A 268,622-nucleotide genomic window follows, 5' to 3' on the forward strand; every position below is an offset into this window, starting at 1 on the left:
CCAGCAGGGGCTTGCTCCAACCTGAAGCCCTAAGGGGAGAATGTGTTTCCATCCACAGCTGCGTTCCTCCATCAAAGCCAGGGCTTGACATCATCTTGCTTTGGTGGCGGAAAAAGTACCTTCTTTTTCTGAGGCCAAATCTCCCTTTGCCTCTCTAAGGATGTGTGACTGTATTGCACAGGATAATCTCTTTACCTCAACATCTTTAATCTCATCTACAAACTCCCTTTTGCCAAACAAAATAAGATTCACAGGTTTCGGGACATCTTTGGGGCATTCTTCAGGGGACCACTCTGCCAGATTCGGGATGGGACCTCACGACATCACAGGGGTTTGAGTCTGGCTTGTTCACTCGTGCTCTTCCTCCCAAATACGTCCTCGGAAGGTCTTCAGTGGTCCCAACTGTGCCCCCCAGAGCAGCATAGAAAGTCAGCGGGTCCACCCATTAGAGCAGGGGCGCCTGGCTGGCTGGGTCCAAGGATTTCAGGTTCGTGAGTTCAAGCCCCATGCGGGGTGTAGATATTACTAAAATCAAATTAAATTAAAGTTAAAATGTGTACACATTGAAGCAACAATTGCCACAGGCTCTGAGCTAGGGTCCCAGCCTCCTGCAATGTCAGTTATTTGCTGGTTTATGTCATCATATCATTCAAGAGGGTGAGGGTAGATTTTTGCTGTTAATTTTTACTTCTGAGCACCTGTCTCGAGCACCTGTAAGTATTCACTAAATATCCTTTGTTAGTGAATGAATTAATGTCTTTAAGTGACTTAGAGCCTGTTAGCAATTTTGTATTCTCAGACTCATGGCTCAGGACCCGACACTTGGCAGGCGCTAGGAGAACCCTTGTGGAGGGCTGGCCTAAGGGGGTCATCACAGCACACTGTCAGGACCCAGCAAATAGCCCAGCAGTAGCCTGACCAGAATCAGCAAAATATGAGCCTTTGTTTAGAGTTTCAGAAAGAGAAAAGATATCTCTCCGTCTGTGGCCAGCTGAATAACAGCTCTCAAAGATGCCAATGTCACTGTCCCGGGACCTGGGATTTGTCACCTCAAAGGGGGACCTTGCCAAGACCCCTGAGGCAAGAGTGACCCTGGGTTCCCAGGGGGCCCAGCATCCTCACGAGGTCCTCACAAGAGGGAGGCAGAGAGCCGGGCAGACCCCATGCTGCTGGCCGTGAGGATGAGGAGGGGCGGCGGGCCCAGGATGTGGCGCCTCTGGCAGCCGGAAAAGAGGGACACAGGGCTCCCTGGGGCCCCGGGGGAACCGGCCCTGCCCACGCCTGGGTGTTAGGACTTCTGAGGCCAGAGCCGTCAGAACCAGTGTGTGTGGTGAATTGTTAGAGCAGCGCCCCCACCCTGGAGGCTCGGATAGGGGCTGTGAGTCTCCCCCAACTTCCGAGAGCCTCAGTGTCCACTTCCGCAAAATGCGCACAAGTACAGCCCCCCTTCACTGGGCCACTGGAAAGATCAGTAAGTCGTGCAATAGGCATCAGCTGGTTTTATTATAGGGTCACTGAGTTTGAGGTGCATGGGGACACCCAGGAGACTCAGAGGGGCCGAGGGAGGGAAGTGGGCACCTGAGAAGCGCAGAGGGCAGGAGAGCGCGATCTGGAAGATAACAGGGCCGTACAAATCCCAGGCTGAATGTAAGCACGAACACTATCATTTGCCTCCTTGTCCTCGATTTGGCCACCAGCCTGCCTTCCCGCCTTCGGGCCAAAACACTCAGAGCCGACGACACACAAGGTTAGGGTGCAGTTGGGTGTTTACTGGGAATGGGATCTCAGAGGCCAGGCCTGGGTCACTCACACTCTTTTGGTGATGCTCTTGGGGGTGGCCAGCTCGTACAAGCGAGGGGATGCCTGAGCCACCAGAGACGCGGGGGAAATGTGGTAGGGGTCATAGCCCTCGTTGAGGTCTTTGCGCACTTTGGGCTTGGCCAGGGAGATGATCCGGGGACTGGCCACTGCCTTCTTGGTGACGTCCAGCACCTCCCAGCGTGGATCTCGGTCAGGAACACACTGGTCCGACTGGGCCTTGGGCACTGGAGAGGGCAGGAGAGAGGGACCGAGTCAGGCACTGAGACTTCAGACATGTGGAGGTCAGAGCTCCCAAGTTCAAAACGGATACACACGACATGGCCCATCCGCCTGCTGGACCACCACTCAGCCAGAGCGGAGCGAGGCGCCCACCCCCGCCGCCCTGCGGACAGATCCTGGACACACGACACTCAGGGAGGGAACCAGACACGTGAGGCCACACGGGGTGTGAGTCCACATGTGTGAAACATCCAGAACAGGCTCATCCACCGACGGGAAGGGGGCTCGTGGGGGCCGGGGGCTGGGGAGGGGGTGTAACCTCTCATAGGGACGGGGTTTCTCTTTAGGGAGATGAAAATTCTAAAATTGATTGTGGTAATTGATGCACAACCCTGTGAATGTACTAAAAACTTTTCAAATGTATGCTTTATTTTATTTTTTACTGAGGTATGTTGAATTGCACGCTTCAAAAGGGTGAATTGAAAAGAGAAAAAATATTTCAAGTGGCCACAGGTCCCAGACAGGGGCACACAGAGGGGCCAGCCAAAGGAGGGAGGCTAGCGGCCGAGGGCGAGGGGGGTGCCTGGCCGGCCCCTTCACCTCCTCCTCTCCCAGCTCTGATGCCTCAGCCTCTGAAGCAGACGGGTGTGAGAGGCATCTCCTCTCCCTGGCTGGTGCTGCACGCCTGGTGGGGGGATGGAGGGCAGCTCCCCAGGACAGGGCCCCCTGGGGACTCGGCACCAGCCTCCTGGCTGAGACTGCCCTGATCCTCTGGGCTCCGGCCGGGCCCTCTCAAGAAACGCAGCTTTCTGCACTGGGCAACGTGGCTCCCACCAGCCACGTGTGAGTACAGAATGCCTGATTTGGGCTGCAGCTTTAGTTGATTCGATTTTAATGAAATCAATCAACTAATTTAGATCAACCGATAGGTTGATTTCGATTTCATCGAAGTAGCCACACACGGCCAGCGGCTGCGGTTGAGGACTCACGGCTCTCAACGCGCAGAGGCCTGTGGCTCAGCCAGGCTCCTCCTTCTCACCCCCGGCGGCCGCAGAAACCCCTCCTGCTGGTCTGCCCCTCCTCACCTCCTCCCCACCACCCCTTCCTGCAGCACGTGGGCTGTCTGGGGACTGGAAGAGAAGTGGTCACCGGTGGTCACTGTCTTAGCCTTTGGTCTGTGCGAGCTTCAGGACCCTGGGGTTGCCTCCTTTCCACACCCGCTTGCCCAGAGCCTCCGTGCGAATGGAAACGGGCCGTCCGCCCGCTCGGCGGAGCAACCCCAGCTCAGTGGGGTCCCTCCCGCCAGGCAGGCACAAGTCCACGGGGGGCCCGGCGGGGCAAGGTCACCAGGGTTGGACATAGATGTGCCGGGCAGGTGACCCAAGAAGCGACCTGTCCAAAGGGAAGGGGCTGAGCAGAAGGGCCTCAGCGCCCCTCGGGGCTAAGAGGACTGTGCCCAGACCCAGGCTTCTTTGAACTCCTCTGAGAATCTAGGAGCACGACCACCATCGTGACATCGAGACTTTCCGACTCTGCCCGGGACAACTTAACAGTGGTGACAGAGTGTGTTTCCATACGATACACAATGGACACACGGAGAAGCAAAGCAGCCATGGACTGTGCCCACACCTGTCTGGCTTCACGTGCACTGTCTCTCCCCTTCAAGTGCTGGTCACAGCCATTAGTGGACGCGAGTCTGCAGTGTGAAAAACACAGCCTTATACCCTCCTTGCAAACACACAACACACACATGTATGTTTATATCCCAGATGCGGGTGTGTGCCAGGGACAGAAAGACAATGTGGCCTAACACAGTGGTACGTGTTCTCACGTGTACATTCACTTAACTGGTCTTTTCATGAATATTAAGAGAATGGATAAATGGATGGGCAAACAAAAGATCCCATAAGCACAGTTAAAAGAAGAGAGACCAGGAAAAGGTTATGTTGCCATGTGCTCAACAAAGGGTTGGTGATTATCTTATATAAAGAGCTGCTCTAAATCAATAACAAAAACAAAAAAAAAAAGGGGGAACTAGAAAACCAGGAAAATGATAGAACAGAGTGAACCAAAGTGGCCAATCGGGCTCTCTGGTGACTAAGTGCCTCTGACACTGTTGGCCTGGCACATAACAGATGCAGAAATATACTGGAAGGTCTGTTAGAAGGTGACGGGTGCTGAACAAGTGGTCCCCAGTGGTGGGCTGGCTTGTGGACTGAGACAGGGCAGTGAGGGCCCTCACCAAGGGGGCAGAGAGGAGCCAAGCCCTGTGGGAGGCAGAGGGGCATCTGGGGAGCGCCTGCCAGGCTGTAGGAAGGGCCACTGGGGAGGCACAAGCAGAATGGAGTCAGGTGGAGGAAGCCAGGGCACAGATCGCACGCAAGGTCCCGTGGGCCACACCAAGAGAGGCAGGTCCCCTGAGTGGGTCATGAGCAGAGAAGGACAGAATCTGAAACAGGCAGGGTTGGCACCCAGGATCAGGGCAGTCCTGGTCTGGTCCAGGGACGCACGGTGGGCCCACAAGGGTTGTGGGGGTGGAGGCAGCTAGGGGCCTCCATAGCTCAGAAGGCAGAGCCCACAGGAGTCCTCCTTGCCTTGGACGTGGACGGTGTCATAGAAACGCCGGGCAGGGAGAGCATCTGGAAGGGTGCACGCAGGCAAGCACATACATGTGGCCACACAACTTTGCGGATCTGTGTGTGCACACCCAGAAACACACCAAACTGGATTATCTTTGGTGTGGGGTCCAGTTCTCTACCGCTCCTGTGTGGTTGGGGGGCCGGGTACCTCATGTGTTTTAGAGGAAAGGGGAAGGATCAGGTAGGTGCCACCTTAAAGCTTCCCTGGGACCTCAGCCTGCCTCTTGGGTTGGCGTCTGGCCTTGCACCCCACCTTGCTCTCCTGCACCCACTTGCCCTTGCCAGGAGACCCAGTCCGACCACAAGCCCTCTCAGTTCTGCTCCTGGGGAGTGGTCCCCTCTGCCAGCCCCCAGGGGAGCCTGTATGGGCCACACTGTGAATGGTCTACAGGTGTCTGGACAACTGGTGTGCAGTCTGGGAAGAAGATGAAGCAAAGGGGGAAGGGCAAATCTAGAAGAAGCGGGCCTGTAGCCCAGGTCTACTGACTGACCCCCCCCCCACCCCCACCCCATGGCCTGTGGCCAGTGGGGAAGGACACAAGAGCCTGACAAGGAGGCAAGGCCCAGCGGAACTACTTACTGGCCAAGTGAAGGAGGCGATTGTAGTCTGACACGTGCGGCTTGGGTTTTGGCATGGGGTCCCACTCTTCCAACAGGGTGGCTGGGGCCCTGGGCTTTGCCAGCCGTAGGATCCTTGTGCTGGGGATGGCCATCTGGGCTGCCTTGGATACTTGGGACACCTGGAAACAATTACAAGGGAAGAGTCAAACAGCCCATGATTCCTCATAGGCCCCTGGATCAGAAAGACCCCTTTAGTGTTCTAAAAAAAAAAAAAGAAAAAAAAGAAAGAAGGAAAAAAAAAGATTGGGAAGTTCAGCAAAGGATTAGTAGCTATCATATATAAAGAGTTCCTCTAAATCAATAACCCAAAAATCACTATGGGTTTTCATGATTTATATGACTGGGCTAATCATGTAGGAGAGTAAACCTAAATGGTGAATAATCATCTCCTTGACCAGGGAAATATAAATTAAAACCACAAAATATTACTTTATGCAAGCAGACTCAGAAAAAATTAAAAAGTCTGAAAAATTATCATGCCCTGGCAAGAATATGGGAGGAGAGAAATCCTCATGCATGGCTGGTAGGACAGTAAATTAGTACAAACACTTTGGAGAGCATTTGTCCTTCTCAGGTTCAACATGTGCACTGTTGAAGACCACCATATAGAGAAGCCCTACACCGAAGCACAAGGGAATGAGTGGTATTCGCCGTAGCTTGAATATCATGGCAAACAGTTGGAAGCAGCCAGGCTGTCTACCAGTAGGGGACTGGGATAAATCGATTATTCTATACTCGTATGGTAGGGTGCAATCCAGCATGTTAAGTAGTGTTTCTATATGAATCACATGCAGTGTTCTAGAAAACAAATATTGAGAGGAAAGCAAGAAAGTTAAGATGCTGTGTATGTATATGGCTACGATTATAGTTTATGGGTCTATAATAATAAAGTTTAAAATTATGGATATGAGGCAGAGCTGGAAAGAGTGGGGATGATGGAGGGGGAAACCCTGGCAGACATTTCACTGAGAAGCTTGACCCACTTCCTCCACAGACAACTTCTTAGTGTTTTCCAGAGAATCCAGACACAATCACGATTGTCGGCTTGCCTACTGTGCATCAGCCTACACAAACGCAGTGCCTAGACTGAGCTCTGTCATCTCAAGGCTAATCGTTGTCTGCCCCCACCCCCAAAAAAGTGCATACAAGACACGCTCTTCCCAGGCTGCGCTCTCTTTAGTACATGTCCTGCTCCGCCCCCCCCCCCTTACCACTAGCCCACCAGCTGGCTCCTGCACACGTGCAAACAGTCTGCCCGCAAATGAATCAAAGGGTGGGCAAAATAACATTCTGAATGTGTCTGGCTGTGACAAAAGGGGAAGATGAGCTGGCCACTCCTGCCACCTCTGGAGAGGGAGGGGGAAGCAAGGGTAGTTGTTGGCATGTTTTACTCCTTATAGAGGAGGCGTGGGTCTGAAATAAACCTGTCGAAGAGTTGGAGTAGGTCCAGGAATGCTTGTGATCGGTAACGCTGTGTTTTAATGTCTCGTGTCATACGAAAGCTCTCTGCACAGTACAGTTTTAGCAGGAACCTGCTTGGAAGCAGGGGTTGGCTGAAATGACCTCCAGGGGTCGGTCTGAAATTTGAGTCCCTTTCCTCTGAAAATTGTCTTCCTTGAAAATCACAGATGCTACTCCTATCAAAGACATCTTGGTGTTTACAATGTTATGTCCCATTCAACCCTCTATTGCCTCCCTCCTCCCCACTCCCCGCCTCTCCCTGCCTCCTTTCTTCCCCCACAACTGACATAGCCCAGGCCTGACTGCTGAGGTAGACACGGGCCCAATGGCAGTCCTGCCTGGAGAGGTGGGCAGGCAGGTAAACTTTCACCTACCCATGCCTTCAGCGAACACTGATTACCACTCTGTGCCCCACACAGGGTAAGACAGGCTCAGGAATGCTGCCACAATAAGCAAGAAAGGTGCAGTCTCTGTCCTCAGGCTGCTCACGGTCTGGTGGAGGGATCAAGGGTCCATCCAGAGACTATGCTAGGGGCTGGGAAGCAGGCTGAAGGTGGGGTTCCCACCAGACTGGTCGGAAACGGGAGGGTTGGCGGAGGAGAGTTCGCTGAGTTCATGGAGTACACAGGGGCCACGCGTAGACGGCAGAGGTGTTCCAAGTAGCGGGACCCGAGTGGGTACAGGCCCAGAGGGTTGTTGAGGGACCCTGCAATGGAGCCCGGCAAGGCAGGAGCACGAGGGAGGGAGGTCAGGGAGCACCAAGCCTTGTTGAGCCTTCACTCCTCGGCCCGGGGAAGTGGACTCTCCCGGGGACCGGACCGTGCCAGGGTCAGGTGCACAGGAGGAGGTGTCAGGGCAGGAGCCCAGAAAACAGCAGGTGCGTCCCTGGGTAAGAGGTGGGTGGGACCGGTCGAGAGGACAGTGCCCTCCTTCGGATCCTGGTTCAACCGAATTGACCACAAAAGGCCCTTTTGGGGACCACTGAAAAAGTGAACACAGACCGAGTATTCTGATATCAAAGTATTATTGTTAAACTTTTAAGTGTGATCATTGTTATTACGGTTGTCAGTTAGAAGTACATCCTGGAGTGCTTACAATGCTATGACGTCTAGATTTACTTTTAAATATTTTTGAAGGGCGGGGGGCTGTCCAGAAAATAACCACGTGAAAACATCCACCAACACGTTCTTTGACGCACGTTAAAACCACGGTGAGATACCAGCTCCAAGGCAGCTTTATTGGTGCCAGCCCCAACCGGGAGACGGCTCAGACCTCTTCAGTGGGCGAGGGAATAAAGTTGGGGCCATCCGTGGGACGAAACAGGACTCGGCAACTAAGAAGGCACGAACTGCTAGCAGGCGCGGGGATCTCGGAGACGTTAGCTGAGCCGCGAGGGCGGCCACGAGTCTGCGGCTCGTTCCCGGCACCGGCACCGGGGAGAAGGGGAGGCGGGGGAGTGGGGGTCGCGTGTCCGGCCTGAGCGGCAGCAGACTAGTGTTTGGTTCGGAACGGACTGAACGGTTCCAGGCCCTCTGAGATGCCCGCGTGTGAGCCGAAGGCCTGGGCCCCACCTTGAGCCCACGTGGGCAGGGAAGGTGTCCCCGCGCAGGCTTCAAGCGAAACGGAGCTCTGTCCTGAGCAGACACCTGTGAATCCTGCGTGTTCGCCTGCGCGGTGACACGCAGGCCGCTCTGGAGTCTGTGTGTCCCTTCTGCCGCGGACCTCCGGCCCCCCGGGTTGAGGGGGGCGCCCCAGAGGATAGCAAGGCACCTACCTCAGACATGTTTATGCTCCAGATGTTATTCCGGACCCTCGGGGTGGCCAGTTCCCTCAGGCGACTAGAAGCTTGGTATTCCAGAGTAGGGCGAGGAACGGGCCAGACGGAGGTGCTCCTAAGGGACGTCCACGTTTGAGACAGCAGCCCGACCAGGGGCATGTTCGTGTGCTTCTGTCACCTCTTCTCAGCCCATCTCTGACTTGGGGAATAAGGGACAGCCCCCGGGGGCCGCAGAGGGTTTTGGAAACACCTCCAGGAGGGGATTCATCAAACAATCCCCAAAGGAAGGCCCCTAAGTGTTCTCAAGGATAGAGCTACCCTCTCCCGAGGTCGCCCCAGCTCTGTGTGCAATGGCCGCCTCCCCATTCAGCACTCCCATGTCCCCGTCTGTGGTGACAGCGTCTCCCGGGGCCTCTTGCCCACACACCTGTCATCGGGGCTGGGGTCAGGAGAGAAGGGGTAAAAGGGCGTGTCCTGTTCCTGCCACAGGAAGCTGGGGAAAGTGCACTTGTACTGAGCTTGAGGGGCTCGCATCTCCTTAACTCAGACGTCAGCTCTGCCTGTGTCCCCGAAATAAAGCTATGTTTCATCTTTTCTCATCTCTGAGGTTGGAATGCAGCTGATAAATGCTGTCAGCCACACGTCAGAAGCTCCACGGGTGCCCCTGCCCGCCTGTGCTCTGCATAGTTGTTGGCACAGAAATGGCCTCCTCCGAGTTACATGCATCCCTCCACGTGCAGATATCAAGCCTAATCGCACTTGACATTATCTTCAGATTACACGGTGAGTCAGCATTAAAGTGAAAAGTTACTGTCACAAAGACAGGCATAAAGATAGTGTGTGGGGGACGCCTGGGTGGCTCAGTCGGTTAAGCGTCCAGCTCCGGCTCAGGTCATGATCTCATGGTTCATGAGTTTGAGCCCCACGTCGGGTTCTGTGCCGACAGCTCAGAGCCTGGAGCCTGCTTCAGATTCTGTGTCTTCCTCTCCCTGCTCCTCCCCCACTCACTCTCTCTCTCTCTCTCTCTCTCTCAAAAATAAATAAATGTTGGGGCGCCTGGGTGGCTCAGTCGGTTGGGCGGCCGACTTCGGCTCAGGTCACGATCTCGCGGTCCGTGAGTTCGGGCCCCGCGTCGGGCTCTGTGCTGACAGCTCAGAGCCTGGAGCCTGTTTCAGATTCTGTGTCTCCCTCTCTCTGACCCTCCCCCGTTCATGCTCTGTCTCTGTCTCAAAAATAAATAAACGTTAAAATTTAAATAAATAAATAAATAAATAAATAAATAAATAAATAAATAAATGTTAAAAAAATACAGTGTGTGGAACTTGTCAACATCTGAGTCAAAAAGTGATTCAAAACATTCAGACGCATTTCAGCTAATTTATTTCCATTATTATTTTCCCTTTTGTGTGCATAAAAGTAGGTAATTAAAAATCTATATCTAAAAAACTCTAAAGATCACTTTTAACAAAATTAAAGTTCTGAGTGATAAGAAGGAATTGTGTTAAAAGTTGGACATAAAATAATGTCTTAGGATTCCTAGCTTTTGGGGGCCAAAAAAATCCATAATGGTGATAAGTAACATTAATCGAGCACTTGCCAGGTCTGACACTGTACTAAGTACCTTCGGTGGATGCTCCCCACCTCCACCCATCCCACAGGTGCGTAGCTGTGCCTCAGGGGTCGAGAACCTGCCCATGGGCCTCCAGCTGGGGGTAGCCCAGCCCTGCTTGAAGTCAGGTCATCTACTCCTAGGACCTGGACTCTCCCCATACTACAGCTTGTCGAGGAAAAGGGGAGGTTTTCTGCCCCACTCTGCCTTCCTTCCCTTACCTGTTGTTGTTGAAATACTCCGAGTAGAACCGTTTAGGTCGAGCTAGCTCCTCCACTCGGCGCGTCACCGCTATGCAAAATAGGAGAAACAGCCCCAACTTAAAAACCTGTCCACCCTCAGGTTTTTGCTGAATCCAGCGTCTCACTGGCTACGGCAAATGGCACAATGTACAGCACTGAGCGCCTAGAGAGCTGAGCACCAGTTACCTTGCAGAGGAGTGACTTTTGCTGCCCCCATCCTGGGGACAATGGTCTCAGGGGCCTGAAGCCCCTTACTCAGGACACACAGGACGGGAGCCACAGGGCTGGCATGGGAGCTCAGACCCATCATCAGTTCCTCAACAGAACTCAGTGTGGCTCCAAGAACCCACTGGCTGGGAAAGTGGATTTTGGTCTGCAGTTAGTACAAGCGTAGAGTTTACAGGGGCTTCGTGTTCACTGCGAGAAAGATTCTAAACCCCCAAGAGAGAACTTGCCTTATTACTTCTCTCCAGGAAGAGATTTCTTGAAATATTTTATTTGAAGGAATCCATTTCTCTCAAAAACTATAGAGACCATTGCAGAAGGGAAGGCAAAGAGTCTTTTAATAAATTTAGTATTAATCCCCATTTTGGCTGTAGTGCAAATTTGGACTCCCCCTAGAGAGTCTGCCCCACACCCCCTCACCCCAGGACCAGCCTCCTGAGGCTCTGGCTCCTCAGGGGACTGAGGCCAGAGATGACACACCTGGGGGAAGGGGGATGGCCGACGAGGGCGGAGCAGCAGGGAGTTCTGTCCTGAGGTTAGGGCCAGGGAAGCCCCAAGATCTCCTCAGTTGGAACGAGGCATGGGTTGGAGTGGAATGGGGGTGACCCAGGAGACCAGGGGCAGCATGTGAGACAGGGTGGCCAAGCACCAGAGCTGGGACAAGGGCTACCTCTGGCCAACCCCTGAGCTAGGTGACCCCTGATGGAGAAGTGGGGGTGGTGGGTGGGCTCAGCCTACCTGGCACCGTGACAGTGAGGGTGGTGTCTTCAAGAAACCTCTCTGTCCAGTACACAGAAGGCCTGGAATACACCGAGACGTGGCTCAGAGCGAAGGAAGCCGGGGCACAGGACACAGACAATGGGGCACAGGCAGGGTGGTTGGAGGAGGAAGGAAGTTGGAGGAGGACAAGTTGAGAGGATGTGGAAAGGGGCAGGTCAGAGAGGCTCGTGGGAAGTGTGGTTTATTTTGAGCAGGGCTGGTGTTCAGAGAAAGGGGAGGTGGGAAAAGAAAAAGGCGCAGCTAAGGGCGGAGCCCAGCGGCCCTATCACGGCAGCAGACCCATTCCTCAGCTGGGTGGGCTGGCGTCCAGAGCACCAGGGTGGTTGGGAACGGCCCTTGGGGTGAGGAAGCCCCCCATCGGAGGGCCCTTTCCCCCAGTTCTTGCCCCTGGAGAGGAGGGCAGATCCCCCCGTGGCAGGAGATGGAGAGGCTCCCTGAGACTCACCAGTAGACACAGAACTGCAAGTTCCTCTTGCACGGGGACACCCAGGCATAGCCCTTACAGCAGCACCCCATCCTGTGATGAGACGGCCCAAGCCCCTGCCTTTGCTCTGCGGCTCCATTCGCCCAAAGGCCTCACTGTCCTCAGGCGGTTCCCAGAGGCCACCCCAGTCCCGCCTCTGGAACCCTGACTTCTCACCTCCCTCTGCACCTGCCCCCAGGTCATCATGTGAGCGACAGAGAGCAGTGGGGACGGGCAGCCCAGGGGGTGAACACGGGGGCGGAGGGGGGGGAACCGCCAGGAGCTGCCCTCCTCCTCATGGACCCCCACCCCTGCCTCCAGTGAGGCTTCCCACAGGCCTCACCTGTCTTTTAGGACTTGCCAGTTGGTCTTGGGCTTTGCCAGCTCAAAGACCCGCTTCCTCCTCCTCCTCCTCATCCCTCTGGCCGAGGCAGCACTGGGGAGCCTCTGGGTGATGGACAGCCGGCTTGGGGAGAGGGGCGTGGTGAGCGGGTCGGGGGCTGTGCCCAGTGAGGCTCCTGGCCTGTCTGGGGGCGGGTCTGGCATGGCAGACACCTGGGTGAAGTCCTAGCTCCCCCAGCCAGGTGTGCAACCCCGGCCAGGTCACCGCCTCTGTGAAACGGCAGGAGACCTGCTCCCGGCTCCCTAAATCTCTTGAGCATGCATTAAGTGCCTACTGTGTGCCAGACCCCTGGAAACCCAGGGAGCAGGAGGCATAGGACGTTGGGGGCTCAGACGCCCGCCTGTCCCCTCGCTGGGTGCCGCCCCTGGCCGGAAGCCCCACCGAGGCCCCTCCCACCGGCCTGCGCCGTTTTTCCCACGGCAGGTGTCCCGGGCCACCGCCTGCCACACCACAGGTCTGGGTGTGTGTTTATCACACAAGCTCCATGGGGGGCGTGGGGGCTGTGCAGGGGGCCAGGGGGGCCACGGAGAGCGCACATGGAGTCCACCGGTGCTGGCCCACGGGCGCTCCCGCTGGAACCGGCCGAGGCTGGCCAGGGCGGGTGGAGGGCAGGCGGGAGGCCCACAGCGCAGAGCCCCGCACACGTGCGAGGGAGCACGTGCGAGGGAGCACCCGCTTCTTTCCAGGACACACAACTTGCCAGAAACCGGCCCCCGCAGGTTCGCAGGCCACCAGTTACCACCGTACCCGACCTGGCGGGGACTTGGAATGGTTTCAGCTTCTGAGCTGCGCCGGGAGACCCTCCCACTTGCTTTCCTCCCTGACGGAGTCTCCACCCCTGACTCCTCAACTCGGGGAAGGTCTCCAACCCCAACCCACCCTCCGCCTGGACAGGGCTGTGTTCGCTGGCTCCTGCCTCAGAGGCCAGTGAGCGGCTGTCTCCCAGTCCTCCCGCCCACAGCGGGCGCACCTGGGGCCTCGCTGGGGCTGCTGCCCTCCCCCCACTGCCCCTGCCCCTGCCACAAGCCCCACTCCGTGGTGCCCACCTCATCTCAGGTATGCCCTCCGCGTCTTTCTCCAGAACCCTCTCCAGCGGCTCGAGGGCCTCCTCGGGGGCCCGGGGGCCAGGCGGTTCTCCCCCAGTCACCTCCTCTGGGAGGGTCTCCGCTTCTCGGTCTTCAAAACTCAGCTCCTCGTCATCCAGGCACGTGGTGTCCTTGGTCTCTGGACTCCTGAACCCTGTGCCCTGCACGCCGAGGGCATCGTCGTCCTGTCCCCGGTCGGGCCCGCCTTCGGCCTCCGAGCTGTGGTAGCTGTGGGACAGACTTCGCCGGCGATCCCCCATGTACTGGGTCCTCCCCAGTCCTGCAGCCTTGCTCCCCAACACCCAAGTGTGTCTGTGGTCGCGGTCACCGGGCAACAGGAGAATGGCCCGCCCGCATTCGCATTCTCGGGGTCCACATTCCATTCCCCACAGGTCTGCCCCTCCCCATGGGGGCTCTCCCACCAGGTCCTGCCAGGGGGCTGCTTAGCCCCTCTCTCTGTCTTTTCCTGGCTGAACCAGGAGTAGGACCTGACCCCATCCCACATTTCTTCTTAGTAAGAGGCCCCAGGTGTGCTCCGTTCAAGGGGCCAGTGCTGGTGGGAAGGGCTTAGGGATGAGACCCAAGGGGGAATCTGCAGGGGGCTTCGAGGAATGGTTTCCTCTCTCTTGAAAGGACACATAGGGGGTGCCTGGGTGCCTCAGTCGGTTGAGCGGCTGGCTTTATTTAGCTTAGGTCATGATCTTGCAGTTTGTGGGTTCGAACCCTGGTTCGGGCTCTGTGCAGACAGCTCAGAGCCTGGAGCCTGCTTCGGATTCTGTGTCTCCCTCTCTCTCTGCCCCTCCCCTGCTCATGCTCTCTCTCTCTCTCTCTCTCTCTCTCTCTCAAAAATAAATAAACATTTAAAAAATTGTTTAAGTAATAACATTTATTTCTCTCTTTTTGGGGGGGGCAGGCATATGACACAGAAAAGACAGAGGTACGAGGGCGTGGCAGGGGGGGCTTTCCTGTGGTGGATGGAGTGTGGTGTGGCTGATCCTGACGGTGCAGGCACACAGGCCTGTGGGCCCAGGACGGGAGACACGTGCGGTCCCACGTGGAGGGTAGTCCCTAGGCGCTCACACCAGGAATGCTATGCCCCTGCACGAGACCTCCCACGCTGCCGGCTGCCCCCCCCCCATCCGCCCGAGGTTCTGCAGTCCCAGGTCGATGTGCGGAGTGGACACACTCCTATTGGATATCTCCTATAGATATCTTCTATATCTCAAGTTCCTATTCTTTATCTCCGGCTCCAAAACTCCATTTAATATGCTGTCCTCCGATAGAGGACATGTCACATGTTAAACTGATAAGAACAGATGCTACAATTGATCTTAGCCAAAAGGCTGAGAAGCGATAAAAATCCTTGTTAAGTCCACTTTCCTTCTAGAGACAGCTCATTAAACCTGCTTCGCGTGAATTCAAGTCCATACTGGGAAGGCCAGGCATCCCTTCGAGCTCACGGGGGGAGCAGGGTCTCCAGATCCAGGCGCACACACGAGGTCAAGGAGAGGGCGCTGAAGAGGCCAGAGCTCCACCGGCCGTGAGGGAAGGGCTGGACAGTCCACTTCTGCTGCCCAAATATGCGGAAAAGCAAGAAAGTTCACAGCCAAAGGGCTGAAGGCAGGGTGGTCATCTCTGGATATGCGGATGTTTCGAATGGAGAACAGGCTGCAGCCTGCCAGGGAGGGTCCGTTCCCTGCCCCTTGTGGCGGTAGGCCTGGGGTCCCCACTTCCCATGGCTGTCAGCCGAGGGCAGTCCCGGCTCCCAAGGGGCACCGCAGCGCTGGCCCCGGGCCCTCCTTCCATTTCCAGCCAGCAGCGAGGCCTGCCCCTCTCCTGCCCCTCACGTGTCTGGAGTCAGCCGAGAAAGGGCCTCAGTTCCTAAGGACGCACGTGATCACATGAGGCCCCTCCTGGGTAACCCAGCGCAGGGTCTGCAGCCTTAACCACATCGTACGGTCCCTTTGGCTACACAGGGCACTGTGTTCCCGGCATCTTTGAGGCTACTATGCTTCCTACCACACCCACCGCACCCCACACACAAAAATCCACTCGAAATGATTTCAGGGTTCGAAAGGCAATCGGTAAGAAAAAGCATAAACCAAGGGTAGAATAGGAGGCAGACAGGAGGAGACATTCCACAGGAGACACGAAGACATGGCACGCGGTGTCACAAATAAGCAGGGAAGTGACGGGAAAACCGGCGAGGTCACAGTTCACATCCATCCGGCCGGCAAAACCCAAGACTGGCCGGAAGACGTCGGAGAGAATGACCTCTCGCACACACAGGGTCGCGGCCCAGCTGTGGAGAACGATTTGGCATGAAGCCATAAAGGTGCATCCGGCGACACCCAGCTGGACGCTGGCAGAGCTGACCGCGGGGGCCCGGCAGCACCACTCGCAATGGGGAGGAGCGGAGGGCGGCCCAGGAGCCGGCTCACAGGGGAAGCGGAGGAGGGCCCGGCAGCGTGAGCACGAGCACCACCCGCAGAGCACGGACGTGGCTCGCGAGAAGCGGGCGGAGCGGAAGGAGCGGCCTGCAGGCACCTGTGTGCCCACAAGGAGACCTGAGGGCGGTGCTGGTGGGGTCGTGGGGGGCAGGTGGCTGAGTCCCTCCCTCCCTATTCTGGGGCTCTGAGTCGAGCTCGTGGGTGCTCGTTATGCGAGGCAGGAGCGAGCGCCCCAGCGGGCAGCCCAACAAGAAGTGAGGCGTAAGACAGGGTCACACCGGACTAGTAGCGATGGCATCTCAGGAGGGACACAGGACCCTTACTTACTCGGATTCCGAACCCAGGCCAGGGCGGGGGGACGAGGAGGGAGGAAAGAAACGAAGGAGCGGTGGCATGACCAGTACTGTTCCCTAAACTCCCTCCATCTGGTTTTAAGTGACTTCAAACTAAGCCTGCAGAGAGAAGACACAGCTACTCACCCCGCCGTGCCTGCGGGGCGCAATGCAGGCCAGAGCCCGGGACCCTGCCTGGACCCCGTGGTGGCGGGAGGGAAGGGGGGGGGTGGCGCGGGGAGGGGGGGCGGCGCAGGTGCGCGGCGGCCCTTCGCAGGGAGACGCGGCAGTGACGCGTCGTGGCCACCAGAGGTCGCCCCTCTCAAGGGCATGTCGGGCTCCCCGGGAGCCGGGCCGATCGGGCGCCCTCACCGCCTCGAGGCCCCGCCCCACTCCTCATCTCTTATTCCCCGCCCCCACTTTCCTCCGGGAAGAAACGTGCTCAGGGAGACAGAGTCACCGCCCAAGTCTGCGCTGGACTCGCACACACGGCGGCTGCCTCCGGTGGTGCCCCCAGCTAGGACCACACTTGCAAAATGCAGTGGTGATGGGGGATGCCCTAAGACTACAGAGGAAGCGGGTAGCTTCCTCGGGCTAAAGTAGTCTCCCTGAAGACCAGCCACAGCTATGCTCTTCCCTCACACAGCAACCTTCTGTGGCTCCCACCTTCCACAGAATATTTCCTAAAGCAGGGACACAGCCTGGTATCTTCAAGGTGCCTGTAAGTGAGATAAAGGCCCAGAGTTCAGTCCCATCAAATATGGTGGTGATAAACCACTCCCCTTTTTGCTGAATTACAATGCTTCTGGGTACCTCTAGAGGAAAATCTCAGCTTGCAGCTAACCAAAGTTTGACTTGCTCAGTTTTATTAATCCTTTTGAACCAGAAGAGAGCAGGCCCACGTCTGGGGGCAGGGAGGGAGACCCAAAAAAGCTGGAATTTAAGAACCTTGTTTTGTTTGTACTGCTGTTTGTTTACACACCTTGTTTCTGGTTTTGTTCTGTGATTGTTTCAAAAGAACTGTCTAGAAAAGTTGCAAGCGTGTACTGAGAACCGCCATGGACTTTTCACCCGGATTCACCAACTGTTAACATGTCGACACATTGCTTTATCATTCCCTGCACATTTGAGGACAGTTGCAAGCATCACGCCCCTTCACCCCCCCCGCCCCCACCAAGACTTGAAGACTCGGCACGTATTTCTGAGAACGAGGATGTTCTCTTGCATAACCACAGCAGGTTATCAAAATCAGGGTGAACGTAGCATTGATACAACCCCTTAGTTCATCAAGATTTCTTCCCCAAATTTCAGAGACAGTCCCATAATGTCCTTTCCCACTGTTTCTTCCCCTCCAGAGTCGGTCCAAGCGAGGCATCACACTTATGAGCCTCTTCGGTACCCTGTCCTCTGACAACCCTTCACTCTCTTTCATGACCTAAACAGTTTTGAAGGTTTGGGCCAGTTATGTCACACTGTCTGGGTTCCTCTAATATGGTCTCGTGATCGGTGAAGGGATGTGCATTTTGGCAAGAATCCCTCAGCGGGTGCTGTCCGAAGGCGAGCGGAGCCAACAACGCATCCCATCGCTGCGGACGCGAACCTCCCTCCTTTGACTCAGGTTTCTCCACAATACAGTGCCGTGTTCGCCCCCTTGGAGTTAATAAGCATCTTTTGAGAAATACTTGAAGGCTATTCAACTACTGTTTCCTCTCATCAAACTTTCAGCCACGACTTTTTCAGCTTCTTTCTTTTTATGGAAAGTTGTGCTGGTTTCCCATTTACAGACACGGTACACTCTTTTTTGTCCAAATTTACTCAGGAAATGGGTCAATGTGCTGACCTAAAGAAATACATCAGGCTACAAGGGTACGCGTGGGTCGACCAAAATCATGACAGCGACTCAAGAGTGATAGGGACGCGAAAGCTGTGTGTTGTCCTCCAGGCGACCCTCCAGGCCCCTCCCCCAAATCCCTCCTGCTCAGTGGGAACACGTGTCCCCAGACTATGGGTTTCCCAGTGGCAGTTCCCAACACAGGCCTTGGGGATGTAGGGATGGCCGGAGCACAAGCTGTGTAGGGCGGAGTGACGTGTGTTTCTGCTGGGGCCCCCCTCCCCCACAAAACCCGGCACCTGGGGGCATCTAGAGTCTCCTGCGGCCGCTATAACAAATTGCCCCAAAGGCAGTGGTTTCAAACAACACACATTTATTCTCTTACAGTTCTGAGGTCAGAAGTCAGCTCGGTCTCACTGGGCTAAAGTCAGGGTGTGGGAAGGGCTGGTTCCCTCAGAAGGCTCCAGGGGAGCATCTGTTCCCACAGATCCGAGAAGCCACACAGGGGATGGGGTGACAATTTAAAGAGGAGCCACATCAAGGAGCCACTACTGCCACCACTGTTAGGGGCTGCAGCAGAAGTCACCTGATGGACGCTGGGACCTCGGTGGGCCTGTCCAGAGAGCTGGAGCCACAGCGGGGACACCACCTAAAGCCAGAAGAAAGGGAGAGGGACAGACACCCGGCTTCTCCCTCTAGGGTTCCCCCAGATCTCCCGCTGGTGGAAGAGACAGGGCAGGGGTTCTCCGAGGTGTCGAGTTTTTTCTACAGCGCGGAGCAGGCGGGGGGCGGGCCGAGTGCAGAGGGGCCAGTGACCTGCTCTCCAGGTCGCTTGCTCTGCTCTGTTCAAGGAAGCCGCAGTGACCCTGAAATCCTAAATCCTTTGGTGTGTGGTAGGATCGTATTTTGTTACAGTAACTAGGGGCGCCTGGGTGGCTCAGTCCGTTGAGCGTGTCTGACTCTTGGTCCCAGCTCAGGTCTTGATCTCAGGGTCGTGAGTTCAGGCCCCGTGCTGGGCAGCACGTTGGGCATGGAGCCTGCTTAAAATCCTATCGTTATTATTAAACTAGTCATGTTTCCCAAAACTTTGTGATGGAGGGAAATCATTTATACAGAGGCCCCGAGGCCTCACCCGCCCTCTGCTCGTGCCCTTTGTCAGGTGACTCTGAAGTTCTTCCTCTGATGGCTGACTTGGGCAAACGGAAGGTGGAAGACGTGGGTGGCTGTGCCTGTTCCTACCCTCGCCGTCTCCGCTTGCCATTGAAAACGTGCCTGGGCGAGCCTGCTGGAGGATGAGGACATGTGGGACACAGAGGGGTCAGCGCGGCCAGCCGACCCCAACACGCTAAGTGCCCACTGCTGAGCGCCACCCCCGAGGTGTCACCACTGACCTCACGCTGGTTTCCTAGCAAAAGCCGAGGGACGTGAGGCCTTCCTCCCTCCGGGCGGTCGGACCATGAAGTATCCATCACATCATGGAAGGATGTTCCGGGGGGACTAATACAGCCTCCTGACGCCTCCCACGACCCCCACCTCTGAACCCTCTGAACCCTGCCTACCACCACCCCGGCCAAAGCGTCCTTACCCCACCCTCACCTAAGACTAAAGTAAGACCTCCCCAAATGGCAGGGGTAAGTGATCGGGCAGTGAGTCCGCACTGGGGGTCCTGGGGAAGGTAGCCCATGAGCCCTACCCACCTACCCCCCACCGAGGTGGTGCCTGCAGGATCGGAGATTGGGGTCGGCTGCGATTTGCTGGTCTGAAGGGCCCTGGAGGAGGCGGCCTAGGGCCTCCCAGCCTGCTGCACGTTTTACAAAACAGGGTTTCCCCAGCATTCCTGGCCCTGGCCCCACCTACCTGGTGCCGGGAGCGCCCCAGATGTGACCCCAGACAGGGCCCCGTGGCCCCTGGGGCAGGACAGCCCCCATGTCAGGACTGACACGTGGGTGAGGCCTGCTGCAGGGAGTCTGACCAGCAGGGTGAAGTTCATGCTGTCTGCTCTCATCCGAAATAGAAAAGTATCCTTCACTCATGTTTAAGAAGCTTTGACCCTGAGGAAGACGCTTGTCGTGGCTTTGACATCTCTGACCCCAGTGAGGACAGCCTGTCTGTCATCACAGATGAAACATAGCTTCATGGCTGCGACAAAGACCCAGCAGGTCTATGGCTTATTGAAATGGAGGGATCTTTTCTCTCTCACAAGTCGGGGTCTGTGCATTGCAGCTCAAGAGAGAGGGGGAGGGGAGGCTGTGCCCCCTGCCCTGGGTCCTGCACTTTACTTTCGGGGCTGGCTAGCATCTGTCCTAATACAGAGCTTGGCGGATTTCACAGCAGACCCCCAGACCCTCCACCCCCTCTCCCTCGTCCACGGGAATAACCACTGTCCTGCCTTCTGTCCTCATACATGACTTTTCTTTATCAGTGGGATCGTTCGGTATTCGTGTTCATTTGCGTCTGGCCTGTGAGGCTCAGAATGGTGCCCGTGAGACGCCCTGTGTTCACACAGCTGGGCAGGGTCCCACCGAGTGAACACACCTGGGTCGTTTGCCCGCACCACAGATGGTAGGACCTGGGGCGGGGGAGGGGGGGGTCCAGGCCCAGAAAAGACGCTGCCACTCTTGTTCATATCCCATTGGCTGGAACTTAGTCACATGGCTACACTTGGTTGCAAGGGAGTCTGGGAAAGGTAGTCTCTCTCTCTCTCTCTCTCTCTCTCTCTCTCTCACACGTGCGTACACACACACACACACACACACACACAGCTAGAGATTCTATTTCAAGGGCATTTAAGGGGTGGCTGCGGTTCTCCTCTGTGGATGCCTTCAGCAGCCAACAACAGAAGATCCTGCCTCAAATGGGCTTAAGCAGTGAGGCAACATCTTATCTTCCCCCCAAAACGGCTCCCGACGCTTCCCAGCAAGCCTCCCTACTCAGACTCTCCTGGACTTCTCTCCGCTTTGCTGCTCGGTGATCCTCTGGGTTCTGCTACTTTTTGCATTGTTTTCTTCCTCAATGGGCACTAGGATGGCTGCAGCTACTCCGGACATCTCATCATGAGGCTGCCATAGCCAAAGGCACACGGTCAGCAAGGAAACCTTCTGCGGTCAGCTGAACAACAGCCCCCAAGATGCGCTCCAAATCCCCAGCACCTGTGAACACATTATGCTGTGGACAAGGGGGATCACGGTTGCAGATGGAATTAGGGCTGACCTTGAGGTGGGGAGATCATCCCGGATTATCTTCGAGGGCTCAATGTAATCGGAAGGGTCTTGATAAGTGAAAGCAGGAGGTGAAAGAGAGAGAGCTCCAGAGCTGGCAGCATGAGGAATCAGCCCACATTGCTGAAGGGGTATGAGCAGAGGACGCCAGCGGCTTCCGGAAGCTGCCCCCCTCCAAGACCTCTCCCCCATCTCATTGGCCAGGAGGGGGTTACACGCCCATGCATAAGCCAATCCCCAGCAATGAAGTGGACCACCAGTGAAGATTTGTGCCAGCCCCACATAGAACGGGCTTCCCTGAGTCCCACCATGGGGCGGGCACCCGAACATTAGGCTCTGTCCGCAAGGAAGGAGACTGGGTGACTGGCGACCAGCTGTGGGACCAGGAGCGTGAAAGGCTGGAGTGAGAGGAGGCAGCACGGTGTGCAGGCAGCAGCCACGCAGACTTGCAAGGCAGGGGCAGCTCTGAGGCAGGTGCCCTACACGGGGTGGTCACCACAGCAGACACGGCACGCGCTGCCTTGCCCAGCAATGTCTTGGCTAATATCTGAACGCTGTGCCTCAGGAATCTGGGGTCTACTTGTACCAGCTGGAATTGCGTCTCCCCAGAAAGACACGTTCAAGTCCCGAAACCCCCTCCACACCAGCGATCTGAGAAGACCAGGAGGAACTTCACTCTGTGTGGTCCCCAAGGCTCCATTAACCCTGACCCAGGGCAAGGGCCGTCTCCCAGAGTAGTAGGGGATGCTCTCCTGCCCCCTCTGGGCCCTCCTCCCCCAGGCTGCCCCCCAGGAGGCACAGCCCAGGCTCCTCTGAGCTGTTGCCTGCTGACCCGGCTGCCAGAATCTGTTGCCATGGCAACCTGCTCATTACCAAGTCCCCCCAGTGGGACATCATTGGAGCAGCTGGTGACATTTGAATACGGACAGTGTGTTAGATACGAGTACTGTATTGATGTGAAAGTTCCCGATTGTGATAACCGTGGTGGGTTATAAAAGAGAATCCTGGTTTTTAGAAAATATACGGTGATGTGTTATCGGTGAAGGGGCATTACACTTCCAGTCTTAAATGGTTCAGAAAAGTGCATTTAAATATAAGCATATGCATACAGATAATAGATAGATATAGACACAGAACACAACAAAGCAGACAGGACTAAATGCAACCAATTGGTGAGTCTGTGCAGAGTCTATGAGAGTTTCTGGTATCAACCTTGAAAGTTTCTGCAAATTTGAAATTAGAGCAAAATTAAAAGTTGAGGAAAACAATACCCAAAGTGCAGAGCGCTGGACCCCATCAAGAGACTTGGCTGTACAGGCCCAGAGTCTGAATTAACCAGCGGCTGAGCACAAGAAAGCTGTTGTGGGTTGGGCTGTGTGGCCCCCAAACGTGTTCACGGCCCAGCTCCCAGAACCTGTGAATGAGAAAACGGAGTTGGCGGGGCGCCTGGGTGGCTCAGTCGGTTAAGCAGCCGACTTCGGCTCAGGTCATGATCTCGCGGTCCGTGAGTTCGAGCCCCGCGTCGGGCTCTGTGCTGACAGCTCAGAGCCTGGAGCCTGTTTCAGATTCTGCATCTCCCTCTCTCTGACCCTCCCCCGTTCATGCTTTGTCTCTCTCTGTCTCGAAAATAAATAAACGTTAAAAAAAAAAAAAAAACGGAGTTGGGAAATGAACTTGAAACAAGACAAGGTCATACTGAAGTAGAGTGGCCCTAAGTCCAGTGACTGGTGTCCTTATAAGAAGAGGGAATAAGGACACAGACAGAGGAGGAGGCCAAGGAGGATAGAGGCGGAGACGGGAGGAACGTGTATGCAAGCCAAGGACCCCGAAGGCGGCAGGTACGAGTGTGCAAGGGCGGGCACGCGATGGGACACGCGGACCAGGCCGGCACCCACACACCTGCTGTGTGTGCCCCCGAAATCCTGGGTTGATTTACCTATCAGCCTGCCCTTATTATTGTGCGATTAAGTAACTGGAGGCGGCCGAGCACGCAGTAAAAAGGTCCTTCCCAGTCAGCTGGAGAGAGTCTGCGTGTGAGGTGAATGGGGGTCTGCTGCTGCCTCTGAAGGTGGGAGGAGGCCTGGCCCTGCACCCCCTCCGGCTGGCTCCTCAGAAAAACACAGCATCTTAGAGTCCTGATGGCCATTCCGTGGCTCATTCGCTCCGCAAACATTTGTGGGGCACCTACTGTGAGCCAAGCACTGGTCTAGGCCTCGAAATTCAGCAAGGAGGCAGTCCTGGCCGACCCAGAGCGCTAAAAGAAAATGAAGCGTAGGGGGAAAGGGAGTGGGAGGGGCATTTTGGATGGACGGCCAGGGAGGGCCTTTCCTCTGTGAGAGTCCTGTGGAGATCTGGAGAAAGAGCACACCAGGCAGGCAGAGGGCACAGCACGTGCAAAAGTCCTGGGACCGGACCATACCTGCCACGTTGGGGGTGCAACCGGGAGGCAGGCCCGTGTTGGCTGGAACAGAATGAGTGGGGGGGGGGGGGGGGAGGGCGGGCAGGTAGTGCAGGGGCAGGGGAGGGAGCAGGTCGTGGGAGGGGGGAGGCAGGGCCCCCGGACGCCCAGGGAAAGGTGCTTTCTCATTGACTCCGACACTTCAGCTTGTGGGGCTGGTTGCTAATTGCTAACCTGAAGACTCACAGCTGCAAACAGAAGAATTCTATCCCCAAGGCTACACTTTATTGCCCTGGAAGGCGTTAACTAGTTTTGCTTTACCTTGAACTCCGAATTTGTAAAATTTGAGTCTCCTTTGAAGCAGCTTTGCACTCAGATAAGTCTCTGACGCACGTTAGGTGGTCACTGCATATTTGGATGAGGTTTATGTTGTGAACGTTTTGCAAGTTTGACTTTGCCACTGCCCCACCCCCAGAGGTAAAAGCTAGTTTAGCACTTTATTTTACACATGGGGAAACTGAGGGCAGGGCAGAGGGTTTTGCCCAGGGTCCTCTGGGCAGTTCAGGGAGCCAGGCTGCCATCCACGATGTGAGTGGCCTCCCTGACTTCAAGGAACAAAGAAGGGGCTCTGTGGCTTGGTTGGGGGAGCTAAAGTAAGGATGGGGATCAAAGGGGTAGCCTTATCCAGGGGCTCAGGGATTGAGTCCTCCCTCCAGGGAGGTAAAGGTAAGCGCCAGTCAGGGGCTGGCAGGGAGTGGGGAGGGGTGGGGGGAGGGGAAATGAGTGGTCACCATGGCAACATGAGCTCCCAGGGAGGGCAAGGGGCTGGTGTGGCAGGGGTGGGAGGAAGCCCAGCCGGAAAGACTAGATGACACCAACTGCAAATGCAGGCAACCCCAGAACCCCCTCACTTTTGGTGACTCTCTGGAAGGGAATCACAGAACTCACTGAACACGCGGGCAAAGCCTATGCGGGCGAACAGGGCCAAGGGAGAAGCGTGGGGGGGGGGGGGGGCGGGGCGCGGTTCAGCAGGAACAGCCAGGCTGGCCTCCTGCCACATCCGGCCAGACCCAGCAGGTGGCCCCCTGTGGCTGAACTCCACCTCCAGGTCCACTGATTTGGGGACCCAAGGCCCCACTTTAAACCACAGGCATCGGCTGTGTCCCGGAGCCCTCCGGGCAAGCTCAAATTCCCCGCCAGGCAGCGGCCCTAGCAGCGCCCGCTTTGGGTGCACACCTGTGCCAGATCAGACCTTCCCCCAGCCGCCAACAGCATGGGGTAGGACGCAGAGTGCGAGGAGGAGGCTGAACCACAGAGAAGGGACTGACTTGTCCTGATTCAAACTCAGGCCAGAGGCCCAGGCAGGGCCTGGAAGGCAGGGGGTGGCGTCTCCCTGAGAAGGAGGCTGCGAGGGTGTGGGAAGGCAGCCTGGCTGAGGCTGAAGGCTTGGGGTCTGCACCCAGCGCTGGCGGAATCGCCTTCCTGACACCTGCCAGCTGGGCCTACCGCCCTGTGCCTCAGTTTCCCCCTGTGTGAGTCGGGTCAGCAGAGTCTAAGGGTTCAGCAGTCCATCCCTGTCACCCACTGCGGGCTTAACGACGGGCCCTGCGTGGTCTGCAAGCCCACACAACCCTGGAGGGCGGAACATCTCCAACATACAGGTGGGGCGCGGCCCCAGCAGGCCCTCCGCGGAGGCTGGCTTGACAGGGGTCGGCAAACGCAGTCCGCTCCCTCCCCGAGGTTCCTGTTTATTGAAGTCGTTTTTTCTCCGTGGTAGCCGCTCCACCGCGGAGAAGCAGGGGAGGGGGGGGCGGGGGGGAACAGCTTAATTGAATCCCACACCGGAGAGGGGGTGCCGGCAGCTGGAGGGAAGAGCAGGGGCGGGGGAGCGAGGTCCCGCCCCGGCGGCCAAGGGGGAGCCCGACCACAGTGGGTCTGGCGGTAGCCTACAATTATCACCCTAATGTGATTATATTAATTATCATCGCAAAACTGTGCCTGCTTCTGCAGAACGCGCCTGTGCGTCGAGCTCTGCCCACAAAGGCGCCTGGGCCTCATCGCAGCCCAAGCATCGGAGACCCAGACATGCCCCGGGACTCGCTGGAGGCCGCGCCATGGAAAAATCCGGGGCTTGAATTCCAGCGTGGAGCGCTGCCCTTAAGCTCCTCCCTGATTAGGGTTTGGATCTCCAGGCCCAGAAAAGTACAGCACACGCAGAGAACAGGTTCACAGACGGTGGGGGCCTGGGCACAGGGTGGGTCTCCAAGGCCAGGATATGGGGCCCTGAGGAGCCATGGAAGGTTTGGGAGCAGGGGTAGCAGGTGAAGGCAGAGGGCAGACTGGGGTGGGATGCAGACCCATGGTGGGCCCCATCCCCAGGCCCCTTCCCTCCACCTTTGGAAGGTCCCTGCTGCCCCAGTGCCCTTCCCTGGCTCAGATTCTGCCCCTTCTGCCAAGCCCTCCTTGGTTAGTGCCACCTTCCCCAACGCAGTGGGATGTGCAGCTCCCAGGCCTTCCGGGGCTGCCTGCCTAGGTCAGGGCTGTTTCTACTTCACCAGACTGAAGACTTGGCCTATCGGTGTTCTTTGACTACAAATGGAAAAACAACAAACAAACAAACATTATCAAGCTGGCTTCCACAGAGAAGGAACTTTACTGGCCCTCTGAACTGCAATGGTGTGCAGTCATGGACTTCAGGCACAGTCAGATCCAGCTGCCCACAAGGCCACCAGGCATCTGACTCCTCATCTCTGGCCTCTGCTGTCAATAGTACCGGCTCGGGTCAGACAAAGGGGCACCATTTTGTGATTTGCCCACTGCTAGTGGTGGCCCTGGATGTCCATGGCTCTCCTGGGTGTAGGGGCACTCAGTGTAGCAGCCAGGCTGGAGGGACAAAAGACTCGTGCCTCCCCCCCCACCCTGCGGGTTGCACCCAGGGCTGAGCGCTGGGCGTAAACAACAGGCCATTCCTATCAACTTGCTATCACAGGCGGTGCGTGACACAACCAGGGTTATGAAGGGGGATCTGACCTCACCGGGGGGCCGGCCACCCTGAGAAGGAGAAGGCGGCTTGATACCTAAACGCAGAGTGACAGCACATGGCGAGGGTGTTCCCAGCGAGGAGCCAGCACGGGGACAGGAGGCAGGGGCCTTGCTGAGCTGCTGGTCCCATCTGGGCACGTCCTCTTGAGTGTCGTGAGGCATGGGGCAGCCACAGCACACGCACACTACATGGTGACACGTGCACACGGTGCGTGCACAGAGAAGCACACACACAGCCCGTGCAGGCGCGAGGGCAGCAGGTGCACACGTTCGAACACACGCGCGCTCCTGCACTTGCCCCTGCACTGTGTCCTGTGCACACAGCAGGCATGTGGCCACACTAACACGCCCACAGAGCGAACGTGTGCACAGACGCCCATGCGCACACGCACAGCACACACCTGCGCACGCACACACACACACACACAGCACACAGGCTGCCGGCAATGAGTGGCTAGTGGGGAAGAGGCAAGAAGGCGCCCGGTTGCCCTGGCAACACATCCTGGGACCGACCGTGCCGGACCAGGCCTCATTAGTGCGGCTCCTCTGGCGGGCTGTCAGCAGGTGGCAGGCTGCTCAGGACCCCAGCTCCACACAAAGGCCCCTGGCGGTTTCGTGGTGGGCCTGACAGTCCAGGCCCCGTGAGGGTGAGAGGAGAGAAAGGAGCCAGGCCTGGGTTCAGACCAGGAGACAGGGCCCTGAACTGGGGCACAGGGCACTCACAGTCTGCTCCAGAATCCCAGAGGAAACCAGCTCTGGTGTTGGGGCGGGGGGGGGGGGGTCCTAGTGGACCCCAGCTCTGAGCCAGCGGTCGAGGGGCGGGGGGGGGGGGGGTTCCAATCCAGCCCTTGGCCACGCCCCTGTCCTCCTGCACATGGGTTCAAGGCCAGCTCCTTCCCGGGCTCCCTGCGCTCTCGTTTCTCTGCTGTGAAGTGGGTGCCAGAGGAAGAGACCAGCAGACAACTGCAGGCACCCAGGGCGCAGGAGCTGCACACAGTAGGGCCACACCCAGATCCTCGCCTCTGGTCCGCGACATGCAGCTTCCCGGCTGGGATGCGGTGGCCTTGTTCCCAGCATACCCCGGAGCTCGGCTAACGCCCCCTTCAGGCAGAAAGACGGAACACTCAGATGTGTTTGCCGTCCCCACAGCCCACCGGGTCTGGTGGGGCCGCTCGGTCCCACCAGTTCCGCAAGGACACTGGCTGTGCCAGGTGGGGGTGGGCAGGCCCCGCACGGGCTTCGTGGAGGAAGGGGTGGCAGGGAAGCACCCCCAGGGCTCAGCCGCGCCCCCTCGACTGCAGGCAGTGACTCTGTCCCAGAACTGGTGTTGAGGAAGCACACCCTTGTTGAGCAGGTCACTGGGAACGCAGCCGACCTGCTTCCGTTCTCTGGGCCCGTCCCCCCGCCCCCACATCAGACGGAGCGAGTCTGGAGTAAACGGAGCCCACGTCAGGCGAGCTCCCACACTCCCCGAGACTGGCCTGCTCTCCTCCTCGTGATGCCCCACCTCCGACCCCCGGCATTCCGTGACAGGAGCTCCCACACGTCCCCCAGGTCACGGATGCCACCTCCCATCATGCCTTGACGGGACAAGGGTTCTCCACATCTCATGCCAACTCAGCTCCTTGTGAGAGCCAAGCTGGGGTGGAGGGCGGGTGCCCCTTCGCCGCCGGCTTCCCTGTTCCCCAGCTACCCTGCAGGAGCACAGACGTGGGGGTCAGGCTGTGGCTTTCCAATTATTCATCAGTCGCCGGTCAGGCGCCTCTTGGGAGCCCAGCATGGTTTTGGACCTGAAGACACCACTCACCGAGATGAACCTGTCCCGACCCTGGAGTCGGAGACAGACAGGACCCCATGCAGCATGTGAGCCGAGGTCGGATGTAGGACATACTGAGAAAAGCCCCCCTTCCCAGCCAAGAGGACCGGGAAGGCTTCCTGGAGGAGGCACCATCTCAGCTGAAGCCTGAAAGCGGAGAAGTTGGGGGCTGGGAGGCATTCGAGGCTGAGGGCACAGCATCAATGTGAATGGCCTACGGCCCGGGCTGTTCCTGCCGCCCTGGCCCGGGGCATCTCCAAGCGGCATGACAAGGGTGGGGGCGGCCTCCTGGCTGCCATGCTGGCTTTCTATTCCTGTCTGACCTCAAGGCCTAGGGCTTGAGAGGGAGGGCTGCGTCGGCGGGGGCATTCCTGCCTTGGCAGCTCATGGCATCTGAGGGGGGGTCCTTATCGGCGATGACACCTCAGTCCAGTTCGCTCCATGGCCTGGAAGTGGCAGGCCCGAGCATCCTTCTGGTGGCCACAGTGGGTTCCCGTCCTGGCTCTCATTAGCTGGGCTGCCACAGGCAGCTTACTGAAGGTCCCCAGCCTGGCCTGTGAGGTGGGATGTCACGTGTGCAGATGGGGGACGAAAACAGGACCCCGCTCACTGACCTCCTGTGACTGCGAGAGGGCCCGGGGGTCCCCAGGGCCATTGCTCTGCGGCAGTCTGGCATTCCCGCCTCCCCCACAAGCAGGAGACAGTCCCAGAGGATCCAAAGGGCTGAGAAAACTCCACCGACCCTCCCTGGAACTCAAGGCAAAATTCCTCTCGTCACTAAACAAGCAGATCTCCACCCCCGCACTCCCGAAACACCTTTATTGCACTAAAAACAGCATTTATAAACAAACACACTTGGGGGAGGGTGTCTTGAAGACCTACCCACAGTCAGCACGGAACACAAAGATATCGAATAGTGCAGGGGTGTATAAAACACCCCCCCTCCCCCAGACGGAAAGCAGGGATGAGAGGTCGGGGTCAGAGGGAAGGGAGATACTGGAAACCCCAAGCATCCGACTCAATGCAGGGTCCTCTGTCTGCCTGTCCCAGCCCACAAGCCTGGTGCTGGGTGGTCCCCAGGTTCCAGAGTAAAGGGGAGCCCCTCTGACACTAGCAGCAGGGGGCATGAAGGAGCAGGCCTAGGACAGAGGGAGGGGCAAGGGGGGCACAGCAAGGGCCCCAAATTCTCCCCAAAGTGCAAAGGGGACCAAGTGCTTTCCCAGGCTACGGGGGAAGGGTCCTCCGCCCCTTCCCCAGTGGGATTTGGGAACCTACTTAGGAGAGACAGCGTTTGGATGGGGAGGGGTGCCCCCATCCTGGTCTGCCCTGGTCCAAGGGTGCCCAGCAGGTGGGCTAGGAGAGGCCCCTGCTTCAAACCATACTGTTTCTGTCCTGTTAGGCCAGAAACTGTCTGCAAACATCACTCAAGGACCCACGTACCGACACAACACTTAAATCCATGCAGCGGCCCGGCGGCATGAAGGGCCACAAGCAGGGTACTCCCGGCCTGCCAGCTTCATCCCTCCGTCCCACCCACGCTAACCACAGTCATTTACCACGTGGAGTAAAACCCAGCCACCGGTCCCTGGCGCCCGGCTGCCCAGGGTGCTGCGCAGGAGGCTGGCGGGGTGGCAGCTCCCAGCCCCAGAGGGGCAGGGAGGAGGGGGTCGGGGGAGCGGGAGGCTGCTCTCTGGGCCTGTTCTGAGCAGCCCCTCCTGGGGAAGCAGGCTCCGGATGTCCCAGCAGGGTCTCAGGCGAGGTGAGTCGGGCCAGGGAAGGCGCTGGAGGAAGACAGCACACAGGAGAGCTGTCTGCTTTCCACCAGCCCTCCTGGAGCTTCCTCTGCGTCCGGGCCGCCTTCTCTGCCTGTCTCTTGCCAGGTCGTGGCTCTCAGACCAGACGTGGCACCCTGCTCCCTGGCGGGCTCTGGCTCTGGGGCCCTGTGGGTGCTGCTGGCAGATCCCAGGCCTGCTACTGCTCTCTGGCGGGGGAGGGGGTGTCTCGTGGGCCGGGCCAGGAGAACTCCCATACGACCAAGGGGAAGATGGGCCTCAGCCTCAGGACTGGTCACCTCTAGGCCTGTGATCCACACCAGCTGCCTCCAGGAACAGGTTCCGGCCCCCCACACCCCACCCTGAGAACCCCTTTCCAGAACTCTTGAAGGGGTAAGGCCGCGCAGAACTTGGGGCACGGGGGGTCGGGAGGGGGGACGCTCAGCCCTGCCAAGTGTCCCTTTCTCTTTGCTGGCAGCCCCCTCTCTTCCTCTTCCAAAAAAAAAAATGAATCCGTGAAAAATAGTATCCTGGCCACCCCCGACATCGACTGCAGCCCCAGTCTGAGCTTGAACACGCCACACCTCAGCCCCCGCCCCCCACCGGCCTGGCCACGCAGCCTCCCGCCCATGGGGACCCGGGTGGGGTGGGGTGGGTGGGGTGGGGTCTTCCTTCCCCCCCCCCCCCCCCCCCCGCACCCTACCCTCCGCAGGGAGGCAGGGAGGGGCCTTTACAGGAAAGGCAGCAGGGAGGCCAGGGGCAGCTCCTTCTCCCCGAGCAGCGTGTCCCGCTTGAGGCTGCCACCCTTGTTGACCACCTTGATCCGGAGGGCCAGCTTCCGGACACTGGCCGGCCCCAGGCCGTCGAAAAAGAAGTCCTCGTTGAAGACGGGGTGGCGGCTGTTCTTGATGATGGTGCTGCGCTGCTTCTGTAGCTTGCCGGGGACCAGGCACAGGCCCACACAGCAGTTGATGCTCCGGGCGTCACACAGGCGGTCATAGAGGCCCTCGGCAGCCAGCAGGCGCACCCGCAGGCGGGCCTGGGCCGCCTCATACTCTGCCAGCAGCCTGACGCTGCCCCGAGGGCCCATCCGGACGGCGTGCTCCGCCCGCGGCGCCTGGCCAGTCTCAGGGCCCGGCTCCGGGGTGGCCCTGCGGGTCAAACGGCGCCGAGCCCCCGGGCTGGCGTCTGGTGCACTGTCCTCAGCAGACAGAGAGCCGTGGCGGCCCGCCGAGTGCTTGAGCTGGCTCACTTTGGCCTGGCTGTCCTGGGCAAAGCCTTTCAGCAGTGACACAGAGCGAGAGAGCAGAGGGGACCCGAATGGGGAGGACTCGGCCGAGGACCCAGTATCACTCTCCCCACCGCTGAAGTAGCGACTGGGGCTCCTGAGGGCCCCACCACCCTCCCTGGGCACCCCATCTCCCCCGTTGGCCTTGGGGGCCCCCCGACGGCGCCCGGCCCCTGGGGACCCCACCTGAGCCAGGGCTCCATGCTCGCTGTGGAACAGGGACTCCTTGCGCCGCGTGTGGGGGCTCTCTGCCAGTGTGGCAAAGCCATAGGACGTCTGGGCTTTGGGCACAGAGGGCAGGGACATGGCGCCCTGGGCCTGGGGGTCTGCGTTGGTGGCAGCCTCCTCCGCTGGCCAGTCCTCCGCACTCTCAATCTGGATCACGTGCCGGGTGGCTGCCTTCAGCAGGCTCTTGCTCTCAGCCGGCAGCTTGGCAGACAGCCGGGGACTCCGGGGGGCTCGGCGGGGTGTCCCCGAGGCCAGGTTCTGATCGGAGGTGGCGGGGCCCAGCTCTGCCTGCGCCTCAGGATCTGTGGGGCCAGCGGGCAGCTTGGGGGGTATGAAGAAGTCAGGGATCTTGTCGGGTGTGAGCACATTGCTGTACAGGGGTCCCTTGGATCCCCTGTCCCCTGCCTCACTCCCGGGGCTGGCGTTTTCTCCAGACCCCCGGAGACGCTCCAAGAACCACACGTTGGTTTTCTTCATGGGGGCAGGCAGAGGGGAGGCCAGGAAGAGCTCTGCAGAGTCTGAGAGGACAAGCGGGGTCAGGAGCTGCATCCCAGGCCCTGGGAGAAGGGAACAGGGGCTCCCGACGCCTGTGTAGGGGAGCCACAGGGGCAGGTCCCGGCCAAGCGGGGTTGCGCAGGATCACTCAGAGCGCATCACCTCTCCCCCGTCCTCCCTCCCCAGGGAGATCGAGCTTAACTTCCCAGAACCAAGGCGAAGCGAGGGAGGTGGGGGCGACGTTGGACTCTTGGGAAGCTCCCAGGGGACAGCGACCCCTCTCCCGCCCCCACCCCGTCTTGAGGATCTCAAAGCGCTTGCTAAAGGGTCTGTGCTCAGTCCAAAGGGAAGGCACCCCTGGTATGCGCGGATCCCCAGGATGTCCCCGCTCCGCCCCCCCTCCCGCCCCCCGCCAAGCTCCCACCCACCTGTGGCTTTGCCCAGGACTGAGGGTCCAGGCACCAGGGTCTGGGCAGGGAGAGGAGGTCAGTCGGAGGACTGAAGGCGCAGCGAGCTGACCCCTCCCGCGTGTCTCCCCGCCCCCCCCCCCCCGCCAGACTCAGCTTGGGGTGGGGGCGGGGGTCCTAGCAGACCCCCGCGGACCGTGGCGGGGTCCCCACACTCACCTGCCCCGGGGTGGTGACCCGAGGCTGGAGGCTGTCCCGCGGGCACGCCGGAGTCGCAGCGCGAAGGGGTCGGGGCCCGCGGGGGGACGCGGTCGCAGCTCCAGCTCGGGCGGCGGCGGCAGCGCAGCAGGGACTCATTCACCGGCGGCGGCGGCGGGAAACCGCCCAGCCCGGCCGCCGCGCCGCCGTATTCCTCCTAGTACAGCCGCACGCGCAGCCCTAGGGGCCCCCGCCCCGCCCCGCCCCCAGGCCCAGGCCCCAGGGGCCTGGTGGGGGTCGATGGGAGGCAAGCAGGTGGTTGCGCCTCGTCGAAGGCCAGTCGTAGCTCTTGTGCCTGCGGATCCGCGCTGTAGGGCCCCCGGAGGCCCCAAGCCCCTGCCTCAGCTCACCTGGGCCGGGCACAGACCCGCACCTGCGGTGGGCCGGGGCTCCAGAGACAGGCCCTTCCCGTCTCACGCGATGAGTACAGTAATGGCAACAATTGGGGCGCCTGGGGGGGAGGGGGGGGCGCAGTCGGTTGAGCCTCCGACTTCCGCTCGGGTCATGATCTCACGGCTGGTGGGTTCGAGCCCCGCGTCGGGCTCTGGGCTGACCGCTCGGAACCTGGAGCCTGCTTCGGATTCTGTGTCTCCCTCTCGCTCTCTGCCCCTCCCCCACTCGTGCTCTCTGTCTCTCTCTCTCAAAAATGGATAAACATTAAAAAAAAAAAGTGCCGCTGAAGGTGTCCCCGCCGGCCCCCAAGGATTCACCAGAACCCGGTGGGTCTGTGCAGGGGAAGTGAGGGTTTCCTTCTGGAAATAAGGACATGGCCGCTGAGAAGCGCTCCTCCCCAGTAAATGGGCGGGCGTCCGCACCTTGCAGCCGTGCAAGAAGCGGCCTTCATTTCGAGAACAAATGTTTATTGAGCAGCTGGTGGACGCCGGGCGGATGGCAGTCTGGGTGCTGAGGACGCGACTGTGATGCATGGACACAATGTCCAGCTTCCCGATGCGTCCCAGTGCGAGGGATGCCAGAAGACAGACACGGAAGAAGTGTTACGGGTTCGGTGGTTCCTGTGACCCAGGGGAAGAGGGGACAGCACCGACATGCTGTTCACAGACGGAGAGACAGAGGAGGGGTGAGGCCAGGACAGGGCCCCAGGCCTGGCAGCTCCTGAGCACACAAGGTCTGCTGGATCCCAGCCCCTCCCGACTTGTGATCTGCTCCCCTCAACCTCTGCTTCCTCATTCCTGGCCCTCCCTCCCAGCCTCGATGCCCCCTTCTGAAACCTAAGGCCTACCCGTCTTGTGTGAGGAGACAGCACGATAATGTATGGCCAGGACTGATCCAAAGCCTGGGCTTTATTTAATTACGATCGTCCCAGAGCCTCCTGTGTTCCAAGAATGTCCCCAAGCCCCATCGTGGCCCCAGCTTCGGCTGGGGCTGGTCTGGAGTGACCACTGGTTCAACAGCAGAAGGGGGTGCAGGGGGGCAGGTGGGAGCCGGACAGAACTCCTGCCCCTCCAATGCCTCCACCTGACCTTAGAGTGAGGTGGGCTTTGGAGTTGCATTGTCCAGATGAGAAAAGCAAGGCTCAGCAGGGCCCATGACTCCCCCCCAAAGATCTGTCTCAGCTTTGCTCTCTCTCAGCAAATGTTAAGGCCCCTCTTTGTGCTGTGGGCAACACTGGCATGACCACGGAGTCTGACAGGAGAGGCAGATGCCAATGAATGCATCATTTCACCGCTGCCTCCAGGAAGCCTGCCCTGCCTGCCAGCCTGGGCTGGGCCAGCATCACGGCCCGGCAGAGCCCACTGAACCGCAGCTTGAGCTACCATGAAGAATGCCCTGGAGCGCATACTTGTTTGACATCCGTTGCCCCTGCCAGCCTGGAACTGCTGGGAGGAAGGGGTGTGGCAGCCTGGTCCCTGCCTTGTCCCCAAGACACTGGGGTCTTTAATAACTACCTGGCAGACAGATGGATGAACTAGCACCACAGTAAGAGGGATGACTCCTGGAAGTGCACTCTTTCTGGAAGCAGGCAGGAGGGAGGACCTCAGAGGCCATGGGCCGCCCTTCTCCATTGCACAGACAGGGACAGTGGTGCCCACTAAGGCGGAGTGACCACCTCAGGTCTTCTGACGACAAGCCACGCCGCGTGCTGGGGGCTTCACTCTGCCCTCACCCCCACCCAGCTGGGGCAGGTCTACTCCCAGTTGGGTTGAGGGAGGAGGCAATGAGTTTATTCTGGGCCGGTTCCTGTGCTAAGCAACTGGGGGTGCTCCTCTGGGGTTCGCATCCTGAGGCCAACACTTCCTGAAGCGTCCAGACCTCTCTGCCTCTATCTCCTCGGCTGTCCACCAGCATAACAGCTGTCCCTGCACCACAGCCACAGAGCAAGGACAGACAGGTGCTGACAGGCAAAGTGCTCACAACAGGGCCTAGAGCACTGAAGTGGGCGCCAGCCTTCACTTCTTGGACGTTGCTCCTGGTGAGAAAAGGGGCTCAGCTGTGGGAGGCCTGGCCGGGCCTCGAAGGGAACCCCAGAACCTGAACCCCACCACTGCTAGCTCAGCCGAAGCCACACCCCTGTGCCTCCACCCCATCACCTTTGGGGGCTGGGGAAACTGAGTCCCAGACAGAAGAGGTACCTGGGGACAGGTCCCAAACACCTGCCTTGGGAGGGCCGGGGGCCAGGAGGCTGGCCCTTCCTGCTGGTTAGTGAGGCTTGCGGTCCGTACAGAAGAACCTCTCCCAGCCAACAAAACCTACCTCCTCTGCAGAGCCCTGTGGCTGACCGGCGTGGCGGACCCCCCGGGACTCCCCCACACCCCAAGTTGCAGCCTTCCTGGGATCAGAAATGGGGAGGTGCAGGCTTCCAGTCCAAGCTGGGGAGGGGGACCAGGCGATATTGGCCAGCACCCCCACCCCTGACCTGAGTCGTGCCACTGCATGATGGATGGCCTTGGTCTTCCACTCCCACCCCCCAGGGAGCTAGCCTCATGGGAAGGAGGAGGGACGGGGTGCTTCCCAGGAGCTAGCCTGAGTCATAGGCCGCCCCCCACGGCCACCGCAGACAGGTCTTGGGAGAAGCACAGGGAGGGGCCTCAAAGAAGGAAGCTCCAGTCCAGAGGGCCACCTTGTACCCACACAGCTGTGGCAACAGCTGCTCCTCTGAGCTCTGTCTCCTCCCCTGGAAAAGGAAGGCCTGTCTGCAAGCTCCCAACTCTCTGCGGGGGAGGGCCACCACGCCCAGTTTCCAGGTAAGGAAACTGAGGCACACGGGGCGGCCCAATTCCACAGGGTACGCAGTTCAGGGAAGGGAAGCAACCAGTCTGAGTTGACACGGTGGCTGCCTCCCACCCCAAGACTCCCTGAGGGTGAGGCTGGCGCAAGGAGCATCTGTTCAATAATTGAAGGTAGAATGGCGCGAGAGACGTGTGGGGGACCCAGCTGAAGCTAGGCTCACAGCTCCCGTCACTGTGTGTGCACCCCACACCTGGCTTTTCCAGCGCAGAGAGCAGGACGAGGAGGTGATGGGGTGCGAACCCCAGCTCTGCTACCCCCCGGCGGTGAGGCCTCGAACAAGCTGTGTCCTCCGCTCCCCCTGTGGTCACACACAGGTCATCCTTCTGGTCCCTAAATGTGCTGGGAGCCACACACACCACAGGGCCTTTGCACATGCCATTCCTTCTGCCTAGAACTCTGTCCTCCTCATCTGGGGCTCTCATCCTCCAGATCGCAGCCCCTGTGTCATTCCCACAGATCACTAAGTTCAGGACTCTTTCCTTTTCACTGTTGTCATTACACGCTTAGCAGTGATTTGCTGATCAATGTCACTTGGCTGTTAACTCCACAAGGACAGACCACAAGGACCAGTCTCGGTCCTGCTGCATCCTTGTTAATCCACCAGAGGTCCAGGCAGGTAAGAGGAGAAAGCAGGCTTACTAAAGGGTATCAGGAAGGGGGGGAGGGGTGGATGGACCAGTGAATGGAAGGCCTAATAGACGGCTGGACCGATGGGTGGACGTGGGTTGGGCGCACGCGCTGGTGGCTCTCTGCCTCCGTGTCTCTAAAGTAAGAGGCAGGGCGTCAGTCTCCTCGGGCTCTGTTTTTTGACGGCTTTCCCCCCTGGTTACAGACAGAGCAGGGTGTGGGCTGCTCCCCTCACCCTCACCAGGCTCCCCCAGGGCAGGGGGTGTGGCCTGCTGACTGCAGAGAAATCTCCTCGGATCTCTCAGTCTCCCCAGAGATCCAGACCCTGGGCAGGGGTGTGGCCCTGGCAGGGAGGCCTCTCCAGGAGGGCCAGAGGAGGGGTTCCGGGAGAGATGGCGGTCTCTGGGAAGGAGAGCCCAGAAATCATGTGAGGCAAGGTCTGCAGAGCAGCAGCTGTGTGCAGGGGCTCTGTCGGTGACAGGGGTGGTCTGAGAGAAGTCAGGCCACATTCGGGGGGAAGTCAGGAGCAGTTTGGAGGGAAAAGAACTTTTTGCCAGACATGCAGGGGCATCTTGAAAGAGGTTTGCAGCATTCAGGAAATACAGATGTTTCCAAGGGGAAGACGGGGGTGTTGGGGAGGCTTTATCTCTGGGTAAAAACAGGTGTGAGGGAGATGCCGGGGGTTCTCGGACAGCAGACCACTGCCCCACAGGCCCAGCGCCCTCTTCCCCATCCCCCCCCTCCAGTCCCCACATCCTCCAGCCCCGAAAGGCCACGCCGTGGGCCTTGGCTCTGCCCCTGGGACACTGGCCTCAGCCTTCCAGCCAGAGGGCCTCTCAATGTGCAGGTGGGTTCGTTTCCTCATGGTCCTGTTACCAGCAGATCCCAAATGTCCATGCAGGTTGGCAGCCGGGAGGGCAGAGTCCCACAACCACCCACCGCCCCCCACCCCCCGAGCCGGTTGTGCTGGCCTTGCCTGGATGCCCCCCATCCCAGCTGGGCCCCAAGGCTACCCGCCCCTTCAACATCAGCAGGTGCCCCGGCCTGAGGACCCAAAGCATCTCAATTCTTCCCCATAAAAGACAACTGTGCACTGATTTTTCAGGTGGAAAACTGAACCAGTCAAGGACAGGAATCCCCCTTTCCAGGGAGAGAAGCTGAAGTCCATCTGGGGAAAGAGGTGGGCCTCCTTAACCTATCGGGGGCCCTGGCCAGGGCTTGGAGATGGAGACTGCTTGTCTTTAATGTATTTTCTTTAGAGGTGAGAAAAGGTTCTGTCTTTGGTATGGACACCCTCACTCCAGGCAGAGGGTGGAGGCAGGCAGGGCGTCAGCAGGATAAAGGGGTCGTGGGCCCCCATTTCTTGGCCTTGTTGACCCCGCCCAGGGACGGCTGGAGAGAGGCCTATGCGGGGGAAGGAGAGACAGTGGCGGTTCCAGCCTGACCAGGGTCCGGAGGGAGAGGCTGAGGAGCCCGTAAGGCCACAACAGGGGCATCTGCGGAGCAGGACAGGAGCTGGGAGCTGAGAACCATCACCTGGGGAAGAAAGAGAAGGAGAGGTCAAGGGTCAGCTGAGACCGCAAGCAGAGACCCAGGTTCCGGCGTCCGGGACCCTGAACCTCAGTGACAGGGCCCAGTGAGGGCCTCCAGGCTGAGGGACCGGGGTGAAGCTCCCCACGTTCTTACAGTGTGACCTAGGGTAGTGCTCCAACCTCCCTGTGCTATTTCTTCTGCAAAACGACAGTGCTAATGACAGTGCCAGTTCAGAACCACGGGGGAAGCCCGTGGGGTTTCGGGAGGTGGGAGCATAGTCATTATTACTGCCATCAGCATTGTTTCTCGGGTCACAAACACCTTGGGGAAGGGAAGCAAACGTGCAAACACCCAGCCCCCGACCTGCTGATCCTTTCAGGTGTCCCATGGCCCCCCCCCCCAGCCCCAGAAGCCCTTCCCTAGACTGGAAACCCCCTCTGTGCCTGCAGCCTGAGGCCTGGGTGGGGGAGGAGGCGGGAAGGGGACCATTGTCTTGGGGACAGGAGAGCAGCCCAACCTGGCCAGAAGCTCCTCTCTGCCGAGCCCTTGGGGAAATTCCACAACCCTCTTCCTTTGCAGCCCCTCCCTCCCCAGCTGAGCCCCCAGCTCCTGGCTTCCACATCCCAGGTCCCGCCTCTCCCTCCTCCCCAAGACAGTTCATGCCACCACCACCCCTGCACCGGCAGCTCACGCGCATGTCCTGCCTAAACCACCCCCCACCTCCCCCAGAGGCCCCAGTCTCTCACCAAAAGGTCCTGGAACCACCCAGACCCAGACCTGCCTGTCCCTCCCCAACACCAAAAGCAAAAGCCCAAGGGTGCGCCTTTTCATCTCTTGCACCTCTCCTGAAACACCCATCGGACCCAGGCTACGCTAGCCCCTCCTCCAGAATAGTGCCCCCCCTCCCCGTTAAACACGGAGTGACCATAGCAACTCAGCAATTCCACTCCTGGGTATATGCCCAAGAGCCATGAACATAGTCCACGCAAAAACCTGGACGGATGTGTTCTGAGTGGTCTTCCTCGTGATAGCCAAAAAGTGGAAACACCCAAACGTCCACTGACAGTGAGTGGATAAACACGTGCCCACCGCGCACGCGCACGTCCACAGATGACCGCATCCCCCCGCGCATGCGCACATCCCTCGGCTGCAAGCCGAAGCGAGACATCCACACCTGCTGCCCGTGGGCGCACCCCGAACACGTGACACTCAGGGAGGGAACCAGACACGAGAGGCCACACGGAGTGTGAGTCCACGTGTGTGAAACGTCCGGAACAGGCTCATCCACGGATGGGAAGGGAACTCGTGGGGGCCGGGGACTGGGGGAGGGGTGATGGTGACAGGGTACCTTTTGGGGTGGTAGAATGTTCTGGAATTAGGTAGAGGATGGTTGCACATCTCTAAACATGCTAAAAAACAAAACAAAACACTGAGTTGCACACTTTAAATGGGTGAACTGTGTGCTCTGTGAATTTTCTTAGTTTCTAAAATGAGAGAAAAGCTGGCGAACGGGTGAAGCTGGGATCCGTGGGGCCCACTGCGCACCTGGCTCAGGGCTCGCGTTTGACCACGCCGCGCAGATGCAGCTCGCTTTCGGCCGCCACGATGGGTTGCCCATTCTGCAGGTGGTAGTCGATCAGATGGCTGATGCTCTCAAAGAGCACATCCTTCGTCCGCACCTGTGGGGCCAGAGGCCTCAGCGTCAGCGGCACTGGGAGCTGGAGAGGCCTGCTGACTGGGAATCTGCAACCTCAGGAGCCCGCCCCGTGGGTCTGATGCATGCTCCAGTCTGAGAGCTGCTGCGTCAGAAGCTTCCGGGACTTCAACCACAGAATCAGACTCAAGATTCCAGAGCAAGGTATGCACACGGGCCCCAAAACCACCAGGGTTCTGTGGTCCCCAACAGACCCCTTTTTGGTGGTCCCCAAAAAGTCATGTCCGTGTCCCAAACCCTGGAAGCCGTGGACAGGAACTTATTTGGAGAAAGTGTCTTTGCAGATGTGTCTTTGATGCAGTTCAAAGACACAGCTGATGGTTAAAAAACACGCAGGCTTCAAAGATGTCAAAACAGATGAACGTAGGGAAAGGGGGTGGGGGGGGTAGAGGGAAGCAAACCACAAGAGACCCGATGATAGAGAACAAACTGAGGGCTGAGAGAGGGAGGCGGGTGGGGGTGGGCTAGATGGGTGATGGGCACTAAGGAGGGTATTTATTGTGATGAGCACTGGATGTTGTATGTGTGTTATGAATCACTGAATTATACTCCCGAAGCCAATTTTACCATACATGTGAACTAACTAGAATTTCAGTAAATACTTGATATCAAAAAATATAACTTACATTTGAAAAAGGAACTAAGCTTAGTCTCTTCAAAAAAATGAGAGAGGGGTGGCTGGGGGCTCAGTCGGTTAAGCATCTGACTTTGGCTCAGGTCATGTTCTCGTGGTCCATGGGTTCGAGCCCCACATTGGAGTCTACGCTGACAGTTTGGAGCCTGGAACCTGCTTGGGATTCTCTGTCTCCCTCTCTCTGTGCTCCCCCCTCAATTGTTCTCTCTCCCCTGCTTCTCAAAAATAAATAAACTTTGGGGCGCCTGGGTGACTCAGTTGGTTAAGCGACCGGCTTCGGCTCAGCTCATGATCTCGCAGGTTGTGAGTTTGAGCCCCGGGTCGGGCTCTGTGCTGACAGCTCAGAGCCTGGAGCCTGCTTCAGATTCTGTGTCTCCCTCTCTCACTGCCCCTCCCTGGCTTGCAGTCTGTCTCTCTCTCAAAAATAAATAAACATTAAGAAATTTTTAATAAATAGATGAAAGGAAAGTGTGCATCATGAAGAAATTTACTAACTTGTAGACCCTAGAACTCCTTGCAAATTGACATGTTTATGAGGCTTGAAATACATTATTTAAAAAAAAAAAAAACACTCAAAGACATCATTCTTTGTAAGACACACAGTGATGACATGAGACAAAGATAATGTAAAAACGGGGTGGGGGGACAAAACAAGAGACCCATAAATATGGAGAACAAACTGAGAGTTACAGCAGGGGGTATGGGAGGGGGGATGAGCTAAATGGGTAAGGGGCACCAAGGAATCTACTCCTGAAATCATTGTCATACTAAATGCTAACTAACTTGGATGTAAATTTTAAAAAATAAAAAATAAAATAAATATATCAAAAAAAAAAAAAAAGACGCATAGTGATGACAGACTGTAGGGGCAAGAGCGCATCTTATTTATAATTGATCAAATACAGCACTTTGTAACCCCTGAAAGGCCTCGAGGCTAGAAAAGGTTTTGTAACCCCTAAAACGCCGTATAGACTGGGAACTCCCTTGTAAACCCTAAAATTCTTCTTAAACGGGAAAATACTTTGTAATTCTAAGTTACCTGGTAAACGGAAACAGAATCTGCTTTGTAACCCTCAAACTACTTTGTTAAACCTAAAGGTGCTAAGGTTTAACGTCCATCGGGCCATGCTCGCGGCCCCGGCCCCGCCCCCTGCGGCCTCGGCCCCGCCCCCCTGCGGCCCCGCCCCTCCGCTCTCAGGCCCCGCCTCCGGCCCCCGCGCACCACCTTACCACGCCCTCAGGGTCCACAAGTAGCAGGTGCTTGGGCTGCCCCGCGTGCATGCCTGTGAGGACGTACTGCCCGGGATTGGTGACGCTGTCGCGTACCAGGAAGTCCCCGTCGGCTCGAAGCAGCTTCTCTGCGGCCCTTCGGCTCATCTGGCCATGGTACCAGGGCTCCTGCCGCAGCTGCTCCTCCGTGGGGGCGATGGGGGCCCGGCGGGTGGGGGGGCTGGGCCACTGGTCCTCCAGGGGAAGGGGCGCTGCCGCCGCCCCCGCCCCCGCAGAGCACTCGTGCAGCTTCAGAGCGTCCTCGAAGGGTCCTGGAGGCGAAGATGAAGTGCAGGAGGCGGGGTTGGCAGCTGCCTCCTGCTGGAAAGCGGAGGGGGGTGGCCTGGGCTGGGAGGAAAAAGCTCCAGGTGGTTACCCCCCACCCAGGACCTAGGGTGCCTCAGACCTTGCCCTGAGGCACGGCGCTGAGTGGGTGTGTGTGTGCTCTGTGTGGTGCCAACCTGGTCACCAGTCACCTTCCTGCCCCTCTAACGGGTTCTATTAGTTATGCAGTATATTTTCACGGATTTGGTTAAATCTCTGCTTTTCTTCCTCTCCAATGTTTGTGCCTGTTTCACTAATTGCCTGGTGACATCGCCAGCCCCTCTAATACGACACTGCATCTCGGTGGCAGGCGGCAGGCATCCCTTTCTCTTACAGACGTTCACAGAAAAGCTTCCTATGATCTGCAGGGGTTTTCTGAGGCTTCCAGCAAGCACCAGTGTGACGCTGGACAAGCCACTCGCCCTCTCTGAGCCTGTCTCCTCACTGTAAAGTTGGATGTGGAGCTGTGGAGCAGTATGGATCAGACACCCTGGAAGGCAGAATCCCAGCGCCGATCCCCGCACTCCCACATGCCTTCCACTTTCTCGCCCCTGGGAATCCCTCCTCCTTGACTCCTTCCATGGTCTGGGCGCAGCCAACCCAGCCTCCAGCCACCAGGACGTGTGACCGCACGAATCAGAGACAGACCCAGAATTTTCAATGGAAGCCTGGCCAGGGTTGCTGGGCCGCCTGGTCACCCCGGGGGACCGCCGGCCTCAGAAGCCCCACACTGGAGCAGCTCCTTTCCCAGGTGAGGACTGCTGTGGGGAGGCAGCGGGGGCCACGCCTTTAGTCTGGCAACTGCTGCACAGTGGGCACTATCAGCCCATGTCCTATTGCGATAAGAAATCCAGTTGGGGGGCCTGGGTGACGGCACGGAACCTGCTTAGGATTCTCTGCCTCCCTCTCTCTCTGCCCCCCCGCTCACATGCACACTCTCCAGTTGTCAGATGGTGGGGAAGGGGGCTTGGCAGACTTTGTGAAGGAAGAAATTTCCAGCCGGCTTCCTGGGGCTCTCCCACTAGGGAGGCGTCCCGAGGAAGGGAGATGACCATGCCTGTGGATGACCACGACATTGGCGTGGTTGCAGATAATGACGCTGTTTGGATCGCAAACTTCCCCCGTTAGACTGACCACCCCCTCAGGCTGGGGCATCACAGAGGGAAGAAAGGAATCAAGTGTTCACTCCATCAATATGTGGTTCGGCCTCCCTCATTAGACTGGGGTCCCCTCAAGGTTGCCTCCCCCACCAGGCTGGGATTCCCAGTGGGAGGGGCTTGGGCCTACTGCCTTGAGCCACGGAGTCACCAGAGGAGGGAGCTAAAATCCCCTTGTCAGACTGGGAGACCCAGAGGTAAGGAGCTACCCCGCCCCCAAGAGACTAAGGAGTATCATGGAGAACAGGGGCCTGAGCCTCCCCCATCATGCTAGCCACTCTTTCCAGGCATGAACTAGGCCCCTCCCCTCAGACTACGGACCCCTATAGAGAGGAGGCTGGCTTACTCCCAACAGACTGAAGAGCCCCGGGGAGGGGGTGGGGGGAGGCCACCAGAGCCTCCCCTATCACACTAGGGAGTGCTGTAGGAAACACTTCCCACCCCACTCTCACCACTTTGCAAAGTCCCAACTGGAGAGGGCTGGGCCTCCCCCATCAGACTACAGGTTGCTAGGGGCATGGCCTCCCCCCTCAGGCTGGCCTGCCCCTACATACGCATGTCGAACAGGTCCTTCTTGGGGCTGTCCTCCGGCTGCAGGGGCTCTGGGGCATCCAGACCCTGTGTGTTGACGTACAGGTGGTCCTCATAGTCTCTGGGGCCCCGCGCATCAGCCTGCACGTAGCCATCCCCTGGTGGGCCTGGGGAGGGTAGGAGGAGTGGAGGGGGCAGCTGGGGGAGCAGCGGACCCCACCTGGGAGCCCCGCCCAAGCCCGCCTCCCTGCCGGATGGAAACTTCACACCCTCTCGCAGAGCCATCTGGAGTGAAAACCCATAAATGTCCAACCAGGGGCTGTGGGGCACTAGAGGGCCACTCTCGGGGAGGGGCCACTGCGACTAGGCAGGACGATGGCAGAAACCCCCATGTTTCTGTTAAATGTCCCCGTCTAAAAATTACTAACAACGAACTGTCCCCCCTGTAATTATGCTATCCACATGACACATAGGTCACGTGTTTCTGACCTACAATCCTATTGTAGGATTTCCTTTCTTTTCAAGCTTAATTGTAAGTGTGCAACGCATTTGCATGGTTCAAAAGCCACAACCACAGTAAAAATTGTCCTTGGGGGGATTTCTCACTTGGGTCCACTCAGTGCCCCATTCAGATTCTGCTGGGTCCTGACCACTTTGCCTCTGCCCCGTTCCCCTGCCCTCACCCCTCCCAGGGTGTTGGGTTTTTGCTGGTCTGACCGGTTCCCAGGTAAATGGCGTCCGGGGGACCTTACTTCCCATTTCTCTTATTTTGAGCAAGGCTGAGCTTTTCCCAGGTTCAAAGGGCATTTGTGCGTATTTTTCTCAGAACTGTCTCTTCATTTGCAGACGTCACCACTTTTAATCCTTGGCAGAGAAATAATGATTTTGGCACACTGCGTGGCCAAATCCAGCCCAAGGGCCCTACTGTTTGCAATCCCCATGGTATGCCAACTACATCCTTAACCTCACGGGCATTGGGCTCACAGGCCAGCTCCACCTGCCCTCTGTGGACAGGGGAAAGTTCGCCACCCTCTCTGTGCCTAACTCTCTTCCTCTGTAAAACAGGGAGAATAGGAGTCTCCTTCATAAGCGGGGTGAGGACCAAAACCGTAGAACAGCGTCTGGCAAACAGATATGATTCAATATGAGTGCTGACCATGTGCCAGGCCCGGATGGCTGATGGGGGCAGAGGGGTTTCAGTGCAGGCTTCCCGGTCTGCCTGGAGGAGGCATGGATTCTCCCAGCCTTTCATGGCCAGGGCCAGGGAAGAGGGAAGAAACTCAGGTTGTAGAATCCGGACAGAGAGAATCCCCAGACACAGGAGCTGGGGCATCGATGTATTGGAAGGAGTTCTTGGCTAGAGAATTGGGAAAGGCCTAAAAAGAAGCCTTAACAGTGTGTGCAAAGGCTCAGGGCTGGGAAGTGCCTATGAACCCTGGAAGTCATGGGTGAGCAGCCCATGCCCCAGACAAACAGCACACAAGGGCCACGTTATAGCTTGGCACCTGGTTCTTTAACCACTGGGTGCTGGCAGTCGACGAGGGTTCTGATGCTTGGCAGCGAAGTGCCCAGATTATCTGGGAAGATCTAAAAAAAGCCCAGCACAGATGTTAGGCTGTGAGGGGACAGGCGACTATAGCAGGCTGGTGGGCGAACCTACGGGCACCCTCACTTCGGAGAGCAGCTTAGCGGCCTCCAGTAACGTGACTAACAGGCTCTGATGTCAGCAGCCTCACGGCTCGGCACCCACAGGAGAAACACGGGGCTGCACACCGTGTGTGTGAGGGGGACCCTCGGTGCCCACCAGGAGGGGCTACGTAGGCAAGCAAGCTCCAGGAGGCTGACACTGCAGAACCTCAAAGCGACCAAGACGCCCGCAGCACGGCTGGAGAGTCACCATGTCTGCGGGTGCCTGTTCTTACCGAGCCCGAGAGGAGACACAGAGGAGCCGGGGGGCTGAGCGCCCCGACTGGGAGCGGAGGGCCAAGGGGATGCCAGCCTTACGTCACTTCTCATTCTGTGTAACAGGGCAAGGTGCTCGTGGGCCGAACACCCAGTCGATTCGTGAAAGCCAAAGCCTGAAGTGCCGGGTGGTGGGGACACGCGCGATTTCCATCACAAGAGAACAAGGAGCTGCCCTCAGGGGACCGGACCGTGTGGAGACCAGAACCAGCGGAATGACGAACATCCGTGGCCCTTCGTCACACCACAGACGCCACAGCAAGCACCTGGAGTCTACCCAAGTGTCCGTGAGTCAAGTGCAGGCGAGATAAAAGAGACCCTCTGCGCGGGGGGGGTCGCGGGCAGTGCGAACAAGAACGGGCACAGGGCGCGTGCTGATGCGGAAGGAACTTCAGGGTGGATTGCTACATGGGAAAAGCCAGGCGGGAGCGAAAGACATAGTACATGGATTGGAAAGCGCTTGAACGTCCGTGGAAAATACTGGAAAAATAACGGAAACTGGTACTGACAGTGGTGGCCTGACTGGGGAGGTGGATAGGCAAACGGGGCCAGGGGGACACCATGACTTCTCACTGAAGGCCTTTCTGTGCTCTCGCATTTTGAACCACGTGAATGCTGTGTCTCTCCCAAAATGCAATGAACCTAGTCTGTACAGAAGAAAGACAAACCAACTAAGAGTGTGGGGGGTGCACAACATCTCGCGGGTGAAAGTGAAGTGGGGCAGAGGAGAGGCACTGGGCGGGGGGGGGGGGGGGGAGCGGGGGCCTCCCTGAGCCTCCAGGGCATCTACTGTTACCTGAGGGGCCCAGATCCCACGGCAGACTGCGGGTGTCCCTTCGAGCAGGCGACACGCCCTGAAAAAGAGAGTGAGGGGTCCTTCTGCCACATGCAAGCCCCTTCCCAGCCCAGCACCCCGCCCTCCCGGAGGGCTGGACCTTCCCAGCCCAACACCCCACCATCCAACACCCTGCCCTCCTGCACGGCTGGAGACCTAAGTCAGATGCTAAGAGGGAAGCTCTGCACCCTGCCAACCCTGCCCCCAGGCCCTGGCTGCTGCATGCTGTTCCCTTCACCTGGATGCCCTTCCCGGCACTGCTCTCCCGGGCAACTCCTATTCACCCGTCAGGGCCCAGCCCAAACACTGCTTCCTTGTGGAAGTCCTCCGACCACAAAGTCAGTCTCCCTGTTGTACATTCTCATTACCTCCCCTGGAAACCTGTCTCGTCTCGTGGCCCTGATTAAACTGCCAATAGAATTCTCTAATCAGTATCTGAGGGTGGGAGTCACATCTGGAGTAGGGCCAGACCCATCTGTGCAATTTGGGGCAGGAAGGAGGGAAAGGAGGGGCAGGGAAGCATGAGATACCCTCCCCTAGGGTCAAGGAGAAGGGGAGCAGATGGAGAAGCCAGGGTCAGGCCCAAGGAGCCAGTGCCTAGAGACAACCTCCCACCATCCCTCCCCCATGAGGGCCACAGAGGCTGACCTGGCCGAGGGCGCCGACGGCACAGGGTTGAGTTAGGGCGAGCCTGGAGTCCACCAGCCCACCCAGGGGCGGCTCCTTCCCTGGGATGCTGTTGTAGTAATTGTGTTCCGTTTCCTCCTCGTCCCCCCAGGCCGACTCCTCGGGCCTGGTCAGCCTGGGGACAGACAGCAAGAAGGAGCACAGGCAGGGACCTCAGGTCTCAGGGGCAGAGAGAGGGAGGGTGCTCCTGCCAGGACGCCAAGGCTGCGTGGCTGGAGCTTTGCTCGGTGGGCCGGGCTGAGCCCCTTCCTGCTCTGGGCCAGTGCGCTTTCCTCCTCTGTAAGATGGGACCTCACACTCTTTCCAGTGCCTTCTAGAAACTACAGCTGGTCTCCACTCCCTTGCGCCCACCTCTGCCCACCCCACCCCCACCAGGCAGCACACACAGGGTGCCGGTCTGGCACACAGAGCCGGTGCCGCGGGGCCAGGATGGGAGTGCCCCCAGCACCATCTGGCCCTGCAAGGGCCCCTGTAGAAATTGATCAGGCGACTGCGGCTCCTGACAGCCAGACAGGGGAGGCTGTTATCAGTGCTTATCAGGCACGAGGGTGCAGGCAGCAGAGGAGGGCCCCGCGAGCGGACACGATGGACACGTGAGCCCGTGTGGCGCAGGCATGCTGGTGAGGGGCAGAACGGAGGAGAAGCGCACGGCAGCATGTACTCCTGCAGACGCTCCCTATTCCTTAACGTGAGCACGTTTGTACGTCTAACACGTTCACCTGTCCGTCATTTAGTCTGGCAAGTTTCCACCCAGTGAGCTACTAAGTAGCTAAAAGCAGGGCTCAGCAAGTCTGGCCCCCGCCTGCATGCGTGCAGCCTAGGAGCTAAGAATGCTTTCTACTCTTTTAAACCACAAAACTTTTAAGTGATTAGGAGAACATCCAAAGAACAGTATTTGGTGACACGTGAAAATTACATGAAATTCCGAATTTAGCGCCTATAAACACAGTTTTGCTGGCAGGCAGCCCATTGATCTTTTCGCGTATGGTCCCCAGCCGCTCTTGCTACGATGGCTGAGGCAGGTGTTCTGGCCCAGGAAGCTGAACACACTGACTGGCCCTTTTGCAGAAGCGTTGGCCACACCCGTCCAGGCTGGTGATGACCACAGCCGCTGACTGGCTCCCCTAATCCTCGCCTCAGCCCGGGCGCGGGCTGTTTTCACCCGGGTTTTATAGAGGAGGGTGTGGCGACCGGGCAGTGGAGCCTCGTGCCCACTGGGGGCAGAGAGGGAAGGAGGGGCGAAGCGAAGGCCCACACCCGGGGTGGAGATGGTGAGCGCAGGGACTGCGCATCTGGCCTTGGTCAGGTGGCACGATGTCTCTGGGAAGACGTGGAGGACGTGGCCTGGTACCTTTCCGGGGGCAGGACCACCCTGGGGGGGCTGTGCAGGTACTGTTTGAAGCGCAGCTCGAAGGCTTGGCCCACGGTGCTGATGATGCTCTGGGCGAGGCCCTCACAGCACTCCAGGATGTGGCAGGCTGCAGAGGGTCACGTAGCATCAGCGTAGCCTCGGCCCACTGGCACAGCGGCCCACAGGGCCCCCGCCCGCCCCCACCGGGACCTCACCTCTCTGGTTGATGGGATCCTTGGCTACGTAGGCCACATAATCAGTCATGTCCTGGGGGAGAGAGAGGACAAGTGGGAGGGCTGGACCTGCCGGGGCCACCCCGGCCTGGTAAGGGGGCAGGGGTGGATGGGCATGGGGCCATAGGGCACAGACAGGACCAGGAGTCTACCCCCCCAGTCCCTGGCCTTACCGTGTCACCTCCCGACGCAAAGGAGATAGACTGCATGTGGTGGTTGGCAATGACCTGGCGGGAGAGAGACACAGTCATGGGGGGCCACAGTCCTGGGGCCGGGGAAGGGGGCAGGCTCACCAGGCCAGGGCCACAGAGAAGCGACCAGGAAAGGGCTGGAGTCAGAATAGGTACCAGGGTGACCAGGAGAGCAGCTGGATGGGGAACGCCCACCACCCTCACACGTGCATACTTCTGACACCCAGACACAGACGCATGGACATGCCCGCAGACATGCACAGACACACGGACAGCCCACAGATGTGCACAGACGCACAGAAATGCCCGCAGCTGTGCACAGACACGGACACGCCCTCCTACACACAGATGCTCACACATGCGGTCACACACACTCAAGCCCATCTTTGCGCCCTCACGCCTGGTGCTCTGGCCCGCGCGTCCGCCCAGACACACACCGCGGACGGCGCACTAATCTGGCACAGCCAATGCAGCCAGGGAGGATTGCAGGAGACACAGGAGGGAAGAGCCGGAGGCTCTGTTCTGGCACCAACGCCCGGGCATCGTCATCTGCGTGCTCATTTGCGTGCTCATTTGCATGCTCATTTGCATTTGCTTGCTCATTTGCATGCTTGTTTTTGGTGCACACTTGCAGGCCTGTTTCCGTGTTCATTCGCGTGCTCGTTTGCATCCATTTGCCACCTCCCATTGCTGTCCTCAGTGCTCATGTTCCTTCAGGGCCCAGGGAGCAGTGGCCGCCTCACCAGGTGCTCCACAGATGCCCTGCTTGGGCTCCCTCCGCGGTGCCCCCACATCACCGCTCTTCCCAGGCTCACAGTGCTGTCTGGACAAGTCCTGATTCCCCACCCCGAACCTCACTGACCTCTCCAGCTCTGTCTCCCCACAGGGTGACCTATGCCTGGGACATCTCTCCTCACCTCCTCCCTTGGAGCCAGCATCACCGCCTCCAGGAAGCCCTTCGTGACACCCCTGCTAGGTTACAGTGCCCTGTGCACACCTACAGCACCCCTTGCCTGGCCTCACAATGCTTTTTAGAATTTGTAATTATTCCCTTATCTGTGCAATATTATTTTGCTGGATTGTTTCCACTAGAAGATTCCCGTCCAGGGCTCTCACCCTCAGCACTGCTGACAATGGGGTGGGGTCCATCTCGGCGGGGGTGTCCTGGGCGCTGTGGGGGTTCAGCAGCCTCCCTCACCCCACCCCCGCACTCGTGCCAACTGTGGGTGCCATGAGGGCAGCTCGGCTCCTGGCTCAGGCGGGGCCTCAGCACATCTCCAGGTGAACACGTTCACACACGGCCCCACACCTGCCATCTCTCCAGCTTTGCCCACGGGACCCCGGACTTGCCCTGCACAGGGGGCTGCCGGGGGCTGAGGACACGGGTGGCGGCACTCACCTGGCGCGTGGCAGGCACGGACAGGTTGAGGCCGTCGGTGGAGATGCTCACAGCGATGCTCATGCCAGCGAAGCGCAGGTTGCTCTTGCCCAGGATGGAGGCTAGCGCCTTGTTCGGGGCCTGGGGACAAGGCGGAGGGCAGTGCTGGGCCTGCGGAGTGGGGAGCCCAGGCACTGGGAAAGGTGGGGCAGCAGAGGGGCTCCAGCTGGGGCAAGATCCGGGAAGGCCACGGCGCCCCCCCCCCCCCCGCTCCAACCACACCCACCAGGACCACAAGCCCATCACCCACCTTCTTCTTCCAGGAGCCCCGGATGCCAGGCACTGCCTCATGGAGCCGGTTGATGGCTTCCCTGTGTGGGGGGTTGGAGGAGGAGGCTTAGTGAACTCGGAGGGGGGCTGGGGGAGGGGGTAGGAGCGCAGGGAGTGTGGGGGGCAGAAGCCGTGGGCAGAGAAGGTACTTGGGTCCTGAGCTGGGAAGGGGCTCACAGGAGGGAGGGAAGCGGGTACCTGGAGAGAGGAGGGAGGAACAGAGCCATGGACCGGGGGCTCTCAGCCCCCAACCCGTTTGTACCCGGCAGATACCCATGCACGTACCGACCTCAGCTCTTGGCCTCTGGGGCTTCCTTCTCAGTGATCAACACATCCCTGGGCCATGGCCCAACTCCAAACCACAGGGGTGAGATTCAGGGGAGCCAACGACATAGGGCCTCAGCCTGGACCCCAAGTGTCATGCGGCCACAGGCCAGCCAAGATCCCCAGCTGTGGCATGAGAGCGTGACCTCTGCTCTGGGCTCGCCAGACTAAGAGACAGACCTCTGTGAAACCGCTAGCCCCGGGGAGGACTGGGACTTCACGGGCCCTGAAGGTCAGAGGGACCGTGCTGGGCCCCAAGTGGCCGGGGCCCTCACACCTGGCAGGCGCGAAGGCGAAAAGGCGCGGCGGGAAAGGTCTTGCTGCTCAAACAGCGAGATGTGGAGACACCACACAGCCTGACACCCCACCTCCCGTCCCAGGAGACATGAAAACACACGTGCACACAAAACCCGTGCACGCGCGTTCACAGCAGCACGAGTCACAACAATCGCCAAAAGGTCGAAGCCACCCAAGTGTCCATTGACAGGTTGACAAACAATGCGTCCACCGCGCAGGCACAGGTCCACAGAGGAACGTGTCCATCGCGCACGCGCACATCACTCAGGTGTGTCCACCGCGCACGCGCACATCCACAGAGAAACGCGACCACCGCGCACGCACGTGTCACTCAGGTACGTCCACCGCGCACGCGCACGTCCACAGATGAACGTGTCCACCCCGCACGCGGACACCCCTCCACCGCGCACGCGCACATCACTCAGCCCGGAGCAGGCGCGAGAGGCACCCGCACCCGCCGCCCCGCGGGCAGACCCTGGACACACGACGCTCAGGGAAGGAACCAGACACGAGAGGCCACACGGGGTGTGAGTCCGCGTCTGGGAAACGTCCAGAACAGGCACACCTCTGTGAAGAAACCAAAACACATCGAGTTGTGGACTTTAAGTGCGTGAATTGTTTGATGTGTGAATTACAACTCAGTAGAGTGTTTTTATGTCTACGGTGAATGGCCTGTTTTCACATGCAAAAAGACATCGATCCTGGGGCGCCTGGGTGGCCGGGCTCAGGTCATGATCTCACAGGGGTCCATGCGTTCGAGCCCCATGTGGGGCTCTGTGCTGACAGCTGGCAACCCTGCCCCTCCCCCGCTCACGCTCTGTCTCTCTCTCTCTCTCAAAATAAATAAATAAATAAATAAATAAATAAATAAATAAATAAATAAAACATTAAAAAACAAAATGGACGTGGATCCCTAAGCCTCTTCATGACTCATTCCTGGCAGCTCAGAGCATCACCAGATCGATGTGCTTTGCACCAAAAAAAGCAGGGACAACGGAGGTGCCACCCAGAACCAGCTCCTAGCCCCTTCCAGGCCTGACCTGAGTCCTAGCCGGACACCAGCCAGCACCCGCGGGTCCAGCACGCCTGTGGAATTCGCACACGGCAAGGCGCCAGGTGTCATTTCTATTAGAATCCGGGGTCTGGGGAGCAGAGACAACTGGACAGCAGGACAGAGCTGGAACTCAGCTTATGCCCCGCCACAAGGCCATTCTCAGTCCCGCCACACCGTTCTCCAAGCTGTGAGGCAGGAGGGAATGTCACTGCGCAGACTGTCTGAGCGGCTACTGCCACCTCTCCAAAGCTCACATCAGCCCTCCCTCAGCTGCCCCGAGGCCCTGGCCCCACAGCAGCCGGTCTCAAAGGCTCACCTGGTCACCTGGGTGCGAGTGTTAAAATCCAGAGAGCGCATGGAGCGGAGGACTTCGATGCAGCCCATGTACTAAGAGAAGAGAGAAGAAGCAATTAGCAGGCAGGCCCTAAGCACGAGCCCAGCAGAGCCTGGGTCAGGTGACAAGTGAATCCAAGCCCTCCCTGCAGCGAGCTCTTCACCCTCGTCTCCAGCCCCGTCCTCAGCAATGTCCAGCTTTGCTGCCTCAGGGCCTTTGCACCTGCTGTGCCCCTGCTGCTGCTCCCTTTCCCCATCTTCGTGTGCACTGGTTCCTTCCCCGTCTCCAGGCTCAGTGTCACCTCCTCAGAGACAACCCCCTTCCCTGATGCTAAGCAAGTTGTTCCACGGAAGCTGGTTGACCCTCCAGGCTCAGTCTCGCTTTGGCTTAACCATCAGCTGCTTGTTCTCCCTTCCCGTTGCATTAGAGTGTGAGCCCAGGAAGACCAGGATGGTGATGCTCCTGTCACTACTGTAGCCCCAGAACCCAGCACAGGGCCTGCAAGCAGACTGGGAGGAAACCATCTGGCCTGTGAAACCCAGCGCATTGACTGTCTGGCCCTTTACAGGGAAAGTTTGCTAACTCCTGCCTAGGCCACCACGTCCACGGAAAGGTAGTTCAGAACCTCCAAGAGACAATGCAGAGGGACAGAGGAGGTAGAAACAGTCAGCAGAGCTCCCAGACTGCTTCGACCACAGCCAAGGGAGGGGGAGCGGGGACCAGACTAGGGCCACAAGACTCTTTCCAGCTAGTGCCTGTGTGCTGGGGGGCATCTGGCACAGCATCTTGAGGGCCACGTGGCAGCAGCACCTGTCCTGTGATTCCCTGTCTGTGCAACGTCCAGACAAGTAAATCCACAGACACAGAGAGGGTTGGCAGGTGCCAGCAGTTAGGGGAGGGGAGGGGATGATGGCTAATGAGGACAGGTTTCTTCTAGGGTGACAGAATGTCCTGGAACCAGATAATGGTGATGGTTGCACAACCTGGCGAATGTACGAAATACTATTAAACTTTGTACACTTTAAAATGGTTAATGGTTGGGGTGCCTGGGTGGCTCAGTCAGTTAAGCGTCCGACTTCAGCTCAGGCCATGATCTCACGGTTTGTGAGTTCGAGCCCCATGACGGGCTCTGTGCTGAAGGCTCAGAGTCAGGAGCCTGCTTCAGATTCTGTGTCTTCCTCTCTCTCTGCCCCTCCCCCACTTGTACTCTCCCTCTCAGAAATAAACATTAAAAATTGTTTAAATAAAATAAAATGTTAATTTTGTCAATTTTACCTCAATTTTTAAAAAATCATAGATGCCCATACATTTTGACCTTGAAACTCCATTGTTAGGACTTTAGCCCACAGATACATCAGCCCAGGGACTGCCCGTGTGTTCACAAGTCACTGTGTGGGGTGGCCCATGCTCTGCCCGCTCCACGGGGCTCCGAGCACAGGACTACAGGGAGGCAGGTGGACAGGTGCTTGGTGCCCCGATGGATCCGCGCTTACCCACTCCCTTTGCCCTTGGGCCCCCCCTGGTCCTGGCACCAGGGGCTGGCTCCCTACACCTGGCCCTCTTCCGTGTCTCCTGCCTCAGTCTCCCCTCAGGGAGAGCTTTTGCACACGCACCCCCTTGCTGCTGGGACCTGTAGAACTGAACAAATTAGCAAAAAATTAGAGACACCCTAAAACAACACATCTGGGCTTGTGCGATCCAATACATGACTGCAGGCCAACTGGAATTCCCACTAAACAATGAATATTTCTTAGTGTAAGTATGCCCCAAATAGTGCAGGGGACATACTTACGCCAAAAATTATTGGTATTCGTTGGAACTTTAAATTTAACTGGGGGCCCTGTATGCTTGCTAAATCTAAACAAATCGTTCTTGAAATGGAAGAGTATGCATTTGTAAAAAGAGACAAGAATTGGTTACTTACAAGAAATTATCTCCAAGGTATATTATTAAACAGCAAGAACAAGGTGCAGAATAGAGGTCATGGTGAGTCACGATTCCCTCGGACAAGGGGTCAAGGGGGAAGACGTGCACACATGCGAGTATACACAGTGCGAGTAGACGAGGAATTCTAGCAGATTCTAGCATGGTAAAGCGGTTGTTTCCAGGGGAGAAACCGCATGCTGTTGACAGACTATGCTCACAAGCCGTCCCTCACCCCATTCCCTCCTCCCCTCCCCGTCCCTACCCACCCCCATCTCTCCCTCTATCCCTCTCCCTATCCAGGCCCTTGTATGTCAGGAAAGATGACACATGTCACGAATGGCATGTCAGGAAAGGTGACGCAGCCAAGGCCTAAAAGGCCCTTGTGCCCTGGAGCTTGTCCCCTCATTAGTCCCAGGTCCCTGAGACCCTGCTAGGCCAGCCTGCTCTGTGAGAACAGACACGTCCCCATCCCTATCATCCCAGCTGACACTGGCCAACTGCCATGGGAATGAAGAGATCGGCTCAAGCTGACCCACAAAACCACAAAAAAATAACGTTTGTTGTCCTGCACTAGACTGTGGGATGATTTGCTACACAGCGACTGCTACCTGAGGTAGTGACCAGAAGACAAGGGGCAAGGCAAGCAAAGACCCAGGCAAAGGGAATGGCCACTACAAGGCCCACACGTGAGAACAAGTTTGAAGAGGCTGCAGGCTCACTCCAGTGTAGCTAGCGCAGAGCACCAAGAGCTAAGAAGGATAGCAGGATCTAGGCAAGAAGGCTGCAGAGCCCTGGGGCTATGCTGAAGGTCTGGGTTTCATGCTGGGCAAGCTGGGGAGGCATGGGAGAGTTTTAAGTAGGGAAGTGAACAGATCTGTTTCACCTTCTCTTGGGTGGGTGGATGGATGGATGGATGGGTGATGGATGGATGGGTGATGGATGGATGGATGGGTGATGGATGGATGGAAGGGAAGATGGCCGGCTGGCTGGCTGGTTGGCTGGCTGGATGATGGATGGATGGATGGATGGATGGATGGATGGGTGGGTGATGGATAGATGGTGGATGGATGCATGAAAGGGTGATGGATGGACAGATGGATGGATGAGTGAACAAATGGATAATGGATGGATGGAAGGGAAGATGGCCGGCTGGCTGGCTGGCTGGCTGGATGATGGATGGATGGATGGATGGATGGATGGGTGATGGATGGATGGTGGATGGATGCATGAAAGGGTGATGGATGGACAGATGGATGGATGAGTGAACAAATGGATAATGGATGGATGGAAGGGAAGATGGCCGGCTGGCTGGCTGGCTGGCTGGCTGGATGATGGATGGATGGATGGATGGATGGATGGATGGATGGGTGATGGATGGATGGATGGGTGATGGATGGATGGTGGATGGATGCATGAAAGGATGATGGATGGACAGATGGATGGATGAGTGAACAAATGGATAATGGATGGATGGAAGGGAAGATGGCCGGCTGGCTGGCTGGCTGGCTGGATGATGGATGGATGGATGGATGGATGGATGGATGGATGGGTGATGGATGGATGGTGGATGGATGCATGAAAGGGTGATGGATGGACAGATGGATGGATGAGTGAACAAATGGATAATGGATGGATGGAAGGGAAGATGGCCGGCTGGCTGGCTGGCTGGATGATGGATGGATGGATGGATGGATGGATGGATGGATGGATGGGTGATGGATGGATGGAAGGGAAGATGGCCGGCTGGCTGGCTGGCTGGCTGGCTGGATGATGGATGGATGGATGGATGGATGGATGGATGGATGGGTGATGGATGGATGGATGGGTGATGGATGGATGGTGGATGGATGCATGAAAGGATGATGGATGGACAGATGGATGGATGAGTGAACAAATGGATAATGGATGGATGGAAGGGAAGATGGCCGGCTGGCTGGCTGGCTGGCTGGATGATGGATGGATGGATGGATGGATGGATGGATGGATGGGTGATGGATGGATGGTGGATGGATGCATGAAAGGGTGATGGATGGACAGATGGATGGATGAGTGAACAAATGGATAATGGATGGATGGAAGGGAAGATGGCCGGCTGGCTGGCTGGCTGGATGATGGATGGATGGATGGATGGATGGATGGATGGATGGGTGATGGATGGATGGAAGGGAAGATGGCCGGCTGGCTGGCTGGCTGGCTGGCTGGATGATGGATGGATGGATGGATGGATGGATGGATGGATGAACAGGTAGACCGATGGACAGATGGACAGATGGACAGATGGATGGGCACGGCCTATATGCCAGGCATGTGTTACACACAGGGGACCTCAAAGGGAATTTGCTGTGGTCGCTGCTCCGAGGAGTGGATCTGCACACTGAGAGGACAGCTTTGGTGGGTTTCGGTGTTCTAGGCCCAGGTTCTGATTCCCATACCACCTAATTCCCTAGACTCACCTAATTAATGCCAGCCCTGTCTAGCTGTGAGGCTGAAGTCCTCCAGTGTGCCCCCGGCCCTTCCTTAGATGAAGGGAAGGGGGAGCTCACACAAGAGGGGATACAAAGGGGCCGCCCTGGGACAGATCCCTACAGGGCCAGGCGGGCGAGGCCAGCAGAGAGGTGAGCCCCCCCACACTGATGGATCACAACCCACTTATCACACAAGCATGCTGCACACATTACTTCTCTTAATGACAGCACTCACGTCCCCGTGCTGGAATGACCACTGTTAGGTGGAATGGCCACTCTCAAGAAACAGAGGCCCAATGAGGCTCAGTAAAAGTCGTAAGCTGGTAGGTGCAGATGCGGGGTTTGAACCCATGCCCTTAGGCTCTGGAGTCTCCCCACTGCACAACAGGAAGGAGCGGGGACTGGGGTAAACTGCATATTCCATAGCCAGAGGGCCCAGTGCTGCCAGACACCTGAGTCTTCTTTAAAGAGACAAGAAATCCAAGACTTTGGAGCCAGAGCAGGCACCAGGCTCTGAGCTGTGAGCACAGAGCCCGACGCGGGGCTCAAACTCACGGACCGGGAGATCGTGAGCTGAGCTGAAGTCGGACACTCAACCGACTGAACCCCCAGGTGCCCCTTCCCACTGCCTTCTCTTTAAAAGTAAAAATTCAGGGGTGCCTGGGGGGCTAAGCCTCTGACTTCGGCCCAGGTCATGATCTTACAGGTCGTTGAGCCCGAGGTCGGGGTCAGGCCCGTGCTCACAGCTCAGAGCCTGGAGCCTGCTTCAGGTTCTGTGTCTCCCTCTCTCACTGCCCCTGCCCCACTCGTCCTGTGTCCCCTTCTCTCAAAAAATAAATACACATTAAAACAAACATAAAGACAAGGCCGTGGGAGAAGATCCGAGGTCAAATTCAGCCTTGGGTCTGCCAGCAAGTGTGACCTCTGTCCTAGAAGCACAAACTCACCGAATGTCAGCCGCGGTGTGTTGGAGGCTGGCCCCCTGAAGGTGGACACACGTGCTCACCCCCCGAGCCTGTGGATGGGATGGGCCCCAAATCCGAGACATGTGTCCCAGTAAGACACAGGCAGAGGGAGGTGTGTGAGTCTGGAGGTGGAGTGTGGAGAATTCGAGAGGCCGGCACCTCCAGAATCCGGGAGAGCCGTGACAGGTGCTTCCCTCCGGGCCTCAGAAGCAACCAGCCTGCCCCGGCTGGGTCTCAGACCCCGAGCCCCGGGACCAGGAGAGAACACTCTTGTGTTTTAAGCTGCCTCGTTTGTGCTAATGTGTTGCAGCCGCCCCAGGACACTAACACGGAAGGTCAGGACACCCCTGAATGGCCCTGCGTCCCACCTGCTCCTGTGCACGTGCAAAACCAGGGCAGCCCAGAGCCCACCCCAGGACGCCACAGGGAAGGGGTGATTTACCAGTCGGGGAACTGAGGCCCAGAAGGGGACAGGGCCAAGCTCCCACCGCCCTCATCTACCTCCTCAAGTCATGCCACACGGCACATGCTATTGTTCACTTAACATTTCATTTTAAATAAATTCCAATTAGAAACATAAGCGGGTTTATTTTTCAAGGAAATGGCAGGAAATGACTCAAATTTTCATCAAAGGATGAACAAATCGACACGACGCGTCCCCCGAGCACGCGCACGTCCCTCGGCCGCGAGCAGGAGCCAGGCGCCCGCCCCCGCCGCCCCGCGGACGGACCCCGAACACGCGACGCTCAGGGAGGGAACCCGACAGAGAGGCCCCGTGGGGTGTGAGTCCGCGTGTGTGAAACGTCCAGAACAGGCTCATCCAGGGACACGAGCGGGGGGGTGGCTCGTGGGGGCCGGGGGAGGGGAAGGGGAGTGAGGGTGAATGCTAATGGGGACAGGGCTTCCTTTCAGGGTGAGGAATGTCCTGGGATTAGATCATGGTGAGGGTTTCACAACTGTATAAATGTACTAAAAATCTGAACTGTACAATTTAAGCGGCCACATTTTATGGTACTGAATTATATCTTTTTTTTTTTTTTTTTTTTTTTTTTAGCTTATCTGAGGAAGAGAGGAGACCTCCTGTTGCCACCATCAGACTCCGGTTTGATGCGCAACAGTGTTTTCCTAACGGCCACTGAAGTAAACATCATTACCGGAACGGGAAGCGTCCATCCAGGCAAGAGTTGTCGATTTCTGCTACGACAAATCGGTGGGAGCGTGTTGGGAACCAGGCTGTTTGCACAGCCTCTCAACCCCCCTCCCCAGAAAGGTTCTAGAACAGACAAAACCAAACTATGGTGGTGGGGGTGGGGAGGCTGCAGGCCCCTGGGGGGACGCGCGGGCACATCTGATTTGGTGTTGCTGCACTACAGGTGCCCAAGCAGACACGATGAGCTCGACACGCCCTCACACGCTTTATGCTTGTCACCCTTAAGTTTTAAAGGTCGGATTAAAAAAAAAAAAAAAAAAAAACACACTACATCCCCGCAGACACTTACTAATTACAAAGGAAATAAATTCACCAGTGTGACGGTGTGTCAGTGTCCTGGGGCCACTGTAACAAAGCACCACAATCCGGACAGCTTAGGACAACAGGAATTTCTTTTCTCTCAGTTCTGGAGGCCAAACCTCCAAACCCAAAGTGTGGGCAGGGCCACACTGCAGCCGAGGGCTCCAGGGGAGCTGACGCTTTGCGTCCTCCAGCTACTGACGGGGGTGGCCGGATGTCCTCGGCTGCCAGGCACACTCCAGTCTCTGCCCCTGTCGTCACATGTGTGTCTGTGGCCAACTTCTCTCCGTTTAGGACACCGGTCGTGTAGATTTACGGCATCCTGTCATCTAAACTAGATTACGTCTGCAAAGACCCTATTTCCAAAGAAAGTCACATTCTAAGGCTCTGGCAGACACGAATTAGGGGGGACGCCATTCTTACCAGTACACCAAGCGATGCAAGTTTCCAGAACCGGTATCGGGACTGGCACCCGTCCCTGCCTCCTGCTTTGCTCAGTGGGGAAGACACAGCTCTGTGCTGCTCGCCCAGAACGCACAACCTGAGCCCAATCGTGAGCAAACACCAGTCAGACACAGGTCCAGGGACGGCCTGCAAGACGACCAGTGTGAGCTCTTCAGAAAGCGGGGGCGCCCTGCTCCTAACACGGGAAGTCTCCCATTGATGCCAACCGCCCTAGGTCCCCAGGGACTTCAGAATGGCCTGCAGGCTCTCGTGTATGTGGGAAACCCTGTGTGACCACGGTGCCTCCAATCTTAACTCGTCTCAATCATAACCCAAGCCATGGGAGGCAACTTCTGTTCACTTCCGGTGGTAGAAAACACCTAAGATTTGCCACCTTAACCATTTCTTTTTCTTTAAAGAGTTTACTTTTAAGTAATCTCCACACCCAATGTGGGGCTCGATCTCACAGCCTCAAGATCAAGAGTCGCATGCTCCACCAAGCCAGCCCGGCGCCCCGCATCGGAACGGTCTCTAAGCGCACAGCTCAACAGCACCGAGCGCACTCACACTGTCGCGCAGCCGCCCCCGCCACCCGTCTCCAGAACCTTCCGTCTCCCCAGACTGAGACCCTGGCCCGTGAAGCACTGACTCCCAGCCCCCTGCCGCACCCCTGGCTCCCAGCGTCTACTCTCTGTGTCTCCTCTAGGGACCCCCTGTGAGTGGGGTCACGCGGGACGTGTCCTTCTGTGTCTGGCTCCTGTCACTGCACACAGTGACCTCCAGGTCCGTCCCCGTGGTGGCAGGTGGCAGGACGTCCTCCCTTCCTGGGGCTGGGTCATCCTCCGGGGTGTGGACGGACCACGTCGTGTTCATCCTTCATCCACCGATGGACACTTGGGGTGTGTCCACTTTTTTTTGGTCTTTGGCTGTTGTGGAGTGTGCTGCTGTGAACACGGGGGTGCAAATCCCCGTTTGAGTCCCTGGTTTGGATTGTCTGAGGTGCACTCCCCGGAGCGGGATTGCCGGGTCGCGTGGGGATTCCATGTTCCACTTTTCAGTATGGTTCTAATACCCACGGAATTAACAAAAGCATCACACGTATTGACACGTTATTTATTCTGTGTAGCTCAGACTTTTCCAAGAGGTGCCCCTACTTTGGAACACCACGTTGCATACAGCACCTCCAACGGTGTCTGTGGCTGCCACGTGCATGGTGGGTCTCAAAAGGCACTGGACCCTGTTGCCATCACGGTGCTCCTACAGGACGAAGTGTGCGTGTTTGCATCCTGAAACACCCCCCAGGTTACCATCGAGCGTTGTCCTTGAGCCTCTCTTTTCACTGTTGCTTTATTACATCACATGAATTTTAAGGGGAAATGAATGTGCGGGTAGGTGTTATATGTATCTCAAGTTCACTTCAGGGTGGAGGGTTTCAAAATACCAGGTATTAGTAAGTCGTGGTTAATCCAACAGGATTGCAAGCCATTGTCTTAAACTGGTTGTTCCCAAACATTAACGGATGTTGGAATCACCTGGAAACGTCGATTGCTGGGCCCACTCGCAGAGTTTCCAGCTCGGGGTGGAGCCCAAGAAGTTCCCAGATGTCTAGGCACCTCACACTGCTCATAATTGGTTTAAGCCACATAGGTAATCCCGTTTCCCTTACTGTGAATGGATTTTGCCATCTGGGGGAAATGAGGGAGCGGGTGGGGAGGAATGGTGGAGAGTTTCTGAAAAAGAGAACTAAGGAAGAAATGGTCTTTTCTTCCAGTACATGTGACTGCATCCACATGTGATGCCTGGTGCTGTGGCTACCGTTTTGTGACCACGAGGGCAGCTAAGCCAGCATGCTAAAGATGGCAGTGCAAAAAGATGGAAAGACCTAGGCCTTTGGGGATGTTGTCAAGCCACTGAGTTAGTCCACCCTGGAGACACTCCACCCCTTTCCTTCAAGGAATGAGCTACATTTGCGGCTAAAGGACATCTCTACTCGGTCAGCCTCCCATAGTTCCTTGCATATTGCCAAGATATGAGAACCACGCTTCAGGAAAGACTGGGCGACACGGAGTCCTAGTCATCTCACTGACGTGTGTCCAGGCTTGAGCTCCCTTCCGCTCCCAGAGTCAGTCTGCCTGGGCAGGGTCACTGTCTCTCTGTGCCCCACAGCACCTCGAGCAGAGTTGGGCACACACTGCAAAAACCTTCATTCAGGAAGAGCTCCTGAAAGGACACGAGCGAGGGCACCTCAAAAAGCAGAAAGGCCTCATCAGGGAAATTCTAGTGAATGGAGAAGTCGGGGTGTCAAAATTGTAGGAGTGGGAGGAAAATAAGGTTGGCAGTCCCTGCAGCTTGGTGCAAATCCTGGCTCGTCCACATCACAGGTCACTTCTGCTCAGACATCTACCTCTCAGACAAGGTCCAAAGACCAAAGGAAACTCGATGAGCCACCCAGCACAGTAAGCATGTGCCTCGTGGGACCAGTTGAATTTAAAGTTAAGTAAAATTAAAATGTAGTGTGTTAGTCACACCGGCCACGTTTCTTTTTTTTTTTTTTTTCAACGTTTATTTATTTTTGGGACAGAGAGAGACAGAGCATGAACGGGGGAGGGGCAGAGAGAGAGGGAGACACAGAATCGGAAACAGGCTCCAGGCTCCGAGCCATCAGCCCAGAGCCCGACGCGGGGCTCGAACTCACGGACCGTGAGATCGTGACCTGGCTGAAGTCGGACGCTTCACCGACTGCGCCACCCAGGCGCCCCACACCGGCCACGTTTCAATGGCTCAGGGTCACGTAGAGCTACCGTACTGGACAGCACAGATCTAGAACATTCCATTATCTCAGAAAGTTCTTTGGGCAGCGATGACCTCGGTTTGGGGAAAGTCACAGGACACAAGTCTGGCCAAAGAGACATGAGGGGAAGCTGGCTAGGGATTTCGGGGAATGGTCCCCTCATTCAAAAAAGGCCCCGCGGGAAGAGGGTCTTTTCTGCAGGCTGACGGGACAGGTGGAGCCACAGCCACTACTCTGCAGCCAGGAAAGGAACTGATCCTAGAAGGAAGTCACGTCAAGGGTGGTGTATTCGCCTCCTGGGGAGGCCGTGACAGGGCACCACAGTCTGGGCGGCCTGAAACAACAGAAGCACGTGCCCTCAGAGTCTGGAGACCAGAGGCCTGACACCCAAGTGGTGCAGAGTGCTTCCCTCCGGGGGCTCCGGGAGGGTCCCTGCTGCTGTCCAGCCCCTGGTGTAGCCAGGTCACTCCAATCTCCGCCTCCCTCGTGTGGCCTCCTTCTCCGGCCCTCACGCGGCCCGCAAGGACACCGGTCACCGATTCAGGGCCCACCCTCCTCCAGCATGGCCTCATCCTCGGGTCATGCATCTGCAAAGACCCTACTTCCAAATAAGACCATGTTCTGAGGTTCCAGGTTGACCGGAACACGGGGACACCATTCACCCCAACACAAGAGAAGAGCTTGAATCCATGACGAGGTCACCAAGCTGCTGAGGCAAGCGCAGTGCCACCCCCCGGGGTCTCTTCTCACATAAGACAATCGACACCTTTGGCCTCTAAGCCCTGAGTCAGGATGCGGTGATACAGCTGAAGGCATCGCAGCTGCCGGGGCCCTCACCAGGACAGCGCTCCTGGCAGGTTCCTGGACTTCGCCGTGCCTCAGCTTCCTGATGTATAAAATGGGTGGGAAACCTCAGAGTCGTGAGGATAATCCCCCCCGATCTACACACAGCACCGAACGCGGTGCGCCTAGAACTCAGATGCCACGTTCCCATCTCTGCTCTCCGGGGCTGGGCCTTCTCATCTCAAACGGGGATCATTCTAGGCTTTTGTGACGGTTCTGTGACGTCAGGGAGGTGAGCCGACTGACACACTAGCTGCCTCTTGCCGCTACAATAAAAGACTACAAATTTAACATAAACTTATCCCCTTATAGTTCTGGAGTCAGGAGTCGGACCCGGGCCTCCTGGCTAACACCCGGGCGTGGGCAGGGCCGGTTCCCCCGGCGCCCCAGGGAGCCCCGTGTCCCCCTTTTCCGGCTGCCAGAGGCGCCACATCCTGGGCCCGCCGCCCCTCCTCATCCTCACGGCCAGCAGCGCGGGGTCCGCCCGGCTCTCTGCCTCCCTCTCGTGAGGACGCCGGGCCCCCAGGGCACCCAGGGTCACCCTGCCTCCGGGGCCTGGACAAGGTCCCCTCTGCTGTGTGAGGGGACACATCTGTAGGTCCCAGGACGGGATGTCTCTGGGGTTGTCAATCTGCCAACTGCCCTAGTATTTGACAGACGGGTGAGTTCAGGCTCTGTGGGAGGGACCTTAGTTCCAGGTCTGGTACTGGGTTTTCACTCCGCATCTGTGGACACGCTCTGCCGCGCTGTGCCTCAGTTTCCCAACTTACAAAATGGGAACCATACATCCTCTTCTGCGTCCCAGGGTCCTAGTGTGAAAGAGTCCTGCTCAGACCAGCCAGTCCCGGTGTGACCTGAGGGATGCCTGCCCCCTGCCTTAACCTCATGCCGCTCCGTAAACCAAAAGGCGCTACTTGGCTCTGTGACGCAGGCGCGCGGAGAGAGGCTCCCAGGCAAACACAGCGGGGGGCCGAGGCTGTTTCGGACCCCACGGGGCCCTTCGTCTGTCAGTCGGAGACCCCTCTGGGCTGCATCTCCAACACAGACCCTGTCCCCACCTCTCTCCACCCTCACGTTGCCCGGGCCCAGGTCTTCTCCCCTCACCCCCTCCTGGGTCTCTCTGCTGCCCTTCCAGCCCCCACTCCCACCCCCTTCCCATAGCGCCACCAGAAAGACCCTTTCAAACCCCCGACTTCACCCTGCGACCCCTGCTCAAAACCATCTACAGCCAAACTTGCCAGCAAATCTCTTCTCTCTCCTTCTCGAAGCTCCATGTAGGTCTCCTGCTGTTACCCAAACACGCCAAACTCATTCCCTGCCACTGGGCCTTTGCACTTGCTTTGCACCTGCCTGGAACTCTCTTTCCCGAGTCATTTCGTGTCTGGGGCCTCACAGCTTCAGGTCTCAGTTTAAACGTCATCTGCCGAGAGACGCCTTCTCCTTAATGCCCCTGCTGAGGTGACCACCCAGTCTCTCACTCTGGTACTTTCGTTCCTGCATCGTAATTTAGCACCTGCCTGCACCTTCCATTTATGTGTTCTCTTGGTCAGTTACTGTCAGTGTCTCCCTCTAGAATCTAAGCCCTGTTAAGGGCAGGCACCAGATCTTCCCCATTTCCGGCCAGATTGTCAGTGCCTGGCAGGGTGGGCATGCATTAAATACCTGCTGCATTGACAAAAATGTCATGATCATTGGAAGAACCCAACACCCCGCACCCCACAACGCAAGCATCTGAACTCTGAACATCCTACACGCCTGCCCTCACAGCCAGTGGGCAGACACAGCTCCCCTGTCAAGTCCGCAGCACTACCCACGAGACACTCTTGCTACAAAGCCACTTCTGAATCCAGTCAAGCCTGTGGACCCACTGCCAGGACTCAGGAAGGGAAAGGGCAAAGAACCCAGTTAAAAGACGCCGTGGGAAGAGAGGCAGATCCAGAATGTGGGGCAGTCTACAGCCTCAACAACTCCGCGTTGGGCCTGAGGCTCTACACATCTAACAGGCCCCCCTGGGATGTGAGGTAGCACACCTGGACCCCACGTGGAGGGAGTGTCTGGGACCCTCAGAACGTCCACCCTATCAGGGGCACAGTCCTCTGCTGGGGCCGGCCCTAACAAAGTACCACAAACGGGGCCGCTTACAACAACAGAAACATACATGCTCCCAGTTCTGGAGGCCCAGAAGTCTGAACACAAGGTGGAGGCAGGGCCTCCCTCCGTCTGCAGGCTCCAGGGGAGGGTCCTTCCTGCCTCCTCCAGCTCCCAGTGGTGGCGAGCGGCAACCCTTGGTGCCCCCAGGACTGTGGCTTCATCACCCCAGCCTCTGCCTCCGTCCTCCGTGGCTTCTCCCTGTGCGTCTGTGTCCTTACGCCCTCTTCTCATAAACACACCAACCATTACATTAGGGCCACCCTCCAGGATGACCTCATCTTAACGTGATTGCTTCTACAAAGACCCTATTCCTAAATAAGGCTGCATTCGCGGGTCCCCACGGACATGAATTTAGCGGGAGACACTACTCAGCCCAGTCCTGGGAGAGATGCTGGACACGGTTGTAAAGGGAATGGATAACCAAATGCAATCTCATTAACTTCCAGGCTCCTGGTCCCCAAAGGCCAACTGACGGGGTGTGAATGACTACCAGTTTGATGACACTTCGGGATCTCCGGTAATTTCCCAGACGTAACAATGAGCTGTGCGTGTGCAGGAGGACGGCTATCTAGGGAGACGCGTGCGGGACATCTCACAGCAAGCGTCACACTCGGCCGCTTACTGCCTCCTGCTTCGTGGAAAACTACACGCCAGGATAGGTATTTTGAGGGGAGAAGGCGAAAATGTTGACCGTCGTAGGTGCAGGTACACAGGGGCTGTTCCGTGCGATTGCAAGGTTCCCAGTAAAGCACCAGGATAAAAGAGGGCCCCTCTCTTTACACCGCAGCGCGAGTCCCCTAGTCCCACTGCGGTCTGGCTGGGCGCGGCCGGGTCCGGATACCCCTTCCCCGGGCCCCCCACCTGGGCCAAGGTCTCTGCAGGTTCCGATTCCGCCGTCCGAGAAAGAGCTTTGAACGGGCTCCGGCGGTAGGACGCGACCACCCGCGACCGCGCTCCGCAGACCCCACCTCCCGGCGCCAAAGGGAGCGCGTTCACCCTACGCAAGCGGGCGCCAACGGAGCGGGAGCGCGTTCACCCGGCGCATGCGTGTCCCCCACCCACCTGCCTCCCTCGCCCCGCCCCTCCCCACGTGACGCCGTGGGAACACCGAGCCCGGAGCCTCCCGGTTGGGGGCGGCCGGCGCAGAGCCGGCTGGAGGTGGGGGTCCGGGGTGGCAGGGAGAGGAGGGACGAGGGGGGCAGAGGGGTCCGAGGGTCCAAGAGTGGGAAGTGGGGGAGGGGCGCCCCCAGCTGGGGTCCGGGGGAGGTGTGGTCCGCGGGATGTCGGCCGGCGCACTCACCCGCACGATGTAGGAGACCCCGGGCCCCAGGACCCTGGCGTCTGGGTGCAGCCAGCCGTGCGCCGGCTTGTGGATGAAGCTGCCTTTGCGGATCCACTCGTCGGCGCTGGCGTCCGCGGGCCCGGCCGCCCCCCGCGCGCCCCGCGGGCCCCTGCCCCCGGCGGCCCGGCAGCGGCTGAGCGCCGGCAGCGGACAGGGCGCGGCGCAGCGCGGCTCGCAGGCGCCCAGGACCGCGGCCGCCAGCGCAGGGACGCTGGCCGGGCCGGCCGGCTCGGGCTGGGAGTCGGCGGCCCCCGCGCCCCCGGCCGCCCGAGCTGCCGCGGGGCCCCGGCCCAGGAAGCCCGCGGGGGCAGCGAACTTCCACTGCGGCATGCGCGGCAGCAGCGCGCAGAAGGTGGTGGGCGCCTCGGGCTCCGGGGGCGCGGGGGGCGCGGGGGGCGTGCGCCCGCCCGGACCCTGCGTCATGGCCGCGGTCGCCCGACCGAGCCCGACCGGGCGCTGCGCCTGGCGCGGAGGAGGCCCTCCCCTCCGTCCCGCTCCCTCCCGCTCCCTCCCGCTCCCTCCCGCTCCCTCCCCGCCCCCGGCCCGGTGATGTCATCCGCCCGGCCCAGCGCGCAGCCGCGGGGGGCTGCGCCCCTGGGACCCGGGCCCTGGGCGTCCCGGCGCCTGCGGGGAGGCTGGGGAAACTGAGGCCCACAGAGGGCACGGACCCTGCCTGGGATCCGCCAACCAGCGAGGGAGCGATGTTTCCAACCCAAGACCCGGACAGCGACCCCAGCGTGGCCCCTCCACCCGTTGTCCAAATTCCTAGAAGGACCGAGGTGGGAGAGACTTGGAAATCACTTGTCTTCTCCCGGTTTTGACCGATGGGAAAACTGAGGCCTGCGGAGGGGTGGGGACGCGGTCAGAGGAGAAAGCCCCAAACCCTAACCCCAACCGCTGTTCCAGCTGCAAAGTACTTGAAAATCACGCCCTGCCCTGTGTCCTGATGGGGAAGCTGAGACCCAGAGAGGGGCACGCAGCGGCCGCTCGTACTCGGAAGTGTGAATTGGGCCGGCTGGGTCTGGGAGGGGGGACTCAGGACGAAGCCGAGGACCCCCCTTCTGCCGCTTCCCCGTGGGCTTCACTTCCCAAGGCTGTAAGCCGGGGACGCGGGGCTGGAGGGTCACGGGCTCCTCCTCCATTTCTGGGGAGCTCTGTCCCTCAGCGACCCAGCTGAACTCGTGGGCCTCAGCCTCGCAGGCGGGCCCGCCCTTCGGTCCCCAACCTCTCTGTCCCCCACCCAGACCTGAAAGGGTGATTCTTTCTGTACTGGGGATCAGGGATGCCACGGTCACCCCAGGCCTCCTGGCCTCTCTTGACAGACCTTCCTTCCCCTCCCCCGGCTGGGGTGGGGCTGACTGCCGGGAAACAATGGGAGGGGGCCGGGGCGCGCGCGCGCGCAGGTGGAGGAGGGGTGAGGCTGTCTGGAGCCCGATCGATAAATCAGAGAAATGAGATCACAGACTGGCGGTCGCCGCGGAGCTCGTGGAGGAGGAGGCGAAGCGGAGGAGGGACGCGCAGCCGACTGGCCGGCGTTGGGGTGGGGGCCGGGGATGCTGTCCCAAGCCTGTGTGTCTCACACTGGGACGCTCTTGTGCAGGGTCGGGATGAGCCCCCGTAGAGCGGGCGTGGCCTCTGGGTATGCTGGTGGAGGGGGGGGGGGGCGTTTGTCTGGGTCTGGAGCCCCCGTCTGGATGTGTTTGTGTCTATCATTGTCTGCACACGTGTGGGACTGTGTGGGAGTGTATATTGAGTGCAAGTTTGAACATGCGTGTGAGGAAGGCACCTGGCTTCCCCTGAGGGGTGTGTGTGCGTGTGTGTGTGTGTGTGCGTGTGTGTGCGTGTGCGTGTGTGTGTGTGTGTGCGCGTGTGTGTGCGTGTGTGTGTGTGTGTGTGTGTGTGTGTGTTAGGGGTCCTGGTGTGTGTCCACTTAGTTAAAGGGGTGTGTGTTCAAGATTGGCATCCCTGGACTGGGACAAAGGGACAGAGCAGAGGTCATGCATGTCAGGACCCTTCTGTGTCAAGCCTGAGGTGCAGCCCCGGGGCCCCCTCCTTGGGGAGACATGGTGGCAGTCTGTCCCTCCCAGACTCCTGGGTTAGGGTCTTTCTGGGTCAAGGATTTATAAGGCCTGGGCTTTCACACAGGAGGCTCAGTCACATGACACCACCCCTGTGTGTCCTTCCTGTCACTAGCAAAGAATGGCAGGAACAGAGCCCAATGGCCAGGATTCGGATCCTGGCATTAGGGGGACACAAGGGCTCATAGTGTGTCCTCAGGGAAGTGTCCAATCTCTCCAAAGCACCATTTTCTCTCAGTGAACATCAACTGCCGCCCGATTGCTCTGAAGTTTAGATGATCATCAATATCTGAAACACGGTAGGCACCTACTGATGATGGATATTAGAATATATTAAACTCCTATACATCTTTCAAACCCCAGCTTCAATGTCCTCTTTTCCAAGAAGCCTCCCTGACTTCCCCCATTCAAAGCCCTGGGTCTGCCTCTGGCCTTACCCAGCCCTGGATCCCTCCTGTGGTTCCATCCAGGCCCCGGGGGCTTTAGAATTGGGGGTCTGGATCTCAAGGGCACAGTTAAGTCTCTTTGCTTTGACATGGACAGTGGGTTAAATGAGCTCACATGTGTGATTCTGACAGCTCTGGTGCCACAGAGATTTATTGGCAAGCAGCTAGAGAGAGAGGGATCAGGCTGCTTCCAGCCTGATTTGGGGGCTGGGACCAGGGGCAGGCAGCTGGCTGTGCATCCACGAGAAGCAGAGAGAGCCCAGGTTTAGCAGAAACGTGAACTGTGCCAGGGACCCAGGCCCTAGCAGGGTGGACACTGAGCTCCAGAACACAGAAAGCTCCGCCGGCCGCTGGGCAGGGCTGCAGTTGTCCCTTTCTCTGCGTGGCCTGACTTAACCTGCTGTGACCGGGAGGAAGAAACTGGGGCACTGGAAGGAAGCTCGCCCTGCACGGAGCCACGGGGTCACAGCCCCCAGGGACCAAAGGAAGCAGGGGACCTAGAAGGACCTCAGAGTTCAAAAAAAGGAAGGCAAGATGTGTCTTCTCCACAGCCAGGCCCAGGAGGGGCCTGCCCACACCCCGTGTGACAACACAGGTAAACTGGGTTGGTCCCGGGGCAGCTGGGAATCCTAACTCCAAAGGTGTCAGGGCATGGTGTCCACAACCATGGTGGGAGCGCGTTTGGAGTGGCGGATGCCCATGGTGAACGCTGGCGCCCGGGCTTTGGTCATGGTGACCTGCTCAGGGCTGTGGGTGCCAGGGCCAGGGGTCTCCTCTGGGGGCCGGGGGGCACGGGGCCGGCCCAGTATGGTGAAGGCGGGCTGGCGCTGACGGTAGGTGTTGGGGTCAGGGCTCTCGTACTGGCCCGGGCCTGGGATCTCAGCAGGGTCCTGAGGGGGACGGGCGGGGGGTGTGCGGCCCACCACTGTGTAGCTGGGGCTGCTGGGCTTAATGAATATCTGGGAACCCCAGAGGGAGGGCAGGGTATAGGTGTTAGGAGCAGGGGTGGAGGTGTCCTGGAGCTGTGGGCGCAGGCGGGAGCCCAGGGTGAAAGCTGGGGGTGTCCGCTGGTGCACAGGGGCCACCTTCTCTGGGCTGTAGGCCCCTGGGCCTGGTGTCACCTCCAGACCTGTGAGAATGGGGCAGGAGGGTTGATAGGAGTCCTCACCTGCTCAAAGACCTTGCATGGCCTCCCACTGCCCCTACACATCCTGGAGCTCACAGCACTTGTCAGGCAGCCCCAAGGTGTCTCTGCTGCTTCCCAGACCTCCCCCCCGCCCCCCCCACACACACTACCTGTTGTCTTTCAAGCCTCCAGGCCTTTGCCCATGCTCAACCCTCTGCCCCGCATACCTTCCGTTTTCCCATTCCCACCCCCCAGGGGCTGCTCCTCACCCTTCCAGACAGCCCCACAGCCCCCTCCTTCCTGCAGCCTTCCCCACTCCCTCCTCCTAGGCAGGCCCTCACAGCCCTTCCAAGGGCCCTCCAGGGTCTTCCCCTCCAGACATGGGCACAGTGAGGTGGGATGGTCTCCATGTAGGCCTAACTCCATCACCAGACTGGGGTCTCATAAAAAGCAAGGGCATGTCAAATCTACTTCAACTCCTCTGCTTAATACATGTTTGGATGAGTGAGTAGAAGGATGGGAGGTGAGTGATTGAATGAAGAGTGAATGAGTAGATGAATGAATCCATGGATATATAGATAGAGGGATTAAGAGCTGACGTGGGTGGGTAGATGGATGATTGGGTGGATGATAAATGGGTTGATGGATTGTGAATGGAAAGATCATGGTGGATGGATCAGTAGATGGATGGATGGAAGGATGGACAGATGGGTGGATGGATGGTTGGATGGAAGGAAGGGTGGGTGACTGGTGGGTGAATGGATGGATGGATGGATGGACAGACGGACGGAAGGATGGATGGATGGATGGAAGGAAAGGTGGCTGTCGGGTGGGTGGATGGATGGATGGACGGATGGACGGATGGATGGATGGATGGGTGGATGGACGGATGGATGGAAGGAAGGGTGGGTGGATGGATGGACGGATGGAAGGATGGTTGGATGGATGGAAGGAAGGGTGTGTGGATGGATGTATGGAAGGAAGGGTAGGTGGGTGGGTGGATGGATGGATGGGTGGATGGACGGATGGATGGAAGGATGGTTGGATGGGTGGATGGACGGATGGACGGAAGGATGGTTGGATGGACGGATGGATGGAAGGGTGGGTGGATGGATGTATGGAAGGAAGGGTAGGTGGGTGGGTGGATGGATGGATGGATGGTTGGATGAATGGATGGGTGGATGGACGGATGGACGGAAGGATGGTTGGATGGATGGATAGACGAATGGACGGATGGATGGAAGGAAGGGTGGGTGGCTGGTGGGTGAATGGATGGATGGACAGACTGAAGGATAATTGGATGGATGGATGGATGGATGGATGGATGGATGGATGGATAGAAAGGTGGCTGGATGGATGGATGGATGGGTGGATGGGTGGATGGACGGACAGTTGGATGGATGGATGGATCAGTGGATCAACAGATGGACTGGATGATGAGCAGTGGGTTCATGGATAGGTTGGTGAGTAAATAGATGAGTGAATGGATGGATAGATGAACTGATTGATCAGTGAGTAGATGAGCAAATGGGTGATAGGTCAAAAGAGGAAAGGGTGGATGGGAGACTGGAATCAGGTTATTAAATTCGGCACTTAAGGTGGAAGTGAGTTTTTTGGAGTCTGTGGAGGGAATTGCCACATTTGCCACAGTCCCCACTGTGCCCTGTCATCCCCTGATGTCACGGATGAGCCCCAGATGCCCTCTTGGCACCATATGTATACAGGGTCACTGTCACCCTGGCCCACTTCCTCATTCAGGTTCTCTCAGGGCCCCCAGCCCCTCCTCGGAGTCCCTTGATTTGTCATTCCAAAGACACTGAAATTCTAAGAACCTGTTGATGGGAGGAGAAGGAGAGGACAGAGGTGGGAGCCTGGACGGGTGGGGTCCTTGTGGGGAAGCATTGATCAGATACTCACCCCGAGACTTGCCCCGGCCCTGCATGGAGTAAGCAGGGGTGCAGCTTCGGCCAAACCGGGTGACTTTTGGGTCCAAGAAGTAGACTGGCCCAGGGCTGATGTCCTGTGGAGACGCTGGGGAGAGGAGCCCCCGGTCCTAATGGCACCTCTGACGGCCCCACCGACCCCGCTCAGTGCCCCTGGTCGGCCCCACCCCCAGCCCCATCTTGGAGAGCAGGGACCTTAGACCACTGACCTGGGGGCCCCGGGTACCTGCTTTGACTCTGTCTGACGAGCACATCAGTGCCCTTGTGATCACAGCTGTGCCCCCCTCGACCTCTCTTCTGCCGCAGACTAGGAAACCAGCTGGCGGGTGGGTCAGGACTGTGCCACAGTAAGAGTAACTAGGCTCTGAGGAGGGCCCTTTGCGTGCTTGGGCTTGTCACGGGGCATGCCTAAGGGGGCCTCGAGTCGGACCTCGGGGGTCTCAGCAGGGCCTCCGTGAGCTTTGTCTGTGGGCAGGCCATCTCCCTGTCTGCCTCTGTTTCCCCACTGGCGGGGTGAGTGAGGAGATTGAAAGCTGAGAGGGTCCACGGAGGGCAGCCTGGCACAGGGCACTTCCCTGCTGGGGCCAGTCACTGGGGCCAGTGCTGGCACTGCCGCTTCCAAGCCATTCGGGCATAAATGCACGCGCATCGGTGTGTGGCGTGTGGGACACACACTCACTGGCTAGCGGCTCTGTGTGCATGCGCACACACACGCAGGGAGCACCTTTGCTGACAAAGGAAGGGCGTCCCTCTCCTCATCAAGGCCTCTGCCTGGGCTGTCCTTCCTGGGCCTCTTGTCTCCTGGGGCTCCATGGAACTCCTCCTCCTGCAAGCCCAGACCGTAGGCCTCCTCCTCCAAGAAGTCTTCCCTGGGCATTAGCAAAGTCTACACTGGCCACCGCTCACCCTCGACTCCCCAATCTGTCCCTCTGCCCCAGAGAGTGTCCTGTGACAAGGACAGAACCTGGGAACCCAGGTCGCCCTGGGCCACAGGCGAAGTTCTTAACCCTTCCTGGTGGTAGATGTGATGCTCATTCCCTCCTTTGCCTTCCTGGGGACCCCTTGGAGTTGCCTGAGTTGGGTTTCAGTTTGGTTTGGGGTTTTTGCTGATTCGGAAGATGTCAGCCGCCCGCTCCCCACATGCCTTCGTCCAGGTGAATCAAAGTCCTCATTCAGGGCCCTCCCCACCCAGGTGCACTCGGGACCTCAGAGCAGCTCTAGAAAATGGGGTGATGGCATTTGTGGGCATTCATATGAAGGGCACAGTCTTGCTAGAACGTGACGGTGACACTGCTAATAGGCGTGGACGGCGTGCTGGGGCCAGGGCCACCCGCATTCACAGCATCGATGCCCGGGACGTTCACTCACATCCTGACGCCGTCAGTCCAGCCTGGACAAGGGTGCACCACGCGGAGGCGAGGACCCCGCTGACGGGGCCAGCCCCACCGCCCGCTGCCTGCCCGACAGCGGGAGTCGTCACCCTGTCCTCTCCACAGCTGCCTGTGAGGGGCCTCGTCTTGCCGACAGAGAAGGCCCTCCGCACCCACTTCTACTGAGCCCTGTCCAGATCCGCAGACTGTGGGAGCTGCTCGCAACGGATGTTCGTTTCACCCCGAGGACAGCTCTGTGAGGAGCGTGGCACCACTCCTCACAGAGAAGGCGACGAGGGCACAGAGCGGTTAGGACACTGGTCCAAAGGCCAGGGGTCTGCAGCGGCCCAAAGACACACTCGGGCCCTAAGCACCACACCCTGCTGTCTTCTGCCTACGAGGACGCAGCTTCTCCGGGCTCCCCCGGCAAGCGGCCTGCCTCCCTCGGGGGGCCCCCCGAGGGGACACAGGGGGCTTGGGAGGCCCCCGCCCCCGCGCGCACCCCCTGCTGGCCTTACCTGGGCTGGGCCTCCGGAAGAGCGAGTAGGCGGGACTGACCACCCGGGTGCGGTCGTGGTTGACGTAGCCCACGGTGGACGGCAGGACGTACAGGCCCGGTCCAGAGCCTGCGACCAAAGCCCTCAGGTGAGGGCCTGGGGCCGGACACCCTGAGACTTGGGGGAGAACCCGGGGCCCAGCCCCCGAGCCCCCGTCTGGGCTCCCAACCACCCTCGTGGCACGTGAAGGTGGGGGAGCTGCCCCCCACTGGAGGGGGAAAAGTGAGGGAGGGGCATTGTGAGTCACATCTGAGTCAAAGGTAGGAGGGGCTGCAGGCCCAGACAGAGATACGCTGTCACGTTGGGGAAACTGAGGCCCAGACACGGGGATACACTGTCATGTGGGGAAACTGAGGCCCAGACACGGGGATATACTGTCACGTGGGGAAACTGAGGCCCAGACACGGAGATACACTGTCACGTGGGGAAACTGAGGCCCAGACACGGGGATACACTGTCACGTGGGGAAACTGAGGCCCAGACACGGGGATATACTGTCACGTGGGGAAACTGAGGCCCAGGCACGGAGATACACTGTCACGTAGGGGAAACTGAGGCCCAGGCACGGAGATACACTGTCACGTGGGGAAACTGAGGCCCAGACACGGGGATATACTGTCACGTGGGGAAACTGAGGCCCAGACACGGGGATATACTGTCACGTGGGGAAACTGAGGCCCAGGCACGGGGATATACTGTCACGTGGGGAAACTGAGGCCCAGGCACGGAGATACACTGTCACGTGGGGAAACTGAGGCCCAGACACGGGATATACTGTCACGTGGGGAAACTGAGGCCCAGACACGGGGATATACTGTCACGTGGGGAAACTGAGGCCCAGGCACGGAGATACACTGTCACGTAGGGGAAACTGAGGCCCAGACACGGGGATATACTGTCACGTGGGGAAACTGAGGCCCAGGCATGGAGATACACTGTCACGTAGGGGAAACTGAGGCCCAGACACGGAGATACACTGTCATGTGGGGAAACTGAGGCCCAGACACGGAGATACACTGTCACGTGGGGAAACTGAGGCCCAGACACGGGGATATACTGTCACGTGGGGAAACTGAGGCCCAGACACGGAGATCCACTGTCACGTTGGGGAAACTGAGGCCCAGACAGAGATACATTGTCACATTGGGGAAACTGAGGCCCAGACACGGAGATACACTGTCACGTGGGGAAACTGAGGCCCAGACAGAGATACATTGTCACATTGGGGAAACTGAGGCCCAGACACGGAGATACACTGTCACGTTGGGGAAACTGAGACCCAGACACGGAGATACACTCTCACGTTGGGGAAACTGAGGCCCAGACACGGGGATACACTGTCATGTGGGGAAACTGAGGCCCAGACACGGAGATACACTGTCACGTGGGGAAACTGAGGCCCAGACACGGGGATATACTGTCACGTGGGGAAACTGAGGCCCAGGCACGGAGATACACTGTCACGTGGGGAAACTGAGGCCCAGGCACGGGGATATACTGTCACGTGGGGAAACTGAGGCCCAGGCACGGAGATACACTGTCACGTGGGGAAACTGAGGCCCAGACACGGGGATATACTGTCACGTAGGGGAAACTGAGGCCCAGACACGGAGATACACTCTCACGTAGGGGAAACTGAGGCCCAGATACAGAGATACATTGTCACATTGGGGAAACTGAGGCCCAGACACGGAGATACACTGTCACGTTGGGGAAACTGAGGCCCAGACACGGAGATACACTGTCACGTGGGGAAACTGAGGCCCAGACACGGGGATATACTGTCACGTGGGGAAACTGAGGCCCAGACACGGGGATATACTGTCACGTGGGGAAACTGAGGCCCAGGCACGGGGATATACTGTCACGTGGGGAAACTGAGGCCCAGGCACGGAGATACACTGTCACGTGGGGAAACTGAGGCCCAGACACGGGGATATACTGTCACGTGGGGAAACTGAGGCCCAGACACGGGGATATACTGTCACGTGGGGAAACTGAGGCCCAGGCACGGAGATACACTGTCACGTAGGGGAAACTGAGGCCCAGACACGGGGATATACTGTCACGTGGGGAAACTGAGGCCCAGGCATGGAGATACACTGTCACGTAGGGGAAACTGAGGCCCAGACACGGAGATACACTGTCATGTGGGGAAACTGAGGCCCAGACACGGAGATACACTGTCACGTGGGGAAACTGAGGCCCAGACACGGGGATATACTGTCACGTGGGGAAACTGAGGCCCAGACACGGAGATCCACTGTCACGTTGGGGAAACTGAGGCCCAGACAGAGATACATTGTCACATTGGGGAAACTGAGGCCCAGACACGGAGATACACTGTCACGTGGGGAAACTGAGGCCCAGACAGAGATACATTGTCACATTGGGGAAACTGAGGCCCAGACACGGAGATACACTGTCACGTTGGGGAAACTGAGACCCAGACACGGAGATACACTCTCACGTTGGGGAAACTGAGGCCCAGACACGGGGATACACTGTCATGTGGGGAAACTGAGGCCCAGACACGGAGATACACTGTCACGTGGGGAAACTGAGGCCCAGACACGGGGATATACTGTCACGTGGGGAAACTGAGGCCCAGGCACGGAGATACACTGTCACGTGGGGAAACTGAGGCCCAGGCACGGGGATATACTGTCACGTGGGGAAACTGAGGCCCAGGCACGGAGATACACTGTCACGTGGGGAAACTGAGGCCCAGACACGGGGATATACTGTCACGTAGGGGAAACTGAGGCCCAGACACGGAGATACACTCTCACGTAGGGGAAACTGAGGCCCAGATACAGAGATACATTGTCACATTGGGGAAACTGAGGCCCAGACACGGAGATACACTGTCACGTTGGGGAAACTGAGGCCCAGACACGGAGATACACTGTCACGTAGGGGAAACTGAGGCCCAGACACGGAGATACACTGTCACGTGGGGAAACTGAGACCCAGACACAGAGATACACTGTCATGTTGGGGAAACTGAGGCCCCGACAGAGACACCCCACCACAACTGCAGTGCTTGGTGTCCTCAGCAAGAATGTCAGGGCCACGGAGCTTAACTCCTGCTGTCTTGCTACACACAGATAAATGAGGCAGGGGCCTCGACCCTCACTGAGAATGCACAGCGTCAGAACCCGGATGCCCGTGGCCCCTGCAGAGTGTCCAGGCCTCAAGCCTCCACACCTGCCCGTTGTCTCCTTGCCACTCTACGTTGTCGAAGGCACTTATCACTAGTATGCTATAAATTCTGCTTATTGGTTTTGCCTTGTGTGTGCCTCCCCCACAGACCTTTGCTGCTCTGTCACTGCTGTGTCAGCATAAAATGCTCAGTCCTTGCTGGGTGGAGGGCTGCACAAGAGCCAACAGAAATGCTATGTTCACACCCATTCTGCTGGGAGGAAAACTGAGGTTTGGGGAGGAGCAGGGAGTCATCAGAGCCTCCCCCCTCCAGGTGGCTCCCAGAATATTCTAGAAGCCCCAGCACAGCTGGGGAGAATAGAGGACGAGATCCCACCACCACGGCCTCCCTCCCCCACAGTTGGTGCGTACCGTTCTCCGAGGTGGCCGTCCCACGGGACTTCCTCAAGCCGGTCTGAACACTCTGACACTCAGTGGTCAGCCGTGGAGCAGGGTTGCAGCCAAGGGTCCCCATGGTGAGCAGGGGAGGTGGCTGCACGAGGCACAGGGGCCGGGCAGGTCCCGCGCCTGGCGTTTTCTCCTCAGCTGCAGCGGCTCCGGGCCGCGGGTCAGGTACTGTCCTCAGTCCTTGCAGCCTGTGCTGGTGTCGGCAGAGCCCCAGCCTCACCACACCCCCCTGGGGACGGCACAGACAGTCCCTTGTCCCGCAGCACAGAGTCTTGGGGCCCCGGCCCTAGCAGGCTGGTCGGCGGACGTTGGCCTGGAAGTGAGGCCAGGATCAAGTGTCGGCCCGGTGGCCGGATGGTCCAGGGAAGAATCCGGTGTCAGCAGAGCAGGTCCCCGGGGAGCCGCCAAGCTGGGCAGCCGGGGCCAGAGAAGGCTCCAGGGAGCCAGAGCCACAAACACAACACCTACAGCCATGTAGCAGAAGGGACTGGTGAGGTCATGGGCGGTGTGGCCCCGTTTCTACAGCTGGGGGAACTGAGACGCAGCCCAAAGTCGTGCAGTGAGTTTACCACTCTGGGGGTTGCAACTTTAGGCCAAGAAGCCTGCCGGCATTCTTCCTTCCTTCTTGCCTTCATCCAATAAGCACCTATTGAGCACCTACTGCATACAGGTTCTGTTTGGGTTGGTGGGGATACAACAGGAATACACAGACAAGAAGGTAGTGTTCTCAGGAGAGGACAAAGGAAACAGACAATAACCTAATAAATAAGCACATAGTATATAAGAAGGCGTCAAATGTGCTAGAAAACAGGGGCGCCTGGGTGCTCAGTCGCTTGAGTGTCAGACTTCGACTCAGGTCATGATCTCGCGGTTTGTGGATTCGAGCCCCGTGTCGGGATCTGCGCTGACAGCTCAGAGCCTGGAGCCTGCCTCAGACTCTGTGTCTCCCTCTCTCTCTGCCCCTCCCCCACCCCCGCATATGTGTGCACGCACACGCGCTCTCTCTCAAAATAAATAAACTATTTTAAAAAATGGAAGAGAGACATTACTACAGACCCCACACATTAAAGGGATAGCATGGTCTGTGTGAAGCCACCAGAAGATTCCCATGTGCTCAGGCACTTCATGTGCCTCGTGTTGTTTAATTATCTCAACATCTCACTGACGGAAATGCAGCTGCTAAAACCTCACCTGTGGTTACAGGTGGGGAAACTGAGGCTCAGAGTTCGGGTCCCTGAGTAACATCAGCAGAGCCAGGAGTTGAATCCAGGGCTCTCGGACTCAGATTTTAGCTCAAGGGTCCAGGTCTTCTCCCAGACTGCAACCCCAGCTCAGCCTTCTGGGAGTGCTGGGGGTCCACTGCCAGCCCTCCCTGGCACTCGAGGCCCCACGGGGCCCAGTCTTGCCCGTTCTGCCCTCGCCCCCTCTCCTCTGGCCACAGTAGCAACCTCCCAGTCCTTAAAGCCACTCAAGCCAGTTCCCACCTCAGGGTGCTTACCTGGGCTCCCCTCACCTGGGGAGACTCGGCCAACAAATCAGCCCGTAGCCAGTCCCATCCTCAGTAACCTGTGGGCCCCCAAAGTAGACAAGCCAGTGCTTCCTTCCAGAAGCAGCACAAACTCCAGAGCTGTGGACAGAACCGGGCACTGAGGGTGGAGATGGGAGATAGACACCCCCACCTCCTTCTCCCCGTCCTGGCAGAGTCTCTGATTGACCCAAGCCGGCCAGAAGTGCAGGATACGGCCGCCGGGGTCAGCCTCAAGGACCCTGGGCCAGGCAGAGAAAGACCCGCGTGCCGGCCGGAGGACAGTCCTTCATCCAGGTTCTAGCTGGGACTCAGCCCCAGCTGCCTTAGTGTCCCCACTGTGACATAGGAAGGAGCCAAGAGCGAGTGTGGGGTGGGGAACAGATTGGAATGATTGCCTGAGCCTGAAAGGGAGGTTTTGGGGGCCTCAAGGTCCAGCAACATCACCAGACTGAGCTTAGGCACCCCAGCCGGCCTCGACCCGTGACCACCCGACTCCTCCAGCTCTCACTTTCAGCTCAGAACCCGCACAACTGCCAGGTAATAGCATGTGAACGAGAAGCTAATGAATTCTAAGCCCATGCACATAAGCCATGTTTTTAATCCAATGTATTCACTGGCAGAAAAGAGCAGATCAGCAAACTGAAACAAGGAAGGCCGGGCTGGGATGGGGCACAAGGCTCTGCCCTGGCAATACGGCGCCGCGTGGGGGCCGCGGCTGAGGCCGCGGGCTTCAGTGCCTCGGAGGAGGCTGCAGGGTCTGAGCGCATCTGCGTGCCCACCGCGGGCAGGCGCTGTTCAGGTGCTGGGAAAAGACGTGGGCACAAAACACACAAACTCCCTTCCTCGCCCTTTTGTCGAAAGAAGCAAACAAGTGAGTTACACTGCTTTAGAAGGCAAAGCAGTGCCGTGGAGCAAAACCAAGGCTGGGCGCCCCGGGGGGGCTCCGCCGGTTAGGCGGCCCACTTGGGCTCAGGGCGTGATCTCACGGTCCGTGGGTTCGAGCCCCGCGTCCGGCTCTGTGCTGACAGCTCAGAGCCTGGAGCTTGCTTCGGATTCTGTGTCTCCCTCTCTCTCTGCCCCTCCCCCACTCCAGCTCTGTCTTTGTCTCTCTCCAAAATAAATCAACATGGCAAGACAGAGAGAAAGAAAGAAAGAGAGAAAGACAGGAAGAAAGAAAAAGAAAACCAAGGGTAAGGAGAGGTTGGAGGTGTGGAGAGTTTCCAGTCTGACATGAAGTGGTCACTGAGAAGGTGACATTCACGCAGAGACTTGAAGGAGGTTGGGGGTGGAGGGGGCGGTCTGGGGAGAAGACACAGCAGGCAGAGGCACCGCGGGTACGAAGGGCCTGAGCCTCGAGTGCACCGGGCGTCCGGCAGGAGCAGCGAGGAGGCCCGTGTTGAGTGGAACAGAACGAGCGATGGGGAGAGAGGGAGCGGGCCGTGCAGGGTCCCGGGGGAGGCACCGCGGAGCCCCGGAGGGCCGCGGGCAGAGCTGGCACCTGCTCGAGCCTGTGCTCACCGGCGCCCTCTGGCGGCCGCGGGGAAACAGACCGTGAGCGGGGCTCAGGGGAGGGGGCTGGTCCCGGACGGGTGTGGGGAGGTGGGGGGCTTGGTGGGCGGTGGTGGAGGAGGAAGTAAGAAGCAGGTGGGTCCTGGATCTATTTTAAAACTACAAGCAACAGGGTTTGTGGCACATTTGAGGTAGGGGTGAGGGGACCGGAGGGGTTGGGGACGCTCCCTGTTACTAGGAGGGAACACGCAGGGGAGGGGCAGGCTAGGAGAAGGTCTAGAGCCCAGTTTGGGCACTGTGAGGTGTGGACTCTCCGGTGGACAGCCAGCTACGCGGGTCCAGGCTGTTGGCTCTCTGGGCCACATAACAAATCCCCCTCCCAACACAGTGGCTCAAAAAACACCCACATTTCTTACCTCACAGCTTCTGAAGACAGTCCATAGACAGAGTTGGGTCCTCTGCTCAGGCTGCAGTGCTGCTGTTGGCCAGGGCTGAGGGCTCATCCGGAGGCTCTCCTGGGGAGGGGCCCACGTCCCAGCTCCCGGGGTTGCTGCAGGAACTGTGGCTGTGGGACTGGGGGGCCCACCTCCAGCTGGCTTCTGGCCAGGTGGCCTCCAAGCACGGCTGCTTAGTTTCTCAAAGCCCCAAAGGAAAAAGTCTGCGCAACATGCAGGATGGAACTTATGTTGTTTATAACAGTAACGGGAGCAGGTGTCCCACCCAGGGCCCTGGTTCTTCTTCCCTCTCTCAGCCCATCTCTTCCTGAATCCATTAGATCCTTCTTCAATCACGTATCACGGCCCCCAAATCCACTCGCGTCCCTTCTTCCCCTGCAACCCGTCTTCTGCACGAGAACAAAATGATCTTTTGAAGTCAAAAAGTCACCCCGTACCTGTGTCCTGCTCACAAAACATTCCCCAGGCTCCCACTGTGCCATCCACAAATCCAAACTTCTAACCTTGCCTTTGTTTGGCTGTGAGGGCACAGGCTGCATTTATTGGGCACCTACTACATACCAGCCTCTGTGCAGGTGCAACGACACAGCCCACAAGAAACAGAATGCAAACCACATGTGCAATTTTGAATTTTCTAGCAGCCATGTCAGAAAAAGAAACAAGATCATTTTAATGATACATCTTATTTAACTCAGCATAACCAAAACGTCATCCCGGCATACAAAAGTTGTGCTTGAGACATTTTACATTCTTCTTTCCTGCTAAGGCTTCAGAACCTAGTGTGTCTTGTGCCCACAGCACATCTCAGCTTGGGGTCCGGATGCTCAGCCACGGTCCAGATGCTCGGTGACCACACGTGGCCACTGTGTGGTCAGCACAGATTTAGAGTGCTTTAGAACCAAACCCTTAGTCCTGTGGCAGTCGGTCCCCCAGGGGACACTGCAGAATGTCTAGGGGCACCTTCTGTTGCAAAGACTGGGCGGGAAGGGTGCTCCTGACACTTGAGGGTGTGGGAGCCAGGGATGCTGCAAGGGGAGACTGACGCAGAGGGCTGCAACCAGCATCTGTCCCCACAGATCAGGCCCGCCCACACAGCCAGCACTGACATCCCTGGACAGGATGCTTCCTGCCCTCCAGAAGCCCCACCATGCCCCCTTGCACCCCTCTCCTCCCCTCTACCCTGTAACCACCATGGTGACTTCAAAAGCAGGGCTATATTGTCCCCCCCCCCCTTTTTTTGCTTTACATAAATGGTAGTGCACTGCGTTCCCGTGGGCCCTCTCTCCCTGGACCTAGTGTGTACGATTCATCCTCTTGCTGGGTTCGACTGTAGACCATTCACTCTCATTGCTGGATGTAATATCCCTTGCATGAAGACAGCACACTTTATCTGATGAGCTTCTAGGAGGTTTCCCCTTGAGGCTACTGCAGATAATGCCGTTCCCAACATTCCAGGCGGAGGGCACAGCCTGTGCCAAGGCCCTGGGGAATCGCTGGGCCTTTGTGTCGAAGAGCGAGGAAGCTCTTGTGGCTGGACCAGCATAGCAAGGAGGAGAGGAGGAGAGGGAGGGAAGGGAGGAGGACGGGGTGAGGGGGCAGGTGGTGGACATGGGCTTTTACCCTGAGGGAGGTGGGAGCCCTGAAGGGCCCTGGGCAGAGGAGGGGTGAGGTCAGGTGTAAGAGAAACGAAGTCAAGGCTTCTTTGGACCTGAATCTCCTCAAGAACGGATCTGACCTTAACCCAGACGAGGGGGTCTTATTTCTTTAGTTGTTTATCGCCAGTCTCCCCCACACTCCTCTACGCAACATGCTAGCACACGCACACACAGGCGCACACACAGGAAGAGGCGGTAGGAGTCCAGAGCAGGTGCAGAGCAAACACCTTTGACTTGCGGGTGAAGGGGGCTATCACTGACAGCACCACTGCTGTGGGTCTAAGTCCCCACCATTCCCTTCTGGGACCATCTGGAGGCTGAAAGTGGGGCTGCACCGCCAGGAGGCTGGGTCAGTGACTGGCCTGCTGTTCTCTGTCCCTGGCACACGGGTGGCAGCAGGCCAGGTGTTCATGGGCCGCCCCATCCAGCGTTAGCTGCGGCTCTGGCTCCCCAGTTGCCCTGATCTGTCACTCCCCCAGGGCACTCGCAATTGTCCTCTGTCCTGAGGTCAGCCCCCTGACTCAGACTCACGTGCCTCTGTGGCTGCCTGCCCCTTTGTTCCGAGCGGACTCTAACAAAGAAGACTTGTTCTCCCAAGACAAGAACACAGTGAACCAGGGGAGCCAGGCTCCCCTCCGGTCTCCCTCCAGGAAAGCGGCAGCTCTCCACGTGGGACAGAGCTCTCGTGTTCTGCTGGGTGCCCGGCCGCATGTCTGCCAAGTCTCCATCTTACGGGTGCAAACACTGAGGTTCAGAGGAAGGAAGGGCTGTATTGGGAGGACTGGAGGGCTGGATAGGGGTCCCGGCAGGCTTTCCTGGAGCCTACAAACTCCTACCCAGCCAAGTGCTTTCTCTCCTCTCTGGCTCCATCCATCCCTCTGCTGCAGCCCTCTGCCTTCTTTGCTTTTCTAGAACACACCAGGCAGCTCCAGCCTCAGAGCCTTTGCACTCACTGTACCTTCCACCCGGTACACCCTTTCCCCCATACATGCTTGCTAAGTCTCTGCTCGGACCTCTCCTTGCAAACGTCTTCCTCCGACCACCCAGCTTACCACTCTACCGATCCCTCTTCCTGTTTTTTCTCACAGAATTTATCACTGGCTAACACAGTATCCCATTCTTCCCACTGCACAGCGTTGGGCTGGAGTTGTGAGAAACGGCTGTGCAGCTTGCAAGAGTTTTGTGAGCTGGCTGATGCCATGTGGGTAGTCATGATGGTGGTTTGTTCAGCCACGACGGGATAGCGACACCACAGGAATGAGCATGCGCCACAGAGTTAGGCTTTTTACCCTGTTGCTCCTGCCCCCTCCCCCTTCCATTAGAATGAACGCTCCTCGGGGCAGGGGTCTGCCCACCTTGATTTCTGCTGTCACCCTGGCACCTAGAACAATGCTTGGCATCTAGGAAGCATTCAATAAATACTGGTTGAATTGCGTGACCCTCATCCCTAGCAACCGCTCTCAGACTTTGACATCAGGCCCCCCGTGACAAACCACCCTTCGGCCTGACTCTGGTCTCTGGCACCATTTCGCCAGACTCCGGAAACATCCTCCAACCTTTAGATGACACACTCGAGTTCCCCAGCACCTTGGCCCCAGGGCGGTCAATAAGCCCCCGGCCTCCAGCAACAGGGCTCCTTCTGGCAGAGGGATCCCAGCGCCCCTAGCCGCGATCCCGGCCCCGCGGGGAAGAGAGCAGGAACCCCGCGGCCTCGGACTCCGGTCCCAGAGACGCCCCTCTGTGCACTCATGCCGCGCGCATCTATCGAGCGCCTGCTGCCTCCCGGGTTCCGCGCGCAGATCCCGGGTTCAGGACCTCTCGCTGCCTCCCCGACACTGGCCCCGCGGACGCGCGACCGAGACGTCGGGCCGGTGCCCACCCCAGAGGGCTGGGGGCGGGGGGCGAGCACCGCAGTTCCTCGCGCGACCTCGCACGCAGCCAGGTGCCCACAGCACGCGCCCCTGCCCCCGCGGGTCCGCGGTTGGGAGCCCTGCAGGCGCTGTGCGCGGTGCTTTGTGGGAAACGCCGACCGGGGTCCGCGGCATGCCGGGAGTTGTAGTGCGGCAGCGCGGGGCGAGCGCAGGGCCCGCCGGGACTTGTGGGCGGGACCGGGGCCGGAAGGCAGGATGCGAACGTGCTGCGGGGCCGGGGCGCCGCTGCCGACGACAAGATTCGCGATGTCCCGCTGGCTAAGAAGATCGTCCCCGAGGACGGCGGCGCCGAAAGTGCCCGAGCCCCTGCCCACCCCTGACCCTCGGCGCCGGCCCGATCCGGAACCCTACCCCAACCCTAACCATACTGGGCACCCATAGCCCCTATGGACGGGCCGGGACTCCAGTCTTAGCCTTGGACGCTGAACCCCCTCCCTTCCCAGAAGCCCCAAAGCCAGCTCGGTCCACCCAGGCCCCTGTCGCAGACACCCGGGCACAGTCCTGCAACCTCAGTTCCCACCTTCCTCGCAGAACCACCTCCATGCTCTGAACTTGGCCCCGCCTCATCACTCAGACATAACTGCTAGACTCCCATCCGTGCCATCCGTGGCCTAACTCATGTCGCAGGTGCAGACGCCTGAAAGAAGCTTCCTGGGCAAGAGACCTCTGAAGGGCTCTGGTGTGAGCGCCGATTGTGACCCCCGGCCTCAGCCTAACCCTAAGCCCGGCCTCAATCCCTACCCCTCCACCACCGTCACCCATCCAGCATTTCCCAACCTCTAAAGTTCCCAGCACTGCTGGCATTGGGGCTCGATTGTTCTCTGGGCCCCGTGGGGGGGGTTGAGCAGTAGCAGCCCCCATCGCCATGCCAGGAGCACCCCCCCACCCCCGACAACCACCTGCCTCTGCTACATATCACCCAGGATCACCAGGGTAAGAACCACTATCCTAGTGTGATAAAACACCAGGGGTTCCCAGGTCTTAGCCTGCAGGTAGGTGGAGGAGAGGGGAGCTACCCACCTAACCAAAGGACATTTCCATTCTGTGCCCAAGACAGGCCACAAACCCAGCCTGAGGACAGAGCCCCCTGCCCACTAGAACACACAGCTCACTTAAATGCTCCAGCAACCATGTTGAAAAAAACACAGTGAAAAAGGGACATAAATAGCATCTGGCTGGCTCAGTCAGGGGAGCATGCAACTCTTGTTCTAGGGTTGTGAGTTTGAGCCCCACATTGGTGGAAAGATTACTTAAAAAAAAGTCTTAGGGCGCCTGGGCAGCTTAGTTGGTTAAGCCTCCAACTCTGATTTCAGATCAGGTCATGATCTCTTGAGGCCAAGTGTGGCGGGCTCCGCTGGGCGTAGATCCTGCTTAAGAGTCTCTCTCTCCCTCTGCCTCTGCCCCTCCCCAGCTCATGCTCTATAAATCAATAAATCAATACATAACTTTCTAAAAAGTAGCATAGGGGCACCTGGGTGGCTCAGTTGGTTAAGCGTCCGACTTCCTTAAGCTCAGGTCATGATCTCACAGTTCATGAGTTTGAGCCCCGCATCAGGCTCTCTGCTGTCAGCATGGAGCCTGCCTCTGATGCTCTGTCCCTGTCTTTCTGCCCCTGCTCTGCTCACTCTCTCTCTTTCAAAAATGAATAAGCCTTTTTTTATTTAAGTTTATTTCTCTTGAGAAAGAGGGAGAGCACACTCGAGCGGGGGAAAGGCAGAGAGAGGGCAAGAAAGAATCCCAAGCAGCCTCCTCGATGTCAGTGCAGGGCTCCAGCCCACGAACCAGGAGATCATGACCTGAGCCGAAAGCAAGAGTCAGACACAACTGACCGAGCCGCCCGGTGCCCCCAAAATAAATAATTTTTTTTTTAACTTTAAGGGGCACCTGGGTGGTTCAGTCAGCTAAGTGTCAGCTTTCGGGTCAGGTTATGATCTCACGGTTCATGAGTTCGAGCCTCGAATCAGGCCCTCTGCTGTCAGCGTGGAGCCTGCTTTGGATCCTCTGTCTCCCTCTCTCTCTGCACCTTCTCCACTCGCATTCTCCCTCTCTCTCTCTCAAAAATAAACATTTTGAGGGGCGCCTGGGTGGCGCAGTCGGTTGGGCGTCCGACTTCAGCCAGGTCACGATCTCGCGGTCCGTGAGTTCGAGCCCCGCGTCGGGCTCTGGGCTGATGGCTCGGAGCCTGGAGCCTGTTTCCGATTCTGTGTCTCCCTCTCTCTCCGCCCCTCCCCCGTTCATGCTCTCTCTCTCTCTGTCCCCCAAAAAATAAATAAACGTTGAAAAAAAAAATTTTAAAAAAAAAATAAAATAAAATAAACATTTTGATAAATAAAAAATTAAAAGGTAGCATAAATAAAATGAGTTTTATAGAATGTAAGATAAAATGTATTTTATATATAGTATATTCAAAGTACAGTTGTTTCAATATGTAATCAATATTTAAAAAAAATTTTAACATTTATTTTTGAGGCAGAGAGAGACAGAGCATGAACAGGGGAGGGTCAGAGAGAGAGGGAGACACAGAATCCGAAACAGGCTCCAGGCTCTGAGCCGTCCGCACAGAGCCCGATGTGGGGCTCGAACCCACGGACCGTGAGATCATGATCTGAGCTGAAGTCAGACGCTTAACCAACTGAGCCACCCAGGCGTCCCTCAACATATAATAGATATTAGGATGTGTGACATTCTTCATACTAAATCCTCAAAGTTTGCTCTGTATTTTCCACTTACGTGCATTTTACATTTAATTTTCATTGGATGTTTTCCATCTATAAGATTTAACAAAATTGCAGGTGAAAAAGCTGATTCACAAAGCCAAGTTGTTCCAAACATACTTAAAAGTTTTCCAGTAATCGAGTCAAGTATCTGCTTGTAAGTTGAAACTTTAATTCAGAATTATATTTCGGGTGGTCAGTAGGGACAAGTCACTGGCAGTGCTGCCCCGGCCTCCGTTCACGGTGTGGCCCAAAGCCGTCACTTTGCCAGCCCGGCCCTCCGGTGGTTGCTGGGCCAGGCTGATGTAGCACGTGGCTGGAATCACCCAGCCACGGACCGGGTGACCCATGGGCAGATGCTTCTGAACGATGTGAATTTACCACCACATCTGCGTGGATGGATATGGGCACGGATGGGGAAAGGATGGCCCAGCGCCTCACCGCCTCACGGAAAAGCCAAAGAGTCACCAGCACTGCATCTTTCTGGGGCACAGCAGTGACTGCCTCGTCAGGCACAGCTGGTCCCCAGTCCGTGACTGCTGTAGTCGGCACGGTCAGCCCGAGGGGAGAATGGTGAGGGCACTCAGTCGGGGCAGGACAAATGAGCGGGTGTCCACATGACGGGCATGCGCACAGGTAGACGCACAGGCGATGGGCAGATGGATGGACAGACGGTCAAGGAGTGGAGAGATAGACGGATGGACAGTGGTGGATGACACACGGACAGATGGGCAGCTCCCTGGTTAGACTGACAGGACTGGCCCCAGAACTCCACCCTGGTCTGCCCCCTGCCCTGGGGGGCATCTGGGAGGGGCGCTGACTCACCTGCAGTTCTGGCCCCAGGCGTCGTGCAGAACAGGACTGCCGGCATCCGTGGCCTGTGCAAGAGGCTGGGCCCCCCCAACTACAGCTTTGTCTTCCACCTGTCCCGCATGGAGCTGAGCAAAATGGCGGCCCGGGGCCCCAGACAAAGTCAGGACCAGCATGGCAAACCCTTTGGACAAACCCTTGACCCTCCTGCGTCCCACGTGTCTACCCGCCTGCCTCCAGGGACACCCACGTTGACCTCTGATGCTCACTGTCTTCTCACTGGCGCATCACCCTGGGCCACCCTTCCCCTTCAGCACCTCCCCTGTTCTCCTGGAGCTCCTGGTCACCCTTTTGACCTCCCCCCACCCCCAGCACAATCACCTGCCCTGCAGCCCGGTGCCCACAACAAGCTCGGTGGTGGGTCCCCAAGGTGTCCCACAGCCCTTCGGGTGGGGCCCCCATCAGCAAGAAGCCGCTGCTAGAGGACAGCATAGCCTGACTTAGCAACAGGGCCTGAGGTCAGGGGTTACAGTTCTGGGAGCCCTGGCCCCACCAACTCCTGCTCAGGTCCCCCAGCCTCGGGGTGATGGAGCCAGCACCCCAAAATCAGCTGTCACCAAGATGTGCCTTCCGGCTCCTCAGGGCCTAAGGATCCTCAGGGCACCCCCAACCTTGCCTATTCAACTCCCTCAGCGCTACCCCAGCCTGAGGCCCCCCTGGTGGGGGGACCCGCCACAGTCCCCAGGGACACCGGGCCCAGCTGCGGGGCCTTTGCAAACTACCCCAACCCCACCCCGCGCTGGGTGCCTCTGTTCAGTCTGAATCAGAGATCACAGCCCAAAGCCTCTGCCCCCTTGATGCTCATGACAACTTAAATCTCAGGTCCTCAGACAGGCCCCAAGGGGTCAGGAAGGGTGTAGACCCCCGGGTCTAACAGCCCTGCCTGTGACAGCTACCTGGCCACCACCAGTTTGGGACTGAGCTTCACAGAAAGAGACTCATGCAGTGTGGTCCTTCATGAGCATTCAGTGTTCATTATTTACTTGGGGCTCTGGGGGTCATCCCTCCTGCCATGCTCCCTTGGTTAGCTCAGCCAGGCAACTTCAGGGCAATTTTGCCAGCCCTCCAGAGCCTTCTGTGTGGGTCTTTATTAAAGAATCATTCACAGCCTCCATAGCCTTCTCCACCATCGCTGAGACCCACAGAAGCAGAGAGTGACCACAGGAGGGGGGGGGGGGGGGGGCATGTCCTAGGTCTGGGGTCCTCCAGCACCAGAGCTACATGAAGGACCCCAGAAGACCCTGCCCTCATGGCTCCAGTCCACGTCAAAGAAAGAGCCGTGAGCCCCCAAATGAGTGGAGCTGGGCCCACCGGGCCCAGCCCTGGTGGGAAGGGTGTCCCTGAAGAGAATGGGCATCTCTGGGGGGCTGGGCAAGTGTTCTCCCCTGGATACCCTCTGAGGAAGCCACCCCCCCCCCCCCCCCCAGAGAACTGCTGCTGTCATAGGAAGGTAGAGTCCAGGATGACAAGTCTTGGGCGGGGGGAGGCTGGGACCCTCCATGGGAAGGAGGTTTCCTGCCAAGGCCCCTGAGGACTTCATCCTGGGCGGGGACAATGCCGGGAAGGAGGGGGGGATCTGCAGGCAGGCACTGCAGGAAGCTCAGGTTGGGGGGGCGGGGGATGTAGGGGAGGACCTTAGTCCCCACCCAGGCGGCTCCATGGGCTCAGTCTCCTAACAATGAGACCAGATATCCCAGATGCAGGCGCGAAATGCCGTTCAGTCCCCTCCGGTGTTGGTCCTGGGCTCCCAGAGGTCCCCCCGCTCTCCCCAGGGTCCACCTCGACCCTCTCTCCAGGCCCTGTCCCGTCCCTCTTCCCCCCTCTTCCCCCCCTCCCCTCCCCCCACCCCAGGTTCCAGCTCCTCCTCACCTCTGCCCAGAACCCTCTTAATCTGATCAGCCCATACCAGCGGTGATTAGAGCTGTGAGTGTCCTTGAGCGTGAGGGTCTGTCATCCACACAGGTAGAGCGTTTGGGGCTTGGAATGAGCACCATGGAGCACTGGTGATGGGTGGGGAGGCATAGCCCAGAGAGCTGGGTCACACCCTACAAGAGGCCTCAGCAGGGACGGAAGCAGGAAGCAGGGTCAGGGGCTGGGAAGAGGCCCGTTCACCGGGCCCACTGCCCCCTGCCCGGGTTAAGAGCCCAGCTTCCCGAGAAAGGCCCGCACCTCCGGCCTGGGGAGGGCCGCACCTTGGAGTCCACCTTCCTGTGCCGCTTTCCCGGCACCAGGCTCGAGGGGGATGGGACCAAGGAAGACAGGCCTCAGCTCACACAGACGCCTCAGTTTCCCCCCTGTGCCACCAGCCCCCGCTCTTGCGCCTCGGTTGCTGCCTCTGGCAATTGAGACACCGAGAGGACACAGGCGCAGGGCTAGCGGCCCATCGACCCCTCATTGCCGGGGAAACTGAAGCTGCTTGGGAAAGACTCTGGGGAGGCAACCTTTGGGCAGAGATGGCACAGGGTGAGGGCACAGCCACGCCAAGGCCCTGAGGCTGCCCGACCCTGCAAGGCTCCCGGCAAGTGAGGATTCTTCCCTTTATGCCACAGGCAGCCTCGCGGTGTGAGTCACCGTGAGCAGAGAGGTGTCACTCTGGGTGCTGGTGATGCATGGCCACAAAGGACAAAGAAGCGAGGCCAGGCTGAGAGGCAAGAGGAAACCGTGGACGGATTTCTCAGGACTCACTGGTGACAGCCGTGAGTGGGGAGCCTGGCCAGAGTCCCTTCCCAGGCCTCCCTGTGGATCTCAGCACCCGTGTGGAACACAGCAGGGAGGTCCCACACTCCCAAGGGCCAGAGCTGTCTTACCTGAGGGCAGACAAGCTCAGAGGCGGCCGCGGTACCTGTCTCAGCTCCATCACCCCCAGGAGGCCCTCCCGTCTCAGAGAACACAACCCCTAGGAGACCCCCACCACCCCAAAATCCTCACCCTGAAGGACCCCTCTTTCAGGAGGCCCCACCCCAGAAACCGCCCCCCCAGGAGCCCACCCCAGAGACTCTGGCCGCCAGGAGGCCACCTCCCACCCGCCCATCTCTGCGCTTCCCGGAGGTAAGGAGGCTCCGCTCCACCCCCGCCCCCGCTCAGCCTCCCCCGGCCTGGTTCTGATTTCCATTCGGTTGACCTCAACTGCCACCCCTCTCTGGCCTCCAGCCTCCAATCTTCCGGTCTCCCAAACTGGAGTGCGCTCCTACCTTCCCGCTCCCTCTGTTCTGACTTCGGCCGCGAGGTCCCCCCGCCCCCCATCTCTGGCCCCGGGCCTCGGCCTCGCAGCGCCGCCCGCGTCGCCTCCAGGGTCGGGGGTCAGGACGGGAAACCCCCTCGGGAAACCCCCAGGGACTCGCTGGAGGAGGGGGCGGCGGGAAGGAGCCGGGTCACCACTATTTAAGCCAGTCCTGTTGGGCGGGGGAAAGAGCCGGACCGGCATGGACCAGAGCCTCGGCCTCCTACTCCCCTTCTTCCTGGGGCTCCTCCATCGAGGCCTCGGTCAGCAAGGGAAGGGACCCCGTTAGGGGAACGAGTTTGGGGCGGGGGGGGGGGGTGCTGGCACAGGGAGGACTCGAGCAGGGCGGCGGGGAGGCCGCTGAAGACCCTAAGGCGGGGACAAGGGGGTCCGCCGCCGCCGGGGTGGGGGTGGGGTCAGGGCTGAGAGCGCCGCCGTCTGCCCGCAGGTGGGCCCCTGGAGGTGGAGCCCCCAGACCCGGTGGTGGCGGTGTCCTTGGGCGGGTCGCGGCAGCTCACCTGCCGGCTGGCCTGCGCCGGCCACCGGGCGCCCTCGGTGCAGTGGCGCGGCCTGGACACCAGCCTGGGCGCCGTGCGGTCGGACGCAGGCCGCAGCGTCCTCACCGTGCACAACGCCTCCCTGTCGGCGGCGGGCCCGCGCGTGTGCGTGGGCTCCTGCGGGGACCTGACCTTCCAGCGGACCGTGCAGCTCCTGGTGTTCGGTGAGCTCCCAACCCCCCCCCCCCCCCCTGCCGCCCTCGCACTTTCCGCGGCCCAGCAGCCCTGCCCTGCCTCGGTCCGATACCGCGTTTTCCTGGGCGCCCTCCCAGATTGCCCAGCCCGCCCCCCACCCCGATCAAAGACTGCCCCAGCTCAGCCTGAGTCACTCAGCAACCCACTCCCCGCCCTCCTCACCCCCGCCCAGTGCCCCTCCTGACTCCCGCCCCTTCTGCTCTGCTCTCCTCACCCCCCACCCCGCCCCTCCTGACTCCCGCGCCTTCTGCTCCGCTCTCCTCACCCCCCACCCCGCCCCTCCTGACTCCCGCGCCTTCTGCTCCGCTCTCCTCACCCCCCACCCCGCCCCTCCTGACTCCCGCCCCTTCTGCTCTTCCCTCCTCACCCCCCCACCCCGCCCCTCCTGACTCCCGCCCCTTCTGCTCTTCCCTCCTCACCCCCCCACCCCGCCCCTCCTGACTCCCGCCCCTTCTGCTCTGCCCTCCTCACCCCCCACCCCGCCCCTCCTGACTCCCGCCCCTTCTGCTCTGCCCTCCTCACCGCCCACCTCGCCCCTCCTGACTCCCGCGCCTTCTGCTCTGCCCTCCTCACCCCCCACCCCGCCCCTCCTGACTCCCGCCCCTTCTGCTCTGCCCTCCTCACCCCCCACCCCGCCCCTCCTGACTCCCGCCCCTTCTGCTCTGCCCTCCTCACCCCCCACCCCGCCCCTCCTGACTCCCGTGCCTTCTGCTCTGCTCTCCTCACCCCCCACCCCGCCCCTCCTGACTCCCGCCCCTTCTGCTCTGCCCTCCTCACCCCCCACCCCGCCCCTCCTGACTCCTGCGCCTTCTGCTCTGCTCTCCTCTTCAGCATCTTGCACTCTGGACACACGAGCTGTGGCCGCTGGGCCTTCCCCTCACCCTGTGCACCACTCACCCCTTGGCCCTGCCCTCAAGTCTCCTCCTCAGGGCCCAGTGCTGACCTACGGGCTAAGCCCACCTGGCCCCAACCCTCTGTCCATTCTGCAGCGTTCCCAGCCCAGCTGACTGTCTCCCCAGTAGCCCTGGTGGCCAAGCAGGACCGAGAGGTAGCCTGCACAGCCCACAATGTCACGCCCGTCAGTCCCGAGGCCCTCTCCTTGTCCCTGCTCCTGGGGGACCGAGAACTGGAGGGGGTGCAGGCCCTGGGCCGGGATGTGGAGGAGGAGCCCCAGCAAGGTGAGGACCTGCTGTTCCGAGTGACAGAGCGCTGGCTGTTGCCCCCCCTGGGGACCCCCACCCCACCCACCCTCCACTGCCAGGCAACCATGAAGCTGCCTGGCTTGGAGCTGAGCCACCACCAGCCCATCCCAGGTGAGTCTTCGGGGTTCTGGACGGCCTGCACTCGGTGTCCCCAGGAAGTAGGTGAAGTCACCCAGCTCCTATGTGCCTTGATGAGTGCTGCCCGGGGGGCTCTTCTGGAATCCTGGCTCCATCCCTCACCTGCTGTGTCCCCGTGTGGACCGGTCACAATTCCCACAGCAGGTGGGGCTATCAAATGCCACCAGAGTGACGTTCCCTACTCATCTATTCAGTCATTCAACAGATTTATTGAGCACCTACCCTGTGTCGGACCCCCTGAGATCCTGTCCTACTTTGCCCACAGTCCTCCAGGGCTCCTACCTCCCTCAGGGTAAAAAAAAAAAAAAAAAAAAAAAAAAGAAACAACCAATCCTCCTTCATCCACGGGGCCTTGAATGACCTGCTGTCACCTCCTCCCTCTTCCTCCATCACCCTGCTCCAGCCACATGAGCCTCCCAGCTGCTCCTCCAACAGGCCAGATGCAGTCCTGCCTCAGGACCTTTACACATGCTCCAGCCTCCACTGGGAATGCTCTTCCCCCAGCTCTGTCCATTGCTCCATCACTCACTTTCCTCGGGTTGCCTTCCCAGTGAGGCTTTACACCTGTCTGAAGGGTCAAAGCACCGTTACTGTCCCTTACACATGTATGTGTACACACGCGAGCCATGTGACTTCTCTTATTGTATATTCTTTGACACGTTTTATCAATATCTGGCATCCTGGATTTTCTCTTCATTTTTTCCCCATTGTCTGTCTCCCCTACTGTTGGCTTCGCTGAGATAGGAATATGTTTTATTCACGGCTACGTCCCCAGTGGCTAAAACAGTGCCCAACACATAGTAAGTACTCAACAGATACATTCCAAATGAGTGGATGGGTAGACGGAAGGACAGACGAAATCACGGTGCCTGGCACGTGGTAGGTACGCAGTAAATACTTGCTGAATGAATGAACAAATGAAAACATTTGGCTTGGGGCTAAGAACACAGCAGGTGCTCAGTTCGCATCAGACGTTATTAACTTAACAACGTGTCTAATGTGGGAGGGGCCCTGCCCACATCATGAAGCCCCTGGCAGGCTCTCCTTAAAAAAGCACAAATCCATTCTCCAGCAGGGCACCCTGAAACTCATGTTACTGCACTTGGGGTCATCGGGGTGGGGGTGGGTCAAGGGAGCTCCCCGGGAGGGTGGGGTCGATTGGAAGGGGTGGGGTGCAGGGAAGGGGTGGTGGGAGAGCACACAGAGAGGCCGCTGGATCTGAAAGGTACTTTCTGGTAAGATGTACAAACCCCTCCTGGGGCTCAGCCTCCCATCTCCAGCACAAAGGATGAGCAGAGAGCCCCGGCACCCTTCGCTTTGTCAGGGAGCACCTCCCCTCTGTCCACCTACTAGCCCTGTAATTTATAAAAGCCAGTACTCACCAAGCCCCCACTCTGATTGCTCTCCATGGCACCCCTAGGATGGGTGGCTCTCACCCCCTTTACCGCTGAGGAAATTGAGGTGCAGAGGTTCAGATGCTTACTCAGAGTGGGGAGAGGACCAAGACAGGCCCTGGCCCCACTCCTACCCACTGGGGATACCCTTCGATTTGCCCAAGTGGCCCAGGATGGGGCCCCAGGGTCAAACCCTGTGGTCTAAATGGAGAGGCAGGCAGGAGAAGGGGCCTGGGGCAGGAGAAAAAACAACCCCCCTGTTTTCCAGTCCTGCATAGGCTGACCTCCCGGGAGCCCCCTGTAACGACCTCCCCCAAGGCCACCCCAGGGCTGAGCTCCACCCACAGCCCCAGGAGTCCTGGGCCCCCGCCTGGGAACAGCTCCACCACGCCCTGTCGCCCTGAGATCCACCGGTCACCAGCACCAGGGGGTCTGGAGCTACTCTGTGAGGCAGCCTGTGGCCCCGGTATGTCAGCGAGCTGGACCCAGGCCCCCGGGGGTCTTGAAGCCTACGAGAGGCAGGAGGCTGGGGCCCTGGCTCGGCTGAGCGTGCTGTGGGCCAGGTGCAACCCTGAAGGCTGGTTTCAGTGTCGCCTGGACCCGGGGGGACAGATGGCCAGCCTCTACCTGGTCCCTGAAGTCTGTGAGTTCTGGGGGCTAGGGAGGGGGCTGGGGGAGCCTCAGAGGGAGGAAAGCCTTGCATCAAGACCTTAGACAAGGAATGGTCCCGCCCGGCTTCAATTGCCCAAACTGTCCAGTGGGCTTCCCGAATGTAAGATCACGCTTACCTGGCAGGGCGAGGACTGTAAATCTAAGGGACTGTGTAGATTTCACAGCACTTTGTAAACTCTAAACTTCATAGCCTACAACAGCCTATAGAATAGAATACAGCCACTTAGGTCATTTCAAATTTTCTAGTAGCCACATTCAGAACTATAAATGAGACATCTTACATTCTCTTCTCCTTTTTTCAAACTAAGTCCTCAAGACGTGCTGTGGATTTTACGCTGACCTCACTTCCCATTCAGACATGCCGTATTTCAAACACAGGCGTGGGGGGCGGTCACCTCACCGAACAGCCCGTTTCTAACTACAAGGTCCTATGTGCCTTTCAAAAGATTCACTCCAAAACCTTTGGAGAGTCTAGCAGCTTTTGGACATTTCAAAAGATATTCTAAACCGTGAAGTCCTTTGTAAAGTTTCAGGGAACCCAGCAAATGTGGAGGCCCCTAGCAGATTCTACTAAGCTTCTCCCCCAAACCCGCCAAGAGGCGTTCAGAGCTCCCGACACTTCCTTCTCTAGGTCCCCCAACGACATCCGCAGCCCTGTGGCCGGGCAGCTTGGTGCTGGGGCTGCTCTTCCTGGCGTTCCTCACCCATCGCCTGTGGAGACGCTGCAGGCCTGCTGGCTGACCACCAAACCCCAGCAGACCCTCTGGGCCCCTGCCCCACGCAGACTGGATTGAGGAGGACCGGCCTGAAATGGCCTTCCTTGCCTTCCACTCAGTTGCAAACAGAGGACATCTGCAGGGTTCTGGATCTACACGGTGGAGAGCCGACCATGACCTGCTAACTCTGATGGCCAACATCTGAGTTTCCCCTCAGTGGGACCCCTGGGGCCCCACCTCCCAATGGGCCAGAGCTAGGGAATAAAGGGCGTGTGGTCTGACCTCAGTGGTGTCTGTGGTGTTTCGGGGATGCCAGAATCTCCTACCCAGCCCCAGCGACCCTCTGCGCTGGGGGGCTCCCTGAGAGGTGGGGATGGACAGGCACCCCGCCCCCACTTGGCCAGGGCTGGGGGAAAGGGCGCAACAGGGAGCGTGGCGTGGATTCTTCCCGGGTGGGAGAACACAACTGTTTGTGGCTTCTCCCGGATGTGGGAACACTGAAACTTGAGAATAACTGGGATTCCTCAAAACAAGTGGGGACAGGTATTGGGGGGGGCGGGCGGGGGGGATGGGGAGGAGTATGAGCAAAGACACAGAAGTGGCTCGTTAAAGGAAATTTTATCTCTCTTGGGGTGGCTTGGGGGCTAAGTCAGTCGGGTGGGGTTGGGGAGAGCTGGAAATCAGATGAGCAGGTGAAAGGCTGTAGATGCTGAGGATTCCGCCTGCGGGCACTGGGGCGCTACCGGAGAGTTCAGAGCTTCAGCGGCTGTGGTGTGAGAGAGCCCTCTGGTGGTGAGGCAAGGGAACAGCATGGGACGGGGAAATGGGGGCCTTGGTTGGTCCACTCATTCAGGGAGCTGTGGGAGCTCAGAGCAGATCCCCCAATTCATCCTGGTGGGTGGTTGGCGGGGGAGAGGAGACCTCGCCCCACCGGGTGAGCCTGAAACTCAGACGGAGATTGGACTAGGCTGAAGGCCAGGCTGAGCACAGACTCAGCGGAAAATCAGAAAACAGGGCAGGGGCGGCGCTCCGTCCTGGAGTTGGAACCATCGCCCGCACGCTCCGCCCGGCATCGCTGATAACCCAGGAAACCGGTTGCTAGGGGACCATGCTAATGAAGGACTCGCCCACTACCAAGATGGCAAACAATCCGGCTTCAGGCCAGAAACCACGTCCTTTCCTAAAGAGCCATTTTGGAGTCTGGTAAAATTCAGGTTCCGGACCGAAGCCTGGAAAGCTGTCCAACCCACGTGAAGAGGAACCCGGAGGGAAAGTGTCAATTAAAACCCAAGGGGGCGGGAAGTGGCCTGCTCCAGTTATTTGCCAGAATCTTCCAGCGGGATGCGGGCGGGCTCGGCCCTTAACCAAGATGGCCGCCCCGAGGCGCCAGCGCACTGTGGAATACGGCGGCGCTTCCGGTCCCGCTGCCCTCAGCGAAGATGGCGGCAGTGGAGAAGCGGCGGCCGGCCGTGGCTCCGGCGGCCGGTTTCCCCGACAGCGGCCGGCCGGCGGTGTCCCGGGCAGCGGCAGCGACCGAGAGTGAGGAGGACTTCCTGCGGCAGGTCGGCGTGACGGAGATGCTGCGCGCGGCTCTGCTGAAGGTGCTGGAGGCGCGGCCCGAGGAGCCGATCGCCTTCCTGGCGCACTACTTCGAGAACATGGGCCTGCGCTCGCCTGCAAACGGCGGCGCCGGGGAGCCCCCGGGCCAGCTCCTGTTGCAGCAGCAGCGCCTGGGCCGCGCGCTGTGGCACCTTCGCCTGGCTCACCACTCCCAGAGGTGCGGGGCGGGGCCGGGGCGGCGCCGCTGCGGACCTGCAGCCCCAGCTCGCTGCCCGCGGGCGTGCTGGGCACTGCGGTGCGCAAGCCTCCCGACGGGGGGGTGGGAGTGGGGGGGCTGGCGCCTGTAGTTCTGGCCGTCTTCGTGTGTTGTGATGCCTTTCTGCAGGTGCTGAGTTCCCCCTTGAAGCCCACGCCACTTTTAAAAATCACAAAGCTCAGAGAGGACTTCACCCAAAGTCACGGAGCGAGACCTCCGAGCCAGGTCCTAACAAGCTAGGTTTTTTCCTAGATGTGTTGTGACTAGCGTCGTTGCATCCCCATCCGTTAGGCCAGAAAATGGATATTTGCAGGGCTGGGCGGTGGAGTCACCCAAGACCCCTACCCTAGGAGGTAGCTCCCATGGGGCAGGAGTGGTGTCCAGAAAGAGGCCTGCTTTAGGCACAGGGAAAGGTGCTGCAGGCACGAAGCCGGCGGGTGCGCTGGCCTGGAGGCTGTAGAGCTGCAGTGTGGGACCCACAGGCTCCTTAGCCTTCTGGTGGCCGAGGCCTGGTGGGCTGGACATGGCCACCGCACCGGAGCACCGCCCCGCCCCCAACCGTTCTGAGCCCAAGGAAGGTGGTTGAGGACCATGGATTGAATGAACGGTCCACATCAGGGGGGTTGAGGAGAAGCTTTCTGACCTGCACCGTCCACCAGACCAGGTCATGACTGGGTGTGGATGGCTAGGTCTTGGTTGAGACCCCTGGAGAGAGGCCCCTAGAAGCAGAGCCTGAGGCAAGCATCTGTGGGTAGGTAATTGTTGAAGGGAGTGCTTCCAGAAGAACCAAGGAAGGGAGCGGAAGCCAAGCAAGGGAGTGTTCCAGCCTGATCACCAGGGGGTCCCCGCACGTTTCAAGCACGTGCCCACCTTTGGGCGGCCTCCCGAGAGAGTCATGGGTACAGGCCATAGGACAGCACAGAGAAGCTGGGGAGAGGCCTCAGGTGTGGGAAGGGGTGTGGAGGGTGGGCATCTGAGAAGAGCATGCGTGTGTCTGAAGGTCTGCAGGGGCTGGGGTGGGAAGGGAGTCCCAGGTAGCCCCTGGGGCCATCCACTGAGATGGGAGGTCATTGGTTTGGGGAAAGCGTGCAGTGTTGCTCCAGGACTCTAAGTCAGGCTCTGGGAGAACCTTGCAGCTGGAGAGTAGACAGGTAGGTCTGCGACTGGGACAGGAGGTCGTCAGCTGGGAGGGGTGTGAAGGCTTCAGGAGAACCAAGAAGAGCTCAGGACCCAACCCTGAGGAGCCCCAGCCTCAGAGAGCCCGCAAAAAAGCACGATCAGGCCAACCGGACATGAAGGCGGGAACCAGCAGAGAAAAGAGGGCCACCATGTACGGTGACGCAGGTCAAGCACTGCAGGAAGCACTCACCTACAGGCAGTCACAAATGAGGAGATTTATAAAAATGGCTTTTTGCAGAGCTGTTTCCTAATTCACACGGAGGCACTTTGTGGACTGGGGGCAGTCCCGTGTCCGTCCAGCGGCCCGTAGACGAGGGCTGCAAAGCGTCTGTTGGATTTCAGGCCAGGAGGGCCCTATGCCTTTCCGGTGGCTGCTGTGACAAATTACCACAAACTTGGTGGCTTAAGACAACAGGTATCTGGGGCACCCGGCTGGCTCAGTAGGTAGAGCACACGACTCTTGATCTCAGAGTTGTAAGTTCGAGCCCCACGTTGGGTGTAAGAGATTACTTAAAAATAAAATCTTAAAAAAAAGAGAAATGCACACAGAAACTTATTCTCTCACAGTTCTGGAGGCTGAGAGTCCGAGATCAAGGTGTCAGTGTCCCGGGGCCGTGCTCCCTCTGGAGGCTCCAGGGGAGAGGGTCCTTCCTGCCTCCCGAGCTCGGGGGTCCCCAGGCGGCCCTCCTCCCTCCGGGGTAAGCCTCCCTCCTTCTGTGTCTGTCCTCTTGTTTCTCGTCTGAGGACATTTGATGTAGGGCCACCTCATCTCATCTCCACCTCCTGAACTCGTTCCCTCAGCAAAGACTGTATTTCCAAATAAGGCCAGTCACAGGTTCTGGATGGACGTGCAGTTTGGGGGGGCTCTGTTTACTGTAGTGCGGGGGCATGGGAGCCGTTGGCTGGAGGCGGTTTGGAACGGCAGGCGGTTTGGAACGGCTGGAGGCGGTTTGGAACGGAGGGTGCAGTGAACAAGGGCATGTCTGCCGCTGGCATCGGGGCTCACCTGGGCCCCCCAGAGATGGAGCCAGTGGCCAACTCAGAAGACAGTGCAGTCAGGAGCCCTGAACCTTGCCTGACGGGCCAAAGGCAGAAGCCAGGCCAGGCAAGTCCCCGGGCGGAAACCAGGGGCGCCCGCTGAAGCCGGGCAGCTTCGCCCTGATGCGGAGGGGCTGACTGGGCCAGGTTGGGGCTGTCATCGGCATGAAAGGTTTGGGAAGAAGTCATCCAAACTCCCCTTGTCCTACGTCTTGCAAAATCAGAAGCGCTGGCCCCCCAGGATTGGTGACGGTGGCAGTGGTGTGCAGTCGGCCACCCCCCTGCCAGCCCCAAGTCCCCAAGAGCACAAAACAAGCTTTATGAGACCTGCTGAGGGCCGTGTGGCCACTGAGGGGCAGAGCCGGAGCCCGAGCTGGGTGTTGTGGCCCCCCGGGGCCTCTGAGCCACTGTACCACCACAGAAAGAGCGCCACCTCGCGCCCCCGTGACCCGGGAAAACGCTCAGAAGGCACCACCAAGCCCGGTTCCTTAGCTCACTCTGAGTGGGGCCATCCCAGGCCCTGCCGGGGGCCGAGTAGCACCTCTGGCCTCCACCCACCCGGTGGTAACAACCACAAGTGTCCCCAGATCTCACCCCCATTGAGAACCTCTGGTCTAAAGCGAAACGTTTCCACGTCTCATTCTGGAGATACATGCACGTACACGTATCTTTATGTTTTTTTATTTATTTTTATTTATTTTTTTTTTATTAAATTTTTTTTTTCAACGTTTATTTATTTTTTTTGGGACAGAGAAAGACAGAGCATGAACGGGGGAGGAGTAGAGAGAGAGGGAGACACAGAATCTGAAACAGGCTCCAGGCTCTGAGCTGTCAGCACAGAGCCCGACGCGGGGCTCGAACTCACGGACCGCGAGATGGTGACCTGGCTGAAGTCGGACGCTTCACCGACTGCGCCACCCAGGCGCCCCTACGTATCTTTAAAACAAACGCTCGCGCTCTTTAGCGTGACGGGGCCAGAGCCAGGTGGCCCCGCGTGCGGTGTGGGTGAGGGGCTGACTTGAGGCCAGTGCCCTGGAGGCCGGGTGTCTCCTTCCGCGGCACCCTGCCTGGGACTGTGAGTACCTCTTTGTGTGTCTCCCTGCCCCGCGAGGCGGACGGCATCCGGACAGCCCACTGGACCGCGGCCCTGGACGCGGCTCAGAGCGCAGGAGGCCCTCCCACGTGTGGGGCGCTGTTTTAAGTCCTTGGCATGAATTCCATCCCTCTGTCCTGCAACACAGGCATTAGGACCCTCCTGGTCCAGACCCGCAGGGTGGGGGGCTCAGGAGCTCAGTGAACAGGGGACCCAGCTGGCTCCTGGGGTTTCTCGCGCCAGGCTGTCTCCATCTCTAGGGAGGAGCGAATGTGCTCAAGAGGATCGGTGGCTGGAAAAGATGAGTCTTGGGCCACGTCGGTGTCGGTCGAGACAAGCCGTGTCACGCGGCAGTAACAAAGAGCCCTGACACGAAGGACTGCTTCTCACACCACGAGGCCGTGGCCTCGAGGGGCTGTGCTCACGGACTCTTGCTTGGTTTCCCCAAGTACGGCAGCGGGGAGCGGACCGTGGGGACACCACAGTCACTCCCAAAGCTGGCTCGAGAGAGGACCTGTCGGTGGTGGAGCCACGTCCCTGTGGCTCCTCTCACTTGAGGGGCGTGGCGGGCCTTCAGAGCGCCCGCATGTCAGATGGGGTGGCTGCCACGTGGGGAGGGCGCACGGTGGCTCTGGAGACGCCACGGGCCTGGGCGCCAGGGTGCCGGCGTGTGAGCCTTCAGGGGACCCTGACGGCAGCCTCGCGAGAGGCCCTGAGCCACTGCCGAGTCCCCGACCCGCAGAAACAGGCCATGAACGCTTGCTGCCATTTCAGGCCGCTGGGCTCAGGGCAGTTTGTTACGCAGCGACACGTAGCTGCTGGGGCGCCAGTGACGGCCGAGTCTGTTCACAGCGGACCTCCCCACGTTCTTTCCTCCTCCCGGTGGAAGGAGTTAATGTTTCGGGCTCCTGCAGGGGCCCCTGTGGGGCTCGGTCGGGTAAGTGGCCAACTCTCGATTGCGGCTCATTTCAGCTCACGTCGTGATCTCCCGTTTCGTGAGTTAGAGCCCCACGTCGGGTTCTGCGCTCACATCGCGGAGCCTGCTTCCAATTCCGTGTCCCTCTTTCTGCGCCTCCCCTGCTTTCGTGCTTCCTCTCTCTCTCTCTTTCTCTCTCTCTCTCTCTCTCTCTCTCTCTCTCTCAAAAATGTTTAAAAACAAAACCCAAGTCCTGCACTGGGCTGGTTTGAGGCATCGGCTCATGTGGGTGACAGTCGTGGTAAAGGAGTGAGCACTAACGCCACCCCAACGCTCCCCGGGGCGGTCTCACCGACCGCTGGCTCCAGCAATGGCGAGGGGCCAATGAGCGGGAAGAGAAAGGGGTTTGTAGCCCGACCGACGGAGAAGCGAGTCCCAGCTGGCAGAGAGACCCCCCCCGGCTACACTTCTGCAGCCTCTGGGCCTCGGTTTCCTCCTCTGTCGTGGGGCTCCGATCCACAGAGCTCGCTGGGTCAGCACATCCGCCCACAAGCCCCACACCGGCAGCAGTGATGACCGCAGTGGTGGTCACGTATTGACCAGCACGTACTGAGCACCGGCCGTGCGCCAGCCCAGCCTCCACTAAGCACCCGCTGCTTACGGGCCAGCATTTGCTGGGGTCCGTTGCTCCCTGGCCCATAGAAAGGTGAGACGACGTGCCCAGGTCACACGGGAGGTGAGTGGAGCCTCTGCGTACCTTCCCTCACCTGGGGCGGAGCGGACAGAGGAGGAGTGTAAGCCTCTCACTCGCCCGGCCCCCTCCTCTCTGGGATCCTTGGCCTGACCGTGAGCCTGCACCGAGCCTCAATACCTATTGGTCGCGGTGGAAATGCTAACGGGCCACCAGCCCCGGTAGCGCTGGGCCACCGGCCAGGCCCTAGGCTGCCAGTCCAGTGAGGGAGTGAGACACGGGGCGAACCAGCCACCCAGGCTCACCCTGCAACCCGCACGTAACCGCCGTGCTCCCCGATCAGCTCGTGAAGCCCCCTGCACGGCCAGGCCGTGCGGTGGAACCTGAGCCATGCCCACCTCGCGCCGACAGCTCACAGCAGGGTCAGCCCCCTCCTGTGCCGGAGGTTTTGTGCCCCAGTCGCTGTTGTAGCCATTCAGCTCTGCCTTTGCAGCGACCACAAGCAACATGTCAATGGATGCACGAGGCCTTGTGCCAATAAAGCTTTATTTACAAAATAGACGGGGGGGGGGGGGTGCTGGGGCAGACTTGACCCCCTGGTGTAGTTTGCCTACTTTTGGCCCGTGGGACTGTGACAGAATGAAATAAGCTAATCCGTATTAAACGCTGGGCTCAGCTTTTGGCCAAGAGCGACCACCCCGTAAGCGTAAATGTGATTGTCGGGCGGTCCCTGTGGGGCAGTGCCCGTTGGTTGACTTAGCAGACATTTCTAGAGCACCTGCCATATGCCAAGCAGTGCTCTAGGCACTAGGGTTCCTGGGCCGACATTCCGAAAGGACATCTTACACTAAGTCGGATGGTGGTAACTGCCATGAAGAAAAATACAGGAGGCAGGGGAGGTCCCCACAGGAAAGGTGACGTCTCAGTAAAAACTCAGGAGCTGGAGGACCTGTGGGGGAAGGGCACTCCAGGCAAAGCACATAGTCCGTGCGAAGGCCCTGGGGCTCCCCCAGGCCTGGTTTGTTGGAGGAAGATAGATGGGGACAGGGGAGGGGTCCCAGGGCTGTGCTGGACTCTGCTCAGCTGGCCCAACACGCCTATCCTCCCGCAGGACGGCCTTCAACAACAACGTCGGCGTGGCCTACGAGTGCCTGAGTGCCAGTGGGCGCAAGAAGAAGCCGGGGCTGGACGGGCGCACCTACAGCGAGCTGCTCAAGCGCATCTGCCGGGACGGGGAAGCCCCCGAGGAGGTCGTCGCACCGCTGCTGCACAAGATCCAGTGCCGGGACCATGAGGCCGTGCCGCTGGACGTCTTCCGCGCCGGGATGCTCACCTGCTTCGTGCTGCTGGAGTTTGTGGCGCGGGCCGGCGCCCTCTACCAGCTGCTGGAGGACCCCACGCTGGCTGTGGCCGACCGCCGCGTGGGCCAGGCCGTGCTGGACACCCTGGAGGGGGCCCTGCAGGCCAGCGACGGGGCTGCTGTGCCTGCCTGCTTCCTGGAGGCTGGCTCGCGCCTGGGCCCCGACAGCCTGGCGCGGGCCATGGACCGCGCCCTGGTGGCTCGGCGGCCCAGCTCCCCCATGACCCGGGAGGAGTTCCTGGAGAAGGCTGCCGCCCTCTTCATAGCCAAGGTCAAGCCGGTGGGCTGAGCGCCCACACGCCTTCCCTGCCTCCTCCCCCCGGGCGGCTGGAGGCACCACGAGGTGGTAGCCACCTGCTCCCCGGCGGAGTGCAGGTCTGAGGCCGGAACCGGAGTGTCCCTGCATGCAGCGGGGGGTGCGGGGAGCCCTCCCCACGCCCGCCTTCCAAGCTGGAATCGTGCCCCAGCCCCTTCGGAGGGGAGGCCGAGGGTCCCAGGGAGCGGGCACCCCGTCCCCCCACCCCCACAAAGGCCCCTGTCCTCGGCGGTAATAAAGTCTGTGCTCGAGGCCGACCCGGTGTGTGTGCCCCCCTCCCTCCCCTCCGTGTCCGCTGAAATGCTTCTCTGCTCCTGCCTCCGCTGCTCGGCGAGGCGCCCTGGACTCCCAACCCTGAGACCCGGGAGGCCCTGCGGTCCACAAGGGCCCCACCCAGCCAGTTCCTGGCCACGGGTTCCCCAGCTGTCGAAGCAAGAGTCCGGCTGGGCAGGTAATCGTGACCGTGATGATGGAAACGACGGACACGTGTGAGCCCTGCAAGGTCTCACGTGCCTCCGAGGAAGGCAAATCACTACCCCGATTTTGGCAGATGGGGAAGTCGAGGCCCAGAGGAGTGAAGGGTCACCCTACCCGCGAGGGGCGTACTCCAGAGCCCACACCCTCCACCACCTCTGCCACCTGCCGTCAGTCCACCCGGGACCCACACACACCTGCGAAGTCCGTCCTGTCACTTCACCAAGCACCCGCCGGGCACCCCTCTCCCCTCCAAGGGGATGGTTGCTTGCAAGAGGAACCCCTCCGGGAGCAGGAGGAAGGAATCACATTCCCAGCCCAGAATGGTGGCCGGCCGGTGACCTCACTGTCGTGGCCTCAGCCTCCAACTCTGGTAAATGGGACCCAGGACTCGGCCCCTTTTCTGATTGAAGGAGACCCCGTGGGAGCAGAGCTTAAACCATTTTTCAGGCTACCGATGGCAAGGACCACCTTGTCTCCCCATCCCTCCCCCCTGCACAGGCCAGGTGGTCAGCGAACTGTGAGTTGTGGCCACCGACTATGTGTTTTGCAAAACCGGCCGCAGCAACGTTTCTGTCCCCACACGCTTCCAGAACGTCCCCGCCCCTCCCTCGAAAGGCAGATCAAGAGGTGAAATCCGCATTCCCTTTCACTGAATTTGGGTGGCTTTTGTAACACTACAGGATCTCCACGGCTAGGTCACAAAAGGTGGCAGGTCCCGTGCCCCCTGCCCCGGGCTCACCGGTTCACTCAGCAGCCGCGAGTGTGGGACAGCAGGCGACTGGCAGCACCGACCGCGCAGATTCGCGAGCGAGACAGATCACCGTGTTTGCCATGAAGCTTTAGGGTCATTTATCACGCAGCAACGGGCAACTGGAAGGTTAAGGAAAAGCAAGCCGCTGAATATTGTTGGCTGGAACGCTTCTACTCTGTCCTGCGCCCACACACAGGGATTGCTCCAGAAGTTTGCAACCCAGCCGCCACGGGGCCGGGCAGCAGCAGGGACAAATCGTGGGTGAGGCCCCTGCCCACACTCGGCTCGTAGACAGGTGGGCCATCTGCATTAGGTGCATACCTGTCCCGGAGCCCGGGCAGGTGGGGGCCTCAACGGTCAGCTCTGCGGTCACTCCTTCATGACCTCAGAAGCTGAGGTGGGCGCTGTGTACCGGGTCACCCCGCCCTGCTGCCCCCGCCCTGCTGCCCCTCTGCAGGGGAGCCACGCTGCCCAGGAAGCTCCCCTCCTTCTGGGGCAGGCATTGCTAGGGAGTGATGACCAGAGGGTATAAGAGCCAGCCCCTTTGCCTCAGGTGGAGCTAATTTGGGGGCAGCTCATGTTCCAGAGCCCCCCAGAATAGAGTGAGGCCAAGTCCAGCCAGGACAATTGCCCTGCCCCATCCAGCCTCGCCCGCTGCCTCCCTGGGTCACCATCCTGCGTGATCTTAGGTCCGGAAGTCCCATTCGTTACGACCCCGGCTTGATCTCTGCCAGCCGCCAGAGTCCAGGGAAGCTGACACAACGTTCGCACCTGGCCTCAACCTCATGGCAGTGTGGCCCATGGGACACTACAAACCTCCCCCTTCTGGAAACACCCCCTTGCCCACTCTCTAAATGCTCCTGCCCCGCCCCATAGCGGCCTCCTCCTCTTATCTCAGCTTTGGGGGTCGGGGGACGTGGCCCCCCCAGCTCTGTCCAGGGCCTCTCCTCACACATCCTCCTCACTTAGAATCTCACCGGCCTGAGGCATCTATTGCCACCCGGACGCCAGGGTTCTCGAAGTCATGGCTTGGACCCCTTGCCTTGCTCTGCTCCAGCCTTCGAGAACCAACCACATACCTAGGACTTCTGGAGACATCCCAAGGACACCCTAGGCCTGCTGTATCTGGGACTGAGCCTCTAGCTGACCTCCCAAACCTGGGGCTCCCCTGGAGTTTGTGGCCTCTGTGGAAGCCCCCTGTCCACCCGGGTCTGGGGGAGTGGCTGGATGCCTCCTCCCCCTCAGCTGGCCCTTTTCTGGAACAGCAGGTGACTCCTGGATGGCCAATGAGATGCAGCCCTGGGATTGTTTGTGACACAGTTGAGCTGGGAGGACCTGGCCTGAGTTCTGGAGCCATTACACCACCACAAGTCCTGTGGGCAAAGTCAGCACTCGAGAAAGCTGACTCAGGAGACTCCCCAGCTCCTTGTCTTGCCTCTGTCCCCTCACTCTGTCTCAGGCACACCAGTCTCTAGCTGGAGCAACTTGTCCCCACCTCAGGGCCTTTGTATGTGCTAGCCCGTCTCTGTCACACTGTTACTCCAGACCCACATGGCTCACTTCCTCCCTTCATTCTGGTCTCTGCTCAGATGCCACGTCCTGAGGGACACCTCCCCTGACCACTCTCCAAACCAACCCTCCAACCACTCCTGTTGCTAATGCCTCACCATACTGTATTTTTCTTCTTGGCAATTATTGCTACCAAAAGTCGTTATTTATTTACCGATTTGTTTATGGCCTCTCTCCCTACCTCTCCAAAGGTGGGTGGCTTTGCTAGTCCTGTTCTCTGTAGCCCCAGGGCCTAGATCTGTGCATGGAAGTCATGAATCAATCAATTTTCCAGCGGAAGAATCCGAAGCTTACAGAGCTAAGTGTATTCAACTCCCACGACTGTTGTTACAAATCACCGTGAATTCCGTGGCTTAAAGTTACACACACTGGTTCTCACAGTCCTGGGCTCACAGCTCCAGGTCCTAACTCCCAGGTGTAGGCAGGGCTGGCTCCCCCGGGGGCCCCCGGGGGCCCCATCTCCTCGGTTTTTCCGGCTTCCGGAGGTGCCGTCCTTGGCCCATGGCCCCTCCTCATCCTCAGAGCCAGAAGCACGGGGTCTGCCCATCTGTCTGACTTTGGTCCTTTATGAACGGGGTAGATTACACAGGGCCCAAGCACCGTGATTACCCAAAATAATCTCCCATCTCAAGATTCTTCTTCTTTTTAACGTAAGCTTTACGCCCAACGGACCCCAACTCATGACCCTGAGATCGAGTTGCAGGCTCCAGCCAGGTGCTGTCTTCCCATCTCAGGATTCTCAATCTCATCTGCAAAGTCCCTTTTGTCCTGTGAGGTGGTATAGTCACAGGCTCTGGGACTAGGATGTGGACAGCCATGGGAGGTGAGGGGGGCATTATTCTCTCCCACGGTAAGTGACCGGCCCCATGGCACAACCAGGAAAAGGCAGGGCTGACCTCGAAGCCAGTTCTATTGCATCCAGAGCACACTGGCCTTGAAGCCTCTGTCTTAGGACTCCATTTCCCTCTACGCTTGAGGGGCCACATTCTCTCCTGTCCGTCCTTTTATTCCACTCCTGCAGTCCCTGCCTCCTGAGATCACGTCTTCCTTCTCAACCGGCATGATTGCAGCAAAATGCCATTGTATACCTCTCCATAACATCTTCAACGCCCATGCTAAGAGTTTTCCAAATATTATCTCATGTAACTCATTTTACAGAGAGAGAAACTGAGACCTGGCTTAGCATCCCAGGGCCATTTCCAAGGTCAGAGCAGAACTTCGGTTTGGATGCAGGGCGCTCCTGTGGCACGTGATGGGAGGCCCACATCAAACTGGCTTCCTAAGAACGAAAGTAATTTGTCAGCTTGCACCTCTGGAGCATTCAGAGGTCAGCATGGCTACATCCGGGAGCACGCACAGGGTCATCAGGATGCCCGAGTGCCACCTTTGTTCGTAGGGCTTGTGGTGATAAGACGGTCCCCTAACCTCAGGCCAGGTCCCCACTCAGTCACCCCAGCCCAGTGTTCTCAGAAAAAGTCCCAGAGCTGCATCTCATTAGATGGTTAGCCACAGGCCGTTCCTGAACCAACCAGTGCAGCCAGGGGCTTGGGACGCTCTGGTTGGGGGACCCGTCCCTGCAGCCAGGGTTTGGGGGGTCAGTCCAATTTGAACCTTACAGACTAAGAATGAGAAGCCCCTAAGGGAAAATCGAGGTGCTGCGGACACCCCAGATGACCAGCACTCCAGGATACTTCGGAGCCCAAGGAGCAGGCTTTCCTGGGGGACGAGGCCCCATGTGGCAACTGCTGGAGCGGCCATAAACTTGGTACCCTCCCTTCACCTCTCCAAGGCCACCCCGCCCACCCAACACTCTGCGGGGCTGTGGGGATTACATAGGGAGATCCTGGGAAGCCTCTCCGGAAGAATCACGATTGGCTCTCACGACCGTGTATCCATAAGCCACCACACGCCAACGCCGACACTGCTGCTACAGGCAGAGAATGAGCGTCAGAGTGCACTTGGCACAGGGTACACAGCCCTTTTACAGCTGAGGGGCCCACTCCACGCGCCTCCAAGGAGGGCAGAGGTTCTGAGACTCGAAGCCCAGAGCCCCCTTTATGGATGAGACAGTCAAAGCCCCAGGCTTGGGTCAGCCATCTGAAGCTCAGCTCTGCCCGGGGTTCCTTCTCAGAGTACCCTGACTCTCTCCCCCGTAGAGATGTTGCTCACCTTGCCCCAGACAGGTTTACACCTGCCTGTCCTCAGCCGGGACACCTGGAGGAGGGCCGAGCCCAAGGTGTTGCAGCTATTGGCTGCCCCTGACACCTGCCAACAAGGCTACAGGCACATCCCAGGGCGGGACCACAGCAGGGGCCACTGGCCCAACGCCCGCTCTCATGGGGAGCGGTCACCCTGAGGTTGTGCAGGATGTTGGCCTGGGCACCACGTCTGACTCTCATGCCCAAGTGTCCCAGCAAGGGTTGTGTGTCTAGGCCTCGGACCAGCCAGATCTGAGCTCAGCCACAGTCGGAAGGACAAGCTGGGGTGGAAGGTCAGTCTACGATTCGGGCACAAGCAGGGCTCAGGCGAGGGTGGGACTCAGGCGGGGGGTTCGGCCAGGATGGGTGCTGAATCAACACTGCCGAATGAAACCCGAAAGCGGAGGTGCACTGATCTCCCCAGCTTCCCTGGGGAGCAGTGTCTTGCCCATCTCTGGATTCCAGTTCGTCGGACCGAATTGAGCAGGGAGGTCACTCCTCACCTCTGCCTCGAGAAACTGAGGCACCGCCCAACGAGGACCGGGTCTGCGGACCCCAGACACTGCCTCACCCCACCCTCCCGCCTACCCACTGCCTGCCGAGCCGCCCTTTCCGCTCGCTCAGAACCGCGGGAGAAGGGAATCCGCCTCCGTCCTCCCTTCCCGGGCCAAAGGACCCCGCCCCGGCCCGCCCCCGGCCCCACCCCGTGCTGGGACGTCATAAAAAAGACCCCAAAAGCTCAGCGGCCCGTGCCGGGACGACGCAGCCCAACCCTGCCCGCCTCCCCGCGCACAGGCGTCCTGGGTGCTAGTCCGAGAGGGGTGCGGCGGCGGCTTCCCGGGGGTCGAAAGCTCCAAGGCGCCTGCGCGCTCGGCACCCCCCCCCCCCACCCGCGGTTGCGCCTGCGCGCTCGGCGGGCCGGGGGCGGGGACTCCACTTCCCGGCGTGCCCCGCGGGCGGGCGCGCAGGTGCGGTCCGGGCCCGGCCTCCGCGCGCAGGCGCAGGCGGGGGGCGGGGGGGAGGGGGGCCGGCGGCGGCGCGCAGGCGCAGCGTGGGGCGGGGCGCGCGGGTCAGGCCGAGGCGAGCGCCGGGCGGGCGGCGGTGCCAGAGCGAGTGGAGCGCTCAGGGGGCCCGAGCGGCGGCGGCGGCGGCGGCGGTGGCGTAGAAGAGGAAGGCGGCGGCGGCGGCCCCAGCCCCGGCGCCTCCCCGGCCGGCGCGCGGCCCGGCCCGTCCCGCGCCTCCGCGGCGGCCCCACGGCCCAGCGCGCCCGCGACCCCGGGCCCCGCCGCCGCCGCCGCCGCCGCCGCCATGGCCCGGCCGCTGGTGCCCAGCTCGCAGAAGGCTCTGCTGCTCGAGCTCAAGGGGCTGCAGGAGGAGCCGGTGGAGGGCTTCCGGGTGACCCTGGTGGACGAGGGCGACCTGTACAACTGGGAGGTGGCCATCTTCGGGCCCCCCAACACCTACTACGAGGGCGGCTACTTCAAGGTGAGCCCGCGGCTCGCAGTCCCGGTTCCCACCCGGCCTCTGTGCCCGCGGCGGTCCCCGTCTCCCTCGGTCTAGCTGGTGGTTCTCTCGGCCACCCCTTCCGTCCCTGGAAGCAGCTCCAGGCCCCCGCCTTCCCAGCCGGTCTGCTGGATCCCCGGAGAGAGGGCTCGGGGCGCTCCCTGTTTGTTTGGGTGTGGGGCTCGTGCTTACCTCAGCCTCTGGCGGACCCGGGCCCTCAGCTGCCTTCCCCGCCCCCTGCCCGGAGGAGACAAAGAGCCTCCCCAGACCTAGCAAGCTCTATTGTTGGGGAGCACGGGGTTGGGGAAGGGAGGGAGGGAGGCCAGACTGGGGGGGCTGCTCCGCCACTTGTTTGGGTTCCAACAAAGGCTCAGATGGGGCCTTGCCAGCTGGGGCCTGCTTGGAAAGCAGCCACTCTTCCCGATAGCAGCCGGCCAGGCCCACTTGGCTTCCTCTGGAGCTTTATGTAAGTTGTTCTCCAGGGAACGTTGAGGCAAGACTGTGGCATCACTGCCACTCTCCACTTTGTCCCTGGGAGCCACACCTCAGAGAGCAACCCCACGGACCCGGGACCCTGGCCTCCAAACCTGGGGCCCCTCTCTTGCCGCAACTTGCTTTTCTCAGGTTTCGCTGAGCAGGTGTCCTTTTGGGGCTCAAATCTCACGTCTGGGTCGTTTTCTCTGTCCCCTGTTATAGTTTCATCCCGGGCAGTTCTTTCCTGGGAGCAGGGAGGGGGTGCTGGCCCTGGCACTGGCTGTGTTTCGCGCTAGTGTGACAGAAGATCTGAGCCAGAACCCAGGCAGCTTTCTTGATCTCTCCTTTTGAGCCCCCACGTGGCCTTGGAAGGACCCTTGTCAGATTGTAGGGCTTTGCTCTTTGAGCCAGAGGGATGGGGCAAGGGGTCTGCCTGCATGAGAGGTGGGGAAAGGGCCCTCAGCCTGGGAACACCCTCCCCCAGCCCTGCCAGGTTGGGGGGGGCGGTGGCGGGCAGAAACCACAGCTAGGCCAGGCTGTGGGGGAGGGGCGGGCGATACTCCCAGGACAGATGTCTGCGTTTGCACTTTTGGCTCCGGTTTTAGCCGAGCCTGCTCAGTGGCTGTGAGGGAGCAGCCTGGTCTGCTGGGGGTGAGTCCTGAGTTGAGATTCCCCTGGTGTTGGGGTGGGATGGGGGGAGGACTGTGGACCGCTCCCGCCTGAGTTGTGCATCAGCAATCCGGCCTCTTGCATGCGGGGACTGGATTTGGGGTTGATCACCTAATGGTCCAACTAGATCCCTCCCCGGCCTCCTTTGTGTGCTTCGGGCTGGAGGGCTGGGAGCTCCATTCAGAGCCGGAGGTGGAGTCCCACCCTGAGGCAACAGCGAGACTAAGAGACTAAGTGAGCTCACAGATCTGGAAGGAAAGGATGTGGGCTTCTGACTTTTGCTTCCACACTAGGGTTGGGGGATTGTCCCGTTTTTCTGGAGAAGCATGGACTGGGGGTGGGGCCCTGCCAGATTCCGAACACATCTGCCACAGGTTGTGTTGTGTTGTGTCCTCAGAGAAGCCGGCGGGGGACCCGGGGTGGTTTTGGCACCCACCCTGATCCTCCTGTCGAGGCGTGACTGGGTGGGGAGACCCTCTGCAGCAGGTGTGGAACAGCCAGACTGGGAAGTGCCTGGCGGCCACCGCCACTTCCCAGCCACTTCCTGCGGCGCCTTCCTTGTCCTTCATGGGCCGTGGTGGGCATTTGGGCAGCGCAGTGTACTCAAGGGGGTGCCAGAGAGACGCGGTTCAACAACCTCCTCCCAGCTTGCTTGCCGTGTATCCTTGGGCAAGGTACTTTCCTTCTCTGAGCCTCAGTTTGCTCAGTAGTGAAGGCATCTCTGGGGACGCTTGAGACAAGATGAGGTGGGACTTGCTGGGTGTTTGAGAACAGCTGTCCTCGGGGCCATCGCTTAGAAACCTGAGCCCCAGGTTTGCTCTGCAGTCACCAGTAAGTTACCTGCCTCCCAGGCCTCAGCACAATCACCCAGGAACAGAGGGACTTGTACATGCCCCCGTGCCCCTGCCCAGGAGGGTGACTCTCCAGAGATGGGCCTGGGAAGCTCCAGCAGAGGAGCCCAGCTTTGGCTCCCAGCACACCGGCTCGCCCGGGAGAGCCTGGAGCACCACCAGGACCCTAGGCCAGACGTCCCCATGTCTGGGACTGGGGCTCAAGCCGCAAACGAAGCTCCTTCACCTGCTGAGGCCTCGGCAGGCAGCCCTCCCCAATCTGCCCCAGGACCTTCCTGTCTGCCTTCCTGGCCCCCAGGATGGATGCTTGTGGGCAGAGAGCCCATCCGTCCAGCGCTGACTCATCTCCTCCCACAGAGCCCAGCCCACAGAGGTGTCGGGAATGATTGCCGAGTGAACACACATCTATTTTTAACCTTCCCCACAGCCTGGAAACTGAGGCCTAGGAGTCGACGCCATGCTGGGGGTGCACAGCTCCCTGGGGCCTGGCTCCTGGCCCCTCCCACGGGCCTGGGCCAAGAATGGCCTTGGAGTTGCCCTTCAGCAGCAGGATGGGGGCCAGGGTCCGCTCAGGCCACCCCAAAGAGTCCTGGGGGGGGGGGTCTGTGAGGGGTGACCAGCAGGGTCCAGGCGGTCCTCCTGCAACAGGGGGGTCTGTCCTGGCCAATGTCCTTGTTTGTGTGTTCATGGGCACAGTCCCTGAGCAGTGGCCAGCACTGGCTGAGCTCTTCTGCTCTCTGCCCCTCCCCAGGCACGCCTCAAGTTCCCTATCGACTACCCCTACTCCCCGCCGGCCTTCCGGTTCCTGACCAAGATGTGGCATCCCAACATCTACGAGGTGAGCCCACCGGGCAGGCCCCTCCCGGCTCCCCTGTAGTGGGGAGGGCACTGCGCTGCCTGGTGGCAGTGCTGTGGGCGCTGACCCCTCTCTCCTGTCCTCACACAGACAGGGGATGTGTGCATCTCCATTCTCCACCCCCCAGTTGATGACCCCCAGAGTGGGGAGCTGCCCTCAGAGCGCTGGAACCCTACGCAGAACGTCAGGTGAGGCTGGGCCAGACCCTGCGGGAGGGACTGGTCAGCACGTGGACCCCTGGCCCCCGCAGCATTCCTGACCTTGCTTCTTCGGGGCCTCTTCAGGGCCATGACTCGCCAGAGTACCGTGGCATCTGTCCAAACTGGCCTCCCACCAGGATACTGGGGGCCCCAAAGACCCCAGGACCAATTCTGCTAGCCTCTCCTCTCATTTCTTGGTGCCCCCTGCCCCATCCACCATGAGGAACAGCCTCTGGGAGTCTCGGGTCTGTGTCTTCCCTCCCATGGCCCCTCTGCCTGCCCCTGGGATCTCCCCTCCGTCTCAGGGCTGAGCTGCTCATCCTGAGTGGGCTGGCCTCCCTGCCTCACAGCCTGCACGTCTTTAGTCCAGCCCGAACTATTGTAGAAGTTGGTGGCACAGAGAGGCCTGTTTGCCCGCAGGATGCCTCGGGGATAGGGACATGTGGGACAAAGGTGGTCCTGGCTTCAGCTGCTCCCACGTCATGTTGTCCTGGGAGCTGGGCGGGCAGGTGGATGGACTGGGGGGCGGGGGGTCGGACCCTGCTGTTCTTGGGGCCTGAGACAAAAAGGGAGAACGAGAAGTCCAGTCAGATGTCATCTGCAGGGTTGGGGGGCTGTGAGGGTCCCCAGGCAGGTGCTGGCTTCAGAGTGTCCGGAAGCTCCCCAGTGACGCTTGGGCCTGGGCGTAGCCTGAGAGCCCAGCTCCTAGGTGGGTGGCGTGGGCCAAAGACGCCCTGCACCTGTTGACTCCCTACTTCCCCAGGACCATCCTGCTGAGCGTCATCTCCCTCCTCAACGAACCCAACACCTTCTCGCCGGCGAACGTGGATGCCTCTGTGATGTACAGGAAGTGGAAAGAGAGCAAAGGCAAGGACCGGGAGTACACGGACATCATCAGGTGAGGAGGGCTTCTGTGCAGGCCCACACACCTCCAGCTTGCTCATGGCCAGCAGTCCCAGTAGGGACTTGCAGCCCTGGGGAGGAGCCAGCCAGCCTGAAGCCTACACCTTGGTTCTTCTGCTGGTCTCCTTGCCCTCAACCTTGCCCCCCCCCCCTTTTTTTTTTTTTTTTTTTTTTAAGAAAATGGGTGTTCTCTTTCTCTGTCGCACGGTGAGGTGCCCCAGTGCGTGTCGCAGATGTGTAGCTTAATGCCTGTGAGATGTGTAACACGGTGTGTGCATTCACAGCACCTGTGGTGCACGTGTGTCGCGCACAGACCTGGTGGCACAAACATACAGGAGCCCCTGAGTGGTGACCGCCAGGCTTTAACAAGGGTTCACTGCGGTTTCTTTGCTTTGTAACTGAGATAGCAGAGACTCTCCCGGTCTTCCGTCTGCCCCCGCCCCGCTCTCCTCCCTCCTGGGGAGCCTCTCCCAAGCATCGCGAGGCCTCCTGTCTGCATTTTGGCCCCTGACGCCTATCTACAAACGCTCCGGGACCACAGTCCTTCGGGTACCTGCTCCTGACATCAACTCTGTTTTCCTACTTTCTTTTGGGGGGGAACATATGTTTTGTGTACTACTGAGGCCTGGTTTATGTCACGTTGTATCTTTTCTGCTCAGTGGTTTCTTGCTGTGAACATCATTTACATTTGTAATTTTGAAGCTTGGAATCATTTCCTAAAGGCAGAAAATGATCATGATACTAGTGCCTTTAGAAAATTGCTATCTTTTCTAGAAATTAAGTTTTGTCTGGTTAGGAAAGCGATGCATCACTTGGGGATTGGCCAGGACTAATCCTCCACCTGGCGGGTGGTCATTTCCAGTGCTCTCCCCTTCTGAATAAACAGGTGAGCACCCTTGGAAAGGGACCTTTGCACAGGATGGGCACTCAGCGGGCAGGTGCGGGACCAGGGTGGGAACCTGGTCTAAGGCTGGGTGTACACGCTGTCCGCTTAGGGCCTAGAGCTGCTTGTGCTTGACCCCCTTTTCTCTCTCCCCGGATTTGTGTGAGCTGCTCTGTGTCTGTTGTCCATTGTTGCTTTTTAATGCGGGTTTACTGACTCGTTTCATGACAGACTTAACCCTTTGTTAGGTTTTTCCTAGATACCCTTTCAGTTTGTCATTTTTTAAGTTTTATTTAGGTAATCTCTACTCCCAACGTGGGGCTCGAACTCATGACCCCAAGATCAAACATGCTTTTCCGACCCTGCCAGTCAGGCACCCCCCCTTCCCTGCCACCCCCCCCCCCACCCCGTCATTTACCTTTTAATTAAAAAAAATGGGTAAGTCATGTGCACACCTACATTAGGACCCAGCCACTTGAGGTCTGAGTATTTACCCAAGAGAAACGGGGGCGCGTGTCCACACCGGTACGCACACGAATGTTCAGAACAGTCTCGATTTGCCAAAGCTGTCAACGGCCCAGGCGTACAGCCGCAGGCAAGGAGGGAGCAGGCCGGGGCCTGTCCACGTAGCCTCAGAAAGCACGTTGGTGTCTGTCAGAGAGGCAGAATGTAAAAGACACAGCAGAACCTCCGGGGGTGAGGGGTATGTTTGCGACCTCGCTTGTGGGGCAGCGTCTCAGGACATATGTGGGTCAAAACTCACCGCCACGCACTTTAAGTTGCCACAGTTCACACAGACGAAGCCCCAGAAACAACTGTGTGCTGAGAAGGCAATGCGTTCACGATAGAGAAACATACACGTCCTGAGAGCAACGAAAAGGAAGCCCCGTAACACTAACACCTGACAGTTTCTGTGTAGCCTTCCAGACACCCACGTCCACCACCACCCTGCCCTGGCAGCCGCTGATCTGCGTGCTAGAAACGTGGAGAACAGCGCCGTGCACGTGCACGGGCCTCACACGCTGTTCCGCATCATGTGCCAGAGCTCTCTGCCGCCTCGTGCTTCACGCTGGACAGACGCAGGTGTCAGGGGTCCAGAGCCGTAGCTGCAGGCCGTTTCTGTTGATTTGGGTTCTCTTTCCTCTGAGTAAAGTTGTGCCGGTTTTCTTCCGTAGACCTGGCCCGTTTTTTGCTGCTTCCGTGGTATCTTACGTGAGCAGAATTTTCTGAACGATTTCTGCAGTGTTGCGCGTGTGACCTGAGTGCATCAGAGCCCCCCCAGACCACACACACGGCCCCAGGGTGACCATGCGCATGTAGGGCAGCCCCTTCCCCCGTTTGTTTGTCCCCCGTCGTCGTCCCAGGATAGCTGTCCCCCGATGCCGGGCGGGGTCACAGCCTTGGGTCTGTGGAAGTGAGGAGGTGCTGAGCGGGGTGTCTGCCACGAGTGATGCTGGGTGCTCTGCAGGCCTCCCGGTGCTGCTGTGCGGGACCCTCATGGGGTCTCGGGGCGAGGGCGCTCGGCTCAGCTCCGTGGCGGGGGGTCCTGCCCACATGGCCTGTTCTTCGCCCCAGTTTTTCCCAGCACCTCCCACGTGGTGCCAAAATTAAAACCAGACTGTTTTTATCCCTGAAGACTCCCCGTGGGCTGGCTCACATGCGCCCACGTGAGCAAGGCTGTGACGGGAGCTTCTGCCCGCCTGTCCCCCCACCCCCGCCAAGTGTGTTCCCCGCACAACGGGGGCAGAGCCGGCTGACTTGGAGGGCCCCCCCCCCCCCAGTGGGGCGATGCTGCAGGGTGTCCGTCTGGGGTGTCATCTGTGCTGGGACGTGGGCTCTCGGTGTCCACCCTGCCACAGCTCATGGGGGCGCCACGCCGAGTCCCCAGGAGAGCTGTCTGCTCTGTCCTGGGCGTGACCCATGGCGCCTGTCACCTCCTGGGCCCGCGTTCCCTTGTCCCCATTTCCCCCTGGCGTTGGCCCTCTTCATCCGCTCCGCCCCTGTCCGGCCGGCACAGGCAGCTGGAGATCTGGTCCAGCCCCGCTCCCGTCGCCCCTGGTGGCTGATGTCTGCCGGCTTGAACCGCAATAGTGGCTTCACCCTCCCACGGGGTGCCGCCGGTCTCCATGATTCCTCTCTGGTGGCTCAAGGGGCCCTCCCCTGTGGCGTCTGTGCTCCTGCCTGCAGGGCCCCGAGGAGACAGAGCGGTGACCTGTGGGCCCGTGTCTCCCGCAGGAAGCAGGTCCTGGGGACCAAGGTGGACGCGGAGCGGGACGGCGTGAAGGTGCCCACCACGCTGGCCGAGTACTGTGTGAAGACCAAGGCGCCAGCGCCCGACGAGGGCTCAGACCTCTTCTACGACGACTACTACGAGGACGGCGAGCCCGAGGCTGAGGCCGACAGCTGCTTTGGGGACGACGAGGACGACTCCGGCAACGAGGAGTCCTGACAGGGCGACCCCAAGAATAAACGTACAGATTTTACCTCAGCAGCCCCGGACTGTGTGGGGAGACTGCCCCATGGGAGGGGTGCTGCCCGGCCCCCTGGGTGGTCTCCTCCCGGGCGTCGCCCTCCCTTCCTGCGCGTGTGTCCTGGGTCCCTTGCAGCCCGCCAGGTGGGGCGGGCCTGGGCGGCGGTGGCCTGAGGGACGCGGACCCGCCCGTGTGCGTGTTCAGCTCCTGCTGGCCGAGCCGAGACTTGGGTCTGCGGCTCGCGCTGACGGATTCACTTGTGGTCACCTCTTCTCTCTGCTTTGGTTTGTTTGGAATCTAAATAAAACGACTTTATGAGAAGCTCCAGAACCAACTGTCCTTGGCCTTCCCGAAGGACCGCAGAGAGCGGTGGGCCACCAGGCGCCCCATCCGGGCCGGGTCACGGCCCCAGATTCCCACCCGGGGCCGGCCATCGGGCCCCAGGCCGCCCCTCTGTGGCCGCAGCACCCCCAAGGAGTCCTGTGTGCTGGTGTCACCCAGGCCCGGTGGCTTCATTTCAGTGTAACCGTTAAGTCCAGAGTGGCCTGGGCTCAGGGTCAGACGGCATCAGGACTGAGGTCCCCCCTTGGGTCGGACGAGCACACGCCCAGCCTGACCAGTCACTGCGCCTGGGGCTCAGACGACCCCACACAGGTGGGGGACGGGCCAGGGTGCACACATCCCCACGGCGGCCTGCACACGCCTTTCCCGGTGTGCCCTCGCGGTCTGGTGGTGTTTTAACCTGAATGATGTTTCTCCATTAAAACGTGGAAGGTTTCACTCTTCATCTCTGGCTTTTCTTAAACCCGGAGGGAAGTGCAGGGCGGGGAGGGGCCCCTCTGGACTCAAGTGGTGTTCTCGGTGGGACTGTGGCGGCCACACCTGTTCCCACTCCTCCTGCACCTAGTTTGGGCCTCTGGGCTCTGTGGTGTATCACCAGCGACCCAGCCTCCGGAGTGGGAGCCTGGGCGTGTGACCCTCGCCCGTGTGCTGAGCAGGTGCCGGCAGGGCCAGACCAGCGGCTCATGTTTATAACCTCCGCAGGGCGCCGAGGCCAGGCTGGGCACTCCCTTCACCTCAGCCTAGAGGCGTTTCCGGGGAGCGGTGTGGGGGGCCGGCAGCCTGCACGAGAAGACCTTGGTGGAGGTCTGGAAGCGGACGGTACGGTGGGGTGGCCCGTCCCCGCCCCACCCTGTCCGGGTGTCCTCACAGCACGGCGGCACGGGCTCCAGCAGGAGGACCCCGGGAGCAAGGCCGCTTCAACACTCGGGGGTCACACGCACCACTTCTGCACAGGGCTGGACACGGGCGTGCACCCACCCAGACCCGAGGGGAGGGGCGCGGGCCCCACGTCTCCATGGGACTCGTGTTCCCCTTCATACCGTCCCCCACACAACTGCCAAGGAACCTTCTGCACAGAGATCTGACTGATACCTGAGGCCTTGGGGTTCACATCCCATAACCTATCTGCAAAACACAGGTCATAATTAGGGTCGCCCGGGGGCGCCTGGTGGCTCAGTTAGACGTCCCGACTTCAGCCCTGGTCACGATCTCACGGTTCATGAATTTGAGCCCCACATCGGGCTCTGTGCTGACAGCTCAGAGCCTGCTGAGAATTCTCTCTCACTCTCTCGGCCGCTCTCTCACTGTCTCTCTTTCTGAAAAATAAACCTTAAAATAATTAGGGTTGCCCAGTTAAATACAAATTTCAGAAAAACAAATCATTCTTACTGTATATATGTGTATATATGATATAGTGGGTATATATCCTGCGCAGTGTTTGGGACATGTTTGGAAAGTATCTGTTGTTTATCTGAAATTCCAAGAACTCTCTATTTTTAGTTATTCGATTTGACCATCCGGATACTAATGGAGCCTACTTCCTGGGGGTGGTTACGGCTCAACTAGACAGGACATGTGAACACACGCTATAAATGCTGATTTTTCTTGAACTCATCCCTGGCCTGACACACCCGACTGGGTGAGGACAGGATGCCACCAAATGGGCGGTAATGGTTTCCAGAGTCTCTGCACCTGGGTGAATTCATCTGCCTGTTGTGATCAGCTGTTTTGGCCACCTCTCCTTTATAATGACCCCTTCGGTAGCAGGACAAAATGCCCAACTCAAACTGACTTAAACAAAGGAATTTAATTGGCTTCTGTGAGTGACAAGGCCAGGGATTTCAGGCATAGCCTGATCAAGGCACTGGTTCTGTGCAGTCTCTCCCCAGACCTGTGGTCACCAGAATAACCGCTCCAGAGATGTCCGTGCCCTGATCCCGTAACCTGAGAGCCAGAGCAGGCAGGGGGGCAGGTCTCCCCTGGAGCCTTCACGGGAGCCAGCACTGCCCACACCCGGACGTGAGCCCCGTGAGGCCCGTTTCCTACTTCTGGCCCCATCGCTGTTAAAGAATAAGCTTGTGTGGCTTCAGGCCCTGAATGTGTGGTAATCCGTTAATCCGCTACAGCTGCAAGAAGAAACCGTCACTTGCCAGGCTCAGCTTCCACTGAGTGGCCCTCGTTCTCAGGTGTGCTCCTGTCACCTTGGGCCCACCCAGGCTGACAGGCTAACCACGGCAAGCCCAGAGGGTGAGAGCTGCTTCGGAGAATCCCCGCGGAAGAGGTTCCAGGCCACGGTCTTCATGGAGCTGACTTCCTGGGCACCATGGGAGCCCGTAGCCCCTCTGCTGGCCTTGGGGGCCTGTGTGCAGGTGAGTGGGAGCCAGAGCGAGATGGGGACGGCCCCTGACTGTCAACTTGAACCTCTCAGGAAACGGGGACTCGGGGCCACTGCTAGGCTAGTAACATCAGGTGTCTGGGGCCTCAGAGCTGAGGTAGCAACGTCACAGAAGGGGGTGGGGCCCCTGCCCCTAACCTGGCTCTCTCCCCAGGGGCAACACCCTTGAGATTCACATCACCACAGGGTCTGCCCCCCACTCCTCGCCCATACTGGTCTTGCTGCAGAAAGCTAGGGCCCGCCTGTGCAGAGCTGGGGGGCGGTCCTCATGCGCTCCGGACTGTGCCTCCCACCTAGCCACAGGGGCAGAGCTGACCCACGAGGGTGGCAAAGTCCACACCAGAGGAACCTGGGGCCTGCATGCCATGGTGAAGCCCCCAGATAAACCCATCCTGGAGCCAGCACCAAAGACCCCAGACTACACCGGTTCGGGCAACCAAAAGGCCCCTGTTGCCTCCTGTAATTGCAGAGTCTGGGAGGACACAAGCGCCAGGCACAGCTGGATCCCAGCGCTCCCAAGAGGCCCTCACGAACCTGCCGCCTCTCAGCCGTGGGATCACGAAGGCTGTCTCTCCTGGCGGCAAGGACGGCTGCCCCTCGGGTCCCACGGAAAGCGCTTGTTTCTAGTGCCGCTGGACCCAGCCTAGGTTTCATGCTGGTCTCTGGACAAATCACTGGTTGAGGCAGAGCCCACGCACAGGGCAAGGCCGGAGCCCCTGCCGAGGGGAACCCCGCCAGGGGCTTGGCGTTTTCGGACACACACCTTCTGGAGTTCGGGGCAGCGGTGGGAACAGGGGAAGACTGGCCAGACAGGAGCCAGGAGGGGGCTGCAGGCTGCGGGGCGTCCCCGGGACACAACAGCAGCCTTATGTGCAGCATCAGGGCCACGGCCCAGCACCCAGAGTACAACTGGCCTCCAGTATGGAGAATACCTTCAAGATGTTCAAGGTGCTGGGGGCAGGTTGGAGGGGTAACAGCTTGCATCCCGGGACCCCCTCCCCCAGCTTTCCCATCCTCCACTGCTCTCCTCCCCCCATCCCCACTCACCTACCCCTTCCTGTCACCTGTAGCAGGACCAGAGGCTCCTGGCCTTGCCCCAGTGTCCACAGGAGCCCAGTGCAACACGGCAGGCTGGGCGCTGACCCTCCGGGGTGGGCCCCCACCAGGGCGCTTCGGGGCCGGGCCTGCAAATGCTGAACATCCAGAGTGTGTAATTCAGTGGGTGTTCGTACATTCACCGGGTTGTGTGACCAGCACCTCTGGAACATTCCATCTCCCCGGAAAGCAACTCTGTCCCCACACAGTCACGCCCCACCGCCCAGCCCCTCCCCCACGAACCCCCTTCCGTCCGTGGATGAGCCTGTTCTGGACGTTTCACACACGCGGACTCACACCCCCGTGTGGCCTCTCGCGTCTGGTTCCCTCCCTGAGCGTCGTGTGTTCGGGGTCTGTCCGTGGGGCGGCGGGGGTGGGCGCCTGGCTCCTGCTCGCAGCTGAGGGACATGAAACTTTCTCAGTGGACGTCCACCTTTTGTGTGTGTCCATCCACCTGCCGGTGGACACTGGGGCTGTTTCATTGGCTGCTGTGAACTGCCTTGAAGCACTTGTCTGCCCCCACGCGCCCATTAGGACCGAGGTCCCCACTGGTTTTCAGGAAGCTATGGTTTTTATTGTTCTTCAACAGACATCCTCAGGTGAGACTGCATTTAGAGGTGTGCTCCCAGGCACCAAGCAGCTTCCTCTTCCTTCGCGCTGAGGCCTCGAGCCTCGTCAGGGGTCTGGCATGGCTCCATCTGGCTGCAGATTAGGGGAGGCCTGCCTGCTGCTGTCCCGGGAGAAGGCTTATCTCCCCCCGCCTGGCTGTTCCTTCCTGGCCCAGCAGGGCTCCTCCCCCCGCCCCCCCCCCCAACTGACCCCCAGGTGAACGGGAGGCCACCAACAGGAATAAGCAGGTGCCCCACCCTGCCTGCCTGGGGACCCAGCACCCGCCCAAGGTGGTCTCTGATGCTTTGATGACATAGTGTGATCTGGGGCATCAAAGCCACACAGCAGGAACTCAGAACAATGGGACTCTATCTTCCCACATTCTGGGGCCAAAAGTCAGAGATGGAGGTGGGCTGGGCTCCCCGCCTCCACAGGCTCCAGCGGGGAGGGTCCTTCCTGCCTCCTCCAGCTCCTGGAGGCCCCGGGTCTCACTTGCTTGTGGCTGTGTCAATCCCGAGTCTGCCCCCATGATCACATGGCCCTTGCTCTGGGTCTGTGCCAGAATAACCCTTTCGTCCGGATGTCAGCCATAGGATAGGGCCTGCCCTGTCCGCTGCTGGCCCTCTTCTCAGGCCCCTCTCCCCTGGGCGGCTCTGATGTCTCCCTAGAACACAACAGAGGACGGACCGCCCTGGCTCAAACCCCTCCCAGGGCTCCCTAACACCAGAATAAAACCTGCCCTGTCCTCCTTCAGTCACTGCCTGGAGGGGGTGGATTTCAAAGCTCCCCCTTTCAGAAAAATGCACATAAAAAACTAAGCTGAAACATTTTAGCAGTGGACAGATGGGTAACAGAATGAAAGTCTGATGTCATCTCCTCATCTGTGAGTTTGAGGGTTGTTTTTTGTTTTGTTTTGTTTTTTATGTTTATTTAAGTGACCTCTAAGCCCAAAGTGGGGCTTGAACTCACAACCCTAAGGTGAAGAGCTGCAAACACCTCTGACTGAGCTGGCTGGGCGCCCCTGAGAGGTTTTGGAAGAAAAAGCAGAAGGCAAATGAACCAGAGCAGACGCCGTGTCCTGTGATGGGGCAGGGGTGGCATGCTGGGGCTGAGGTCCTGAAGACACGCTGCCCAGGCCAGTCTGGTGGTCACTGGGGTGCAGGGAGGGAGCCAGCGGCACCACACGGCAGGACTCCGAGGCAGGACACGGGCCAGTGAGGCCTGAGGGGTCGGCAGGGGCAAGGTTTGCGGGTCTCCAGAGATGCTGCATCAGAGGACGGGCTCCTTGCCTTCTTCGCACCCCCGGCCCGGCTGCTGCACAGAGCAAAGCTGCAGAAACAGGCCAGAGAGCTGGGCTGCTTCCTTGCCTTTCTGTCTGAGGAAGACGTCCAGATCCGGAACCTGGGACCGTCCCAGTGAGGGTGCAGGCCTAGAGGCCAGGGGTGGGGGTGCGGAGTGAGGAGGGTACCCTGTGTCCCTGCTCTCACACACAGGTGGGCTGGACACGAGGTCACAGAAGGGACCAGTGCAAATGAGGGAAATGACAGCGGGTGATGAAGCTGGGCTGCTTTTGAGCAGATCAGATATAGAACAGATACATTTTAGCATAAGTCTACCCCAGATACTGCATGGGATAGACTAATACTTTTAAAATCACTCTTTTTTTTTTTTTTTTTTAAATCTGAAATTCAAATGTACCTGGGTGTCCTGCCTTTCTATTTGCTAAATCTGACAATGGAGTGGCCCTAGAAGGCTTCTCCTGCCCCAGGTGGGGCCAGGACTGAGCAGCAAAGGGATCCATCTGACCAGTGGGAGGAGACAGGGAAGGCTTTCCAGAGAGGGAACCAGAAAACTGGGCCTTGGAGAGGACACAGCTTGGTTTTATAAACAAAAGCAAAGACTGCCCGGTGGCCCTAATATTTCCCACGAGATCTGTCCTCAGCCCAGCCCAGGGAGGGCAGGAAAGGGGGCCGTGGAATTCTATCCAGGCCAGAGGGACTTTGAAGCCAGCTGGCTGCTTTCCGCCTCATTCCGCACGTAGCCCTTGAGCCCCGACACTGCCTCCTCCCCACTCCTGACTGGCTGTTCTCAGACTCGCAGCTCACCTCCCGCGGCTGCTGCCTCTCTGAACAGCCCGGCCTTCAAGAAGCGGCTCCAATCTAGAGCAGCCCCCCCTTTACCCACAAGGGGCAGAAAAGTTTCCCTGCTTCCCTTTCAGGTGCTTTGGCTGCTCCAGTGATGAACGGATGTAAAACAGACGAGCAGGAGAAAACCGAGCAGAAGTTTAGTGACACGTGTACTGAATGGGAGACAGTCGCGAAAACCGAGTAACACTCAGAAGTACGGAAGCCATCACCTTCAGAGAAAGCCAAAGATGACGCTGGGGGTGGGGAGTGTGTTACGGGAGGTGACCCGGAACCGCACAGTAGACGGGGGCAAGGCTGCGGCACATTCAACTCCTCGCCTCCCCTCCTTACAGGTTTCTGAAGGGACACACCCTTACACAGGGACTTTCCCTTGTGAATGTAAATGTTTCTTGCAAAAGGATAACTGCTGCTCGACTTTTCAGAGCATCTCAGGTATCTGCAGCTCTTAAATATCCAGTTGAAAACAATCAGGATGCAGGAGAGGGACGCGGTGCCTCACCCGGCTGTGACCGGCACTCCCTGATGGCTCACGATGGCCGGCGTCTCCTCATGGGCTTGTTGTCCATTTGTAGGTCTTCTTTGGAGAAGCGTTGTATTCAGACCCTTCATCCACTTTTTTTTTTTTTTTTTTTGATAATGATTTTTGAGAGAGAGAGAGAGAGAGAGAGAGAGAGAGTAAGCAGGGGAGGGGCAGAGAGATGGGGGACAGAGGGTCTGAAGCAGACTCAGTGCTGATGGCATCAAGCCCAACGCAGGGCTCAAACCCATGAACCACGAGATCGTGACCTGAGCCGAAGTCACATGCTCAACCACCTGAGCCACCCAGGCGCCCCTATTTGTACTTGTTTTCAATTGAATTGTAAGTGTTCTTTATATTGGATGTGAGTCTCTGATCAGATCTATGATTTCCCAGTGTTTTCTCCCATACTGTGGGTTGATCTTTCACTTCCTTCTTGGTGTTCTTTGAAACACAAAGTTTTTAATTTTGATGAAATCCTGTTTATCTATTTTCTTATTGTTGCTCAGGCTTTTCGTGTCACAAGTAAGAAACTACTGCCTAACCCAAGATCATGAACAATAGACTACCTGTTTTGTTTTTTGAAATTATTTTGTCATTTAACAAGGTATTTGCTGTGGGGACGCCCGGCTGGCTCAGTCAGAAGAGCATACGACTCTTGATCTCAGGGTCATGAGCTCAAGCCCCGTATTAGGCGTGGAGATTACTTAAAAATAAAATCTTAAAAAAATAGGGGCACCTGGGTGGCTCAGTCTCAGTTAAGCCCCCGACTCTTGGTTTTGGCTCAGGTCATGATTTGTGAGTTCAAGCCCCACACCGGGCTCTGCGCTGACAGCTCAGAGCCTGCTTGGGATTCTCTCTCTCCCTCTCTCTGCCCCTCCTCTGCTAGTGCGCTCTCTCTCTCTCTCAAAATAAGTAAATAAATTTAAAAAGTTTTTAATAAATAATCTTAAAAAATTAAAAAAGTATTTGTTGTAAAGCATGGGGAACCTCAGGATGGGTTTTCCAGACAAAATACAGTACAGCCAGTTAGTGTGAATTTCAGACAAACAGAGAATGTTCTTGCACAGCCACGTCCAAATGTTGCACGGGATACTTACATTTAGAAATCACTGGCTCTCCACCTGAAATCCACACTTAAATGCCATCCAGGTATTTTTATTTGCTAAATCTGGCAGCCCACCCCAGCCCAAGGCACACATCCCACCTGTTCACAGGGATCCCCACCGCCTCCCTTAACGCTTTGTTTCTTTTCCGTATTGTGGTAAGATGCACATAACATAAAGCGAGGATTTTAATCTCTACAGAGCACGCACTTAATCTGTTCTGTCATCACACTCCGAGAGGCTGAGGAAACAGAGGCGGGGCCAGCCCAGCCCTCGCAGGCCCCGCCCCCGTTTCCTAGCAACGCAACCACGCCCCTAGCCCGTGGGGCGTGGCCGCCAGGGTCACGTGGCACCGCTGCAGGCGCCCGCTCGGGCCGACGCGTGCGTCTGTGCGTCCGCGCGCATGCGCAGGGGGCGGCTGGCGTGCCGTGCGCGCCCCCGCCCCGCCCCGCCCCGCGACGTTGCCCTGCGCGCGCGCGCCCGGCCCCTCCCGGTTCTTATAGTGCCGCGGGCGGCGGTTGGTGGCGGGGACGGCACGGACGGGGGCGACATGGCGGTGCGGCAGCTCGTGGTCCTGGCGCTGGCGCTGCTGAGCGCCGAGGGCGGCTCGGGAGCAGGTGAGGGTCCTGCTCGGCACGGGTGGAGGCTCAGCCGCGGCAGCGGGGGCCCGCCAGGCGGCCCTGCAGGTGGAGTCCCTAAACCGCGGCGGCCGGGGAACGCGAGGGGTCCGAGGGCTGGCCTGACCCCTGGATGAGGGGACCTGGGATGGGGTCTGGAGGCGGAGCCCCGCCCTTCCGCCGTCCCCACGTCCGGCGGCGGAGGCCCGGGCCGGAGTCCAGGAGCGGCCCCCTCTCAACCGGCGGGGTCCGCGCCCGCGGCGTGCCAGTGCCACCGCGGGGTGCATTGGCGCGGCCCCGGGATCCCGCGAGCCCTGGCGAAGCCTGTGCGGCCTGGAGCGGTGGCCGCCTCCACAGGCCCTCACGTGGACGCTGGAACCAAGGACTGAGGAATGCCCGCCCCTGAAGCCGGTGGGCTGTCTGGCACAGGAAGGGATTGTCATTCTTCCCAGGATTTAGGTCCCATGTCTGGCTCTGGGTAGGCACCTGCCCCCTGGTGTTTGCCCAAACCCTGAAACCTCCGGCAGGAAGCCAGCACGCTCTGCTTCCTTTGGTTTTGTCTGATTCCAGGCCACAGAATGAGGTGGCAGCTGGTCCACCCTCCTCCTTTAACAGGAGTGGAAACTGAGGCCCAGGGCGGGAGGGGACGTGTTCCAAGGTCACCGTGAGGTCGCCTTGGCAGCCCAGTTCTGGGCAGGATGTGTTGAGAGGGTGTTTTTAACGGAGTCGCAAACAGCACTTCTTTCTGGGAGGTCTGCACCGTGTAGAGAACGCTCAGGGGAAAATGGATCAAAGCGTATTTTTCAGGGGAAAGCGGGAAAGCCTCTCTTTTGCCTGATAGAAATTTTCTTCCTTGATCGAGACTTCCCGTTTTGTTCTGGATTAAAGATTTATAGTGATGGGCATGGAGGGAACAAAGTGCAGAGAAGGGTCTGGGGAGGCAGGAGTGCAGGGTCACAGTGTGTGCTGGGGTGGGGGGCGGGAGGAGCTGCCTCTTGTGGGAGCTTCACCCACTTACTCCTGACCCACTTCAGGAGCTCCATTGGCCTCTTTCCTCTTCCTTAGGATCAGAACGGCCGCTCATTGAACGCCTCTGGGCAAGGGCCTTGGCGCCTGGCGTGCACATGGCTCACTGCCCGCCAGCGGGTCCCTGGCCGCTGGAGCCCTTCAGGAATAGCTCTCCCTGGTGGGAGGTGGCCACGGACGGCCCTGGGGACGGCGGCGGGGGGGGGGGGGGCGGTAAGGAAGTCTCTGCGTTTGCTCCTCCCGTCAGGGGGAAGCCCGGGGTTAGCGCCTTTTCACCTGTTTCCTGGGACCAGGCACCAGAGCTGTAGCTGGAAGCCCTGCGTCTCGCGTAGGGTGTGTGTGCTGGGCAGTCTAGGTGTGTCTGTGCCGTGTCTGAATCCACCTGGGACCTTTTTGCTTTGTCACCTTTCCCGGGGACCCTCACAAATACCATGCGTCCCTTTTCTGCTGGGACGTGTGAATTAGTGACCGTGTTCACCTCTCGTGGCTGGGTCAGCTAGCTCCCCAGAAACTTGTTTCAGGAGCTCTGCCGGGGGGACCCCTGCTCTCCCCGGGACTGTCCAGGGCCCCGCTGTCCTGATGCACCAGGTTGGGAGGGCACACATGGGCACCAGGTTGCTAGCTGGGTCCTGCGGGCTGGTGATTTGGCCCGAGCCTCAGGTGAAGGGAGCAGGAGCGGCCTCCTGGCCAGATGGAGGGGAGGGGAGGGTGGAGAGGCCCAGAACCCACGCCTGGCATCCCAGAAATGTTCTCTTGCTCCTCCTACCTGAGTAGAGCTGCTGAGTTGGGTGGGGAGGAGGGTGGGTGCCAGGAGCCTCAGTCTCATCCCCAGCTCGTGGGCTGTTTCCCATAAGGCCTGCCTGGCCCTGTGCCCTGCCCAGCAGCCTGAGGTCAGGGAGGAGGGCTGGCTGTTTTTAGATGAAGGTGACTTTACTTGAGAACGTGGGTCACAGTCACATGGCCAAAGGGGGGGGGTCAGATGTTCTCCCTTGTTCCTCCTTCCCGTCCCTGTGGCCCTTAGGGTCCCTGTGAATTCCTCGGGGGCCCTCCCCCCTCAATCTGCTGGGCCAGGTGGGGCGTGTCTCAGTTCCCTGCTGTGTGCTACCCTCAGGTCAGGGCAGGGGTGTCAGCCTGTGGTTCCTCAGACAAGGGAGGAGGGAGGCAGGGTGGGGGAAGCTGTGCCCCGGCCCTCACTGCTCCCGCTGGTGGAAGTGGCCCTCGGGCCTGTGGCCTTTGGGCGACTTCTTTCTCTCCCAGGGCGGCAGGGCGCGGCTGGGTAAGATCGGACTGACCTTTCTTGCAGCCTCTGGGTGAGGGGACAAGGGCACAGACGCGAGGCTAGGAGGAGAGCATTCTCTGGCTTCACTTCCTGCCCTGACTCACCCTCCCGGCTCTGCACCGGCTGTTGGGTTTTGCAATCTTGGGAAATCTTGACTCCTGAGAAATGTGGGTTGCCGGGAGGTGATCCTTCTGAAGAGACAGCACAGCCACAGAGGGCTCAGGGCAGCCACAGAGCCCCAGCTTCACCCTTCTGCCTGCTTGGGATTGTGCCTGTTTTGAGTCCTGTGAATCGGCTTTGGGCCACCCCAGGGGCAGGCATGAAGGTCCACCTTGCCCCAGAGCAGTAGCCCGCGCCCTCCGATACGGACTTGAAGCCGTGAGTGTGTGCACGCACGTGTCCCTATGTGTGCTTTGGGTGTGTGTCTGCACACACGTGTATCCGTCTGTACTCACGTGTCGAGTGTATGTGTCTGAACCCATGTGTCCACGCGTGCATACACGTGCTGTGTGTGCGTGCACGCCCGTGACCACCCCCGTGTGTGTGCACGCATGCGCGTGTGTGCGTGTGCTGCCTGTGCGTGCACGCGCCAAGGGTGGGTAGTGCCTAGGGCAGCAGAGAGGAGCCTCCCTGTAGCTCCTGTCCGGCTGCTGCTGAGCTGTCTGCCTCTTCCCCTGCCCGTCTAGAGTCCTGGGACCTTGTGTCCTGCCCTCCACTGGCCTCAGGTCCTGCCTCTTCCACACAAAGAGGCCACCGCTCCCCAGACTGGAGGTGCCTGCCTGTGGCCAGTCTGTAGCAGGACAGGGGAGGGGAGGATTCAGTGATCTCTCTCCAGTAAAGCTCGCCTGCTGCCCTTTGGGTCAGGGTAAATTTTCTTAATGACCGACCCGGTCTCTGGACGAGAGAGCCTGCTTCTTGTCGCTGCTTACTTCACACTGTGGCTTTTTTTTTTTTTTTCCAACGTTTATTTATTTTTGGGACAGAGAGAGACAGAGCATGAACGGGGGAGGGGCAGAGAGAGAGGGAGACACAGAATCGGAAACAGGCTCCAGGCTCTGAGCCGTCAGCCCAGAGCCCGACGCGGGGCTCGAACTCACGGACCGCGAGATCGTGACCTGGCTGAAGTCGGATGCTCAACCGACTGCGCCACCCAGGCGCCCCACACTGTGACTTTTTAAATACAGTCTCACATTCTGATTTTTCACCCAGTTTTGTGCTGTAGGCGTCTCTCTGCAGACTGGATGGAAAAGAAGCTTATTGCCAATAGCCCCGGGATGGATCTCTGTGCCCAAATCATCTGGGCGTGGTCTTCTAGAAGGGATGCCTCTGGGGCATATGTCACCAGGGAGGTGGGAGGCGAGCTGGGGACAATGTGGAATTCCAGGATGGACCAGAGCGTCCCTGTGACACCTGCTCTGAGCCCCGGGATGGGGCTCTGATGTGCACAAGGATGGGTCTGCTGCTTCACTGATGCCCAGTGTCTGGTGTGGAGGGAAGTGGGGCGGGGGGGGGGGTCCTCCTGGTTCATTCTCATAGCTCCATGCCCCTCACCTTCGACCCTGGGTCCCCTTGAGCGCCTGACAGTCTCTCTCCCTGAACTCTGGTCCCTGGAGGGCAGCCCTCCCTGGCTCAAGCCTCCTTGCCTCAGCAGGTTTCTTACCGTCTCGTTCTAAGTGATTTTTTTTTTTTTAATGTTTTTATTATTTATCTTTGAGACAGAGTGTGAGTGGGGGAGGGGCAGAGAGAGGAAGACACAGAATCGGAAGCGGGCTCCAGGCTCTGAGCTGTCAGCACAGAGCCCGACGCGGGGCTGGAACTCAAGGACTGTGAGATCATGAGCTGAGCTGAAGTCGGACGCCTAACCGACTGAGCCGCCCAGGCGCCCCTGGTTCTAAGTGATTTTTGATTCCTAAGGAGAACATCTCAAGCCAGTGGGGAGGTTTGCCTAGTTGGAAATTGAACAGAAGGGCCAGGCCCTGGGAGTCCAGCAGCAGTGCCTTGGTTGTCCCTACAGAGAGGCTTAGTGGCAAGTGGGGGTGCGCTCTTGACCTTCCGGAAGAAGGTGCCGTTCAGGACGGGGCAGCTGGAGCCAGCAGCCCTGCCCCAGTGGGAGGTACCCACCTCGGATGGCCCTGCCTTGATGGGAGGAGGGGTGGGGGGTTGTGCAGGGGCCTCCAGGGAATGGCGGCTGGGACTGTGCTAGATTCACTTGTTTATTTATTTGTTTGTTTATTTTTGAGAGAGTATGTGAGCAGGGGAGGGGCAGAGGGAGAAGAACTTTTTTTTTTTTATGTTTGTTTTGAGAGAGAGAAAATCCCAAGCAGGCTCTGCTCTGTCAGCACAGAGCCCGACATGGGGCTCGAACTCCTCTGAGCTGTGCAAGTATGATCTCAGGCAAAATCAGAAGTCAGATGCTTACCTGACTGAATCACCCAGGTACCCCAGTAGATTTATCTTTTTTTTTCTTTTAATTTTTTTTTTTTTTAATGTTTACTTATTCTGAGAGTGAGAGCATGAGCAGGGGAGGGGCAGAAAGAGGGAAAGAGAGAATCCCAAGTAGGCTCTGTGTTGTCAGTGCAGACTCCTGTGTGGTGTTTCATTTCCCCAACTGTGAGACCTGAGCTGAAATCAAAAGTCAAAGGCTTAACTGACTGAGCCACCCAGGCGCCCTTAGATTTATCTTTTTTTTTTTTTTTAAACGTTTACTCATTATTGAGAGACAGACACAGGATGTGAGCAGGGCAGGGGTAGAGAGAGAGGGAGACACAGAATCTGAAGCAAGTTCCAGGCTCCAGGCTGTCAGCACAGAGCCCGACGCGGGGCTCGAACTCACGAACCGTGAGATCATGACCTGAGTCGAAGTCGGTCGCCCAACCGATGGAGCCACCCAGGTACCCCAGATTTATCTCTTAAAAGAGGAATTTCGGAGGTGCCTGGGGGGCTCAGTCAGTTAAGAGTCCAACTCTTGGTTTCAGCTCAGGTCATGATCTCGCGGTGTGTGAGTTCAAGCCCCGCATCAGGCTCCGTGCTGACAGTGTGGAGCCTGCTTGGGATTCTCAATCTCTCTCTCTCTCTCTCTCTCTCTCCCTCTGCCCCTCCCCCACTCACTCTGTCTCTCTCTCAAAAATAAATAAATAAAACTTAAAAAAAATTAGAAAATAAAAAAAAGAGTCCAACTTCAGCTCAGGTCATGATCTCACAGCTTGTGAGTTCGAGCCCCGCGTCGGGCTCTGCGCTGACAGCTCGGAGCCTGGATCCTGCTTCTCATTCTGTGTCTCCCTCTCTCTCTGCCCCTCCCCCACTCACAGTCTGTCTGTCTTTCTCAAAAATAAATAAACATTAAAAAAAACTTCTTTAATACAAAAGGAATTTCCGGTCTGTGCTGGGCTGGACCCGGCAGTCCATGTCCTGGCCAGGTTCTGGGGCCCAGGGTGGTTATTGGCTTTTGTTTCCAACACCTGAGGCCCAGCTGGTTAGAATGTTTCCCGACAGAACCTTCATCAAGCCCTCTTCTCTGCAGCAGTAGCTCTGCAGACCCCAGGCTCCTTTAACTCCACAGAAGGAGTCCTTCCAGAAGGAGCCAGGTGTGATTCAGGACTCCTCTCCTCTGGGCCGGCTCAGGACAGTGTGGATGGCCTGGGGCGTCCGGGCCATTGCACGCTTGCCACAGGGACAAGTGGGCAGGTGGTTCAGGGTCCTGGGTTTGGGTCCTTTCTTTCCCTGACCTTTTGCCAATGTTCTCTCCTGTGGCCACCTAGGGAGTGGGATCTGGACATCTGTAGATGATGCTGGCTCCAAAACACGCCTTACCTGTGCCTTGAACCACAGCACCACTGAGATCGTTGGCCACCGCTGGGTGAAGGCGGGCAAGGTGCTGAAGGAAGACGCGCTGCCCGACCTGAAGACAGAGTATGAGTGAGTGGGGCCTGCCTCAGGGCCCGCAAACACACCGGGCCCCATCTCAGCCTGCAGGTGTCACCCCCAGGCCCCTTCCTGCCCCTGCTCCCACACCGTGTTGCTGCTCACGGCCTCTCTGGTCAATCAGAACTGGGGTCGTAGTCGGTGGGCCTGCTTTGGACAGACGTTAGACACAAGCTCTGCTCAGATCCCTCGGTGTGAGAAGCCCAGGCTTCTGGGGTCTGAGATGGCCAAGGCCTGGCATCCAGCGAGGGTCCCCTGGCTGCTGAACGTAAGGCTGGACTCCAGGACCCTTCCCTTCTTTCTCCGGGGTACCGGCTGAGGAGGGCAGGCAGACCTGGGGTCTCCCAGCCCGGAATCCCCAAGCACCTGGCTCCCTGAGGTCTTGGGGCCTCTGTGCCACCCTGCTCTGAAGCCTGGTCTTAGTCGATGCCTGAGCCAGCTCCAGAACCAGAGTCTGGTTTCAGGGGTGACTGGGCACAGGGGCTCATCGATGCGGGCACCGGGTCAGTCAGTGTGAGGGGGGACCGGTTCCATCTGCCACCCATGCCTCCTCGTCTCTCCCTGATGGGAAGCGGGCAGCCTGTGCCCTCGTGCCCTGCAGGGACTCCCGAGTGTGGCCTTGCTCTGGCCCCCGGTGTCTCGCAGCCCCCTGCGTCTCGCAGAGGTTTGAACTTCACCGAGGACAGGATGGTGTCCGTCCCCACCACGAGCCCATTGCTCATTGCTGCGCGTCTGTTTGCAGGGTGGACCTGGATGACCGCTCTGGCGAGTACTGGTGCGTCTTCCTCCCAGAGCAAGCAGGCAAGACCAGCATCGAGGTGAAGGGTGAGCTCTGGGGGCCCTCGGGGGCATCTGGGGCGGGGGCGGGGGCCAGAAGGACCCCCAGAGAGGGACAGCTCCTCCTCCAGGGTCATGGGCTCAGGCTCCTGCCTTGCTCGGTTACCCCTGTAGGGCTCCCCAATATCAAGGCCGTGAAGAAGTCCGAGCACGCCACCGAGAGGGAGTCGGTCGTGCTAGCCTGCAAGTCTGACTCCTTCCCCCCGGTCAGCGACTGGGTGTGGTACAAGATGGAAAGCTCCGGTGACCAGGTGAGGCCCACGCCTGCCGGGGGAAGAGCTGGCCTCCGCCCCGGCCCCGGCCCCGGCCCCTACAAAGTCCGCCCACCCCCAGGTCATCAGCAACAGCTCCCAGAACAAATTCTTCGTGGTGTCCTCGGAGACGAAGACGGAGCTGCACATCTTGAGCCTGGACCTGGAGACGGACCCCGGCAGGTACGCCTGCAACGGCACCAACTCGGAGGGCACCAGCCAGGCCGTTGTCACGCTGCGCGTGCGAAACCGCTTTGCCGCCCTCTGGCCGTTCCTGGGCATCGTGGCCGAGGTGCTGGTGCTGGTCACTGTGATCTTCATCTATGAGAAGCGACGGAAGCCGGACGAGGTCCTGGACGGTGAGCCCACGGGCCCTTTGCTCGCTGTGCAGGGGGGTGGGGGGTGGGGGCAGGCCACTGTCCGGGAGTGCGGGACAGAGGAGGGCGCTGTGGGGTCAAACGGGTCCCCGGCTGGAGGTCTGCTCGCCTATTGCCTGGTCTGCCCCGCTGTCCTCCCTCACTCGGCTGCAGGTGGGTGACCTCCGAGGGGAGTGGCTGTCCTCTTGGCTGCTCTGCCCCTGCCCGTGGCGGCTGCCGAGGGCCCAAGGGTTGTAGGCACCAAGCATGCTCTTGACTTCGCACGTGACGGAGCTCAGGAAACCTGAGCTTGGCCCCTGCCTGGCTCCTGCGGGCCGAGTTCGTGGGGAGCGGGCAGGGCTCCCAGGCACCCCTTGGGCCATGACCCCAGACAGCTCATTTTCAGGATGCACGTGCTGGCAGCCGGGCTGGTTGCCTGCACTTAACAGTCAGGGAAACTGAGGGCAGGGCCCAGCAGGACCGGTGCCAGCCCACGAGGGGCCTTGTCCCGGGACACTTCCTGATGGCCTGTCCTCTCTCTACATGTGGCCGCGCGTCTGCACAGATGAGGACACCGGCTCCGCTCCTCTGTAAGTCGTGGCCTTGCTGGGCTAGCAGGCAGGCAGTGTTCCCCGGGCAGGGCCTGGAGGGGCTGCTGGCCTGGATAGCCTGCACCCTGCACGTGGTGGGTGGGAGCAGGGACACCGTTGTGTCTTCCCGAGCGTCCGTCAGCCCTCTGTCCCTCCCCAGGAAGAGCAGCGGGCACATCAACGACAAAGGCAAGAACGTTCGCCAGAGGAACGCCAACTGAGGTGAGGAGGGGCTGGGGGAGGAGGGGAGGGAGGACTCCCCCCCCCCCCCCCCCCAGCTTCGGGCTGCTGTCTGAGCGTCTGTCCTGCCCCCACACAGGCCTCCAGCCTCTGTCCGGAGCAGCTCAGCGTCTGCTGTTCGCAGAGTCCACGTTCTTCCCTCTTAAAGGAGACCCGCCCCACGAAAGCAGACCACACTGTGGGTCAGATCACGTTTCTTTCCTTTTTAAAACTAAACTAGGGTTTTCTACATGTAGAATTCCATTCTTTAGGAGTTTTGGTTTTCCTTTTTAAATATTTTGTGAGCGCCTTGAGGAAGCCATGAGCTTCCTGTGAGATTACTGGTGCCCTCTGCCCATTCCCTCGCTGCCCACTTGTCCCCTCGCTGTCCTCCCCCCCCCCCCCACACACACGCAGACACCTGTCCCTCCCGTCCCCCCAGCCCATCCCCTCGGCATCCCACCCCATCTTGGGGGTCATGAAGGGCAGACTGGCCTTCTTCTGGGGCTCTACCTCCTGAGGCTGCTGGGCCTCGTTGGGACCCTTTGCAGAAAGTCACGGGTTGTGTGGTGGGAGCATATCGTGCCTGCCTGTCTGTCTGAGGTCTGTGCTGCCGGGTCGCCTCCAGTCTGTGTTGTGTGTTGGGACAGCTCGAGGCAGGCAGGGCCCCCGACATCCCCGCCTGGCTGTGGAGGAGTGGTGTGGCGGCCATCCTGCCAGAGCTGCGTCCTGACCTGCCCACCACCTGCCTGCTCACCAATAAAGGCTGACCCGTGTCCGTCTTTCCAGGCTCCTGTGTGCGCCGGCCCAGGGTCTCAGCAGGAGAACCAGGGCAGGGGTGGGGGGGTGCAGATGGGCAGATGGCGGGGGGCAGAGGGGCCGGGCCAGTGGCAGGTCTGGGAATGGGGGGGGCTCACCAGCTGGTTCCCTCCACACAGCAGCCCTTCCCTCTGAGTTTGTTTCTTGCCGTCAAAGAGGACTGGACAGGGGCACCTGGGAATCCTTCCTATGGGCCCCCCAGGACAGAACAGACAACCCCCACCCACAGCTGCCTGGCACCCACCTGCCCTGGGCAGGAAGCTCCCTGTGGTTTGAGTGGGAAGCGAGGGGGTGGGGGGTGGGGCAGGCCATCATGATGGATCCCAGCAGGTGTCCGTAGTGGAGCCAGCCCCTTGGGACTTTGTCCAGCTGAAGGGGGGCCACTGAGGCCTAGAAAGCCCCGAAGGGCAGTGCTGTGGTAGGGAGGTGGCCCTTCTGAGCTGGCCCCCAGGAGAAAGGGAGTCCCTGTTTGCACAGCCCAGCCTGACAACTGCAACGAACATGGGTGGGGCTGAGGGTCTGGGGAACACTCCATGGGAGCGGATCACAGGAGGTAGGGCCTCGTGAGCTTCGTCCTCGCCAAACCTGGGGGCTCTGGCCCGTGCCATCTAGGCCTCCTGCTTGGTACAGAGGAGGAGTGACCCCGCAGCCACTCCTAGGGAGTGTGGTCATCCCATACCTCCCCTTTGGGGTCAGGAGGAACCAGAGGCCAAGGAGCCCTGAGCCAGCTAGTCCCAAGTCTCCGTAGCAGCCAGAAATTGGGGCTTGCATGTGAAATTCTTAATTTTCAATGTGGGCAAAACTCCAGCGTAACGACGCCCGCAAGGTCAGGCCTGGCCCGCGAACTGCCAGTTTGAGACTCCAGGCTCTGAAATGGAGCTGACCGGGGTGCCCCCACCCCCGCTGAGCTCTGGCGGCCACACTGTCAGCTGCAAATATTCCCTGGGCTTCTGTGGGCAGAACGGGTGTCCGCGATACAGCCCCCTCCCACCCCCAGGTCACCGGGAGCTGCGGACCCGGCCTTCCCCCTGGCCGTCACCAGAGGGCGCTACGCACTTGCCATGGAGCAGGCTCTAGGGGCCAGCGGCGCCCCTCCTCTACAGAGGGCTCTTGGGGCTGCACCAGCCTGGCCCCGGACACAGCTGGCCCAACCTCCCTGCACCCTGGGGTTCCTTGGGGGCACCCACCACTCACACTTTGTGGAGATCACGAAGCAACACTGGCTGGGCACCCGTGTCGTGGCTGGGCTGTGGCGGGGGAGGAGGTGATGACGAGCTGGCCCCTCGCTGGGGAAGCTGCCGGGGCTCAGGTGCAGCCTCCCTCGTCGCCCGAAGTCAGAAGGCACACGTGCGCACTGGGTTGCTGGGGCTCTGTGTCCCCTGGGAGGCCAGGGCCCTGTCCGTGTGCTTCCTGCTGCGCTCTGCACTGGGTCCAGACGGGACGTACGGGAGCTTCTGGCTGGCAGAGCCTGGGGCAGGAGCGGGGCTTCCTGGAGCGTGGGGGGTGCTGTGGCGAGGCGAGCGAGGCTCGGCCTCCTTAGCAGCCCTCTCTGGTCCTCCTAGCCCAAAAGAGCCTCCCCTCACAGATGCCCCTCACGTGGACGCGTAATTAGCCAAATTGGGACCCCTCACAAGCAGCTTTGTAAGCTCTCTTTGGAAGTACTTAAGTATTCATCCCTCCATCTGTAAGCATTTGATGAGCACGGCAGTGTGCGCTCTGTGCCGCTGGGGGGCGTTCTTGTTAACAGCCTGCTGGAGCCTGCCTCAGTTTCCCCAGAGTGGGGTGAAGAAGTGACAGCAGCCAAGTCTCAAGAGTCCATGGGTTCATATCTGGCAAGTGCTAGCAGGCTCAGGAACCGGTGTCTCGGGGTCCCAACCTGTGGAGGGCAGAAGGGCAGAGGGCTGGGGTGTCCATTAGACGAAACGGCACGTTGCCGGTGCTGTTTGCAAGTGCCCCACGGGCATCTCTGGGCCCACAGAGGGGGCTGTGCATCCTCTCCCTGGGACACCCCACCCAGAGCACCCCAAGGTGCGGGCACCCCAAGGTCTCACACCGGTTGGCAGCAAGGGAGGGATTGGGGGTCTCGCCCAGCAGCAGAAGACAGAGCTGGAACGAAGTAGGACAGAGGTGCTGGGGGTCACCAGGTTTGGCTGTCCCGCCCCATCCACCGGGGAGAGTGATCTCTGTGAGGAAAGGAAAACCCTGCTGAGTCCTAGGTTGGCAGCACTGAGGACATCCTCCCTGCAGACACCATGAAGCTGCGGTCGCTTGCCACACTGGGCAGGACCCCCAGAACACAATGGTGTTGGCATGTGTGGCTCTAAGACCTGGGGCACATCACCCTCTCTTTCCTAAGCCAACCGTCCTGCCACCCATGTCTGATCAGACGTCTCAGTATTGAGTCCGGCAGCCCCTGAGGCTTAAACTCCGGGACAGTCACTGGTCTGGGGCCTGCCAAAGCCCTGGCCTCGTTTTGTCTTCTTGTTCTTAAATTATTTTTCACTCAGAGGGAGGGTGCCCAGACTGTCTGGGCTTCAGGGCCTCCAGCCTGGACTTGCCCCAGCTAGAGAGGGAGCAGGCTTGTGAGTGGAGGTCCAAAGGTGCCCCCAGAGCCCGTGCCGGGGGTAGCACCGAAGGAGGGACGGTGCCAGGGGCTCAGCGCAGCAGAGGCACTGTCTGTAGAGTCCAGGAATGGTGAGGAAGGATGGGGGGCTAACTGGATGGTGCGGAGGGATTGGGGTTTCCTTCCAAAGGCACTGGGGAGTCCAGAGCAGATTCAGGCAACAGGCCTGTCTCACCCACTGCTGTCTCCGTGTCCTCATCATCTTCACCCACCCCCTGGGTCCTTGATATCCTTTTTTCTCCCACAAGCCAGGCACCATCCTGCCTCAGGGCTTTTTTGCACAGGCCTTGCCACCTTTCAGACACTCTTCCCGCAAATGTCCCCATGATACCAGCCCTCTCTTCCTTCTGGTTTTCCCTCAGGGAAGCCTCTGGACATCGCCGCCCCCCCCCCCCCCCCCCGCACCTTTTTCCTCCCTTTCCTGGCCTGAGTTGCGTGGCACTGGCCACCTTCTAATTATCTATGAAACGTAATGTTTACTGTGTTGACTGTCCCCTCTGCTTAACTGTTGGCCTGTGAGAATCAGTTCTGAATTCCAGCCCCTGATCAAGCGCTTAATGAAGATTTGTTGAATCAATGAATTGAATGAATGCAAAGAACACTCTGTCCTGGGCAGGTGGTGACAGGGTTGGGAGACGCACGCTGGTAGCCATCTGGCCCAGGGTGGAGTCTGTGGGAGGAAGGGGAGTTGTTGGGACCTGCGGACAGGGTCCCCAAGGCTCAGGAGGGGCCGGGACCCCCCCCACCCCGCCCCGAGGCGACTCCCAGGTCCAGGCCTGCCTCTCCCACCCCCAGGCCTGGTGGGTCCTCAGGCTGGGCCACAGTCCGCCTCCCCTCCCGCTCTCAGCCACAAGCCCTGGGGCTCTGGCGGCCTGCCCAGACTGACATGCTCCCAGGGTGAGCATAAAAGATCCCCCTTCAACTGGAGCACACATCTGCCCGGGGCGGGCCGCAGCCTGGCACTGCCAACCCTACTGCCCATCTTCTCGCCACCACCTCAGGACAGAGAGCAGCCCTGCCCGCCCACCCGCCTGGCCGTAGGTCTGGCCACAGGCAAGGTGGCAGTGACCCCAGGGAGGCCAGGCCTGCCTCATGGAAGCACCGGGGTCCCCGGGGCTCGAGGCAGCCTGGTGGGGGCTCAAGATGGCCCGGCTCAGTCCCTCTCTCAATCACCAGTGAGCACCCACCGTGTTCAGGGACAGTTACATCTCTGCTCTCATGGACCCAACATCCCAGCAGGTGGATGTGCCCACGGAACAGTGCTATGAAGGCTGGAGGCTCCCAGAGGCCAGGACGTGCCTTCTCCTCTCTGCCTCCCTCCATCACCTGCCTCTCAGGACGCCTCTCCCCCACTCTGGTTGAGCCCAGCTAGGGACGAGGGCCTAGGGGCTAGGGACCAGGGGCTAGGGCCTGTGCTCCCATGTCACTTAACACCAAGTAAGTCCCCAACCTGGCTCCTGGTCCCGGCACAGAGCCTCAGGTGTCCCCCCAGAGGTGGGGGCTGGGCCCAAGAGGCAGAGAAATGGGGCAGTCGGGTGGGACTCCCATGTGGGCATCAGTGGGAAGTGGGCAGGGACTCTGAGTTCCCCTCTTGATCCTGGGACCCACCAGCCTTACAGGAGATCCCAGCCCTCCATTGGATTTTAGGGGGTAGGTGCCAACACCAATGGATGGCTCTTCCTGTTGGCCACAGTTTTCTTCACACGCAGGAGGCGAGAAAGACCTGGAGACTGGCCGCATGGACCCCATTTTGCCCCTCCGCACACAACACACTCCCACGGGTCTTTCCAGGGCCCTCGAATTACAAAGCCAAGGCCCTTCTGGCCTTTAAAAACATCCTTCTTATTACGGAAATTCTCACTTACAGAAAGGAAGGAGGCTGGCACGGGGGCGGTCTCGCTTCCCTGCGCCTGGCTGTGGCCTCCAGGCGGGTGAACCCTGCGCGCGGGGAAGATCCCTTGCGAAGGTGGAGCGCGGAGGAGGCTCTGGTCCCCGGGGCTGGGCTCAGTGACCTTGGACGTGTCCTTCCGCCTCGCGGGCCTCAGTTTCCCTTTCTGGAACGAGGCCTGAGCAGGTCTCCAAGGCCTCAGGCCGCGTGCCCTTGGGCGGTCACCGACCCCGCGGCCTCAGGTTCCCTGGCGCGGGGGTCCGGGCGCGGCGCGCCGGGAGGGGGCGCGAGCAGAGGCGGGGCCCCCAACCCGCCCCTGCCCCTGCCCCTCCCCGGGGCCCCGCCCCCGCGGCCCCGCCCCAGCCCAGGCCCCGCCTCCCCCCCCTCCCTCGGGCTCGGGCCGGCGGCGGCGGCGGCGGCTCCGCTCCGCACTGCCCGGCGCCGCCTCGCCATGGACGCGCGCGGGGGCGGCGGGCGGCCCGGGGAGAGCCCGGGCGCGACCCCCGCGTCGGGGCCGCCGCCGCCGCCGCCGCCCGCGCCCCCCCAGCAGCAACCGCCGCCGCCGCCGCCGCCCGCGCCCCCCCCGGGCCCCGGGCCTGCGCCCCCCCAGCAGCCGGGCCGGGCCGAGGCGGCGCCCCCGGAGGCGACGGACGAGAGCGGCCCGCGGGCCCGGCTCCGCAGCCGCGACAGCTCGTGCGGCCGCCCGGGCACCCCGGGCGCGGCGAGCACCGCCAAGGGCAGCCCGAACGGCGAGTGCGGGCGCGGCGAGCCGCAGTGCAGCCCCGCGGCACCCGAGGGCCCGGCGCGGGGGTCCAAGGTGTCGTTCTCGTGCCGCGGGGCGGGCGCGGGGCCGGGGCCGGCGGATGAGGCGGGCAGCGAGGAGGCGGGCCCCGCGGGGGAGCCGCGCGGCAGCCAGGCCAGCTTCATGCAGCGGCAGTTCGGCGCGCTCCTGCAGCCCGGCGTCAACAAGTTCTCGCTGCGGATGTTCGGCAGCCAGAAGGCCGTGGAGCGCGAGCAGGAGCGCGTCAAGTCGGCGGGGGCCTGGATCATCCACCCGTACAGCGACTTCAGGTGTGGCCCCGGCGGGCGCCGAGGGGGGCGCCGTCCTTGGAGCACCTCGGGGAGGGCGGGGCTGCGCGCCCCGTGGGTGACCTCGGGGCCCCTCGGTGACCTCGGGCGCGTCCGAGACCCGCCCCGTGATGGCCTGGGCGCGCGAGGCTCCGCCCTGGGGCAGGGGTGGGGGTGGGGGGGCTCTGGGAAGCGCGCGCAGGCTCCCGCGGTGACCCCTGAGCGCCCCCTCCCACGCGCCCTGACATCCCCATCCCTGCGGGATGGGCGCGCGTCATGAGCCGCAGGACCAGGGTCTGAGCGCGGAGGGGCGGAGAGGACGAATAGAGGGGAACGTGGGCGCAGGGGAGGCGGCAGAGCGGAAGGAAGGAGGAAGGAAGGGCGCCCGGGAAGGACGTGCCTGGGAGAGGCCGGCGGAGAAGGGGTTAAGCGAACGTGGCTCGCTCCCAAGGTCTCCACCTGCGCCCACAGCTCAGGGAGGCGCGTTCCGGTCCGCGGGCCTGGGTATTGCGCGAGGAGAGGGCGCTGAGCGTGCTGGGGTCCCCAGGCTGTGTTCTCTGAGCCGCAGCAGCCGGAGCCACTGGGTGGCGTGCCCATGTGTCAGTGGGTGTGTAGACGTTGTGTTCAGGCGGTTGATAGGTGCAAAGGCTCAGAGCAAGGCCCAGCGCAGGGTCACGGCTGAGTATGTTTGTGGTTCTCGTTCCTGGGTGCGCGCCCTGTGGCCTGCAAGCGTGAAGCGTGCATATCACTGCAGGCTATGTGTGTGATGGGGAGCATGTGACTGCAGGGGGCGTGGGCCGAGCGATCTAGGGGGCAGGCGGGTCCCTAGGGGTGTGTGTGTGTGTGTGTGTGTGTGTGTGTGTGTGAAGTGGCCGTCAGGGAGGTGTGACTTGGCACGCAGAGGGTCTCCACGGGGCCGAATCCCAGGGCGGGCGCGGCTTCAGCACCACGGACAGCGGCCCACGGCGCTCTCGGAACCGCGGGTTTCATCAAGCTCTGGGTCCTGCCGGGAGCCTGAGTCCCTCGCCCCCACCCGGGAACTTGCTCCGCACTTGCTCCCGGATGTCCGGAGCTGGCAAAGGGGGCTGTGGGATTCTCCCCTGTTCTGACCCTTCCGCAGCTCCAGTGCTTGACAGCTGAGGGAACTGAGGCCCCAGGGGCACACAAGTCAGGGACAGAGATTGGGATTCCACCTGCCTACTCTTCAGACCTTCCCTGGGGGGTGAAGACACCCTTGACCAATGGCTTGAGTTCTGGGAGAGGCCACGGGTGGGGGGGCCTGGGGTGTCCGAATGAGGTGCATCTGGATGGTCCTGACCTGCACAGGGGCTCCCCATTCCGTGCAGGTGGTCCAGGCTGGGAGAACTTGGGTCCGTGTTTCCAGTCACGTTTCAGCGACCTGGCCAGCTGGCTGGGAAGGGACATCAGGGACATGGGGGGGGGGGGCAGGGGAAGGTGCCTGCAGAAAGTAGCCATTGCCCTGGGTCTTCTCCAGCACGTCTGCCTGCAGCCAACCTCCCCCCCCCCCCCAACCACCTGCCCACTGCCAGCGGTGGGGGACCCTGGGCTTCCTCTTGGCTGCAGAAGGGGCGGCTTACAGCCTGGGGGGAGGGGATGCCAGGGGGAGGAGCTGGGCTTCCCGGTGCTTGTGCCACTTGGAGCATGGTCACCTGTGAGGATCTGGGCAGGCCACGTGGTCTGGGCTGGGCAGATAAGCTGTAAAACAGGGTTGAGCAAGCAGGGGGATGGGGACTAGGGGAGACACGGTCAAATTGAAAACAGGATATTTCCAATCTGGGATGCAGTGGGGCCTCTACAGCCCCCCATGTCTTAGTGGAGGGCTGATTCAGTATGGACACAGGCCCCAAGCTTCCTGAGGCTCCCTGGGCGGCCCAGGTGCCATGGCAGCGCCTTACTAATACTGATTCAGTCATGTCAGCTGTAAAGTGGGAAGGGCACAGAGAAGTTAAGTCACCTGCCCAAAGCTACACAATGAATCGGGGCAAATCGGGGGTTCGCACCTGGGCAGGCTGGTAGCCCAGCCTCTGGCCGTGTCCCATCCAGACCGGGAAGACACGGGAAGGGAAAGGCTTGCTGGAGACTGTTCGCGATATCGGGGTACCCGAAGGCGGGCTGCAGATCATTGCTGTGCTTCTATGCGTGTGTGAGTTTTTGTGAAACTGCTCACGGAGCAAAAGGCGGAGGAGCCTTTCTGGGTCCGCTTTTCCACACTTGCCCCTTGAAACCTGACCCGACGGTGCCTGCGTCCACACACTGTGCAGGCTTTGAAGCGGAAAGAGACTCTGAGGTGCAGGCTCCCACGCCAGCCCCCACGCCTGCCCAAGACCAGGGTGTCTCCACTTCCCTGAGCTGTCGCCGTTGCTTGCCTGTGAAGCCCTTCCCGTGCCCATCGGCCCGGCCCCCACCTGGCACGGAGAACGGGACGACGGGTGTCCGCTGAACTGGAGCCGCCCTGGCACCGCCTCGTGCGCCAGCGGCCATACACCTTCCAGGGCGTGGGGTGCTTGTGGGGGCCTCGAGGAGGGGGAGCTCTTGACACGTGGGAGTGGACAGAGGAAGGTGTCCGGGAGGAGAGAGCGTCCGGGGGAAAGGCCAGAAGGCAGCCGTCTGCAGAGGGCCCCGTGCTGCCTGCGGCTGGGCTCGCGTCCTCTCTGGGCCTCCCGCCTTGGTTTCCCCAAACGTGAGAGGCGGTGGTGTGAGCAAACGGGGGTGTGTGACTTTCTATGCCATTCCGGCCCCTCCCCCTGCTTCCCTGGAACGACCAGCCTTGGCACACGCTGTCCCCTTCCCCACCCCTGCCCGCACCCCAGCTCTGACCCACTGCCGCCTTGTCTCACGGACGCGCTGCCGGCACACCCCGAAGCGGCCGTTTCCACTTCATGTTGCTGGCCTGCCTGCCCCTCAGCGCCTGCCGTGGGCCTGAGGGCCCGTGAGGTCCCTGTCACGTCTGGGGTCTCAGGTGTTTGCGAGCTCGCTGAGCTCACACAGGCGCTCCGTGGTGCCCATCCCTGGGCTGCGATGGACCAGCCCAACCCCTTCTGAGGCTGTTTCTCCGCGCGGAAACCGGGCATGTGGGAGGCACCAGGGCCAGGACGGAAAAGCCCGGGGACCTGTTCCAGAGGGGCTTGCAGGGGGCAGGGGTGGGGGGAGCAGGCGGAGAAACAGGTCCAAGGGACAGAGGGAACAGTTTGGGCTTGGGAGGCTTGGTGTTCCTTCTGGGCACCCTGAGGTCCGTGCCCGGATGGGAACAGGTGTCAGAATAAGAGTGCGAGGCAGGGGGGCAGCCACGGGGCCGGTGTGGAGGGCCACAGTCACAGCCGGCACCTCACGGAGTCCCCTCCCCTCCAAAAACACGAGAAAATAAGTACGGTTAATTCCTGTTCCTTTCACCTGGACCAGCACTGCTTCTAGAGGGCAACAGGCCCCACGGGTGTGAAGCTCACGGGGGAACGGCGGGTGGGCAGGGGGACCCCAGCAAGGGTGGCCCCTGCGGGGCCCGGCTGGGACCGGCAGAGACGACCATCACTCATTCTGGGTTGTTCTCCCCCACCGCCTCCTCGTGCGGTTGTCACTCTGGCGACTGAGGCGGGCCCGGGGCCCGGGGGGCCCGGGCAGGTCTGGAAAGTTTGGGCGAGGGGCTTTCAACTTGCTCCTGTCTGTAAGTGCCTCTGAGGTCTGAGCTGAGTCCCTGCCGCTGCTGCCGACTTTCCTGCAGTGATCCCCAGTTGTCCACCGCTGGGAGGCCCCGTGTGAGGGGAAGAGATGAGTCCACCCTTTCCTGCCCCTCCAGCCGGGACCAGTGGACGCTGACCTGGATCTGTGTCACGTCCTCTGGGGTCCCCAGGGGACTGGGCCGGTGGAGGGGCTGGTCTGAAGAACCGGATGGGACTGGAGGCCCCTGTCTCCTACCCCAGATGGCCTGGCGGATCCGAGGGAGATCAGTGTGGGAGCATTGTCTGCAAATCCCCGCATTAACTCGCGGGAATAAATCCTGCATTATCCGGGGACGGGGACGGGGTGGGGGGGCAGGGGCAGGGGTGAGACAAGGGTTTCCCTGGCTCCAGACCCAGCACGGAGGCACGTGGGGTGGGGACAGGGGACAAATCCACTTCCCCAGGTGAGGGTTGAGGCCCAGGGCCCACCTGGTGGAAGGAAGGAAGCTCCAGGATCCATATGAAGGGTGAGAGGCCATCTGTGGCCGAGGTCCCCCTCCTCTCTCCAGGGGACTCCTGCCAGAATTTGGAATTTCTGGTCCCTGCTTTAAAAACCTCATGTCTCCAACCCCCTTGCTCCAACATCATGGGGACTGGGCCTCCTCAGACCAGACCCTGCTTCGCTTTTCCCCGTCAAGAAGCCGGCCCCAAGTCCAGCCACTACAGGCCATTCCATCTCCCTCCTGCCCCCTTCCTAACTTCCCCACTGCCAGCATGGGCCTCTCAAGGTACATTTGTCCGTCTTTCCCTCTCACTTACGGCCTCCCAAGGGCCTGCAGAACCCAGCTCCTGCCCTCAGCCCTTCGTGCCTACTCTAGCACCAGGCCACCTGGCCAGCCTTGAGAGGGGAAACCCCACTGCAGCCACAGGACCTTTGCACTTGCTGCCTCCTCTGCGTGGGGCGCAGGGTCCCCTGAACTCTGTCAAGCAGCTACTTCTCCGTTGCCTGCCCAAGTGCCATGCCCTCTGAGAAGCCCTCCCCACCCACTCTGAAGCATCCCACTCACTTATCTGTTGGTGTGGAATGTCTGTCTCCCCCACCCAGCCTGGGGCTCTGAGGGAGAGCTGGGTCTGTGTGGTGGCCAACTGTCCTCCAAGCCTGGCACACACCCTGCCCCCACAGCCTGCCCGGGCCTGGGCTCACCCAGGAATCCGCTGATCTTTCCGGGAGGTGTCTTCCTTTCCTAATCCCTGACACTCGACTCGGATTTGAAACTCCATAAGGGAGGGCTCCTGCCCGCCCTGGCCCTAATCCCTTCAGATTTGCCTGATTTGTAATTCCTGGACTGCTTCCTGCCAGGTTCTTCGTGCTGGGATCCTGCGGCGGGGTGGGGGGTGGCGGGCTGCCTTGGTTCAACAGCCCTTACCTGGCCTGCCAGTCTCTGCACCTGTGTTCTGTCCCTCAGCACTCGCCGTTCAGGGCGGGGGCCCCAGCTGAAGTCCCGTGCCCCCGTGGGCGCACGCGGGTGCATCTGGGACAGGGCTCCAGGACCTTCTCCCAGCGGCAGGGCACTGGAGCCGAGACGTCCTGGGCCTGGGGGTCATGGCTGTCGAGCCCCGAGCTCCCTGGGAGACCCTGCGTCGTCCCAGTGTCCCCGGGGCTGAGCCTGTGTCACTCAGCCAACAAGGCCGCTGCCCTCCCGGGGCTGTGCCGGAGACGGAACCAAGGGATCCGGTGCGGCCCCTGTGGGGCCTCATTGTTATTTGTCAGGGAAGATGTTTTCTCTTAATGTTTATTTATTTATTTTGAGAGAGAGACAGAGAGACCGTGCGAGCAGGGAGGTGCAGACAGAGAACAAATCCCAAGCAGGCTCCAAGCTGTCAGCCCCATGTGGGGCTCCATCTGACAAACCGTGAGATCACGACCTGAGCCAAAATCAAGAGTCGGACGCTTAGGGGTGTTTGGGTGGCTCAGTCGGTTAAGCGGCTGACTTTGGCTCAGGTCATGATCCCAGGGTTCGTGGGTTCGGGCCCCACGTCGGGCTCTGTGCTGACAGCTCAGTCTGGAGCCTGCTTCGGATTCTGTGACTCCCTCTCTCTCTCTCTTCCCTTCCCCCTGCTCATGCTCTGTCTCTCTCAAAAAATAAATAAACATTAACAAATGTACATATATATATATATATATATATATATATGTATATATATAGTGGGATGCTTAACTGACTGAGCCATGTTAGGGAAGATTTTAAAATATGGGATTTAATTACGGTCATTGAAGGCCCTGGGTAGCTGAAAGCTGACCGTGAGCCAGGCCTCTGCTGGCTGCCTGGGGAGGCCCTTGTAGTCCCTGGGCCCCAGTCCTGCTGGGGTGGCCCACTGAGGGAGGGCTGCCAGGATTGGGCAGATGAGGCACTGAGGCTCAGAGGAGAATGGTTAGTCCCAGGCTGTGCGGCCCAGGAGGGAGGTCAGGGGAGGGGAAGGGGAGGGGCTTAGGGGGAGGACCGGGGTTCCTCTGTCCCCTGACCAGATCCTCTGCCCCAGTCCTTAGGTTCCCCCTTGGTGGGTGTGTGCAGGGCCCTCTTCCTCCTCCTGTCCCCTTCCAGGGGACCAGGGGGCTGGTGAGGACAAGGGTCAGGGCCTCGGGCCCCTTTTGGGGCATCCCGGTTGGAGCGGGTGGGGCCCCCTAGTGATGGACCTGGGGATTGGGTCACTCTGCCCCAGAGCTGCTTCAGAGCCCCTGTCCAGTGCTCTGTCCTCTGTGGTCTGACTCCTCATTAGCCCAGGGGACACCATCCAACCTGGGAAGACAGCCCGGATAGAGCGACAGGACCAGGGATCGCTCCCCAGGGACCAGGGGCAGTGGACAGGGCCCCAGGCCTAAACAGGCGGGCAGTAGACAGAGGACAGGTCCTGAGGGCACCAGGCCTGGATCTCGGTTCTTTGCCCCCACTCCCTGGCGGGGCCACCTCTCTGGTCTGGCAGTGGGGAAGTGTGATGCGTGCTCCTACCCTCATCCCAGGAACAAAGGGAGGGAATGTCTGTGAAGAGTCCCCTGTGAAGCCACCTTGCACTCTGGCCATTTAGATTGTTTCTAGACTCCCCCTGGTGGTTTCTAACCGCCCCCCACCCTTGGTTTCTAGGTCCTCTGGCCTTCTCAGTTACTCTTTCCCTCTTGCTCTGCCCCAGGCGTGTGCCGGAAGTGGGGGAGGGTGAGGGGTGGGACTACCGTGGAAGTGCTGGGAGGGAGGGTGGGGGGCAGGGGCAGCAGGCAGGTGGGGCCCCTCATCCCGCGCCCCACACCCTGCCTAGATTCAGGCAAAGGAAGGTCCTGAATTTTTAGCAGCCATTCGATTTTGCCCTTAATACTCATCCCCAGGGCACTCAGTCCTTTTAGCTCTCAAGGTCTTCAGGTCTTTGTCCCCATCCCCAGGCCCTCCCATCACAGCCCAGCCGGGCCTCACGACCACCACAGAGAGGAGGCTCCCGCTGCAGGTGTGGGTGGGACAGGCTCCTGGAGGGCCCTCGCAGGCTGCCACTCCCCGGCCCCTTTCTCCCCGGTGGAGAGAAGAGTGGGGGTCCCAGGGGCTGTGGGACTGGCGCATGGCCGCACCCACCAACAGCCCAGAGAACTGGGTGTCAGCCCGGGTCTGGCCGCTGCCACCGAGGTGTTAGACGTTGGGTGCCTTCCAGCCTTTGGCTCTCGAAGACTGAGCTACTGTGAACATCTTGGTACAAATTGCTTTTTAATTTTTCTCTCTTCCTCTTGGACAGTTTCCTTGGGATCACTTCCCCGAAGTGGAGGGCCTGGGCCAGCCGGCACACACGGGGCTAACTGCTGCTCCCCGCAGCGCTGCCCAGAAAGGAGCTCCCAAAACACAGAGCTCACTGTGGCCAAGCCAGTCTGCAGCCTTTGGCTTTTCTTCAAGTTTTTTTTTTTTTTTTTTTTTTAAGTTTACTTATTTTGAGAGAGCGAGCACATGTATTTCAGCCAGCAGGGGCAGAGAGAGAGGAGAGAGAATCTTAAGCAGGCTCCTCGCTGAGCATGGGGCCCAAAGCGGGGCCCAGTCCCAGGACCCCAGGACCATAACCTGAGCCAAAATCAAGAGTTGGATGCTCAACCGACTGCGCCACCCAGGCACCCCTGGGTCTTATGGCTTGTTATTTATTTGTGCTAATTTGGGCGAACGCTGCGGCCCATGGACCCCTCCTCTGCCCCTCCAGCGGGCCAGCCAGCAGGAGGAGCCAGGGAGCCGCAGCCTTGGGGGGCCTCTGGGGCCTGTCCCGCCCACAGGTGACAGAGCTTTCTCTAAGTGGATGTGGGGACCCCCACCGTGACGGGGAGGGCACTGGGCCCACGGCAGAGCCCTGCACAAACCTGTCTGGGAGGGTGACGACCTGGAGAGAGCTCACAGGGCTGACGCGACCCAGGGGTGGGGGTCTCTCTCTGCAGCACTCGGTAAGAGCAATTTAAAATAAGCGACTTTGTGCAAAATTCGAGACTCTCCTTTACCTGGATCTAGACAAGATGTGTGGACCCAGACCCCAGATCTGGGGCACCCGCTCATCACGGAGACCCCCAACCCGTAGCCTCAGACATAAAATTTGGCATTTAGTCATTTAAAAGTATACAATTGAATGGCATTAAGTACATTCACAATGTTGTGCAGCCATCACCACCATCCATATCCAGAACTTTCTCATCTTCCCTAAAACTCCCCAACCCCCACGAGCCCCCCTTCTGTCCGTGGATGAGCCTGTTCTGGACGTTTCACACACGCGGACTCACACCCCACGGGGTCCGTTGTGTCGGGTTCCCTCCCTGAGCGTCGCGTGTTCAGAGTCTGTCCGCGGGGGGGGGGGGCGCCTCGCTCCTGCTCGCGGCCGAGGGATGTGCGCGTGCGCGGGGAACACGGTCATCTGTGGACGTGCGCGTGCGCGGTGGACACGCTCATCCGTGGATGTGCGCCTGCCTGGTGGATGCACCTGAGGGGCGTGCGCGTGAGCGGTGGCCACGTTGTGTGAATCTGCTCCCCCACCGAAGTTTCCACCTTTGGCTTTTGTGAATGCTGTTCCTGCGAACACGCATGCGCAGGTATCCTTAGGTTCCTGTTTTCAGTTCCTGGGGTTCACACCTAGGAGTGGAATTGATGGGTAAGACCATGAGTCTATTTTTTTCTTTTAAGCTTATTTATTTATTTTGAGGGACAGAGCGAGAGCAGGGGCGGGGAGGGTGGGAACAGAGAGAGAGTCCCAGGCAGGCTCCTCGATGTTAGTGCAGAGCCTGACTAGAGGCTCGGTCTCATGAGCCATAAGATCATGACCTGAGCCAAAAGCAAGAGTCAGACGCTCAACCGACTGAGCCACCCAGGCGCCCCGCTACTGTCTGGACTGTTGAGGACCTAACAGAACAGTTTTTCCTTGGAGTAGTTTTGATTTGCATTTTCTCGATCGCTGCTGTGCTGGGCATCTGTCCACGTGGCCCTTCTGAATCTGGATGTCCTCGTGCTTTGTTCAGAACACCAAGCCCGGCCACCAGCAGATGTCCCTTGAGTGGACAGGCCTTTCCCTGTACATGCTTCCCAGGTGGAGTGTGGAATCGGCCTCAGGGACTTGGGAGTGGAATCCGCCAGTCAGCACTTTTTGAGGAGAACTTGTCGCATGAAATGTCCTCTCTCAGCCTCTCCCAGCCACCCACCTCCAGCCTGGGGGGCCTGGGCCTCTTTCCCCCTGCCTCCCGCCCCCTGGTGCCTCGCTCGAAGCCCTGCTACTCAGGACAGTGTGTGCCCTGCATGCCCCGCCCCCAGCCCGCACCCCAGACCCTGTTGTCCCCCACCGTGCCTGCCCCCCCTTGCATGCCCACGCCCCTTCCTCCATAGCCCCCTCCTCCCTGCCGCCCCCGCTCCTCCTTGCTTGTCTCCTCTTTTCTTTTTCCTACGGAATAGTTTTTTGGACACTGACCCTGTGTCTTGCACATTGAACTTTTTTGGTCATGGGAAAGTTTTAACCAATTTGGGGGGCACCTTTTGGGCTCTGCCAGATCTCCTGCCTTTTTTTTTTTTTTTAATTAAAAAAATATTTATTTTTGAGAGAGAGAGACAGCACGCAAGCAAGGGAGGGGCAGAGAGAGAGGGAGACACAGAATCCCAAGCAGGCTCCAGGCTCTGAGCTGTCGGCACACAAACTGATGGGGGGCCTGAGCTCACGAACTGGGAGGTGGTGACCGAAGCCCAAGTGGGAAGCTCCACCACCTGAGCCACTCACGCGCCCCTCTCCAGTTTCTTTAAGGAGGGAAGGTCGTGGGCCGGCTAGAGGAGCCCAGGCTGTGGGGGCCCAGCGGGCAGTGGGGGGCATCGGGGGGTGGGAGGGCTTCCTGGAGTTGGGGTACACACCGTGATTCGAGGCCCAAGCCTTAGCTTGGAGGAGGCGAGACCCGGGCTGGCCCTCGAAGGCGCGTGTGTGCTTGCGCGTGCCGCGGTGGGGACGGCGCGCCCCGCAGCTGCGTGCCGCGTGGGCCGAGGCCTGGCGGCGTGACGGCCCACGCTTCGCCCCCAGGTTCTACTGGGACTTCACCATGTTGCTCTTCATGGTGGGAAACCTCATCATCATACCTGTGGGCATCACCTTCTTCAAGGATGAGACCACCGCCCCGTGGATCGTGTTCAACGTGGTCTCGGACACGTTCTTCCTCATGGACCTGGTGCTGAACTTCCGCACGGGCATCGTGATCGAGGACAACACGGAGATCATCCTGGACCCCGAGAAGATCAAGAAGAAGTACCTGCGCACGTGGTTCGTGGTGGACTTCGTGTCTTCCATCCCCGTGGACTACATCTTCCTCATCGTGGAGAAGGGCATCGACTCCGAGGTCTACAAGACGGCGCGCGCGCTGCGCATCGTGCGCTTCACCAAGATCCTCAGCCTCCTGCGGCTGCTGCGTCTGTCGCGCCTCATCCGCTACATCCACCAGTGGGAGGAGGTGAGCGCCCGGCCCGCGGGCAGGTGCTGCGGGCAGGGGAGGCTCGGGGAGGGGCTGCGAGGGGCGGGGTCATGGGGGCCGCGGGCCGGGCCCTCCACGCATTCGCGCCCCGCCCCCCCCCCACTTCATTCTGCCCTGTAAAGGGGGGATCCCGCCCCCCGCCCCCACTGGCGGCGGCGAAAACAGGCCCAGAGGAGCGAGGTCACGCCCCCTCTGCCCCGAGTGAGCCGCTTCTGGACTGTCCTCCGGCCCGCTGCCGCCGGCAACATGGCCCCCGGTTTCTGGGGCCGCGGCGAGGCTCCGAGGGAGGGGACCTGGGCCACGCGCTCTCGTCAGCTCGGAGGGCAACGGGCTGGGGGGTGGGGTTGGGGCTTGCGGTGAGGCGGGGACGCCCGTCGCAGGTCTCAGGGGCTGGGGGTCCGGGCCCGGGGGGCGCCTTCCTCCTGCTGCCCCGGTGGGTGAGAGGCGGCGGCGGGCGGGGGGGGGACCCTCACGCCGCGCCCCGCCCGCAGATCTTCCACATGACCTATGACCTGGCGAGCGCGGTGATGCGCATCTGCAACCTCATCAGCATGATGCTGCTGCTGTGTCACTGGGACGGCTGCCTGCAGTTCCTGGTGCCCATGCTGCAGGACTTCCCGCGGAACTGCTGGGTCTCCATCAACGGCATGGTGGTGAGCGGCAGTCCCCGGACCCCCCCCCCCCCACCCCCACCCCAGTGCCCGCCTCGGGTGCACGCAGTGTCCGGAACGCCCCCTCCCCAGTGACCGCCTGGGTGCTCTGGTGACTTTGAGACCTTCGGACCCCAGCCGCCGAGCGGCGGCTTGTCGACCAGAGTGCCTAGCACAGCTTCTGGCACCACACATAATGTCACCACCGTTTCCTGTGTGTCCACTGTTTACTTGCATACGCCTTGTCGAAGAGGGCTTGTGGTGCCCTGACCCTGAAGGAGGAAAGCGGTATCTCGGGCCGGAGGAGATAAGAACCCACCGAGGGAGGGCGCAGGCACCTGTGTGGGCTCCTGGCCGAGACGCCGACCGTTAACAAGGGCGAGTCTCGGGGCCAGACGTGGGCCTAGATGGCAGGCTGGGCGGGTGGGGCCCCCGAGGTCAAGGGACTCCCTGGGGTGGCGACCGCAGGCCCACCTGCCCCGCGTGGCTTTGCAGAACCACTCGTGGAGCGAGCTCTACTCCTTCGCGCTCTTCAAGGCCATGAGCCACATGCTGTGCATCGGGTACGGGCGGCAGGCCCCCGAGAGCATGACCGACATCTGGCTGACCATGCTGAGCATGATCGTGGGCGCCACGTGCTACGCCATGTTCATCGGCCACGCCACCGCCCTCATCCAGTCGCTGGACTCCTCTCGGCGCCAGTACCAGGAGAAGGTCTGAGGTCGGGGGGGCCCACCCTGCCGTCAGCTCCCGGCAGGCAATGTGGGGGGCTGAGGACCCTAGAGGGGTCCGTGGCTGCGATTAGGAGGAGTTAGAAGGTCCCCAAGACAGTGAGGAAGCTCGGGGCCCTTGAGGAGGAGGGCGGTCCGGAGCCTGGGCGGGAGACATGGTGGGAGGGGTAGGGGGGGAGCTGCGGTGGGGGCGGGGAGGTCCCAAGGGAGCAAGGCCAGTCCATGGCGCATCAGGGACCAGTCCATGGCTGCCTAGGAGGCGGGGCTCTCCCCAGGGGTCTCTGGGCCGGCGTGGGCGAGGCCAGAGCAGGGAAGCACAGAGAGGAGTCCGGGGACCCTGGGGTCGCTTGAGGACGTGCTGGGTGACTGGACCCACTGAGGAGGCTCCTGGGGGAGCAAAAGGATGTCTGGCCCCTCGGACCTGGCCTCTGGGCGGGGGCAGCCCCCCTCTGGGGGGGGTGGCGCCAGGGCCCCCGGAGGGGTGCAGGAGGGGCCAAGGGGAGTGGGCAGAGGCCCCGTGTGCTGGCCCTTTCTCGAGTTCTCCACCCTGCCTCAGTGTCCCCCTTCAATGCCGAGGTGTGCTCGGCTCTCCGGGACACAGCCCCGTCCGTCCTGCACTGCTGCCTAGTGGCCGGTCCTGGCTGGGCAGCTGCGAGCGCCCCCCCCCCCCCCCCCTGCCCAGTCCCACAGCAGCGCCGGCTGGGTCGGCCGGGTCAGCTGGGCCTGGTGCCAGGCGCCCCGGCTGTCCGGAAGCCACGGGTCTCACACCCAAACATGAGCTGGTGCTGCCACCCGCCTGGCATCACGGGTTCCGCTGAGCTCAGGGCAGCTGTGTCCGGGTGGAGCCGGGGCGGAAACGGGGCTGGGGGCACCCTGGGAGCACCATCCTGGGGACAGCAGGGCCTGGCACCCGTCTAGCGCCCACAGCCCCGCCCTGCTCAGGAGGGGCTGAGCCGGTGGTTTCTGGAAAGCTCTCTGGGGAGGGGAGGCAGGGCCACTGACCGATTCGGGAGCCTCTGGGGTGGGCTCCGGCATCCTGGGGGACCTGGGGAGTCTGGCCCAGCCCACTGTGAGGGCCTAGAGCCAAGCTGTCCCCCTGGTTCTCAGGGGGGGTGGTTCCCAGATAAAATCCAGGACACAAAGAGTAACTTACCTTCGTATAAGCATGGGCCAAATATTGCACGGGTACCGTTAAATATTTTTGCTGTTTATTTGAAATTCGGATTTAACTGGGCACCTCGTGTTGTTGCCGTTGTTGAAGCTGGCAGGCGTGTCTGGGCTGCAGCAGGGGCCCCCGGAGGTGGCAGCCGCTGACCCGGGTCCCCCCTCCCCCCACTCACACAGTACAAGCAGGTGGAGCAGTACATGTCCTTCCACAAGCTGCCCGCCGACTTCCGCCAGAAGATCCATGACTACTACGAGCACCGCTACCAGGGCAAGATGTTCGACGAGGACAGCATCCTGGGAGAGCTCAACGGGCCTCTGCGGGAGGTGAGGCGGGGCCGCGGGGCTGTCCCTGCTGCCGGGCCCTCCTTCCTGGGGTTGGGCGGGGGGCTGGCCCGGCTGCAGCTAGACGTGTCCTCGGGCTCTGACCCTCAGCAGGTGCCCCTCTGTGAGTCTCCACGTGCTGTACCCGCTCGATGCCCCTCGGCGCCCCAGGCCCCGCTTCTGCGGAAGTCCTGGGTCCCCCACAGCCACTGCCTGATTCCCCTTACCCCGTCTGGGGTCCGAGCTGGACAGAGGGGAGGCGGCCTGGAGCTGGCGAGCCCAGGGTGGTGGTCGGGCTTCGCTAAGCACAGGAGCCCTGCCGAGCACCAGCTTTGGGCGCCGGCTCTGCCGGGACAGCCCGTGTGACCTCTGGCGAAGTTCCTGGGGCAGCTGTAATCAGGTCCCGCCAGCTGGGCGGCTTCACACCCCCGAGATGCGTTCTTGCACATTCCGGAGCCTAGAAATCCGAGATCCAGGTGTGGCGGGGCCACGCCGCCTCCAGGGGCTCCGGAGGGGGGTCCTTCCTGCCTCTCCCGGCTCCTGGTGGGAGTCCTCCGTGTCCCTCGGCTTGTGGACACCTCTCCCCGATCTCTGCCTCTGCCGTTACAGGCCTCCTTCCCTGTGTCCCCCCTCCTCTCTCTCTCTCTCTCTCTTTTTAATGTTTATTTTTGAGAGAGAGTGTGAGCGGGGGCGGGGCAGAGAGGGGGACAGAGGATCTGAAGCGGGCTCTGCGCTGACAGCAAGAGAGCCCATGTGGGGCTCGAACCCACAAACCATGAGATCAAGAGTCGCATGCTCTACCCACCGAGCCAGCCAGGCGCCCCACAACGCACTAGCTCTTAGTGTATTTAGAATTGTGTGGCATTACCCCCGTCTAACCCACAGCACCCTTGAACCCCAGGACACCGCTGGCAGCTAGTCGTCACTCCCCGTGCCACCCCCCAGCTCCTGGCAAGCCGTGTTTGATCACTATTTGCTCACACGGTTCCAAAGTCACATTTACAGAAACACGTATGTCCAGACAATCTCTGGCTCCCGTCCTGACTTCCTCCTGCCACATCTCCCGTTTCCTTCCTCGATGCAAAACCAAGGCATGGCCACCGCTCTCAGCTGCCTTCACTGGACCCTTCCAGCTGTGGGGGCCTCCAGGCACCGAGGCCCCAGGGTCTGCCCTCCTCTTTCCCCTGAGTTTCTGGCATGCACCTCTGGAATTTTGCTCATGTATTTGGGACGGGGCTGAGGGGTGAGGGGAGGGTCCAGTCCCTCTGGGCAGCCAGCAGCGCTGTGAGGCACCCAGCCCCAAATGCACACGTGAGAGGGGCGTCTGGGCTCTTTATGCGATGAAAGGCTGTTTTGTGTTTTTCCTTCTATGAACCGGCCATAGGTTGTGTTTGTATTTCTACAGAATTTTTTATCCTTTTGTCATCTTACAAATCCTTTATGTGTGGAGGACTTCATGTGATGCAAATCTGCACCCCAGTGGCTTTTAACTTTGCTTATTGAGTGTGAGTGTGTCTGTGTGTGTGTTTTGCCATGCGGGATTTTCATGCTCTATGAGTGCTTGCTGTACACAGCAGGTGTTAAATGTGTGGGTGTGCAGTGGTCAGTGTCTACCTTCTGTACACAGCAGGCGCTCTGTGCGCTTCCTCCACACACTAGGTACTCAGTACCTAATTGTTGCACAGGGTAGGTGTTGAATGCCCACTCTCTGTATACAGTAGGTGCACAGTACATACGTGCCGACATAGTAGGCCCCAATACCTGGCTCCTGTAAACAGCAGGTGCACAGTACGTGCTTGCCGTGCCACCCAACTGGGGGGGTTCACCCACACTTCCTTATAGCACTTCTGTACTTCTGCTTGTTGGGCTCCTCCTGGGCTATCCTGTGGGGACGGGATGCGGGTTCACCTTCTGCTCTCGGGCTGAGACGTCTGGTTTGGCCTCGGAAGTTGTGGGGCAACCCTCAACTCGCCGCGTCGTGCTCGGGCACGTTTCTGGCCTCCCGGTGCCTCCCGCCGGCCCGCCTGCTCTGTGTGCCAAGCCCGCACGGGGTCTGGAGGCTGCACGGCGTGTTTCAGTGTGCCGGGGGGTCAGTCGCCCCTTCTGCTCTTCGGCACGAGCAGGCTTCCCTGCGATTTTTGCTCGTTTGTTCTGAACGGCCTTGCGTGGCTTCAGTAATTAACAAGCAAACCTGATGGGTGTTGTCTTTGGGAGCACGTTACACGTGTGGATGAATAGGGAGAATGGTCGTCTTTCGCCTCGTGACGGTGACGAGCTCTGCCTAATGGCCGTGTGTTCAGCCTCCCGCCGTGCCTTTCGGGGGTCCCTCCAAGTTCCCCTCGTACAGGTCCGGACACTTCTTGACCTCGTGCCGTGCTGTCTTACTTTGCCCTCTGTGCTGGTGCCAACAGGGTCCTCCCATGTGTCGTGTCTTCTTCCGAGTGGTTTTTGTTGGTGTACGTAAAAGCTGTTGAGTTTCCTTTTAAGCTTAAGCTCCCCTTTTCGCTGAAATGTGTCTTACGGAAAAAGTGCCCACGTCGTGAGGGCACACTGGACGGATGAGAGCGAGCGAGACCCTCGTGCACCCACTGCTTGCATTGAATGTGAAACATTTCCACCCCTCTCAGAGGTTCCTTGCCAGGGGTGACCATCACCCTGGCCTCTGCCACCACTGATTCATTTTACGGTTCTTGGGTTTTTATGTTGATTTTTCTAATCGCTTGCTACTTTCACTCTTAATGTTGTAGTCGCACGTGGGGTCTTTGGGATCCTCCAGGCCCGTCGTATTAAAAGAGACAGTAAAGAGATTGAGCGTCACTGTTTCTTTCCCCGTTCTCGTGTCTCCGATTGCCTTTTTCTTGTCCAATTGCACTGGCCAGCATTGCTAATACAGCGTTAAATGGTAGGGTATGGCTGCACATTTTTTTCTTGCTCTCGCCCCTGGCGGCAAAACCCTTCAATGTCTGCCCTGTAAGTAAGACGCCGGCTTTCAGCCCGAGTATTTGAAACTCCTTTCATGGGGCGCCTGGGTGGCTCAGTCGGTTAAGCGTCCGGCTTCAACTCAGGTCACGATCTCGCGGTCCGTGAGTTCGAGCCCCGTGTCGGGCTCTGGAGCCTGCTTCGGATTCTGTGTCTCCCTCTCTCTCTGCCCCTCCCCCGTTCATGCTCTGTCTCTCTCTGTCTCAGAAATAAACGTTAAAAAAAAAAAAAATTAAAACTCCTTTCATAGATGAAGAAACTGCGGGTCTGCAGGAGAGGCAGCCCCTAAGGGAGGGCAAGACGGGAACGAAAACCTGCGTCCTGTGTCACCCCCTGCTTCCTGCCCCTACAGGAGATCGTCAACTTCAACTGCCGGAAGCTGGTGGCCTCAATGCCACTGTTTGCCAACGCCGACCCCAACTTTGTCACGGCCATGCTGACCAAACTCAAATTCGAGGTCTTCCAGCCCGGTGACTATATCATCCGAGAAGGCACCATCGGCAAGAAGATGTACTTCATCCAGCACGGTGTGGTCAGCGTGCTCACCAAGGGCAACAAGGAGATGAAGCTCTCTGATGGCTCCTATTTTGGGGGTGAGCCGGGGGCCAGGGGCTGGTGAGAGCTGGACCCCCTTCCAGGGGGTGGGGCAGGCGGGGAGCCTGCAGGGGTGATGCCGCGGGCGTCAGGAAGGACCTGCGGAAGGGCCCTACTAGCAGAGGGGAGGAGGCGGGACTGAGCCCAGCGGCTGTGCGACCCCGGGGGGGGGGGGGGGGTGCGGTGTGGCCCGGAAGCTGAGGTCGTCTCCCTCGGCCGCGCGCGCGCAGAGATCTGCCTGCTGACGCGGGGCCGGCGCACGGCCAGCGTGCGCGCCGACACCTACTGCCGCCTCTACTCGCTGAGCGTGGACCACTTCAACGAGGTGCTGGAGGAGTACCCCATGATGCGGCGGGCCTTCGAGACTGTCGCCATCGACCGCCTGGACCGCATCGGTGAGGGGGCTGCTCTTGGCGGGGAGGGGCGGGGCGGCGGGGCCTCCGGCGAGATAAGGTGGTGTGTCCCAGCTGACCGCAAGTCCCCTTGTAGTCCCCAGACCAGACTCTCTGACCTGCCTTGTCCCTTGGCCAAACATAGTCCTGGTTCCCCAGGAAAGAGCAACTGCAGTGTTTCCAGTTGTGCACAACTTCTGCTCACTTGGCAGAGATTTGTGTGGCCCCTGCAGTGTGCCAGGAGGTGTGGACGCTGGACCAAGAGGCTGGCTCGGAGGCCACCCTCGGGCTTATGTCACAGAGGAGGGGGTGGGGGTGGCAGGGCTTCTGCGCCATGCTGAGCAGAGGCCAGGCTGAGTAGCTGTTGCCAGGTAGAAAGGGACAAAGTACATTCTAGGAGTGAACACAGCATGTGCAAAGAAAGGCCTGGGGGGGGGGGGGGGGAGGCCTGGAGCCCAGGGAGCTGGAGAAGCTGGGAGGTCGGGGAGGCAGGCAGGGACCAGGTACACGGGACCTACTGGGCTGCGGATGGGAGTTTGGACTGGGAGCAGTAGGGAGCCATGGACGATTCCGGGCAGGGAAGGGTAGCATACAGGAGAGAGATGGCGGCCTGGCCTCGGGTGTAGGGAGAGCCAGAGGGTAACCTCGGCGACGGTCGGGAGGTGGGGCCCTCAGCACGTGCTGCTGACTAGACAGGCGAGTCAGAGAGGTGGTGGCCCCTGGTGCTATTTTTGGAAGTGAAGACAAGTGGGAAAGGACTGGGCGGAATGCAGCGGCGTCAGAGGAAAGACTTCCCAGCATACAGAAAGCGTTCCCTTCGTGTGTGCATACAACAGGCGCTCAACAGTGTGCTCTATACATAGGTGCTCAGCATGTCCGTGAGTGGCAGGTGCTTAGAGGCGTTTGCGACACACAGTAGGCTCTCGACATACGCTCGCTCCACGTGGTGCGCACTTAGCACCCGGGCCGCGTACAGGCGAGCGTTCTAGGTGTGTTGCTGTATACTGCAGGTACCCGATACACGGATCACTGTACGTAGGAGGTACATTGCAGGCTCGCTACGGTGGCTCATACCTGCTTTGTGTACACAGCAGGCACTTTAAGTGCTCGCTGTACACCGTGGGTGTGCAATACGTGTCTCCTGTATGCAAGAAGTGCCCCGGGCATGCTGGAGGTATACAGTAGGTGTCTCATGCCTGCTTTGCCTATGCAGTAGGTGCTCTAATGTGCTTGCTACGCACAAGTACTTGATGACTACTGTATACAGTAGGTACTCCATACCTGCCTGTTACATACAGCAGCAGGTCATGCGTGCTTATTGTACACAGTAGGTGCTCAGTTTTGCTGGCTACACTACACACAGAAGACACTCGGTACCCATTTGCTGTAGGCAGGAGGGGCTCCATGCACGCTTGCTGTGTAGAGTGCTTACTTGCACGCAACGGTTTCTTGACGAGTGTGCCAGCTGCATGTCATAGGCGTCCGACACCTGCCCGCTGCTCTACGCTGCACGCTCTCCGTGCGCTTGCTCTATACAGCAGGTGCTCCATACATGCCTGTCGTGCACAGCGGGCGCTCAGATTCTGGCCTAAGCTGTGCAAAAGGTGCTGGGTGCGTGTCAGCCACAGCAGGTAGGTAGGTACGAGCGGGGGCGTGGCGCACACTGGCTGTGCCGAGTAGGCGCTGACAGCCTGACGCAGTGCACGCAGCGCTGTGCGCCCTGGATGGACAGAACAGGTGCCCAGTACCTGCGGACCCACGGCGGGAGGCGCGCGCGGATGCACACGCCCCAGGGCTGCAGCCCGCTGACGCCCCTGCCCCGCCCCCAGGCAAGAAGAACTCCATCCTGCTGCACAAGGTACAACACGATCTCAACTCGGGCGTGTTCAACAACCAGGAGAACGCCATCATCCAAGAGATCGTCAAATACGACCGCGAGATGGTGCAGCAGGCAGAGCTGGGCCAGCGCGTGGGCCTCTTCCCGCCGCCGCCGCCGCCGCAGGTCACCTCGGCCATCGCCACGCTGCAGCAGGCCGTGGCCATGAGCTTCTGCCCGCAGGTGGCGCGCCCGCTCGTGGGGCCGCTGGCCCTTGGCTCGCCACGCCTCGTGCGCCGCCCGCCCCCGGGGCCCGGGCCCGCGCCCTCCGCCGCCGCCGCCGCCGCCGCCTCGCCGGGACCCGCGCCCGCCGCCAGTCCCCCGGGCGCGCCCGCCAGCCCCCGGGCGCCTCGGACCTCGCCCTACGGCGGCGCGCCCGGCTCCCCCGCCGCACCCCGCGCCGGACCCGCGCTGCCCGCGCGCCGCCTGAGCCGCGCCTCGCGCCCGCTGTCGGCCTCGCAGCCGTCGCTGCCCCACGGCGCGCCCGGCCCGGGCCCCGCGGCCTCCGCGCGTCCGGCCAGCAGCTCCACGCCGCGCTTGGGGCCGGCGCCCGCCACCCGAGCCGCCGCGCCCAGCCCGGACCGCAGGGACTCGGCCTCGCCCGGCGCCGCCGGCGGCCTCGACCCCCTGGACTCCGCGCGCTCGCGCCTCTCGTCCAACTTGTGACCTTCGCCGTGCCGCCCCGCGGGCCCAGGCGGGCCGGGGGCGGGGCCGTCATCCACACCAAAGCCATGCCATCGCGCGCTGCCCCGGCCGTCGTCGGCCGCCCGCCCCAGAAGCCATAGAGGAGTCCTAGGTAGTTGTAGTCGGACGCGCGGGCCGGGGCGGCGCGGCAGCCCCCTCCGAGCCCCCGCCGTGCCCTTCATCGCCCTGCGCCCACCCACATCGTCCTTGCCCCCGGCGGCGGCCTCGCCTGAGTGCGTGCGAGGGGGCCCCCCCTTCACCTCGGTGCCTCAGTTCCCCCAACTGTGAAGCGGGGACGGGGACGGCCCCGTGGCCGAAAGGAGATGGCTGTGGAGTCCTGCCCGCCCCCACCCTCGTAGGTGGCCCGTCCGATGAGGATTCTGTTTTTTAAGTGCAATACTTGGCCCCCCGGCTTCCCGCTGCCCCCATCGCGCTCACGCAATAACCGGCCCGGCCCCCCCACCCCACCCTCTCCCCGACCCCGTCCGCGCGCGCGCGCACGCGCGCGCGGCCCACGGTGACCTCCCCCCGGAGCGGGCACACCCCGCCCCCTCCGGCGCCCAGGGGCGGGCAGTCCTGGCTGCGCCCGGGCGCGGGGGTCGGAGGTGAGGCCGGGCCGCCGTGATGAATGTACCGACGGGCCGAGGCAGCAGCGCCCCCACCGCGCTCCACGCCCCTAACCCCCACACCCCCATTCCGCGCAATAAACGACAGCATTGGCGTCCAGCCTGCCCGCCTCTGACTGCTTGGTGCCGGGGCCCAGCTGCTCGGGTGCCCCGAGACCGGCGGGAGACGCTCGACCCCATGGGTGGCAACAGCTTTATTTACACTGTGGTACAGGGCGGGCGGCGGTGCAGCGTCAGCTGAAGAAGTAAGTGGAGTGCTTCACCTGCTTCAGGTCGAAGGCCCCTGTGGAGCAGAGGGCCCAGCGGAGGCCTTGCGGCGGGGCCCTGGGCGACACCTCCCGCGCCCCCCGCCCTCAGGAAACGCTCAGGGTGTCGGGCCCTACCTGTCTTAGGCACCGACTTCAGCGTGTCCTGGAGCTTGCCAGTCCGCACGCTCTTCAAGTGCTGTGGGGACCTGAGGCCGAGGGCAGGGTGGGCGTGAGGCCCAGTGGGGCAGGGAGGGGTGGTCCCGGCCGCTCTGGGGGAGGGGGCACTAAACCTGGCGCCAGAGCAGAATCGCTTCATCAGGAACCTGGACAGGTTGTGCAGGATGGGCTGGCTGTGCAGGCGGACAAACTGCTCCCGGCATACCTGGGGGCAGGGGGGGTCGTCGGGAGGGAGAACGGGGGCCTGAGGGGCGGGGGCAGGGGAGGGCGGAGCTTCCCAGGTCCCGCCCCAACCCGGGAACTGACAGCCGGACTGAGGCTGCCGGTGCCCGGTGCTACGGGGCAAGGGCGTGGGGTCAAGGGGACCCGCTGCCCTCTCAGGGGGGCCGGGTGTGGGCGCAGGGCGGGCAGCACCTGGTTCATGACCTCCACGTCAGCTGCGTGGGTCCAGAAGCAGTCGTGCACGGAGACAAAGGTCAGGCCTTTCCTGCGGTGGCAGTCGGGGTCTCCCGTGAGGGGGGCTGCCCCTCCAGGGCCACTCCCCCCTCTGCTCCTTCCCATCCTCACCTCAAGCCCCCCCCCCCCACCCGCAGTGGGACCCTGCTCCCCACCGGTCAGCTCACCTGTTCATGGTCCCGCCTCACACCCTCTTCACACCTCCTGACCCCCTGTGTCCCAGCCACTGACTGTTTGCCAGTCTTGTTAATACCGGGAAACGGTTCTCCTCTTAGTAAGAAAACTCTGTCCCATGTCACTGCCCACCCCCACCCCGTCCCCAGTTGCCGCAGCCGATACTGTCCCCCCACCCATCACTACAGGGCTCCGTCCCAGGGGTCCTGTGCCACCCGCAGGAGGCAGGCACAAATGGCAACCTCTCTCTGAACGCTGGCTCCTTTCTAACCCAACTATCCACACACCTGCCCTATGGCCATGCTTGGGTGCCTCTGCAGAGCTCAGAACAGAAACCCAGACGCTTCCCCCTACAAGGGCCACGAATCCGTCAGAACAGTGTGCTGCCGGCACTCCCTTGGATGGAACCACAGGCACTTCTCACTCGGAGCAGTGACCCCTTCCCCACCGGCCCAGCCAGCTGCTTCCCCCTCACCCACACCTCGCTGCCTCGGGGCCTTTGCGTATGCTTACGTGTAGTCCTTTTCTGGGCACCGGGTCCCACAACCCATGTGACTAGGGTCCTCGCCTCCTGTAGGCCTCGGTCCTGGTCCCCTGACCCTGTCTGACCCGGCCTCACCACCTGCCTTCCCCACTCTGTGGGTCCCCACTGTGTCCCCAACACCCAGAAGAGAGTGTGCACACAGATCGCTAACAGACACAGTCTGAGCACGCCCAGCCCACGAGGCAAGCTGCAGACGTGGGGCCCACCTGTAGCAGTGCAGGGCTGTGAGCATCATGTGTGAAGAGTCCAGAGAGTGGATGAAGTTGGGGGGGAAGCCATTCTTCTGCTTCAGCGTGTTGGGCCTCCTGGGGAGGGGGAGGACTCAGCCGCCTCTAGCCTGGTCTGACCCGGGGGCAGCCCCCAGCCCAGCACCCCCACCGGCACTCACTGGCTGGTATCCCCACTGTGGCTGAAGGTGAGGCTCTGGATCCCGCCGCTGATCTGCAGGAGCGGGGTGGGGAGGGTCAGGAGTCCCGCCCGGACAGGGACAGGGACACGGAGCGGGGGGGGGGGGGGTGGTGGGGGCGGGGGCCGCACCTACCATGACCTTGGAGTCCCGGTGGTAGGGCTGGATGATGGGGATGCCCAGGGGCGTGACCCACTCCACAGCCGAGCCCGCGTGGGCAATGAGCCGGGCGCTCTCAGTCAGCCAGTGCTGTGGACACAGGGCACGGGCTCAGGGCAGGGCCCCCCTCGTCAGGGACAGCCCGGTGGGCCCGGGGAGGGGGCGAGGACACACCTGGATGGCCCGCGTGCCCGAGAACATCTCCTGGAGACTGTTGAACACCTGGCGCACGAGGTAGTGAGACGCCTCCCACACGAACTCCTGGAGGGGGTGCGGGGCAGCGGTCGGCGGGGGCACAGGGTGGGCAATCACCCACCCACCTCCCCCCAGGAAAACGACCTCACGGCACCCTCTGGGAACCCAGAAGCCCGGCCCCATCTCTCTTTCGGAGAGAGACACGGGAGCCCCTGAGGCCGGGGGATCGGGGGAGGGGGGCAAGCCCCACCCCCAGGACTGCTTGCTGTCCAGCAGCTGGCCGTTCAGGGCAGGGGGCGGGCCGGGGCCGGGGGAAACCTCGACACTGCCGCGGGGCCAAGCGCCCGCCAGGCTGCGCACCTGGGGGAAGTCGCTGAGCTCCCGCAGGCGCCTCTCGATCTGCAGGCGGCCCCCGTAGCGGGTGACCCCGTACACCACAGTCATCACCGTCTGCTTCACCACCTTGCGGCTGATGAACCCCTCGAGCACCTGGGCGACCCGCACGCCCCGCTTGGCGTCCTGACTGCGGAACACCTCCACCTGCGCAGGCGTTCAGGGTCAGCGGGCGGGTGCGTAGACCTTCTGCCTCCCATCCCGCCCAGCAGCCGCTTCTCCTCCCAAGGACCCCACGGTTCCCTCTTCTGACACCTCCCCAGGGGAAGCCCACCCTGACGGCCTGCTCCCGTCACAGGCGACTGGGACCACGCGACCTGCAAATCCAGGCGTCCCCAGGATGGAGACCCCACGCGGGCCCTGGGCACGAGCAGGCGGGGACCGCGGTGCCCACCTGCGCGGCCACTCCGCTGTACACGTCCTGCGGCACGTCCGAGGGCAGCAGGTTGACGGAGGCGGCCCCGATGCTGTCGCGGCCGAGAGCGGCATAGTGCTGCAGCCCGTTACAGGAGCCGTCCTGGGGCCGACAGGGGCGGGGGGCGGGGCAACCCTGGGGATCGAGCCAGCGCTCCGGGGCGCCCCAGTGTGCCGCCCGTACCACCGCCGTAGGAGGTCGCCCCGCAGGGCCAGCCACTCCCACGGGGGCCGGCCTCCACGAGGGGGACACCAGCCAAACACAGCGGGATGTGCACTAGACGCCCACACTTCTACGGAACCTCGCACGCCTCCAGCCACGCCCCCCTGAGCCAGGCACACCCCGAGAGAGGGTCCCCGCCAGCTCACCTGGTGGACCGGGAAGTGAGAAATATAGGCAGCAGGGTCGGGAGCGCGCACGGCCCGAGCGATCTCCATGCAGCAGGCCAGGGCCTGCCAGGGCTCCTCCACCTCCATCCACCACTTGCGGCCCTGAGGGAGGGCAGCATGAGGCCGGGACAGAGCCCCCCGGAACAGCGATGGGCAGGGAGGGACACCCGGGAACAGCCCCGAGCGAGCAGGAGCGGGACGGGGAAAGGTCTGGAAGAAGAGCTAACCCTGGAGGGAAGGGCCGCAGAGCCGCCGAGGAACCAGGGCCAAGGGAAACCCCGAAGGCAGGCCGCCGCCAGGAGCGTGCCAAGGGAGGGGCGGGGGTAGCGGGTGCAGGGAACAGGTGGGGGGTGTGGGGGGAGAGGAAGACCCCACCCCTACCGTCATGGGCCGGTCGGCAGAGTCCAGAATGTCCTCCATCACCTCATCGGCGAACACCAGGCGCGCCTGCAGCGGCTCCCGCTTCTTGAGCCCGGTCAGGTTGACCAAGTGGATCTTGAGCCAGTCGAGGCCGCGGGGGCCAAGCGGGCGGCCCTGGGCGAACTCCAGCAGGGCGCGCGCCAGGTCGCTGCCCAAGTGGTTGAAGTGGGGCGGGCAGGGGTAGGTGCGGCCGCGGAAGTCCATGTTGTGGGGCAGCCAGAAGACGCAGTGGCGCAGGTGCTGCGCCAGCGAGAGGCGGTAGAGCGCGTCCGACCGCAGGCTGTGCATCTCCCGGGCCACTTTGAGGCAGCGGGCCAGCTCCCGCCGCAGCTCGGCCTTCTGGGCGGGCGAGGCGTCCGGCGGCAGGCGGCCCTCGGGCGGCCGGGGCGCCTCGGAGGGCGGGGCCGGCACACCCAGGCGGGGGCAGCCCTTGGCGGCGAAGAGCTCCAGCACCAGGTCCAGCACGCGGCCGTTGACGCGCCAGGCGCAGTTGCCCAGCTGGGTGAGGGCGTCCAGGGCGCCGTGCAGCTCGGCGGGCGGGCAGCTGTCCAGCAGGCGCTGGTGCTGCGTGGTGCCCTCCACAGAGCGCACGAGCTTAGTGGGACTCAGCAGGAAGGCGCCCGTGTGCGGTGACGTCCAGGGCAGCGGCGGGCACAGCATGGGCACCTCGGCCGCCTCGAAGGTCAGCGTGTGCTCCGCTGCGGTCGCCAGCAGCTGCGTGAAGGCCGGGTGTGGCTTCAGGATCCCAATCTGGGGGCGAGGCGGGCAAAGACCGACAGAGGCGTCGATCGCCCTGAAGGACGCACGGCGGGCAGAGGGCCCCCTCCGGCCCCGAGACCGGGTGTAGGACCCCAGCAGGATTTCCACAGGACCCGGCCACGGCCCCGGGGTCCCCACAGCACCCGGAGCCCCCAGCCTCGCGCAGGGCCCACCTGGCGGAAGCTGCGGAAGGAGTACACGTGGTAGAGCACCGGGATGAGCGAGCAGGAGCCCTGGGGGGCGGCCAGGCTGCCGGGCATCCGCACCACCTCCACCAGCATCTCCGCCAGACGCTTGCCCAACTGCACCAGCACAGGCAAGGGCCAGGGCTGCTCATGGGGGGCCTCGGGCGCCCCCAGCGTCTCCCAGTACTGCCGTGGCAGGCAGGGCACCGCCACCTGGGGGCGGGGGAGTGGGTCAGGGGGGCTGGGGGTCTGAGCCCCCCCCCACCGACAGGCCTCACCTGGGTGTCCAAGCCCCCCCCCCCCCGACGGGCCTCACCTGGGTGTCCGAGCCCCCCCACCGACGGGCCTCACCTGGGTGTCCGAGGCCTCCCCCCCCCACCACGGGCCTCACCTGGGTGTCCGAGGCACCCCCCCCCCCCCGCCGACGGGCCTCACCTGGGTGTCCGAGGCCTCCCCCCCCACCATGGGCCTCACCTGGGTGTCCGAGGCCTCCCCCCCCCCCGACGGGCCTCACCTGGGTGTCTGAGCCCCCCCCCACGGGCCTCACCTGGGTGTCCGAGGCCTCCCCCCCCCCCGATGGGCCTCACCTGGGTGTCCGAGCCCCCCCCCCCGATGGGCCTCACCTGGGTGTCCGAGGCACCCCCCCCCCCCCACGGGCCTCACCTGGGTGTCCGAGGCACCCCCCCCCCACCCCCCCCCCGACGGGCCTCACCTGAGTGTCCAAGGCCTCCCCCCCCCACCACGGGCCTCACCTGGGTGTCTGAGCCCCCCCCCGATGGGCCTCACCTGGGTGTCTGAGCCCCCCCCACGGGCCTCACCTGGGTGTCCGAGGCCTCCCCCCCCCGACGGGCCTCACCTGGGTGTCCGAGCCCCCCCCCCGACGGGCCTCACCTGGGTGTCCGAGCCCCCCCCCCGACGGGCCTCACCTGGGTGTCCGAGGCACCCCCCCCCCACGGGCCTCACCTGGGTGTCCGAGGCACCCCCCCCACCCCCCCCCCCCGACGGGCCTCACCTGAGTGTCCAAGGCCTCCCCCCCCACCACGGGCCTCACCTGGGTGTCCGAGCCCCCCCCCCGATGGGCCTCACCTGGGTGTCTGAGCCCCCCCCACGGGCCTCACCTGGGTGTCCGAGGCCTCCCCCCCAACCGACGGGCCTCACCTGGGTGTCCGAGCCCCCCCACCGACGGGCCTCACCTGGGTGTCCGAGGCCTCCCCCCCCCACCACGGGCCTCACCTGGGTGTCCGAGGCACCCCCCCCCCCCCGCCGACGGGCCTCACCTGGGTGTCCGAGGCCTCCCCCCCCCCCACCATGGGCCTCACCTGGGTGTCCGAGGCCTCCCCCCCCCCCGACGGGCCTCACCTGGGTGTCTGAGCCCCCCCCCACGGGCCTCACCTGGGTGTCCGAGGCCTCCCCCCCCCCCGATGGGCCTCACCTGGGTGTCCGAGCCCCCCCCCCGATGGGCCTCACCTGGGTGTCCGAGGCACCCCCCCCCACAGGCCTCACCTGGGTGTCCGAGGCACCCCCCCCCCCGACGGGCCTCACCTGAGTGTCCAAGGCCTCCCCCCCCCACCACGGGCCTCACCTGGGTGTCCGAGCCCCCCCCCGACGGGCCTCACCTGGGTGTCTGAGCCCCCCCCACGGGCCTCACCTGGGTGTCCGAGGCCTCCCCCCCCAACCGACGGGCCTCACCTGGGTGTCCGAGGCCTCCCCCCCCAACCGACGGGCCTCACCTGGGTGTCCGAGGCCTCCCCCCCCACCGACGGGCCTCACCTGGGTGTCCGAGGCCTCCCCCCCCCCCCCCCCACGGGCCTCACCTGGGTGTCCGAGGCCAGCAGCTGCAGGTACTGGTAGTAGCGTTGCTGCAGCGCCTGCACCTGGCTGAGCTGCTTCTTCTGCACCGCGTGCCGATTGAAGACGCGCAGGCCCAGCTGCTGCGCCAGGGACAGGAGGGACTCCCCCTGCGGCGGGAGCACCTGCAGGGTCTGGGGGCGGCGCCGTGAGGTGAGCAGAGCCCGGCCAGCGCCGCCCCCCCCCCACCCCCCCAAGCCCGCCGCCGCCCCACCTGCAGCAGCAGCCTGGCGAGCTCCCGCTCGGTGAGCAGACACAGGTAGGGGAAGAGCGTGGGGCGGCCGGAGCGGGCGGCGCGGGCCTCGCTGGCCTTCACGTCCCGCAGCCCCGCGCACAGCGCCTCCACCCACGCGGTGCGCAGCTGCTTCAGGGTCCTCCGCTGCGGGGGCGGGGCGGACACAGGAGTCACCGCCCAGGGCGGGGCCGGGGGAGGAGTGGGGAGACCCCGGAGGAGGGGTCCTCCCGAGCCACGCGGCCCACCTCGCACTCTCCTCGCGGCCCCGCCGCCGCCCGCCCGACCCCAGGGGGCTGCGATTCAGCCGGGCTTCTCACCGCCTGCAGGACCTCCTCGGTGAGCAGCTGGGCCTTCTCCACCGACTCCACAGTGACAGTGGTGGCCATCTCCACACGCAGCTGCTGCTGGAAGAGGGTCTGCAGCTTCCACAGAGGCAGGTGCAGCTTGGGGTATGACACGGGGCCCTCCTGCGGGGTGGGGACAGTATGACACGGGGCCCTCCTGTGTGTGTGTGGGGGGGGCAAGCAGGAGGTCAGGCCCCCACAGGCCGGACTCTCCTACACACAAGGCCGACGAGAGCAGCTGTCCGGCCTGCACGTCCAGGACCCCCACCCGCAGAGCCACATCTGCTTCTCCGAGTCCCCGGAAAATCATCCCTCCGAGAGGATGGAAGGAAGCAAGGTGCCAAAGAGCACGTGACAGCCACCCAGCATTTGCCCGGCCTCACTGGGTGGGGGTGGGAACTACCTGGGGAGACACAGCTCAGGTCTCTGGGCAGTGAGCTCGTGTTTAAACTGGAAACTGTGCAAATGCGTGACCCATCCAAAAAGAGAAATCGAAAACCACAAAACCCAGCACGCTGAGAATCACACGCAGGCCCACACAAGGCAGGTCTTCTAATGACTGCACAGCGGACAGAGCCCCGGCCACACTGCCCACCTGCTGCTTGAGGCTGGCCAAAGCTTGGGCTGTCTACACCCAGCTCTGGCATGACGCCTGTGCTCTGCCCGCCGCTGAGCCTCTGGGTGGGAACCCAACGGCGAGGCTGTGGCACCTTCCAGCTTTAATCTTTAGGGTCAGGGCCCCGGTGGGGACTGGGACTTGCCAAGGCTGGTTCGTCTGGCCTCTGAAGAGCAGGGAGGGCATCCCTGGGACGCGGGTGGCTCCGAGAGAAATTAAAGGAGGGGCCGAGGAGACTCCACAAGGACAGGGTGGTCCCGGCTCATCCCCAACAGGACACGCCCCCCGCCCCCCACCCCCCACCCCACCCCGTGGGTGTCAGGGCCCTCTCACCTTGGCGTAGATCTCCCTGAGCAGGGGTGAGGTGTTGACCTGGGGCTCGGGCTGGGGCTGCAGAGGAGGGCTGAAGGTGGGCTGGGCCTTGTGCACTGCCTGCAGGAGCGCGGCCTGCTCCTCCTGGCACAGTGGCACGCTGGAGAAGAGGTCCTGCAGCCGCAGCCCATCCTGGGCCATCTGGTCCAGACACCTGTGGGGGCGCACGGTGCCTAAGGGAGGGGCAGCCCCCAACACCCTGCAGGTCTCAGCGCCAGGCGGCCATGGGGGCCTTCTGGGCGGCCCGGGCCCCAGCCAGGGCCCGATGCCCACCCACCTTTGGACGGTCCTGGCGTCCTGGTCCAGCCGTCCCATGCACTGGAGCGCAGCTGCGTAGGACAAGAGGTCTGGGGTGAGGCCGGCATCTTTCACCATGAAGAACACGTAAACCAGCTCTTTGAAGGAGCCCTGGGGAGACCAAGTTGGGGTGAGGGTCCTGGGGTGGCCAGCCCGTCCCTGGAGACCTTGCTCTCCAGCCAGCGAATTACGAAAAGGCTTGCTGGCCAAGTGCAGCGCAGGCGCTCGGTGACACCACGGCGGGACCAGGTGGGGGCTGGGTTCCCGACGGGAGAGGTGCTGATACCGTGGACGTGAACGTGCGCTATTCCAGCCGCTACAAGAGGCTCTCCAGTGTTCTCTGCGGTCTTCCACCCGCCTGCTCCGGGGTTAGCCCACCTCTTCCCCATTTCCGCGAGTGCTAGTCCTGTCCCTGGTTTGAGTGCGGCCTCTCTCACACAGGCGCCGTGGCTGTCAACCTCCCTCCGACACCCCCCGGCTGGAGGCACGCCGCGTTCAGGCCTCCGTTCATTTCCAAGTACAGGAAACCTTGTTGGCGAGCATAAATCGTTCCAGAAACATGTTTGTAATCCAAAGTACTTGTATGTCAAAGCGATTTCCCCATGAGAAATAACGGCAACGCACAATCCAAACATATTCATGTAAAAAACGACCGTGATACTGTAAGATAATAGAAAATAATATAATTCACGGTATAAAGAAATACACATTAACCTGCACTTACCTTTGAGAACCTCCGTGGCTGGAGTGAGGGAGACGAGAGAGAGGAGGGTGACTGTGCAGGACAACTGTCACTATCACTAAGGGAATCGCCGCTATGTATCGGCTCAATGCGATCTTCTTCTTTTCCTGAGGCTTTAATAGGAACCTATCCGGTGACGCTCGCTTTGCCTCCTCTCGAGGGTTTTCGCAAAAACGGGACATCGCGTTGTCGTTAAACAGACCCGCTGCTCACATTGCTACAGCCTTATTCGGGTGGCGCTTTGCTACACAATTTTGCAGTTTCCCACACTTCACACATGTCCCTAATCTCATTTGAAGTGAGGGATTCCTCCGCCTTTTCCTCCTCCTCTGCAGGCAAGGTACAGACGTAGACTTCTTGTAAAATCTTGCAATTTCAGCCCCTCGCATACCTCGTTCATAGTCTCCAATGATTTCCTTCGACTTCCACCAGAATCATCTCCTTCTTACCCTCCTCAACGTTTTTCTGCGTGGGGGTCACTGTATACGCTGCCGCTGATGCTGACTACAGCACATGATTAATAAACTTTTGTCACGTGCCGTACTTAATGTAACTGGCAGTGAGGCAGCAGAGGACAAGGTCCCTATCTGCGGGCGGCCCAACCTAGAATGAAGCAAAGCGTTCCCGAGCTCGCTCTTGGATGGAAAAGCAAAGGGCTGTCCGCAGGTGCGTTGAGGGGACAAAAATACACGAGCGCCAACGTTCTGAAAACTCACTGAGTTCTGCCAACGAGACTGAGCATCCCAGCGTGGGCGATGATCACCCACCCCCGCAGAGAGCCACTGGCTCAGCTGCGACCACATGACACTCGGCATCATGACCTAGGTGAACCGCAAGACCTCGCTCGCTCGCCAAGTGAGAATGGACCAGGAACGTCTGCCTGTCTTGCGGAACAGCTTCCTCGCGGTCCAGGTTCTGCTGTACGTGCTACGTTCTCCTGCAGCCGCTTCCCCGACCACTGGAGGTCTGTGCCGCTGCAGACCCGCTGGAGAGAACAAGGCTCCTAGCACCCCCCGCCCCCGCCCCCGCCCCCAGCTCCTGCTGCCTTCACCCAAGGCGTGCCGCCACACCAGGGACCACGGTGCCGGCAACCGGGTTTGCGGGCGCTTGTCTCAAGGACCTCGCCCAGGCCGCCCTACTGGCCGTCAGCAGCCACACGTAGCCACCGCGTTTAAACCTTCAGCTCTGCAAATGCTCGGGGGTCACACGCAGCCGGAGCAGATGAACGTGCCAACGGGGAAGGGACCCCCGCCGGACCCCGCTGGTCTACAGGAAGCGTGTCTAAACCCCACATGCCGTCTCACCTTTACGCTTCACAGAGACACACGCGCGCAGGCGGACACGGTGGCCGAGGCTCTAAATCAGGCCCCTCTGCCTTACACACGGGGACACCGAAGCTCAGAGAGAAGGGGGAGGTGTGGGCCACACGGTGAGCAAGCGGCAGCCACGGGACGCAGGCTGGGCTCTGGGTAACAGCCAAGCCCCATCCCGCATGCGCAGGCCGCCCAGAAACCACGACTTCCGGAGCCCAGGATGCCTGTGCAGTCCACGCACGACGCACGACGGGCCTGGGACGGGGTCAGCAATGCCCCCAAACCCCCACCTACTCGGGACCTCATAACACGGGCCCCTGAGGGATCTTTGCTAACGGAATGAGTTCAGATGAAGCCACGTGAGGAGTGTGAGGACAGGGCAGATGCGGGACACCTGGAGACGCCTGGGGACGCGGCCACAGGCCCAGGACCACAGGGGCTCCGGGAGCTGGAAGAGGCAGGAAGGCAGTGGCCCCGCCCGCTTTGACCTGGGACTGGAAAAAAATAACTGTCACTTTAAGCCACCCAGGTTTTGGTCATCGCCACAAATGCAGGAAGCTCGCGCCCGCACCAATGGCAGAAATGTCCCGCCGTAACAGGGCCCTGTGACCTCGGGGGGAAGAAAACGACCTTCTTGCCTTCACTAACCCCCTGAAGCTAGTGCGTCCCAGTGACAAAGACGAACGTGACCGCCGCCTGTGGGGACTGGGCATCTCCACGCCACGGGCCGACGCAGACGTAAGAGCGATGGTGGCCCCTGGGCCTGCTGTCCTGTCCTCGAGTGAGGCCCGGCGGTCTCGGCCACAAGCCCACGCTCACAGCCGGCGCCTCGGTCCCCACGCGACGGTCTCTGCCTCGGGCCTGAGCACAGGGAGGGGGCTCGGAGCTGCGCCCCCGCGAGGCCACGTGAAGAACACTCTTGAACAAGCAGCCCAGGCCGCCGCCGCCGCCGCGGGGAAATTAAAAACACTTGGAGAGACACGGGGCATGGCCAGAGCGGACCCCGCAGGGAACCCCACGGCCACGAACGCACGCCCGCATCGAGACGCGCTAACTCCCCACCTGAGGAAGCCCCACCTAAAGCAGCGAAGTCGCTGTCCCGAGAAGGACCTGGAAACTCCCCCGGAGGCCAAAGCGCCCCTCACACCAGTCAGGCACAGAGGCCCCGGTCGAGGCGTCCAGAAGGAAAGGGACTAAAACGTTCAGCAGGACTCCCTCCTTCTCTTTGGGCTGTTTTGGGAAATCTCCGTTGAGGGCCACGGGGGACTTATGGTTGACGAGCTACGAGAATCATCAGCACGGTAACAAGCACAGGACTCGGCCTCTGGGGCTCAGAGCCCCGGCTTCGGACCAGGCGCTCCCGGGGGGGGGGGGGCCCGGCGGACCCCGCAGACACCCCTCCCCCGGGGCCGCCGCTCACCTTGCGCGCCCAGCCGAGCATGACGGTGTTGTACGCGGCCAGCGTGAGCACCCGCCGCTGCCGCCACTTGCTGTGGCAGGTGACCAGCACGTGGTGGGCGAGGGGCAGGTGGCCGGAGAGCAGGCAGCACTCCAGGAAGGCCAGGAGCCTCTGCCGCTGGGTCTCCAGCCGCGCGGGGGCGCCCCCCGCCTCGTGGGCCGGCCCCGCCTCGCAGCTCAGCCTCCGCGGCGCGTCCCGCAGCAGCCCCGCCAGCTGCTCCTCCCAGGGGCTTCGGGGCGTCTCCTGCTCCCAGCGCAGCAGGCGCTCGGCCAGCGGGGCGCTCAGCAGCCGGGGCACCATCCGCAGCCTGTGCTCATAGGCCAGCTGCTGGGCCCGCACCTGCAGCTTCGCCTGCAGCCGCTGCTTGCGCCTCTGCATCGCCCACTTCTCCTGGTCCAGCTTCTGCGCCCAGTGGCCGCCGAGCCCCGGGGCGGTGCCCTCGCCCCCCTTCTGGGCCTTCCTGCGCGGCTGGAAGCCGCCCGCTTCTGGGAGTCGGGCCGGGCGGGGCCTCCTCACGGTCACCTCCGACACATGCGCGGCCTGCAGCTGCCGCACCCGGGCCTCGAGCACTGTGGGGGCGAAGGGCGAGGATGTCAGGGGGACCCCCGTGCGAGCAACAACCTCTTGAGACCTGCGGTTTTGGGGGGTGGCTGGCCTCACCAACTCTCGGGGCCTTGGTTCTTTTTTTTTTTTAAACGATTATTTATTTTTGAGACAGAGCGTGAACGGGGGAGGGGCAGAGAGAGAGGGAGACAACAGAATCGGAAGCAGGCTCCAGGCTCCGAGCGGTCAGCACGGAGCCCGATGTGGACTCGAACCCGTGAACCACAAGATGATGACCTTAACCCAAGTTGGATGCTTAACCGACTGAACCCCCCAGGCACCCCTCGAGGTCTCAGTACTATGTGTATGTCCCCCAATTTTCAGGCGCATACACCCTACCCACCCATTCAGCACCTCTGCGACAGCCTGACCCAACTTCCCAAAACCTGCCCCTCCGTGTCATCGTCACTGGCTGTCACTGTCACTGGCGGCGTGGTCCTTGCAGGCCCTCAGCCAAAAAACCCTTAAGATCATCCAAGCCTCCACACCCAGCCTGTCAGCACACCCTCAGAGGTGTGGCTCTGCCTCAAAATCCATCCAGGTGCCCCAGGGGTCCTGCCCTCGCCTCCCCCCACTCCCCCCAGGCTGCGGCCACAATGGCCTCAGGGCCTCTGCACACTCTACTCCTGATCGCTATGATCGGTATGACCGGAGTTTCCTGCAGAGTCAGGTGCCATGGCTAGCCCTGCGTCACAACGGCTTCACAGATCACGGGAGTCCCCGACAGATCAACACGTAACCTTCTTCAGTGTCCCTCTGTTTAAGATGCCTTATTTCACATACGTTATTAATTCATAACATATTAATTCACATAACATGTTAATTCACGTAACGTTGAGCCCACAGCCAACAGCACCGCAACTGTAAGCAAACACCTATTTTTGGGGCCTGGCTGGCTCAGTTGGTTAAGCGTCTGACGCTTGATGTCGGCTCAGCTCATGAGCTCACAGTGTGTGAGTTCGAGCCCTGTGCTGGGTTCTACACTGTTGGTGTGGAGCCTAGCTGGGATTCTGTGTCTCCCTCTCTCTCTCTCTCAAATCAATTAAGTAAACATTAAAAAAATAAAAACGAAAATGTGTGTTTTCTCCAAAAGGCACATCACAGCCTTCTTGAACTTAGGACGGTAGAAAACACCTTGGCACTATGCTTGGGGACCGCTTTAAACAGCACAATCCGACAGCCCCCAAAATGCAGAAACATGGCAGTAAACGTACCTTGAGAAGGACACTTGTTTACAATATGTGCTAAAACAAGAGGCCAGTGTGTCACCTGCTTCAACCCCAGCTGGGGACGGGGACATCGGGCAGCTCCAGTATTTGCTGCTCTGCACGTGTCCACAAGGGACCGGGATTTGGGGGTTACGGATGGAGTTTAGTTCTTAGGTAACTGTGCAAATACTACTGAGGACCAACGGCACCCACGCAGTCCAGCCTCACCCGCCGGCCTCGGTCCAACAAAGACTTGCTGGAGTAAACTGAAGAGGCAGGGCGGCCTTGGCCCCTGTAGGAGCCAACATGTGGGGCGTGCATGTGGGGTACCCGTGTCTGTCGAGGAGGTGAGGCCGACATGACGTGGCTGTGCGCACAGCTTTTCTCGCCGCGGTGGCAACAGTGCCTTTGGATGACAAGGCAGGCAAAGGCCACATGGACCTGTGACTGGGGGGGGGGGGGGGGGGGGGTTATTAGCTTATCCTATGCTAGAGGACAGAGTTGGCGGGTTTTTAGGCTGGCGAGTGATGTAATGTGATTCAGACTTCCAGAACCTTCCTCCATTGAACATAGGATACTCGGGCTTTAAGACAATTAGGTAGTGAGTAAGAAACGAAAGAAGGTTGCTGTTGAGGATGACGGTACTCTACTTCTCTATGTTCGGAATTTCCTGAAACAAACTTTTCCTTTTTAGACACACTGGAGACGCGGGGCAGGGGGGAAGCAGGAAGCAGTGGCCATGGTCTGGGGGGCTCCAGTGAGGGAACACACATGCCCCCACCTCCCTGTGGCAGTGCCAGGACTGGGCCGGCCGGCCCACGCTGTGAAGACGGCAGGACCCCGACTGGACCCCTCGGGCACCCGAGCCCAGACAGCCGAGCCAGGGCACGTGTGTCAGTTCAGGATTCGAATCCTGACTCTGCAGGAGCAGTTCGTGCAGCCTTGGGCCAGCCTCTCCAGCTACCACGTTGGGCCTCACCAGGAGAGTAGGAGCGCCTGCGGGGTTCGGGGAAGGGGAAACAACAGCCCTCTGTGTCCAGCACAAGCTTCCTGTCACCATCCCCATGAGGACACTGAGGGCAGGGGACCCATTCAGTTACCCTGCTTTGCAGAATGCAGCCCTTCTCGTGGTGTCACTGTGAGGAAACGGGGAGGTAACCCCCCAGCAGAGTGCCCGTGGCTGGGAGGGGCGGGGGGACAGAGAGGAGGGGCTTCAGGCTCCAAGCCTTGGGGGTCTGGGCTCACCCTCCAGCAGCTCAGCGTGGCCCCAGTCCTTCCGGCGGTCTTGCTCACAAGGGCTGGCGGACAAGCTCCTTCTGCGGCCCCAGACACCACTGAGGGCCCCTGTGGGCGAAAGAGAGGCTGAGGGAGGCAGAAGGAGGCCCGCGGCCTGGGGGGCTGGGAGGGCCTCGTGTGGACAGAAATCGCAGGATCCTGGGGCAAAAGAGCTCTAAATTCATTGCAAGCCGTCAGTGGTCACGGGCCTCACGTTGGAAAGAACCCAAGAGGTCAAAGGTGAAGGGGACCTTACAGAAAAGAAATTTGGGCGTGGGATCAACATAAAGGGTTCCTCCAACGAAAGGTGCTGTGAGAGTTCAAAGGTCAGGGGCCCTAAGTCGCAAAGAAGGGGTCAGGGGGCTCCAAAAGAAACTAAGAGTCAAGCGTCAAAGTGCTGTGCCGATCCCCATCGGGGGAGTGGCCTAAGGGCGAGTGAAAGCGGGGTCCAGTCAATGGGTTCCACAGAACCACACTGGGCAAGGAGCAAAGGTGGGGGGTAGCTGGATCCCGGGGACCTAAAAGCCGAAGGTCACGGCCGTGGGGAGAGGAGGCAGTGGCAGCGGCCATGGCGTCACCCTCGGGTCTCCCCCGCGTTACCTTCCTCGGCCAGGGGGCCGGGGGGGCCCGCAGGCCACAGGGCCCTCCGGAGACCGGACGCGCCGCGGCCCCAGCGAAACGCCGACATTCCGCACGCCGACCGCCGCGCCGCCCGCGCTGTTCGCACCGCCCACACCGCGCCTGCGCCGCCTGCGCCTGCCGGGAGTTGTAGTTCCACAGCCTACGGCGGCTGTGAAGGGACCTCGCGGCGAGAGGAGGCAGCCGGAACCACGATTCCCAGGGAGCAGCGGGGCCCGGGAGTCTCCGACGCATGCGCCGATAAAGCCCTCTAATTGGCTCTTCCTCCTGCCAGGGAGGGGCGGGACAGAGCCGTTGCTTGGGTAACCCGGGGTGACTCTAAGCCGTCTTCGGGAGGACCGGGAAGGCGGATTGTTGTTGTTGTTGTTGTTGTTGTTCTTCTTCTTCTTTCTTTTTTTTCCTAAAGGAATGGTCGCCAAATAGTTAAGACAGCGTTCTGCAATTTAGAGATTCCTGTCTGCGATCTTCATTGCTCCAACTTCGACTTTGGAGCGGCAACTATGACTAGCCCCAGTTTATTGCGGAGGAAGTTGAGGCTGGGAGAGGTCGAGCAAGTTGCCCCAACATTAGGAGACCGCAGTGAAGGCAGAGGTCTGTCTGACTCCCAGCCCCAGACCAGGGGCAGCTGGGACGTCGTTTCCAGGACGTCTCCCTCGTCCACTCCCTCCAGTCCCACGGACAGGAGCAGAGCAGGGCGTGAAAAGCAGACCAACCTACTAAACTGATTTGATGAAAAATGGAATGAGCCCGGAGCCTGAAAGTTCCCAGTCCTGATCTTCAGGGTGGTCTCACTCGGGAGTAGTCAGAGCCAGAGCTTCAGAATCAGACCAGGAAGGCACTTGGGAAACTGAGGCGGGGGGAGAGGAGCATCAGCTGGCATGGAAGGATGAAACTAAGAATATCTGGGTTAACTGTGTTCCAGGCAGAGTTCACCGCAAGTGCAAAGGCCCGGAGGCAGAGTCAGGTGTGGATACCTGGAGAAACTTGAGCAGAGAGGGGGTTAGGAAGAAGAAGCTAAGACAAAGCTGGAGGAGTTCTCAGGGGCCAGGCCAGTGGGCCAGTGGGGCTTCAGCTCAAGCTGCCACCTGCCCTTGGGCTCTCAGACTTGGTTATCCCATTAGCCCAGAGTGGAAGCTGGACCTGTGCTCTAGAAAGGCCAGCCTCCTCCTCGGCCTGGCGGCCTCTTGAAAGCACATTCCAGACGCAGCTGCCCACGCGGGCCTGTGCAGTATGATTCCACCGGCTGGGAATGTTTTCAGCAGACAGCAGCGTCCTCTCAAACCTGCCCCAACCCACTCCAAGATGCCCCAGGGGCCTCGACCTCAGATCTGACTCACTCCTGGGATGGCCTTCCTGGCCCTGAGGGGCTGAATCAGTATGACCTGGTCTCCCCAAGACCTAGATACACCCCCCTCGGACCCCCTCAGTCTGGCAGAGCCAGCAATCTGTGCCGGAAGCCTAGACCTTGGAATCGGTGTGCCTTTCTTGACGCCTTGGTCGTCTCTTATATGCAACGGGGCATCAGATGCCCTAAAGCATATTCCCCTGGAACCAGGGTCCTGGAACTTAGCAGTGAGAAAGTTCTTTCTGCTCCCACTCAGGCACAGGAGGTCTCGCTGAGTGCTGCCTACATCTGACTCCTACCTCAGCTCTCTGGCTGTGATCCTATCGGTCTGAGAATTTGTCACATGGTCGTCTCCTCGGTGTTTCTTTTTATGGCTTATCGTCATCATGTCTGTGTGTGGTTCTGGTTTTCCACTCCTGATGGTGACATCAAGTTTCCTTGTAAAACTTAAGTAAGAAAAATATGAATAACACACAGGACAGGTGGAGGCAGATGTAATTAAACGGGGAACACAGCGTCAGAGGTTGGAATTTGGGCAACACCGTGTTTCAGAAGCTGTTTGCTTATGTCGGGTTCTGACCCAAAATGTTTGGTCAGATTCGTGCCATGAGACATTCAGATGAGCCTGGGTTGTGTCCATGTTGAGAAAGGTGGAGAAAGGCCAGGATCTCTAGATGGGAGGAGATGGTATCAGCCCCCTAGGGCTGCGTGTACCTTCAACAACAGAAAGTTATTCTCTCACATTTCTGAGACCAGACGGGCAACGTCAGTATCTGTGAGCTGAAATAAAGGTGTGGCAGGGCTGTGCTCCCACTGGAGGCTCCAGGGGAGGGTCCTTCCCACCTCCTCCAGCTTCTGGGGGCTCCACGCGTCCCTTGGCCTGTGGCTGAGCCCCTCCAGTCTCTGCCTCCGTGGTCACGTGGCCTCCTCTGTGTCTATGTCAAATCTCCCTCTTCTGTTCCTCTTATAAGGACACTTGTGACTGTATTTAGGGCCCACTGGGATGATTTCCTCATCTGAAAATCTTAATTGTATCTGCCAAGACTCTTTCTCCAAATGAGGTAAAATTCACAGGTTCCTGGGATGAGAATATGGATATATCTTTGGGGACCGTTAATCAGCGGATCAGAGACTATCCTGAGTTTGTGATCAGGAAAAAAAAAAAAAACAAAAACTATTGACGGACATTGTGGGGACAACAGGGGCCCTCTGAGCATGGATGGTGGATTAAATTGCAGTTTGGTTATGACAGAGGACCTTGCCTTCGGGAGATACATCCACGTGTTTAGAGGTGAACTGGTACCATCCCTGTGGCTTATTCTCGAATACCCACTTATGTAAAAAGATTGCGTGTGTGTGTGTGTGTGCGTGTGGAGGCATAATGTCAACGGTGCACAGGTCAAGAATATAGCTCAGTTTCCACCAACCGGACACAAGGGTATTCCGAAACATGCCCCGCCCTTGAAGCCCCCTCACGGTCCCATAGCTGCCCCAAGAGTGACACCCACATCCTGATGCCTCACACCGTGGCTGCTCCGGCCCCGTTGCAGACCGTGACATAAACGGGCCTCCTTGTGTCAGGCCACTTCTACGCAACATTATGTCTGAAATTCATCCACACTGTGCTGTTCCTGGGGCATAGAATTCCTGGGGGCGCCTGGGTGGCTCAGTCGGTTGAGCGTCCGACTTCGGCTCGGGTCATGATCTCACGGTTCGTGGGTTCAAGCCCCGCGTTGGGCTCTGTGCTGGCCGCTTGCTCAGAGCCTGAAGCCTGCTTCGGGTTCTGTGTCTCCTTCTCCCTCTGCCCCTCCCCCACTCACGCTTCATCTCACTCTGTTTCTCAAAAATAAATAAATGTCAAAAAAATTTTAAAAAATGCCCTTGTGCATATATGCTACAGGGCGCGTGCCCTCCTGCTGATGGAGAGCGAAAAGAATACATAGAATTGGAGAATACAGGAACAGGGTGCTCACTGCACTGTCCTTACAACTTTTCTGTAGGTTTGAAGTCTTTCAAAAAACCGCAGTGAGACATCACTCTGCCCCCACGAAGGTGCCGGTAGTCAAAACAACGGACAATCACCAGCGTCGGGAGGGTGTGTAGAAATCAGAACCCTCAGGCACGGCTGCCGGGGCGTAAGACGGGGCAGCCGTTGTGGACAACGGTCTAGAAGTTCCTCAAAACACTGAACACAGAATTATTATATGACCCAGCAATCGCACTACACATATACATGAAAGAAATGAAAGCAAGTCCACACACAAACCTGTACACCCACGTCCACGGCAACATAATTCACAGCAGCCAAAAGGTAGAAACAGCCCATGGGGCACCTGGGTGGCTCGGTCCATTAAGCACCAGACTTCGGCTCAGGTCATGATCTCACGGTTCATGAGTTCAAGCCCCGCGTCAGGCTCTGTGCTGACAGCTCGGAGACACAGAATGTGAAGCAGGCTCCAGTCTCTGAGCTGTCAGCACAGAGCCCGACACGGGACTCGAACTCACAGACCGCAGAGATCATTGACCTGAGCCCCCCAGGCGCCCCCTGAACTATATATTTCAATGAAGCTGTTATTAACCTGCAACAACGCCTGGGGCAGGACAGCTTCCTGGGCGTGGGTCCCACCCCCGTCACGCAGAGCCCGAAGACTGTCCTCCTGGGGGGCAGGGTGGGGAAACTCCAGGAAGGGAAGACTGAGTGTTGCCTGGTGGGAATCAGGATGTTATTCCAAGTTTGTGTGTTGCACCCTCTGCCCAGCGAGGTCACGGATTCCCTCATTCTGTCCTTCCAGCCTCCCCTTCCCGGCCCATTTTCCCGAGACACCGAGGCTTGGGGGCCTGATACAAGCATGCAGGGTCCCTCAGGCACTGGCCTCAGGGCTCTGAGTGTGGGGGACATCCTCTCCCAGATGGGAGGGGGCACACACCACGCATGGCCCTCCTGGGGCCAGGAAGAGAGATCAGGGAATCCCCAGAGCCACAAGGAAGGCATCCCAGCTTCTGGCCAGACCGGTTACCCCTCCAACACGCCATCAGGTCAGGCTTGTCACCGGGTGCTATTTAAAGGTGCCACCTGGGGCTCTGGCTGCAGGACTGGGTCTATGGCAGCAGAGGGACAGGGACTGGAGCCCTGGGATGTGTCCTGTGTGGGGCTTTGGGGAAGCTGCTGACCCACTCAGCCTCGGTTTCCCCATCTGTCAATGACATCTCTTGGCTCTGAGTCTGTGAAGGTTCACTGAGCTATTCTCCGGATCCAGGGCACAGGGTGCCTCCCAGTGGGCCCTGGGTGTGTCTGTGAATGATGAGCAAGTGTGGGTGTAAACGGAGCCACGCCATTCCGACCTCGGACATGCAGCTCTGAACGCTGGGCACAGGGTGCTGGCCTCAGTCATCACCCATGCCCCTGTCAGCCGGCCACAGATGTGCTCATGTGTCCATCCGCCATCAGCCACCTTCCCGCCCCCAGCACCCCATCCACCCCCCTGCTCCAACACCTGTAGCACAGCATTCCCAGGCGTTCACTTGCTCCCCTACCTACATGCCTCCCCATGCCCACCCCTCAGTGAAGACCCTGCCCCTGAGCCTCTCAGGGAGTTCAGTCTGGAGGGCAGACAAATCCCACCTGGGCATGCCCAGTGCAGGGACCTGGCTGGCACGGACACGCAGGCCAGAACTTCCCACCCAGTCTCTGACCCCTGAGCTGCTCCATTTCTCCCGGTATCTCTCAGATCTCTCTCTCTCTCTCTCTCTCTCTCTGTCTCTGTGTCTCTTAGCCGCCTTTCCTCGTGTGTCTCAGAGTCTCTGTCTCTCCATCTTCGTCTTTGTCTCTCCCGTAGCTGTCTCCCTCTGCGTCTCTACGGGCTCGCCTCTCTCACACCCACGCCCCCGCAGCCCCTGCAGGCTAACCCGGTGACTCAGGAACACGCACTGCTGCCCTCCCCATCCCGCAGGACAAACACGCGCGGAGGCAGGAATGTTTTCCCGAGTGGGCCCCGCCCCGCGTCCTGGTCCCGCCCCAGCCGCCTCGTTGCCCCGCCCCTGCAGCGTTTGCCCCGCCCCCCCACGACGCCCCATTGGCCAGCCCCAGCCTCTCCATTGGTTGGCTCATTGATCGCGGCCCCGCCCCGGCCCCGCCCCTCCCCGCCCCCTGTGGAGCGGCTCCCGCCCCCGAGGCTCCCTATTGGCCCGCATGGGCCGGCCCCTCCGGGCGCCCCGCCCCCGTCCCGGCGATGGCCCGGCCGCGGACGCGCGGGGAGACAGGAGAGGGCGGCGAGCCGGGCGCGGGGACATGCGCGGCCGCCTGTGGCTGAGCCTGGTGTGGCTGCTGCTGGCGCGGGCGTCCGGCGCCGCGGGGACCCCAAACAGCCCGCGGAGACCGCGCAGCTACCCACACCTGGAGGGCGACGTGCGCTGGAGGCGCCTCTTCTCCTCCACCCACTTCTTCCTGCGAGTGGACCCCAGCGGCCGCGTGCAGGGCACCCGCTGGCGTCACGGAGCTGACAGTGAGTCCGGGGAGGGGGTCCAAGGCAGACAGGCCGGCAGTACCAACAAGCGCAACATGATAGTAAGGATGAGCCGGGCCCTCCTGCGCGCGTGGGAGCGTCCCAGAGGCTCCTCTGGCTGTGTGTGTGCTGTTGGCCAAGTCGCTTCCCGTCGGGGACCTCAGTATTCTCAACTGTGAAATGGGCCCAGCCCACACGGTGGGAGGGTTGGGCAGTTAAAGTAAAGGTCACCGAGGAAGCTCCTGGCTCTGGGCCTGGCTCCGCAGCACAGAAAGGTCTTTGCAGAATAGTTGAGGCTGGGGTCACTGGGGCCATCTACAGAAGGGCAGCTCTGCTCCTGGAAGGGCCCCCGGGGGGCCCAGTTACATCATGAAGTGGAGGCAGAGCTGGGGTCTGGACTCTGGACTTCCCACACTGCAGATCCAAACTCAGGATCTGCCTGAGTTAGGGACCCCTCTATTTCTTCCTAGACATCCTTTTGGTAGATGAGGAAACTGAGGCACAGAGAGGGAAAATGAGCAGCCCTGGGACACACTGCTGGGGTGGGGGCAGGGGTGTTGCTGGGGCTCCTTAATGCCCATAACCTTGTCAAGATGTCCTGCCCAGCGAACAGTAGGCACTCAGTGTTTGTGGAGTGTATGAGGCAAGAGGGGACATGGGGCAAAAGAGAAGCTAGAGCCTGGGACAGCTGGGGACAGTCAGTGACCCCCGGTCCTGTCTCAGTCTCCGGAGAGCTCGGAGGCCCAGGTCAGGGAACGGGGTGGGGTGTGGGGGGCGGTGGCTAATCACTGGCCACTGCCTGAATCACCACCATTAGGGCAGATAATCACCCCCTGCCCCTCCAGCTGCTTTCATCGGGCTCCCAGGGCTCTCATTAGGTTCACCGGACAAGGGCGATGACAGGGGGACTGGCTGGGCCAGTTGCTCAGCGGTGGGCACAGGCAGGGTGGCCTCAAGATGGGTGTGGGGCCTGGATCTGCCAGGTGACTTGGGACAGTCGCTGTTTCTGTCTGAGCTGCACCTTCCCCATCTGGACAGCAGTGGCAGTGACATGGTTGATGGCTCCACAGGGTGGGGGTGGGGGGGTCCTTGGAGCTCTTCTCTCCTTCATTAATTCTGTGGTTCCTAATTGGGCACCTATTGTATGCTGCCTTGGGCACAGGGGACGTAGCAGTGACCAGGACAGCCACCTTCATGGGGCTCCCACAGCAGAGTAAAGCAGTAAAACAAATGAACAGCTAATGTGGTAATTTCACAGGAGGCCACAAAGGGTGCAAAGAAAATGAAAACAGAGTGACGTCCAGGAGACGACTGGGTGGCAGCTTTATCTGAGAGGTCTGGGGCCTCTCCATGGAGATGGGCTTGGGTTGGCTTTCATATAGGGCGAAGGAGCTGGCATGGTGACACTCAGGACCACGCAGGCCCTGCAGGAGCGCCCCAAAGATGTGGGGGTGACCGAGGGGCCAGGAAGGACACTTGAGCCAGCGTGAAGGCTCACCCTGGTCCTGCCAAGTGGGAGGAAGTCAGCAGGGCAAGGACCGCTTTCCTTTCTGACAGAGGAAATAGGAGGAACCAAGGCCCCAGGCAACAGAGTGAGCTCCCCATCACCTCAGGCATCCAAGTCCAGACTGAAGACCAGAGGGCAAGGCCTTGACTCCAGATTAGGCCCCAGTACATGGGGGGGGGGGGGGGGGGAGGCTGTGGGCGGCTGCCCATCCCACAGTTCTACTTCACCGAGCAGCTCAGAGCGGGACAGGGTCCCCCAGGGTCACCCATCTGCAAATCAGGCCCAAAGCTGGCTCTGCCACTTCCGAGGCTCCGTTTCCCTCTCTAGGGAGGAGACACAGCAGGCACCTCCCACCTGGGGTCGATACGGGGGCTTGGTGGGGCACAGCGCTCCAGCAGCATCTGTGCTGTGCTCACGGAGTTGAGCACGGTAATCTGTAGACACCCCGTGTCCCGCCTCCAGGCCTTCGCCTGGACCATGCCTCCCTTCTGGAGGCCGACTGGGGGGCCTACGCCCATCGCACCCGTCACTTGTTCTGACGTCACGGCTTGCCCAGGCCGTCCCCTGCCTCCTCTGGCTTGGTTTTCTCATCCTTGACCTAACTCAGTGCCCTCCTGCCCCGCTGACTCCCCCCCCCTCCCCTGCTTGGCAGGGCTGATCCTGTCTTGAGCCTTCGCATTGGCTCGAGTGTCCTTCCTGCCCCTTGGTCACCCCCACATCTTTGGGGTGCTCCTGCAGGGCCTGTGTGGTCCCGTGTGTCACCATGCCCATCACAGGGCCAAGCACACAGTAGGTGCTTGGTGAATGTCACCTGAACGAACGAATGAATGAATGAACGAACGAGCATGCACAGGTGAGTAGACGGCGGACCATGGGCCCCAGGTCCATGACTGACCTGCCCCCTGCCCCCAGGCATCATTGAGATCCGCTCCGTCCGTGTGGGCGTCGTGGCCCTCAAGGCTGTGCACACCGGCTTCTACGTGGCCATGAACCGCGGGGGCCATCTCTACGGGTCGGTGAGTGCACAGTGTATGTGGTGGTCGGGGGCGGGTGGGTGTCCAGTGGGGGGACCAGTGTCTGGGGGACAGGCGGGGTGTCCGGTGGGGGACAGGGCGTCCAGGGCGGGGCGGGGTGTCCGGTGGGCGGGCAGGTATCCGGTGGCCTGCCTCACACACCCGACCCCCCGAAGCGGGTCTACACCGCCCACTGCAGCTTCCAGGAGCGCATCGAGGAGAACGGCTATAACACCTACGCCTCGCTCCGCTGGCGTCACCGCGGTCGGCCCATGTTCCTGGCGCTGGATGGGCAGGGGTCCCCGAGGCGCGGTGGCCGGACACAGCGGCACCACCTGTCCACCCACTTCCTGCCCGTCCTGGTCTCCTGAGGTTCCCAGAGGCCACGAGGAGCAGCTGGACAGAGATCCCACAAGATGCCCGAGCTGCACGGCCAGGGGCTGGGGAAGCCCAGGCCCTGGCAAAGCACGTCTGGTCGCTCCTCCGTTCCACAAGCAATAACGGTGTGTCCGCAGTGGGCCGGGCTGGGGACACTGCAGGACCCCCACAGATGCGGCCTGACTCCCAGGGGGCTCCTGTCTGAGTCTGCGGGGAGGTGGACGCTCAGCTGAGCATAGGCTGCAGGTGTCCGTTCACAGGCTGGGAGGGCACGGAGGCCCCACTCACCACCCGGGACGGAGACTGAAGGATGTGGCCGTGTGCTCACCGGAGGGTCTGGGAAGGGCACTCCGGGCCGGACCCGGCCCAGGCAGAGGCTCTGAGGTGGGAACCCACCGGTGTCCGAGGCAGGGAGGAGGTCTGAGAGCCAAGAGAGAGAGGGCAACGTGGATGTGCCTGGGTCACAGGTCCCCATTCTGGTCCTGGGACCTGCAGATGTGTCACCCACGTGGCAGAGGGGACTTTTCAAGGCCCCCTTTCGGGGGGGGGGGGGCAGTGTCCTCACGAGGTCCTCTCGAGAGGGAGGCAGAGAGACAGGCAGACCCCGAGCTGCTGGCCGTGAGGATGAGGAGGGGCCGCGGGTGGGCCAAGGGGGCTTCATGCCAGTGTCCTTCAGGAGCTCAGGGTCCCGGGGAGGGTGTGCCTGCTGCCCGCCGGGCACCCCTGAGCCCTCCCCGCCCAGCCCAGCAGCAACGGAAGGAAAGGGGGCGGAGCTCAGAGCCCAGGTCCAAACCCAGCTCTGCAGCCGGCCGAGCGAGATGGGATATTCTGCTGCGGGAAGGCGACAGTCCCCGGGGTGGGGGTGTGTGCAGCCCGGACGCTCACTGGGGTCAAGGCCCCTGGTCCCCCCCCCCCCCCCCGCCCCGCGGCCACACAAACACACACGCAGTCGGGCTCCCAGCGGGCAGGGGGCGGGGCGGCGCTGCCGACAGGCCCCACCTCAGCTCACCTTCTGCAACACTCTGAAGCTGCCGCCCGCCCCGGGTCCCGGGGTCCCGGGGTCCCCGGGGTGTGCGGCCACGGAGCCCGCCAAGGCCGGAGAAGCTCGGCCCGCCCCCGGCGCCGACGCGGAAGGAAGACCCCGAACTACCTGCTTCTCTAAGTAGGTGTATTTTTAAATAGCTTTCAAGATACACGTATTTTTCCTTTAAAAAATGTCTGTCGGAGCAGTTTTGTTCTTGTTCTGCTGGTCACCCTGTGGTCCCGAGCTCCCGGCGCCTGGGTTGGGGGCTGGCGACCCGTCCAGGCGTCGCGGAGACCACGGCCTAGCGGCTCCGCCCGCTCTCTCCACAGATCATGCAGGCCGCACGTGAGCTAAACGTCCATTTATTTCAAAGCAGTAATAATTTAAAATTATAAAAACCTTTCCGCCGTCGAATGTGTAGGGGTGAGGTTAGAGACAAACGGGTGGGGGGGTCGACGCGTGCCCAGGCTCCTGCGCGACACACTCCGCGGGGAGGGCTGAGCCTGCTCCGGCCCGGGGGGGGGGGGGGGGGGGGGGGGGCTGCGGTCCTCGAGGCTCGGCCGGCGATGGCGGGCGCAGGGGTGGTGCGGGGGTGGAGGCAGGCGGGGGTACCTCCAGGCTCCAGCCCCGCCAGGCCGCCCCCTGCCCCGCCCCGCCGGGCCTGGCAAGGCCCAGGTCCTGTGCCCTCTCTGGAGGCCGGCCGGCGCGCTCACGAGTTGCCCGCTGGGTTTTCGTTGCTTGGCGAGCTCGAGGACGACGAGGACGACGAGGACGAGAAGCTCACGCCGCTCAGGCCCGGGGGGTTGGTGGCCGTGTTCTGTCCGGTGAGGCTCTTCCGGCACACAGGGCAGCTGTCGTGCTGTGTGGGGACAGCGGGGGGGGGGGGGGGGGGGGGGGGGGGTGGTGGTGAGGGGCCGAGCCTGCGGCGGAGGCAGGGGCCAGGGTTCGGCCTGGGGGTGGGCAGGGGCCGGCTCACCTGCTGCAGCCAGGGAACGATGCAGCCGTCGTGGAAGAGGTGACTGCAGGGCAGCTGCCGCACGCGCTCTCCCAGCCCGTAGTCGTCCTTGCACACGGGACACTCCAGCCCGGAGCCTGCGGGGCAGGGAGCCTGTGACGGCGGAGACCGGGGAACCCCCCACCCCAGGTGTCCCCGGGAGGGGGCGAGCCACTTACCTACGTGTTCCTCGGTGACGGGGACGGTGGGGAGGGCCTGGATCTTCTCTTTGTCTGCTGGGGGGGGCCCGTGTTTTCAAACTGATTGAGGAGCTGAAAGACAAGAGGCCAGAGTGCCAGGAGCTCGGCAGGCAGGCGCGGCCCCTCGCCCCGCGGGGCTCTGAAATGCAAGGGCCGGGTTACCTGCAAAAGCACCAAGGCTGTGTTTTTCTGGGGCCCCGGACCCCCCCCTCCGCCGAGGCTGAGCCCCCTTGGCCCCCCACGCCTGTCCACTCTTCTGCTCATCCTGTCGGGGTCACCCTGCAGCCAGGGAGGCCCCTCCCAGCGCCGAGGGTCCCACCCTAAGTCCTCTCACCCGCTAGAACCAAAGGGCTGGGCCTGGCTGTGGCCACGTTCACCACCAGTTCACCAGCGAAAGGCTACAAAGTTGGCAGCATTCCTACCGCACAAGGGCCACCAAGGTCATGGTGAACACCCCATCCCCAGGGACAGCTCAGGAGAACGTGCAGGTCCACACGGGGCCCCCCGGCCTCAGGATGGGAGTTATGGGGAGCAGGGCATCCACACCAGGGACATCCTGGTCCCCGGAAGATGGTGACACCCTGGTGCCCACCTCGGGGAGGCCACCCTGTACCTGCGTGATGATGGCATCCAGGCCGTTGGCCCCCCAGGCGTAGTCCATCGGGTTTGAGTGCAGGACACCCCTGGGCAGAGAGGTCTGGGGTTCAAGTGGCAGAGGGGCTGGGCAGGGCGCCAGGGGACCCGCCCACCTACTCACCAGGGGCCCAGGCCCAGGCTGGGGATGCTGGCAGGAGTGATGATGCCATTGACCAGCTGCTGGATGATCCTGGAACAGAGCGGGGCCCGGCCTGTGGTCAGCGCCCTCCAAGGCTGGGCACCCCCAGGGGAGGCAGCAGAGGACACACGTGTCCGGCTTTGAACTTCACGGTGTTTGAAAGGTTGTGTTTTCAACCAGGAAGATTTGCAAGCAATCAAACACAAGACAGGCCGAGAAAAGTGTCTCCCTTGCAGATTTTCGGGCCAGCTTTCCCAGAGGCCTGGACCGTGCCCGTTAACGCATGACCACATCTGCTCCCTATTTTACAACCTGGGGGGTGGGGATCCCCGGCCCCGCTGTTTGCAGACGCTCCGCAACGTCCGGCTGAGGTCACAGCGAAGCCCGTGTCCGAGCTTGGGGGCGAGGGGCTGCTACAGGGCAGCTCACGAACACGAGACACCTGGGGGGGTCAGGGCAGCCCAGGCCGTGTCCTGGGCTGGAATGGGACAGAGCAGAGAGCGTCGGGGCTCCGTGACACAGGCACTTCTGTGCACAGCCTGGTTCCATCTACGAAGATGCCGGAGGACCCTATGTTCTCTGGGAGTGGGGCCCTCAGAAAAATGTTTCCTTTTCACCCAAGTCCTCTGAACAAGCCTCAGGTTACAGAGAAGCCGTTCCTGGTGCCGACGCCGACACGGAGGGAGCTCGGGGCTTTGCGGTAGAGCAGGGAGGCCCGAAACCCACCCCTTGCCTGCCGCCCTGGGAGACAAGGACCCAGTGTGAATCGGCCGTGTCTGAACAGATGGGGATGAGGGAGTCGGGGGACAGACACCCCTCCAGAAGGATGGAAAGCACTGAGTGGACGAGAGGCCCCCCGGGGCACACTGTAGGGGCCCCCCGCCACAGCTCTTCAGCACGGTGGGCTCGGCCTGGATGCACAGGGAAGTGCCCCGCCCACAGGTCAGCCCCAGAGCTAGCATCCGCCCCTCTGTAACCACAGAACCTTCTGGAGGGGCAGACGGTCGGGCCGCCTAAGTCAGGGTGGGGCAGGCTGCAAAACTCTCGGGAGCGTCCCACCCGCTGGCCGCCCCCAAGCGCCCTCACCCTTCCAGCGTGGGGACGCCTTCGTGCCGGCCGGTGGCCCGTCGTGCAGTGAGGCGGGCGCGAGGCTGCCGGGCGCCATACCGGTGCCGGGAGTGCTGCTCTCTCTCCCGACGGCTCTCAGGGTCCCTGCCCTCGTCGGCCTGCACCCCAGGGGGGAACGTGGGGATCTCGAAGCTGTCGTCAAAGATGCCGAAAGCAAACTGCCCGTAGCCCTGTGGCAGTGTGAACAGGTGCTGGTCCGCGTTCTGTGAGGGGGAGGGCAACGTGACCACGGGGCGGGGGGAGGGCAGGGCCCCGAGGACCTTCTGTGGGGAGGAGGGCCATGGGACCATGGGGGGGGGGGGGGGGCGCGGGGCAGGAGTCCTGAGCGGCCACCTGGGTCCTACCTGACCCAGCCCCTTGCCTGGACCCCACGTCTCCTCCGTGTGCCACGGGGCCCCGTCCCAGGCTTGGGGCTCTGAGGGTTGAGGATACAGCAGGGGAGCCTTGGCGTGTGTGGGAGAAACGAGGAAGGACGGGTCCCAGTGGTCAAGGGTCAGGTGGGAGGACCGGTGCACTTGGGGAGGGGAGGGCAATCTGGGGCCCGACTCACCTCAAACGGTGGCCTGCTCTGGTCCGTGGGGGCTGTGGAGGGGGCGGAACCATTCTCTGTACTCCTGGGAGGATGGGGTGTCCTGAGTCAGGAGAGAGGGAGGCCCTCTCCACCTCTCACCCCTGCCGGCCGCGGCCTGTCCAGCCTCTGCCCGCCCACAGCCCCGCCCACCCCAAGGGGCCTGGGCGCTGCCAGCGTGCACCTGGGCTGGGTTACCTGGTCTCTTCGGGAAGCTCTTCAATAAAACCAGACTCGCATCTGGGGCAGGTGTAATCCTGCGGAGGAGAGGGCGGGTGAGTGCGATCTCGGGGGTCCCGGCCCCCGTGCTGTGTCAGCCGTGCCTGTGGGGTCACCGGACACCCCCACCTCAGGCCACACCGAGCGGCTCCAGGCACATCGGTGAAACTTCTCAGGCCCGGAGTCCGATTTGGCACAGACCTGCCGGGTCTCTGAGATGTCTGAGAGGCGGGCGCCCTTCATCCGAGGCCACCACCTCTGCGTGGTGACGACCGCAGCCACCTCGACCTGCCCTGGTGCAGGCGAGGCCTGAGCCCCCAGGTGAGCTCCTGCCGTGCCAAAGTCCATCGGCCCACGCTCCTCAGGGTGACGAAACCTTCCGAGCTTCAAGGCCTCCACTCAGCCACACCAGCTGTTGAAGGCTCTGAAGAAGCCTGTACCAAACGGGCCAGCTGATGCGGGTCCACCTAGCAGTTCCCGACTTGTGCAGACGGGAGACGTGAGAACATTCCGTGAGAGACTCCCCTTTTGCAAATAAAGGCACCTGCCCCCAGCTCCTGAGAAGGTTGCAGGAGGGACTGTGGGGTCACAGGACTATCGAGGCCTCAGTAGCTCAGCTCCCAGGAAGGCGGCCACTGAGGGCGGGAAGCGCCACCTGAGCAAAGGGACCAGCCCGCGGGTGTCCCGTGGCGGCATCTCTGGAACATTCCAGCAATCCCAGCGCAGGGCCTGTGACCCCAGGCTGCAGTGTGACCCCACCCCCATTGGCCATGCCCCCTCCAAGCCCAGCCACTCCCGCCCCAGCCAGGCCCACCAGTCAGATGGGGGAGGTGTAATGTCCCGAGTGGAGGACGGGCCCCAGGGGCCGCAAGGCATGGAAACACCAACACCAACACCAAACATGTGGGTTGGGGGCTCGCACGAGTGTCCAAAAGCCACCCAGACAGGAAGACACAGACGTGAGTGCAAGCTGTGCTTCTACCTAAGGTGACGTTTTGGAAGCACTGTCCCCGCGTGCCGAGTGGGAGACATAGAGGGGATGCAGACTCTGTCACGGAGGGGGCCGCCAATGGCCCCACGTGAGCCACAGGCACCGGTGGCTCAGCAGGCACGGGCCTCCCTGTGGACACCCAGCGGGAGTGCCAGGCACCTCCACCAGGGCCGTGGGTGCCACCACAGCACGCGCCATGTCCCCCCCTCCTCCCCCACCACCAAAATCAAAGGGGGGGGGGTGGGGTCAAGGAACACTGTCTGAGCCGATTGGGGAGGACAGGAAGGAACTGCACCCGCCATAGGAGCTGGGATCCAGAATACAGAGCTCTAACGCTTCAACACCAAAAACACAAACAACCCGGCTAAAAAAGGACCAAAGAATTAAAACAGTTCTCCAAAGACACACAAAGGGCGACAAACCAGCAGAGAGCCGCTCGACACCGTCAGGCAACGAGCAAACGCAAACCGAAACCCGTGAGACACCACCTCCCGGCCGGCCGCCGGGACCGCGACACTCAGCCGACTACGGCTAAGCGTCAGCGGAAGTGGAGGAACCAGAAGCCCCGGCTGGCGGTAGGGACGAGAAGCGGGGCGGTCTCTCTGGAAGACAGGCCCGCGGTCAGTTCCTCATCAGGTCAACCCCAGGGTCACCACACGACCCGCGACCCCACTGCCGGGTCCACGCAACCCCCACCCTAACCCTAACCCGCACATGACCACGTCCCCCGCGCACGCGCACAGAGGACCGTGTCCACTGCGCAGGCGCACATCCCTCGGCCGCGAGCAGGGGCGAAGCGCCCACCCCCGCTGCCCCGCGGACGAACCCTGAACGCACGACACTCAGGGAGGGAACCCGACCCGAGAGGCCACACGGGGTGTGAGTCCACGTGTGTGAAAGGTCCGGAACACGCTCGTCCACGGCTGGAAGGGGGTTCGTGGGGGCCGGGGGAGGGGAGGGGAGGGGGAGTGAGGGTGAATGCTAACGGGGACAGGGCTTCCTTTTAGGGTGAGGGAATGTTCTGGAACGAGACAGCAGTGGTGGGTGCAGGGCTCTGAGCGTATGGAAAACACGGACATGCACACTGTGAACAGGTGAGTTGTATCTCAACAGAGCCATCAGAAGGCGCAGCGAGGACAGTGACCCCTGCCCTCCCAAGTGGGGACAGGGGGGCAACGGGCGGCTCGGCTCCACGGCGAACGACCAACCCTCGGACCGTTGGCTGCAGTGGAAGACGGCCGCGTGAAGCTCTGTGGACCGGCCAGGGCTCTCACTGCCTGGTGCAGCCCCAAGGGGAGAGAGGGCCACGGACATGGGCCAGTGTGCCTGCAGGTGGCTGCGACGGCCTCGGTTAGGACGTTGGCAATCAAGCCCTTAGCGTGGCCGTGTCACAGACGACAGCAGGCGTCTGCTCAGGGCTCCCCTTGGCTCGGGGCCGGCGGCAAGGTCCAGGCTCTCTCTGGGCCCTGGTGGAGCCCACCGCCACCACACCTGCCCTACGGGGGAGACGGAAATGAGAAGTGCGCCCGCCCTCTCCAGCCAGGATGGGGGTGGGGGGGCCTGGGTGAGAAGCTGTCCCTCCCCCTCCTCTCCTCTGAGCACGCCGCCCGCCCCCAGTCTCCATGCTCCCCTGGGCAAGCCTGGGAGAGCCAGGGCAGGACCGGGGAGCCAGGCGGCCTCAGCCTCAGCCTCAATCTGACCCGCTGGAAACAGGCAACTTCTTCTGCTACCAAGGCCGGGTGCCGTTTCTGAGCGTCGCCTTGGAGCCCCATCCCACGCGGCGCACAAGAACCTCATCCAACTACCTGCTCGGCACTCTCCTCCCCTGCGGTCGGCTCAGAACAAGCGGGCCCGCCACTCCCGCTTCCCTGCCCCATCCAGGCCACCGCCACCTGCCCTCTCTTCTCAGGGCCTGCACACCATCCCCTCTGCCGGAGCATTCTCCCCCAGATAGCTACCTGGCTTGCCCCCTCTTGGAAGTCGGGTCTCTGCTCAAACGTCACATCCTGGCTGCAAGCCTCGGTCTCCCCACCTGTAAACGGAGGATGGCCTCAACCCGAGGGCTCTGAAATCCGGCAGCCACTGACGACCAGAGGGCTGTGGCTCGACAGCTGGCTGCGGCCAGGGCCCTGCCTCCACACTCTCCATCCCCGTGCGAGCCCCATGCTAGGTCCAGACTGGCCTGAGCCATGGGCCACCTGACACCTGGCATTTCAGGAGTGGGCTGCAGCTTCTGCTTGTATGCAGCAGCGAAGGGACCAGATCCGGGGGTGCCCTAGCGTTCTCCTCCACGGGCACACCCCACCGGCTCCTGTTAAATCAGACTAGCCAGGAATAGCCATCTGCATCCGAGCGAGGAGACGCTGGGATGGATGTCTGCCACCCACAGGGCAGAGCCCAGGTCCAGGTGGTGACAGCCCCGCTTCCCAGGTGGGGGCCAGCCGGCGCTCGCTGGCCCTAACTTGTGAGCGCCTGTCTCTGATGGTTCCTCACCGTGAATCAGTTACCTCTCCCCCTCGGAGGAGGAGAGGGAATGAAGGGGACCGCCCCAGCATCACCAGCAACGGCGGTGGCCAGAACACCCAGCGACAGGACAGACGGACGCTAAATCCACCGAGCGCTCGCTCTCTGTGCTCGGTCTCTACGCCGTGCCTACGAGGTGCAATTCAGCCCCTCCTCGGTGACGAGGAGGACCCGGGGGCTCAGACCAGGGAGTAGCCTGCCCGGGTCTCCCAGGGTCAGCCAGGGCAGCCCTCGGGGACGGGCGCCACTCTTCACTCAGGCACTCCTTCACACCACAGCCAGGCGAGCATGATTAAATCAGGGAAACTCGGGCGGGAGGTAGAGAGGTGGCCGGCCCCACGGGATCGCCTGCTGTACAGTGACCTCGGCCTCCGTGGGCCCCGGCCCCTCAAGGCCCCTCCAGGAGAGGCAGAACCCAAGTGCGGCGCTGTGTCCAAGGAACGTGGACTCAGCCCCAGACACAGACGTGATGGGACACCCAGGCCCCTGCCGCCGGTGCTCCCAGCCTGTGCCCCAGCAGCCCACGGACCGCGGGAACGCACTGGCTGCTCCACATAGCCCTCCTCAGCTGCCACTGGGCAGACAGGTGCCCAGGGCCCACGGAAGGCCCACCCTGCTGCCACCACTCCCCACACTGACCCCGCCTGCCCCCCAAGCGCCCGTGAGCACCACGCACACCGCTGGATGCCAGGATGCAGAGCCACGCCGGGATCTGGCCGCGTGTGGGGCCCACTGGGAGCCAGTGATGCTTACGCACGGAGCCCAGCAGATGTTACAAGCGTCCTTGATCTTGCCAGGGTGCTTCTGACACCACTGCTAGGGGCCGGGACCCCGTGTGACACGACACGTGTGCCCACTGTGCTGGGAGCCCCACCTCACTTCAGCCTCCCCACAGTGCCACGTGACTCAGAGGCCTGGGGTGCCCTAGGATGTGGCTCCGCCCGGCATCCAGCCACCTTTTGGGGGCTCAGCTCACTTCCTGCCCCGCTGACTCAGACCCTGAGCAAATGCCAGCCCTCTCTGGAGCACCCGCTGTGTGGAGTTGCAGGGTGGGGTCTGTGTCCCCCAGAGGGGCAGCCCACACATCGGAGGACCCGGATTTCTGCAGCGGTGAACAGACAGCTGGTCACAGGGCAGGACCCGGCACGACGCACAGCATCCGGCACGTGGGCACACAGAGCTGTCAGGTGGCCAGAGGGACCCGCCCGAGGCCACAGGGTGCCTGGGGAGGCAGGCCCGGCCCCGGCGGCCCCATGGGAAGGACTCCACTTATTCTGCTAAGCATCAGGGGCCAGGACTCCTCGAGGCCCCTCGAGGGGCAAGGACAGAGGACATGCAGACCGAGGCATAAAGAGAGCGAGGGCAGACACCCACTGCCGCTGGGCGCTGACCACAGGCTGGCTTCCTCCCCCCCGGGCGCCCTCCGGGTCCAGGTCCCGCCCAGTCACACACTCGGGCCGTCGCGTCCCCGAGAAGGAAAGCAGTCGCCAGCAACGAGAAGGCGGCCCGAAGAGGGCCATCGGAGGCACCGCCTGCGGCGAGGCGCTCGGGGCCGTGGCACAGGGGTGGATGCAACCCCGGACTGCCACCCGCTCAGTCCCCCGGGGGGAACCTGCACCTCCTGGCGAGCCCCAGGGTGCCAAGCACGGCAGGTGGCGGCCCGTGGACGCTGCGTTTCCACAGCCCTGCAGTCGCGCCACACAACCCCGCACGTCCACCTCATCCCAAGAGCTGCCGTTTCCTGGGCAGGTTCGAGTCTGGGCTTGTGTGCCAGCCTCGGAGGCCCTCAAGCCAGCCGGCCTGTCTGGTTCCTGCTCCCACATGCCCTGCCCTGGCTAGGCTGCCAGCCGTTCCCCGTCCTGGGAGCCAGGCACTGGGCTCCCCCCTACACGTGTGCTCCCACCGAGCCCCACCGAGTGGGCACAGGTTATCTCGTCAAGCCCATCTTGCAGGCGAAGAAATGGAGATCCGGGGAGGTCGAGCACCTCACCCAGAGCCACACTGGTGATAAGAGGCACAGCTGGGTGTGGCCTCAGCCCGACCCTGCCGAGAAGCACCTGAGAGCGGGCACTATCTCAGTGCCTAAGGAGGTGCCGCGATGGTGACAAAAATCAAAAGTAAGAACTGCACAAAACCCAGCCCCAACGCCCTAGAGCAGGCCAAAGTCAGGGCTACCTCCTGTGAACAGAACGTGCTGCGTGCTGGCTGGGACCTGCCACCGCTACCAGGTTGAGGGCCAACCCTCCCCATCCCGAGAAAGCAGGTGCGCCCCTTACTGGTAAACAGTCACCGTGTCTACCGGGCCTCATGGAACCCTTCAAACCCACAAACAGGCACACGAGTACCTTACGGCCATTTGCTAATTTTACGGAATTTGCCAGCATTCCTAACTAAATATTTGCCAATCACTTATTCAACACTGGCTCCCTGACCGGCCTATAAACTCTGAGGGCAGAGGTCAACGATACCTTGTCACCACCGTATTCTTGTGCTGAGGCAGGTCCTCCCCAGCCCGGTGACAGCTGCAAGAGATCAGGGTGCTCCGGGTCCAAGGCCACATGGCCAGGAAGCGGGCACACCTGGCCAGGCCCCAGGCCCTGTGCTGGCCCCAGGAAGAGAGGCCCGGAACAGCTGGCTATGCAGACCGCCCAGCCCCAGGTCCCCCTCGGCTCCGGGCAGGCTGCTCTGGGGAAAGCCTGGGTCCCAGGGCCTGTCCTGGGCTCATACCAGCCGCAAGGGGCTGCATGCAACTAACTCAGGCCGGTGAGCTGTCAGGCCACCAGCCGCCTCCTGCCGTGGTCACGGTCGAGAACGGAGCTGGGGCTGCAGAAAGCCGGAAAAGGCAGAAGCAGGACTTCCGGGAGGCTAGAGTGAGGCAAGTGTCAGCTCCCCCAGCGGGTGCTCACAGCTGAGGTTTCGTTTTATTTCTCCCTCCTCCCTTGCTTCTGGAAGCCGCACCTCCCTACCTTTTCTCGCCTGCTGGGCCCAGGCATTGCTCTCTGCTCCCAACCTGACTTGAGCCCACTTCCTTCCTCTGTGGCCGGGATGATGCCCATAGACTCCTTCCCCTGGCCCCCTCCTCCCAGGGGTCCCCACTGCTGGCAAAGGCAGAACTGAGTCTGGCTTTGAGACGAGAACAGCCTCCACCCACCACCCACCACCCAGGCGACTGTGGGGAGCATGCGGGCCAGAGATAAAGTACTAGGAGCACCTAGAAAGTGCTCAATAAATCCTCACCACCTGCAGGGCCTCCACCATCCCACACCTCCCTCTTCCTGCTCCGTGGGAGCTGGCCCAGGGGCAACTGTCAGGATGTCAGGGCCACAGCTGGCCTGCGCGTCCCCTGGCTTCATTTTTCCCACCTGTAAAACAGGAAAGGGTCGAACTAGACCACCGCTTTCCCTGTGGGCCTGGAGCAGGGGGACACGGGGCCCATCCTAGACCTGCTAACTAGGAACCTCCGGGGCGAGGAGCCTGAAACGCTGTACGCTGAACAAGCAGTCCCCTGCCGCACCACACGGTTTGGGAAACGCTGGCCTAAAGGAGAAGGCAACACCTGGCCGCAGGCGGGCCTAAACCCGCCCCCCAACCCCCCCTCCCGGGAAGCACAAAAGCGCAGGCTCAGGTCACAAAAGTCTGCCGGGGGCTGTCAGGCCCGGGCCAGGTACACAGCCGTCCCGTCTCGACATCGGGAAAGCGGGCGGGAGCGCTCGGCGGGGCGGCCCGCAGCCAGGCGCCCGCAGCGCCGACCACGCGCTCCGGGAACGGCCCCCGGAGACATCTCCCGGGGTCCGATTCCCCCCACCTCCCTCCTCCGGGGCGGGGCGCCGAGCGCAGGTCACGCGGCCTCTGCGGGCCTCAGTTTCCCCGTCGGGGACCGAGCGGCCTCCCCGCCGCGCATCTGGGATCATCGGTCCCGCTGCTTCCCCGGGGGTGGGCCCCGCCTCCGGGCCCTCCGCAGAGACCCGGGCCAACGCCGCCCGGGCCTCAGTTTCCCCGGCGGGGGCCAGCTCGCTTCAGGCCAAGGGAGAGAGAGCCCCCGCCCGCCGCCCCGGCCCGCGCCTCACCGGCAGGCGCGGCACGATCTCGACCGAGCAGCAGTGGCAGAAGTACCGTCCGGGCTGCGGCGACGCCTCGGCCATGGCCACTGCCGCCTCCTCCGCGCCGCCCGCCCCCCGCGCGGCGCCCGCCGCCCGCCGCCGGCCGTTTGCTGCTCCCTTGCCGGCCGACGCGCCCGCGCACGCTCACGCAAGGCACGCAAGGCACGCACGGCGTGGGGTGGAGGAGCGCGCGGGAGCGAGGCGGGCGGCGCGCGCGGCAGGCGCCTGCCCGGGCGACGGTGGTCGCGGAGGGACAAACTCAGTGCGGGCGCCTCTCTCGCAGGGCTTCGAGTAAGGGGACGGAGCCGGGCCTGGAAGCCCGAAGACGGGGCTGGGAGGGGCGGGGCCGAGTCTCCTTGGCAACCCGGAGCAGGGAGCGGGGGTGTGGCTGGGGGCGAGGCCCGGCTCCGAGGAGGCCGAGGGGAGCGGCCTGCGCGGGGTGGGGTCGAGCCCCTCCTCTTCTCCGAAAGAGGCTAGGCTTCCCCTTCCCTCGTCGGGTCTTCTGTCCCAAGTGCCGCCTTTCTGTCCCCCGCCGTCCTCACTGGTTCTGGGCACCGGGCGCACTCTCACCTCCGGGCCTTTGCACTTGCTGTGCCCCCGCCGGGTGCACCCCAGACACCTGCGTGGCTTGCTTTCTCATTTTCTCAAACCTTTGCCCTTCTCAATGGCATTTATTCCCGCCTGACGAACCATAGAGTCGGCTCCACAGTGGAAGGGGTGTTTATATCTTGTTCCCAGCTGGACTCCTAATAGCGCCTGGTACACAGGTATTCCAGGAACACTCGTTGAATACATGCAGGGAGACCCGTTCCTGGGTCGAAGGAGGACTGCCCTCCGTGCCGCAGTGTGACCCACGGGATAAGACAGTGCAAGGCCTGCGGGGTGTGGCCTTGTTTTTGAGAGCAAAGAGAACCTAACCACTCCCCTCTCCAAAAAATTAATCAGCAAAAACTGCGCTATCACCTGGCACAGGCCCGGAACATTTCTGAGGTTAATTCCAGCCCAGTCATGAACTTTTTTCCCTCATCTACTCAACAGAACGTTCATGGGTCACCTGCCACATGCCACACTTTGTGATGGGTGGTACAAGGACACAACACGGAACGCAACGCAACAGGCAATGAAAGTGGCTCGGTGGCTCGGGGAGACAGAGCTGGACGCAGGCACCCCAGCCCCGTGAGGCTGAGCCAGAGGATGGGTCCCTAAGGTAGTACTGGCCCTGCCTGGGGAGACAGACAGGGTTTCCTAGGGGAGGGGGCATTTGAGCCAGGGCTTTGAGGAATGAATAGGAGTAGGTTGGAGTTGGGCTTCCCGCAAAAGGGGGCACAGGAACCAGACTGTCAAGGCATTAAAAATTGGAGCCTGTGTACAAAGGATCTTGAATGTCAGGGTAGGGACAGGGACTTCTCTGACAGTCAGTCTTGTCCCCTTCGAGGTTCAGGGGTGATTCCAAGCCATTCCTGGTCTGGCCACTAGAGAGTATGCGGGTCCCATCACTGGGAATCCAGGAAACCCCAGATCCAGGGAGGGCAGTTCATTTCAGGCCACTCAAGCCCAGCCCCTAGCTCATTTCATACCACCAACATTCATTCATTCATTCATTCATTCATTCATTCATTCATTCATTCATCCTGTAGAAGTTTATGAGGTATTGAGCAAGAGGCCTTACAACCATCAGGCCTGTGTTCAAATCCCACCAAGTCGTGCTGGCTGTGTGACCCTGGGTAGGTCACTTAACTCCTCTGTGCAAATGGCAGAACCCACCTCCCGGGTTTTGGGATTGGATGAGGCTGGGAGCACACATGGGCACACACGGCACTTCCTTGGTCCTCGCTGGTCCCCTTGGGTGGGCCAAGCTGCATCCCACCTCGCGACCCCTGTCTGGTCATGCCCTCTGCCGGGCACGCCCTTCCCACTGTCCCTTCTGCTTCCTCGCTTCTGTTTCCAATCCCTTCCTGAGGGAGCCCCATCCCATACTGCACCCCGCTGCCTGGCACCCTCTTTCCTTCTCCTACAGCTATCCCCAAATCCGGGAGTTATCAATGGCGTCTCTCAATACACGAGGCCAGTACTCAGCATATAGTAGATGCCCCATAGATTCTTGAATAAACGAATGATTAGTGAGTGCCTGCTGCGTGCCAGGCCCAGGCAGGGTTTGTGTACTATAAATCTAAGAGCTAAGTATGTGCTGGGCCTGAAGTTTAATCTTCGTGCAAGCACCATGATGTGAGGAAAATTAAGACCCCCATTTTATAGTTGGGGAGACTGAGGGCTCAAACATGGTCATGCGGCAGGGCCAGGACTCGGGCACAGGCCATTGGGTCTCTGTGCCCTCTGCATGGGCTCTTGCCTGCTGGCTACCCTGGGACTGTGGCATTGAAATGCAAGCACTCAGGCCGTGTCTGCAAATGACCCGGTGTCTCTGCAGTTCTGGGGCCCTCGGGTACCCACTTCCGGCCCTGTGGCTACCTTGCGGCTGTTGCTGCTGCTGGGACAGACCTGGGAGGGCGCTCTGATTGCCAGGCACAGTGAAACACAACTTGAGGGTTGCCCAGCACTTCCCGAGAAAGGCTCTGAAAGTGGATTGGGGGGGTAGGTGGCACCTGGGCCCTACACATACCCCCCAGGACAGGGCCATGCCTCCCTCCTCAGACTTCCCACAACACGGTTGTGCTTCCCCCTAGACACTGCAAGACAAGGACCAACAGCCCCTCCAAGACTCAGTCTTTCATCTGTAGAGTGGGTCTGCCTCCCACCTCCCGGGGAGGCTGCCTCTGAAAGTGGCGGCTGTGATTATAGTCTCCCAGCTCTCTCTAGTTGCTAGACCTTTCACGTGCCTTCCCCCTTGCCGGGAGCACCCTTTCCTTCCGCCGCGGCCACCGCCATGCTGAGCCAGGGGCCTCAGGGGCAGAGGGGAAGTTGCCCTGACACTGTGCACCCTCGAGTCTCCGCCTTGGGCGGGTGACTTCTGCTCTTGCTAGGTTTCCTCGCCTGTCACCCAGGGACACAGTAGCTTTGTCCTCTGTGTGGGGAGATTTCAGGAGGTGGGGCCTGTACAAGGGCAGGGGCCCCCCCTCTCCTAATCCTCTCCCAGGTTCACTCTGTTCCTTTTCTTGTGGCTTTGTAGTGTGTTTTGATCTTGATTTGGGGCAAGTGACCACGTTTGAACTTCTTTTCTTTCTCATTTATTTTTCCAGATGAGAGTTAGAACGGTCTTGGTTCGTTCTCAGGAGGGACCAAGCCATGGAGATTCTGATTGGAGCCACATTCAACCACCAGAGAGCTGGTGGCATTAAGTGGCCTGTCCTGGGCCAGGGGGCAGGTGTGCCCTCATGTATTCACCTGCTTAGTTCAAATCAAGCCTCAGGGAGGAGCCTTCGGGGACTTCGGGGTTGGAGAAAGCGAGTTCCCATGTTGCAGGCAAGAGACGGAGGCACCAAGCAGGTAGGGCCACTGGCCCACCAGCCAGTATTCCTACAGGTGTGAATATGCCGTCTGAGTATGCAGTTTTTGTCTTTTAAAAATTTTATTTGTGTATTTTGAGTTACGTCTTTTCTCCCCCATTTTAAAATTTTTATTTGAGAGAGAGAGAGAGAGAGAGAGAGAGAGAGAATGAACCCCAAGCAGGCTCCACACTCAGCCTGACTCTGGGCTCCATCTCATGACCCTGGGATCACCACCTGAGCAGAAATCAACAGTCACACACTCAACCGACTGAGCCACCCAGGCATCCCTTCCCTTTTTATTCATGTTTGTTGGCTTGTACTTTTTGTTTCTATTTTTCATTTTATTCATACACACCCAGGTGTATCTCCAAAAGCAAGCTACTCGCTTACCTGAACCGAAGGCACATTTACCAAAGACACAAAGCCAGGGCTAATCCGCAGCCTCATCCAAGCTGGCTGCTCATCGCCATGGTTTTGTGTCGTTCCGCATCCTGTGGTTGTCAGTTCTCCCACATGGGACGTTTTTGGCCGTGACCTTACACACGGCATAGGCTTGGATCAGGCCAAGCGAGTTCTGGTGCTTTCTCTTCCCGTTCACAGGCCCAATCCCAGAACACTGGACACCTGAGCAAACAGACGACGGGCCAAGGTGGATGACAGGACAAGGACGTGCCCAGGTCGCCCCTGTGCCGGGTGGTGAGGACGTGCCCTGGGGGCGAGAATGCTGCAGGATAGAGGACGCGCCCTGGGGGCGAGGACGCAGAGGCCACCCGCCGGACAGCGGCGAGCGCTGCGACCCCCCGACACATCTGATTTTGGCCGCTGAGACCCGCCTCAGACCCCTGACCCCCAGCACCGCGAGGCGTCGGGTTTGTGCAGCTAGAATCGCGGTCATCTGTCAGAGCAGCAAACGGGAACCGAATCCATCAAGCTCTCACGGGTCACGTGCACACACGCTCGGCCGCGCCGTCTTCCAGTCCCCGCCCTGGCAGGTTGTCTCTCCTACCATTGGCCAGATCTGGGTCACATGGTCACGCCTAAACCAATGGCTAGCAAGAGGAGGGCGGGCCCTACCTTTGGTTACAAATCATACTGCCGGCTCCCTGCCCAAGAGCTGGTCGCTTTGCGGCGACGGGGGTGCGGTGGGGGCGCTTGGGGGTGGCGTGGAAGAGTTGCAGCGGGGATTGCATGGATTGAGCAGGAAGGGCCTGGAACCCAGGCTGAGAAGCCTGGACTTCGTCCAGGGGCCATGGGGAGCCACGGTGGCGTTTGAGAGGGGAGGGCACATCCGATGAAGGCGTCATGAAGCCCAGCTCTGACCAGAGTTCTCCCGTAGCATCCACCATCCCCGAGTCTTCAGGTGCTGCCTTGGTTATCAACATCACATACCCTATGGAGAACCCACAAGGCCTTGAAGTTTTCGGGTCCTAGTGCAAGGGCTGTGGACATTGAGTGAGTGTGGAGTCCATCACAAGCCTTCTTCCGGCTTGAGGAAGGTGGGAGCTGGGAGGGGGGGAGGGGAGGGGGGGCGGGGGCGACCCTGACCGTTCTGAACCAAGCTAAGACCCATATCCTGGAGGCAAAGGTCTGCACTTTAGGATGTGTGTGTGATTCCTATAGCCCCTGCAGACCCACTGCTCTGGGTCCTAAAGGCTCCACTTGAATAAAATGTAAATGGGCTTATTGAAAGCTGGTTTTGTCCACTACGAGCGACAGAAACTCCGCTTAAATGGACTTCGTCTTATTGGGGTGGAGGAGTTCAGGTGCAGCTGGATCCAGGACTCCCAATAGCGGCACAGGGAATTTCTGCTGCCCCCTCTTGGCTCAGCATCCCACTGGATTGGCCTCTCCCTGGCCATTGGTAGGAGCCACCTGCAGCTCTAGGCTCACACCCATCTAGCTCAGGCAGGAAGTTGGTGTCTCTGGATCCCAGAAAAAAATCTCAGAGCTTACTCCTCCCGGCTTGCTGAATGTCAGATGATTCTAATTGTTTGAGCCTGGGTTGGTGTCCATTCCTGGGGTCATTTGGACTGGAAGCACAGGAGGTGATTTCTCAAAGGAAAATCCAGTGCTGGAACCAGAACGGGATGCCAGCCACAACCTGGGGGCTGGCCCCCAATGTCCGATCCAGAATGGGGAGGGACCTGCCCCACAGTTCAGCACGTGGGGCCTGGGATCTTGCTTCCCTGGTACTGTCCCGACACGGTGGGGCTTGGTGACTGCCGGAAAGTCACTTTCCTTCCTCCAGCTTCAAATACCCCCTCTGTAAAACGGATGCCTGCCTCACAGCATTGTGGTGAGTGGCAGAGAAGACTCGTCACGCATCTTCCCTGGACAAACAGCTACCTGCTGGTTAATAAGAACCTGGGCACACATGTCGTGCCCCTACTGTGCACCAGGCACTGCCCCTGGCGTCCTTCCTAGAATCTGCAGGACTGGGATCTGTGCCCGTTGTACAGGTGAGAAAATGGGCACAGAGAGAAAATGGCCACACACGTGGCCTAGCCAAGGCGGCACATCCTCCTTCCCCCAGAAGGCCCCTTCTCGTTCCAGGCCCCAGGGTCACCCTCCTGCTCCTGGGGGCGTCTATACCACCGCCTGCCTTCATACTTGTGATCACTCTCGTTTGTCTCCAGCCAAAGGGGACCCTCTCACTGTGGCACCAAACCCAGTCTGTAGCCCCTGCTTGCACCCGTTGCCCGTTGCTGCTCTAAGGAACTGCCACGAACGTGGTGGCTTGAAACAAGACACGGTCTTCTCTTCCAGTTCTGGGGGTCAGAAGTCCACCCCTGAACCAAAATCGAGGTATTGGTAGAGCTGTGTTCCTTCCGGAGTCTCGGGGGGGGGGGGGGGGCGGAGGGTCTGTTCCTTGATTTTCCAACTTCTAGAGGCTATGCACTGGCTCAAGGCCCCTTCCTCCGCCTTCACAGACAGCAGTGGCAGGTCACGTCCATCACTGTGACCACAGAGGGAAGTGGTCTCCGCTTTTGACGACCCTCTGATTCCACTGGGCCCACCTGCGAATCCCGGACCGTTTCCCTGATCCAAACCTTTGAGGTGGGTTTTCTCTTACCTGTAGCACAAACATCCTATCACTTCTGTCCCCACACCCCCTTCCTCACCATTGTTCAGTCCAATGCGATTTAAACGTCCTCCTCCTCTGGGAAGTCGGCCTGGGCCTCCCCAGTCTGCACTGGGTATAGCATCCTCCATCACAGTCCTGATCACTCTGGATTGTCATTGCCTGTTTTCTGTGGGGTCTGGAGGAGTGAAGCCTGGGGCCACGGGGAGTCATGGTGGATGTCTGAGCTGGGGGAGGAGCCTTATGGTAGACAGCCAAGGTAGGAAGCGGGCTGCAGGGGATGAGGCTGAGACCAGTTCAGGGTGGACAGGAGGGCATGAAAAGGAGAGACCAAAAAGGGGGGGGGGGAGGGCTCCCCAGAGAGGGCCCGTGTCTTGCTTAAGGTCACCCAGCACATGGCCTCTGGGTCGGAGAGATAGGCCAGGATGGGAGGCAGGAGGCTGCTGGCAACTGGTCTCAGTTTCGAACCCACGCCAGGCCAACAATGACCCTTTGGTTTGCACAAACCCAGGCCGGGGCGGCTGAGCCACAGCAGGGTCAGCCCTCGGCCAAGGCCACAATGTCCAGCTCTTGCACACTCCTGGTGAGGACATAGGGTCCCATCCCCGCCCCATCCCCAACCGGGGGAGAATCCCCTCACACACTCAGAGGCCAAGGACAGGCCAAGAAGCTGGGTGTCCTCCCTCAGTGCCACTGGGCAGGGACGTGGCCCTTGGCCACGGGTGGGGACACTTGGGTCAGGCTGAGCAGCTGAGATGGGGCAGAGGTCTAGGCGTGGTGTACGCTGCTGACAGATCTCGTGTACACGGAAGGCGTCTGCTGTGTGGCTGCAGGGATCTTTGGGTTCCATACCTGGGGAAGGAGTGGGGGGAGATGCGGGAATGGGGGGGTGACGAGGCACCCCCCCCCCACGATACACCACACTGCTCGCAAGCGTTTTTATTTTCCCGAAAGCATTTCCCCTCTTTGAAGTCATATATTAATTTGTCCGTGTAGGTATTTCATTTCCGCGGCCCCTGCAAGCCATGGGCTTGGTGATGACAAGACAGGGTGTTCCTTGGTCACTCGGGAACCCAGCACCCTGAACAAGCCCTGCCATGAGGAGATCGTCAAGAATTATTTCTTGGAAACTCAGAGAGGGGCCGTACAGGACCCCCGAGCCTTTGGAGGATGCCCTGACAATTTGGGGGGGGGGGCTCCCAAACAGGAAGAGTGTCCGCTGCACTAAGGCCCCAGTGGTCACTACTTTCCAGGGCCACGCTGATGTCTGAGGTCACGGTCACAAACTGGAAAGTCTGGGATTCCAGGTGGCCAGGGGCTGCAGACACAGCACTGAACCTGGGGAGAGGAGAAAACCCTAGCCAGTGAGTTCTCTTTGATGCGGCCTGGGAGGACCGTTTGCAGGGGTCTGGGGGGCGGGCGCGCCCGGCACACTGTGGCAGTCGTGCGGTAGGATCGCTGCTGTCCACGACGCCGGGAGGGACCGTTGGTGGCTCTGGGTCTCCCGCTGTCGCCCCTGCGCCCCTCCGCCTCTGCTGCCGCCCGGCCCTCGCCCACCCTCGCTTGCTCACGCCCAGCTGTGCCCACGGGCTCCAGCGGCCAGGTGGGGGCCCCGGGGTGCGAGTGGGCGTTGCCGGGACTCAGGTCTCCGGAAGTGTGTGGGCGCACCGGGGCGGGGATGAGTCTGGGGGCGCCACGTGAGCGAGCGACCGCAAGCAAGCCACGACGCGGCTGACACGGAACCGTAGGCCGGCTCCCCGTGGGTCCCCGGCGAGCTCAGCCACAGCCCTCCGGCCGGAGACCCCACCTCCCCAAACGCGCGGTGAGCCCCGGAGCTCACACCAGGGGCCAGGCTGGCCCTCTCGCCCCGGCCACGGGGACACCTTCCCGGGCGAGTTCTCGGGCTCCGGGGTCGCACTCCCGCCCCCCCCCCCCGCGCAGCTGCCCTCGGGGTGGCCAGGCCCAGCCCCTGCACACACCGTGCGCGCCCCGGCCCCGCGCCCCGCCCCGGCCCGGCCCCGCCCGCAGCCAGCGGGACCTTTATAGGGAGCGCCCGGCCGCGGCGCGCTGGGAAGTCGGTGCCGCCGCCCTCCCAGCCGCCCGCCCGCCCGCTCGCCCGCGCCTCCGACGCGGGGGCCGCCGCCGTCTCTGCGTCCGCCATGCGTCCCGGGACGCCGGGGCCACTGTGGCCACTGCCCTGGGGGGCCCTGGCTTGGGCCGTGGGCTTCGTGGGCTCCGTGGGCTCGGGGGACCCCGCGCCCGGTGAGTGGGGCGGCCGGAAGGGGCGGGCGGGGTGGGCCACCCACGTGGGCCTGCCCGGAATGCGGGCCTTGGGGGAGACGTTGGGGGCACGGCGGCCGTGCTAGCCGCTGATCGGGCGGCCTCCTCAGGTTCAGTCCGGGAGGGCTTGGGGCTCCCCTCCCCCAGCCCCAAAGGGCCTGAAGGAGGGTCACCAGGAGGTCAGCAGAGCCGATGTGACTCCCTTTCACAATTGTCAAGAGTGGTCGTCTCGATGACGGCTGACATTTATTGAGCGCTTAGTGTCTACCTCTCGCCTCCTTGAACTCATGTGATAGCCCATTAATGTGTGTACTCTCACGCCCATTTTCCGGATGGGGGAGCTGAGGCGCAGTCACACAGCCCGTCGGTGGCCAAGTCAGGATTCGAACCGGAACCATCTATGTCCTGAAGCCCCAGAGAGGCGGGAGTGGGTTGGGGGTGGGGGGGGGGGGGGGTGGCAGGCCCCAGGACCTCCACCGGAAGTGTCAGATCCTCCCCAGCTTTGGCTTAGGCAGACAGGCCATTGGAGTCCCATACCTGCCACTTGTTAGGGGATGCCAGGCAAGGAATATCCCCACCGCTGGCCTCAGTTTCTCCTTTTAGAAGACGGGTGCCAGAGTGCTGAGTTCCCAGAGCTGCCCCCTGGAAGGAACCAGCAAGCTCCCGGGGATGGGGGCCGGGGCCATTCCCGCCCCCATTTAAGGGTGAAGGGATTGAGGGCTATCTGCCTTCCGACCCCACCCGGCAGCCCCACCCCAGCCCCGCCTGAAGGGGAGAGCTGAGCCCCCTCCCCGAAGGCCGTGTCCCCAGGGAGATGTGAGCTCATGCAAGGAGAATGTTCCCAAGTTGGAGTGAGTAAGAGGCGGGCCAGGCAAGGGGGGGCTGCTGGGCGAGGGGGGCTCTGCGTGCCCTCGGGCCCTGTCTAGACAGAGGGCAGAGGCGGAGAGGGGGCTCCAGGGCCCACTGACCACGGCATGTGGAGCTCTGAGTGTTTGACTGGTTGGGCAGGACGCCAGGCCTGGGCCTGGGGGCCTGGGGGCCTGGAGCAAGGTCGGGGGTGGGGTAGGGAGAGCTTCCCACCAAGAGTGAGGGTTGTGTGTGGGGTGGGGCTCAGAGAGGAGGAGGAATCCCAGAGGGATCGAGAGCGGAGCTGGGATGGGAGCACCTGTGCAGGTCTCTGCCCCTCCTTCCCAAGTTGGGAGCAAAATCATCCCCTGTGTAATCACCGAGCACCAACTGTATGCATGGGTGGGGAGCTGGGTGGAAGGCCTGGGCGTTGGGAGCGGCATAGGAGGGCACCTCTGGTCCAGTGGTAGCTGTCCCCCTTGTCCACAGGCGGCGTCTGTTGGCTCCAGCAGGGCCGAGAGGCCACCTGCAGTCTGGTGCTGCAGACTGACGTGAGCCAAGCCGAGTGTTGTGCCACCAGCAACATTGACACCGCCTGGTCCAACTTCACTCACCCGGGGAACAAGATCAGCCTTCTGGGCTTCTTGGGCCTTGTCCACTGCCTCCCCTGCAAAGGTGAGCTCCTGGGCATCAGCCACGGGTCAGGGTCACCGCGCAGCAGGTGGGGCAGCTGCGAATGAGCTCCCCACCTTGGGGGTATGGCTGTTAGGAAGGGTGTTTGTGGGGGGACCCGGGGCTCGGAGAGAGACAGGGGACCTGAGGTTCCAGGCCTCGGCCTCCCTCTGTCGAGGATTCAGGAAGAAGCTTGGAGGACTCCCCAGCTTGGTGTCTAGCCTCTAGGCCCTTGCCCGTGCTGAGCCCTCTGCCTGGATGGCCTTTCCCAGCTGCACCCCACCTGGTATACCCGACTCACACCCAAGTCCTAGGAAGATGGGTTTTCCTAACTGGCCACTGGGGTTTGTGACTCCACAGGCAGTGCTCCCAAACACTTGATCTTCCCATCACCCCAGATTCCAGCGATCTGTGGCGGGGCCACAGATGCAGGTTTCATAAGCGTGTCCCTTCTGGATCGTGTTCTGAGAAATGCTGCCTCTTTCTTCAGACTAGGAGCTCTTTGAAGGCAGAATGATTGAGTGAATAAGCCAAGACATATTCTCTGCTCTGGAGAAGGGGTTGGGGATCCTCCCAGGCCTCTCTGGCCGGGGCTGAACCTGCAAGGGCCCAGAGGGAGTGTGAGGCATGGCTCGGAGGAAGTGGGCATTAGGACCAGGGTGTTGGAGTGTGATTAGGAGTTTGCCAGATGGAGAAAGTATGGGATCAGGCCCTAGTGGGTGGGGTCAGGGCAGGGGAGCAGGGAGGAGGCTGGAGCTGAGGGCCAAGCCCAGAGCCCAGCTGGCCACTGGGATGTGATTAATCCCCGCTCGGCCTGGCTGGGTGGTCTTGGACTCACTGCCATGTGCCCTGGCTGGCTCCCTCCAGAACCGACTCCGGGTTCTGGCAGGGGGAGGACAGACTTCAAAAAGTGCCCGGCCTGGGCATGAGAAGGTCCAGATCACCACCCCCCCCCCCCACCACCACATCTCATCTGGCCTTGGGGAAGGGAACTCAGTTCTCCCACTTCCGTTCTGCTTGTGAAGCCACCCAGGGGGAGCGTTTCCAGATGTGTGTGTGGGCAGGCAGCGTGGGAGGTGCCCAGGTGCGGCCCACATGCCCTGCCTCTGCCTGGTTGGGGGCACCAGTGCACCAGCTCATTTTATGCTCATGCTCCGCCTGTAAGGTGGGTACCCCAGTCAGCCTCACTTCCACACAGGGAAACTGAGGCTGAACTCAAGAGCTCAAGTCTGCCCTCCAGGTCCACAAGCAACAGAGGTGGGGGGTTCCATCTGGGGCCTGGCCTGGAATTCTCCTGCTGAGGGGCCCCTGGCTCTCCTCCACTCACAGCTGTGACAGGGCCTCGATTTCCCCCTTCTGTAAAATGCTAATGAAGTGTCATCACCTCCTAGGGGTGGTTGAGAGACCGCAAGGAGCCTGGGAGGGCCTGGGAGAGGAGCAGCGCAGTAATAGGTCTGGGGGGGAGGGGGGGGAGCGAAGACCCCAGGGAGAGACTTGCCCTGGCCAGACCTGTTTCCCTGCCTGAGAAATAGGGCTGGCGGGGAGGGGTATCCCCTGGGCTCCCTGGGCTGGGGATGTGGGAAGCCCCCTCCCCCAGAAAATGAGCCTCAGGCCAGGTGCCAACGCCCCACCCTCCCCGACGGCTCCTCTGGGTTGGTCCTGGCAGGCCCGGGGAACAGACGCGGCCGGTCCTCCCCAGGCCCGCTCCTGGACGGGGTGGGGCCCCCCTCTGATGACGCAGCCGGGCCCCGCGCCGGCCTTCCCATAACCGCGCGTAAATCAGGGAACGGACGCCAGCCCCAGCGGGTGGCCCAGCTGCGGAGCGACACCGGGACTGGGTACTGGAAGCTCGTTCCTGGACCCCCAGAACGGAGCGGAAACAACCCACTCCCGCCCGCCCGTTCCGAGCCCCAACCCCAGACAGAACCCCAAGCCCAGGCGCAGCCTCGACTCCCGGTCCACCGGGACCGTGGCTGATCTCGTCCCCAACGGATCCCGCACCCAGACTCTGAACCAGTCGTCCTCTCCGGGGTTCCCGGACTCCCGCCCGGCCTCCGGCGTCAGAGCAGGGACGGGGGTGCCGTGGGCTCCGAGGACGCCCGGCCTCGGCCACGCACCTCTCCACCACCACCACCGCCACCACCACCACCACGCGCGCGTGCCCTGTGTCCGCAGATTCGTGCGAGGGCGTGGAGTGCGGCCCCGGCAAGACGTGCCGCATGCAGGGGGGCCGCCCGCGCTGCGAGTGCGCGCCCGACTGCGCGGGGCTCCCGGCGCGCCTGCAGGTCTGCGGCTCCGACGGCGCCACCTACCGCGACGAGTGCGAGCTGCGCGCCGCGCGCTGCCGCGGCCACCCGGACCTGCGCGTCATGTACCCAGGACGCTGCCGCAGTACGTGAGGGCGGGGTGGGGGCGGGGCCTGCCGGGGGGCGGGGCCTGGCGGCGCTCTGAGGGAGGGGCCTAGCGAAGGGACAGCGCCGCCGGATTGGGTCTTCTGCCGGGGTCGGTCGGAATGAGGAAAAGCGGGGTGGGGTTTCGGGAAGGGAGGCTCACATGGGGTGCGAGACTGGGGTGCGTGACTCAGGGAGGGGCTTGCGGGTGCAACCAGAGGGGCGGGGCCTGGGTGTGGAACGAGAGTGGGCGGGGCGCGCGGAAGGGGTGTGGCTTCCGGCGCGGCCGGGGGCGGGGCCTGCGGGTGGAACCTGCGGCGGGCCCGGCCCCCGGCCCTGACCCGTCCTGGCTCCCTGCTCTCAGAGTCGTGCGCGCACGTGATGTGCCCGCGCCCGCAGTCGTGCGTGGTGGACCAGACCGGCAGCGCTCACTGCGTGGTGTGTCGCGCGGCGCCCTGTCCCGCGCCCTCCAGCCCCGGCCAGGAGCTCTGCGGCAACAACAACGTCACCTACATGTCGTCGTGTCACCTCCGCCAGGCCACCTGCTTCCTGGGCCGCTCCATCGGCGTGCGCCACCCGGGCAGCTGTGCAGGTGTGGCGCGGAGCGGGGAGCAGCGGTGGGGCCCAACCTCCCGCCCCTCTCCGCGCCCCCACTTTTCTTTTCGTCCCTCCCGCTCTTCAGGCACCCCTGAGCCGTCGGATGCGGAGTCGGAGTCGGAGGAGGAGAACTTCGTGTGAGCCCGTGGGGCCGGCTTGGGCCTGGCGTTCAAGGCCTCCCCGTTTTATTTATTGCCACAGCCGAGTCTAATTTATGTCCCATGGACACTCCCCAGAGCCTGGGCCGGGACCACTTAGGAGGAGCCCTGGAGCCCCCTGACAATACCTTGGAAGGATTGGGGGAAGGGGGCCTGGGAGTGGGGCTGGTAGGTGGGGCTCCCACTCCAGGCAGGAGGACCCCATGCTTCTGCTCTAGGGGTTAGCTTAAATTATGGTCACCACGGAGAGGGCTGGGGATTGCCTGCCAGCAATTAATGAAGAGGCACCCCCGCCCTCTAGACCGCAGACTGGGAGTAACGAAAGGGTCCACAGCCCGGATGTGTATAAATGAGCCGCAGAACCTGCCCAGGCCCCAGATAGGCCAAGGAAGCAGCCACTGGCCACAAGCAGCTCAAGGACTCCAGGCCCTACCTTCTCAGTGCCTCCATTTCCATTTCCCCAGGACGTCCTGTGGTGGCTCCTGAGAAGAGCCCAGTGTGTCTCCTGGGGTGGGAGAGGCCAGAAGAAAGCACTATGTGTCGTGGTGCCCAATGCACTTTGGGCGGGACCCAGTGGGGCCCACAAAGAGCCCCTGCTCACCCACCGTGGGGTTTGTGTGCCAAGGCCGACTGCACACCCTGCCTCCTAGAGCTGTATGTCTTAGCGGCACCCCTCGTCCCTGCTGCTCCATCCGAAGGGAAGGGCCAGACCAGGACCCCTCGGTCCCATGAGACTTGCCTTGGCCAAGCCTCTAAGCCCTGTTTCCAGGTGGACCCACCTCAACCACCAGCCGGCCGGGAGTTTTGACACCTGCCAGATGCTGGCTCTGGGCAGGGTCGCTGCCTCCTGTTTGCTCAGTGTCACCTCCCCGTGTCTGCATGTGGCAGAGGCTCAGACCGGACATGGGGGGCCCAACAGGCAGGAGCCCACCTCCCCGAGTTTGCAGTGAGCCGTGCAGGGGCCAGTTGTTCGCATCCTCTCCTGGCCCCTCAGAAGTGCCTTACCTGTGACACCCGGAAAAGTGCCCTTGAGGCCACCTCCGCACCCTGGGGTCCTGCCTCACCAAAGAAATAAAGACTATAAAAAGCCACTTTGGAGTGTCCGAGCCTTGGTTTGCCTCTCTCTGAGCCTCTGTGCAGTCTCCTTCTGCTAGTGCTTCCGCCCAGTCGGAAGCGTAGGGTGCTGTGAGGGTGGTGAGTGGGGGGCTCTGGGAGCATCTGGGGGAGATGCCTTCTGTCTCTGGGCCTCAGTGTCCACCTCTGGGCAGTGGGCGGCAGCCAGGGAGAGGGCTGAGGTAGGTGAGGTGCAGGGGGAGGCCGGGGGGAGAAAGGAAGCCTTCGTAGGGCAGGAGACAGAAGAGGCGATCAAGATGGCCTAGGGCACTCCGGAGAGGCCACCGGGTTCAGGCTCCAGAAACAGAGGCCTGGCCTGGAAGGGCTGGGGGTGTGATGGTCGCCGTAACACCGTTCAAAATAATACGACGACCATAACACCAGCTGGGACTTACCCAGACGTGGCCATATGCCAGCACTTTCTTCAGTGAATAACAGACTGCACGTGGGGCCAGGCCAGCCTGAGACTCTACCCAGAGGACCAGGAGACCCCCCCATCCCCATTGGTTTCCCCATCTATGCCTGGGTGTGGTTAGCTGGAGGCCGAGGGAGAGATGTGCTAGGCTGGGCCACTGCTTGGGCAAAGGCCAAGAGGCTGTCCTGAGTGCAGGCTGTCGGGTGGGGGTCGGTAAATCCAGAAGGGCCGGTGGTGAGGAGGGCGGGGAGGGGCCTGGGTCCCGAAGCCAGAGGACCAGATGAGGCCTCTGAGCAAGCGGCTCACGGTGTCAGGGAGGCTGTGGCCGAGCCAGACCCTTGGCCTCGCTGAGACAGAAACTCGAAGGGGCCCTGGAGGTGAGCCATCGTGTCTGGTTATTCGGTTAACATTTTATTTGGTCATTTTGGCCCTTTGCCTTTGGAACCGATGCCCTCTCTACCCCACCCTCCACCCCACGGATACACCAGGCTTCCTGGAGCTCGGGGGCCCACGGATGCCCTGCCCCAGCCATGGAATTTCCAGGCAGGAGCTATCCGAATCATTTACCACCTCATTTGTGTGCCCCGTGCTGTTGTGGTTCAGGCAACTCCTGCAGGAACCCAGTGGTCCCGGGCAGGGGACTGGGCTGGGGCCCGTTTGGGCCTTCGAACCACATCCTGTATCCAGCTTACGAAGGCAGACACCTGCGTGTACACATCAGGGGTCTTAGGGTCGCCGCACCAGAGTCCAGAGAAGGAGACCAGACCGTGTGCCCGGTTCCTGCACACCAGGGGTCCCCCAGAGTCCGCCTGGGGGTGGAGGGAAAGGCAAGGTCAGGGGTCCATCTCTGGGCCTCTTTCCCTGGCTTCCCTGCCTCGAAACCCTTCCAAGGCTTCCTAGCGCTCCTCCAGCAAAAACTAAACTTATGGCCTTCAAGGGACTTGAGCATCTAGCCCCCACCCATCTGTCTGCACTCCTTTCCCTAGGTTCCTGCCCCACCAGCCTTCTGGGCTGTTCCTGAAGCAAACCAAGCTTGGTCTGGCCTCTGGGCTTTTCCATATCCTTGAGACCTGTTACTGCCCCCATTGGACACTGCTGGTATAAATATACAAGTCTGCAGTACTTTGTGCAGTACACAACTTGCACAGCTGTACATGGCAGCCCTGTGATGGGTGTCTCTGCCTGGCGTGCCTTCCCTCAGATCTCCTCAAGCCTCCTTCCAGTCTCAGCTCAAAAGGTGCTCTCCTCTGAGAAGCCTTCCTGAATACCCACCCTAAAATTCCCGCTTCCTCCCCTCCTCTCCCCTTCCCAGTTGTATCACCCTAACTGTAATCTGAAATCACCTCTGACCCTAGGAAGTAGGTACTATTAGTGTGGCAGTTTTACAGGTAAAGAAAGGTCCAGAAACGTGAGGTGACTTTTCCAAGGCCACACACCTGGGAAGTGTCACAGTCTGGATTTGGACCCACGCGGTTGGCCTCCAGAATCTGTTTTGAATCACTCTCTTGCCAGGAACAAAAAAACCCTCCAGGTTGTTTCTCCCTCGGCACCAGGGCCAGGGGTGCCCAGAGTCCACGCAGGGTCTCAGGAGCAGGAACTCCTTGACGGAGATCTGTTACTGCCCCCTACTGAACGCTGCTTATAAATACACAAATCTGTAGCCCTTTGTGCCATGCGCGATCTGCACAGCTGTACGTGACAGCCCTGTGACCTCGGAAAAGCCTTTGTCCTTCCAGGGTCTCAGTGAGGCTTCATCTGGTCAAAGGGGAGCTTAAGGACTTAGTTCCCAAGCCTCTGCCTTCTCTAACCCTGTCTGTGGGCCTCAGTTTGCCCATATTGCAGGAAGGTAGGGTGGGGACCCAGTGTCTTACCGAGCAGAAGCCACGCCTCCGGCGGTCCCCACTGTGGGTGCAGAGCATGGCAGGGCTCAGCTGGCCCTTCCAGGAGCTGTTGCAGACGTCCAGGCCCAGCACGCGGACTTCGGCCTCCATCAGCCCGGGTGGCAGGTCCTCGAAATCGGATACAGAGCCCCAGCCAGCCACCCGGCAGCGTGCCCCAGCCCTGAGTGGCGTGGCGTCTCTCCGTGGCAGCCTCAGCAGCCCCACTGCAGGACCCAGGATGGCAGAGCCGTTGAGCTGCAGAGAGACCGCCGAGTTTGGGTTTACCCCCAACCACCCATCAGTGTTCCTGCCTCAGTTTACCCATCATGACGCCTTGGCTCTTTGTGGCCTCATGGCGAGAAATCAGCAGCCGCTGCCGTGAGGCTCAGGAAAGCCTCTTGCTGCCACGCGGGCCTGCCCATCAGGCCTCACCCGTTCAGACCAGGACGCTGGCCTCCCCAGCTGCCAGCGGTGTCCTTCCAACCAGCATCTCCCCTGCTCGAAAGCTCTCCCATGGCTCCCCATTGTTCCTGGGACAATACGTCCTGGCTCACCATTCAGCCCTCCCCTCTACCCAGAATGAATTTACTGTCATTCCCTGGTCCCCACCCCCCCCCCCCACTCCCCAACCCCACCCCCCGCCGGAACACCCTTCCTATCCAGCCTTCAGGTCTCAGCTTAGATGCCACCTCCTCCAGGGAGCCTTCCTAGACTCCCAGGATAGGACAGGAGCCTCCTCCGGGTTCCATGTGCCCCTGCCAAGGCCGATTTACCCAGCTGCCACCGAGTTGGACCGGAAGCTCTAAGGGGACCGGCCCTGGGGTGTCCAGGGCCCAAAACAGCTGGTGGGCGCTAAGTCAGCGTTTATGGGATGAATGACTCAGGCCCCTGGCTTTGGTACTCACTCCCTAACCGTGGCCACATCCTGACCGTACCCCAGCCTCAGTTTCCCCAGCTGCATAGCGGGACGGGTGACCAGAGCCGTGGGCTCCAGGTTTTGGGGTTTCACAGATGAGCAAAACCCACATGCCGGCTTTGGCCGCGGATACTCGCTGCCCCCTTTTCATTTTGCTTGGAGAACAGCCCCCGCCCCCAACCCTCTCGTTCCCAGGAACCTATTTCTGTTACGCTGAGCATCTCTGTTTTGACCTTTCACCACATTTGGACAGCAGGCCTGAGGTGTTTTCCCTTGAAAACGGAGGCCCTGGGGGCCCCTGGAATTGAATTTGGGGCACCTGAGCGTCCTGCGGGGGGCGGCCCCCAGGCAGGAGGGGGGGGCGCTCAGAAAGGACGCACCTGTGTGGGCAGGGAGGGAAGGAGCCACTTCCCGCCCGGAAACCCCGCAAAGGGCCTGGGGGGCAGCGACTAGAGTATCCGGTGTCCTAGAGTCTCACGCGTTTCCCCTTTCAGCGTGAACATCGGGGCCTGCCGTGCGCTACAAACGGCCATAAGGAGATAAAAATCCCCGCGCTCCAAGTCTGGAGGAGGAAGCAGTGAACGTTGGTGAAGAAGCAAATGGTTTCAGCTGTGGGGGACACAAGGAAGTTGGGACAGAGGGACAGGATGGGGAGATGGGGGGGCCGGGGGAGGGCAGGTGACAGGGGCTTCTCCAGGGAGGCCCCAGAGGAGGGGACATTTGAGGGAAGACCGGGAAGGGTTGAGGGACAAAGCCATGCGGTGTCTGGGGGAACGGCGCCCTGGAGGGGACGCAGCCAGTGCAAAGGCCCGGACGTAGGGGGCATGGGGGCAACACTGATGGCTCAGTCTGCCCCCAGGGGGCACCGAGGGGGCAATGTGGGAGGCACAGAGGGCAGAGGCGGGACATAATCTGCCTCGGGTGCTCACAGGACCTTACAGCTGTTTTTAAAACATGTGGGGGTGGCCAGGGACGGGCCAGACCCGCGTCCGGTGCCCCCCCTCCCCCAAGGCTCACCTGCAGTAGACAGATGTCGTTGGCGTGGGTGGTGGGCTGGTAGTCTGGGTGCCTGACGACGGTGGAGATGCCCAGCACCTGTCGTGTGGGCTCCGAGCTGTGCAGGACGTGAGCCCCCAGCACCACCAGGCCCCTTCGGGAGTCCCTGCAGGGGGAGGGGCAACTGAGAGCGAGCCTGGGGTCTCGGCGTCCCCGTCTGCAGAACGGGGTGCGGCCCCACGACCATAATTACGTTTATTTCCGTTCCCACCTCAATTACAGCCTTCACCTAGATAGGCGCGCTATTAACGTTAATACGTATTATCACGAGGTACTTAGAACACGGGCGATACTGCCTACGTTTCTTACAGCCCCCCCCCCCCCCAGTTACAACATCACCCCCGATATTTTCCGTGGCAACGCCGTGGTTATTCAACAGGAAACCCGGAGAGGACCCGGGGCTGCAACCCCGGCTGTGGCCACGACGTCGCTCTCACACACTCTTCTCGCCGAGCCCCCTCTTGCCGTCCGGAGCCGGGGGGCCCGGGGCCCGGGTGGCAGCGGCGGGGGCGGCCCCCGGGGTGGGCTCACCTGTGGCTGAAGCAATGGGCCGCGGAGACCACCCAGCGGGAGCGGAGCAGGAAGCCTCCGCAGTGGTGCTGGCCCTCGAAGGCCACAGACACCATGTAGGGCCGGGAGTGGGGCTTCACCTCGTGGCCCCCGATGATCCGGGCTCCCCGGGAGCCTGCAGGAGGGGCGGGACAGAGGGGTGACGCGAGCGGCTCCGGCATCTGCCGGGGCGGGGGTCGGGTGGGGGCGAGGCGCCCGGACGAGGTCCTCGAGCGTGCCGGGAGGGAGCCTGGGCTCCAGAAAACCCTGGGCCTGGGCCTCCGCCCCGGCCCCCAGTCCCAGCTGAGGCCGAGAGGGGCAGCGACCCAGAGGGCTGAGGAGCTGCACGGGGTCGGGGGCTCTTACCTGGGGGCCCCGGAGGCAGCGTGAGGGCCACAGACACTGCCAGCAGCAGGCGGCCCAGCTCGTTCGCCCGGGGCCCCATGGCTGTCACCGGCTGGTGGCTCCCTCAGAGCTCTGCGGGACACGGCCCGGAAAGGGGGAACCTGGCTGTGGCCTGTGGTGGGAGGTCGGCCAGGCCACACCAGCAACGCCCAGTTCGGCGCCGGCGCCTCTGGGAGGCCTCGGGCTGTTGACGGTCCCAGCCGTCCAGGAGGCCGGGGACTCAGGGCGGCGAGGGGACGAGTGCGCGGCTCTAGGAACTGCCCGCCTGGCGCAAAGCCTGGCTCTGCAGGGCCCGGGGGTGACCCCAGAGGCCACTTACCGCCCCGTGCCTCGGTTTATCCAGCATCTGCCCACGGAGCACGTGCAGGGAGCTTCCTGCAGCGGCCAGGACCCGGCCGACGGGCATCGTGCCCCCAGCTGCCTCCTGGGGGCGTGGGGCCACCTCTCCAGCCGGACGGGGTCTGGCCCCATTGCCACCTGCTCCCCCTCGGCAACTCCGGCACCGACCTCAGGGCTGCGAGTTCCCCGGAAAGCCCTGAGATGGTTGCTGCCTTTGTTGCACTTACCGAGCGCCTACTGTATGCAGCCTCTGGCAGGAGCTGGAGAGAGGAGTGTGGCAGTGACCGAGGCCCCCGCCCCAGGCGCCCCTCCCACTCTGCCGGCCAGGCCACCTCGCGGAGCCGGGGTGGTGGCCGTGCGGCTGGCCATCACAGGGCAGCAGGTGAGGCCGTGTGATGCTGGAGGCCGGCGGGCAGGTTCCGGTGTCGCGGGCTGTGGGCCCACACCGAGGGGGCTGAGCTTCCTGTTTTGGGGGGTGTGGGGACAGGGCACTAAGGCTGGAACCCCCAGACCCGCAGCCCATCCCCACCCCTCCCTTAGGCCCCGGCCGCTCACCCAGCCTCCCCATGGTGCGCGGCCGCAGCAGCGCGGCTGGAAAGTGTCCTCACCCAGCTCCCGGGACGCCACAAAGAGGTCTCAGTGGGGCACCGTCTTGCCGCCCCCTATGGTACCACCTCTCAGGGTCCCTGCGAGTCGGGAGCCTGTGACCGCACCCCCAGATGCTGCCCAGACTCGAACTTGCCTGGCACGTCTGTGTGACCTCCCGGGGCCGCTGGGACCCGTCACCACACGCCGGTTCTGACAGCTCTGGGCTCGGAAGTCCTGACACCCAGGCGTGGGCAGGGCTGCTCCCCCCAGGGCCCCAGGGAGCCCCGTCTCCCCCTTTTCCAGCTTCCAGAGCAGCACGGGGTCCGCCCGGCTCTCTGCCTCCCTCTCGTGAGGACCTCGTGAGGACACTGGGCCCCCCGAGCCCCCAGGTCACCCCCGCCTGGTGATATGACGGGTGCTTGGTCCCGGGACCGGGACAGGGACGTCTTTGGGGCCGCACTTAGCGCCCCCCGGTCCACGTGTGTCATCACCCCATGTCACAGACAAGGTCCAGAGACGCGAAAGCAGCGGGGTGAGGGGGAAGCAGCTGGCCTGGAGGAGGCCCCCGGCCCGTCTGGGTTTGAGCCCCGCGAGGCCCACTGATCAGGTACTAAGTGAATGTCTCGCTAAGCCACCATGTCCGTGGTGACCCGTCAGACCAGCCGGCGGGGACCAGCACGGCCGGGAGAACCCGCGGGGAGAAACCACAAGGTCAGTGTCACGGTTGTTTCTGCCAGCGTCAGACCCCATGTGGCCACCCAGAGCCCTGCGGTGGCCGTTTCCGTGAGGGGCCACGTGGGGCCCTGTCTGCTCTGGGGCTGCCCCAGACCTCAGTCAGTCCCCCTGGCCACACTCCTCCTGAGGCGCTGGGGCGGGGGGGGGGGCATGGCCCAAAGCTGCAGGGGTCCCGTTCGGTCCTACAACCCGAGGTGGTCGGCATCGTTTGTACCCCCGTGACCGATGGAGAAACTGATACGCAGAGAGGGCGAGTGCCTCGGCCAAGGTCACACAGCGAGGGAAGTAGGGGGTCAGGGCTGCGGCCTCAGGCCGGCCCCCGTTGCCTCTGCCGATGGCTGATTCTGCCCACGGCCAGGCCTGTTTCCTTCCCATCCAGTGAAAGATTATGAAACAAATAACCGTCCTTCCTGGTCAAACAAGCGAGCTTCCCAAAGCCCCGAGGAGCGGGTCAGGGGTCAGTGTGTCCGTTTCCCAAACTGAGGCCCAGAGAGGGGAGCCTGACTTGTCTGGGCCGCCCAGCACAGGGTCCGACACCACAGCCCTGGACTTCAGTCCTTGAAGGGTCTTCCCGCAGAAAATTTGGGTGGCCTTCCTGGTCAGAGCAGGCTCAGCCATGACGATGGTGACAATGACGGTGATAACGACAGCTCTCTTTACTGAACGCTTACTTTCGTCACGGATCTGTCGGAGCTCTTTGTACGTCGAGGAGATTAACTCACGGTCAGATGGATTTCTTCTCCTGAGCGAGCTTGGATCGGGTGCCGAGAACCCAGCCTCCCCGGGGGGTGCGTGTGGGTTCTGATGACGTGCAGGGGGGACCCAGGGCCCACGCGGCCAGGCCAGAGCCGGTGGCTCCGTCAGACCTCCAATGCTCCCGCCTCCCTTACCTTCGGAAGCTGGAGCTCCCAGGGCTGTCCCACGAGCAGGCCCAGTCTACCCAGGTCCGGCGGCCCCAGCCCTGAGGGTGCGCGCATCCGTTCACCCCTCAGCCCCGGCCAGGGTGTGGAGGCCCGGCTCAGGAGGCGCACAGCCCCTTTCGGCGGCAGCAGGGTGGTAGGAGAGGTTCTCGCGGCGAGGAGAGGGGGTGGGGGGGTGTCTGGAGCCACGGGAAACTGGAGAAAAGCTCACAACCTTCCCGGAAGACGGCGGGCGCGGCGTCGGGGCCCGGGGACCCCAGCTGGCCCGCGTGTGCCGGGGCCTCGGCGGTTAGCGGGACGGTAGCAGCGCTTAGAAGGGCCCAGGCCGGCAGGCTTCTCTCACTCAGTTGAACGAGCATTCCAAGGAAGCCGCGTCTGATTTCTTGACACGGATGGTGCGCCCGCCGCCAGGCCCAACGACACCCCGCGTCCCCGCAGCGCCTCTCAGGACTCGGCCCTGGCGAGCGTGGGGCTGCGACGCACGTGCCTGCCTCGCGCGGACCCTCCCTGGCCCCGCGCCTAAAGGCCTGGCAGAGAAGGGGTGCGGGGTGGGCGCCTCGTACAGGGGGATCCTTGAGCGAGCCCGTGCCTCCAGCGGGTAAACTGAGGCTAGAGGGCCCAAGCCCCACCACCTCTGCCCGCCTCGTCTGCCTTCACGGCTCCAGATTGCCATCTGGGGAGGGCACTGGGGAAAGCAGCCTGGCCAGAGCCGCCCCCCCGCCCCCCACGCCTGGGGCACAGGTGACCCTGGGGCATCTCGAGATGCCCAGCGAAGGGTCAGCGAGGGGCTGGGTGCCCACCGGCCAGCTGCAGTAGTGCCTGCCATCCTCCCCACGGGGCGGGGGGGGTGGTCACAGTGCCTGGCGGGAGGCAGGAAGCCACTCGTCCCACGGCTGTTTACTGAGCACCGGGGACACAGCAGCAGGGAAGACAGGCCAGTGTGTGGCCGGTGGACCGAGCAGATGATGTCGTCTGCCAGAAGTACTAGGTGGTAAAACAGTGGCCAGAGAAGCACGGGGAAGGGGGCAGGGCTTGAAAACAGGGAAGCCTGGAGACCCAGTAACAGTGGACAAGTGGGGAAGGTCCTCCTGGACGTGGGCACAGAGGGTGCAAACGCGGGATGTTGGGATGCGGGTGGGGGAGGTGAAGGGAGGGCCGGGCTTGGCAGGGCTCAGCTGGACCCGGGATTAGGCTGCCGGGTCCTGGGGAGCCACAGCAGGCGTCTGATGGGGACAGTGGCGTCCACAGAGGAAGCAGGGAGACCTGGGAGGCTCCGGGGCTGGGAGGCGGGGGGGGTGACAGGACACAAGGCCCAAGCTAGGGTCATGGCTGGGGAAGGTGAGGGCATCTCTGACTCAGTGACAGGGGACGGGTGGGCTCTGGGGGCCGGCACAGAGCGTGGCATGAGAGAGTCCTGAAGTCCCAGGGCCTCAGAGGACGTCCGGGGGTGGGGGTGGGGCGGGGGGCGGGCAGGAGCTCAGGGCAGGGGCTGCTGGGCAGAGCCCTGGTGGGGGGGGGGGGGGGACACGCCCAGGACAAGCAGGGGGAAGGAGTGCCATCAGGGACACGGTGGGTGCAAGTGGCCGGGGGAGGTGTGGGCCGAGGGTCCAGTAACCATGCCCCCGGACTGGGATGGGGGCTGCAGGGTGCCAGGCGGAGAGGAGGGGAGTGGGTGATGCGGCCGCCTCTGGGGAAGAACGCGCAGCTCTGGCCCACGGCACACCCCGCCCTGCCCACCTCCCGGCCATCGCCCGCCACATGTGCCACCGGGGATGCCCACCCACCGTCTCTGCCTCATCTCCCTCTCCCGTGGCACCACCTCCGGGCTGGCCCCCTGGAAGCGGTCTGTGGATGTCGGGGTCTCTGTTGGGGACCCCGAGAGCCTCAGGGAGGACTTTGCTTTCGATCTGAGGGAGGCGGGCACCCTGGGACGTTTAGGGCTGGCGAGGGACAGGAATGGCTTGTCACCTGCCCCTCTCCATCCGTCCGCTCTCCTTTCCCTCCGGTCCCTGAACAAAACGCAAACCTCAAAGCTTGCATCATTTACGTAGTAGACAAAAAGCGCCCCCTCTCCGAGGACAAGGCTTCTGCCGCTCTGGCACCTAACAGCATCAGGGGCTCAAGAAATGTTTGGGGGCGTGACGGATACACAGGCAGAGGGGTAGCGGTGAACGCACGCACGGCCCGCTTTTGCCGAGCCCCTAGCGCAGGGTCAGACCGGCCGAGCACCTGTTACGTAAACAAAGTTTTAGTGGCACACGGCCCCACGGGTGCATCTGTGTGCTGCCTCTGGCCGCTCTCCCGCTGCAATGGCGGAGTCCAGTCCTTGCGACACAGATCGGCCTGCAATGCTGAAATGTGTTTACTACCTGGCCCTTTACGGAAAAAGCGCCAAGCCCTGAGTGGGCATGTGCCGGACGCCGTTCCAAGGCATCGTGTATATTCGCTCCATTAACCCTCCCAGCGGTCCTAGGACGGGGGGAATAAGGCCCAGAGAGGTTAAGAAACGGACCCAAGGGCACACAGGATACACGGAGCTGAGCTGGCACTCAACCCCAGACTCCCAGGCTTCTCGGGACTGTTTTGTTTGCTCTAGGCTTGCTATTTTATCTCCCTGGTTTAATGCTAAGCAAATGTACATCCGTTGTAAAGAAAGAGAGGCAAAGACCCACAAAAGGAAAGGTATCGATGTCCCTCCCCATTCAGAGCTCATTCAAGGTTGTTTCTTTCTACACGCACACGCCCACCCTTTCATTGAGCCCCTGCTGAGTGGAGGGAAGAACCGACTTCCCCCCACTCCAGACCCCAGTACGTGTTCAGGGTCAGGGGCTACTGTTCTCGTGAGAGCCTGGTAAGTCGGGGCCATGGTCTGCACGTTGGTGGGCACAGGTCCTGCCTCACTCCCAGTCTGTGGGGCCCACCTGGTGACACTGGCATCGTGAAGGGTCCGTGGGGCCCACCTGGCATCACGAAGGACTCAAGACAAACTACGGGGGACCAAGGAGACAGCGGGGCATCTAGCTGCTTCTTTGGGCTCCCCACATCCTCCTGTCCAGGCCTCCCCACCACTAGCCCAGGCCGGGCCTCACACTGAACCCCACCCGATTGTCACCCTTGTCATCTCTCCAACCCTGTCTGTGTCATCGTGTCCTCCCAGGGGGTCCCCAGAAGACAGGGGGACCCCAGTACTCGTCATCCCACGTCCCATCTGGTGGCAATCTTGTTGGCTCCCCTTTCAGAATCCGTCCAGCCTCCAAGCCCCCTCTCTTTGCTGTCCTTAATCCCCTCCTGGCAGCAGGAAAGGCCTTCACAAAAATAAGTAAAACAGGCTGAATCCTCTCCTGCTCTAAACTCTGCTATGGCTCCCCAGTGCCCCCAGGACAAAGCCTGCATTCTGTGTGGTCTCTGAACGGCCCCTTCCTTCACTCTGGCCGCCTGGGCCTGCAGTGTGGCTAAGGAAGGGGGGGGGGTGCGGTGCGGGGCTGATTAAACGTACCGACTGTCCTCCAGCCACAGGACCAGGCCCAGCGCTGGGGAAGCGCGCAGCTGTTACCCTCCTCGGCCGGGTCTGGCTGCCTTTGCGCCAGTCCTCGCGCTCTCACGCGCCCTACACCTGGCGGCTCTTCTTTAAGACGTCCCACAGCCGGCCTCTCGCGGCCCTTCGGGCTGCGGCAGAGACGTCAGCTCCTCGTAGCAGCCTCCAGGACACCCCCTCCCCGGGTCCCACTCCTCCTTCTCTGGGGTTGCGTGTCCCCATCCACGTCTCCGCCCTCCAGACCGGGCTCTGGGCAGGGGCGACCCTGTCTGTGCAGGCCCGGAGAGGCGGCCGCCCGGGGACACGGAATGCAGGGCGCGGGGTGGGGGTGGGGGGCGGCTGGGGGCCCAGGGCGCTGAGGAGGAGACGGAGACCGCGGCGGGGGGGGGGGACCGCCCCCCCCCCGTGCGCCAGGCTGGGGGCGGGGGGGGGCACGGCGGGGTCCCGGGGCGCCAGGCTGGGGGCGGGGACCGCGGCGGGGGTGGGGGGGCCGTGCGCCAGGCTGGGGGCGGGTGGGGGGGGGGCACGGCGGGGTCCCGGGGCGCCAGGCTGGGGGCGGGGACCGCGGCGGGGGTGGGGGGGCCGTGCGCCAGGCTGGGGGCGGGTGGGGGGGGGGCACGGCGGGGTCCCGGGGCGCCAGGCTGGGGGCGGGGACCGCGGCGGGGGTGGGGGGGCCGTGCGCCAGGCTGGGGGCGGGTGGGGGGGGGCACGGCGGGGTCCCGGGGCGCCAGGCTGGGGGCGGGGACCGCGGCGGGGGTGGGGGGGCCGTGCGCCAGGCTGGGGGCGGGTGGGGGGGGGGCACGGTGGGGTCCCGGGGCGCCAGGCTGGGGGCGGGGACCGCGGCGGGGGGCCCAGTGCGCCGGGCTACGGGGGGCGCGGCGGCTGCGGGCGGCGGCCGGCAGGGGGCGCGGCGCCGGGAGCCGGGAGGGAGCGCGCGGGGAGCGAGCGCAAGACGCGCGGCGGCGGCGGCGGCGGCGGCGGCGGCGGCGACGCGCGCGCCCAGCCCACCCCCCGCGCCCGCCGCCGCCGCCGCCCGGACAATAAACAGCCGCGCGCGGGGCGATGCCCGAGCCGGTGCCGCCGCCCCCGCGCCGCGCAGCCCAGGCCGCCAGGCCTTAGCCCACCAGGCCTCCCCCCACCGCTGCCCGGCCCGCCGCCGCCCCCCACCCCGAGCCCCCCGCCCCCGCGCCCGCCCGGCGCCCGCCCCCGCCCAGCATCGCGGACCCACCCGGACCTCGGCGTGGAGATGGAGTGAGTAGGCGCGCTCGGGCCGGGGGTGGAAGGCTCGGGGGCCCGGGGGAGGGGGGCGAGGGAGGGGCGAGGCCTCCCCCCCCCCATCTCCCGTCCCTCCGTGGGGCGCGTCGCGGCCCCCGCGCGGAGAGGAAGGCGGCGGCGAGGGGCTCCCGGGCCTCCCGGCTCTGCCGGAGAAGCACTTGGGCCGCGTCCGCCCTGAGGCCTCCCCCATCCCCGACCCCGGCGGCGGCCCACGGGCTCATGTGGGGACTGGGGCGGCAGCGGCCGGTGGGGGCGCAGCCTGGGGTGGCTGGGGAGGGGGAGGCCCGCGTCTCTTCCCGAGCCCCGCCCGCGTCCCCGGGCTAGCCTCGACCCTCGGCCACCTGTGGGCTCCAGAGCGGGAGCCGTGGGGTGATGGACGGACCCCTCCCCATTGCATTGCACTGGCCTTCAGCCTCCCACCGCACCCCCCCCCTCCCCCGCCTCCAACCTGAGCACTCGCTCCCTGTGCCCTGGACGCACCAGTCTTCCCTCTCTGTCTGGCTGCCCTCCCCAAGGGCCACAGCACTGTCAGGAGCGCCTGCTGGGGCGGGGGTCCAGCCAGCAGATACTGTCCTGACTACCGCGGGAGGGAAGGAGGGGGCCTCTCTGCAGCCTTCCTGGTCTGGGACGTGTGTGAGCCTGGAGGCCCAGGTGCTTTCCAGCAGGCGAGCTTGGGTCTGATCCCTTCCCAGGGAAGGCGTCCCCAAGATGGGACCCCAAATGGTGTAGCCGAGGAAGAGCCTGGCCACTTGCACCACAGGCTAAAGGTGCAAGTGGGACAGGCAGCCTGGGTCCCCCCCAGGGGGGGGGGGCAGCCTCGGTCCCGGGGGGGGGGGGGGCAGCCTGGGTCCCCGGGGGCTGGGGGAGGAACTGCCCACAGCAGCGGAGGGTTCTCGCACAAGGTGCTGGATGAGCGTGCACGGTCGTTTCAGACAGAGTCCCCTCTCTCCTGGCGTCAGGGTAACCCCCAGGCCCCACTCCCACAGGTGGGCACTGAGGTTGTGGGGTGTGCTGACATGGTCGGGAGATGAGAAGTGGTGTCCGGGTCCTGGCAGCCCCCACACTGTGTGCCAAGGCCAGCAGCTGTCTTGCTTGGGGCCAGGTCCCCCCCCCCCCCCCCCGGGGCGGAGGCCCCCCCAGCCCGCCCCCTCCCCCCTCGCCCAGCCGCCCCTGCCCTTCCCACTGGGTGTGTTTTCTGAGCCGACAACTCTCCTCCAGGGATTCACCCGTGACCGGCCACACCCCCGGCTGGGTGGGGGCCGCTGCAGCCCGCCCTCCCCAGGAAGGGACACCCGATGTCCTCTGCTTTGGAAAACCCAGACAAAGGCCCGGCCTGCTCCCCCACCCGGCCCCCGGGAGCCCAGCCAGGGGCTCAGGGGAGCCAGGGCCCGGATGTGTCTGCCCGCATAAGGTTCCCCGACTTGTTTATCTGCTCTGCTCCCCAGGCCCGAGGGGAGCCTCTGGGCCTCCAGACAGCAGACCCTGAGCGGAGTGTGGCTGTGGGGAGGGGGCTGCCTCAGGGGTTGAGGGGTGGAAACCAAGGAAAAGGCCCGCCCAGGATGGAGGCATGAGCGGATATTCTGGTTGGACCCTGTTTCATTCCCCGCTGAGGTGCTACTGAGGCCCAGAGAGGGGCAGCCGCTGCCTCAGAGTCACACAGCAGGAGGAGGGCCCCTGAGTGCTTGCGGCCCTGCCTCAGTGCCTTTTGCCCGTGGATCAGACATGCTGCCTCGGGCCCCACGTTGGGTAGATCGCTGGGTTTTCTGGGGGCAGACGTGGGACCGGCTTGGCGTTCACGGGCCTGAGTGGCCGCGAGAGAAAGCGTCTGTGCCCCCGGCTTGGGTGGCCGGGCGGGTGGGGAGCGGCCCCATCCTGCCCTGTCCTGCTGGAGCGCCCGGCCCTGGTGGCCCAGCTTGAGGTCCCCATTCCAGGGGCCCGAGGCAGCTGCCCTTTCCTCCTCCCCGGGCTTTGCCATCCGAGTCACAAGAGATGGTTGTGGCTCACGGCGCTGCTGGAGAGGTGAAATAACAATTTTGTTAATTTAAGGATTAAATTAAAGGTTAAGTTAGTTTGTGTCAATTTAACAACTTAAGGGTTTAACCAAAATCCTTGAGAAACTACCTCCAGGGAGGCCGGGAGCAGGATGGGGGCCCCGCTGACGGGTGGGGCACAGGAGGAGCGACGGAGCTGGGTGGGATACCTGTCCTTGGGGTGGGTGGGGGGGGGGGGCTGGCCGCGTGGCCCCTGGCCCAGGGCACCCGGCTATGCAGCTCTGAGCAGCCTAAGTCCGGTGAATGGGCTCAGCCGGGGCCGCAGCAGATTCCTTCCCCGGCCTCAGGCTCGGGCCTTTTTCCCAGGAGAAGGTCTCAACCGGGTGCAAAATGGGTCCTTAACGCCTCTCTCACACTTGCTAATCTCCCCGTTTAACGAGAGCCTAACCAGTTAAAAGGCAGCAGCGTCTAGTGATAATGGAACGTAATCACCGGCTTTTATTCTCATCGTATCTATTTTTTAGTGTTTTTACTCTGATGTTTGCGTGAGCTGTGTCTGGTTTTCGGTCTTGGCCACGGGGTGACATTTCCTTCTGAAAGCAGGGGGATTCCTTGAAACAGTGAGTGTCCCCTTGAAGGGACAGGACACTGGTGGCAGGAACTTGGGAAGGCGGGTAACGTTTAGTAAGTCCTTGCTGTGCATGGGGCTTTTTGTCCGTGTGAATGTGCTTGATGCTTACGAAGCCCTGCAAGGTGGGGAAACTGAGGCTCAGAGAGGTGACCTGATATATCTGAGGCCACATCGCCGGGATTTGTTCCTGGGTCCTTTCAGCTGCCAGGGTTGGGGGTGGTGGTGGTGGGGTCTTTGTACCTTCCTGTGTCCCATGGACTGGGGGGGGGGGGGGCTAGGTATCCTGACATTAGCTTCTCACCCCTGCGTCTAGGACCACCTGCCCTGTGCCTCCCCGCCCCCTCCCAGGAGGGGTGTCGCTAGAGGAGGGGGCGATGCTGTAAGTATTTCTGGGGGGAGTTCTGCCTCAGGTGCTGAGGTCCATCTTCAAGGGTCTCCGATTTTCATGCTGGGAAGTGGGTTGACGTTCTTTAAAAAAGTCATGCCCCCTTTTTCCAAGTCTGGGAACCCGTTTCTTTCCATCCACCTATGATCTGTTGATTTAGGTAACACTCCCTGCCCACCCGCGGAGCCTTGTGTAGGGATAGGGCCCTGGCCCATCCCATCACGGACCTCCTCTAGGAGAGAGATTTGGAGGTGTACCTAGGTGGGCGGAGGGCGTGCCTGCTGGGGGGCTGGCCTGGGCAAAGGCCTGGAGGTGGGAAAAGAAAGCCTCAGCAGAAAGCAGTGCTGTTTGCTTTGTGCTCTCGGGGCTAGGTCCTGCCAGGCTTGGGGCACCCAGCAGGGGAGCCACGGGCAGCCACGGACCGACGGTGTCCAAGCAGGAGAGGAGTGAGGTTTTGACCGAGGCATAGAAAGAGGGTCCGGAAGCTGAGGACCAGGTCAGGGCTCAGGGTGGACAGTCACCGTGTGTGGGGGGAAGGGGGGCCCCGTGTCTGGGCGGCAGAGCTGGGGGTGGGGGGGCCCCGTGTCTGGGCAGCAGAGCTGGGGGAGGGGGGGGCCCCGTGTCTGGGCGGCAGAGCTGGGGGAGGGGGGGCCCCGTGTCTGGGCGGCAGAGCTGGGGGTGGGGGGGCCCCGTGTCTGGGCGGCAGAGCTGGGGGTGGGGGGACCCCGTGTCTGGGCGGCAGAGCTGGGGGAGGGGGGGCCCCGTGTCTGGGCGGCAGAGCTGGGGGTGGGGGGGCCCCGTGTCTGGGCGGCAGAGCTGGGGGAGGGGGGGCCCCGTGTCTGGGCGGCAGAGCTGGGGGTGGGGGGGCCCCGTGTCTGGGCGGCAGAGCTGGGGGAGGGGGGGCCCCGTGTCTGGGCGGCAGAGCTGGGGGTGGGGGGGCCCCGTGTCTGGGCGGCAGAGCTGGGGGAGGGGGGGGCCCCGTGTCTGGGCGGCAGAGCTGGGGGAGGGGGGCCCCGTGTCTGGGCGGCAGACACCTGACTTCAGACCCCGGATGAGGGCGGGTCTCAGTGTGTACGGTGTGTGGAGTTGGCCTAGGGGTCTGTCTTGTTTTCAAACAACTTTTTTACACTTATTTATTTATTGTGAGAGAGAGAGAGAGCGCGCGCGTGCGCACAAGCAGGGGAGGGGCAGAGAGAAGGAGAGACAGAATCCCAAGCCGGCTCCGCACTGTCAGCACAAGCCCGACGCGGGGCTCGTCCCGCAAACACGAGATCATGGCCTGAGCCGGGATCAAGAGTCGGGCGCTTGACCGACTGAGCCGCCCACGCGCTCCTGGGGCGTCGGTCAGCTCTCCAGGGTGTAAAGCAGGAATTCAGGGACCTCCTGAGCCTATCACTGGGACAGTCCGGATCAGGCTGGGAATTTGGAGGGGAGCCCAGCCCAGGCCGAGTGGGAAAGACAGGTGACAATCAAGGACAAAAGGGTGGTGGCAGGCTCGGGCCGGGCCTGGGAGCCCAGCCCGGTGAGCAGACCGTGGGTGTTGGGGGCAGCAGTGTTGGGCTCTGAAGGCCAAGTGACGGGCAGGGTCCCTTCTGGTAACTTCTGTCACAGTGAGAAGGCGCTGCCGGTCGGTTTGTCGTCAGACGCTCCTGACCCCGAGAGTCCCGGGCAGGGCCCGCGGGATCCGCCGCTGCCCGTGGGGCGGGTGGGGCCCTGGCACCAGCCCAGCTGTTTCCACTCCACACGTGTGTGTTTTCTACCGGCTTCCTTGAGATGCAACCCACACACCACAGAATCCACCTGTCAGGAGGACACAATTCAGTGGTTTTCAGTATGTCCACGTAGTTGTTCGATCACCACCTCTTTCTAGTTCCAGAACATTCCATCAGCCCAAAAGCAACCCCGTCCCCATCCCCGGTCACGCCCCAGCCCCCAGCACCCACGAGCCCCCTTCCCGTCCGTGGACGAGCCCGTTCTGGACGTTTCACACACGCGGACTCACACCCCGCGTGGCCTCTCGTGGCTGGTTCCCTCCCTGAGCGTCGTGTGTCTGGGGTCCGTCCGCGGGGCGGCGGGGGTGGGCGCCTCGCTCCTGCTCGCGGCCGAGGGACCTTCCTGAGTGTGGTGGACGTGTTCTGTTTATCCATCAATGGACACTGGGTTGTTTTTTAAATTTATTTTATTTTTTATTAAAATTTTTTTTTCACGTTTGTTTATTATTTTTGAGAGAGAAAAGAGACAGAGCGGGAGCCGTGGAGGGGCAGGGAGGGAGACACTGAGCTGTCAGCACAGAGCCTGACGCGGGGCTCGAACCCACAAACCATGAGATCGTGACCTGAGCGGAAGTTGGATGCTCGACCGACTGAGCCCCCCGGGCGCCCGACACTGGGTTGTTTTACGCATTAATTTGTATAGTCACTTCTGAGGTGGTTGGGTGACCTTGGGCCTATTACTTGTCCTCTGTTGGAGGCGGGGAGCCTGTTTTAGATAAATGTCTGATGTGACACTGAGTTTCTTCCAAGAGAAATGGTCACAGGACGGTGGTCCTCAGGGTGGTGGGAATGTGACAGGGGAGGGACCCTTGGGTGGGGGCCACCTCTGAAAAGGTAAAGACTCTAACTGATTCGCTGGCCCGGTGAACGTTCATTGAACCCTGCTGTTCACTGGGGGCTGGGGACATGGTATGGACAGAAAGAGATCCTGTCCTTGTGGGGAAATAAACAAATGATGAGGGTGCTTGCTGCTTGGTGGCGAGCTGGTGAGGGGTTGGGGGTACAGGGGAGGCCTACGTGAGGAGGTGACGTTGAGGGAGCCAGTGAGTCCTGGGAGAGAGCACGGCAGATAGAGGACATGGCCAGTGCAAAGGTCCTGAGGGGGGAGCATGCCTGGAATGTGTGGGGGTTGTGGCTGGATCCGAGGGAGGGGTGGGGAGGGACCACAGCTCTTCGGGGCTGGTCTCTGCCTCTGGATTGAGGCCCAGCTTGCCCTAAGCTGGAGAAGGCCTCTGGGTGCCATTCATGCCCCACTGCCCTTCCCCCGTGGGGGCCCAGGGCAGGGTCCACCCCCCTCCCCTACCCCCAGGTTAATAGGCAACAACTGTGCCTCTGGGTCTGTGGCCTGCTCTGATCCCAGATGCCTCTCTGCCTTGAGCTTTCCAGAAAACCCGGCCGTGCCTCACGGGCTGTTCACCTCACCAGAGACTGTAGTTGTCCGCTGTGCCAACGGTCTCAGAGGAAGAGAATTCCTTCCTGATGAAGGGACAAGATCAGGAAGGCTTCCTGGAAGAGGCAGCTGCATGTGCTCTGAGCTTGGAGCAAGGAAAGGGGGAGGCAGGGAGCTGGTGAAGGGTGGGGGCTTGAACACCAGCTAAGAGGCTGAGCCTTGTGACCAGGCTGTGCAGGGCCTCACAGGGAGGAAGGTTCTGGGGGCTGGAGGGGGACAAAGGCCCCACAAGGGAGCTGGGAACCAGCAGTGAGATTAGGACTCCCCCCATTCCAGCCACCCCAGTGGGGGGACGGGCCACAGGGCTCCCTTCCTTAGCCCCTTCCTCAGCCAGACTCTGCTCTCCTTCCCTGCACCCGTGGCCACGGCCACGACCACGGCTGTTTCCTTTTAGTTAGCACAGGAATGTTGCCGGTGTTGGGCTCCGTGCCTGCCTGGGCCAGGACCCCTCATTCCACTGGAGCTGCCTGGCATGGGCCTGGAAGGACCGGTGTGTGACCCCCCCCACGCCCCCCCCCCCCCACCTCAGACCCAGCTCATCCTGCCCGCTGGGTGACCTTGGGCAGGTTGTGTAACCTCTCTGGTGCCTTTAAAATATAAACGCCTCCCAAAGCCGAGGCCTCTGCAGGGCCCGGCTCGTTTGGGTTTGGGCCTCATTAGCTCATCTCCTGAAGCCAGGATTATCTCATTCGCTCTCAGCCCACACCCTCTCGAGTCCTGAGCCGCCCACATCGGGGCTCGAGCCCAGAATTTGCTCCAAGCACTGTAAAAATAATCAGGCGAGGACAGGAGTCTGCCTGTGCTGAGGGTGGGCCTCCAGGAGGAGGGTCTGTCCCTCCACCAGCAGCTGCTGTGGCCCATTGCCCAGCAGAGCCAGTGGAGGCCCAGAGACGGGAGTGACCAGCCCTGGGCCACACGGCCGGCGGGGACAGCTCTCACCTGTCCAAACCCGGCCGTGTGTTTTGGCCCAAGCTCGATTCTCTGCCCAGCATCTCCTGACATCTGACCTCTGTGTCCCTCGCTGGGTCCTGAGGAGCGTCCCCGCCGTCCCATTGTCCCCCTCCCCCCCCCACCTGTGCGGCCTGGCCAGGCCTCAGGGAGGCCCTGTGCTCGGGGAGCACTCAGGAGCCCGCCTGTCTGGATCGAGTGTCAGTTGGCCCACTGAGGAAACAGGCCGAATCACTCCACCTGCCTCTCAGCGTCGTCGGGAGGGTGCTTCCCAAATGCCCTGTACATGCTCACCTGCTCCCGAGCCTCAGTTTCCCATCCTGGGAAAGGGGGCTGAGCCCCGCCGGGGGAAGGTGGGGAGCGCTGAGGCCGGTGTCCCTACTTCGTGGCCGTTTGATTAGGACTCTGCGGTCAGACTTTGTCCTTCGGATTGTGATGCGTTGTCTGGCTCACCTCGGTCTCCCTGGCTCCAGGGGCAGCTCCAGAGCCTTCGGGGTACAATCCCCTTCCCTGGGCTGCGGCCCCTGACACCAGAAGGGGGGCACCCCCAGCAGCGGGGCAGGGCGGACCCCTTACCTCCCCGCATCGCACCCTCCCCGGCGGCCCCTGAGGCCCAGGGCGGGAAACCCCTTAGCCCCCCAGGCCCGGCTTGGGGGCGGGAGATGCTCCGCGCCGGCCCAGCCCCCGCGTGCCGGCCTCCGCGTTGCCATGGGGACGGTGCGGTTGCCAGGGCGACCGCCTCCCGCGGGCCCCACGGCGGGGGGGGGGGGGGGGGGGGGCGGCTTTGGCGCCCTGAGGCGTGGGGAGGGGCGCCGAGGGGGGCACGCAAGGCTGTGCCCTCTAGGCTGCGACAGGCCAGGGACGTGGAAGGGAGGGATGGATATCGTCTCCCCGGGGCCTGTGTGCCTCTCCACAGCGGGCCCGCCTGACCTTCCCCTGACCTGGTTCAGCCGGCAGGGACAGGCCGCCCAGCGAGGACACTGCCTGCCTTGTTGTCTCCAGCCTGGCAGGCTGGCCACAGAGCGTCCCCGTGTCCCTGTGTCCGGCCTGAATGGCCGCCTGCCTGCTGGGGTGCGGACCCAGCTTTAGGCCGCTGCTGCCTCTGCCCTGCGGGGCCCTGTGCGCGCTGGGGTCTCGGTGGCTGTATGCCCCTCGCCCAGCTCCACTGTCTTCCTGGTGGGTCCCTGGAGGCCGCGTGGCAGCTGGGAAAGGGTAGGCCTGTGGGGTGGCCCGGAGCTCTGTGCTTCCCGGCTGTGTGACTGTGGACAAGTGACTTGCCCTCTCTGGGCTTCACTTGCCAGCGGTGGGAGGCGTGCACCAGGCGGGGTGAACAGCAGGCGGGAAGGCGCTTGGAGCGCTTGAGGCGGACCGGCGGGGTCTGGGGCACGGAGTAAGCAAGAGGGAGAACCGGGGAGGTGAGGGCGGAGAGGTGGAGAGGGCTGGGCTACACCGGGACTTCCTTCACGGGGTGATGGGAGCCAGGGAGACACAAGGGCAGGAGAATGAGTGGTTCTGATTTTTGTTCTGCCTCTGTTGTGGGTGGAGAGGGGACCTTCAGGGGGCAGGCAGGTGACAGGCTGTGGTCGAGGCCTGAGACGGGAAATGTGAGCTTTGCGAGAAGTGGAGGGCGGGCCTCCGTGGGGCCCGCAGAGCAGTGTGGCAGACCCAGAAACGTAGCTGATCAGGCCCTTCAGGGAGGGCCTCCAAGCTAGGTTGCTGGATCAAGCCTTTCCTGAACTTCACCCAGCTGAACCCAGCCTCCCTGACGAAGGAGAGGGGGAAGCCGCAGAGGGTGCGGCTGGTGTTGTCGGGTCCCTGGGAGGCACAAAGGGGCCAGGTGCCACCCGCCAGGAAGGGAAGAGCTGGGTGGGGTCACCTGGCCGGGGCGTGAGAACCAGATGACTTCACGGGTCTCAGCAAGGCCAGGAACCTGAGCCTGAGTGGGGTGTGTGGTGGCGCATTGCAGTTCAGGATGGATCTCCCCGGGAGCAGCCGCCTGGGTGTGGGTGAAGCCTCGGTCCCAGCGGTGGACCTCACCCAACACACCGTGTGACTGTGCCTCTGTCTCCTTTCTGAATGGCAGCGGGTGGGGCGGGGGGCACCCAACAGGAGCTCGGGCGTCTGTACCCACTGTTTGTGCAGATGGGGAGCCAAGGCCCAGAGGGGTTGGAGGGTCCGTGGAGGGGCTTTGGAGGCCCCGGGGTGGCTCCTGGCCCACGGCTGAGGGCTGGTCGGGGCAAAAGCAGACCTGGAGGACGGTCTGTGACTTCGTCCCTGTGCAGATGAGGGTCTTGTAAGAGGCTCCGGGTCCCACTGCCCAGAACCCCCCCCCCCACCCCACCTCGTGCTCGCCGGCCCTGCCCCCGTGAGACTGGTGAGGCCAGAGCGGCCCCGGGATCCTGGGGATTTGGGCAGAGAACCGGGAGGCGGGGGGTCCACGCTGGAGCTCAAGACCCTGTCTCCTCTCCCTGCCTCGCCTTGTCACAGAGGCCCTGGAGGCCAGACTTTATCCTCAGGCCCATCACGGATGACAGCTCAGGTGCAGACGTTTCACTGAGCACCTACTGTGTGCAGGCATCTTACCGAGCACCTACTGTATACAACTACTGAGACCCTACTATGTGCAGACGTTTCACTGAGCACCTACTGTGTGCAGCCATTTCACTGAGCACCTACTGTGTGCAGTTTCCAGGGGCCCTGCGAGAGGCCGTAGAAAGGAGAGGCCAGGTTCTGCTGTTTCCCACCGTGTGTGGAGGGTTTGGGGGAGCGGTGGGGAGGGAAGGGCAAGAACCAGGCCCCCGTCTAGTCCCAGGCCTCTTGCCTCCCCCCACGGAAGCAGGAAGCCTGTCCCTTCAGCTGCACCTGGCCACACGGACGTTTATCCGGAGCCCGCTACGTGCCAGTTCTGGGTGGCTTCCCGAAAACATCCCGTGGATGAGAAAGGGCGTCTGGGGCTGAAATCTGGGTTTGCTGCTTCTTGGCCTCCTGGTCCCCAGGGGGCTGACAGCCCTTTCTGAGCACTGGGGCTCCCCGGAGACTCCGGGGGCAGCCCCAGGAGAGCAAGTCCAAGGGTTGGGAGGGGGGCCGGGGGTCCTTCACCCTCCGTGTGTCCCTCCCGGGGCTGGATGACAGGTGCTTGCTGGGTAGGAGGGCGAGGGGAGGGCTGTCCTGACCAGTCTCCGAGTCTGGGCGAGGGGCTGCACGCCTTTTCCTGCACATCCTTCACGACCCAGCTCCTCCCCAAACCCTTCCCCGGTCTCTAGGCAGAGCCCCGCCCTCCTGTCCCTGGGCCCTGCTCTGAGGGGGGCAGGAAGCTTTGCGGGATGAGGCTCAGGACAGGACAGAGCTGCTTCTGAGGAGGGCAGGGAAGGGTCCCGTGAAGCTGGAAGGCACAGGGCCCGGTTCTGACCAGATCTGTTGAAAGCAGGCTGGGGTGGGCCCCACCTTGACCTTGTGCGTTCTCTTCCCCCAGGGTCCTGGCGGCAGAGACCACATCCCAGCAGGAGCGGCTCCAGGCCATTGCAGTGAGTCCCCTGCCCCTCAGACGGTGTGGATGGGGGTCGGGGTCTCCACACCCAGCCCGGGGCCCTTGGGACTCAGAACCAGGGCGTCCCACGGGAACCCTGAGTGCCTCCCCGCAAAATGGACATGAAGGGAACCCCTCAGTTCTCAGAACGTGGGCTCCTAGTGGAGCCTTCTACTGGAGATGGGGGGACAGGTGGGGGGGTCAGGTTGGGGGGCCAGACCGGGGCATAGGCTGGGGAGGACAGGCAGGGATCCAATCGGCCAAGTAGGTGCCATTCACAGTAAAGCAGGATCTGTGTGGGCAAAGCGTCCAGTGGGCTTGGTGGGGTCTGTGTGGCCCCCGCCTAGTCCTGACCTGTCGTGTGCCTCCCCGTCAGGAGAAGCGGAGGTGGCAGGCGGAGATGGAAAGCAAGCGTCGGCAGCTGGAGGACGACCGTCGGCAGCTACAGCACCTGAAGGTCCTGAGCGGGCGGCCCGGCCAGGGACCTGGGCCTCGTCTGGGGGGAGGCAGAGCCTCTGGGACCTGGGACCCCTCGGCTGGTGGGGGGGCAGGGCCCCAGGACCCGGGCCTCGGCTGGTGGGGGGGGGGCCGGGCCCCAGGACCTGGGCCTCAGCTGGTGGGGGGGGCAGGGCCCCAGGACCCGGGCCTCGGCTGGTGGGGGTGGCTGGGCCCCAGGACCCGGGCCTTGTCTGGTGGGGGAGGCAGGGCCCCAGGACCTGGGCCTCGGCTGGTGGGGGAGGCAGGGCCCCAGGACCCGGGCCTCGGCTGGTGGGGGTGGCTGGGCCCCAGGACCCGGGCCTTGTCTGGTGGGGGTGGCTGGGCCCCAGGACCCGGGCCTTGGCTGGTGGGGGAGGCAGGGCCCCAGGACCCGGGCCTCGGCTGGTGGGGGGGGCAGGGCCCCAGGACCCGGGCCTCGGCTGGTGGGGGGGGCAGGGCCCCAGGACTCAGGCCTTGGCTGGTGGGGGTGGCCGGGCCCCAGGACCTGGGCCTTGTCTGGTGGGGGTGGCCAGGCCCCAGGACCTGGGCCTCGGCTGGTGGGGGAGGCAGGGCCCCAGGACCCGGGCCTCGGCTGGTGGGGGTGGCTGGGCCCCAGGACCCGGGCCTTGTCTGGTGGGGGTGGCTGGGCCCCAGGACCCGGGCCTTGGCTGGTGGGGGAGGCAGGGCCCCAGGACCCAGGCCTCGGCTGGTGGGGGGGGCAGGGCCCCAGGACTCGGGCCTTGGCTGGTGGGGGTGGCCGGGCCCCAGGACCTGGGCCTTGTCTGGTGGGGGTGGCCGGGCCCCAGGACCTGGGCCTCGGCTGGTGGAGGGCGGGGGGCCGGGCCCCAGGACCTGGGCCTCGGCTGGTGGAGGGCGGGGGGCCGGGCCCCAGGACCTGGGCCTCGGCTGGTGGAGGGCGGGGGGCCGGGCCCCAGGACCTGGGCCTTGGCTGGTGGGGGGGGTCCGGGCCCCAGGACCTGGGCCTCGGTTGGTGGGGGAGGGGCCAGACCCCAGGACCTGGGCCTTGCCCCTGACAGGGGCTGGGGGAGTGGGAAGGCAGAGCTGACCGGACCCTGACTCTGACCCGGGTCCCTATCAACCCCAGTCCAAGGCGTTGCGGGAGCGCTGGCTGCTGGGGGAGACGTCCTCAGCATCCCAGGGGGACGAGGACATGCGGAGACAGATGCAGGAGGACGAGCAGAGGGCGCGGCTGCTGGAGGGGTCCATCTCCAGGTGGGTGGGGTGCGGTCCAGGCGCGGCTTTGATGGATGGCGTGCGGGCCTCTGAGCTGGGCCTGAGGGGGGAGGGGGCTGCCTGGCGCGACCCCCCCCCCCCCCCCCCCCCCCCCCGCTCCTTCCAGCGCCCGGCGGCGCAGGTGTGTGAGGGTGACCGTCGGGGCGGATCCTGGAGGATGGGAGTTGCCCGCAGCGGCCTCCCTGGGGATTTCCTGGCGCCAGCCCCGCCGGTGAGCCTTCCCTGGCTTGGTGCTGGTGCTGGCCACAGACGCCCAGGCAGCTGGGCCCGCAGGAAGCCTGGGGAGGGGGGGGCGGGCCCAGGGAAAGTGATCCCCCCCCCGCCGCCCCCCCCCCTCCCGTCCCGGGCCAGGACAAAAGGCCTGGGGTTTCCGGGCAGGCAGAGGCTCAGCTCCAGGGCGGCAGGGTCACGGTGGAGGGAAGTGACGGCCAAAATTCCAAGCGTCCACTTGGCCAGAGAAGGTCCAAGAGGCGTGGGGCCTGCCTGGGCCCCACAGCTCGGCCCGCCCACCACGAAGACCTGGGATCCTGTCCTGCCGTCCAAGCCTATTCCCCGGGGCCAGAGCAGGGGGCTCGCATGGAGGCGGGACTCAGGCGGGACAGGACTGACGGGCAGAGGGCAGAAACTTGCTGGGGACTGTTGGCCACTGGGGGCTGGACGAGGTGGGCTTCTACATCCCACCCTGCTGGGGGCAGCCCTGGGCGGGGCGGGGCACACGGGCCAGTTCAGGAGACTTCACGGGGGAGGAGGCCTCACTTGAGCCCTGCCGTGTGTCCCGCACGAGTCAAGTGCTTTGGGGGCCCTTGGCTTTCTTCTCCCTCCTCAGGTGGCTCTGCCTGGACGCCCCCCTCAGGAAGCCCTCCAGGCTGACCCTAACTGTGGCCAGCCTGTCCACCTAGGGCTAGGCTCACTTCATCCGGGGCCACGGCCCCAAGCCCCGGCCGGCGCTGTTTTGTTCTCACGGGGCCGTGTGCTCGTTACTTTGCAGTATTTGGAAGGCGATGTGGGTTTTCCAGCTCCCCCAGAGAGAGAAAGCTTCCTGTAAACATAAATGCGTGTGAACGGAAAACAGGAGACTTGGTTACAAACCAACAGACAAGTACCCGGAGGCAGTGAAGGTGCCAGGGACGGGCCGGCCCGGCCCGGCCCGGCTGCCCGCCTCGGTTTCCCCGGTTGCGAGAGGGAAGGATGCAAATGGCTCCCAGCGGGTGGAGGGCATCGGGTCAGGGAGCCCGCGGTGGCGCTGGCGCTCACCCCCCCCCCCCCCCCGCCCTCCCCAGACTCCAGAAGGAGATTGAGGTGCTGGAGAACGCGGGCCCGCTCGCCACCGCTGCTGGAGACGGCGCCGCAGCCCCGAGCCCGGCCAAGGACGAGAAGACGGAGGTGGCCCTAGATTCTCGGCAGGTGAGGAGGTGATGATGCGCCTGGGGGGCCAGCCCCAGGGCGAGACACCGCCCCTTCTCAGACTTCAGAGCCACTTCCCGCTGTGTGCCTCAGTTTCCCCCACCCCCCTTAAGTGCCCCCACGTGCTGGGGTGTCAGGAGGGACCGCGGGCACTTTGCACGAGACCTGGCGCGTGGGCAGCTCTCGACGAAACCCCCACTTGTCACCCCTGCTTTTACTGAGTCTGCCACCGCCGTCGCCTGTCCGTGGGCCCGTTCCGGTGGGAACAGCGCCCCCCTCGGGTGGAAGAGAAGCTCCGGGACCCAGACAGGTTGAGGCCACACTGCTGGGAGGTGGTCTTTACCGGACTTGGCCATGTTTCTGGGGTCTGACGAAACCAGACCCTGGAGCTCTGGACCCAGAGCTCATGGACGCCGTGTGTTAGCACAGATTCAAGATCTCCCAGGCACCTTTCCTGCTGTAGGATTCAGGAGCCCTGGGACACGTGTTCCCCCCTCGTGTCCTAGCTGTGACGGCACCTTACCTTGGGTCAGGGGCCCTGGGGGCGTCTTGAAGGCCGGCATCCCTGCCGTGTGTCCGGGCCCTTCTCCATATGCTCCTCTGTCAGCTGTCCCCTGCTCTCACTGCTTTCCGGGGCCTGGCTTGGGGCAGACCAGGGGGATGTGGACTGGGGCCTGGCCTCGCCGAATCACGCCAGGAGAGCGGGGGGAGGGTGGTCAGGCCGCGATGGGTCAGCCCAGGGTCCTGCGGAGTCCCTGAGGAGGCATTTGATGCATGGGAGCCCTAGACAGACTTCCTGGAGGAGGTGGGTTTTGAAATGGAACGGGAGTTCTTCCGGCTTGGGCTTGAGACGAGAGGGACCTTGCACCGAGGTTGACTGTGTATAGACCTTGTCGTCGTGATGCCCGCGTCCCGAAGGAGACCGAGACACTGGTTGGGTACGTGACACCGTACCTCGAGGGACAGTGACATGATGTGGTCTGGGTGCAGAGTGAGAAACCAGCCAGGCAGAAATCTAGAGTGCAGGGACGTCACATACAGAGGCCCTGGGACAGGAATGTGTTCAAGGAACAGGGAGGCTGGCCAGACATGGGGGGTGGGGGAGGAGAGGCCTGCGGGCAGGGAATCTGTGGACCCGGGACCCTGGGGGTCATCGAGAAGGGTTTCGTCTTCGTTTGGGGAGCAACAGAGAGCCACCGGTGGCTTCTGAGCAGGGCGGGACGTTATCTGGCTGTCACAGGCTAGGGCAGGGGTGGGGGGGGGGGGTCCCTTCCGGAGGAGACCGCACCTGTGATGGGGTCACCAGCTGCGAAGCCGAGCCCTCTGCGGGGTCCCCCCCCCCCCCACTGCTCCCAGCGGGAAGGCGCGCCCCAGCCCTGACCTCTGTCCCTTCTTTCTTGCAGGCCCCGGTGGGCACGCCCAAAGGTAGGCTCCGGGGAGGGGCGGGGCCCGAGCGCCCTCTGGTGGCCGGAGGCGGGTGGTGGGCTTGGGGAGGGTGCCTGGAAAGTGACGGCTGGTGGCTGGTGTTGCCGACGGAGGCGGTTATTGTCGCTTCTGTGGAGCCCCGCCTCTGGCCACGTCCACTTGCTCCTGTGCCGGCGGGCGGGCGGGCCTCGGTTTTCACGTCTGTACAATGGGATCTGTGGGGGCAAGAAATCAGCGTCTCAGCAAGGCCGGGGGACGGGGCGCTGTTTTAAAGGACAAGGTTCCCCGCCCACAGGTGAAAGTCTGCCATTCAGGAAACAAAGACAAAAAGCCAAAAGTTTGAGATGTGGGATTACTCCCTTCCTCAAAAAGGATCACAGATGAATAATATACATTTGCCAATATTTCACAAATATGGATGGTGCTTAAATATAGATTTAATTGCAAATATGATTGTTAAATATAAGAAAGTATGAACCATATTAAAACTATTTAATATAAATTATATTTTTAAAGCACATATTGAATTAGTATCCGCACGTGGGAGCGTGGAAGGAGGGCCACCAGCCGGGACTGGAGGTGGTGGCCAGTGTCTCTGGCCTGATTTGTTGCATGTTAATTATTCAGGGGAGTGTCTTACTGTGGAATTAAAAATGAATACGTAAAAAAAAACCCACCCAGGGCTCTCAGGGATTTTGTGAAAATCATCTGAGCTGAGAGATGGAAGCAGACTGGGGGCTGGTGTGTGTTTAGGGGGTTCTGGACGTGCACACGTGTGGAGGGGAGTGTCTGGGTGTCTGGGCAGTGTCTACATGTCTGGGGGTTGTCTGGCTGCCTGGGTGGGGTGCCTAGGCGTCTGGGGGTGTCCAGGGGGTGTCTGGGGGTATCCAGGTATGTCTGGGTATCTGGGGGGGTGGCCGAGTGTCTGGGGGCATCTGCAGGGGGTTGTCTGGGGGGTGTCTGGGTGTCTGAGGGGGTGTGAGCATGTGGGGAGGTGTCGAGACATCTGGGGGTATCTGGGTGTATCTGGAGGGGTGTCCAGGGGTCTGTGCGACCGTCCCTCCTCTGACCGCCATCTCTGTCTCTACCCTTCACTCCCTGAACAGAGAAAGGAGTCTCCAACACCCCTGTGAGGACGGTCGAAGGCTCCACCATGATGAAAGCAGGTGGGTCGGCCCCCTGCCTCGCCCCCTGCACCCAGCTGTGTCCCTGGGCTGAGCGCCGGCCCCAGGGGGCCTGGAGAGGCAGGGGCCGGGGCAGACGCAGACGCACCCTCAGCAGGAGCTGTGGTTATGGGGGTGGCAGCCGGACCGAGGCCCAGCCCTGAGCCTGGGGTGGGGTCGGCCGCCCCCCTGCTTTGGCACCCTGGTCACGCGCTGGCCCAGCTTCCCTGAGAAGGTGGGGCCCCTCGCATGGCCGCTCTCTAACCCAGTGCTCCCCACAGCGTCCTCCCTAACCTTGCTGCCCCCTCCCTGCCTGTGGGGAGGCGCACAGGCCCCCCGCACACGCCCGCACGTGCTCACTGCAGAGCCTCCCTCCCCTGCTGTCCTCAGGCTGCCTCAGGATAGGGAGCGAGCGCACCGTTCCCGGAGGTGACCAAGCTGGGACTCAGGCATTTCTGCGCTTCTGGGAAGCCGAGAGAGACAGGGTTAGCGCTAAGCATCACACAGAGTTGGGGTTCAGGTTCTCGCTCTGCCACAAGGTGACTCCCCGTCTCCGCCCGTTAGGGCAGCGGGATTATACTGACTGCAGGCCCAGGGTCAGGGACCCAACCCGGGAGCAGTGACGGGTGGTCACAGCTGGCAAAGCCTTATTGCTGCTGCTGGTATTGGGGTGAGTTGTGGATGCAGGAAACCACAGAGGGAGGTGAAGACCATATTGGGGGCAGGGTGGCCAGGACACCTTGGACGGTGACAGGGGAGGCCCGGGGTCTCGTGCAGGGTCAGGCAGTTTTGCCCCAGGAGGCAGGGGACAGAGGGTAGCATTTGCCGGGGAGGAGGTGTCTTCAGGACCTCTGTGCCAGTTAGACCAGCTCCACCCTGTCCCTTAACCAATGACCTTGTGTAGTGCACAACCCACGCAACTGTGTGTCTGGAGATGAGGGTGTTAGGTGGTGCAGGGGTGTGGGTTAAATGGCATTCGTTCAGTCATTTGGCGAGTGCTTATTGAGCACCTGCTGTGTGCAAGGTGTGAGGGACACAACCCGGGGCGGGGGGTGGGGCTGACATTCTCACAAGGGCAGTGTCTATGCAATTAACTTATGGAGAAAATAAGGCAGCGGGTGGAGCTGGAGGGGGCACATTTCATCAGAGGGCTCAGGGGAGGCCAAACTTAATAGGTGACTTTTGAGCAAGGACCCAAAAGAAGTGAAGGAGCACGGCACAGGGAGATAGGTGTTTCTGGTGGCGGTCACAGCACATGCAAAGGCCCGGGGGCTGGATTTGTACCTGCCTTGGGGAAGGAATAACCAGGAGGCCTGAGTTGATTGGAGCAGAATGAGCTAGGGGGGAGAGAGGAAGGAGGTGAGCGCAGGCCAAGTCATGCTGGGTCCCGTGGGTGTGGGAGGACTCAGGCCTAAACCCTGGGACAGCACAGGGGAGCCCTGGAGGGCTGTGGGGGGAGCAGGGACCTGTACTACCCAGTGCTCACTGGCGCCCTCTGGTGGAAGTGGGGGGAACGGACCGTGGGCGGCGCCTGGAGGCCAGTGAGAGGGCAGGAGAGGCTTTCAGTGGGTCCCAGAGCGGTGGGGGGAGATGGGGAGCTGAGCTGGTCAGGGGACACGGAGAGGTTGAGATGTGGGTTGAGATTCCAACTGTTCCCAAGGCAGCACCCGCTAGATTTGCAAATGGACAGATGTGGGGGGTGAGAGAGGCGGAGGAGGAGGGAATTGCCCTGATCCGGGTAGGGAGACCCAGGAGGGGCGGCTTATGGGGGCAGATTGGAGGGAGTCTTGGACGTGGTGATTCGGGGGCTCCTCGGGGACCCTGAGGGGAAGGTGGGATACTGGGATCCAGGACGAGGTCCTGGGGGCCATAGTCCGCACCCGGGGGTCACTGCTAGGACCCAGGCTCCCCACGTGGTCTTTGTGGTGGTGGTTTCTGTACGGTGGGGGCGGGATTTTGGCTGTTGAATTATGGCTCTAACGGGTAATGACGCTCATTTATTTCAAGAGGGAATTTTCCATTCTTCATAGTGAAAGAGCTGACGATCAGTTCGATAGTTGACCGAGGTACGGACGCACAGACATGCTGACCACCGAGGCGGGGGTGGGGGGTCCAGGACGGGGCGGAGATCCAGCTGGGAACGCAGGCCTGCCAACCCAAGTTCAGATCGTGGCTGTGACCATGGTCCAGGCATGGCCTCCCGCTGGCTCTGAGGAAACAGAAGCAGCGTAAGGCTTTCCACGTGGGGTGGGATGCGAGTTTGGGCTTCGAATGCCGAGCGAAGGACCTCAGGCTGGCGCCCGTGTGGCGCTGGGAAGCTGTGGGCAGACGAGGAGCTGGGGGCCGCTGCGTGGAGGGCGTCCCCACTGCTTGGCTCTGCGCTGCCGGCTCCCCTCCCTGGCTTGGCTGCAGCCGGCGGGGGGGCACGTGGGCAGGTGGCCTTGGGTAACCCGTGCCTCCCGTGCCAGCCATGTACTCGGTCGAGATCACGGTGGAGAAGGACAAGGTGACGGGGGAGACCCGGGTGCTGTCCAGCACCACCTTGCTCCCTCGGGAGCCGCTCCCTCAGGGCATCAAGGTGTACGAAGACGAGACCAAAGGTATGCGGCCCCCGTCCCCCACCCCAGGCCCCCACCCCACCCCCTTCCCGCAGCCCACCTGAGTTGACGTGGGTGCTGCTCGGGGAACGGTCTCACCCCCCACAGCCCACTGTCGACTTAGAGGCCGTTCAGTACTGGGCCTGCAGCCCTGTCTTTGTTCACTCCGGGAACCCGACCCGAAGCTTGGCTGAGGGCTGGGTCCTAGGCTGGGCTCTGGGAATCGAATCACAGAGGGACGCGGCTCTGTCCTAGCAGAGCCCCTCGGCCCGTGGGCGCAGCCCTTCAGTCTGGAGCTCACGAATAAATTTAGATGATTATTGTTGAGATAAAGATGACAAGACCCCCTGAGGTGCGGCGTCTAGCGGGGGCGGGGAGGGGCCAGGGGGGGCTCCTCAGAGGAAGTGAGCAGGGCCTCACTGGACGCACAGCAGGTGCACAAGGAAACAGTGTGCCTCACGGAGGCCACAGCATGTGCAAAGGCCCTGTGGCGGGATGGAATTTGCTGAGCTGGAGGAACTGAAAGGAGCCTGTGGGGCTGGTGCAGAGTGGAGGGAGGCGTCGGGTGAAGCCTTGGCGGGAGGGGCCAGCAGGGGCCAAGGTGCCGAGATCTGGTTTGGTTTGGGGAGTTCCCTCTGGCAGCCGGGAGGGAAACAGGGTGTGAGAGACTCCAGCAGGAAGCCTGATGAGCAGCAGCCTTGGCCAAAAGCCCCAACACGCCTGTCTGTCTCTCCCTCTCTCTCTCTGTAAGTCATAAGCCATAAAATTCACTCTTTTTGTTTTTAGGTAAAAAAAACCCACTTTATTTATTAAAATGTTTATGTTTCAGAGAGAGAGAGCGCACGCGCACACGCAGAGCGGGGCGGGGGTGGTGGTGGGGGGGCAGAGAGAGAGACACAGAATCCAAAGCAGGCTCCAGGCACAGAGCCCGACGCGGGGCTCGAACTCACAAACTGTGAGATCATGACTTGAGCTGAGGTTGGCGCTCAACTGACTGAGCCAGCCAGCCAGGCGGCCCAAGAAAAAACTTTCTTTTAAACTGTGTTATCCGTCCGTGTTTAGACAGCAATTTCATAAATATTTTGGCATTTAAACTTTTGCTCATTTTTGGCATGGCCTGTGGGGGATAGTATATAAATAACCCCAGGGAGGGGAAATTTCGGGCAGTATTTACTACCATGGTCGGAAAAAGGAGACGGATCACTTCAGTAAACGAAATACGCTTTGAGAAGACATTAAAAAGTTGTATTCAAAATGAAGGCAAACCATTTGCTTTCCTCGTGCGGTGGAGTTCATGGAGCTGGCCGCCTGAGTCGGGGATAAGATTATACCGCCCGGCCCAGAGTCCGTTAGTGAGTCCACAGTGGGGTCTGTGCCCAGACGTGGTGTATGGAGTGGAAGGGTCCAGGACGCCCACACAATTCAGCACATAGTTCAGTGGGTTTTGGTTCGTTCGCCATGTTATGCGCTCTAATTCCAGAATATTTTCGTTCCCCAAAGCAGAAGCCCCATCACCCCCCATGCCCACCGTGGCATCCACGTAACCCCCTTCCTGTCTGTGGATGAGCCTGTTCTGGACGTTTCGCACACGTGGAATCACACGCGAGTGGCCGTTTGTGTCTGGTTCCCTCCCTGAGCGCCGTGCGTTCAGGGTCCGTCCGCGTTCATATTTTATGGGCTGAATAATATTCCATTGTTTGGAAGGACCACATTTTGTTTATCCGGTCATCGTTGATGGCTGTCTGGGATGTTTCCTTCTTTTGGGTTTTAGAATGCTATACGAGTTTTTGTAGCGGCACATGTTTTCATTTCTCTTGGGTGATACCAAGGCATGGAATTTCTGGGTCACATGGGGACTCTGTGTTTTACCTTTGGAGGAACTGCTGGGTGTTTTCTTTCTTTTTTTTATGTTTATTTATTTTTGAGGGAGAGAGAGAGAGAGAGAGACACAGAGCGTGAGCCAGGGAGGGGCAGAGAGAGAGAGAGGGAGACACAGAATCCGAAGCAGGCTCCAGGCTCTGAGCCATCAGCACAGAGCCTGATGCCGGGCTCAAACCCACGGACCGTGAGATCACGACCCGGGTTGAAGTCAGACGCTCAACCGACAGAGCCCCCAGGCGCCCCATCTCCCCCTCCCACTAGCCATGCACAAGGGCCCCCAGCTCCCCACGTCTTCGGCAACACTTGTTATTGTCCCTCTTCAAGTTACTGTCATTATTACTGGAGCCATCGTGTCGGTGGTGAGATGATGTCTCGCTGTGGTGTTGATTCCCAGAGCCCCATGATCTTAGAGGCTGTTCGGTCTCTGTGGCTGTGAAAGGGGCCCACTCGCAGCCCAGCTCTGTCGTGGTTTGGAACGTAGACCTGGGTGGGTAGAGTCCCCGTTCCAGCCCTCCCCAGCTGTGTGGCCCTGGGCACGTCCCAGTTGCCTTGGCTCCTGGACAAGAGTGACCTCGCAGGGCTGAGGGCAGAGGCAGTGCCTGATGCCTGGGCTCCCAGAAGGTCCTCCCCGAGCACAGCCTGGCCCAGCCTGGGGGACTCTGGACCCGCCAGACTGGACTCTGGTTGCTTAGCAATGGGAAGGTGATCCATTTCCATGGTGGCCAAGGGCTCGGATTCCTGTCTCGGGGGCAGTGGCCAGTGGGAAATACTCGGCTGGATCCCGTGCAACCAGGGCACGCCCCACCCTCCGGGCCTCCAGCCCAGAGTCGCCGCAAGGCCTTGAGGTGTGGACACCCGTCCCCCGGATTTGGAAACCGAAAGTAGAAAGCGCTTTCCTTCTGGCCAGAAACCGGGAACTGGAGCCCTGACCCTCGACCCCAGAGGAGGCAAGTCCCTAGGGTGTGTCCCCGCCCCCCCCCCCCCCACTGACGAAGGGCAGCTGTGTTTCCAGGAGTCTGCTGGGCTGGCGCCGTGGTGTGGCGGGACCCCTCCCTGCCCTCGGGGACTGCTCCCTGACCTTGGGGACTCCAGCCCAGATCAGAGACACCAGTGTGGAGCTGGAGAGATCTGGAGAACGCCTTCAGGGAGATTGTATGCACACACGTGTCTTCCTTTCAGACATGGGGGGGGGGGGGGCGGGTACACACGAGGCTGGGGGCATCTAGAGGGGCCAGTCTTCTTCCTCAGGGAGCGACGGAGTCCAGGGTGGTCAGGAGAGGGAGTGACCAGACTAAACGTTAACTCAGGGTCAACCACAGGGACCCAAGGAAGGAAGTCACGGTGCCCGAAACTCCTCATGGGAGGGAAACACACTTAGACCAGGAGTGTGACCACTTAGACCACTTAGACCGGTCGGGCGCAGCCCCGGCCGGCTGTGTGACCAAGGGCTGGCCACGTCCATGGTCTGAAGCGGCGTGGGACCCAGTCGCCGGGAAACACTGCAGGATGCGGGCAGACAGAGGCCCCGTCCGCTGGATTCCAGGCTTTCCTGGTCTCCGACAGATTTTCGTCTGTGCGCCAGTTTGGGGGGGGCACGGACGCCCACGGGGAGCTTTCGATGCCCGTTGGTTTTAAATGCGTGGTTGGGTTTGGCATTCCTTTTGCCCCCGGGGGGGGCGGCCCACAGCCCTGCCAGGCCCCCCCTCCTCCCAGAGAGAGCCAGCTTACTCTCCGTCTGTCTGTCTGTCTCTCCCACCCCTGCCAGTGGTCCACGCTGTGGACGGCACCGCGGAGAACGGGATCCACCCGCTGAGCTCCTCCGAGGTAGACGAGCTCATCCACAAGGCCGACGAGGTCACGCTGAGCGAGGCGGGCTCCGCGGCGGGGGCGGCGGAGGCCCGGGGGGCGCCCAAGGAGGCGGCGCAGAGCACCCCGTCCAGGCGGGAGATCACCGGCGTGCAGGCCCAGCCGGGGGAGGCCACGTCGGGCCCGCCGGGCATCCAGCCCGGCCAGGAGCCCCCGGTCACCATGATCTTCATGGGCTACCAGAACGTGGAGGACGAGGCCGAGAGCCAGAAGGTGCTGGGGCTGCAGGGCACCATCACGGCCGAGCTGGTGGTCATCGAGGACGCCGCGGAGCTCAAGGAGCCCGCCCCGCCCAACGGCAGCGCGGCCGAGCCCCCCGCCGCCGCCGCCTCCCGGGAGGAGAACCAGGTGGGGCCCGAGGCCCCCGCCAGCGACCCCCAGGACCTGGACACCAAGAAGCAGCGTTGTAAATGCTGCTCTATCATGTGAGCCCCCCGGCCCCCGCCCCCGCCCCGCCCTCCACCCACAGTCACCCACCGCCCGGCCCGGCGCCTGCCCGCCCTCCACCCACAGTCACGGGCCCCGGACACGCGGCTGTCACACGGTCCCGCCGAGGGTTCTTTCAATGGAAAGAGAGGGACGGGGGTCCCCCACCCCATCGCCACCCCCGACACCCCTGAGCCACTGAGCCGTGCACCTGCGCCTGGTAGGAGAGCGACACGGACGGACCCACGTTTCCCGACGCAAAGGGCACCCCCCTCCCCCCCCCCCCCCCCCCCCACGACACGGCCGGGGTTTCGGTGCAGCCGCGGCCGGCGGCCAGCCGCCCTCTGGGCCTCCTGCCTGTGCCTTCCTGCCGCCTCCGATGAGGTCCCCGAGGGGACGTCCTGCCGGGTTAGGGCTCCTGGGGGCCCGCTCTGTCCCCGCTTAGCCCCTGGAAATGGGGTTTCCCGGCCGAAGCTGTGGCGTCCGTACCCAGGCCATTGGGGTGAGGCCATGCTTCTTTGGGGAGTCTGGGTCGGAGGTCAGGTTCAGGGTCCTGGAAAGAAGCCAGGCCCCGCTCTCTGGATACCCCCAGCCTGGTGTGCCCCTCCCCCCAGGCTCTCTCTGGGGTGGCCGGGGGTGAGGGGGGCGGCATGCCGGAGCCTGGGAAGGGAGAGCCCCAGGGACACGCCCCCGTGGGGGATGGGTCCGGGACCCCTGCGCTGTCCCCCTGCCACGGGGCCCAGGGCCACGCGAGCCGCTTCTTGTCCTGAGCTCCCACTCCCACTGGGCCCTTCTTCCTCCTGGTGCTAATTTGGGGACCCTGGGGGGCTGCCCGGGACCTGCTTGGACCAGGGTGCTGGGCCCCTCCAACCATACCCCAGAGATCAGGCCACTGCCACTCCAGCGGGCTTGGCACATTTCCGGCAGTGGTGGGGAGCACGCAGCCGGGGGCGGGGGGGGGGGGCTTCCTCCGCAGGAGACCCCCATCTGCCGCCCCGCCCGATGCGAGCCTGTCCCCTTCCCGCCGGGAGGGGGGGGGGGGGCGGGGACAGGGGCTGCCCTGCTGGGGGCAGCCGACACCTGGATGTGCACACACATCTCCCCGGTTGCAGCCACGCTCGCCCCAGAGGCGCGTTCGTGCACACGCTCACAGACCCTCACGTGTGGGCTGTGGTCGGTGAGGCCCCGTCTCAGCCCCTCCCCTAGGGGCCTCCCACCCGGTGCCCGGGGGGCGGGCGCAGGGGTCGCCTCTGGTCGCAGCCCGGACCCCGACTCAGCTCTGCCCCTTGGTGGCAGGGGGAGAGGCCCCCTGCGAGGTGACCCTGGGCAGTGGCCGTGGGACCCCCTCTTCCTCCTTGAGTCCTCGAGCTGTGAGCCTCCGCTGAAGTGCCCCTCTGCTTTTGATGTGTGACAAGGCCTTGTTGTTCTTGACTTTCCCAGAGAAGCAAATAAACAGTGTGAACAGCCCCAGGCCCTGGCGTCCTTGGCTTTCACGGGGTGGGGGGGTGGGGGGGAGGGTGTGGCCAGTGGGCGTGGCCCCACCAGGGCAGCCGGGCCATAAAAGGACGCCGGAAGGAGGGAGCGGGCTTCTGCACCGCAGCCCCGGGCTCCCTTGGGCTCACCCCGGTGCCCAGTGCCCACCGCACCTGCACCCACGTGAGCGGCACCTGGGCAGGTAAGGCCTGGAGGTAAGGGGGCAGCTGGTGGTGGCGGGACTTGCTTCCTGCTAACTGTGGAGTCCTCTGGTTCTATGGCCCGTGCTGGGCCCCCAAGCTCTGCAGAGAAACCGGTCCCCGGGAGCGGGGCGGGGGGGACGGTGGGACGCGTTTACAGAGGCTGCCACCCCGAACTTCTGTCTCACTAGGCGATCTTGGAAGTTGCTGCCTCCCCTGGGCCTCAGTTTGCCTATCTATACAATGGGCTTTATGAACCCTGAGTGGGAGGCCTCCTCAGTTGGGTCCTTGTCTCCAGTGTCCCGACATGCTGGGTGATCCAGTCTCTGCTCCTTTTGGGCCTCACTTGCCCAGTATGAGCAGCATACGATGGGGGGTGGGGACTCAGGTTCGAGTCCCACACTGACCCTCCTCCCTTAGGCAGGATCGGAAGAACCTGGTGGTCCCTACAGCCAGGCGAGAGGCAGTCGGGACAGACCCCCCAGAGCAGGGGATTAAAGCCCCATCCACTGTGTCCCCGCCCTGTAGACTGACCGCCAGGCCGATAGGTCCAGGCCCACAGAGACGCCGGGGTCCCGCGGCCCCGGCAAGTTCCTTGCACCTTGGCCGAGAATCAGGCTGGATGGCCGAGCGCCCAGAGCCTTGGGGCCCCTATCCGTCAGGGGGGCCTGAGCCTTGCCCACCCTGCCAACGTTTTCCGGCACTCTGGGTCCTTTATGTAGAAGTGGCCGGGGCATCCTCCCTGCTCTGTGACGTATGCCCATTTCAGAGGAGGGGACAGGCTCAGAGAGGCTAAGTGGAATCTGCACCCCGACCCAGCGAAACCCCCCGCAGAGGCTAGCAGGCTGGGCGAGCCCCAGAAAGGGGCTCTCTGGGGTAGGAGCCCCAAAGGGTGTTCCGAGCCTGGAGCACGGGGTGGGGGGCTGGTTCAGGACCTCCTGCGTGACTCTGGGCGTGATCCCCCCTCTCTGGGGTGCCGGAGGGCCTGAGAGCAGCTGGAAGGAGCTTTCCAGTGAGTGCCGGCTCTGTGGGGCTGGAGGCCTGGGGGCCGGGGGGCCGGCAGGCAGTGGGCATGGCGCCTGCCGTCCTCCCTGCCTGGGTATCGTCTTTCTCCCTCCTCCTCTGGACTTTGTTTCCCGGGCCCGGGTGGGGCCGGGAGGGAGGGGGTGCCCCTGCTTCCCCAGGCGGGGCCCTGTCCCCTGGCAACCCGTGGGCAGGGCATCGGGATTCCGGTCTCTGTCCTGTCGACGGCACCAGAGCCAGGCCCCGAGGCTGCGGGGGCCCAGGGGCAGCATGTGAGTCGGGACCCGGCGTGGGGGCAGGGTGGGGGCCCCGCGCGGACTGGGCTTTGTGTCTGGGACGAGCGTTCACGCGTCAGTCGGCAGCCTGTGCTCACCTGTGGGATCCGCGGGGCGCAGGGAGGGAGGTGCCTCAGTACCCCCCGCCCCGCCCCGGGCCCAGCTGGGGTGCAGGGTCTGGTGGGGGCATGTGGGGGCATGGCGGTGGCCCTGTGAGGGGGCTGGCTGGGAACCCGTGCGGCTGGGGCGGAGCCTGGGTGTCTCAAGGTGCTGGGGCGTCTGCCCAGCCAGGGCCCCGGGAGGACCCTCCTTGCTGTGTGACCTTGCTCTGAGCCTTAGCCCTTCCAACGGGCCTTTGCCCGAGGGCAGGAGGCCAGTGCCAAGGAAGCAGATGTGTGGCACCAGGGGCCATAAACCCAGTTTCAGTCTGGTATCCACGTGACACGGGGTGGGGCTGGGAGGGGCAATGGGGGAGGGGGGCTCCCTGGGAGAGGAGGCGGCTGCCCGGGAAGGCAGGCTCCGGCCTCGGGACCTGCGGCTCTGCGGCCGGCTGCGTGGTCTCGGGTGAACAGCCTGCCCTCTCTGGGCCTCGGCTCCCTCTGCTGTTGACTGGGGACAAGAACGGCCCCCTCGCCGCGGGCTCTTACGAGGAGCAAATGCGACGCTGCTGTGGGGCGCGGTGTGCGAGGGGCCGCGGGAGACACGGGAGGCTCTGTGATCGCTACCACCACCCCTCATTCGTGCGGAGCCTCCGAGGCCCCGAAAAGGCTGACCCCCTGGGCTCTACCCCGTCGGGCCCCATGTGGGGGCCTCATCGGCCCGGCTTGCAGATGGGGACACTGGGGTGCCACAAGAGAGGACGCCTGCCCCGGGGTCACCCCGAGAGCAGTGGTGGGTCCAGCATTTAAAGACTATTAGCAGCCACCGTGAGAGCATGTATCTGGTGCCTACTGTATACTGGCTACATGGCAGACTTCCAGGGTGGACCCAAGTCCCGCGGACGCTACCTCCGGTCCGGGTGTGGACACTGAGGCCGGAGGTACCAGCCGGCGGGGCCCCGGGGCCTTGAGCCCGAGACCCAGCCTGAGGCCCGCCCACTGGCCTCCGTGACTCACCCGAGAGGAATGGGCCAAGGAGGAGGCGGTGCCCCCACCCAGGCCCACTGACAGCCTCTGGGCAGGTCCCCCCACCGCCTCCCCGGAGTTAATGTCCTAAGTGGCCTATAAATCCTGCTGGCTGTACGTCCACCTGCCCACTCGGCAAACACTCCTCCATCGCCGTTTGCACACCTGCCTCCCCCCCCCTTCCCGGGGAGCTCCAGGGCGTGGGGACAGGCCCGCCCAGCCCTCAGGGTCAGCACCGGGCTGGCGCCGGAGGGGAGGCCTGGAGGCACAGCCAGGTCTGTGGCAGAAATGACCCTGACCTCCAGGTCCTGGGCACCCGGAACGAGCAGCGTTTGCAGAAAACTTGCCAGCCTTTATCACCTCCCTGCTGTATGCTGGGTTCTGGCTGCAGGAGGGGGTGCTCGTCTGGGCCCTCCGGGAAGAGAGGGTCCTGGGCTGAGGGCTTCCAGTGGCAGAAGACGAGACTCAAGGACGCAGCCACCCCTGTGGCTTCCGGGAGGGCATCTCCCTGGGGGCAGTGGCGTGGCCCGCGGGCTGGGATTTACTACCCAGGCTTGCTTGTCTTTACCTGTTGCCTTTCTAATTCTAGTCTCAGTATTGGATACATACGGACGCCTGCTTAGTACACGTTAGTTAGCACATGGTTCCCATGGTCGATTTTATGTTGCCTGACCCCACCTCTCCAGCTCAGGGCGGGGCTGCGTTTTCCTCTTTAGAACGGCAGCTTTCACAAGCAAGGTGGCCCCAGCGCGGCAGGTTCTGATAGAACTGGGAGATGGGGAAAGGACAAGGGCTGCTTGAAGACCTGGGAACGGCCAGTTCCTTTCCTCAGCCGTAAAAAGGTGAAGCCTAAACTGGGTGCTGGGCCAAGCAGCGGGAGATGCCCGGACAACAGGCTCCAAGAGCAGGGGCAATCTGGGGGGGGGGGGGGGCTCCCTGGAGGAGGTGTCTTGTGGGCTGCAGCTAGGAAGGCTGTGGAGCAGCACAAATGCAGAGGGAGCTGCGGGAGGAGGAGGAAGAGGGTCAGGTTTGGGGTAGGGACCCCTGTGAAGTCTGGGTTTCGTGCTGAGGTCAGACGGAGGCCCTGGAGAGCAGGTGCGTGCCTTCATAGGAGGGGGTTCCCAGAGCTGTGCTCAGCAGAACCCCGAGGCTTGGAGAGGTGCCAGGGCCCCCGGGGGCACTGGATCAGGGTGTGGCCAGAGGCTCCGTGGCCTCACCTGGCCCCGCAGGACAAGGTCCAAGGCGTTCCCTAGCCCGTCCTGGCTTTATGGCACCGAGGCGGGGGACTGTCCGGGATGGGACCAAGTGTCCCTCTAGGCAGGTGTAGGGGAGGGAACCAGGAGACCGGAGTCCCTGCCAGCCATCCTCCCTCTCGGAGCCTTAGTTTCCCCACTTGACATCCCTTAGTGAGGGGCAGGCCCGCGGATGAAAGAAATCACAAGAGGAACCTCAGAATGTGTTGCACCCTGGGAGACAGGCAGGTGCGCTTGTGCACACGGGGGCCCAGGGAGGCTGCCTGGGGATGGCCTTGGGTCTGGCCACGTGAGCTGGGTGGGAGAGGGCAGTAGCAGGAGTCCGGGAAACGAACGGGCAGGGGCACCAGAACATGTCAGACGCTCACGGGGCAAGCTGTTGAGAGAGTCAGTACGGGAGTGAGCTACAGGTGTGGCTGGATCCAGGAGTTCACACGGCATTTTTGACGGACGCCTGTTGGCGTCAGTGCTGCCCTCGAGCAGGCTGTGTCCGTGAGGGCACACGTGCGGCCCCCAGCCGTTTGCCGGGTAACAAGCCCAGGGGGCGGAGGGCTCCCATCTGCCAGGGTAATCGCAAAGTCTCAGGACCAGAATTTCACGTCATTGGCAGGCTGGGTCACGCATCCATCCCCGAAGTGATCACAGAGGCCCTTTGGCCAGGACTTTGGCCTTCGACGGAAAGGAAATCGCACCCGTCCCCAAGAGAGCGTCCGGGGGCTGTGTCCCGGTCCCTGACGTGTTGGCCGTTCCCTTCTCCTCCCCCAGTGAGCCCGGAGCACCTGCGCCCGAGTCCCCCTGGCCATGGACCGAGTGACCAGATACCCCATCTTCGGCATCCCTCACTCGCCCCGCGTGGGTGGCCTGGGCCTGGAGGAGGGCACCGGCCACGCGTTGGAGCTGGTGGACGTGGGGCCTGCGGCCAGTGGCTGGGACCAGAACAAGCCACGGGCCCTGCCCGCTGACCGAGAGGCCGGGCCGAACGCAGCCGGGCCGAAGGCGTCCCGGAGCGCATGTGCCTTCCTGGACCGGCCAGCCCCGGGGAGGCTCGGCCGGGAGGGTGACGAGAAAGAGGAGGCGGAGGCCTGCCGTCGGCACCCAAGGGACGCCCAGCCCACGCGGCCACGGAGCCTGGAACGGGAGCACCAGGCACTCAGGAAGGGCAGCACGGCGGCCACGCTCCAGGGCAGGCCTGCCCGCGGGGACCCCGGGAGCCCCGGCCAGGCTCAGCCTGGGCCCCCGGAGGAGCACGTGGTCGACAGGGAGCAGATCGACTTCCTGGCAGCCAGACGGCAGTTCTTGAGTCTGGAGCAGGCCGGTGCAGCGGCCGCCCAGAACCTTCCCGCTAGGGCGGCCCCTGCGTGCGCCCCGCCTGCCGTGGGTCGGGCCTCCGCGGCCTCGGGCGGGCTGCCCCCGGCCAGCGGGTGTGCCGTCCCCCCGAAGGCCCAGGGCACGGACGCGGTCTCGGGAGAGAAGGGGGGCGCCGGCGGCCTCCCCGCCGCCCCTGGTGCCCGGGCTGTGGGCGGCCGCGGCTCCCGGGCCCGAGTGGGGTCCCCGGAGCCCCCCGGGGAGACGCCCATCGAGCGGGAGATCCGGCGGGCCCAGGAGCGGGAGGCAGACCTGCGAGAGCAGAGAGGGCTACGGCAGGCGGCCAGCCGGCAGGAGATGGTAGAGATACCCGCCAGGCCACTGCTGGCCAAGGTCAGCCTGGCCTCGGCCCCGCGGCGGGACAGGGGGCGCCCGTCACTCTACGTGCAGCGGGATTTGGTGCAGGAGACCCAGCGGGAGGCAGACCACCGGCGGGAGGGCCTGAAGCTGGGCGAGCCGTCCACGCCTGCCACGGCGGCCCTGGGTCCCCGGCCTGGACTCAGGAAAGCCCTCAGCTCAGATTCCATCCTCGGCCTGGCCCCGGAAGACGGGCCGGCCTGCCCTGCTCCCGCGGTGAGGAAGGAGGACCGCGGCATCCCGGCCGACGCCCTGCACGCGTCCGGCAGGCCTGGGGGTCTCTCTGCGGCCGAGGCCAAGGCTGTGGGCTCTCCACAGGCCGCAGGCTCTCCGGGGCATCTCTTGGAATCCTCTGGAAAACCGGCAGGCGCCAAGCCGCAGGGCTCCACGCCCCGCGAGGGGCCCCCGCCGGCCAAGAGAGGTGTCATCCGACAGGAGCATTTCTGCCTGCGGCCCCTGCGGTTCAGGGTCCCCGACGGGCCCCTGCAGGCCGCGGCCCCCCGCGGCCCGGGCTGGGAGGGCGGGGGGATCCTGGCGTCGACGCTGCAGAGGTCCCAGTCGTCCGAGCTGCTGGAGAAGGAGGTGGAGAGCGTCCTGCAGCGCGAGCGGGAGGTGGCCGAGGAGCGGAGGCAGGCCCTCTTTCCTGAGGTCTTCTCCCCGCCGCCCAATGACGACGACGACGAGCCCGAAGGCTCCAGAAGCTCCTCCGCGGCTTCCGGTGAGGGGTGGGGGGGGGGAGGCGCTGGGAACACCTGGGGGGCTCCGGCGGCCGGTCTCTGTGTCTGAGCTGCGGATTCTGGAGGCGGACGTCAACTCTGCCTTGTCAGGGGTGCGAAGGTTCGAGGGTGTCGTGTCCCCCGCCGTCCGCTGCTGCCCAGTTCGTCCCCCCGACGGCCCGGGCTTGGCCCGTCTGTCTGTCCGTTCTCCCGTTTCCTCGCGGGCAGAGACTCGGAGCCTCCCGGGCTGGGGTCTGGTCGAGGGTCCCTGGGACCCTCCTGACGCCCCCCTCTCCCCGCGCAGGCGTCACGGGCAGCTACTCCGTGTCTGAGTCCCACTTCTTCACCCCCGTCCACCCGTCAGGCGTGGCGGGTGCTCCCAAGCAGAAGAAAAGGAAGGAGCCGCGGGTGAGTCCGGAGCCCGTTAGGGCCACAGGAGGGCAGAGCGAGACGCGGGTAGGACCTGGGTTGAAGCCCGCCGCCCTCGCTGCCTGTGGGTGGCCGTGCCCCCGCCTCTTCCCCACGGGAGTGCACAGCGCGTGTCCCTTGGTCTGTCGGAGGCCCCCGAGCAGGGTCCCCACCACGAGGGCGTCCCCCTGAGTCAGTCCGACAGACGGGCTCTGCTTCGAGGACGACAGTGACAGTCGATGAGCACCGTCATACCGTCACCACTGCACAGCGTGTGCGGGTGACGCACACGGGGCTCTGCGGGCCACGCCTGTACCGTCTCAGAGCCACGTCCGTCTTGCCACACGCTCTTCAGAGAAAGCTCGAGTCGCCATGGCCAGCGTCAGGCGGTGCTGCTCCCACACGGGGACTCAGCCCAGACCCGACTCTGCCGCCCGCAGTGGTCCCCCTGAGGCCGTCTCCTCCCTGGACAGGGGGGCGGGTGCTCCGGGCCACCAGGGGGAACCACGCCGCGTCTAGCCTCACCGCCTGCTCTGGCGGCTCGGGGCACCGCGTGGGAGCCCAGTGACCCGGCTCAAGTCCGGTCCTGCCACTTGCTGGCCCGTCATGCTGGGCAAATCCTCTCTGACCCTCAGTCCCCTCCTCTAGAAAACGCGCGTGGTCGTAAGAACAGCCCCCTCTGAGCCCTGGGACGGGGCCGAGCTGCAGGAGCTCAGTAAACGTTGGCCGTCTCCCTTGGGACGAGTTTGCAGAGAGAGCCTCGAGGCTTCACGGCGGGGGCAGCGCAGGGGAGGCAGGCTGCGCACGGCTTTGAGTCTGGGGGCCCGCGGTGGCCGAGGGGCTCCCTCCCCTCCACCCCAAGTGGGGGCCCGGGGGGGCCGGGCGTGGAGTCCCAGGCCCCGGGGCTCACGCGCCTCCGTTTCCCACAGTATGCCAGCCTCAGCGCCTCCGACCACATCAACTCCGAGGTGAGTGTGCCCCCGGGCCCTCCGCCGCGGCCTCAGAGCCGTTGGGTGCCTTTCTCGTGGCGGGGCGGCCCGGGCCTGCCTGAGTGGGTTCTGCTGGGAGCCGCTCGGGGGGGGGGGGGGGCTTGCCGTGGGTACAGACCGTGGGAGAGGTCCGCAGCCGGGGAGTGAGGGTCTGGGCCAGACACAGAAGGAGGCTCACGGGACAGTGCGTGAGAGCGGCCGCTTTACTGCCTTTGTGGATTCGTTTATGAACTGGGTCCAAAATGCCAGAGCTGGCAGTGGACCCACCGTGGGTCTCAGGGTGACCTCCCACTCTCCTTGACACTGTTGCCAAGGGTAGGGGGTCTAAATCGGAGGAGGGGATGGCCTGCTTCCCTCCTGTTCTAGATCTCTCCTACGAGCTGGCAGTGAGGGACGGCGTCCCGGGGTCAGGACCCTGACGGGGACTCTGTGCCTCTCCTGCAGGTCCTTGAGGCCACACGGGTCACCCGCCACACCAATGCCAAGGCCAGGTGCTGGGAAGCCCGTATCTACGCCAACGAGGGCAAGGCCTGAGCCGGGCGCCCCAGGTCTGCCCTGGGGGGCCTGCTGGCCCATCCCGAGCCCCACTTCCCTTAGGAAACAGGTGCCTGTTTAAACTCCCCCCCCACCCCCTCCCACCCACCCCCCCCCAGAACCACAGATCAGGGCCGACAACCCCGAGGCCGGATGCATTTTCAGCCCTGATGGTTCTCTTTCCTGTTCTTATCTTCCTGGAGACATTGTTGTGTTTTCTGTGTGTAATGCTGGGGATGGAACGGGAGGTCTCTCGATTCTGCTTCTAAGACTTTGCCAAACACTTTGGGCCCCAAATGGGAGGACACCAGCCGCCCCCCACCCCCAGGTCCAGATGTGATTGTCCCTGCTAGTCTGAGGGCGGTGGGGCTGGTCCCTGGGGGAGCCGCAGGTCTGAGGGAGGAGCACCCAATCTGAGGGCCTCTGTGTTGTCCCCCAACCCCACCCCCGCGTGGCACACCCAGCAAATCTCTGAATTACAGCCCTGTGGGGTTAGCCCCCCACCCCCCGCCCCCGGCAGAGAAGAGGGCTGAAGGGGACCCACGTGCTCTGTGCCCCCCCGCCGCGGCCCAGCAGTGACAGCGTCAGTGCCCGTCCAGTGGGCGAGGCCAGTGGGTCCCCCGTGTGGCCCTCCAACAGCATCCCTGGTGTCCGGGGAGGTTGGACACTGGTTGCGCCCTGTGTGCATTCTATTCTCCCACCTGAGAGACGAGATCATTCTGGGCAAGGTGTGGACGCTGGACCCAAACCCTAGTTCTGCAGCCATCCTCGGGGTGGCCTTGGGGGTCCCCAGAGCTCCTGTGCCTCGGTTTCCCCTCCACGCACAGGGATGGCCGGCCTCAGCCTCCTTGGGGGTCCCCAGAGCTCCTGTGCCTCGGTTTCCCCTCCACGCACAGGGATGGCCGGCCTCAGCCTCCTTGGGGGTCCCCAGAGCTCCTGTGCCTCGGTTTCCCCTCCACGCACAGGGATGGCCCGGCCTCAGCCTCCTTGGGGGTCCCCAGAGCTCCTGTGCCTCGGTTTCCCCTCCACGCACAGGGATGGCGGGCCTCAGCCTCCTTGGGGGTCCCCAGAGCTCCTATGCCTCGGTTTCCCCTCCATGCACAGGGATGGCCGGCCTCAGCCTCCTTGGGGGTCCCCAGAGCTCCTGTGCCTCGGTTTCCCCTCCACGCACAGGGATGGCCGGCCTCAGCCTCCTTGGGGGTCCCCAGAGCTCCTGTGCCTCGGTTTCCCCTCCACGCACAGGGATGGCCGGCCTCAGCCTCCTTGGGGGTCCCCAGAGCTCCTGTGCCTCGGTTTCCCCTCCACGCACAGGGATGGCCGGCCTCAGCCTCCTTGGGGGTCCCCAGAGCTCCTGTGCCTCGGTTTCCCCTCCACGCACAGGGATGGCCCGGCCTCAGCCTCCTTGGGGGTCCCCAGAGCTCCTGTGCCTCGGTTTCCCCTCCACGCACAGGGATGGCGGGCCTCAGCCTCCTTGGGGGTCCCCAGAGCTCCTGTGCCTCGGTTTCCCCTCCACGCACAGGGATGGCCGGCCTCAGCCTCCAGGCCCCTCCCGCTCCCCCTCTCCTTGGCCGCTGCAGGGAAAACCGAGGCGGCTGGTTCCAGAAATCCTGCGGCCCGCCCCCGCCAGCCCAGGAGGCAAAAGCCTGAAATAGCTGGGCGGGGGTGGGGCCGTGGGGGCCCCGGGCGGGCTGGGAGGGGCTCTTCTGGGTAGAGCAGAGACACGCCGAGGGAGGAGGCAGGGCCCCAGTCCGAGGGAGGAGGCGAGGTCTGTGTCCACAAGCAGGGCCTGGGCCGGGGGCGGGGGTCCCTGCGTCAGGGATTCCTACAGCCTGTCCTGCGTCAGAGTGCGGGCCCCACCCACCCTTCAGGGAGGCACCTCAGGGGCTCGCCGTCTCCTGCCGGGTCAGCCACCGGGTGCCAACGGGCCTGCCACCACCCTCCCCGAGTCGGGACCTCCAGGGTGGGGGCGCTGCCTGAATGACTGGTGCGATGGCTCTGGGCTCAGAAGTCCTAACACCTGGGAATGGGCAGGGCCGGTTCCCCCGGGACCCCGGGGACCCGTCGCCCCACTTTTCCAGCTTCCAGAGGCGCCGCATCCTGGGCCCGCGGCCCCTCCTCATCCTCGTAGCACAGGGTCGCCGGGCTCTCTGCCTCCCTCTCGTGAGGATGCTGGGTCCCCAGGGCACCCAGAGTCACCCCCTCCTCGGGGGCCTTGACAAAGGTCCCCTCTGCCACGTGAGGCGACAGGTCTGCAGGTCTGAGGACCAGGAATGGGGACGTCTTTGGGGACCTTATGCTGCCCACCACACAGAGTCTCCTTGTCCCCTGTCCCGGTTAACCTTCCCCGGCCTCTGCTCAGGGCCTCCTGGGACTGTTGCACAGGCTGTGCACAAGGCACCCCGCTGAGGTGGGGAGGGCTGGGCTCCCCTATGGCCTGGGCCCTTCTGGAACCCCCCTGGCCCGGCCGTGCTTCTCTGCACACAGGTCATGTCACGGAGGGGTACATTCGTGAGTCCTCTAGGTCAGAGGGCCCCCGCCCGTGGTGGGACCAGCGCTCTGGTCTCAGTAGACTGTCCTTTGACCCCCATAATGCCCCCAGCACCATGGCCTGTGAAGGTTCCCCCAAAACACAGAGAGAGCCACTGCAGGGAGTGATGTCCTCCCCCAACGCGGTCTGTCTGTCCCCCCACATACTTGCTCTGCCCTTGAACCCTGCTCTGTCCGGTGGGTGCCACGAGGAAGGTTCAGAAACGGCTTCCCCACCGTGGGTCTGCCTGTGGCCCCGCTGCCTGGGGGTGGGGGAGGGGGCCACTGGTCACGTCCATGGGGCCCCCCCACCCTGCCATCCAGACCAGGGTCTGGGCACAGCGGGAGATTCGTCTGCAACCTGCCGGCTCCCCTGGGCCACGCTTGTCCCCACGGGGGCTCAGTCGGGGACAGGGGGCCCTCCAGGACACAGTGTCTGCAGCCCCTGGGGCCACTCCATTCGAGAGGCGATGTCGGCCCTCGATGCCGACCCTGGGACGGTGCCCACGCAGGAGACACGCGTCCTGCTCCCCCAGCCAAGGGCCACCAGGTGGAGCAGAGACTTGAATGTTCCACGGGTGCATGATGGCCGTGTCCCCACCCACCCTGCCCCCTGCCTGGGTGACCAGGGCCACCTGGGGGGGCCCGCAATGTGGGCGGGGAAGCAGACCTTGTGTGTTCGGCCTGATCGACAAAATGAACACGAGTTCCTCAAGAAGTTAAACACACGACAGCCATGTGACCCGGAGGTTCCACGTCTGGGTCTGTCCCCAAGAGAACGGGAACCAGGGACTTGAAGAGATACTGGCACCACCGTGGTCACCGAGGCACGAGTCACAACAGCGAAAGGGGAGCAGCCCAGGGTCCCCCCGTGGATGAAGGACAAACACAATGTGTCCATCCCCACGCTGGAATGTGACCCAGCCCCAGGAAGGAAGGACGTCCTCCCACCTGCCACCGCGTGGAGGGACCCGGAGGTCACTGTGCGCAGTGACAGGAGCCAGACACAGAAGGACACGTCCTGCGTGACCCCCCTCACGGGGGTCCCCAGAGGAGTCCCGTCACAGAGACAGAGTAGATGGTGGGAGCCGGGGTGGGGGAGGGGGCAGGGAGTCCGTGGCTTCATGGAGACAGTCTCAGTCTGGGGAGACGGAAAGTTCTGGAGGCGGGTGGGGGGGCGGGTGCAGGACAGCGTGAGTGTGCTTGATGCCACTGAGCTGTGTGCTCGGAAAGGGTTAGAGTGATACATTTTGCGTTATGTGCACTTTGCCAAGATCTTTAAAAAGCTAAAGGAAAAGTGTTCGGTCTCTTGGAAGCACACGGAGGCCCTTGGGAACCACCCAGAGGAGCCCACAACTTGCCAGCTTAAAATAACTAGAAATACCGGACGGCGAGCCGCGTCCTCCGAGACTCTGGGTGGCGTGGGTGTGGGCGGGACGTCCTGCGTCTGTGACTCACCTGCGTTCCATTCTCCCTCCAGGGCCGACCCCTCAGGAGGCGGGGAGGGAATTCGGTCCCCTGCCGGGTCTCCTGAGTCTCGGTGGGACCCCAAAGCGGGAGGGTCTGTCGGCCCCTCATTCTCTGGCGCAAGGGGACAGACGTTCTCCCACGTGTATGATGATGCCGGAAGGGAGGCCCTTAGAAAGGCTGGAATACAAACCCCGTTTCCAACTAAAACGTGCTCCTCCCTCCAGCCGGCTTCTGAGCTGCCTCGGGGGGAGTCGGGAGCCGCCCTTACATAATCCACTCCAGCTTGCGCGCGGTGCGGATGGACGCGGATCCCGCAGGTTTGCTCTGTAACAACCATCCCAGCAGGTGGTGGCTCAGACTCCAGCTGCTCCCAGCGCTGGCGATTCCGTGGGTGGGGGAGGGGTGGAGGGGGCGGGCTCATCCATGGGGGGAGGACGGGGGGGGCGGGGGGGGCTCAACAGGGAAGGGGGGGCAGGGGGCGGGCTCATCCAGGAGGTAGGGGGGCAGGGGAACGGGCTCATCCAGGAGTGGGGGCGGGGGGGCGGGCTCCTGCAGCCGTGACCAGCCCGGTGTGGGGGGTGGGGTGCAGGGGCCCCTCGCTCACGCAAGTGAAGCCAGGGCTCTGTTGGCGGGGGTGGCCGCCCGGCTGCGCTAAAATTCAGGACGCTCGGCTAAATTTGCATTTCAGGCCAACGGCGAATGGCATACTTGAAGTGTGCCCCGTGCCGTGTGGGGGACATACTTGTGCTTTTGAAAATCGCTCATCGGTTACCCGAAGTTAAAACGTACTGGATGCCCTGTCCTTTTATTTGCTAACTCTGGCCACCTCCCGGTTCCCCCGCGAGACCTCGGAGAGGGCACCCCGGGTGCAGGCGCTTCAAGCGCCCCTGCCCCGAGGCAGCACAGGGGACCGCGGGGCCGCCGGGCCCCAGCCGCGGGGCACGTGGGGCCGCCACGTCGCCCAGCCCTTGGGCACGAAGGCACCCGCGGTTGGCGCGAGCGGGAGAAAAGGGGCGGAGCTCCCTGCTCGCCCAGGACCCGGAGAAGGTACTGTCGCCAGAGCGGAGGGCACCCGCGTCGCGAAGACGGGCCTGGGGCCGCACGCACCAGTGAGCACAGCAGTGAGCGGGGGCAGGAGGGACGAGCGGGGCTCGTCGGGAAATTTCACCGCCGACCCTCAGGATGCGGCAGTGCAAAACGTAAAAACCAGACACTGGTTACCAAGTTGACTGTGTTAGTTGGTAACGAATTAGCACACACTTAGATGCTCACCACAACGCCCATTTCTCAGGGTCTGCGGGGGTCGGAAGTCCAGCGCGGGGTGTCGGGGCCTCGGCTCAGGGCCCCCCCCCGGGGCTGCCTGCGCAGACAAAGGCTCCACTGGGGAAGGACCCGCTTCCCAGCTCCTTTGTTGCTGGAACTATCTCCTTACTCTCGTAGGGCCGAGGTCCCGGTTTTCTTGCCGGCCACCCCACGCACGTGCTTGTCCCAAGGCCCCTTCACAGACAGTTCACAACCTGACTGGTTGCTTCACTCTGGCCTTTCTAGGGCTCTCCTGATGAGGTCAGGCCCACCTGGCAGGATCTCCGTTTCCATGAACTCAAAAGTCAATTGATTCGGGGACCTTAATTACATGCGAAAAAGCCGCCCACTTTTACCAAATCCCACCCACACTCACGGAGTTACACAGGGTGTGTCACTGGGGGCAGGGGTCTTGGGCCACCTCAGAATTCTGGTCATCCCGAGAAGACCTAAGGTGGGGTTTAGGGCGTGGGCTCTGTTGGCAGAGACTGGGCTCGAACCTCACCCCCTGCTGGTACTCATTGGGCTGCCATAAGTTAACCAGCCATTCGTCTGTCCAAACCTCAGTTTCCCTGTCAGAAAAGGGGGGTAACTCTTCGCTCACAGGATTTACGGGCAGATGAAATGAAGTGAGCAGGAATGCGTCACCCCTGGGGTCCCACACTGGTGGCCAGAGGGCTGGATTGAGAACACAGGCTTCTCTTACGTGGCCATCAGTGTTTTACGCTTTTAAGAGTCTCCGGGGCGCCTGGGTGGCTCAGTTCAGCGTCCGACTTCAGCTCAGGTCATGAGCTCATGGTTCGCGGGTTCGAGCCCCGCGTCGGGCTCTGTGCGGACAGCTCGGAGCCCGGAGCCTGCTTCGGATTCTGTGTCTCCGGCTCTCTCTGCCCCTCCCCCCACTTACGTTCTCTCTCTCTCTCAAAAATAATTAAAATCATTTAAAAACAACAAAAATTTCAAAGAATTTGCCAAATTTAAACATCAGGCCATTTTCACTAAAATCTGGTGTTCTCACGTGCCTGGAGAATTCCCTGTTCTCCCGCCAGGGTGGACTGGGTTTTATGGAGCCACACCGGACTCCGTCCCGCGGCTGCGGCGGGCGCGCTGAAGGCCGCGGGGGCGTCGCACCCCCTGAGCCTGTGCCCGACCCGAGTCTTTCCAGCAGGACTCAATTCACTGTGTAAAGCAGGCCTCCCGTCTGAGGGTGTCCGCTCCCCACTCTGCGAAGGCGGCTGCTGTCACGGGTTAAACAGGGCCCCCCCAACCGCGGAACGTGACCTTGCACGGAAGCAGGGCCTTCGCGGCGCGACTGGCTGCGCTAAGCGAGGTCACGCTGAGCGGGCGGCCACCCGGGTCTCCGCGCCCTCGGCGTGCCGGTCTGCGACGTGGGCGGATCCGGGGGGTTTCCTGCGCCTGCCAGACGTCCCGCCGTGGAGCTGGCGTGGCCCGTGGCCCGGCGCGTGGCCGGTGGGTGCCGCTCCCCGGCGTCTGCCTGGGGCGCTGCTGTGTGTGTCTCGGGGCCACCACGTGCGGGGCATCAGGACCTGTCCCCGTAGCCCTGGAGGCCGGACGCCATCACCGGGCTGGGGGCGCCAGACCTCCCTGTACCGCCAGTCAGCGCCCGCCTGGGTCCTCCAGGAAAACGTGCCCACCTCAAGGCCCCCGTCACGTCCGCAAAGATATGTCTTCTTTTTTTTTTTTTTTAATTTTTTTAATGTTTATTTATTTTTGAGACAGAGAGAGACAGAGCATGAATGGGGGAGGGGCAGAGAGAGAGGGAGACACAGAATCCGAAGCAGGCTCCGGGCTCTGAGCGGTCAGCACAGAGCCCGACGTGGGACTCAAACTCACGGACCGCGAGATCACGACCTGAGCTGAAGTCAGACGCTTAACCGACTGAGCCACCCAGGCGCCCCAAGACATGTCTTCTAAATAAAGTAACATTTGCAGTTTCCTGCGATTGGGATCTGGTATCGTTGGGGGCCGATCTCTGGCCCGTGACACTTGTGCGTGTGGAAAGGCCCCCAGACCACACTGTGTGAGAACCCTCTCCACCCACACCACCACGGGAACGCTCTTCCAACACTCACGAGATGGGCCTTCCAAGTGATGGGAAAGCCCTGAGTCTCTAGAGCCTAAAATGTCAGTGGGCCCTACAATCAGTGACACTGCAGCTTTGGTGAAGGCCCACAGCTCATTTAATCCCACCTACACCCCCTGAGGCCACGAGAGATCAGAGGTCAAATA

The 268,622-nt window shown here is 61.6% G+C and overlaps 17 protein-coding genes, 5 long non-coding RNA genes and 1 pseudogene across 51 annotated transcripts; 13 read left to right on the forward strand and 10 right to left on the reverse strand.

The window, feature by feature from the left end:
- Window positions 1–1,484: 1,484 nt before the first annotated feature.
- On the reverse strand, window positions 1,485–13,663 carry THEG (theg spermatid protein). 5 transcript variants are annotated; one of them, XM_045491090.1, is made up of 8 exons: window positions 13,307–13,663; window positions 12,201–12,323; window positions 11,840–11,911; window positions 11,353–11,414; window positions 10,369–10,438; window positions 8,536–8,653; window positions 5,260–5,419; window positions 1,485–2,045 (listed from the first exon to the last, which is right to left on the reverse strand). In XM_045491090.1, the coding sequence occupies exons 1-8, from the start codon at window positions 13,603–13,605 to the stop codon at window positions 1,807–1,809; spliced, it is 1,143 nt and encodes a 380-aa protein (XP_045347046.1). In that variant the 5' UTR covers window positions 13,606–13,663; the 3' UTR covers window positions 1,485–1,806. The 5 variants fall into 5 exon arrangements, with proteins under 5 accessions (XP_045347046.1, XP_045347048.1, XP_045347049.1 ...); XM_045491092.1 differs by lacking the exon at window positions 11,840–11,911; XM_045491093.1 differs by lacking the exon at window positions 8,536–8,653.
- A 904-nt stretch (window positions 13,664–14,567) lies between these two features.
- Window positions 14,568–14,700, reverse strand: LOC123607812 (annotated as a pseudogene).
- Window positions 14,701–30,874: 16,174 nt separating this feature from the next.
- C2CD4C (C2 calcium dependent domain containing 4C) lies at window positions 30,875–33,028 on the reverse strand. 2 transcript variants are annotated; one of them, XM_045497050.1, is made up of 2 exons: window positions 32,842–33,028; window positions 30,875–32,277 (listed from the first exon to the last, which is right to left on the reverse strand). In XM_045497050.1, exon 2 carries the CDS (start codon window positions 32,267–32,269, stop codon window positions 30,935–30,937), a length of 1,335 nt encoding a protein of 444 aa, XP_045353006.1. In that variant the 5' UTR covers window positions 32,270–32,277; window positions 32,842–33,028; the 3' UTR covers window positions 30,875–30,934. The 2 variants fall into 2 exon arrangements, with proteins under 2 accessions (XP_045353006.1, XP_045353007.1); XM_045497051.1 differs by having other exon boundaries at window positions 30,875–32,238; window positions 32,842–33,027.
- A 3,887-nt stretch (window positions 33,029–36,915) lies between these two features.
- Window positions 36,916–67,829, reverse strand: SHC2 (SHC adaptor protein 2). 3 transcript variants are annotated; one of them, XR_006715527.1, is made up of 14 exons: window positions 67,290–67,829; window positions 52,877–52,947; window positions 50,866–50,926; window positions 50,577–50,726; window positions 49,160–49,213; window positions 48,969–49,020; window positions 48,754–48,880; window positions 47,364–47,517; window positions 46,677–46,734; window positions 43,942–44,085; window positions 41,868–42,178; window positions 39,835–39,968; window positions 39,638–39,698; window positions 36,916–38,292 (listed from the first exon to the last, which is right to left on the reverse strand). XR_006715527.1 is itself a non-coding variant. In XM_045491094.1 (13 exons), exons 1-12 carry the CDS (start codon window positions 67,752–67,754, stop codon window positions 39,840–39,842), a joined length of 1,776 nt encoding a protein of 591 aa, XP_045347050.1. In that variant the 5' UTR covers window positions 67,755–67,828; the 3' UTR covers window positions 36,916–38,292; window positions 39,835–39,839. The 3 variants fall into 3 exon arrangements, 2 of the variants coding, with proteins under 2 accessions (XP_045347050.1, XP_045347051.1); XM_045491094.1 differs by lacking the exon at window positions 39,638–39,698 and having other exon boundaries at window positions 67,290–67,828; XM_045491095.1 differs by lacking the exon at window positions 39,638–39,698 and having other exon boundaries at window positions 50,577–50,696; window positions 67,290–67,827.
- Window positions 67,830–69,975: 2,146 nt separating this feature from the next.
- On the reverse strand, window positions 69,976–79,262 carry ODF3L2 (outer dense fiber of sperm tails 3 like 2). 2 transcript variants are annotated; one of them, XM_045491097.1, is made up of 4 exons: window positions 78,428–79,262; window positions 74,813–74,920; window positions 72,899–73,012; window positions 69,976–70,984 (listed from the first exon to the last, which is right to left on the reverse strand). In XM_045491097.1, exons 1-4 carry the CDS (start codon window positions 78,528–78,530, stop codon window positions 70,500–70,502), a joined length of 810 nt encoding a protein of 269 aa, XP_045347053.1. In that variant the 5' UTR covers window positions 78,531–79,262; the 3' UTR covers window positions 69,976–70,499. The 2 variants fall into 2 exon arrangements, with proteins under 2 accessions (XP_045347053.1, XP_045347054.1); XM_045491098.1 differs by lacking the exon at window positions 78,428–79,262 and having other exon boundaries at window positions 72,899–73,001; window positions 74,813–74,918.
- A 4,975-nt stretch (window positions 79,263–84,237) lies between these two features.
- On the forward strand, window positions 84,238–85,054 carry LOC123604942. Its single transcript, XR_006715528.1, has 2 exons — window positions 84,238–84,345; window positions 84,745–85,054. It is a non-coding gene; the product is annotated as an uncharacterized LOC123604942 (long non-coding RNA).
- Window positions 85,055–92,326: 7,272 nt separating this feature from the next.
- On the forward strand, window positions 92,327–97,500 carry MADCAM1 (mucosal vascular addressin cell adhesion molecule 1). 2 transcript variants are annotated; one of them, XM_045491100.1, is made up of 5 exons: window positions 92,327–92,608; window positions 92,794–93,066; window positions 94,087–94,275; window positions 96,100–96,474; window positions 97,135–97,500. In XM_045491100.1, the coding sequence occupies exons 1-5, from the start codon at window positions 92,548–92,550 to the stop codon at window positions 97,242–97,244; spliced, it is 1,008 nt and encodes a 335-aa protein (XP_045347056.1). In that variant the 5' UTR covers window positions 92,327–92,547; the 3' UTR covers window positions 97,245–97,500. The 2 variants fall into 2 exon arrangements, with proteins under 2 accessions (XP_045347056.1, XP_045347055.1); XM_045491099.1 differs by having other exon boundaries at window positions 92,328–92,608; window positions 94,087–94,410.
- A 1,087-nt stretch (window positions 97,501–98,587) lies between these two features.
- Window positions 98,588–105,885, forward strand: TPGS1 (tubulin polyglutamylase complex subunit 1). The gene is made up of 2 exons (XM_045491101.1): window positions 98,588–98,996; window positions 105,064–105,885. The coding sequence occupies exons 1-2, from the start codon at window positions 98,659–98,661 to the stop codon at window positions 105,599–105,601; spliced, it is 876 nt and encodes a 291-aa protein (XP_045347057.1). The 5' UTR covers window positions 98,588–98,658; the 3' UTR covers window positions 105,602–105,885.
- A 5,950-nt stretch (window positions 105,886–111,835) lies between these two features.
- On the forward strand, window positions 111,836–120,218 carry CDC34 (cell division cycle 34, ubiqiutin conjugating enzyme). 2 transcript variants are annotated; one of them, XM_045491102.1, is made up of 5 exons: window positions 111,836–112,108; window positions 114,872–114,958; window positions 115,067–115,164; window positions 115,940–116,074; window positions 119,150–120,218. In XM_045491102.1, the coding sequence occupies exons 1-5, from the start codon at window positions 111,932–111,934 to the stop codon at window positions 119,409–119,411; spliced, it is 759 nt and encodes a 252-aa protein (XP_045347058.1). In that variant the 5' UTR covers window positions 111,836–111,931; the 3' UTR covers window positions 119,412–120,218. The 2 variants fall into 2 exon arrangements, with proteins under 2 accessions (XP_045347058.1, XP_045347059.1); XM_045491103.1 differs by having other exon boundaries at window positions 111,919–112,108; window positions 119,198–120,218.
- Window positions 120,219–121,563: 1,345 nt separating this feature from the next.
- LOC123604952 lies at window positions 121,564–123,410 on the reverse strand. Its single transcript, XR_006715534.1, has 2 exons — window positions 123,218–123,410; window positions 121,564–121,901 (listed from the first exon to the last, which is right to left on the reverse strand). It is a non-coding gene; the product is annotated as an uncharacterized LOC123604952 (long non-coding RNA).
- A 4,707-nt stretch (window positions 123,411–128,117) lies between these two features.
- On the forward strand, window positions 128,118–137,522 carry BSG (basigin (Ok blood group)). Of its 3 annotated transcripts, none has more exons than XM_045491109.1 (8): window positions 128,118–128,261; window positions 134,325–134,481; window positions 135,230–135,312; window positions 135,439–135,575; window positions 135,658–135,934; window positions 136,497–136,521; window positions 136,682–136,743; window positions 136,841–137,522. In XM_045491109.1, the coding sequence occupies exons 1-7, from the start codon at window positions 128,195–128,197 to the stop codon at window positions 136,740–136,742; spliced, it is 807 nt and encodes a 268-aa protein (XP_045347065.1). In that variant the 5' UTR covers window positions 128,118–128,194; the 3' UTR covers window position 136,743; window positions 136,841–137,522. The 3 variants fall into 3 exon arrangements, with proteins under 3 accessions (XP_045347065.1, XP_045347064.1, XP_045347066.1); XM_045491108.1 differs by having other exon boundaries at window positions 128,139–128,330; XM_045491110.1 differs by lacking the exon at window positions 128,118–128,261 and adding an exon at window positions 128,639–128,672.
- A 64-nt stretch (window positions 137,523–137,586) lies between these two features.
- On the reverse strand, window positions 137,587–142,410 carry LOC123604951. Of its 2 annotated transcripts, XR_006715533.1 has the most exons (4): window positions 142,048–142,409; window positions 139,191–139,742; window positions 138,754–139,065; window positions 137,587–138,509 (listed from the first exon to the last, which is right to left on the reverse strand). It is a non-coding gene; the product is annotated as an uncharacterized LOC123604951 (long non-coding RNA). The 2 variants fall into 2 exon arrangements; XR_006715531.1 differs by having other exon boundaries at window positions 138,754–139,742; window positions 142,048–142,410.
- Window positions 142,411–142,506: 96 nt separating this feature from the next.
- HCN2 (hyperpolarization activated cyclic nucleotide gated potassium and sodium channel 2) lies at window positions 142,507–163,929 on the forward strand. The gene is made up of 8 exons (XM_045491107.1): window positions 142,507–143,141; window positions 153,365–153,788; window positions 154,301–154,462; window positions 154,955–155,173; window positions 156,535–156,681; window positions 160,010–160,250; window positions 160,482–160,646; window positions 162,473–163,929. Exons 1-8 carry the CDS (start codon window positions 142,522–142,524, stop codon window positions 163,183–163,185), a joined length of 2,691 nt encoding a protein of 896 aa, XP_045347063.1. The 5' UTR covers window positions 142,507–142,521; the 3' UTR covers window positions 163,186–163,929.
- Window positions 163,930–164,008: 79 nt separating this feature from the next.
- Window positions 164,009–179,809, reverse strand: POLRMT (RNA polymerase mitochondrial). Of its 3 annotated transcripts, XM_045491105.1 has the most exons (21): window positions 179,662–179,809; window positions 179,032–179,130; window positions 175,937–176,544; window positions 172,442–172,572; window positions 172,126–172,318; window positions 171,150–171,299; window positions 170,812–170,976; window positions 170,564–170,731; window positions 168,738–168,962; window positions 167,767–168,555; window positions 167,365–167,487; window positions 166,976–167,098; window positions 166,549–166,728; window positions 166,168–166,254; window positions 165,970–166,083; window positions 165,817–165,869; window positions 165,635–165,733; window positions 164,669–164,741; window positions 164,368–164,459; window positions 164,213–164,283; window positions 164,009–164,112 (listed from the first exon to the last, which is right to left on the reverse strand). In XM_045491105.1, the coding sequence occupies exons 1-21, from the start codon at window positions 179,747–179,749 to the stop codon at window positions 164,063–164,065; spliced, it is 3,681 nt and encodes a 1,226-aa protein (XP_045347061.1). In that variant the 5' UTR covers window positions 179,750–179,809; the 3' UTR covers window positions 164,009–164,062. The 3 variants fall into 3 exon arrangements, with proteins under 3 accessions (XP_045347061.1, XP_045347060.1, XP_045347062.1); XM_045491104.1 differs by having other exon boundaries at window positions 164,213–164,459; XM_045491106.1 differs by lacking the exons at window positions 175,937–176,544; window positions 179,032–179,130; window positions 179,662–179,809 and having other exon boundaries at window positions 164,213–164,459; window positions 171,150–171,333; window positions 172,442–172,558.
- Window positions 171,165–171,676, forward strand: LOC123604950. Its single transcript, XR_006715530.1, has 2 exons — window positions 171,165–171,281; window positions 171,401–171,676. It is a non-coding gene; the product is annotated as an uncharacterized LOC123604950 (long non-coding RNA).
- Window positions 179,810–185,275: 5,466 nt separating the features above from the next.
- Window positions 185,276–189,699, forward strand: FGF22 (fibroblast growth factor 22). Its single transcript, XM_045491112.1, has 3 exons — window positions 185,276–185,547; window positions 187,967–188,070; window positions 188,244–189,699. The coding sequence occupies exons 1-3, from the start codon at window positions 185,334–185,336 to the stop codon at window positions 188,436–188,438; spliced, it is 513 nt and encodes a 170-aa protein (XP_045347068.1). The 5' UTR covers window positions 185,276–185,333; the 3' UTR covers window positions 188,439–189,699.
- Window positions 189,700–189,815: 116 nt separating this feature from the next.
- RNF126 (ring finger protein 126) lies at window positions 189,816–201,117 on the reverse strand. Its single transcript, XM_045491111.1, is given in 10 exon segments — window positions 189,816–190,328; window positions 190,446–190,561; window positions 190,643–190,714; window positions 190,717–190,735; window positions 191,277–191,346; window positions 191,421–191,489; window positions 192,525–192,769; window positions 193,117–193,180; window positions 193,333–193,391; window positions 200,935–201,117. Coding segments are annotated over 10 exon segments (939 nt in total). The 5' UTR covers window positions 201,010–201,117; the 3' UTR covers window positions 189,816–190,178.
- A 3,571-nt stretch (window positions 201,118–204,688) lies between these two features.
- Window positions 204,689–208,130, forward strand: LOC123604957. The gene is made up of 3 exons (XR_006715535.1): window positions 204,689–205,909; window positions 207,050–207,218; window positions 207,344–208,130. It is a non-coding gene; the product is annotated as an uncharacterized LOC123604957 (long non-coding RNA).
- Window positions 208,131–209,529: 1,399 nt separating this feature from the next.
- Window positions 209,530–215,529, forward strand: FSTL3 (follistatin like 3). Of its 6 annotated transcripts, none has more exons than XM_045491116.1 (6): window positions 209,543–209,757; window positions 211,111–211,296; window positions 213,469–213,684; window positions 214,048–214,275; window positions 214,366–214,417; window positions 214,740–215,529. In XM_045491116.1, exons 1-6 carry the CDS (start codon window positions 209,655–209,657, stop codon window positions 214,789–214,791), a joined length of 837 nt encoding a protein of 278 aa, XP_045347072.1. In that variant the 5' UTR covers window positions 209,543–209,654; the 3' UTR covers window positions 214,792–215,529. The 6 variants fall into 6 exon arrangements, with proteins under 6 accessions (XP_045347075.1, XP_045347072.1, XP_045347071.1 ...); XM_045491113.1 differs by having other exon boundaries at window positions 209,554–209,757; window positions 214,048–214,417; window positions 214,740–214,816; window positions 214,903–215,529; XM_045491117.1 differs by having other exon boundaries at window positions 209,555–209,757; window positions 214,903–215,529.
- Window positions 215,530–216,370: 841 nt separating this feature from the next.
- Window positions 216,371–221,619, reverse strand: PRSS57 (serine protease 57). Its single transcript, XM_045491138.1, is given in 6 exon segments — window positions 216,371–216,624; window positions 216,626–216,775; window positions 217,838–218,101; window positions 219,780–219,924; window positions 220,350–220,503; window positions 220,734–221,619. Coding segments are annotated over 6 exon segments (879 nt in total). The 5' UTR covers window positions 220,813–221,619; the 3' UTR covers window positions 216,371–216,537.
- A 6,200-nt stretch (window positions 221,620–227,819) lies between these two features.
- Window positions 227,820–252,826, forward strand: PALM (paralemmin). 6 transcript variants are annotated; one of them, XM_045491135.1, is made up of 10 exons: window positions 227,820–228,140; window positions 238,814–238,865; window positions 239,244–239,324; window positions 240,450–240,577; window positions 241,879–242,002; window positions 243,406–243,427; window positions 243,944–244,006; window positions 244,534–244,593; window positions 247,059–247,190; window positions 250,834–252,826. In XM_045491135.1, exons 1-10 carry the CDS (start codon window positions 228,136–228,138, stop codon window positions 251,361–251,363), a joined length of 1,197 nt encoding a protein of 398 aa, XP_045347091.1. In that variant the 5' UTR covers window positions 227,820–228,135; the 3' UTR covers window positions 251,364–252,826. The 6 variants fall into 6 exon arrangements, with proteins under 6 accessions (XP_045347091.1, XP_045347086.1, XP_045347090.1 ...); XM_045491130.1 differs by lacking the exon at window positions 227,820–228,140 and adding an exon at window positions 236,230–236,553; XM_045491132.1 differs by lacking the exon at window positions 227,820–228,140 and adding an exon at window positions 236,232–236,517.
- Window positions 252,827–252,907: 81 nt separating this feature from the next.
- LOC123604959 (mitotic spindle positioning) lies at window positions 252,908–261,279 on the forward strand. 5 transcript variants are annotated; one of them, XM_045491123.1, is made up of 5 exons: window positions 252,908–253,031; window positions 257,471–259,148; window positions 259,451–259,554; window positions 260,484–260,522; window positions 260,988–261,279. In XM_045491123.1, exons 2-5 carry the CDS (start codon window positions 257,510–257,512, stop codon window positions 261,075–261,077), a joined length of 1,872 nt encoding a protein of 623 aa, XP_045347079.1. In that variant the 5' UTR covers window positions 252,908–253,031; window positions 257,471–257,509; the 3' UTR covers window positions 261,078–261,279. The 5 variants fall into 5 exon arrangements, with proteins under 5 accessions (XP_045347079.1, XP_045347077.1, XP_045347080.1 ...); XM_045491121.1 differs by having other exon boundaries at window positions 252,909–253,035; window positions 257,474–259,148; XM_045491124.1 differs by having other exon boundaries at window positions 252,943–253,048; window positions 257,474–259,148.
- A 1,189-nt stretch (window positions 261,280–262,468) lies between these two features.
- Window positions 262,469–264,894, forward strand: LOC123604963. Its single transcript, XM_045491137.1, has 2 exons — window positions 262,469–262,485; window positions 262,544–264,894. Exon 2 carries the CDS (start codon window positions 263,348–263,350, stop codon window positions 264,398–264,400), a length of 1,053 nt encoding a protein of 350 aa, XP_045347093.1. The 5' UTR covers window positions 262,469–262,485; window positions 262,544–263,347; the 3' UTR covers window positions 264,401–264,894.
- The last annotated feature ends 3,728 nt before the right edge of the window (window positions 264,895–268,622 follow it).

The sequence above is a fragment of the Leopardus geoffroyi genome, chromosome A2 (assembly GCF_018350155.1).
Source record: "Leopardus geoffroyi isolate Oge1 chromosome A2, O.geoffroyi_Oge1_pat1.0, whole genome shotgun sequence".
Classification (NCBI taxonomy): Eukaryota; Metazoa; Chordata; class Mammalia; order Carnivora; family Felidae; genus Leopardus; species Leopardus geoffroyi.

Bases quoted from the DNA above. Each gene is read 5' to 3' on its own strand.
- THEG (XM_045491089.1), bottom strand. From the start codon at position 13,605: ATGGGGGATCGCCGGCGAAGTCTGTCCCACAGCTACCACAGCTCGGAG. The intron at 12,324-13,306 runs GTGGGCACCACG...CCTCTCCCCAAG, and splicing joins GAGGGCATACCTGAGATGAG to CCGGCTGTCCATCACCCAGA. The intron at 10,439-11,352 runs GTAGGCTGAGCC...TATTTTGCATAG, and splicing joins CCTCACTGTCACGGTGCCAG to CGGTGACGCGCCGAGTGGAG.
- C2CD4C (XM_045497050.1), bottom strand. From the start codon at position 32,269: ATGCAGCTCCTGACCCCGCTTGTCCTCTCAGACTCTGCAGAGCTCTTC.
- SHC2 (XM_045491094.1), bottom strand. From the start codon at position 67,754: ATGACGCAGGGTCCGGGCGGGCGCACGCCCCCCGCGCCCCCCGCGCCC. The intron at 44,086-46,676 runs GTAACAGTAGAT...TACCCTCCCCAG, and splicing joins GTGGGATCTGGGCCCCTCAG to GCCCACCAGGGGATGGCTAC. The intron at 39,969-41,867 runs GTAAGGTGGTGC...CTGGCCCCACAG, and splicing joins TTGTGGACCCTGAGGGCGTG to GTGCGGACGAAGGATGTGCT.
- ODF3L2 (XM_045491097.1), bottom strand. From the start codon at position 78,530: ATGGGGACCCTTGGCTGCAACCCTGCTCCACGGCTGACCACTGAGTGT. The intron at 73,013-74,812 runs GTAAGGCCAGCA...TCCTCTCCCCAG, and splicing joins CTTCCGGAGGCCCAGCCCAG to CGTCTCCACAGGACATCAGC. The intron at 70,985-72,898 runs GTGAGTATCTGA...CCATTCTCACAG, and splicing joins GGGCCGGGGCAAGTCTCGGG to GTCTGGAGGTGACACCAGGC.
- MADCAM1 (XM_045491099.1), top strand. From the start codon at position 92,548: ATGGACCAGAGCCTCGGCCTCCTACTCCCCTTCTTCCTGGGGCTCCTC. The intron at 94,411-96,099 runs GTGAGTCTTCGG...CCTGTTTTCCAG, and splicing joins CCACCACCAGCCCATCCCAG to TCCTGCATAGGCTGACCTCC. The intron at 96,475-97,134 runs GTGAGTTCTGGG...TTCCTTCTCTAG, and splicing joins CTACCTGGTCCCTGAAGTCT to GTCCCCCAACGACATCCGCA.
- TPGS1 (XM_045491101.1), top strand. From the start codon at position 98,659: ATGGCGGCAGTGGAGAAGCGGCGGCCGGCCGTGGCTCCGGCGGCCGGT. The intron at 98,997-105,063 runs GTGCGGGGCGGG...ATCCTCCCGCAG, and splicing joins CTGGCTCACCACTCCCAGAG to GACGGCCTTCAACAACAACG.
- CDC34 (XM_045491102.1), top strand. From the start codon at position 111,932: ATGGCCCGGCCGCTGGTGCCCAGCTCGCAGAAGGCTCTGCTGCTCGAG. The intron at 112,109-114,871 runs GTGAGCCCGCGG...GCCCCTCCCCAG, and splicing joins ACGAGGGCGGCTACTTCAAG to GCACGCCTCAAGTTCCCTAT. The intron at 115,165-115,939 runs GTGAGGCTGGGC...CTACTTCCCCAG, and splicing joins AACCCTACGCAGAACGTCAG to GACCATCCTGCTGAGCGTCA.
- BSG (XM_045491108.1), top strand. From the start codon at position 128,195: ATGGCGGTGCGGCAGCTCGTGGTCCTGGCGCTGGCGCTGCTGAGCGCC. The intron at 135,313-135,438 runs GTGAGCTCTGGG...TTACCCCTGTAG, and splicing joins GACCAGCATCGAGGTGAAGG to GGCTCCCCAATATCAAGGCC. The intron at 135,576-135,657 runs GTGAGGCCCACG...GCCCACCCCCAG, and splicing joins TGGAAAGCTCCGGTGACCAG to GTCATCAGCAACAGCTCCCA.
- HCN2 (XM_045491107.1), top strand. From the start codon at position 142,522: ATGGACGCGCGCGGGGGCGGCGGGCGGCCCGGGGAGAGCCCGGGCGCG. The intron at 143,142-153,364 runs GTGTGGCCCCGG...CTTCGCCCCCAG, and splicing joins CACCCGTACAGCGACTTCAG to GTTCTACTGGGACTTCACCA. The intron at 155,174-156,534 runs GTCTGAGGTCGG...CCACTCACACAG, and splicing joins GGCGCCAGTACCAGGAGAAG to TACAAGCAGGTGGAGCAGTA.
- POLRMT (XM_045491104.1), bottom strand. From the start codon at position 179,749: ATGTCGGCGTTTCGCTGGGGCCGCGGCGCGTCCGGTCTCCGGAGGGCC. The intron at 179,131-179,661 runs GTAACGCGGGGG...TTTCGCCCACAG, and splicing joins CGGCCCCCTGGCCGAGGAAG to GGGCCCTCAGTGGTGTCTGG. The intron at 165,734-165,816 runs GTGAGTGCCGGT...CCCCCTCCCCAG, and splicing joins CACAGTGGGGATACCAGCCA to GAGGCCCAACACGCTGAAGC.
- FGF22 (XM_045491112.1), top strand. From the start codon at position 185,334: ATGCGCGGCCGCCTGTGGCTGAGCCTGGTGTGGCTGCTGCTGGCGCGG. The intron at 185,548-187,966 runs GTGAGTCCGGGG...CCCTGCCCCCAG, and splicing joins CTGGCGTCACGGAGCTGACA to GCATCATTGAGATCCGCTCC. The intron at 188,071-188,243 runs GTGAGTGCACAG...GACCCCCCGAAG, and splicing joins GGGGCCATCTCTACGGGTCG to CGGGTCTACACCGCCCACTG.
- FSTL3 (XM_045491113.1), top strand. From the start codon at position 209,655: ATGCGTCCCGGGACGCCGGGGCCACTGTGGCCACTGCCCTGGGGGGCC. The intron at 213,685-214,047 runs GTACGTGAGGGC...CCCTGCTCTCAG, and splicing joins GTACCCAGGACGCTGCCGCA to AGTCGTGCGCGCACGTGATG. The intron at 214,418-214,739 runs GTGAGCCCGTGG...CCCGCCCTCTAG, and splicing joins TCGGAGGAGGAGAACTTCGT to ACCGCAGACTGGGAGTAACG.
- PALM (XM_045491130.1), top strand. From the start codon at position 236,393: ATGGCCGCCTGCCTGCTGGGGTGCGGACCCAGCTTTAGGCCGCTGCTG. The intron at 243,428-243,943 runs GTAGGCTCCGGG...ATATTTTTAAAG, and splicing joins CCCGGTGGGCACGCCCAAAG to CACATATTGAATTAGTATCC. The intron at 244,007-244,533 runs GTGGTGGCCAGT...CTCCCTGAACAG, and splicing joins GCCACCAGCCGGGACTGGAG to AGAAAGGAGTCTCCAACACC.
- LOC123604959 (XM_045491123.1), top strand. From the start codon at position 257,510: ATGGACCGAGTGACCAGATACCCCATCTTCGGCATCCCTCACTCGCCC. The intron at 259,149-259,450 runs GTGAGGGGTGGG...CTCCCCGCGCAG, and splicing joins AAGCTCCTCCGCGGCTTCCG to GCGTCACGGGCAGCTACTCC. The intron at 259,555-260,483 runs GTGAGTCCGGAG...CGTTTCCCACAG, and splicing joins AGAAAAGGAAGGAGCCGCGG to TATGCCAGCCTCAGCGCCTC.
- LOC123604963 (XM_045491137.1), top strand. From the start codon at position 263,348: ATGGGGACGTCTTTGGGGACCTTATGCTGCCCACCACACAGAGTCTCC.